General features: G+C 34.2%; 10 protein-coding genes across 11 annotated transcripts; all 10 read left to right on the forward strand.

Annotated features, from left to right (window-relative positions):
• The first annotated feature begins 9,754 nt into the window (after positions 1 to 9,754).
• Positions 9,755 to 14,522, forward strand: ND-24 (NADH dehydrogenase ubiquinone). The gene is made up of 7 exons (XM_068762287.1): positions 9,755 to 9,900; positions 10,009 to 10,134; positions 10,865 to 11,055; positions 11,851 to 11,998; positions 12,743 to 12,802; positions 13,446 to 13,522; positions 14,336 to 14,522. The coding sequence occupies exons 1-7, from the start codon at positions 9,865 to 9,867 to the stop codon at positions 14,433 to 14,435; spliced, it is 738 nt and encodes a 245-aa protein (XP_068618388.1). The 5' UTR covers positions 9,755 to 9,864; the 3' UTR covers positions 14,436 to 14,522.
• Positions 14,523 to 16,131: 1,609 nt separating this feature from the next.
• On the forward strand, positions 16,132 to 78,422 carry SPoCk (secretory pathway calcium atpase). Of its 2 annotated transcripts, none has more exons than XM_068762683.1 (19): positions 16,132 to 16,250; positions 33,787 to 33,882; positions 42,169 to 42,334; positions 58,039 to 58,195; positions 60,444 to 60,702; positions 62,517 to 62,754; positions 63,796 to 63,927; positions 65,042 to 65,208; positions 66,744 to 66,889; positions 67,258 to 67,460; positions 68,659 to 68,838; positions 69,792 to 69,889; positions 70,153 to 70,240; positions 71,777 to 71,906; positions 73,030 to 73,199; positions 73,354 to 73,517; positions 73,916 to 74,049; positions 75,896 to 75,999; positions 76,643 to 78,422. In XM_068762683.1, exons 1-19 carry the CDS (start codon positions 16,167 to 16,169, stop codon positions 76,777 to 76,779), a joined length of 2,853 nt encoding a protein of 950 aa, XP_068618784.1. In that variant the 5' UTR covers positions 16,132 to 16,166; the 3' UTR covers positions 76,780 to 78,422. The 2 variants fall into 2 exon arrangements, with proteins under 2 accessions (XP_068618784.1, XP_068618783.1); XM_068762682.1 differs by lacking the exon at positions 16,132 to 16,250 and adding an exon at positions 16,650 to 16,877.
• A 7,363-nt stretch (positions 78,423 to 85,785) lies between these two features.
• On the forward strand, positions 85,786 to 94,358 carry LOC137919535 (beta-1,3-glucan-binding protein-like). The gene is made up of 7 exons (XM_068762628.1): positions 85,786 to 85,791; positions 85,831 to 86,046; positions 87,593 to 87,723; positions 90,049 to 90,215; positions 90,802 to 91,026; positions 92,590 to 92,732; positions 94,175 to 94,358. Exons 1-7 carry the CDS (start codon positions 85,786 to 85,788, stop codon positions 94,355 to 94,357), a joined length of 1,071 nt encoding a protein of 356 aa, XP_068618729.1. The 3' UTR covers position 94,358.
• Positions 94,359 to 97,767: 3,409 nt separating this feature from the next.
• Positions 97,768 to 107,640, forward strand: LOC137919205 (beta-1,3-glucan-binding protein-like). The gene is made up of 8 exons (XM_068762206.1): positions 97,768 to 97,918; positions 98,922 to 99,146; positions 100,679 to 100,923; positions 101,654 to 101,787; positions 103,724 to 103,890; positions 104,616 to 104,840; positions 105,756 to 105,898; positions 107,428 to 107,640. The coding sequence occupies exons 1-8, from the start codon at positions 97,789 to 97,791 to the stop codon at positions 107,608 to 107,610; spliced, it is 1,452 nt and encodes a 483-aa protein (XP_068618307.1). The 5' UTR covers positions 97,768 to 97,788; the 3' UTR covers positions 107,611 to 107,640.
• Positions 107,641 to 110,743: 3,103 nt separating this feature from the next.
• LOC137919105 (beta-1,3-glucan-binding protein-like) lies at positions 110,744 to 125,143 on the forward strand. The gene is made up of 8 exons (XM_068762052.1): positions 110,744 to 110,902; positions 116,323 to 116,547; positions 116,992 to 117,251; positions 118,828 to 118,961; positions 120,729 to 120,895; positions 122,303 to 122,527; positions 123,844 to 123,986; positions 124,784 to 125,143. Exons 1-8 carry the CDS (start codon positions 110,764 to 110,766, stop codon positions 124,964 to 124,966), a joined length of 1,476 nt encoding a protein of 491 aa, XP_068618153.1. The 5' UTR covers positions 110,744 to 110,763; the 3' UTR covers positions 124,967 to 125,143.
• An 842-nt stretch (positions 125,144 to 125,985) lies between these two features.
• On the forward strand, positions 125,986 to 143,925 carry LOC137919231 (beta-1,3-glucan-binding protein-like). The gene is made up of 8 exons (XM_068762243.1): positions 125,986 to 126,120; positions 127,706 to 127,930; positions 133,476 to 133,726; positions 137,224 to 137,357; positions 138,842 to 139,008; positions 140,615 to 140,839; positions 141,864 to 142,006; positions 143,603 to 143,925. The coding sequence occupies exons 1-8, from the start codon at positions 125,988 to 125,990 to the stop codon at positions 143,783 to 143,785; spliced, it is 1,461 nt and encodes a 486-aa protein (XP_068618344.1). The 5' UTR covers positions 125,986 to 125,987; the 3' UTR covers positions 143,786 to 143,925.
• A 2,172-nt stretch (positions 143,926 to 146,097) lies between these two features.
• On the forward strand, positions 146,098 to 154,891 carry LOC137919537 (beta-1,3-glucan-binding protein 1-like). The gene is made up of 9 exons (XM_068762630.1): positions 146,098 to 146,146; positions 147,016 to 147,084; positions 147,416 to 147,648; positions 149,263 to 149,390; positions 150,178 to 150,341; positions 151,041 to 151,185; positions 151,925 to 152,004; positions 153,672 to 153,814; positions 154,628 to 154,891. Exons 1-9 carry the CDS (start codon positions 146,098 to 146,100, stop codon positions 154,814 to 154,816), a joined length of 1,200 nt encoding a protein of 399 aa, XP_068618731.1. The 3' UTR covers positions 154,817 to 154,891.
• A 5,045-nt stretch (positions 154,892 to 159,936) lies between these two features.
• Positions 159,937 to 175,299, forward strand: LOC137919104 (beta-1,3-glucan-binding protein 1-like). The gene is made up of 10 exons (XM_068762051.1): positions 159,937 to 160,140; positions 164,580 to 164,804; positions 165,373 to 165,674; positions 166,202 to 166,335; positions 168,056 to 168,222; positions 169,112 to 169,256; positions 170,504 to 170,583; positions 171,407 to 171,549; positions 173,333 to 173,522; positions 175,218 to 175,299. The coding sequence occupies exons 1-9, from the start codon at positions 160,017 to 160,019 to the stop codon at positions 173,519 to 173,521; spliced, it is 1,509 nt and encodes a 502-aa protein (XP_068618152.1). The 5' UTR covers positions 159,937 to 160,016; the 3' UTR covers position 173,522; positions 175,218 to 175,299.
• A 6,876-nt stretch (positions 175,300 to 182,175) lies between these two features.
• Positions 182,176 to 195,134, forward strand: LOC137919199 (beta-1,3-glucan-binding protein-like). Its single transcript, XM_068762197.1, has 9 exons — positions 182,176 to 182,314; positions 186,526 to 186,753; positions 187,309 to 187,478; positions 188,798 to 188,949; positions 189,753 to 189,910; positions 191,173 to 191,297; positions 192,714 to 192,837; positions 193,411 to 193,556; positions 194,912 to 195,134. Exons 1-9 carry the CDS (start codon positions 182,176 to 182,178, stop codon positions 195,110 to 195,112), a joined length of 1,443 nt encoding a protein of 480 aa, XP_068618298.1. The 3' UTR covers positions 195,113 to 195,134.
• A 12,059-nt stretch (positions 195,135 to 207,193) lies between these two features.
• Positions 207,194 to 268,900, forward strand: LOC137919409 (GTP-binding protein REM 1-like). The gene is given in 6 exon segments (XM_068762477.1): positions 207,194 to 207,228; positions 207,230 to 207,681; positions 262,309 to 262,524; positions 262,858 to 262,943; positions 265,839 to 266,028; positions 268,397 to 268,900. Coding segments are annotated over 6 exon segments (1,257 nt in total). The 3' UTR covers positions 268,675 to 268,900.
• The last annotated feature ends 19,458 nt before the right edge of the window (positions 268,901 to 288,358 follow it).

Consider the following 288,358-nt stretch of genomic DNA (forward strand, 5'->3'; position numbering starts at 1 on the left):
AAACGTAACTTGCTAAAAATGATTTCCAATGTCAATACAAGCGGATCGCTTCCTATCTTTTATCGCGACTGGTCAACCATTTACATAATGGTGAGAACATATACTTAAGCCTCCATCATCATTATGTCGGACGTCCACTGCAAGGTATAAACCTCCCATAAAGCCTCCTTTTATAAAACCTTGCCATGACGATCGGTCATGCGCTGCTTGAAACCAGTTAATTCCCGTGAACTTAACTATGTCAACAGTCAAGTGGATAGGCCCCACGCATCGTGGTCGTCAGTTTCGTACCAGAAATGAAAAGATCCGAAACTATAGTCACAGACGTTGCTCGAAGAATTGCTCGTTCGAAGTTGCTGCTGCAGGGCACATTACTCGTGAATTCCGCTTAAGTTTTGCTTCCTCAACATTTAAACTAACACCTAAAACAACTAAAACTTGAATGTATATGCCCTTGATCCCTAATGCCACTTCGAATAGAAGCTTCTCCTCTTTCAATTATTCTTATTGTTATTACATATTCACTACAGCAACTGGTACAATAGGTTCCGCGGAATTTAAGGGGCAGGGTGCCGAGAGTGGTTGGCATAAAACCTCTTTTAAGGCAATGAAGGTCTATAGCTCCCTGAAGAGCCTCGGATTCGGCTTCAATAACACCGGATTGATAAAGCCAAGTGATTTTAACATGCTATAAGCAATCTAAAAATTTATAACTCTCATTAACAAATTAAATAAATTCAAAATAACGAATTATTATATCTCTTTAAAAATTATTGCAAAAATTTAAATATCTTATAGAGTTTTATGTATTGAATAAAACGAACGCTATCCGGTTCTCAGAATGTCTGTAGGTCGAATGCTTAGCTCGCGAAAAGGTTGAAAAAAAACCAAAAGGTTACGGGTGCCCTAACCTTTGGATTGCGTCATTCCTATACAGTGGTCGCTTGTTTCATTTATAACTAAAAATTATGTATATATTTTAATCTAGATTGTAAATGTTCATATATCCCGGCGAACAGTTAACCAAAGACTCCTATAAATATACCTTAGATGCTAGTGTTTCTTTTGTTTCATTCTAGATCTACATTGTTGCATTTACATATTTCGAAGGCTTAAGGAGTCAGAACACAGAAAGCCATTGGCCTAAATTCTCAGGTTCCTAATTTTTAGGGTTCCTCAGAGAACTGTCGGGTTAAATTATATTACATGCAACATAATCGGATTGGGAAACCGTCGTTCTTTTAGATCGCTTAGATTGCTACTGCTGGAAGAACTGGCGGGAGAAACTGCAGCAATACTTGAGAGAGCTATATTCGGAATTTCGAAAGTCACCATCTTAACAGATTGGCAAGTTGAAATGGCAGTGCGTTTTAAGTTTCCGGAATGAAGATCACGGTTAGGAGCAGGGGCGGCTATAGCTCGTATAGCGCCCGTGTGTAATGAAACCCTGGCGCCCCCTAGGTCTGATCCCTCCCCCCCCCCCCGGCTCTAACTATTACTGTCGTAACAAGAAAGTTTTTTCATATTCCATCAAGCTATTTTATAAGTAGGTATAGCTTACAGTATGTTATTAGTTACGGCCTTTCTTCTTATGACGGTAGAATAACACTCATAGTTTTTATGCCTGTAGCACATCTTTGTTGCGAAACTAAGTGATGAACCACGATAGATTCCAAGACGATGGTCTTAGCTGTCTTAGGTGCCCGTGTGCATTGCACACCCTGCACTATAGGTTTGGTTAGTATTGTTTGTATTGAACATGACGCCAACTTAGAACAGCTTGGCCAGACTGGATTTACCCCGAGAACTAGGCACCCCTGCACTATAGGTTTTGCCGCCCCTGTTTAGAAACGCAGTATAGTACGTCCACCTATCAGATGCATATACGACCTTGTTAAGATGGAAAGACGGTGGATGCAAGGCGCTTCCAATAAGTCCTATTGGAAATCTATATACGAGTGGCGTTGTTAAATGTCATTACCGGTATGAAAGGTTTTGGTTTTAATTGACTGCAAATCGTTAAACTGTTTTATTATTGTCTAATCATAAAAAAATCGAGAGAGAGTCGTAGCCATAGAACAGAACGACGTTCTAATGTACCCGGAGGGATTGTTTAACAAGTAGCGCCATCTATTATTAACGAATTGAAATGAAAGTGAATTTTAAATAAAGAATATTATCAATTAGCTGTCAAACATAATTGGTCTGTCGAAAAAATGAAGATAAACAAATGAAACGTATTTCAGATCAATCACTTTATTTATTGATTTAATGTCTTAATAATATCATATAGAAATAAGTTTTCTATTTCGTACACTGCAGATTATACATTGAATCACTTTATTATTGACATGCAATCACTCACATACGTTATACCAGATGCACATAATTTGATAGAGACTAGAATCAGACTTCAGCCTAAATCTACGTGGATTCCAAACGCGCCCAGATATAAGAAGAGGCCGCAAAAAACTCAGACGGTTTCTTTTTTGTGGTCAAAATTTTTTAAATGCAATAAAAATATTTCAGACTATAATTAAATGTCCTTAGTCGTCGTTTCAGATCATAAACGCCTACTGTAAGGTATACGCCTCCCCCAAAGATATCTATGAGGGGATAAACCATAATCGCCACGCTAGGCAGGCAGGTTGGCGATACGCAGAAGACGCTGCTGGCTATCCTCTGGAAACTTATTTGTAACCAGTGGGTATCCTTTATAAATTATGCACAAAATGTGAATTACTTTGTTTCTCGGGAATCAAACCCGCGACATTTGATAGCAAATCTCAGTCCTCTACTCTACCGATGAGCTACAATAGATACTAGTCCTTGATAAGAATGCGCAAATTAGCGAACTAATACTGTGTTTATACAAACATATTCACAGATTCATTCTGCTTCTGTTTTCTTTACAATTCTCTGCTCTTTATTGTCTACCTGAAGGCATTTAATGGAATCAGGCGTTATTTTGCGGAAGTCCATCCTAAGGAAGAAAAGGACCAATATTTAGCCACTTCCGCATATGCAGTGGTAGCCGTGCAACAAAGTACACCGCCCGCCAGCCCGCTAATAAATGCGGATGTGGCTAAATATTGATCCTTTTCTTATTTACCTGACGGCAGTCTATCCTAGTACCTTTCTGGAATATTTTCCGTAATTGTGTTTATAAAATTTCGCCACGCATTTATATAGACCAATTTCAAATTATTTTTAATTAGTATTGGTACTGTTTGCATTAAGTGTTTGCTTAAAATTGATTATGCAAATTATTCTGGATTAGTATATAAGATATGTACAACTAATTCAATTAAATGTTATGAAATAAAATTATATTTCTACTATAATGTTGTATTATATATAAAGTAAACAGAAGTTCTCGCTAAGGTTGCTACAAATAGATCCTTACGGAAATTTCTAAGAAGAAGTCTTGCAGTGGAAATGTTACGGCTAAATGATGATAATTATTATGTAAATTTTCTCCGTTTTATAATTATAAATATATCTTGTTCCATTTTGTCACACTTTTGACAGCTAGAAAATAGTGTTTTAATTTACTCTGTGGTTCATATAGAAAGCGGAATATATTTTTTTATTTACTACACAATTAAATGACTATGCTTCACGCACATTTGGAAACATTAACGACACTCGCGATGTAAAGAATCCCAATTAACACCCTTCGCTGCTCTCAACACAACAATAAGCGTCTAAATTTGAATCTATTCACAGAATTTTTGAAGCAATCACATCCTCGAGTGCCTTATGATACCTAGAACGAGCCCGCTAGTACCTCATTAATCCTCTATCAACCCTTACCCGATGAGCAATTAAAACTGAGTGCTTACTTGTTAATTAGTGGTAATAATTCTAATTGCAACTGAAAAATTATATTTAATGCTTTCCCCCTTTTAAGCTTCTGAAGGACACTCTACTCACGAGGTCTCTAATGACCTGTACTATTAGTAAGGTAATTTAATTTTTAACCAAAAAATTTTTTGAGTTTATTTTGTGACTACACTGCATCCTTCACCAAAATCTCTACTCACTAAACTTAATTAAGGGCAGAGACGAAATGCTCTTTTATTTGCGCATCATGTTTACGCCGTTATGTATATTTATTCTCATTGCTTGCGTAATGAGATATAAACAAATCACACCGCATTTCATATTTACATTAAACGTATTCGCGTAAAAACAATAGTTGTATAGGATGGTTCTAGTGATGAAATAATTCTATAGAACTGCTAGTGAACAAATTTTCGATTAGAGATATATTTGAATCGCCTAAAAAATATATTTTAAGTTTTTCATTATTATTTCGCCCGTTTGACCACCGCTGGACATAGGGGTCCCTTATTGATTTCCAAAAGAAGGAAGCTGCTTGCATCCAACCTTTTCCGGCGACGCTAATAAGGTCATTTTTCCACCTTGTGGGTAAATATCCTTCGCTGCAATTGCTCTGTGATCTTCGCTCCATGATTTAAGACCTCAGCGGTCAACCGTTCTTGTTCTTGGTCTTGCTTCCCGTCGTTGGGGACCTCTCGTTCACTCCTATTTTGAGAGAGACAGGATTTATACAATTCAATAATTTTTCACTTCCATTTATATTTTTTACTCTCCTTTTAAGTCAGTCATACATTTCTCTATTTTTCTTCACAATATCTTACATTCCTCTGGCATATTAGTCTTCTACTATACACCACCTTTCTTGATTCGTCTTCGCTCCCAAAATATCACAGTAGGTTTCCTTTTATATCACAGTACAATTATTAATTCTTGCCTCCTTTTTGTCTATCTAATTAAATTCATATAATATTTTCATTATGATATAATAAATAGGTATTTCACATTTTATAAATTTCTGATCTAACCTTTATTGCTTTGTTTTATTTCTCTCTATTACAATCTGTACGACATCTTTGCTGAATTTTAGGAACGAAGTGTGACGTTTTTCATCGCTCAACAAGGAAGCAATGTTGCTGTGCTTTGTTATTTTCGTTCTTCTACGGATATATGTTACAAATCCAAATATATTTATTTCAAAGGCCTAACTAATTTAAATCTTCTTCAACGGTATATGGTAGAAGTCTACACGAATCAGCCAAAAATTCGTTTACTTTCTTGTGCGCCTGGATTGTATATTAACATATGTTACAAGTCAACAAAACAATCTAATTGAAAACAAAAGAATAATTTCACAGATAATAAGTTAGATTTGTCGTTAAAAAAACAATTACAATCACTTTTAGTTTCTCAATGCTTATCGAAGAACCTAAAATTGTTATTCGTAAACAACAATATGCTTTCTAAAAACCTAATTTCTGCTTTATTGTCGGACGTACGCTCGGCGCGTTGCGTTCGGAAATCTAATTTCTTATCAATGCCACCACCAAATGTCCCGTTAACTAATTTTCGAACGCATTGAGGCGGCCATTTCGTGTATCGCCGTGTCTAATCGCGGTACGAGGACTGATGCCTGCGAATTCTTTCAGATACGACGTTCTTTTAAGTGAAATATTTTTTTTAACTTCTCGAATAATGTCATACCGAAACATGAACCGGGAAGCCGTTGTCTGTGATAAACCGAAATAAATACCTCAATAAAATAAACTGTAGATATTAAACTAAGCTTCAAAGTTAAGATCTAAGGTAAAAATAAAACACAGTAATAGATTGACTTGAATATGAATAAAAAAGTAAAGCAAACACTAAAATATAGAAATAAAATAAATAAAGTAGTACCAAATATAGTGCAATAAACAGTATAATATAATATGATAATTATTAAGAAAATATGTGTTAAATGTTTGAACAATAAATGTAATGTTGCAAAATAAAATAGTAAGGAAACCTAGAATGTAGTGGTTGAGGATGGATGAATGGCTAATGGAATGAAAGAGAAAGACTGGGAAAATTGTAGAACGAAAGAAACAGTACGACAGATAATATGGTACAGGAAAGAGAAGAATGATAATAATAAAAAATATGATAAAATTATTAGAAATAAAAAGTCCCTGTCCCACACGAGATAGGGGAACGAGAGGTCCCCAATAGTGGGGACCAATAAAAAAAAAAGTTAAGATCTAACAAATTATTTTATATTTCTTTTTTATCAGAGACCCGGATAGACCCGGATTGCCGGCTTCTTTTAAACGGTCCTATTGGAAGTCAGAAGACGTCCACAGCTGGACATGCCAGCACTACACATCTTACGGTTGAAATGATAACTTTTTATGGCATTTCTCACAATACAATTTACAATGATATTTAACCAGACATGAATAAGAAAGTAAATTAAGTTTTTCAGTACATCTACAATCTTGATCATCTGTTTTTATTACAAAACAACGTTATTAATAGTACATAGGATTACACTTATGATTATTAACATTATTGAATCCCTCCAACTCAAAAATAACTAAAATTTAAAATTATATTTGGGTAGTAACAAGCATGACGATTCTTACTTCGTTTAGCAGAATCATTGAGTAGGTCTATATACAGCATGTTTTATGTTCTATTTTATATTTATGCTATATATTTTAACAGTTGTAATTTAAGAAGAGAACTTAAGTTGAAAGTTTGAGATATAATCCTAAAATATAGTACATATTAAGTCGATGAAACCGGTAAAGCTAATGACATCTGTTGTCCTCCTGATATTTTCCTTCGTGGGTTCTTTATATGTTACCACTGCATGTAGCATCTGCTGAAAGGATCTAACCGCACAGCAGGCTTCTAATCTGGTAAATTAGTAGAAAGTAGTAACCTGATCGAAGATTCCCCGGAAGCCTTCAGACTTCGCTACCTTAAAAGAGATCTTAGTCTAGGCAATCTCTATGCCCTGCCCTAAATCCTGCGAAATCTTCAAAAGCTATTCGAACAGCAGCGAGAATATAGTTCATAGATGTCAGTATTCAGCTATGTAGTATTTTATCCGTCCATCTTCCTCTGATGTAGACCTAAAATTCATTTTAAAGTTAATAGAAAAATGTGAACAAAAAGACATTGAAGTCCTAGAGTTTTGGAAGTCTTTAAAACCATGGCTTCCCCACACTTCCAGTGTACAGGAAAGAATCCCCTGGTCATCGTCATGTTAAAGACAAGAACTAGAACCTGGATTATCTCGGTAAGTACAAGTTTGGCCTCATTTTTTGCTATGCCATGGGAACCTAGCACTGCCAGCTAATATCACAAAGGTGCAAAGATACTCTTGTCTTTGTAACAATGTATATACATATATACCTTACGGCTACATACCTATATGTACCATATATTACATTACGTATTCAAGAAATGATTTGACTAGATGTTTATTTTTCTTGTAAATTTAATTACGCATATTTTCATTTTAGTATCGTATTGTTACTGGCCAGAACGTATTTATAATTTAAATTAAAGAATATGTACTAAATGAGTAACACTGTATGAAGCGCAGTACCGGAGCTCCAGTCGCCATAACAACCGCTTCTTTGTTTTGCCGATGTGGCGCTGTGTTGGTACGTTTTTCTTTTGTTTTCACCTTTTTCACATAGAAGCTCGAGTATAGGCATATGGTACAGCCCGACAGCGGCTAGTGTTGTAAAACTCATGCTTAATTGGTTTTCGTACCAATTTACAATGTTATTATTATATTGTAAAATTTCTTCTGAAACATTCCAATGAGTGTATATCGATATATACTAGTAAATTATATATTCTTACTTATCAGTAATATCACTCTAATATAAGTATACAACGCTCTACAGTCTCCTTTTACCTGGATATGAATTAAATTAGCTTCTAGTTAAATATATTTTTTTAAATTAAAAACATAATTATGGCCCAGTCTGTGAACGTCTTTCCTGTTTAAAATTATACAAAAAAATATAAAAACTATACAAACAACGAAATAAAATAAAGCATACCTGTTATAATATTATATTATCGTGTCTTATACAGTGTTTGTATTGTATTATTTTATTAATTCGTACTGGTAGTGTCATCTACCGTAAAATACTGAAATCATTAGTACAATGTTTCGTTGCATTAATCATATAATTAATTTTACCTTTTCTTCATAATTAACACATTGAAAATATTTACTAACAGTTTTAAGTTTGAAAAAGGGTTTTTCTAATTACAAATAAATGTACAAAAATAATGACAATGTATTTTATAATGTGCATTATAATACAACGCCATCTTTGTTTTACCTTGCGAAATATATTCCCTTAACTGCATTTAACTGACTTACAGATTAAAATTGTTTTATAATATGACTTCCTACTATAGTCACTTATGGAACACAAAGGTTCTTACAAAATAAATATACAAATCATTTATAATAGTGTATTTCTCTTAGCAGTCTGATTTTAGGACATGAGAAATACTGGTTTTGTGTGGTGTGGTGTGGTGATGTTATGTATTTCATGCAGAGTACGAATGATAACACCTGACATAAACACCAAAATATGTAAAGTCTATATGTTAAATATGTAAAAAAATGATAAATCTAATATTCATACTTTTCTAAGATTAATAACAGTTTTCATGAAAGTAAGTTTTATTAATTGGTCTTTAGAATATAGAACAATTCTGTCATGTCAAATAACTCCGTCTTCAAGCATTTATTTACTATCATTCATATCAAAGGAACATTCTTATCAAAGGAACGAATTTTAGATTTTACGAATTGTGTCATATAAACATCGTTTTAATACACAAATTACAACCTTACAAGCCCAATTATACCAATTTTATTTAACATGCTGTTTCACATCACTAGCAATATCTTTTATTGGCTATATTTTAGCATTTAGCAACTGGAGCCAATAACGCTTCATTTGATACCGCGTTCGTATTCGGTCTTTAAAAATAGCCAATGCTTCCAGGCCGAGTTAAATTAAAACAGCGCTCAATATGCATTGCAGTTGCTACAGGATTTTAGGGTTTTAATCAAAAAATATTTTAACTTCATTTGCTTGCTAAGCATGTCTTTTCATCTCAATATTAAAATAAATTACATGTTTATTATAAATCAAATTAATTATAATACTTAATTTTTAAATAAACCTATATATTACAAATAAACTATAATTTTAAGGTATTGAATATATTGATGTAGCGTCATTTAATTCTAATTTGAATAAAAACATTTTCTTTGCTAGTAACTATGCTACATTTTACAAAGATCTAAAATCGTATCAAATTAAGGCTTGTAAGAAGCTGTCTCTTTCGGTTTCTGGGTTTCTCACGTTATTAATAAAATTTTCAGCCCTTGTTTTCATATTGTGAAATAGAGCGTTTTAGTTCTACAGCATTTACAATATGTTTGGGACATGTTTTACTCGATACCCAGTATATTTTTACGATCAGTAGATTTATTTATTTTTTGTAACGTACCCATTTACTAAAGCCTATATTATTTCTATGGACTTCAAAGTATTAAACATCATTTTTTATAAAATTTATTTACTACTGTTATGACTAATTAATTAATAATTTTATAATATTTATATTACAGCATAGCATTTAAAACATGTTGAAAGACAGAAACAATGATTCTTAAAATTTCTTTAAGTCTATTTTACTATTTAGCCAATAAGTAGTTGTTTCATAAAAAAAATCTTATGATAAGTTTTGTATAGTTATATATAATTAATTTTAAGGTAAAAAAGTAGTGTAAAAGTTTATTAGATGATTATCAAAACAAGTTTTTTTTTATTATGTACCAAGAAATATTTTTGACAATTATTTTTTACTGGCAATAACAGTTGTTTCAATGCAAGCAATTTTGTATCAAGAAAAAAAATCGTAAAGCTGAATTTGTTCGCGAACAGTGATTCGCAATAACAATATAGTTAACTGTAACAAACTTGAATAATGCTTTCAAGTCTAAGGGCTGGGGTGCAGGGATTGGTACGTCGAAAAATATGCATAAACTATATATTCACCTAAACAAAAATTACATAATGTCCAATTAAATACTAGTCGCAATTACAATAACCGTGCAATGTAAACTTTTAGTGGCGTGTCTCATCAAGGGCTATACAAACAAGCAGTAGCCTGCAGCATGATAGCTTGTTCGTGCACCGCGACAGTCCTGAAGACAATCCTAATATTCCATTCGAATTTTCTCCGGAAAATCAAAAGGTATGTTGTTATCTGATATCTTTTTTATATTCCATTTAATATCTTATGTTTTCTCTGTTACATTTTTTAAATTTAGAATGACACTTTACTGCAAGGAACTCTCACTTTCAAAGCTATCTAACCTTCAAATGAAAACAGCTGAAAAATAAAGTTTATTTTTTAAGTAATGAAGCAATAGTTCTTTATTTAAATTTTGGTTTCGAACTTTATCTAATACGTAGAGTTAGTTAGTAGACGTCGTTAGTTTTGTATATATAAGAATTGTTTTTAAAGCATTTTCTTTACATTGATCATCTCACAATATCAATCACCGCTAGACATAGCCTTCCTCATAGATATCCAATAAGATTATTATAATTTAAAACCTTTGATTTATCATGTTCTTGCTTTGAATCCATTTTTAACTCTCGGCGGTTTGTGGACACTAATCACTAGTTCAATGAAAAAAAACTCTGTAATATAAATATTGGGATGGTATTTGTCATCAATGAAGAAGATGATAAAAAATACATATAAATTTTTACTTGCTTACTTAAATTTTAATTAATTTAATCTTACCTTTAAATTTATTTCTACTTATTAAATATATAACAACAATCTGTTTTTCTAACGTCTTCAAAAATGCATGTGAAAGGACAATATGAACTCTGCCCAGTGAATAAAGTTTCGTATATAATTTTACAGATAATTTCTTTGCAATAACTATATATGTCTCGTTTTGCTATTTCAGCGGATAGATGCTCTTCTTGGTATCTACCCTGAAGGCCATAAGAGAGGTGCTATGATTCCCTTGTTGGATTTGGCACAGCGTCAGAATGGTGGATGGCTGCCCATTTCTGCTATGCATAAAGTTGCTGACATGTTAAATGTACCACGTATGAGAGTGTATGAGGTTGCAACCTTTTACACCATGTTTATCAGGTGGGTGCCATGTATTCATAAGGTATAAGCGTTTCTTAGTTTCAATTATATATTCTCCTCAATTATGCATTCTTGTCAGAGTTGTCACAGTTATGCCTTGGTCAGTTTTGGTACCTCTTTTATTTTCAACATGCATAGCAATGTGGCGCAGTGTTTGGCAGAGTGAGACCATTTATTTATTAAGTTTAAGTGGACCAGAAAATAATGTTGTTTCTGTTGACAAATTTTATAAAAAAGTTTTTACTGCTCCGACATTGAAAATTTACATACTAGATTTTAAAAGGCGTTGATAACAAAGGTGAAAATATTGTTGATTAGAAATAAAAACTTATTAAAAATGTAGTCATTATTTTCGGGTCCACCTAATATTTTAGCATGATCACTTTATACATGATGATTGGAAATAGGTGTAAAAGCTTTAAAGGTTTTTGTTAACAACAAAAAGCTACAAGTTATAAATTCATCCATTCGAAGCTCGCACAACTAAACCTATCCAACCAGATACACCTAAATTCTTTCTGTGATTTTATAAACCATGACCTATATCACAATGTACCAGAGGAAATCCATTACATACCATCAATAAATTAGCACTTCCTTATGTATGTTGTTATATAGTCTTTGCATAGCTAATAGATAGGCCTCATAGGGAAACGGTAATAATCCCAGGCAAATCCAGTAGTGTAACATAGTGGATGTAATGCAGGCTACGTAAATGGAATTAAAATTTAGTCTTAAATTTGCCAATGGCTGTTTTGGCCACCTAAATATATATATTACAATTTATATTTATAGACGGCCAATTGGAAAATACCACATCCAAGTGTGCACAACAACACCATGTTGGCTCCGTGGCTCCGATACTGTACTTAAGGCTGTCAAAGAAGCAACAAACTGCGAAGTTGGCGGCAACAGTCCTTGTGGGAAGTTTTCAATTTCCGAGGTTAGTAAATTGGATGTTGACTGATTCAAAACTCAATTCCTACAATGGCTAAATTACTGTATATTAGTTACTAGAAACCAACATTAAATTGTGGTCTCCTATAATGGTGTCCGTTAACTTTAAGCCATAACAGCCAAAAATGCTCCTTGACCTCATAAAAGACCATAACAAATTCAGATAGTTCTCTCTCATCTCATTAGCAGAAGATTTCCGTACAAATGCTCTATTCTAAGAATTTTATTCATAATATTACAACTTAAATAGATTATTAGGGCAAAATAATTATAGAATTTGAGGTCGTGACTTAAGTCAAAAAAAATTATATTTATACAATTACGTATTTGTACATTATTTTGTTTATCTATTCAACTATGTTTTAAACTTTCAGAAAAAGTTACCAATTATAAAACTCAATAGATTGAAATGAGAGCTCTTCATTGTAAAACTAATGTTATGAATAGCACTTAAACTAATATGTTTAACATACATCAAATTTTTAACATTATGGCAATACAAAACCAATAACAATCTAAAATTTTGAATGTGTATGGAATATTTGTATTCATATTTCATATCGAAGATGAGACTAATTTAGTGTTTTAATTATATCAATGAAACACTAAAAAAGAATAAATTTTAAACACCCTTATTCAAATTTGAATAAGGAATACATTGCAGTGAGTAAATATCAAATAAATATGGTACATACTAAATCATAGCTCTTAATGGATCTCTATTTCACAGGTTGAATGTCTCGGGGCTTGTGTAAATGCCCCCATGATCCAAGTTAATGATGACTACTATGTAAGTAATTTTAACACATATATTTAACATAATGTTTAATCATATATCCAGCATATTATCTCGTAATAAGAAAAAGTTAATTGTTACAGTTCAATGATATAGAGCTGTAAATACAGGATGGTAGGTGTAAAAGCTTTAAGTAAAATACACTGTCCATAAATCATTGGTTTCTGGAATAATAAATAACATAAATAAAAAAACGTTTTCAAAAATCAAAATACTACATATTGAAAACATATTTTTTTATCAGAGACTGCAGAATTGCTTGCTGTTTCAATTGAAAAAAAAGCAACTAGCTTTTTATTGATAAATGAGCTATGAATTCACTCCTTTTAAGCTATAACACCTATAACATATAATCTTGTATGAAATATGATATATTTAGCTACATGAACCATCATCATGTGAAATTTGAAAGCAAATTTGATTTGAATACTAACAAAAAAAATTCTCATGGTAATTTTTCTGAACTCAAAGCCTTTTACTGTAGTAGTTCAATGATGCTGTAAAAGTAATGAATGAATGCATTATAACACATATACAGAAAAAATATTTTAGCTTGACTTGGCAACATATAGAATACTATATTTAATGAGTATTTCATGATTAATTCCATTCATTACTGTTTTTAATTTTTTTTCAGGAGGATCTTACTGTTGAAGACACCAAGGAAATAATTGAAAAGTTAAAGAGAGACGAAAAACCTAAACCTGGCCCGAGGTATGTTATCATTTGCTTTCATATTTAAAAATTATGTACATATTATCATCATTATGTCAGTCGATAAACGCTCGCTGCAAGGCATACTTCCCCAAAGATCACAACAATCTCTGTTCTTACTATGATTTCATCCATGGACTTCCCAAGACCCTGACTGACCCTGACCTAGTGGAGGGCCAACCCAGGTCGCTTCTACTGCCTCCAGATTGGTAATCGAAAACTTAAATTCATACAATAAATAAATATAATCTATATACATCTGCACTGACAACCTGTTATAGTATTTAAGAATTAACAGTCGTTTTTTCCATATCACAACCATAGGCGCCCACTAATGAAAATAAACCACCCTCAAAGATTTCCAATAAGATCACTCCACAGCTCGACTCATCCACCGATTTTTTTCACTGACATTTCTTTTATAATTTTTTAATATCAAAATAGGATGAGTTTGTAGCATTCACAGGGGAATTCTCTATATTCCTGGCCACTACAGTCACAATATCTATTAGTGTGAGATAATTTTTCCGCATTCGAATTCAAATTTCAAAAACTTATTTGAATTTGGAAACCATCAGTGATGAAGTTGTTACAATGACATTTAGGTCTAAATAATAACTGTAAGTCTGTAAACACAACTAAGCTCGACCCAATCTTTCTGTCTAATAATAAGAAACAGATACTTCCTTGGGTGGTAACTTACTTCGACCCTCTAATTCATATAGTTTTAATAATTTTACAAAAGTTTTTTCTGTAAAAAAAACACATTAATATCCACTATTTACAAATATTAAAAAAAAAATCTTTTCGCAGAAATGGCCGCTTTGCTGCAGAGCCATTGGGAGGGCTCACTTCATTGACTGAAGAACCAACTGGGCCTGGCTTCGGTCTACAAGACTCCCTGAAAGCTTAAAACATGTAGTTATTTTGTTTTGTAAAGATTTATTTAACTAGGAAATATCGAAATAAAGAGATCATGTTACTTTGTTTTTATTTTGAACTATGTTTTAACTGTTTTTGTTTTATTGCTTTTATAGGAATTTTGGCGATGAAAAACTTATCCAGGTTACCTGAACAATTGTACTTATACTCTACAATATTAGATAGTTCCCCACTAGATGGATTGATAACATAGTCAAGGTTGTGAAAAGTGATTGGAGGGAGGCAGCGCAAGACCAATCTTTGAAGAAGCCCTATGACTTGTAGCGGCTTTCTATCAGCTGATTTAATGACAAAACAAAAATATGTTGCAATAATTTCTATAGACTAGGAAGTCTACATACCTGTTCAATGTAAATTATCTGCAACATTTGCATAATGGTGTAGTTATATGTGTGTTATCTTTATTAAATTTGATTGAATTAATATTTACTATCAACAATTAAGACGTAATGTATAATATATGTCACTGATCAACTTAAATTCAATTTATCATAAACAAATTTATAATGCTATATACTGTTCATATCAAAAATATAATAACCAAGTAAACAGCTACAGTATATAGGCACACTAGATAAAGTTTTCACAGAAAACTTAAAAAAGAAGGCAAAAATCAACAAGTTTTAAATTTGCGACATATTTAATACAATATTTTACTACCATTATTTTTATATATTTAAACTATACAATACAAATTGTTTAATAATTTCTCGTTACCGGTAATTAGGTAATTCCAACAATTTTTGCATAGTAATAAGTTTTTTTTAACACACCACGGTCTATATGACGTCGATACATCGATAGCCTTGTTATCTCATGAAACCATATACAGGCTGATTACAAAAATCTAAAATAAAAATAAAAATTTGTTAAATATGGCCTTATAAAATTGATATAGTAATAAAGATTAATATTAGAGATTTTTTATAGAAATTTTTAAAGGCTTAATTATTTGTAATCAATCTGATACTCTGTGTAGACCAAGCATAACAACGTTAATGTCATTTACTTTATTCTTACGTATGTTTTTAAATTTATTAACCCTTTCGTTACGATGGCACCATAACCAGGTGTAATCATGGAAGAAAAACTATACTCAACTCATCACAAAAATAATATTGTAATCGAAAATAAAATGTCATATAATTTTAATGCTATATATTTGAAGCACCCGTATCCATTGGATCATTGCAAGGATGGTATGGATATGCATATTTATGTTAATTATATCCTCTTGATACCATAAATGAACATCAGCCTTAATGTATATAATACTGTTAAAATAATAGGTAATTTCGTGAAGGAATCCATTTCATTATCTCACTGCATGAATTAATAAAGTCACAGTTAATTTGAAAGACTCAAACAGTAACAAAAGAAAATATGTTTTGAGCGCATATCAAATTATTTAATGATACTTTTCTTAGTTTCTGAAACACACTGTATTCATTACTGCTTATATTTACGTTGTTCTTTGATAAGGATTCTGTCAGTGAGGAAATAATTTTCAGTAATGTTGTTAGTGTATTGAGGAAAGTCGTTGAAGAGAATTGTAGTTTAGAATATAATAAAATATAAAATTAATATGAACTTTTAGATATAAAGCTGTTATCTAATTGTTTAGTATGTGTGTACATTGTCATCGGTGTAAAAGTGTATAACATAATTTAATTTTATGATAGTGCTTGATAATTATTAACAGATGTTCCATCGTAATAAGACAGAAGGTGTTAAAGAATATACAAAGATACAGTTATGGGATGTCAATACAAGAAATTTTTCACGAGTAAGATGTTATTATTTTTTTTTTCATAATTTCTTTTCACAAATTGTTATAAGTATATAGTAAACATAAGTATCGTCCTTAGACGTAATAATTAACCTTCGTAACTGCCTTTTACCAATACCGACCTAGGCTAGACTTATGATGAAATTCTACCACTCTTAATTTTTAGGTTTTTTAGAACTGGAATAAATAAGGTTTGACAGGTTTTCTTTGTTGGCGCCAAGTCGTTATATAGATAGTTGCAAATTATTTAGATTATCAATAATACGTTACATAGATGAGGATAAGGTTGCTTTTTCAATTATAACCAATTAGTTATATTGTACAAGACAATTGCGTAAATCGGAGCTCGATGAATGAAGATCCATAGTACTTTCATTCAGTCAAACTTGACAATTATACGATGAGCGCAGGCGTTCGGCTTGTCAGAATTGATAGTGTATATTTGTTAGTCCGTGGCTTGTGTCGTATCACTGTTGTGAAAATGCCTTTCGAAGCTTAAGCTCTTGGACATTTTGTTTAAAAATGAAAAGTAGCCCAACGCGTAAATATGAAAATTTCACCAACGACCACCAGGGAAAAGACACCGACAAGTATTCCCTAGACAGCCAGGATACGGCCAGTTTGGTTAGTCAGTTGTATGTTTTATTGATTTTGTTTGTATACCATATCCACTGTTATTGATTAGCTGACCATACGTTTAAGTCATACCTGTTTTATGAATTGATTTAGATTAGTATTATAGACTCAATATCAATAAATTTAAATACGAGGATCTGCTTAGTCATAACGACCTAGATTTTTCTAGTAAGAATACAGCAAGAACTATCGATAGCGTAGTCTGCCAGATTTTATCCAAATTTGAAAATAGGGAAAAGTGTTTGTATATAAATTGTGTACGTACTGAATTTAATTGAAATTACGGCATGGGAAAAAACAAGCACAATCGGCTCACTTTCTCCGTGACACGTAAATTACTTTTACTATACATTTCCAACAGTGTTCACTTATTTATACGTTATCTGTTTTAATATTTAATTAGCGAATCCGCAATTATAGCAAAATATAATATATTCTGTCTTTCAATTTTCACGTTATTAAAACATTGATTTAAAATTAAATTTCGTACATTAATAAATACACTTGAAAAAATATTTCAATATTTGTTGAAACTATATTGTCCAACTCCTTTATAAACAGATTTTTATACTATATTATTAAATACCATTAGGGTTGGTCCCCCATAGGAAAATTTACTTGATTGTGTCCAAAAAGGTAAGGATAAGCATTTTGGACCTCTATATGGTACTATGATTTTTAGAACCTAGATGGTAATTTGCTTCTCTTTGAATAATTGACCTAACATGAGCAGTTCTTCTATAATTTGTGTTATGGAATAATTTTACAACTAATACAAGTTCAATTCAATTGAAATTAAAAATATTAATTGTGGCTTGTAGAAATATTTCCATGTTATAGGATCACTTGCCACATTACTAAAGGCAATAAAATATTAACTGTATTTATCTATTACTGGTAATTTACAAAAGGAATATGTGTAAGATTTTTTTTTATAAAAAAACTATATGACTCCCACAGGACCAGAATTGTGTTATAAACATTCTTCTTAAGGCCCCAAAATAGATGAAACATACATCATATAATGACTTAATAAAAAAAAACAGTTCAAAATACATATAATAAGCTGTGTGAAAATAGTAGTACTTGTTAGTTACAGTTTTTCATTTTAAAATTAGAAGAAAAAATAATTTTATTATATGTATATTAAAGACTTTATCCATATATGATGTGTTGGATTTATTATATCACAAGATAGTATAATTAAGCCTATATTCTCTCATCTTTATTATTCATACATTTGCTTAATTTAGAGAAGTAGTATCATTCCATGCTTAGCAAACAAGAAGATTAATTTTCGAATTATAACAAACTGATAGCCTATTTTATTATTTACATATATTAATACTTCATAAGAATAGTTATTCGACTTAGTCATTTGTTTGATTAATATTACAAAATTACATCTTCACAGAGCACTAACAATATCTTTATAGTGTAAATAAATTTTAAACAAAATTTTGAAATGCTATTTAATAATTTACCTAATTTTCAAGAAGTAAAATTCAGATTTAAATTTAAATGAGAATTAATTTGTTATTAGCAGGATACTGGCACATTAGTTCTTGAAATAACAGTTTCCCTAATACTAAATAAAAAAAAAAAACTTTTCTTACAACTATTTATGGGAGTAAGATCTGATGTGTGGGTTCTGAAGTAGAGTCCACAAACCAGGGAGTGCAAATTAGGACATCCACCCAACAGGTGTTTGTGACCTTGTTAAGGTCACCGAAGGAAAGATTGAATGCAGAGTGCTTCCAAGTATTTTATTAGAAATCCTTGGCAGAGGTATATATCCCAGCACAACATCTTATGGCTGAAATAATAATGGTAATGATAAATGAGAATATAATCCCATAAGAGATTTGTGCCTATCATAGATGCTCCATGGTGTATCTGGGCTTCCAAGAGCGAACCCAGTCTACAGTTTTCAAATGCGGTTAAAATTTCTGAATCAAGGAACTGTTTAAGGTAATCAAATCTTGATTCAATTTTACTTTTATCTATTTAATTGTTTGTGATGCATTTGCATTAGTAAGAATTAATGTTCAAATAACATTTCTTGAACAATTTGTTTATTTATTTAGAAAATGCACACCAGAAATAGGTGTATAATAAGGTATGGTTAAGTGTAATGTAATGTGTATTAAAAATTCTGAGGAAAATTATTTAAAGAAATCCTAAACCTCCTGCATCATTCTGTTATCTATTTAAGCATCAATGTATTAATGTAAGTATTACAGATAGTGCAGTATTATCACATTTCGAAACACTACAATTGTATGTGATTTGTGACAGTGGATTTTTATGTTATCATTTCAACTTAAAGTTGAATGACTTCATAATACTTTCCCGTTTTTATGTTGATGATAAAGATGTATATATGTGTAAGATGATGATGTCAAATAATGTCTTAAATATTAGCAACACATTTTTGTAGAGTATTAATTTTTATTGTCCAACCTTTTCTATTATTATTGGACATAAACGATGCTGGAATATCTTACGCAATTTATTCTTCTAGCACTAGCGCTTTTCGAGGCGGTAGTAATGTAAGCCAGGTAATAGCTGCAGACCAAGTCGAGGTTCGACCCTCTCTCAGGCCCTTGACATGGAATATCACTGATAGACATACACTGAAGGGCATTGGCCTCCCCCATAGATTTCTATGACCACTGATTAGATGACTGTTTGTACATTGCCCGCATCCAACTATTTACCTCAAACTTTACTGGTGATATAGCTAATAGTAATTTTTTATATGCTTATCATCAGGATTACAATTAAACATACTGCATAACAAAAGCATGGGCTGTCTCATAGAGATAGAAATAATCCTATAGGCCAAGGATTACATGGACGGCTGCAAACTTAATTTCTATAAAGAAGTTTGGTTTTGCCTTCATGTGCTGCTACCTTAAACATTGTCAACTCAAGCAGCATTTGTCTATTAAAAAAAATTGTCCTTCCATATCTTCATTGTTGGTCAACTGATCACTAGATATTAAAAATACAGCTATCTTAACTTATTCTATTAAGTTTTGCAATTATCATGTAAGCCATTGGTCGCCAACTGCATGCCAAAGGACTACCCCAAAGATCTTACAATGATAACTTTGGTAAACAATTTTTTTAAGCCGCTATAGTCATGTGACAGGTTGGTGGTATTTATAGGTGTTTTTATAGGTATTATTCTTTTCACCTTCAACTTTAATTTAATGTCACATTGACAGGTTTAATATTTTTTTAATGCTATTGGAAACTAAGTTGTCAGAGAAGAATGTGAATTTCTGATTAGGCATTCACTTTTTATTCTGAACTTATTTACATTCATGTGTATGTAGTATGAATTATTTATCATACAAGTACATGTAAATATTATATGAATATTAATACAATAGTGACTGCCTTTTGAGAATTGAGAATTGACTTGTGATCATAGGTCACAGATTCAAATTAAAGGATTCAATCTAGTATAATTGACACTGTTTATTTATGATATATGATTGCCACTCCTCACAAAGAAATTTCCAAAGGATAGGCAGTAGCTTCCTCTGCGTACAATACCACACTGCGATCGCCAATCTGCTTGCCTAGCATAATAGTAATGATGTATGGCTCCATAGATATCTTTGGGTAAGGCCTATGGCAGTGGATGTCTAAGGCATGAAAAAACTAACTGCCTGACAGATTTTATTATCTTTGTTACTGTTGCTGTTAGACCTCTTACAGTTAAGTAGAAAGATGTAATAAAATGGCTTTATTACATCTTTATTACATCGGCCACATCACTTTAATTATTGATAAACAATATTTTTTTGCAGTAATCACTTTTCTATTATATACATTGCATGACTCAGTTATTTTGTTTTTTTTTTTTCTATTTTCATTTAATTTTTTTTTATGATGGTAGTCATATGTGGGAGTGTTTAGTTTTAGCAGCATTAAAAAAATCTAATGACATCTGGTAAATTTTGACAAATGACGGTTATTGTTTTGATTAGGCCTTGTTAAGCAGTAGTAATAGTTAAACTTTTAAAAGTAAATAGTGTTTTTCCATAGAAAATCTCACATACATTCAATTTTTTGTCATATGTTTTGTCTAGGGTACAGATGTTTTTAATTACTGTGTGGTGTTGTTTATATAAATTTTATCGCAATTTTTCAATTTTCTGTTAATAAGAACCTTTTATTTTAATATAGTGGTAATGTTGGACTTGCAATAACTCCACGATATTTACTTGTCATCGCTATGTGAAAAGGGTGCCGACTAGAATGTTGCAACGACTACTGCCGTTAATCTACTTTACACGTGTTTCTCCACGGTGATTCGGTGTCACTCGGTGTTTGGCACTGGTCGGTGTAACATCTCTTAAGGATGTCCGGTATATACTTATTAATTAGTAGTCAATAAGTTAAATATGGACCCCCTTAAAAGCTTTTACGCCAATAACCAATCACTTTGTATAGGCGTCAGTAGATAAGCGGTGACTGATGGCTGATGATGCCTAAAGGTACTCGAGTACTGCACATAAAATAACTAGTCAATTAATAATAGGAAAATAAACTAAAATGGAATAAGAAAAGTGTAGTAATGTATTAAAAAAGTCTATCCCAAAAAAAGAAAACTGTGATATAAAAAATAGGATAACAAATAAAATAAAGAATTAAAGAAATGTACCTAGCCACCTAAGAGTAATAAGATGATGGAAGGAAGGCGATGAAAGCAAGAAGGAATGAAAGAACAAAAAAAAAGCAAGATATTGTGAAGGATAAAAGGTAAGAAGAAAAGAAATTGAGCTGTATGAAAGTGAGAGAAGAATAAAGATAAAATAATTGAAAAACTGATTTTGTAAATAAAGTCCCTGATCCCATCAAATTAGGGGTACGAGAGGCCCCCAATAGCGGAGGCCATAAAAAAAGGTACTCGAGTGGCGACCACGAGCCGGTAGACGCGGTGCAGGTAGACCTCTGCTAGGTAGACCGACAACATACTTAAGGTAGCGAAAAGTCGATGGAGGGGGCAGCGCAAGACCGGGTATTGTGGTGATCTTTGAGGGAGGCCTATGCCTTGCAGGAACCGTCCTTTGGCTGAAAAGAAAAAGAAGGAGAACTATGCGGCGCTTTGAAGTAAGATCACGGACCCTTTCGTTCCGTGAACTCAGTTCCGATGAAGCCTTCGAGCCAACAAAAAAAAACATCTTGTGATTCAGTTCTTTCATTCATTTGTTTATGAGTACACGCATTAATGAAGTCGAATCTCTGAAAACATTGACGTGCGATTATAATGTTTTAAATTACCATGAATTTTTAGTTTAATAACTAAATCATGAAGCGTTGATGCTCTTGTCGGTAATGATATCGTGAGACACGAACAGTGGCAGTACAGTGGCATTGTTTGAAATCGTTCTCCTCTTGTGGATGAATGCAAAAAGTATTTAATATTCTTATTACAACTCAGTAAATCGTACGTGATTTCGCTATTATATAACTGGTGGCGTAAAAGTAATGTCATAATGTGAATTTAGATACATGAATGTATCTAAATATATGTGTACACATTTATTATTTTCTATTTATGTTTATCGATTAGGTTATATTGCGAACCGTGTAGACTGTTGGTTAGCCCTCTCGGAAACCGTAAGGTTGTATATATCGCGAACAAATCCTTTTCGTCTACCACAGAGTGTTACGTATTCAGGTTTAGAGAGGTAACTCACCACTTGTTAATTGTGTATATTATAAAAAAATTGTTTCGGAAGATTTAATACTCGAAATGCTGAAGATGTTTATACGTCTTATTGATTCTTATGAATCCAGGGTTCTCAAACATTCACCAATAGTGTATATTTATTTGAAGGCTCTTGGCGGCCCAATTTACTATTAGATCTATCTGTTTCCATGCACACAATATGTGGGTTAAAGGCTAGGAAGAATTTTGCACTAACCTAGTATTAGACTATTAATCTCCTAATTTTTATTATAAAATTTATATCCTAGCACGGTTTTTAATTAATTAAGACAATTCCAGATATAATATGCTCATTTTTAATTTCTTATTTAAAAATCTACGTGATATTTTCTCATTATCATTGTTATAACAAAAGATGTGGCCAAATGAAAAGAATCTGTTCCGGTAAAGTTTTTCAATGCTTTCCCGGTTTTAGTTTTTATATAATTTGAATGGAATATGAAAAATTAATTAATACTTTATATATTCCTAAGGAAGGTTATTATATACTGTTTTATGTTCCCATTGCTGGGAGATAATCACACTTTAAGAGAGATTATGGGTGGTAATTCCAACACGGATTGTTGTATATAAGATGTCTGGTTATATATCCAACCACTATATAAAGTGATCACTCTTAACGAGTGTTACATAAATTATTTTTGATATTAAAATGCGACAGATCAATGACTTATAGCAATACAGCCTTCAGGGAAAGATAGTAAACTGTCAGTAATTTTTAAAGACTTTTTACTACATTATCACTACGTTGATTATTATATCGTATTGTTGGAACATAGACTGCATTTCCGGTTGTAATATTTTTTTATTTTTTTTTTTACAGTTTTCGACTTTCTTCCTTCACAGTATCTCTCGTTCTTTTTATTTCATCTTTCACTCCTTTGCCATTCTTGTCATCATGCTTCTACGCCATTCTCAAAATATTACAGTTTTTATCCTAGTATTATTACTACAGTTTCTTCATAATATTTACTTATTTCCTATATAATGGTTAATATCTATTAATTTTTATTTTGTTATTGGCCTAGGCAGACCAGTCTTTCCCCCCCGCTATTGGTGATCTCTTTTACAAACCCTGTAGGTACAGGGTCAATATATTCAATACATTTTTCACACACATCTTTCTTTATATATGCGTTACATTTTCTATCATTCCTTTCCATACTTTATTTTCTTTTCTTACTTCGCTTTCATCTCCAGACTACTACTACTTTTACATTTTTATTTTCGTTACATTTTTATTCATTTACATTTATTTATTAAACGGCAGGTCATTACCCTCATCTTTCACACTTGGTCCATCGCAAAGCAGGTCTTTTGGATTATCCGTACACTCTACTCTGAACTTAAAATTGTCCTGTGTGTCCTTTATGATTGAAAAACAGTACAATATCATAAATTATGTACAATTGGCGGTCTTATCAATTGAGGCAATTTCTTATAGAGTACCATAATCATATTATGGAGTCGGAAGGACAAGCTACGGGTAATTTACGTTTACAAGATAGACTGATTACGATGTATGATAAGGTTTCGGGTTAGTTGTATGTTTGCCGCGTGCCCGTGCTGGAACTTATTATTGCTGCCTCTGCGAAACCCGCGATAACCAACCTATCGCATATCCCATAAAAACTATGCCCTTTGTGAGCCAGCGTAGGTTTCTTTTCGACACCTGTAAGGTGTGTGCGTGTGCAGTGAGCTTCACCTTTATAAAACTACTAGCTGATCCCGCAAACGTTGTTTTGCAAAAAAAAAAATTAACAAATAAAAAATAACGGTTTATCGTAGAGGGGTAAAAATTTAGGGTTGTATGTATTTTTGTATGCTGTATGATAAATAAATAAAAAAATAAAAATTCGTCAAAAAATTAAAAAAAAAATTAAGGGTGAACAACCCTTATCACTTAGGGATATGGAAAATAGATAGTAGCCGATTCTCAGACCTGCTGAATACGAATATAAAATTTGGTAAAAATCGGTCGAGCCGTTTCGGAGAAGTTCAAGTTCGAACACCGTGACACGAGAATTTTATATATTAGATATCACCGCTTATCACCCATCATCATCAGAGAGCATATATAACATAGTAGGAAAAGGGTGTTCAATTTTTTTTTTAAATTAATTATTGTATATACTATCAGACACTGTTGCATATTTAAGTATGAAAACTTTATACGGGGTGATTAGATAGAGACATAAAAGCTATATAGATTTTTCCTCACAAATGAGATATATATTTTACCATGATAATTATTTTCATTTTCACGCCATAACTTGATAACGACTTTACCTATTTAATTCATTTTCCATCTAAGTTTCGTAATACTTTGTAGAAGTTTCTTATGGATGTATAAAAATATAATTTTCAGTGCGGCCAGCATTAGAAAAGTCAAAAAATAAATTGCAAGGCCTGTCGTTCAGTATTTGTGGCATCAATATTAAAAATAAATTTTTTGGCATAGCCAATAATCCTGCCAATTATCATTTTTATTTAATTAGATTTTTTTTGCTTTAATACTTGTGAAAATAAATAATAGCTTAGAACGCTACGTTTAAAAAAAGTTTTTTTATATTTTAAGATTCGAATTGATTATTGCCAGTTAAGACTGAAATGTCTGTATGTTAGTAAATAACACATCCGCAAAAACATTTCAAAACTATCTAAACATTGATAGATATGGTGTTAATACAAAGAATAAAAAACAGTTTTAAATTCCTAGTTTTCGTCTTCAAAAATTAAATACATTTATAATTTTAAATCTGCCACTGGATAGATTTAAAACCTATATTAAAGACATATTATTCTAAAATACTATACTGATGTTAATATGTGGAATTAAATGTTGTCGTTGCTCACTGAAGAAGCTAATTATTGTCGCTCACTCTTTATAAAACTATATTTGTAAAGAGCAACTGTTGAATTTTCCACCGGCTTTTAGCAGAACTGCCTTCCGGGCTGGTGGTAGCTTCCTGGAGGAACAACAATGTCGACATTTTGATTGACCATTGAAAAGCGCTTGTAATATTCGAATGAAGAATATTTCGATATTGATTATTAAAAAAAAAACACGAGATAATAAATGAATAAAATAATATCATAATTCCTGTGGGATGTGTAAAATGCCCATTGCTGGATATAGACCTTTACAGATTTCCAATAAGACTTGTTGGAAGCGGTCTACCTCCAGCGTTTTCAGATGTTCTTAATAAGCTCATCTGTTCACCTTTCGGATGGATGTACTGCGTATTTAATGTAATAATTATTATTTCCCCCACCTTTTAGATACAGGATGTCGCTTAAGCACGGCATATTCATTTTATTGTTAGTGTCAGTTCGAACGGTTTCATGGAATGGTAAACATGCGTTTAACTTTAAAAGCGCTCATCTTCGGAAAGGTTACGTGATTTTATTATCGTAAATTCATTAAAATGTATTTAAGTGTTTTTATGTATATATAATGAAATTCGGTAAGCGATAATTATTAATTTATTTGATAACTAGCTGATCCTGCAAACGTTGTTTTGCAAAAAAAAAATTAAAGTTTTTAATTAACAAATGTAAGATAAGGGTTGATCGTAGAGGGGTGAAAAATTAGGTTTGTATGTATTTTTGTATGCTGTATCATAATAAAATAAAAACCAAAAAAATTGTCTAAAAAATTAAAAATAAAATTTAGGGGTGGACCACCCTTATCACTTAGGGGTATGGAAAATAGATAGTAGCCGATTCTCAGACATACTGAATACGCATGTAAAATTTGGTAAAAATCGGTCAAGCCGTTTCGGAGGAGTTCAAGTTCGAACACCGTGACACGAGAATTTTATATATTAGATAAAAAGTGTTATTTCTGTTGGCTGAATTGTAGAGTATAATGATACTTAAAACATGGTGTTTAAAATTCACGAATTCTCAGGATAAACATTCCGTGTTTTTTATGGGGTTTCTACTTCACATCTATGTCAGTTTAGGAGATGATTTATTTTATTATTGATTTACAAAGGAATATAATATTAAGACTGAATAAGGTTGTAATTTCTGTGATCGGTTAATTATGTGGGATTTATGAAGAAAAAAATCAAGTCTGTAAATATGACCATCTTATAGAGATTCCGGATTTTTAAAATACGATTCCGCCGGACGCTTGAGGTTTATATATTATTTATTTAGGTACACCTGGGTAAAGGTTACCGTATAAATAATGGGTCAGTTATGTGTTCCTTTATAGGTGATACAACATTAAAAATTAATTTTATAACATCGTAGAAATAAAGATCAGACCACATAAAATAAAAAAAAATTGAAGATGAAAGTAATCGCACGTAAGTGAAAACATCTGATTTAAGGCTTTAAACCACAAAACATCTCTTAATTTGAAAATGCTTCCTTCAGCGTGCAATCATCTTCAAGGATGTGCGCTTAAAAATACACGGTATAAATTAAAAATCTGTTATTGATACAGTAAATTATGGTTTCTAAAGAGCTGTGAAAGAAATTGATGGCAGGCAATTATTCAAATATTCTGTTACAAGAACTGTACATTCGTTAGATAGGAAGGTCAAAACCGACGTTTTTCCGAAAATAAGGCTCGCGCTGGAAGGTTTTCACGGGGAGTTTCAAATATCACTGTAACCTGCAGCCAAGTAATTTCGCTTTTCATTTATTTTTGTGTTTGCAATTATGACATCGTTATTCATGGTCTTGTTTATATATCGATAGAGAATCAGATTGTTCCACAAATAAATCATGGATCTTTCTAAAAATGGATACGGTATTTAAGCGTTTACTTAAAAAATGCACGTTCATATAATTATTGCATATATAGTACTAAACACAGCCAGTAATAAAAAGTGTTCGTTTTTATAGACAGTGTAACAAAACGGTTTTTAAGTCGTCTTTTATGGGTAAAAATGAAATGTAATATAAAATAAACAATTATTGCAAATTAAAACAATGCAACTACAGAGATATAACATTTTGAATTTTTAGAAAATAATGCAAATTTTTATAATATGTTAATTTTGGTGATACTTAAGACATAGTAAATCTAAGTGTCAGCTGTCAATTGTTATAAATTACATGAATCTGTGGATGTTTTTGATGAAACATTGTTCGAGTACATAAAAAAAGGTTTTATGTAATTGGTTTATATATACATACAATTATTGAATTTTTTATTTTTGTCTTTTAATCCTAGATTGTGGTGGTAGACGGCAATGGAATAAATCTGAAGGTGAGATTGTAGTACTTGTTCATCTTAGTTGTGAAGTCTTTGTCTGACTTCTTTTATCAGTGACAAAATGATTTTTCCTATTAGGTAGCGGTTATAGGAATACCGGGAAGCCCGGTAATTGCGAAATAGCCGATTGAGTTAGCAAAGCTCGGCCGAGCTATAAATATCGCACGGCCTGCAGCACACCTGCGTATTTATAATCTGTGCTTTATATCTCCACTCTGTTCCGTGCTATATTTACATGTTGCGGTTAAACTGCATAATCCGGTAATTTTTAAAATCACCCCTTATAATTTTTTATTATCACAAACTTGTTAATTTGGAATTTTTTCGCATTTACCGATTAGATTATTTTCTGGAGCAGTGACCCATAGTGACAACATAATCCAAAATTTTAGTTTTAGTTTTAAATAATTGTTTATTTTATATTACATTTATACCGAGACATTTTTATTACTTGCTATTGTAGTTTCAGTCCGTAGATGCCTACTACAAGGCATAGGTCACCCCTAAACTTATCTACGAGGTGATATATCATAATCGCCATGCTTGACAGGCGGGTTGGCGATTGCAGTGTGGTATTATGGTATGTTGAGGACGCTGTTGTAATATTTTTTATATACTGGCTTTAATCGAAATATATTTATTGTACCAAATATCCTTTCATTCTATATTTAAATAATAAGAAAAAAAAAATTTGTCACTTCTGAAGGTCGTATCTGTATTGAAACGCCACGATGGAATCGGTGAAAAGCTCTTTCCATATTATGCTATCCTTTGTTTTCCTCAGGACAGTACCAATGAAGAGTCCTATTACTAACTTGACTTAATCACACCAGGAGGTTTGTGATCACCCATGTGGTGTATATCATCTCCTTACCTTACAACAAGTAGTTTATTTAGGTATGCTAGTTGGCTGCCGACGATGTGGCAAAAATAATATAAGAATTGTTGGTAGCATATTGTGGAGAACCCTATAGGTATGTCTTGTCCACGGCGTGAGCAACATATTAGTATGTTATTGGAACTACATACTGGTGGGTATTTTTAGCTACAGAATAGGAGGAGGTGTTGAAAGCCAATGGAATTCTAAAGGTCATCAGAGCAAAAATAAATGTCAGTATTTCTGCAATAGTTTATATCAGGGGTGAGTAAAACGCGGCCTGTCATGCATTTCTAAAATAGAAATTATTTTATGGACTTTCTTATTAATATATTGTTGTAAATTAACTATAATAAAATGGTGGTACATGCTAAACCAAAAAAATTACATAATTATCTTCACCGATCAAAATTGCGATCAGAAAGCTTATATATCATAAATACACTTGCATAGAAAGGACGGAGTCAAATTTTTTATAAAATTTTCAGGTAGAACATTTTCTAATTTTAATGTTAATTAAAAATGAAGGTTTGTTAGTTATTAATAAGTGCTACATTATGTGCGGCCCGACAAATAAAAATTAAAACTTAAATTGGTTCGTTGATTAAAAAGGTTGTACACTCCTGGTTTATATGATTAAATTAGAAAATTACTCCGTGACCGTACTTTAAATATACTAGACGTTGATCCATTAATAGTTAAAGATCGTATAATACAATATAAAATTATTTTATAGCTTTAAAAGAGGCTATTTTAAAAGGTCTTAGGTTAAATGCCCTCTGCGCCATGCCACTTCAAATCCACGAAATCTGCAAATGCCATTTAAGGAGCAGTGACAGTATGGTCAAAAACAAAAACTTATTTCCTCCGTCCCCACCACGCTATGGTTTCTTAAGGCGGGGTACAGCGGTTTTGGTAGCATTCTAACATCGGGTGCGTTCATGAGAGCTTCGGCTCAAACAGTTACGTAGATTTTTTACCTAAATAGTTCTATCTAAATACGCTTTTCAAAGAGCAGTAACCTAGTAATTAAGCACTACTAACTGCCGATTGAGAGTCGTCGGTTCGATTCCAAATAGGCTACACACTTAGTGTGAAATATATATCTAACACAGTAAACAAAGCCAGAAGATTTATTTTAAAATCGACCATTCTAAAACATATATGATTAAAATAGAATAGATTGAACTAAAATGTACAAGACGTTAACCCACAAATAAACCATATCACATAATATAAAATTATTTTATAGCTATGTATTGTGTTAACATATCCTTTCAGTCTATGTGTATGCATGTATACGTAAATAAAATTTCACAGGATATCTTAGATCGTCCTTTTCTTAGCTTAAAATCTAAAATTTAAATTTAGTGTTAATAAATCTTCGCATTCAAGATTTTAATTAATATGTGGAACTAGGTTCGTTGATCTATTTATATGGTTGATATTATTATGTATGCATGATACATTGTTAAATATAATTTAAAACTGTTGAGTTTCTGGTTCTTCTCAGCAGATAAACGTTACGTGGCGTCGGTAGCTTACTCTGTTAAGATAAATAACTATACAAAAGCAAATTTATAAACCTATTTAAATAAATATATTTTGAATTTTAATACAAGCTGAAAAAAAAATTTCTTTCATAAATTTTATATAATCAATGAAGTCCCTATTCAGTACATCCTTTATGTCATACGAAAGGGATGCAACAGGTGTGCAACTTTAGAGCTTTTTGTGTGCTTTAAAAGGAGCTTTGAGTATTATGCCTTAACGTTCCTATAATTAATTCTTTTTTGGGCTGTTAAAATTACAGTTAACATTTGCTTAAAATAGTTACTGTGTTCAAATGTGTACGGTTTCACAATACACTGTCGTGTAATATTTTTGAATTATCGTGTGATATATTTAAAATGCTTATAAAAAAGTCTCAATAGAAGTAAAATATATTTTACGTGAGAACAAAGTTTGATTATCTATATAAGTAAATAAAATTGAAGTATCTGTTTGTAATATTCAAATGATTGCTTTTTTGCTACATGCATAAGGTATATACGGTACATATACCAAAGTTACATATTTTAAAATGTTTGTCCGTCTGTCGTTCGTTTCGGCTAATCTTTGAAATGGCTGGACCGATTATGACGGGACTTATACTGGCAGGTAGCTGATGTAATAAGGAGTAACTTGTAATAATGGACTAATAATTTTTTTTGTTAAATTCCTCGCAGACGAAATCGTGGACTTACTGCTGTAGTGTACATAAGAGTAGAAAAGAGTGAATAGGTATCTTCTAGCATGTACCATCGTAAATCTCGTCATTGCTTAATATCAGGCCAGACAGAGCTCGATCAAATCGAGCTCAAATGCTTTGCCTATAACCAATAAAAGAAAATACTTAAAAATTACAAGAATCTAAATGACATGACAAATTTTCAGGATACCTAAACTAAGCAAGGACTGTAGTTTTAACAATAATAATAATTTCGTAACTTTTGCATTGTATTACTGTAGAGAAAAAAAAATATATATAAATACAATGATCATCTTAAGGAGAGAGGTATATTGCCTCTCTTATTAAGATAAAAACAATATTAATTTACTTTTTGTATTCAACATTGGAACTACTAAACAGAACTCTTATTGATCGTCAACTTATTTTTTAAATCTAATTTATTTTTGACACAACTCTGCTTCACAAAGTTACAACAGCATATATATATTTAATAAAGTTTAACAATATAGATTTATACATTTATACATATACACTTTATCAGATGTAGCCTAAATAATAATCACTGTAAAGGAATCTTGTTATTTAAATATTCGTTTATTGACTAATAAGCTTTTTCGTCAATTTACATTTAATATGCGTCTTAAATTTCGTAAATGATAGTACAATAATATCTAAAATCTGGTTCCGTTTATTATAAATAAATGAGACTTTTTGCAGTCGAAACTTTGGTAAAAATGTAAATACACTTTGGACGTCTCCTATTTTTTGTAATTATTGTAAACATACAAAATATTATTATAAATACTAGCTGATCCCGCAAACGTTGTTTTGCAAAAAAAATTAAAGTTTTTAATTAACAAATAAAAAATAAGGGTTAATCGTAGAGGGGTGAAAATTTAGGGTTGTATGTATTTTGGTATGCTGTATCATAATAAAATAAAAACAAAAAATTTGTTAAAAAAAATAGGGGTGGACCACCCTTATCACTTAGGAGTATGGAAAATAGATAGTAGCCGATTCTCATACCTACTGAATACGCATATAAAATTTGGTAAAAATCGAACACCGTGACACGAGAATTTTACATATTAGATATTGTGATGCCATTGAGAATATTGACATCTTTAAACCGATTTTTCAAAGCGATTTGCGGCACTAAGCCGTAAGTAGATAGATATCCAATAGGGCTGGTTAAAAGCGGCCTGCTTTCAGCGTCTTCCGACGACCTTAACAAGGTTGTTTCTCCATCTTGTGGATGAAAATCCAAGTATGCACTTGGCGGTCTATCGTCTAGACTCCAGAACCTTCCAGGGCCTAACTCTGCCTCTTAACTTACCAGTCCACTGGGATATTTCGGTAACTTTTGTTGGCTTACTGGTAAATACAAGAGAGATATACAAAAACAGTCAACTGTCCCATCGGCGTGTTGTAAATTTTTGTGACACGTGCAACATAAGCTGTTATATGTGTTAAAGTTAAAAAAGAGTGATTAAAGGACCTTTCGAATTAAGATTTTAATAATTTTCTAGTAAGCAATTTAAAAGCTTTCGCGTAAATTGCGGCGGCCATTTTTTAATAATGCGTCGTTTTTTGAAATCGCTCGAGATAGTTCTCCATTATGCGGGCCCCATTTACTGGAACGCTCGTTGCAGGGAGCTTTTTAGGTCAATGTTTTAAAAAGTATCTTTTATATGGAGCAATTCATTTTTTTTCCTTGCCTCTCTGGCGAAATAAGGCGCGATAGAAACAAAATGTCACCTTGCCTTAGCTATCCGTTTGAATTGACAATGGCTGAAACTGTAAAAACCACTAAGATTGTATCTATGGTTTCGAATTAATACTAATGGCGTCTAATCTATACATGGTTATATTATAGTGTTACCGAAACTGCTGTACCGCGCCTCCAGAAACCGCAGCGTGGTGGGAGCCAAGGAAATACAAGTTTATTTTTTGTGGACCGGACTGTTACTGCTGTCCAAATGGAATTTATAAAATTAGCGGGTTTCAAGTGGCAGAACGCTGAGGTCGCCTAACTTAAGAACTCTTAAAATAGCGAAGCTTGACGGGTCAAGTGGGAGCCTCGAATCTAGTTGATATTATTATTTTACTGGATTGGTAGGATGCAGAACTCTGCATCGAGGAACGAGGAACTCCTCGATCACTTCGGTGGATGCTTCATGTCGTGACTATGCATAAAGGCCTCAAAATAAGATCACGAGTGCCTTCGCCATGAGCGTTGATAGCGGACTGACGGCGCGGAGCGGCCGATACGTCCCCCCGTCTCGCCGCGAGCATACCTCAGGTGCTGTACAGAGGTTTCGGTAGCACTATAAGATCGAGTGTACCTGGGACCCGCTCTCCTTACTTCCGATAGAAAGTTATTGGCTTTATTTCCAATATGCACACTTTGTTTGAATTACATACTACTAAACTAGTAAATAGAACTAATAGATACATTTTAAAATCGACTATTTTAAAACTGATTTTTTTATTTATCGTTTCCTGTTGGAAATCTCTGTAATAGTCTAAAATAGTGATGATGAATTTAATCACAAATGTATCATAAACATATAGTACATACAGTGGGTTAAAAGGTTTAATTCAGTCAGCCTTTTCTAATATTAGAAATTCTAGAATTGTCTGTCTGCGTCAAAGGCTATATTACAAATATCTGTATAAACAAAACGTGTATTTTCAATACATTATAGATTTCTAAACGTAATAGAAATATTTTATTTTATTGTGTTAATGGTCGTATGATATCAAGTATTTCTAAAACTAAATGATTTTTGTTTGCAGCATTCGGAGGAGGGCAGGAGGGGGATCGACGTGAGCGCAGGCGCCGGCGACATGTGGATCAGCGCGGTGGAGAGCTCCATCCTCACCTGGGAGGAGGTACGTCACTCTTACAAATATTAAATCACAAACAGAAGTCGGACTCCGCGACGGCAAAACATTCAAGTACACTGGCCAGCAATAGACATCTTATATTTCTAGGGCATTGTTGCACAGACTTATTAAGACTAGGGGCCACTCGGGAAAATCATGAACTGATGGTGGGCCGGCCAGAAGTATAGGTAATTAAATTTTTTTGGTTTTATTCTGGAATAAAATTCAATATTTTTCGAATGTACGAGAGTATTATTTTTGCTGTCGGCGGGCCGCGGTTTATGAATCCATGTTCTAGGGTATACTACACATCAATTGATAACAAATAAGCTATATATTCACGTCTTTAAAACTGTCATCTATAACCACACTGTATATATAAAATAGTTCATAAAATATTGTGTTATATACATATATACACAAATGGCGTGGCATATAAACGCTGCAGTTTTTTTGCGCAAGTTTAGCGAACTCGCGCCAGTTAGATCAATAGGAGCAAGGTGAATAAACTCGAGTACCATGTTTTAATGACTGTCAATTGACATGTAATTGAAAAACATTGTGTTTGTTACTTTGTCTCTTTCGTTCGTAGGTGTTTCATGCTGTTGTTGGTTCTTCTTTCCTGTTCTTTCATTTCCACTGCGTTCTAGAAGACGCAGTAATTATATTTTTTAAAATAAGTCGCTATGTTTTATTTTCTGGTGTTATAAAATAGCAACATATAGCTGAGGTTTGACCTTGTCAGAGAACGGAGTATTTTGGTACACACGACAGTGTCCATTTCATGTCACCTGCCAAATTAAGCAACCTGGCTACCTCCCTCTACCCTCAGCGAACGTATTGTACGAACTGTCCCTTCTTCTTTTCAACCAACAGACGTTCACTTCAAGGCAGGTCTGGGCTATTTTTTGTTAATATGACCAGTTCTTTGACCACCCGTGACCCTATGTCATCTGTCCAACTATTGGAACGGTATTTACGCAATTATAATTTGTAAATGAATAAAAAATGATCTATTATTATCATAAATAATTCCAACAATTTTTTTTAACTCCAGCGTGGAAGCCTCGTAGCTATATAGTTCAAGTAAGAAAAGGACCAATATTTAGCCACTTCCGCACATGCAGTGGTAGTCATGCAACAAAGTGCACCGCCCGCCAGCCCACTGATAAATGCGTATGCGGCAAACAATGCGAATCACACAACCGCCACCGCCAAATTACTCAAGACGTGATTCACCCCTATATAGTTCAAAGTACAATTTCATGAGCAATATTGTTTAACTAGTGTCAAAGATCGACCTTTAAAAAACGTGATGCCGTCAACCCGGCAAAAATTCTAAAACAAAATCTAATTACAACTTATCAACCCACAGATACATTTGCACTCATGTATAAAGAAAGAAAATAAATGATATGTATCAGGTTATATGGCTTGCGATCATAGGTCGCGGATTCAATTCCCGGGACACTTACACTCTACTCTTAAATATAGTAAACACTTTGTGGAATAATTATATAGGGATTGCTTACAGTCAAGTTTCCAGAGGATGGGCAGCAGCGTCCTCTGTGTACCATAATTCCAAACACTGCGATCGCTAACGTGAAACCTTAATATACCTCCATTCAACTTACCGTACCTTCCCAAGAGAATATCTACAGCAGAATCTTTTGACGAGTTGGCCCGGCACATTGTCCTAAACCTCAAGGCATTATAACGGTCTGTAGCGCTTGGACAAGCGACTTGAAATAAAATAATGTACCAACTAATATATAATTGAATAAAACATACAGCTAAATAAATTTTAGCTGTATTTATCCATAAGAGAAAATTGTAAATAACTATAAAACGTTGTCGTGCCTCGCATATGGGAGAAGATAGATCCGTATCAAATAGTGGCAACCTTCTCCCAACTGTCTGCGTTTAGTAAAAGCGAAAAAAAAATGTAAAAAAACACGCGATACAAATTAGAATAAAAAAACCCGTCTGCAAAACGTGGCGATTTTGGTATAAAAAAATATCTTGCAGATAAGTACACTAAAATGCAGGGAAAAATAGAAAAAAATGTATGTAATATTTTTTACACTTTTTAGAAAAGAAACTTATGTTGCAGATATACAACACTATATATATTAAGTGTAGTACACATTTTACGTTTAAGTGGTATGTTGCAGTTTTACATTATTATGCATTTAGGGGTTAAATTTTTAAAATCTGCAGCGTTTATACGGGGCGCATTCGCGTTGCACGCGACTCGAGTGATCGATACACCCTCCATCCAATGCGCTCGCCAGCCAATGACCCACTTAGAGCTTTATATAAAGAAGATAATTCAAGCGTATAAGTATCATAATATGGAAAAAAGATTTGAGTTATAATAAGGAAATATTAAAGAAAATCCTATATTGCCAGCTTCTTTACATTTAAGTAAAATAGAAAAAAAAACTTGGATTTAAATATATATATATATATATAGGGTGGGCCATAAATTTTTGCACTTTTGAAACATGTGTAGAAATAAAAGTAAAATGCTATTTTGTTTATAATTATGATTTATTAACCGTAATTATCATTTATTAAAATTTATTTTTTAAAAATTACATCGTCGAGATGTGCTCCGTCTCGCCGTTGGCACTCCTGTAATCGACTACGTAAACTTTGGAAAAATTTTTGGAAAAATATTTGCAAATATTTTTGGCCCATCCTGTATTACATAAATATAGTGTAAAGAAAAATGAATTCCAAATATGTTGATTTATCAATAAGGGCAAAAGTCGGGCGGAAAACGCTTAATGTCACTGTGTTTTTCTTATGACTTGTTGTGTTTCAAGTCCTTGGAATTCTTCTAGGGCCGCTAGTACTTGGATGTAAAAACAACAGGAAGTCCGAAGTAGAAGTGCGTATATTCATTTGAGCTTCGCCCGTGTTTATACCAATGTAAATAAACAAATTTTATTTCTGTTGCGTAATGACAAGTCCATAAATGCTACATTTTTTTGCGTCTTTCGATGCATGTTTCCTTATATTGAAGTATAATTTAAATATGTCGAAATAAATTCACAAATTTTTCCAAAAAGAAAACCAAATGAAAAATATGTCGTAAAAAATTAAACTAACTCGCTTCTTTTTTATATATAACTGTTTTAAAGTCATCACAACCGACACAAAAAAATTTATACATAATATTTGTGGAAAGCTTAATTCGACTTGTGACATTGAAATCTGTCCTTAAAACACCAAAAAATCACTAAGTTTTACAATTATATTTGAAAAAAAATCACAAAGATTTGGTGTAAATTTCTCAGAATTAACTTGATTAGAATCAATTTTGTCATTTGACCTATTGTGCGCAGAAAAGGTAGTCATATCCTCAGATATGTGATGGGGGAGATAGACCACATACATTAAGCCGTTTGGTACCATTTTTGTTAATATGTGCAATTAAATGTGGTAATGCTCACTCAGTAAACTAATTATTATCAAATATGTAATGGAATCAGGTGTTACCTTGCGGAAGTCCATCCTAAGTAAGAAAAGGACAAATATTTAGGCACTTCCGCACATGCAGTGGTAGTCGTGCAACAAAGTGCACCGCCCGCTAGCCCGCTGATAAAGGCGTATGCGGCAAATAATGCGAATTACACAACTGCCACTGTCAAATCACTCAACGCGTGTTTCACCCCTCCACGGGGCATCTTCAGGAGTTATGTTACACCGATTAGTGCCAAACACAGAGTCTGACTGACACAGAAACACTGACTGACTATATTTGTAAAAAAGCAACTGTTGAGTTTCTCACCGGCTCTTTGCAGAACTGCTTTCAGAGCCAATAGTGCCTTCAGTGGCTTCCTGAAGGAACATCAATGCCAACATATTTCATTGACGATTCCAAAGTTCCTGTAATTATGATTGAAATGTCTCGTGTGCGTTTTTTCTATCGCACCCTCCCTTGTCTTACTGCGCACATACTCAGACGGTGATTAGCACTCCCATAAGCACCGTACTTCAAATTCTTGAGTTGAGTTTTTTTTTTTCAGTCGAAACGCTTGTATGTCTGGGCCGCCAGATAAATCAATTTTAAGTTATTTTCAAATTTATATCTACCCCATTTATGTTCCATTTTCAAACATAATTAAGTATGTCAGTCCAGTTTTAAAACATGTTGGTGGACATTTTTAATACTGTATAGTCATGTGACAAATTGAATTTTTATTGCATTATTTTCGTTATATTAGCTAAATTACACTGTATTTGGATTTTTTTTCGAGTTTGAAAGTTAGTTCTGTGTTTTTTTTTTCAAATTTAAGTTGTCAAGTAGGCATTCATAGGTAATTTTGAATAGTCAATTATTTATTTATTTACGCTTTACTGTACACCACAGGTAATAGCTAAAAAAAGAAACTATTTATATAGAGGTACAAGGTCTTATCGCTCGAGGCGATTCATACCAGACAACCTTTGGATGGAGATGAGAGACATGAAGGAGAGGGCAGTTTAAGATGTACATACATACAAATAAATATATTACTATACACAATTACATATATACAAAGTTATTTTATATATATATTGCAAGGCATGGGTCTGCCCCAAAGATCTTCACAATGATTTTAACAATATTAGTGGTGGTACTGTAGACATATAGAGAAAAATCAACCTAAACCCCATGAGTTATTGCAATTGTTGAGTAATAAATACATACATTTCTCCTTGATCAGTTGGTGTTACCAGGACATGGAGGCATTCGAATCAGTCAAAGTCAGATATCAAAAATAATTCTAAATCGCAAATGGATTAGGTAACATATCGAATGTACCAAACACGCGCGATCCATGTCTGTTTTATGATAATGTAACATAGTTGTTAATAAGATAACCGTGTCCAATTTATACGTTAGACTAGATATCCGTGTATCGTATACGAACACGTATTCGTTACGTGTTCAAGTATACTACATATCAAATGTGTTAAGATTAAATTAATTGCTATGTCACTCCTTTATTTTCGGAAAGACAGAGGAGATTTCGGAGATTCCTACTTGCTAAAACACTCTGTGGTATTTTTGGAGCGACCGATGGATCTCTGTTCTTCGATATTGAGTAAAGGCACATCACAGGAGAAAGTCGATGATCCTTGCTGTGAAGCCTCAACACAACACCACTTCAAATTCATTCCTTTCCTTCCTTTCTTCTTCGCTTAAAGTATCACAGTCCAATTTATTTTTAGGCTTTAGTTATTTATCCTTTTTTTGTCTATCCAGTTATTATTTACATTTTTTACAATTTTATAATATATTTATGTTTTACAAATATTCGGTCTTAATCGACCCTTAGTACTCTGATCCCTCTGCAATAAATAATATTTTTTTTTATTTTTAAAATATTTTTTTCAACATCTTGTTTTGAGACAGATATACACACTCCTTTTACCTTCCCTCTCTCATCCTTTACAATTTCTCTCTTTATTCTCTCTTTCATCATTAGTATTTTCTATCACAGCATACATTTAACATACAGCATCCACCCACATTACATTCACGCATCGCCTCCCAGTCTTCGCCACACTTTTTGTTACATGGTTTGGTTATGCCTAATTTATATATATATATTCCTTTCATTCAGTCCTATTGATAATCTATGGGCTGACCTATGGACCACGTCTTACGGCTGAAACCATGGTGATAATTATGATTGGTTTATTTCAAACCAGAGAGATGAGCCAAACGTACCTAACGTATTGTATTAAGAAGAAAAGCTACCTATAAATTAATTTTATAAATATATACAAGTGAAATATATCATTTGTAATGAAGTAACAGACGAGCAGTGTATATTCTCAGCTATATCTCCTCGTTGCAAATAGCACGGCTTCGACGCACTTGTACGGCATGACCTTGACCGGGTGTTGTGTATCGTATTGATTTGCTCCGCAGAATTGTTGGTTGATAATCAATTATGTCTTTAGCTTTCATATTATAGATTGCCTAACAGAATTTATGTTTGCTTATTATCTTTACGGTTTAACCCTTAAATGCATAATGATGTAAAACTGCAGCATACCACTTGAAACTTAAAATAAGTACTACACTTAAAAGTAAATGCATAGTGTTGTATATCTGTAACATAAGGTTTTTTAAAAGATAAGGACAAAAAATATTATATACATATTTTTTTTTTCTATTTTTCCCTGCATTTTAGTGTACTTATCTGCAAGATAAATATTTTTTTAAGTCTAAATAAAAGTCATGCATTTAAGGGTTAAGCAATATTTCGTACTATGTTTATTTGTATCGGTTGTGAAATTCAGACAATGCTGTATTGCGTTATGGTGGACTCAAACCTAGTGAAGTTACTATAACGAATAAACGTTTACACGCGTAGGTACACTTTTGATCAATTAAATCATAGCAAATAAGAAACAGAGTTCAAATCAGTAATGAGGAGATTCGTTGAAGAACGCGATTTGTAACTGACACAGACCAGAGAGCAGCTTTAAGGTTCTGGAGTAGAGAGGAGACGAGCGTAGTCTGGCCTTCCTAAAACGGCCGGAAGACGCTGGATGCAGACCACTTACAAGTGGTCCTACTGGAAATATACGGAGAAGATCCATGTTCAGCATTGGACGTCATAATGTTATGATAACGATGAAATTAGAAAGCCATGTTCACCTTAACCAGTCCCTTTTAAGCCCTTTCGAAAATTCTATGGTTCAAAACAATTGTGCAAGCGGTCTAAACTAGTGTTTTTCATCCTTTTTTTGCTATGCCGCACCTTAGCCTTCCTAAAATTCTTCTTACGCTTTCCCCCATTTAATGTATATATTTTTATGTTAAAGCGAAAGAATTAAACTCGTGCCTAGCGCACTTTCGAATTGTCCCTCTTTACAACCAATATGCCCCCTGTGGGCCCCATTTTATGAAATTCTGGTTTAGACAGTAGACACACGCTGACGCCGTATAGCGGATGAAATTTCTTTACCACAAACGATCTACTGAGGCGTGGCTGTTTAAGATGAAGATAAAAAACTCACTAGCTTCAGCGACTTTTAGCCAACTTTCAGCGCAAGATTAGACACAACTAGGGGTAGTAAGGGTAACGTGAATGAACAATCTATAAATATAAATATACGTTTATTCGACATAGGGACTTTTAACAGAACTCTTAGCGATCGTCATCTCTTATTATTGATTTATTTTTTTATCTCAGTTTTTTATTTTTGATTCTACTCTGCTTCGCAAAGTGCTATAGTTGTGGAGAAGAAACAGGAATGAACTCCACAACACAACTTTTAATAAAGTTTAACAATACAAATTTATACTTACACTGTCACGACATCACTGCCAAGGATTCTTACTATTTTAATATCCCTTTATTGGGTTAATAAGCCTTTTTCTTTAATTTTTTTTTAATATGCGCTTTGAATTTTGTTCATGGTAGTGCAATGACGTTTTGCGGGATTTTATTAAAAATATAATGCACTCTAGCTATGACCTATTTTAATATCTCAGCGTTGGAGAGACAGGCGAGTTTCGTAATATACAGGGTGAATACTTATAGGTGTAGTTTTAAAGAGGGTGAATGTCCAACATATATGGAAACTAGCTCATCCCGCAAACGTTGTTTTGCAAAAAAAATTAAAGTTTTTAATTAACAAATGTATGATAAGGGTTGATCGTAGAGGGGTAAAAATTTAGGTTTGTATGTATTTTTGTATGCTGTATCATAATAAAATAAAAACCAAAAAAATAAAAAATAAAATTTAGGGGTGGACCACCCTTATCACTTAGGGGTATGGAAAATAGATAGTAGCCGATTCTCAGATATACTGAATACGCATGTAAAATTTGGTAAAAATCGGTCAAGCCGTTTCGGAGGAGTTCAAGTTCGAACACCGTGACACGAGAATTTTATATATTAGATTTGCTTTGCGGTAGATTCCAGTCACGTAATAATTGTTTTCTGCTCTGAAGTGCTCTTTTTAAAAGCTGACAACGATTTGGTGCATCTCATAGCTTCCGCTAACTCATTCCATAACCTGACATCGATAGGAGTCAAAGATTTCTCCATAGATAAAGTAGAATGAACAGGCATAAGCGATTTCAAGTTCTCCGATGATCGAAGCAACTTATCGTGTGAGCCACATATAAAAAAAAAACTTGATTTAAGGAAAAAGATGCGGGCATTCCGGCGAAGTCGAAGTCTCCATTACTTGAGGAACTAATGATATTGTCAATGCGAAAGATCTAAAGTAATAAATAATGTTAAGTAATGATCAAATAATTGTTGTTGTCAGGTGGCGGAGCGTCTGCACGTGGACGTCCGGCGGGGTCTGTCATGGCGCGAGGCCAACGACCGCATGAACTTCGTTGGCCCCAACGAGTTCCAGGTGAAAGAGGAGGACCCGCTCTGGAAGAAATACATCGAACAGTTCCAGAACCCGCTCATCCTGCTCCTGTTAGGTAAGATACAGTTCCTAAATCACAGATTCGTGTGGTCACTATAGGTTGGTACTGCTCTCCTGGGGGCGCGGGAATTTTTTTTGGGCGATTCACGAACTATAGAAACAATAATTGCCACGCTTGGTAGGCAGATTGGTGATAGCAGTGTGATATTATGGTACACAGAGGACGCTGCACTCCATCATCTGGAAGCTTCTTTTGTGAGCAGTGACAATCCTATATAATTAATGCACAAAATGTGAGTTACATAACATTGTAAAGGGTAATCGTACACGCGACCTATGATTGCAAGTCTCAGGTCCTCTAACCACTGGGCTACTACTGCTCATATGTCACCACGAGGACCATTGTTTAACGGATTTCATTAACAATAGATATTGTATAATAATGAAATAAGAAAACACTTTCTAAATTCTAATTACATTTTTTTTAAATTGTTTTTTCAGCCTGTTCCTAAATTTATAGTGCAAATGGTCTGTCGCATTAGAATATTAAAATTTAATGAAAAATATTTCATAGTGAATACTTTATACAGGTGATTGAAAATAGGTACGTAATACTTCTACCATAGTATACCTAAAGGATTTAAAAGCTCATTGTTTACAAATGGATACCCCATTCATTCCTTGAAGCTTTTTACTCCTATAACCAATTACCAATGCTGCTTCTGGAGTTATGCTCTTGTTTATATAATTGAATGACTTTATTACGTCAAATTTGCCTTCTTTTTTGTAATTACAATTAAATATATTAACGTGTTTGAGATAAATTATAAAATAAAGTTATTAGGAGCGTACTTTCTCGGAAATTAATTTTTAATTACATGAAATTCAACATTTTAATTTTAAATATCTATTTTAATGAATTCATGTTTTTTTTTAAATTGCATCGCTATCGCACATGAAAGTACCGTACCGATAATGCAAATTTAGTTTTTTTTTTTAAACGAACAAGTAGTCAATGAACTCTCGTCATTGGAATGTATTAATGCAAAAAATGGCATAGATTTAAATAACAGTATAGTTTAGTTTACACTAGTGTGCGAAATTAGTATGTGTCCACACGCACCCGTATAAATATTAGATTTTTATGTTAATATTGTATTTTTATATTCATGAGATACGAGATCTACGCGAAGCACGGGGAATCCCGTAGTCTGTACTTGCATATGTGAGGTTTCTGGAGTTTCTTCCACGGCTTATTCTTGCTTGGTTTATGTTGAAGTTGATGTTGTTAGCCCGGGGCCTTTTACAGCTTCATCGGAACTGAGTTCACGGAGCGGAAGGGTCCGTGAACTTAAAAATAAAACAGAAGCTGAACAGACGAATTTCAGTTGCACGATGACGTTCGCACGTAATAAATCTTTTTTTTACGCTTTCGCAAACTACCGCAGTTTCAACGGCGGTGACCAGTGCCTAGATTCCTTACTTGAGGCGGATCACCACAACTTCGTCGCCAAGGCCATGCTAAGGCGGTATAACACCCTTCGACGTCCAGTTCTCCGACTGCAGATGGGGAGCACAGGTGTTCTCTCTCTCTCTCTCCCTCTCTCCGCAGCCTCCTTCTGCGAAATCACTTTTGTCGCAGAAGGTTATACCAGCACTCCATGACTGCTTCTGTGTCATCGTTTTAACAAATCCTGGTATCGATAGGTCATTCCCCACAGTATCGGTGAGTTCAAGGCGCAGCTGTTCCCAAGCTGTACACTGCTTAAGCGTGCGCTGATCCTCTTCGCTACCATAATGCTGGCATATCGGTGCCTATGCGACACAGGTACTTGCCAAAGCATCCATGCCCTAAGAACACCCACATCATCCGGAAAACCGCTCTACGTGAATAGAGCTGTATAGTGCTGTTGTGTGTATGCGGCTTTGGACGACAGCGTGGACCAGAGACGAGCCAAGGATGGATCCGGATCCAACCTCGGTTCGCCCACGCTGTTCGTGGTTAAGGAGCGGGCGGCTGTTCCCTGAGAATGGGTGTTGTAGTGTTCATAGTCACTATTCACCATATTGTTTCAGTTTTTTTTACCATAGTGTTGTTCTATTGTAAATGACGCGATGTCTCATGTCAAGTTGTTGCTGTGTGGTTAGCATTTGCAGTGTTGTAAGTGTCTTCCGCAGGTGTGGTGCGTGTTCTGTGGAAACCCTAAGATGGGCGGGAGGAGTACGTCTTTAGGACGTCTCTTGGCTTTTGCTGAGGTTCAGGGGGGGAGTAGCTAGAAGCACTCCCACAGCGGACATCTATTCTGCGTAATATGTCGCCTGCCCGCTATAAGTTCTCGCTGGATTATGTACTACTCTATAAAAACATACAAACTCTTAATTAAATAAGGTTGTACGTTATTGTGGGTATAGACTACACATAGCATGGAAGCTGCGTACCGTAACTGCTCAAGAAAAAAGCCTTTATCGAACCGGTTACAAGTCACATACCAGAGAGACATCGACCTGGTACGCCGCAAATAAACTGCGAGCAGCTCTATGAATTTGTGTCATTAGTATAAGGCTTGTTACACACACACACACACAATTCGGTATAAAATCGACGGTTAATTCGTCGTATGTGGAAATGGCTTATAAAGTTTTATGTATCACCGTGGAAACTTGTTGACATAATCGTAACGGCGTAGAAACTTTACGTCGTCGCTGGCGCATGCGCAGTGCCTGCCTTATATACGTAGTATACAACTATAATACATATGTGGTATACAAGGATATTTTTTTTTCTAGAAGGGATTCATGTAGCACAGATCTGTGGCTTAGCGAAGAGAATGCTCTACTGTGCCGCACTTGGTAGCTTCGCCGTGCCATGTGCAACTTTGCGTTTTTAACCATATGGCTAATACGCAGTACGATTTAGATCACGTTTTGTAACGTACTGTAAAAAGTTATGTACATATCTGTTCAAATAAATACATTTAAAAAACTTAAACGGTTTTTTGATACCCATATTGTGGTGGTTGTGGAAAAATATGTACCTAGTCCGCAATGCCGAACGGCGTCCGAACGGCGTCCATCTTGAATTTTAAATTTTGTCATAATCATTGTGTTTTACTTGTGTAGCCCTTTCATTTGATACCCATATTGAGAGGGTTAAGGAAAAATATTTATTTATTTATTTATTTAATATTCTTTATTGTACACGATATGATACATAATATACAGATACAATAATTTACAGAAAAGTACAATGGGCGGTCTTATCACACAAGGCAATCTCTTACAGACAACCACAGTAAGGAAAAGATAATAGTACTTGTAAAGGGTAGTTCGCGTGTACAAAAAGAAAAAAAATACATATTCACAAACAAATGAAGATAAATATACATGAACATACATAGACGTACATACTTAAACATACATACATACGTATGTAACATATATACTTATAATAAAAAAAAGGTTTAATACATATTATAAATATAATACAATAATAAATAAGAACATCAAACTGATTTGGATCGCACTTGCCTCGGATAAAATAAAGAAACAGAGGAAGAAAAAGTACTGAATGAAGGTATAAATAATCATAGATCTAGAAAATAATTTTTAACCATTTTCTTAAAAATAGTTAGTGACTTGGCACGTCTTATTGTCAGCGGTAAATCATTCCACAATCGAACAGCCTGCGCGGTGAAAGATTTGGCCATAAACGAGGAAGAATGCGCCGGTATTTTTAATTCCAGATTATCTGATGATCTCAAAGACCTCTCATGTGTATCACGAAGAAATTGAAACCTTGATTTGAGATAAGAGGGAGTGAGTGGATTGAAAAGAATATTATAGAGTAAATAAAGTATGTGAGCATTCCGGCGAAGCCTTATTGGTAACCAATTGAGCTTAGCGCGAAATTCCGAAACATGATCATATTTTCGGAGGCCAAATATGAAGCGAATACAAAAGTTATGAAGGCGCTCAAGTTTATTTAGTTGGTTTTCAGTGAGGTCTAGATAGCTGACATCTGCGTAATCAAGGATGGGGAGAAGGAGTGACTGTGCAAGAGAAATTTTAGTAGTGGTAGGTAAAAAGTAGCAAAGACGTCGCAAAGACCTTGCCGATGCAAATAGTTTACGGCTCATTTCCCGAATCTGTGGACCCCATGAAAGCAGTTTATCGAAATGAATGCCAAGGTTTTTAACTGTCTCACTGAAAGGAATCACAGTGCCGTTACAAGCTACGGATGGCAATAACGCCCAGTTTAGTTTGGATAGCATTCTACTGCTGCCGATCACAATGGCTTGCGTTTTAGATGGATTGACGGCTAATCCATAGGCTTTGCTCCACTTGCAGATGCTGTCCATATCACAGTTTATGCAGGCAATAGCTTCCGCAATCTTATCCAATGGTGCTTGGGAATAAATTTGAAGATCATCTGCATAAAGATGGCAGGCAGAACATAATTGTTGGGAAATTGTATTAATAAATAGAGCAAATAGAAGAGGAGATAGAACGCCGCCCTGAGGGACACCGACAGTTGTAGCGCAATAAGAGGAAAAATTGTCATTAACGCAAACTCGCTGTCGGCGTCCACACAAGTAACTGCGAAACCACGTGATTGCCATTGGAGATATATTAAGAGAACTCAATATGCCGAGCAGAATATCAAAATCGACGGTATTGAAGGCATTACTGAAATCGAGGAGAGCAAGAACTGTTAACTTACCCTGCTCCATACCTTGTCTGATGTCATCTGTAATATTAACTAGAGTAGTGGTAGTGCTGTGACCTGCTCGAAAGCCGGATTGAATGGGATTAAGAAGATTATTTTTAGACAGGAATTTACAGAGCTGAGTATGGATTAAACGTTCTAAGACCTTGGATAGAAATGGCAGGATTGATATAGGTCGAAAATCCGACAGGGTAGACGGGTTAGACTTTTTAGGAATGGGAGTGATTTGTGCATTTTTCCAAACTATTGGGAAGGTCCCACTAGTGATAGAGAAGTTAAGGACATGGCAAATAATTGGTAAGATTATGTCGAGGATGGGGAGGATAATTTTGCGACCAACACAGTCACTTCCCACTGCATTTGAAGAAATTGACATAATGCTACTCTCAATATCACATGCAGCAAACCGTTTGAAAGTAAAGAACGAACAGCTGGGAGGGCTACGGTTAGACAAATGCCTAAGAGTATTTTCTTTGGATGCGTCACCAAGTATGGATGAAGCAGAGAAATGATTATTAAGAGAGTTTAAGTCAATATTTCTCGGAAAAGAATTCTGTTTTGATTTACCTATTCCTAAAGTCTTTAGAAATTTCCAGACCCTAGCTGGGTCTTGACCTTCAAGTGATTTATGGAAATAACGGCGCTGTAATATGTAATCCGCCATTTCGTATCGGCGGCCATCTTAAATTTATAATGTTATTGATTTTATTATATTGTATTGTCATCTAAATTAAATGTGTGTACCAAATTTCAGATCAATCTGACAATGGGAAGGTGTTTAAATTTCAATTTCTAATTTTGACTCAAATAAATAAACAAATAAATTCCGTACGGGTCGAACTAAATAAAACCGTTTAAAAAATGTGTTCTAGAATGCTTACTGTATTGTAGTTTATACCAAAATAACAAAATAAGTTGAAACACATCGCATAAATACCGTGGTGGTATGATGTAAAATGCGTAAAAGCTGAAAATACGAAAATTCGTAAAACAGTGCACGTTACACAGCACAATGTTTCACATACCATCTGCTGCCCGTCCTTATCGTCCTGTACAAGGTTTCAATAAATAATACAATGTATTGTAAATATTGTATTATTATTTATAGAAAACATACGCACCTTGTACATATGTAAATATACTCAATTGAACGTTCATATATCGAGATAGATTATATGTTTTTTCGCAATTGTTAGCTTATTTCTTCAGGCTAGACACGGTTCGATAGATTCACACACACAGGATTCTCCTTTATAGCTCAAAGAGAGTTCTTCGTGTATCTGTGACTTTGGATTGGCCCAGATTGTAGTGAACATAGCATATATCTAATATATAAAATTCTCGTGTCACGGTGTTCGAACTTGAACTCCTCCGAAACGGCTTGACCGATTTTTACTAAATTTTACATTCGTATTCAGTATTTCTGAGAATCGGCTACTATCTATTTTCCATACCCCTAAGTGATAAGGGTGGTCCACCCCTAAATTTTATTTTTAATTTTTTTAAACAATTTTTTGGTTTTTATTTTATTATGATACAGCATACAAAAATACATACAAACCTAAATTTTCACCTCTCTACGATCAACCCTTATCTTACATTTGTTAATTAAAAACTTTAATTTTTTTTTGCAAAACAACGTTTGCGGAATCAGCTAGTATATATAAATGTATATATATATACACACACACACACACACATATATATATATATATATATATACTTCTTGATGGTTTGCGAACTACCATGTCACAGTATATGATTGTTAAGTGCATTTTTTTTGTCTTTGGGTATTTATGCGTGCTAAATGTACTGACCTTGCAATAACTAGCCGTACTGTTTTGCAAAGTCACGTTCTTGGACATTGTTGAAAATGACTTTTTGTAGCAGATTTTTTAACTTTTTGTTTTATTGTATAAAAATTTTTTTGGCCCTTTTCGTTTTCCTGGCTGTTTTCCACAGTAAATTTTGAAGGAGAGAGTATGTTGCAGAGCAGTGATAGCTTAACGGTAGAGGACTGAGATATGCGATGTTATATAATTCAAACTTTGTATATTAGTTATATAGGATTGCCACTGCTCACAAACAAGTTTCTATAGGTTTGGTAGCAGCGTCCTCTGCGTACCATAATACTATATTGTGATCGCCAACCCGTCGACCTAGCGTGGCGATTATGATAAATCCTCCCATAAATATCTATGGCTTATGCCATGCAGCGTGTCTATCGACTGATATGATAATAATGAAATTATGAATAGATGAAGCAGGAAGAGGAAGATGATGTAAAACGTACATTGTATTTTAAAATACAGCTCCTCACTGCGGAAGGTCTTGCTATGTTAAAAAGTTCACTAGCTCTTTAAAAAGAAGAGAAATAATGGTATTTTAATTTTAGAATATTCCTTGTGTGTAGTAGTGGTCAACTATGAATTAATTTTACGTAATTTCACCCGCAGGGGGGGTCTAGGGGTTGTTTATCCATAAAAATCTATACTAGTTGCACTCTTGACTTCGTCCGCGTGGAATTTAACAAGAATATTATATTTAATGGAGTCAGGCGTTACCTTGCGGAAGTCTATCCTAAGTAAGAAAAGGACCAATATTTAGCCACTCCCGCACATGCAGTGGTAGTCGTGCAACAAAGTGCACCGCCCCCCAGCCCGCTAATTAATGCGTATGCTAAACACAGAGTCAAAAGCACTAATGGATGTAACATAACTCCTGAAAATGCCCCGTGGAGGGGTGAAATACGTGTTGAGTGAATTAACGGTGGGGGTTGCGTAATTCGCATTGTTTGCCGCATACGCATTTATCAGCGGGCTGGCGGGCGGTGCACTTTGTTGCACGACTACCTCTGCATGTGCGGGAGTGGCTAAATATTGGTCCTTTTCTTACTTAAGAATATTATAGTTCATGTAGTTTTTTTTTCATTCAAGAATTTTTCTAAAATAAAAGTAGCTCCAAATTCGGTTTAATCGGTTAATTTTAGCATATTTTTATATATATATTCATATGCATGTGTTAAAAAGCGAATACACATACTTATGTATCCACAATGACAAACGAACCAAATAGAGTACAACATTAATGTTATATGTACTTAATCATCTAACGGAGGCCGCTCCAAATGGGTTCATGGGACAAACCAGCCCTACGTCTTGGACCAACCATGTACGTTCCTCATTCCTTCGCCGTAGTTGACCACGACTGATTCAAGTTAAAGACGTCTACCTACCACGATCAGACGTGAAACTTGTAGAGACATTCGAACGGAAACCTAGAGTAACTATGACTATATAATGTAAAACACATTATATAGTCGTAGTTCGTTTAATCAGAGACGTCGTAAAAAGCGTTGGCGCTTGTCGGCCATATTTGCGACTGACTGTACGTACATACAAAAAGTGTTTTACAACACCTAAGGCTTCTGCTGTTTATCGATAATTGAATGAGTAATGAATCCTCTCAACAGCGCTCGTTATTATTTATGATCAAAACGACTTAGACATACATTTACAGGGTGGTTGGAAAGTAAAATGTCAATAGACAGATAGACAGTAAAATGTCTGATGGAGTGAATGTATAGGTAATTTGCTTATGAAAACCTTTTAAAGTTTTTACACCTTTCAAACAATCTGTATAAAGTGATAAATCTGAAATATATAAAAAATTCCTTTTGGTATGTGACAGGCTGATTGAGCAGCACTGAGATTTGCGATCGTAGATCATGGGTTCGATTCCAGGAATATAATCTCATATAATTCACACTGCGTTAATTATTAATTGTCCAACTCATAAACAAGTTTCAAGGGCATGGACAACAGCGTCCTCTGGGCACTATAATACACCAATACCTCACTTTGCGTCGTGGTTAGGTTCCAATAAAACACGAGGCAAATTGAAACGCCTCAAAGTGAATTAAGATTTTATTTAGCAAACCATGTAAAGATCGAAGATAGGTTCCCGGGTCACGAAAATACTACTTTTTAAAAAGAAAATTGAACAAAGTAAACATTAAAAAAAAAACAAAAATAATGTAACTCCGCCAATAAATAAATTGGAATAATATTTACCTTTTTTGTAACCAGAAACAACACGTAAAAATTTATAATTCTCTTTTAAAAAAAGCACAACACACTACGCAATTGAAACTGAACTCTAAAACTAGCTAATAAAGTGAAAATAAAACTGTATTCAAATTGTGTTGATTTTTAGTTAGAAAGGGAATCCCCGAGTTTTGATGGCATGGCACAATTAGAAACAAAAGTGGTGCCATCTTTTAGAAAAAAAAATGAAAGACTCGAACCCAAAACAACGCAATCTCGAAAATCTAACGACGCACAGTGAAAATTAGTACTAATTAACACTTTGAGTGCCGGGAGCCGATATATCGGCTCCTGCTACACTCGCGAGAAGTGCCAGAGCCGATATATCGGCCCGCGCCTCATAGCGCTTTACTATTCGCATTGCGGGAGAACTCTATCTCAAAATAAATTTGTAATACGTTATAAATGATCTAATTTCGTCATGAGAGAATTAAAAAATAGTTTTTCGTTAGAACTCTTTGTAGACAAGGCCTTTTTCTTATCGCTTGGAGGTATCGGATTGTAACATAAACACTGTTGGTGGCCGCTCAGGCGACATCCGAGCTGCGGCGTCAATCGCTGTGGCGTTGGGCCCTTATCCGACCTTGTCGAGAGCGTTTTACATAAACAACTACTTGAAGCAATGTTATGCTTTCAGCAATGTTATATTAGGTATAACAATAACATATCTCCTAAGAGATAATCCGCCCTCACCATGTACCTTCGAGTTATCTTTATTTTTTGTTATGTGATATTGTTTCTATTGTTACAAAATACATTGTAATTGCAAAGTATACACTTCATAATAATTGTTCCATATAAAATTATGATGAAAAGAACACTTTTTGTATATGCAAATACGTTTTGTAAGAGAGAACTTAACTTTTATTATTTTTATATATAACTATAACTTTGTTATTTATATAATTTTTAATGAGTAAAATAAAACTAGTATCATTGTTTTGTACTCTATTTTATCCTTAATACATTGCTTTTTGAATCATGTAAATATTGTTTGTAGTTTGGTTTTTATTAGCATTTTCGCAAACTCTAGTAAAACTCCGAAATCCGACCGGTTATTTTCGCATAGGCATCTCTTTTTCGCCCGGCACTAAAAGGGTTAAGCAGCGACGCAACTTCGAAAAAAAAAAACGCAAAACGAAACAAACAAAAAATTGTAAAAAAAAATTTTGAAACGCTGTCGTGCCTCGCAGCTGGGAGAAGAAAGATCCGTATCAAATAGCGGCAACCATCTCCCAACTGTCTGCGTTTAGTTAAAGCGAAAGATAAATATTGTAAAAAAACACACTAGCGATACAAATTACAATTAAAAAAAAAACTACTGCGATCGCGAATCCGCCTGCCAAATGTGGCAATTATGGTATATCCCCCCATAGATAACTCTGAGATGAAACAGAAAGTGTGCAGGGAGAAATAATTAACAATAATAAGTTTTAACATTGTTAATATGTTTAAAACTATAGATTTATATAGAGAGTGTATCATACATTTATTGACAGCAAGCGAGCTATATTTTCCACCGTTTACAGCCGTAACCAATCACCCTGTATAGCGTTATAAATAATTATATTCTCACGCACGAAATGATCAGTAAAGACACCATTTAGTTGACTTCATGTCGGACACAAAACTTAGTTCCCAGGGTGACAATGCGATTACATAACAGGAGACGTCGTGTACCGTGTATTGTATGTAAAGACATCTGATTCAATAGCGTGTTATTCATAATTAATTAACAGTGTTTACAGTGTTAAATATAAATTATTTTAGTTTACTAACAGAGTATGAATAGTTATTTTTACATCCTCACTTCGCGCTTGTATGTCGCACGTGATCAATTACTTTCAAGTAAAAAAAAAACAGTTTCAAGCTACAAATGAGATAAAAAGATATCTAAATGTTAAATTTATATTGCGATAATGGTAATATAAAGAAATAATTGAACTGTAATAGCGGTAGAGGACTGAGACTTGCGATCTAAGGTCATTCATTTATTCATTCATTCACTCACACCTTTCGTTTGACACGGAACGGTGAAAGATGACGTCTGTCAGTGTCGGAAAGGTTTTTTTTTAAAACGATGAATGAAATATTATTGTTTATGATCATGTGGTCTGTTGTGTAAGCAAGCGATTTTAAACTGTAATTATATAGCAATTCGATATAATGTAGCTTACTTCATTTCGTATAGACATGGCCATATGCAGTTGACAGGTTATTTATATAGGATTGCATCTGCTCACTAATAAGTTTCCAGAGGCCCAATAACGTCTTGTGCGTACTGTAATAACACACTGCGATCGCCAACCCGACTGCCAAGTGTGGTGATGGTCTTCATATCCTCCCATGGATATCTTTGGGGGACCCCTGTGCCTTATCTATGTGCTGCGACGACAAGATAATTGAAACAGAATAGATTTTCAGAAAAGTTTGTATAAATTTGAATGAAAATTCGAGATATTTTTTAATCAAATTTTGTGGTTTCATCTATGTGGCGATAGATAGAAGGCTATGAATGAACAGAATGTAACTAAGGGTAATAGAGTGAAACTTATTGTGAGGGAAGGAAGAAAAATGCAGAAGAAAATGCTGAAAAATTTTTTTCCAAGCCAAGTCTCTCATAGATTATGATGGGGGAACAACAAGAAAAAAACCTGCCAAGCGAGACGGTTATGGTATTTTTTCCCATTGATATTTTTGGGAGGAAGGCACAGGTACCTTGTAGCAGGCGTCTATGAACTGCAACGACAAAGTAATTTAAACAGAATAGACATTATTAACATAAGAGAAAAAAAAGCTTCGTTTGAAAAATCGAGAATTTTTTTTAACAAATTTTTTAGTTTCAATTTTGTGGCGATAGATAGAAGGCGATTAATGAAGAGAATCTAAATAAAAGTTAAAGATATTGTGAAGAAAGGAAAAAATAAAGAAGAAAATGCTAAAAAAAATATTTTCCTAACTCAAATCCCTGTCATAGATAACGATAGGTGGTAATCAGAGAAAAAAAATTTCCAAGCATGACGATTATGGTATATCTCCGTAGATATCTTTGGGGACGGCGTATGCCCTGCAGTGGGCGTCTATGGGCTTAAACGACAATATTATTATCTGTAATAAAAAACTTGTCCTTGAAATTTATATTCGTATTAAAAATTATTTAAATAAACCATCGACGAGTGTATGTATGGATGCTATGCCAGAACGTACCGAGTGACCTTACAATTGCAATTTGTTAGAGCAACTAGCCGTAACAAAAACCTGCACATGATTTTTAATAGTGCTATTTTTAACTTGGATCAATTATTATAATAAGTTTTGTACGTCAACCAAAAATGCCGGAAGAGTCTCATTTGGTAGACTAGAATTAAACTATGCTCCCCTATAATGTTAGTATTCAACTTAAATGGAAAGTTACAAGGGTTTTTAAGTCATACTAATCTGAGAAGAGAAAAACTGAGTCGGGTGATTTATTTGTGTTTACTATCTTAAATCTCTCTAATACAGTATCCAGTGAAATTCCTTTCCAAGAAGTATTTAATATCGCCAAACAAAGAGTCACTGTGACTCTGTGTTTGTCGATCTCACACAGAGACTCTGTGTTTGGCACTAATCGGTGTAACATAACTCCTGAAGATGCCCCGTGGAGGGTTGAAACACGTGTTGAGTGATTTAACGGTGGCAGTTGTGTAATTCGTATTATTTGCCGCATGCGCATTTATCAGCGGGCTGGCGGGCGATGCACTTTGTTGCACGACTACTACTACATGTGCGGAAGTGGCTAAATATTGGTCCTTTTCTTACAAAGTATTTAATATCCTTAATACCAGGGTGTAATAATGGCTAATTTAAATTTTAAAATCTTTTGGTGGGCAACACATAATATAAAACTTATTTATAATTTGAAAAACTTTATATATTAACAAACATTAAAATAACAAATAATAAAGATAACGATAAAAAACATATCCGAAAATTTCAATAAGAAATTTGGCACTGTTTTTTCAATACAAGCATGTATAAAAATAATACGTACGAAGCTTTCTTATAGTGCATTATTCAGTTTAGATAGGTGGTTATTAATAATTAATTGTATAAAAATATATTGATGAGAGAAAGTCAATAAAATAAATTAAATTTTACAAATGCTTGGCGTGCCGCATAAACATGCATAACGGGCCGCGTGTTGAACATCCCTGTCTTTTAACGCACCATTAATACTTGGTTTTGCAGAATGTTTTAAATTTATATCTTCTAATATATAAAATTCTCGTGTCACGGTGTTCGAACTTGAACTCCTCTGAAACGGCTTGACCGATTTTTACCAAATTTTATATGCGTATTTAGTAGGTCTGAGAATCGGCTACTATCTATTTTTCATACCCCAAAGTGATAAGGATTGTTCACCCTTAAAATTTTTTTTTATTTTTTTGACGAAATTTTTTGTTTTTATTTTTTTATGATACAACATACAAAAATACATACAACCCTAAATTTTCACCCCTCTACGATCTACCCTTATTTTTTTTGTTAATTAAAACCATATTTTTTTTTGCAAAACAACGTTTGCGGGATCAGATAGTTGTTTATAAAATAATACAAAGTAGTTTTCTGTTATTAACGGTCTGTAGCGCTTGGGCAGCGACTGGAAATAAAATAATGTCGCAACTAATATTTAATTGAGTATTCCAAATTGTATTGTTAATATATATAAATTTTAGCTGTATTTACCCATAAGAGAAAATTGTGTAAGAAAAATTGTAAAAAATTATAAAACGCTGTCGTGCCTCGCAGCTGGGAGAAGAAAGATCCGTGTCAAATAGCGGCAACCCTCTCCCAAGTGTGTGCGTTTAGTTTAACCTTCTAACTGCCAAGCTGTTTTGGCCACGACTTCCCCAGGTGCCAAATGGAAATATCAAGTGTAGGCTTTCCTTATGTGAAAATTTGGGATCTTTACATTCTATGAATGTATATAACACATTATGTATATCATTATGTACTGAGACCGCCGGCGACCTTTATGGCACTTAAAGGCAACAGAGTACTCGGTGTGCCATGAGGTCGCCGACGGGTCACGTTTTTGTAACACAGAAAACACGATAGGTTTTCAAAGCCAGCTTTGAAATATGAATAAATTGTGAATTCAATACAAAGAAAGGTTTCTATATACATATTCTAATGTAAATTTTATATAAAAAGTGAGGCCGCCCGCGGTCTTATTGGCACCCACGTTAACCGCTTTTAAAACATGCTGCAAATCGTATACAATCCCGTGATCCAGTTGGTAGGTGCCTAATGAAGCTAATAATTACCGGAGGGTCGGAAAAAAATAATATTCCTTAGATGTACAGATGAAAAATTGTGAGGTAGCCGGCGGCCCTCACGGCACCTATTGTTGGGTATCGCGAGGTAGCCGGCGGTCCTCAAGGCACTTAAAAGGTTAAGCGAAAAATAAAATTAAAAAAAAAACAATAGCGATACAAATTAGAATTAATAAAAAAAACCGTCCAGCGATATCCCGCGATCATAATTATGTCGTCGGTCCATCTAGTAGGTGGGTCTACCCACGCCGCGTCTACCGGCTAATGGTGGCCACTCGAGAAGCTTTTGGCCCCACTGCCACTTCAGACAAACGATTCTTCGAGCTACGTCAGTGTCGGCTATTTATATTATTCAAATTTAATTAGTAGCGCCTTATGAACGGTGGCCACTCGAGAAGCTTTCGGCCCCACTGCCACTTCAGACAAACGATTCTTCGAGCTACGTCAGTGTCGGTTATTTATATTATTCAAATTTAATTAGTAGCGCCTTATGAACGGTGGCCACTCGAGAAGCTTTCGGCCCCACTGCCACTTCAGACAAACGATTCTTCGAGCTACGTCAGTGTCGGCTATTTATATTATTCAAATTTAATTAGTAGCGCCTTATGAACGGTGGCCACTCGAGAAGCTTTCGGCCCCACTGCCACTTCAGACAAACGATTCTTCGAGCTACGTCAGTGTCGGTTATTTATATTATTCAAATTTAATTAGTAGCGCCTTATGAACGGTGGCCACTCGAGAAGCTTTCGGCCCCACTGCCACTTCAGACAAACGATTCTTCGAGCTACGTCAGTGTCGGCTATTTATATTATTCAAATTTAATTAGTAGCGCCTTATGAACGGTGGCCACTCGAGAAGCTTTCGGCCCCACTGCCACTTCAGACAAACGATTCTTCGAGCTACGTCAGTGTCGGCTATTTATATTATTCAAATTTAATTAGTAGCGCCTTATGAACGGTGGCCACTCGAGAAGCTTTCGGCCCCACTGCCACTTCAGACAAACGATTCTTCGAGCTACGTCAGTGTCGGTTATTTATATTATTCAAATTTAATTAGTAGCGCCTTATGAACGGTGGCCACTCGAGAAGCTTTCGGCCCCACTGCCACTTCAGACAAACGATTCTTCGAGCTACGTCAGTGTCGGTTATTTATATTATTCAAATTTAATTAGTAGCGCCTTATGAACGGTGGCCACTCGAGAAGCTTTCGGCCCCACTGCCACTTCAGACAAACGATTCTTCGAGCTACGTCAGTGTCGGTTATTTATATTATTCAAATTTAATTAGTAGCGCCTTATGAACGGTGGCCACTCGAGAAGCTTTCGGCCCCACTGCCACTTCAGACAAGCGATTCTTCGAGCTACGTCAGTGTCGGCTATTTATATTATTCAAATTTAATCAGTGGCGCCTTACGATCCTGCCGGTTCTATTGAGAATCTATGGGGAATGTCTATGTCCAACTGTGGTCCTCGCATGGCTGAAATTATGGTGATGATTTATAATAAAACATGGGGTTTTAATAAATACATATTTGTTAGTTGTTAGTGTGTGTTAGTGTTGTTACTTAGTTGTTTGGCATCTGGTTGTTTACGTCTGTGACATGTCTGCAGGTTCCGCTGTGGTGAGCGTGTGCATGAGGCAGTTCGACGACGCGATCTCCATCACCGTGGCAATCATCATCGTAGTGACCGTCGCCTTCGTTCAGGAGTACCGTTCCGAGAAGTCGCTGGAGGAGCTTAATAAGCTCGTGCCGCCGACATGCAACTGGTATTATTTTATTTAATATATATATATGTTCGTTCTTCCAGTGACAACTACCAGTTCAGAAACGTGGTCTCTTACTTCTGGCTTTATATGCTATCTTAGTTCCTCAACGAGCCACAATTAGGAATGAGGAGATCCTTTGACGAAAGAAAGTATATACAGACATACATAGCATTTATTTACTTTACTGGAGATAAACAGTAACAAAAGGCAGTAAGAAAGTACAAACTTAGAAGCTTAGACATAAAAAATTAGTTACAATTGTTACCTTATAACTATCTCACTGTGAACATTTAATGATTTATAGTCAAACAATAACTGAACAAGTAAAAACATTACTAAACAGCGACCAGAGATTATGGTTTATATACTTATATTGTTTGTTTATATATCTATATCATATATTCATATTATGGTTTAAAGTGTATTGTGTGTACTCAATCATTTCGAACGATATTGTCTTTTAAAAGATACGAGAGAGCATGAGAATATATCAATATCACTAATATATGAATTGTGGAGGTCACACATTCTGTATAAGGGTGCACGTTTACCGATATTTGTCTTAGCCATTGATAAAAAAAAAGAGAGATCCAGAACGCGTTCTTGCTGCAGGAATTTTTTTTAAAATACATATCTTTAAACTATATCTTTTTAGGTATAAAACATGGCTAGAATATTGTTTTAGGCATTACTAAGAATAGATTTTATTAAATTACACCCTTAAAAGGCAGTGCGCGTCATGCGAAGCACTTGAGTTGACACATAGTGTCTAAAAGGCTGTCTCACGAACAAATATACTTAGTACCTAAGAGTCGAATGTTTCAGAGTACAGCCTGAAACATTTATTTTAAGTCACTTGATAATTCGTTTATGTTATTTAAGGGTATAAGCAAAAAATAAATACCAAAATTATCTAGACTTGCAGAAACGAATTTAAAATTATAATGACGTAGTTACGGAAGTACATTGATCTAACGAGCTCTGGTACGAGAGAGGGTAGGTGGAATATATCCGGTACGAACTTCATCCGGGGTACGTATACTTGTTTTGGAAACTTTTAATTGACTACAACGGTGTGTGGCAGTTTTTAATTCGGCTTCTATTTTTAAAAGGGTGACAACGGATTGCGGTTTTTTTTTATTTATAAACTGAATTATTACATGGGTAGAGTTATATATTAATTGATTTAACATACAGGATGATTGTATAGTACACTTGATAAAAAAAAATAGTTTTAGATATATAAAATTACGTAATGATAATATAGTTAAAAAATGGTTTACAAAATTAGGATTACTGAATATTAAAATTAATTATTATTTACTATCCATCTCTGAATCACTATTCAAGGTGTTTGTAAATAGATTTAAGCTTTAAAACTTTGTTAGTAATTTTTTTAATTCTGTAACCATTGATTTTTTATAAAGGATAGGATACTATAATCGAGTGGTAGCCCAGTGGTAGAGGACTGATACTTGCGATCCTATGTCGTGGGTTCGATTCGGTGATAAAATATTGTATAACTTACAATTTGTCTATTAATTATATAGGATTGCTACTGCTTACAAGCATGTTTCCAGAGGATGGGCAGCAGCGTCCTCTGCGTACCATAATAACATTCTGAAATAGCACGCTCGCCTGCGTGGCGATTATGGTGAATCGCCTTTTAGAGATCTTTGTGAGAAGCCAAGGCCCTTCAGTGGGCGTTTATTGCCCAGCGGTAGAGAACTGAGACATACGATTAATTAGCGGATTCGATAACTGAAATACTACCCATTGTTTGCCGCATACGCATTTATCAACGGGCTGGCGGGCGGTGCACTTTGTTACACGACTGCCACTGCATGTGCGGAAGTGGCTAAATATTGGTTCTTTTCTTACTTAGGATGGACTTCCACAAGGTAACGCCTGACTTCACTAAAAATTTATTTCTTTCTACGTTGAGCCACTACAAGAGGAGACACTATATTCATTATATAAATTGTTGTAACTCAATTATCGACGTTTTCTTTTATTAGTTTTAAATATGTATTGTGTATTGTTAAAACCAAAATCTCAGATTTGGTGAGGTTTCTACTATACCAGTTGGTAGTCGTGGGTGGTGCCCACCACTAGGTAGACCGACGACACAATGAAGATCGCGGGAAGTCGCTAGACCAGTCATCGTGGTGATCTTTGGACGAGGTCTACACCTTACAATAGGCGTCTATAGGTTGTCATGGTGATGAAAACATACCGTTTGTTACAGTCTGAGAGAAGGCAGCATCGAGCACTTTCTGGCCCGGAATCTTGTACCAGGCGACGTGGTGCATTTGAACGTAGGAGACAGGGTACCAGCGGACCTTCGACTCTTCGATTCCACGGACCTGGCGATCGACGAATCCTCATTCACCGGGGAAACCGAACCGGCTGGGAAGAGCGTCCTCCCGAACAAAGCTGCCGGAGGAAGGGTTAATAAGGATAACATCGCCTTCATGGGAACCCTTGTCCGTTGCGGAAATGCTAAGGTATTAAATCTCTTTGGTGTGACAAAAACTTATTCGTCAACTAGTGTGTCGAGGGTCGGACACTCCAGTTAAGCTGATCAAAGTTGGCTATCGATGTCAACAATATGAGAATCCACTATTAGTTAAAATACAAATTTTATTTAATTGCTAAATTATTTAATAAATTGCTCTTGGTTAAAACATATACAAATATGTTTTAACCAAGAGCAATATCATCACCGGAAGACTACGCGGTGATAGTGTCATATTACGTAAGCACCACCTTTGTAATGACTTGAAGAGGTTCTACGCGCGGAGCTTTCTAAGTGCAAGTAATGCATTGCAATTGTAATTACAGTGTCATGGTGGTACCGATCTAGATTATAGGTTTACAGATTTTATACTAGTATTTTACAACCTTTATGTTCCATGCCCCATCTAAGCCTTTATATAACTCTTACCCCTCCCCTCCTCCATGTAACATACATATTTTTTTTTATTGAAGCGAAAAACTTTGGTATTGCCCTCCTTAACAATTAAATTGAACTCTTGAGATGAAAACGCTGCTTTAGGATATCGGTGACCGCAAAAAACCGTCTCAGTTTATTGTGGGCTCCTATTAGACCCGGTCGCGTTTTGAAAACACGAACCTCTAGTAGGAGGAGCTTAATCTGGTATTCTTTACACATACACAAGTAGTCACTGTGAACGTTCCTTTGTGAAAATTTTAGAAATAAATTCAAAACGAGCTTTTCATGTTAATATAAAAAGATAATCACGTTGGATCATCATCATGTTTTCTGAAGTAATACGTTCACTGCAGGACATAGGCTTCCATCACTGAGATAATCTAAACGGCCTCTATCCACCGTCTTTTGATGATAATTACAGGCTTAATGTTTAAACGATCAGATGTCTGAGGCGGGAGATGATGGTCATCAGAAAATAACTTAAACTTATTTAACGGAAAAGAAAATATTCGTTTACAAAACTTACATTGTAATGTGTCGTCAATGATGGTAAAAAAGTGGTAGTCTTTATTTAACACTAAATATATCATTATGTGTCAAATGACCCATTTTGAACTTTTGCATTTGAAAACCAAAATAATGCGACGTGCAATGAATCTAAAATATTAATTTTTTTTTTCTTTGGAAATGTTTAATATACTATTTTCTTTAATTATAATAAATTTAATTTTAATTTTCTTCCTACTTACCATATTTCATATATTCAAGCAGGATACATAAAATCGAGTCATTTGACCAGCTATGGTATAAATATTTAGTAAGTGTTGGTATGATTAGTGTTAAGAGAAAGTTTTTTTAAGGCCACCGTCTTTGGGGGCCTCTAGTACACCCCTAGCGACATTTTTAATAAATTTTTCAAGTGTCTTTTATTTTCGCTCTTTTCTTCCCGTATTCACATAATCGTTCATTCACTCTTCTAACACATAACTTCATCTAACATAATCATTCATTCTAAATTTGTTTCTGTGTATCGCTTTCCTTTGTCTCTTTAATTCTTATACTTTAGGTCTATCCGTAACAATGTATCACAGTCTATTCTTATTTTATTAGAACTTACTTTATTTATTTGTATTGCAGATGTATATTTATCACAGTTTATTTTATTACCTTATTGTGTTACTTTTATTGCTCTTCTATGATTTCTTTCTTTTTAAAATTTCTTACTTGTCTCTATTTTTATTTTCGATTTTATATTTTATTCCTCACGATTACGTTCTTGATCACTCTTCTGCGGTAACTGAAGAAGGATGCTCGAGAAAGTTGGGTCCTAGCAGAGGGATCATAGTTGACAATATTTATGTTCAGGGCATCGTGGTTAGCACCGGAGAACGTTCGGAGTTCGGCGACATCTTCCGCATGATGCAAGCGGAGGAGGCACCAAAGACTCCACTTCAGAAATCTATGGATACCCTCGGAGCGCAGCTGTCTCTCTACTCCTTCTGTATCATCGGCTTCATTATGGTGGCGGGCTGGCTCCAGGGCAAGGCGATACAGGACATGTTTACAATCGGAGTCAGTTTGGCCGTCGCCGCTATACCTGAAGGTATATTTTACATCGATTATTTTGCAACAAATTTATGCTATGGGAGGTATGCTATTGTTTAAGCTACCAGATGTATCGGATGTCGAGTAATGGTTGTTTTGTTGTCGTTACTAAAGGCAGCCTTGTACCTGCCTGGATGTACTCCACTGTCTTACTCGGCCCCGTGTATCCTCTAATTTCTTTTTAAATAATGGTAACAAGAACATCACATACGCGGGAGAAGAAAATTGTTGTCTTGTGTAGAGAAATTAATAGATGAAATACAAGATGTTTTTAATTCTATAAGAATGTAAAGAAAAATTACGACGTTAATAAGGTTAGCGCAGATTTTTCGGCATTGACAAAATCTGTAACTCTTTTGTTGACAATTGTTTATGGTTTTGCAAAACGAAATGTATTGTAATACGCGTAATGTCACAAGATTATATTAAAATTAGTTAAATAAAAGTCGTTAAATACGTCCTATTTCATTGGGATAAAAATTTTTAGTGACGAATGGTAAATATATAGAACTGAACTATCATATTTTCTCTGAAAACTTACTAGATGGCGCTAGTCGGTAAGCTTCATAGACGTAGTACTGATTTACTTTTTTATTCTTTTTAATACCACTCGGTATGCGTGTAATATGTTCTATAAAAATAATTAATTATAAATCGCATAAAATTGAGTTTCTATCTTATTGGACATTAAAGAGCAGCCTACCATCGTCTGCATGGTTCTTCGAGCTGGATCTGAACCAGCGACCTATGGATGCACATATTGTGTTTATTATAGAGCTCACTCTGTGTTTGGCACTAATCGGTGTAACATAACTCCTGAAGATGCCCCGTGGAGGGGTGAAACACGTGTTGAGTGATTTGACGGTGGCAGTTGTGTAATTCGCATTGTTTGCCGCATACGCATTTATCAGCGGGCTGGCGGGCGGTGCACTTTGTTGCACGGCTACCACTGCATGTGCGGAAGTGGCTAAATATTGGTCCTTTTCTTACTTAGGATGGACTTCCGCAAGGTAACGCCTGATTCCATTAAATATTATAGGTCTGCCTATCGTGGTGACGGTGACGTTGGCGCTGGGCGTCATGCGAATGGCAAAACGTAACGCCATTGTAAAGAAGCTGCCAACCGTTGAGACTTTGGGATGCGTCAATGTGATCTGCAGTGATAAAACTGGTAAGATATTCTTCTTTTTCATTCTTCATCGTCATGTCAACCGGTAGACGAAGGCATAGGTCTTCCACATAAGCTGGCAAGATGTCTTGCCCGCCACCAGCGTCTTTCGGCAACCCACGATGCAAAAGACTCTCGAAGGAGGACCATGAGCCGGTAGACCTAATAATTTTGATTTCTTCTTCATTCTTATCAGGAATCTTCTAATGTTATAATTCTAAGGAAATAATATTTAATATATTATCTCCTGACACTACTAAAGTGACATTGGGGAGGATACATCTGTAGGGAGAACCACTACGGATGGGCAAAACGCCTAATTGAACGGGTGGCAAGCAATATGTAAAGGATGACCAAGTAAAAGGTGGAACTAAAACCTTTAGCTGATGGATACGTTAGGCACAGGAGCGTGATGGATGGAGAATTTCAGAGAGGCGTACGTTAAAGATGCGACTGCAACTTACTAGTAGAAATAATAGCCATTTTTATTATCTTTATATTATTACCTGAGAATAATTATTTACTGGTGAATCTTTCCAATAAAACGCGGTAACCAAGTCTCATTGGACGATTTCAATAATTTGATGTATATCTGTAATAATAAAGGAATTAATATTCCGCGACCTGTATTCGGCATTGAAATATCTTAACTTCTTAAAAGGGTAACTATCGACGATAGAATCAAAGTTCAGAATCTGGAAGGAATTTGTGTATAAGTACATATTTAAGTGTAAGTTGTATCAATGTTTTCTCTTTTCGAAAGCGCATGGGGAAGCCTGTTCGAAAGAATAAACAATTGTTTCACTGTCAAATTTTCTTACTTTATTAATAGTCACTAATAAATTCACGAAGTTATTAACCCTTTCCTTACGGCCAGTCCGATCCGCCGCATTGACGCTACTGAACCGGGCATGTGCGCCGCGAATTTTCTCATTTGTGTTACATGTTTAAAGATTTTACCGGTATATTAATTTAAAATAGAAGTTAGGATAATTCTCAGTAATTTATTTGGCTGTAATAAATCTTAAAACAGGGATCTATACATAAGCCCACATTACAAGTTGGATGCCGTCTAACTCCGGCGCTAGTAACGAAAGGGTTAATTAAATTTCCGCAGGTACTTTAACTAAGAACGAAATGACGGTGACCACGCTGTCGACGTCCGGGGGACACATCGCTGAGGTGTCCGGCGCCGGGTACAACGCCCGCGGTGACGTACAGCTGCGCGCGTACAAGGGCCGCGATCTTGACGTTGCACGCATGGGCGTGCATAGCATGCTTGAGGTAACACTTTTATTCATTTATTATACAAATCATTTATTTAGTGAAACACGTGTCAAATATGGTGATAACAAAAGAGTATAAATAGTTCAAATATACACCTGTCCCCCGATTTACACGGTACTTATTTTATGGTTTTCCAAATAAGTTTTTTTTTGTTTTTTATCGCACTCTACTAAATGCTACTGTGATTGAACACGTGCGCTGTGTACACATTTCACGGGGAATCCCGAGCTTACGTGCTGACTTGCTGCACACGCACACTGTGTCTGTATTTCTTCGCATAAAATTAAAGTTTTATTTACGGAAAATTGTATTTGAGTGAAAGTTTCACAGTTTTAGAAAGATTTAATATAAAAAACAGTGTTTCCGTAATATATTAAATATTTTAACTTGTCAATGCAATTTTTATTTCTTTGTACACCTAAAATATTGAAAAAAATCACAACTGTTGAATAGCAAAATTATGCTTTTATACTTTTCGATTTACACGGTTTTGATTTGAAAATTTTTATTTTGAATTTACACGTTTTTCTCAGGAACGTATCTACCGTGTAAATCGGGGGATAGGTGTATTTTGTCTAGTGGCGTACAGATTTTACGTATGTATAAAAAAAGAAAGACCACCAACGTATTTCTGAAGTAAGGTTCTTTGAGTTGCGACTTTGAGCCAGTATACGCGGCGTGGGTAAAGCCCTCCGCAACTAAGTGGACTAATGACGTAACCAAGATAGCGGGAAATCTGGGCATCGCAAGACCGAATATCATAGCGATATTTGAGGGAGGCGTTTATCTAGGCTTACCATAATTACGAAGAGCCAAACCGGGACGCAGAAGAGAAAGAGGCTCAATTTTATTTTGCTTTTCGCTTAATTTGTGTTTTACATATTTGAAATGCAATCAAAATTATTATTAATTAATATATTTTTTAATAAAATAAATATATTTTTTAATAAAAAGAAAAAGAGACAAAGTACAATTAATACAAACAACACTAAAAATTTACCCGGTTTTATTATTCACCCACGCTTGCTTTATATTTTTCACTAGAGTGCACTTTCTTCAGAATCGTTTCGTCGTGCTTAATTTTGTCATAAAATTCACTGCATGACATGTTCAAGTTGAGTTTGCACGTAAGCAAGGCTTCCACAACGCATTCTTCCATCCTCCCCCGATCGTCAGACCACATTTTTTTATCTGTGAAAAAATTCTTTCCACTGGCGCTGAAGTACCGGGTAGACGCATAGCAAACTCCACAATTTTTTTTAAATTTGGCACCTCAATATGCTGCTTGTGAAAATGGGTGAATAGCTGGACCCATTTCTCGGAGTAATTAGCTTCATTAGAATTTTGGCGCGGGTGGCACAGGGGAACGATTGTTGGGGTGTCGGTGCTGTTCAAGTTTGACCGGGACGCTAATGCAGACCGGCCTGGACGCCGAGACTGGGATCTCAAACCGGGACTATCCCGGTCAAACCGGGACGTATGGTAAGCCTACGTTTACCAAATGAATAACTGAAGATGATCATAAACCACAGGTGGGCGTGGTGTGCAACAATGCTGAGATTCGCGACGAGACGCTATACGGGCAGCCCACAGAGGGCGCTCTACTCGCGTGCGCTATGAAGAACGGAATGTACGAAGTCAGAGACCTCTATACTCGCCTCCATGAGATACCATTTAGGTGAGCAATAAACCTTTATACATCTCGAATTTTTTTTTTCTGGAATGCCAATTTGATTTTGGACGCCATCGTTGATTTACTCTGACATTTTTTAGGTTAAAATTGTAGTGTTTGTATAAATATAATACATACCAGGTTGATTATACCTGTCTTTCATTTTTCTCAGCATCAATAAGGAAGGCAGTGCTCTACGAAACCAGCGTAACGCTTATTCATGTACATAGTAATAATTAGCAAGCACATTACTAAATCAAACACTATAGTATAAAATAAATAGTATAACATATATATATTAACTTTTTTACGTAACTAAACGGACTGTATATTTTTTGCTTGGGTGGATATTAAAAATATATTTAAAATTTCAGTTCAGAGACGAAAATGATGGTGGTGAAATGTGCGCCGAAGTTCGCGGACGGTAAGCTGAAGGAGGAGGTCTTCGTAAAAGGTGCCATAGAGAAAGTGTTGCCTCTATGCACTCACTACATCGACAGCTCCGGGAACTACGCGCCGATGACCAGAGACAAGCAGAACGACTTCCTATCCGAGGCTTATAATATCGGGAGAATGGGTGAGACAATCTAAAACACATTATCAATAACTCACTGGAAAAAGTTATTTACTTTTTTAATATTTTTTTTATAAAGATGATGTCGCTATGACGTCACAATAGCTGAAAAAAAGGTCTTTGACCTGTGTGCGTCGCTGGTGATGATTTAGGGATCTGAGATGTGGTTGCGTACGGTTTGTCTTCTAAAGCTCATGGTCCGCCGAAGAACCAAGGTTACTGACGTAGCTCGAAGAATTTCTCGTCTGAAGTGACAGAGGGCAGAGTATATCGCACGTGCAATCGTTGGGCCTGAAAGGTTCTTAAGTAGCGACCACGAGTCGGTAGTCGCTGAATGGGTATGCCGCCCACATGTCTCATTACGTCGACGAGTCACTTAGAGGGGGTCCAACAACTAGTGGGTTCCTACAACTGGGGGGCCTTACAATTAAGGGGGGCTTACAACTAGGAGGGAGTCCTACAACTAGGGGGTCCTACAACTAGGGGGGTCCTACAACTAGGGGGGGTAAAACTAGGGGGTAAACTGGGGGGTGGGCAGCAACTGGGGGGGGGGTCCTCCAACTATAGTAATTATTAAATGTTTACAAATATATAATAACAGTATAATGTATTTATTCTTTTATAATTTGCTTATAATAACTGATTGCTGGCATCTTTTTAAGTAGATGTTAAGTATATATGTTTTTACATGTATAAGGAGACTCCACTTTTCTATAACTAAGACATTACTTTTGATTTTATGTAAAAAATATTTATAATGAAATTATTAACTTTTAACACAGACTTACAGCTTAACTATTGAATATTACACAATATTTATACTGTTTATTTATTGTTTACGTTTGTAATGCATGTGTGTCCATTCGCGCCTGAGAATTAGTTCGTATTTATAGTAATAATGCTTCGGTATCCACAATTGAAACGACAATACAAATATTAATTATTTCAAATAGGCTTTACTAAGTACACTGATATAATAAATACTTAAATATGCATTTGATGAAAAATTATTTTAGATTTTATCGCAAGGAAACTCGTTACATCGAGTATTGATAAAATTAGCCTGTTATTTGAACATGGGAATGACACTAATACAAGGCATTTTTATCTCCTATATAATCTTTCAATACTTTATAAGCTCTGAATTTTCTCACAGATAAATTGGAAATTGAAAAAAAAATCATTGAATATATGTTTCCAGGTCTTCGTATCATCGCGTTGTGTCGTGGACCTAGTATGGAGTCTTTGACCTATACGGGCGTGTGCGGTGTTTGTGACCCTCCTCGGCCCACTGTACGAGACGCAGTGGCCACTTTGCGACGCGCCGGTGTCGACGTCAAGATGGTCACTGGCGACGCGAGGTCTACTGCACTTGCTGTCGGTTAGTTAGATCGAAGTTGGATCTCTCTCTACTCTATCTCTCTCTTTCTCTCTCTATCACATATGGCCTTACCATGATATCTCTAGAGCTATTAGACTTCGAGAATTGGAATTACAACCGTAGTTCTTGTTTGCACTTTGTGCATTAATTATATAGTGTTGCCACTTCTCACAAATAAGTTTCCAGAGGATGGACATTAGCGTCCTCTGCGTACCATTATACAAAACTGCAATCGCAAATTGCCTGTCAATCGTGGCGATTATGGTATATAAATATATACGATGATGTTTATTTCTCTTTGATGTTTTCATTTCCCTTTTTAATATATTTTCACCCTTATTTATTACCTGCTTTTTAAATATTTCACAGAATTTAAGGAGTTTGTGGCGTAGTACTTAATTTCCCATTAGGGAGGTGATGGTGACACTTTCCAGTCTTTCTGGATGCGGTCTGGCTTGGGTGCGGGCATCCAACGATCGCCCGTGTACTTGACTATCTGTTTTTTTTTAAATCCTCTTTCGTCCATCTTGTTTTCGGGACAGAGATATACACCTTTCTTCTTTCTCACTGTCTCATCCTTTACTTCAACATGCATTCGACTTACGGCATTCACATTACATTACATTTACCCATCGCCTCCCATCTTCCGCCACACTACCTGTTACACGGTTTTGTTATGTCTAATTACGTCACCCACCACCCTGCAACAGAACCGCAAGAAAGTGTGGCGGCTCTCCTCCTGTTCCAAAAGAGAAGCGATGTTGCCGCAAGTAATAATGTCGTCGTGTAAATATCTTCGGTCCACCTAGTCGACGAACCTCGAACCTGACTACCTATAAAAGAAATTTATACTAAACCCCACCTCTTGTACTACCCCTGAACCTGTGGAAACCTTAATGTAGTTGACCATTAAGAAAGTCTTGTATTAACGTATCATTTTTTTATTATTACAGCTCAGATGGTAGGCCTGGATGTGCTGCACTCCCAATCTCTGTCAGGAGACCAGCTCGACTCCATGTCGGATGAGGAACTGGACCGTGTTATAGATACTGTGAGTTAAAATTTTAATCATCATCACCATGACGACCGGTCTCGTGATGCTAGCATCCAGTGACTTCCAGCGACCTTGGTGATGTCTTTGGCTCACGGTCGCCACTAGAAGGCAAGGAAGTATAATTTAACATAGCACGTCCATATTATGCCGCCTCCTATCGGTCTTATTGGAAAACTATGAGTGAGATCAAGTCAGGCAGTTGACGTCCTTCGGCTGAAGTGAGGATGATAATTTAACTAAAACTATTTTATTTTTCACAGGTCAGTGTATTCTATCGGGTAACACCGAAGCACAAATTGTCGATTGTAAAGTCGCTGCAGAGGCTTGGCAACATAGTTGGCATGACAGGTAAGACGCCGTACCTTCGTACATTATCTATATAGATAAAAACTCATGAACGACTTTCATTCTAATTTTTTCATATAGGCTATGGCTTGAAGATACAACTGAATCATTTGTCCCAGTTAGCATACAATATAACCTTATTGAAGAATTAAAGCCTCTTCACGATTCTAAAGTAATCGTATCGAAAGTAGATTTCACGACTACCCCCCATTCCTCCTACCTGCCACCACCCTTCCAACAAGTCGCTCCGAAAAGGTATGTTACCGACTAAAACATACACAGAGACAAGTATAACTTGCAGTTATGTTAAGCGAATGTGGACTATGAGGCAGCTTTTGATTCTGTCGAAGCATGGACAGCGATGATTTATTATAGTAAAAAAAAATGTAAACCAATTCCTCATTAAGTCTTGTTGACTTCTTCTCGATAGGTGGCGCTTTACGAACTAATGTAAACTTAATTATAAACTGACAATTATTAATGATTTCATATACTAAAGCTTTTGTCTTGATATCGAATCGCCAATTGGTATATCGAAGTATAGCAAAATATTGGTACAATAATACCACCATATCGGTATGCCGGAGTACAGTAGTAAATCAAGAAGGACATTGAAAACAGGCATAACACTGGGATACGATATCTCTTCGAATCTTCAAGCTCCTGGAATGGCAAGGAAAGATATTAGTGACAACGGGAAATCCTTCTCTCACCTTTTGGTTTGAAGACTTCTTAGTCAGAGTCGATGGAGGAACGTGTACGACGCTTGAAGATTTCGATCTACGCCAAAAATATCAACTACTACTAAATTAAATATTAGCGATTGTGGTCCCAAAAATACGGAACTGTGTTCGTGAAGGCGCTTCTAAGATCAGGACGCTGTAGCAACACCAACCGTCTGACATAGATTACTGCGCGCTATAAAATTAAAATGTTCTTTATTCGAATAGACTATTACATGCACTTCCGAATCGTCAATCAAGATAAAATGTCATTGTTGTACTTCCAGGAAGCTATTACCTGCTCAAAAGCTAGTTCTGTTGATGGGCGAGAAACTCAACTTTTGCTCTTTAGAAATGTAGTCTTATAAAGAGTTCTTGAAAATAATTAGCTTTCTGAGTGAGCATAAACAACATCTTGTCATGTACTCTTTTAATAATATCTTTTTATATTGATATTAAATATATCCAGCGGCATATCAAATGGTGGAAATTTTTTGTACATATATATACCTTGAACTAGGAGTAATCAGCTTATTTTTATTCCTTGTATTAACACTATGTCTGTCATTATTTAAAAAAGTGAATGTTTTTGCGGATATACAAAATGTTATTATAGATATAAGAACTACAAAACTGGGAGTGTTTGTATTTATATGTACCATTCTCTGTTGCACACATTCTCTGTCGCTTTCACACAGATGACACTTGTGATTGGTTGGAATCTTTGAAGTTTTAAATATAAGTATATCATCAAAGACGATATTAGGCTCTACTAGTATTCTGTTCAAAAAGAAAATGTCATAAATTTTTATTTCAGGTGACGGAGTGAACGATGGCGTTGCTTTAAAGAGGGCAGACATCGGCATCGCGATGGGTCGAAACGGCACCGACGTCTGCAAAGAGGCTGCCGATATGATACTCGTTGACGACGACTTTGCCACCATCATGTGAGCTTTTCAACTATTTATTTATTTTTATTAACTTAGAACAAGTATTACATATATTGCACTGCCTGTGGTAATGATTCTGCTACAAGATCAATTTAAAATCAAAATGAGAGAAAGTAAACGAAATAGTTCAGCGAATTTGCAAAATGAATCGTTAGAGGGCAGCACAGAACAGATGACCACTAGGGCAAAAAAGGTTCTTGAGCGAAGACCACAGACTGTCTGACTGGGAAAAAAACGTTGGTTATAGGCTACTTCCAACTAGTCCTGGAAATGGGGGAGGTCATTGTCCAGCTGTGGATGTCTTACGGCTGATGATGATAATGGTGACAACTGTGTATGGTATTAGTATGCACTCCTATAAAATGCTTCTTAATAATGACTTCGTCTGTGTGGAATTAAAAAAAATAGGTATTTTTTTTGTTTAAGAATTTTCCTAAAATAAGAGTAGCCCAAGTTACCGTATCACTGCAGTTTACCGCCAGTATAAATCACGTCAAAATCGGTCCAGCCATTTCAGAGATTAGCAAAAAGATAGGCAAATATTGAAAAAAAAATGTTAGTGTGGTAAATGAACCGTATGAGCATTTGCATGTACAGCATATGCATAAATTAGAACTTGGAAATGAATTTGTTTACTACAGTATTCATGATATTATAAAAATGACCACGATAAATGTGTAGTGGGAGTAACTCCAGCAATGCTTCTGTCTAGAATGATCGGGAGTTGGCGACCCATTTGATACACGTACTGACCCCGATTTCTACGGTTTTCGAACGGATGTAGTCGGCAACCACGGCATGATTGGTTAATGTTATCGCATTATGAATTTATCGTATACACTACAATACAGCCAAGTGTCTCTCCAACTCCTCTATAAGGCATAGGCCTCCCCAGAGGTCACCAAGTTGTGTCTTCGGTCCACCCAGTGGGAGGGTTATCCATACCGCGTCTACCGGCTCGAGGTTTTCACTCGAACACCTTTCAGCCTCAACGGCCATCGGTTGCACGAGGATATGCCCCACCCACTGCCACTTCAGACAATCAATTTAAGCTACATCGGTGAAAGCTCTATCCATTGCGCTCTAGATGACCTTGAGTTAATATACCTTTTAATTCCAGTGCGGCAATAGAAGAGGGCAAGTGCATATTCTACAACATCCGCAACTTCGTGCGCTTCCAACTGTCGACTTCCATAGCGGCGCTGTCACTGATCGCCCTGGCAACACTGATGGGGATACCAAACCCACTCAACGCTATGCAGATATTGTGGATTAATATCATCATGGATGGTGAGAATACCGTATAATTTATTATCATTTTATAACATTGACCTACCTTTCTTTAAGTAGAAGAATAAGAAGAACGGGAAGAGTAGAAGGAAGAACAAGAGGTGGAAGAAGAAGCTTATGCTATATGCTTCTAGTGATTCATTTTAATTTCCAGGTCCTCCGGCACAGTCGCTGGGCGTGGAACCGGTGGACCATGAGGTAGTGCGACGGCGTCCCAGGGACACGTCCCGGCGCATCATCTCGCGTGGGCTGCTGCTGTCTGTACTCCTGTCCGCTGCTATCATCATAGCTGGCACGCTCTGGGTCTTCAATAGAGAGGTAGTTATCTTTTTCTCTTCCTAATCTCTATTCAAATTTTTATTCTGTTTTTTCCGGCTAATTTCTGAGATGACAGGACCGATTTCTACGGAACTCATACTGGCAGGTAGAGCTGATGTAAGAAGGAGTTAGGCTACTTTTATTTAAAAAAAAATCTTAAAAGAAATAAAACTAAATTCATTATGTTTAAGTCTAAGCTGATTTCTTATATAAAAAACCCTATTTTAAGTCGTTTACTCATGACTGAAGGTCGTGGCCAATCATGTGTCTCCGTCACCAGTTAGGTCCAAGTCTTGTCTGTCTTCGCCTTGTACTTGGGCGTGTAACTGCGTCAGTCCTTACAAATACTTCATTAGTTATTCTGAGCATCTTGATAAATCTTCTTAACCTGTTCCCAGATGTCTGATAACAAGATCACACCACGGGACACCACGATGACATTCACCTGCTTCGTACTCTTCGATATGTTCAACGCGCTGTCCTGTCGCTCGCAGACCAAGTCTGTGTTCGAAGTTGGTCTATTCTCTAACAAGTGAGTCTCAAATATTAATGAAGGTAGATTCAACAAATAATCAAAGGAACAACTGAAATGTTCAGAATTTATTTATTATTAAGAGTTTTATGTACACCATATACAATAACTAAAAAAAGAAACAATTCATATTGTACTAGAGGCAATCATATTATGAATAAATAAAAATACGTACATTATTAATTATAAATAATATTTTATGGGTTACTGGTCAACGGATTACCTTAAAATTGAAATTTGGAATTCGATTCAAATTCATATCTTCATTCAAGTAGGCGGTTTACATGCGCTTTCAGATCGTAGAGCCGACCAAAAATCCAACAGATACTCTTTGAAATGAAATTTAAGAATTTATCATGTGTACTTTATAATATATCATGTAAACGAGTCAAAAAAACAAGTTACACACATTGCGATCAATTAAAAAGTTATGAATGCTGTCTGTAACAACATTAATTTTATAATATCTTTTTAATGGTAGTATAAGACTATGAAAGGGAAGGTCTAAAATATCTCGTTGAACATTATTATACATGCATTCGCCCAGACCCCTTAATTGATATTCATTTAAAAATCACCTTCTTTATTACAATTTCTCTCGATTTTGAAGCTATATGCTTCAAATGACCAATAATGCGATGTTCTGAAAACAGAGATTTATTTTAAAAACTTTAAACGTGGTAGGTAAGTAGTTATAATCACTTACACTTAATGTTTCACACCATTAGCCTACCGGAAAACAGAGAAATGACATTTAAAGCTTATTATTTAAATTGTTGATTACTTTTAAAAGTTAATCTGTAATGTTTTAAATTATCACTTTCACATCTCAAATACCATACCCACCGGCGACCGCAAAGGACGCTACCATAACACTATTATTAAAAGCGCCATCTATGAAGTGTCAAGTTAACCTTCACACAGCCGCTGCTTTACCGACATCAAATAAGCGCGGCACGATACAAGATAGAATTATTAAAGAAACTAGTATCTTTACATATACATATATATAAACTAGCTGATCCCGCAAACGTTGTTTTGCAAAAAAAATGATATTTTAATTTACAAATAAAAAATAAGGGTTGATCGTAGAGGAGTGAAAATTTATGGTTGTATGTATTCTTGTATGCTGTATCATAAAAAAATAAAAAAAAAATTCGTTAAAAAAATAATTTTTTTTTTAAGTGTGAACAACCTTTATCACTTAGGGGTATAGAAAATAGATAGTAGCCGATTCTCAGACCTACTGAATACGCATATTAAATTTGGTAAAAATCAGTCAAGCCGTTTCAGAGGAGTTCAAGTTCGAACACCGTGACACGAGAATTTTATATATTAGATATTTACATAAATGAACATATACACACTCATATGATATATATAATCATTGAGTAGGTATAACGTTAGTCACGTAGCAGGGCGCGGTGAAAGAAAAGGTTGCTTCGAGAATGCGATTTCGCCTTCTTCTATACAAGATGATTGACTATAAGTATAAAATCTTTAAGAGGGTGAATGTATAGTTATCTATTAAAAATCAACCTGTCTAAAGCAATTGTCTTTATAGGCCTATAACACATTACAAAGTCTGCATGGACAGATAGTAAATAATAATAATTTTATATGTAGTAATCCGGATTTTAAAAACGATTTTCTTTACTATGTTATCATTGTTTTTTTTTTTATTTGTAACCTGAAGTTTGATTTTTGTATATGGTGTACCATACTTTAATTGACAACAAATGAATAGTACATTCAAACCTTTAAAGCTTTACACCTTTAATAAACCTGTATATACTTTGGGCCTCCATAGTAGAAATAAGAGATGCAAATGAAACTTTCATTTCAGAATGTTCCTAGTGGCGGTGACACTGAGTTTGGTGGGGCAGATGCTGGTAATATATTTCCCGCCTTTACAGCGAGTGTTTCAAACTGAAGCCCTCACTGGTCATGGTGAGTTAATGTTGGTCAAATATGCTTTAAGCTGGTTCGATTTTTTTTAATTCGGTTCTAATCAGTCTTATTTATCTTGAGTATGTATGGAGGCTTATTTAGATCAGTTTGGCCAGACTGGACTTACACTAGGACCTCAATCGGTTCTATTGGAAATTTGTGGTCTAGGTCTTCGTCCAGAAGTGGATGACCTAAGGTTAAAAAAATTGATTGCTAACTCGTTACCAGCTCCACCAATTGGACTGTTTTTGTTTCATATTTTCAATAAGGCACCACTGCTGGTAGTAAAAATAAAATAAAAAAAGGTATTTTGCTATAACATGGAGTAAATAAATACATCTTGACTATAAAAGATTTGACGTAAAGGTGTATAAGGTGTATAAGCGAGGGATTGCACAGGTGATAATACAAAATAAATCATTTAATTTTTGTTTATAATAATCATCATATTAGCTAATAGATATCGCAACGTTGCCCGGTTTTGCTGGTCTTGGTCCGTCTCGGTTTTTTTTTGATATACGATTAATTTAGCTATTTTTTCTGTTGAAATGTGATGGACGTAGTATTTAGATATATCTAGATAGCTTGTAGTCCAAAGGACTATCAGTCTACTTCCTAATTCTGATTTTTAAATGTGTTACAGATCTCATATTCCTAGTCTGTCTGACGTCGAGCGTCTTCATAGTGAGCGAGGTCAAGAAGCTGATAGAGCGAACACTCAAGAAGCGGTCGTATGGAAAGTTCGCGACGAAGGCCCACGACGCCATGGACTTCGTATGACAGGAGACACCGAAGAAGGAACAGTAGACGGGCGGCGGTTCTGTCACTGTGACAGCTGTCAGTGTGACAACCGCCTCGGGTCACGTGACCGAGGCGCTGTCAGCTGTCACTATGACGCGAAGCGAAGCGGTGGCGGACATGTAAAGATGGCGTTTTGTAAGGCGAAGGTAATTTCGTTGACAGATGACAGTGACAACTGCAGCTGTCAGTTCAGTGACAGCTGTCATTGTGGTAACGAACCGCACCGCGATCGACCGCCATTCTCGATTTACGACGGTAAAATCGATATTCCTATCCGTATTTAGTTAATTTCGTCATTAATTTATTTCATCATCGACATGTGCAACAGTATTTTACGTACTATTTATTATTTATTATTATGTTACAAATGACAGACGCTACCATTGCGAAACCATCACATGAATGCTGTTTATCGTATGAAATTTAGAATTATTAATTTTCATTATGAAATAAATGTTATTTATTAAACTGAACTTCTATGTTGACATTAAAACATTTAGTGATTAGATATATAGTCAGTTTACTCGTGTGTATATAGAACAACTAAATTTAGTTTGATCATAAATAAAATTCGCATATTATTATAATTAAGTACAGATCGTGAATGTATCAGCCTAATATAATTTAAGTGAATTTTGTGAATTTATTTTTACGCTTATGTATGTGTAGTTAATTGTTTTGTGATTATTTATATAACTCGCATGAAATAGCGCGGGTATTAACTCATAGTTGCTTTGTTTCACTGGTGGTTACATATGTACTTCTTTACTATTGTAGTGCTTATCTATAATTGATTATATATTTTCCATCTCATACTTGACGTATAATACGACACTAGGACACATATTAGTAGAAAATTAATAACTCCAATGGCATCCAACTCGGATGGGCTGTGTTTGGAAAGCTTTGAAACATCTTAAAAAATACCGCAATGCCTGAAAACGAAGGTCAATGTGTTACCGGTGATGACATACGGCTCCGAAACGTGGTCGCTTACGATTGCCTCATAAAAAGGCTCACGGTCACTCAGATAGCAATGGAGAGGGCTATGCTCGGAGTGAAATGAGGAGATCTGCTGAAGAACCAAGGCCCTGACTCTTTTTTCATTGCTCGTCTATAGTGGCAGTGAGCGGGATACATCGCTCCTACAATTGATGGCCGTTGGGGCCGTATGGCAGCCACAAGCCGTTAGACGAAGCATGGGTAAACCCTTCATTACGTGGAGCGACGACATAGTCAAGGTTGCAAGATCGGTCCTCGATCTATGGGGTGGTCTAAGCCTTCCAGTGTGTCGGCTGAACAGAAGGAGAAAACTAAATAACTTGCAAGTACTGAATTCTACATCAACTGCATTCCATCATGGCGTGGTTTTTTTAAAGATAGAGAAAGAATAGAAAATTGATTACCCATTAATACATTGATAGGGTCGCTAGCGGCATTTACTTCTAAAAATAATATTCGAAATATCTAATCATAATAATGATTTTGTATCTGTACGTATGTAAAAGTAGAGTGGGTAGATTGAAATTTTTTGAAAATTATTATAACACCCAGTGTTACCATACCAAGGTATATATTATCTGTGAATAGATAATCGAATTGACTAAATAATTGTATGACTATTGTGCTCCCTTATGGAGACTGAAATTATTAATAAATTATTTTGTTCAAATTTTATTTTTTATTTTGTTTATTTTTTAATCGGATAAAATTCATTTTGAGTTTATTAAAATTAAAAGTTGCACTGGTCTATGATTATGGCAATATCTTGACATATTTTCGTTAGTGTTGTCAGGTTGCTCTTTAAGAACAATTTCTAATAATTTATCTACATATTGTATTTTATAGATTAAATAAGTGTATTAAATTAATGACGTAGTCATATACATATATATTCACTTCCCATTAATTAAAAAATTGGTAGAATTTTCACTGTTGTCATCAATTAATAATTGAAAAATGTAATACTAAAACCTAATCAAGTATTACAATCTGAATAATTATTTTAAAAATTTCGACTATATTTAATGTTTTAGAGGGTTGAATCATAAAGAACTTTGATACATTAGATTTAGATTGAAATTTCAAGGATATAATTATTGTATTATTAAAAATATCTTGACATTCTCCTTGACGTTAGTGAATAATCGACGTTAGCTTTTGATGTATAGGGTTTATTTTCATTCGTAGCTTAATGTTAGAAGGTCTACATTGCAGGAATTATCGATTGTTGTCTATTGAATGTATACTTTAATAAAGAATGGTGCTGGATAGACATATGAATGGTTCGGATTTAGTTCTATACAATATTTATTATAATATCGTATTTTAAAATTACATGAATAAAAAAAATTACATATTTTCAATTTTCATATTAAGGATCGCTAAGAATGTAAGACATATGCCTCAGTTTTAAATTTAACATAATTTTGATAGTCATGAAACTTTCAGAGATTGAGAATTATGTTTCAAAGTAGCTGATATGTAAAGGCTGTATATGTGACAAGAATATTAAAAAAGTGATTACAAAAAAAGTGTTGAGTCAGATGACTTTTGGATCCCTAGTAGAGTTATGTTCAATAATACCATTACAGAGTGCCAGTATGTTTCTAGTTTCTATTAAATAAGCTCTAATGTATATAAATGTCTATGTCAATAGTAACACAGATAAATAAATTCAAGATTTATCTGTGAAAGATATAACGCGGGACGTGACAAAATTGGTATGCGGTCCTTAATATGTTAATATATTATGTTAACATATAATTTATGTTATGTTTCTGTTGTAAACATAATATGACATATATAGGCTTCTATTCAGAATAAATTTTATTCCAGTTAACCCTGTGCTTTGTGTTTGCTGACATATGAATATTAAATGTAGTCAATAGTTTAAATGAAATTAATTATGTCAAACATAGATTAAAGTGTATACGGCAAAGATTTTTGTTGTACCTTCATTTAGGTCATTTTTTAGGATTTATAAATAATAAAGTAAATTAGACTTCACTACATTTGTAAAAGGGGTTGTCCCATAAATCAACGTCAAACATTACAAGAGGATAAATCCAGTAAAATAGTGATTTGACCACTATTACTTCCCAACTTGTTTTGGGTTAGACGTTGATTTTATTAATGGGACACTATGTATGACATTTCTTTCAAAGTTGTCTCGAATTCTTTAGGTTTATTTCTATATGTGATGCGATACCTCATAGGATGCGCTTTAACACATTTTCGCTTGCACGTTGTTACTGAGCTATAGATGACTCAGTTCTGACACATTTGAATTTCTAGTATATATGTATCACGATACGATTAGATAGGATACGATTTGTGCATGTAACAGGTACAATCTCTTACAGAAATAGCTTTGTTATTGCTAGACAGTGTTGGCATTGGATTGCGCCAAAGACCCACGGTATTATTTTTACCGGGCTACACATGTTAGTTCTGACAAATTGAATTACTGGCTTATATGTACCGTGATAAGGGCGCGATTTGTGCATGTGTCAGATACAGTCGTGTACATAAATCGCTTTGTTATTATGTGAGAAAGTGTTGGCATTGAATTGCGCCAAAGACCCACGGTATCATTTTTACCAGGCTACACATGGTAGTTTTGACACATTTGAATTTCTGGCTTATATGTACTATTATAAGAATAGGATTTGTGCATGTAACAGGTACAGTCACGTGCAGAAATCGCTTTATTATTGGGTGACACAGAGTTGGCATTGGATTGCGCTAATGAACCACGGTATCATTTTTATCGAGTTACACATGAATATGTTAAACATTTTCATTTTTAGCTTATATGTACCATGTTGTATGGTAAGTACATTTGTGCATGTAACAGGCGAATGTTACATGTACAGTCGCGTAAAGAAGTCACTAGTGACAAATAAATAAAATAGATTTTCTTAAAATTGTTTCTCGTTAGAAATGATACCGTAATAGTACGTAAGTATCTATGTTAAAATTAGCTACGATTTTGAACCGTAGATATCGACTCTCTGTAGTGTTTAAGAGCGTATCGTTTTGAATATAGAGATTAAATACAATGTCTTTTGAAATTATACATGAATTATTACTATAATAAAAATTCTATCGTAGTCTTTTATAAAGTCACTGAAATGTAAACATTTTGTTATAGTATTTTCGATCAAATATAATGTATTTCATTTTCATTTTCGCCATAGGATATTTATTGCTGGATGCGATAATATAAATTTTCAATATGGCGAAAGGTTGACGTCCTTCGTTTCGCTTGCCGATCCATAGTCATAAGAATAGAACCTTAATTCAGAGGTCATCTGTTTCGCGCGATATGTGTCCTGACTATGCCACTTGGACTTGCTTTTGTTCAACACCAGTTTAATATATATCTTTGAGGTTATATTAATGATCAAAATTTTATCACGATATTCGATTGTTGTTTAATCGATATGTTTGTCGTTTTTTTTATCATCATCTCAGAAATAGAATGTGCACTGTTGGGATAGACCTAGACCCTTAGATTATTTTCTATGACCTCTACGCCATATATAAAGACCCCAGCGACCAATAATAGTACCATCAATTTATTTTAAGTGTACAATGAGTGCAGTAACTTTTAAGTCTTTTGTATATACAATATGTTTACATTTTCAGTCGACGGTTTTTATTATGCATACTTCAAAACTATCTTCACCTCTGTACTAATACAATGTTGAATACCAATAGAATATACGTAGTTTACAGGTATATGAAAAATGCGTTATCGAAGAGGGCGTGAGTGTGTTTCTTGAATTATCCAAGCCTAGGGTAAAAGGATTTTATATATGTTGAAAGATCACAGATAATTAATGGAGGTTAATAAATAAAATGATACATACTCTGTATCATGCACTCTTCGATGGCGACTCATAAGGCAGTGCAATTAACAGCGCAATTAAAATGGTGTATTAAAAAATTGTGTTTTATTTCATACCCTATCCTGAATTTATAACGTAGAAAGTAAAAAGTTTAAAGGTTTTGTATCTTTGTTATTAATAAAGCAACAAATGGTCAGGTCGGTTGTACGTGGTACGTTATACGATTAAAATTTCGTACGGTTAAGAAACGTGCAAGCTTATATAGAATAAGTTCGAGAAAATATCGCTTTTAAAACTTATGGATTGAGAAAACTGCTAAGTTAGGATTTTTCTGCCAAGTTAAAGACGTGGTGACCATGAATTCTCACAAAAAGTTTATCCTTGTGTAGTATGTATTCAGAAAACTTAAAAAGAGGAAAGTATAAGAAGCATGATATGACAGGAAAGGATCATGCGGAGGCCGCCAGATGCCAGAAGATGAGATGAAAGTTTTCTATATACAAAGTATGCAAGGAAATCTTCTAACTGTAGTACTCGCTGCGAGCATGTCTATAGGTTTGTGAAGATTAATCCCAACAACGTGAGTGTGGGGATTTCCCATTTTAAAAAGAATTTGGATATAGGAGAAAATATTGGATTATTGATTATAAGTGTACCAGTCTTATATTTTATATATATATTTTTTAAATTTATAGCTTATTGGTTGTCAATTATGGTATGGTATACTATATTCAAAAATCAATGGTTTCATAAGTAAAAACATGCGTAAAAATCAAAAATTTTAAAATTCAATTTATTACATATTAAAATTAATTATTATTTACTATCTCGTTTTGACACATGCCATTTTGACACGAGCGAGGATTAAAAAACCGAATCGAAGGAGGTCTTAAAGCCTGCTTCAAGTCCTTTGACTTATATTTTAAGTACAGGTGCTAGAAATAGACTATTCCGACTATTTCAAGGATTAAAAAAAGCGTTGGCAAAAGTGCGTTTTATCTGACGGGGATAAAATTGATTGGGATGAATAAAAAAGAATTTACATTTTTTTAACAAATTCACATAATTTTTTGATCACAATATTATATTTTAGATTGAAGCAGTGATTATTATTTAAAAGATTATTAATTATAATATCCGCAGAAAAACCAAGGTAACCAATGTAACTCGTTGCTCGTCTGAACATCGGGCAACACACATCGCTCGTATAAATGACGGCTATTAGGTACGGAAGATCATCGAATAGCGACAACGAGCTGGTACTCGTATTGTAGTGGCCACTTGGTGGACCGAAGATACAGTCAAGGTTGAGGGAAGTCACGGGCAGCATAAGACTTGTGATCGTGTCAAATGGCCTTTATATTGACCCTGAAGAGAGAAACAACGTATATACAGAATTATTTTAATGTTAAAGTTCACAGAGTAGCAGATAAACGCCGCGTCCGCGTCTCACTGTTTAGATAGCTTAGAAAACATACAGACGTCATGTATTGTAAATGTATTACGAGTTTTTTATTTTTCACTATTTGCGTAGCGCAACAAACAGAAATAACTTTTCGTAGCGGTCTGTTTCCGATGCCGTCTGTAAAATTCGAAGCCACATACCCTAAAGGATTTATAGTATCTGTACCAGGTAATTTGATTATTTATTAAACATCAATAATCATTATTAATTTTATATTTATCCTTATATATAGTAGAATATCAGAAAATCCCGATGTGTTCCAAATCACAATCTAGATATTAGCTAATAGATACGAAACGAGTCATCTTATTCAGTCAACACAATACATATTTGAAACAAACATTTTAAATAAATAATATATATAAGTCATATCCGCGACTTATCCAAAAATAGTTTTAACCATATTTGATGTCGTAATAACCCGCTGGCTAAATTATAAAAGTAACCTAACAGAATAGTCATCCGCTCGGCTGCCAAGAGAGTAATTAGTTTGTTTTATTTAAACAGAATGATTGGTCATAGATGTAAAATTTTTAAATGTGTGTATGCCAGCATAAAGGTTTGAAGCTTTTAAACCTATTTTCAATCACCCTATAGTCATCACTGTGAAATATGTTACATTAATTAATTTTTATTTTGGCATTTGACAGATTAATAACTTCTGACAAATATATGTTTGCAGCGACAGATAATAAACGATAGTTAATTTTACATGTAATAATTCGAATTTTGAAAACACTTTTTCTTACTAAACAATGGTTTTTTTTTAATTTTTATTAGGTGTAGCACAGATTTATGGTCAGCAAGTGAGCTATATATTCACCCTTTTAAAACCATTACACCTCTAACCAATAACTCTGGAAACATTATATCATGCCGTTAAATACTATGTTTTAGTTGTGCTCACATAAATCGTATACTTCGCATTAGATTTAGATGAAACAGTAGAGCCAAATTAAAAAAAAAAAACATTTCATGGTTAATTTTGTTAAAGTTCTCACGCCGTTATAATTGTTAGTGCGCGAATGAAATTGGAACACAGTTCAAATCTGATAGCCAATGGTTAAAGCTTTGAGTTTCTTCCCAAACAGATTTATAGCCATTTTATATAAATACAGAATACGGTATGTATCCTAACTGGAATAAAACACAGTGTATTAAAACGACTGTTTTAGAAGGAATGTTTATATTGAGGGTTTCGCTTAGTATTAAAGCTGTTATCTAATTAATTCAGGCGTTACCTCGCAAAAGTCCATCCTAACTAAGAAAGTGACTAATATATAGCTACTTCCGATATGCAGCAGTAGTCGTGCAATGAAGTGCACCGCCCGCCACCCCGCTGATAAATGCATCCTCAGGAGATGTTACACCGACCAGTGCCAAACACTGAGTGAGTCCCCGGAAGCCCCGTGGAGGGGCGAAACACGTGTTGAGTGAATTAACGCTGGTAGTTGTGTTTCGCATTGCTTACCGCACGTGCATTTATCAGCGGGCTGGCGGGCGGTGTACTTCATTGCACGACTACTGCTGCATAGCGGAAGTAGCTATATATTAGTCCCTTTCTTAGTTAAAGCTGTTAGCCCAGACGCTCTAATGGATAATTTAAAGAAATCAAAATATTGTCTGTTGCTTCTCAATAAAAATGGAATGTACTCAAAACTGGACTTCTTCGAGTTATTAAATCTTTCAAAGAGTAATGTATTCATTTATGTCTGTCGACAAACGCTCTCTACTAGGTACAGGCCTCCCCTAGAGATTACTAAAACGCAATGTATATATACTTTTGTGCAATAGGATCCCAGATAACTTTTAAAACATTATGAATAACTAACACTTTTGAGCTGTTGCACTGTACACGATTCCATAAAACATAACTTCTAGGTAAAGATGTGTTCACCTCCAGGCTATATTAATGTTTAATAATTACATATCAACCCTTTTTTGTAAAATGTGTAGTCCCGGTGTTTGTGGTAATCATGTTTCTTTTGTCTGTTCTTGTCAGATCTCAGGCATTAATCTTCCGAATAGGTGATATACTCAAGAAGAAGTCAATTAAAAATGTATTCCGTTTATTGTCAATTAAAAATTTTTAAATTTTAATTGGAATTTAAAAATACTGTAGATCGTATTTACTTACTGCTTAGATACGCCCGGTAACCAAAATGTTTCTTATTAAAAAGTCGATCTCACAGTGACCAGCGAAATGCGTACTTATTATTATTTTTTTTATTTATTTGTCGATTGTCGTTGATCGTAAAAATTTTCATAAAGCTATATATATATATTGGTTTAATGAACACATGTATACTATTGTTATGTTTTTTAGCTGACGGGTATTTATTTTTCACTTTCTGCTCTAATGTCAACCGTGAATTGGATAATACGAATACGTGGAATGATTCCAAAATCAAAAACGGCCGGTTAGAGTACCGGGACCATGCGACGACACTGAAATTGGGCGACACTGTATACTATTGGATATTAGTGTGGAAGAGTCGTTCAGGCCACAGTCAGGAACTTGGTAAATGGAAAGTAACAGGTCAGTGAACTTAGACAGTGTATTTTTGTGTTAATAAACTAGTTGCAGAACCTAAAAATAGATTAAGGTACAAAGTGCAACCTGCTAGTAAATAAACTACACATAAATTTCTTTAAAGCTTTTACATGTATGTAAATTAGGGAATTTAATGCAATTATTATATTTTAGAGTTTGTAAATAATGATGAACCGGTGGAACCTCAGCCGCCAACGCCTTCATCGTCACCACCAACCACCGTGACAACGTCTTGTCCAAGATCACAGACCGTTGTCTTTGGCAAAACAACAGTCTGCCAGGGAGAACTTATTTTTGTCGAAGAATTTGATAAAAATAGTATTAAAGATTTAGATAATTGGAATCCGGAAGTACAATTTCCTCGAGAACCGGTAAATTAATTTATTTATTTAAAACAGGCACTTTAACAGCAAAACATAATAAAGGCTTGCACTAGTTTAGTGTAACATAATACATACAATCTATATACCTATTGTAAGGTATATAGATTGTATGTATTATGTCCGATACGGCTACATCTACTTTAATTTTATTGCTGCGTAATCTGAAGAATGTTTTTGAACAATGTCTTTTTTTTTTGGTTTAGCCACCTTTATGCGCGACCTCTCACACACCGCTAACATGCTTAAAGTTATAAAATGAGTTTTTCAGTATCCTTATTTTATTTCTTTTTTATGCCTCGTAAGATCTTACTCTCTGTCTTCTTCCTTCCATCACAAATTTTATCATTCTTTAAGCAATGCTTTACCAGTAATGACATATGGGCGATGTCTCCGACATGGTCACTTATGATGGGCCTGATAAAAAGGCTCAAAATCACCCATGCTATGATGAAAGATTCGCTGCGAGATAGAGTTAGAAATGAGGAGATTAGCAGGAGAAGCAGTCACCTATGTGGCGGTGGCCGGAGTATATTAATTGTGCAGTCGTCTTTGTGGCATAAAGGTTCTTGAGACTATGAGTTGGTTGACGCGGCGTGGGTAAGATGCCCAATAGGTGGACCAACGAAATAGTCAAGTAAGAAAGGAAACACAGAGTCACGAGAGACACTCTGTGTTTGGCACTAATCGGTGTAACATTACTCCTGAAGATGCCCCATGGAGGGGTGAAACACGTGTTGAGTGACTTAACGGTGGTAGGTGTGTAATTCGCATTGTTTGCCGCATGCGCATTTATCAGCGGGCTGACGGGCGGTGCATTTTGTTGCACGACTACCACTGCATGTGCGGAAGTGGCTAGATATTGGTCCTTTTCTTACTTTGGATGGACTTCCGCAAAATAACGCCTGACTCCATTAAAAGAAATAGTCAAGATCGCGGGAAGTCGCCAGATGCGGACAGCGCGAGACTTGTCATAGTGGTGATCTATGAGGGAGGTATATGCCTTGCAATAGGCGTCTATCGACTGTCATGTAACAATGATAGTGGAGTCGGGTTTACCTAAGGTACTTTTTATCGAGTCTCTTCATAAAGACCAGATGGGAAAATAGTTCGAGGTGCATTATATTTTCACTTTGTTTAACTGGTATCTTATATTATAGAATTGTACGCAAGGTTACCACTAGAATCTAAAAAGACGAACATGTACAATAAATACCGTTTAGAATTCGTTTTGAAACATACAAAAATCTAAAATGAAAAAATTGCACAAAAAAATTATAAAATTTTATTTATATTATATTACTTTAAAACCTTAAATAAATGCGCGTGTCTAGACGCTGAAAGTCCACTGTATTCCGCCAACTCTAGTAATATTATAAAATGGTAATAAAAAAAGTATATATAAATATTTGACATTAAAATCTCTCGACCCCAGAATTTTGCTACGCGATCCCATTTGGGGTCGCGACCCATAGTTTAAGAAACCCTGAACTAGACAGAATAGCATTTTAATAATTAGGCGTTTTTGTCTTCACAGGATTACCCATTTAGTGTGTACATGGTAGATGGTCTTCGACTCGACAATGGTGTCTTGGTTGCGTCGGCTTCGCTTCTAGAGTCCAAATTCCACGAGGGTTTTCTTCGGGAACAGTTAGATTTGACTAGCACGTATGTTAAATAATCAAATTATAGCTTAAGATTATTTTTAGGAAACAAAAAAGAGGTCTTTATGGATTGCAGCACCCTTCTCATGGTACTTCATTATCTTCTCTTTAAAGGCGTCTCCCAGATGTAAATTTAGATTAGTTTTCGTGGAAATCGTCACTTGATATCCGTCCCCAGCAAAGTTAAACGACTTCTGGTTCAACATGTCTCTTCATAATATTTTTTTCTATACGCTGGTCCCACGAAATCCGCACCACTCTCAACAGTTTCTGAGGCCGTAGGGGAGAACCGGAATAGATGGAGACATATCGTAAGAGACAAGATAGTTGACGTTTTGGCTCCCAGAATTGGGGAAATGTCATTAGTACAAAAATATATAAAAAAAATCTTTTACAATTCTGATTGCGTTTTCATATTAGAGAGATACTAAAAAATTACATTAAGTTTAGTCCTTGGAGTCAATTAGTTTAATAAGAGAAAATGAAATAACAAAATGGACAGTATGAAGAAATATTTTCTGCGAAAATAAAATAAATTTTCTTTTTTTTTTTAGTAACTTTCGTCATAGATTTCTTCGGTAGTAAATGGTTTTGGATAATTGTACATGTCTGTTTGATCGCTTTTATCTGTTTTTATTTGCCAAGGTCTCGGTCTTGCGTTGCTCGTGAAAAGCGACTACTCTTTTTTGTTGGGGGGGGGGGGATTTTTCCAGCTGTTCAAGATGCCCTGCCTCTGGGGGTAGAACAGGGTATATGGGATTCCTACCCACTAAAATCCTCCCCACTGATCGACCTCTGCGCTATACGGGGGACCGCAGTGTCTTCTGATCAGGGATCGCCACGCGGTCTTCTCTCGTGCTGTGCTATTTTAGATAGCCCGTCCCGGGGTATGCGTGTATGGTTCATGCTACCACCGAAACGAGAGACCACATCGAACCATCGTCCGCCTCAGAATCGCCGAAGCTATGGGAGTTTAGGGCCCCTACTCTATACTCCCGCGACTTCGAAGGCTCCTTCTATGGTAGGGGAACACCATCCTCCGGAAGGCAGTCGCGAGGCGCATCCTTGCACTGACGGCGTCGTCTCCGAGCGGGATCTGTTCTGTGCCGATCCCGTTCGGTCGCATACTTCTGGACCATGATGGTCTCAAGTGACTGCTTAACTTAATTATGTCGTCGGTCTACCAAGGGTTCTAGGTAGGTTCGAGGACGTAATTTTTCCTAACTAGGAATAACAAATGAGTAAATGCATAAATAATAAACGTTGTATGTATCAAGACACTGCCTTTTTATTAGATTCTATATCTATTCTATATCAGCATCCGTGCCTTTATTTAAAACTACATTTAATATTTCTTTGCTCAAGTTTTTGCACGTCGGTGTTTACTAAGCCTCTTAATTTATTTACTAACTTAAATCGAAACTTATTTATAAGTAAGTTTTAGTCAACTTATTATTATGATTATTTAAAAAAAAATTCATTGGTGTCTTGTTTTCAAAAACGCCCTAACAATGTCAAGTTTCTAAAATTACAATTTGTAGTACGTATACTAAGACACTGCTTGTTTTTTCACAAAGAGCATTCTCAATTTTATACTATATACTTTCTAACAAAGATAGATTCAATAGAAAACTTGCAACCGGACTATTTGTTAATATAACATAGTACGAAGTTTCAAATACTTAATAAAAGATGGCGTTCGGAATGCTTTAACTTCACACGCCACCAATAGATGGCGCTGGCAGTCGATTACCTCGCGCTAGTTTAGTTTCAAGCCGTCGTACTAGAGCACACTTGATTAAAACCTAACATACGTATTCAACCATTTCTTATACCGCTAATAAAATTGTTAATTAGAAACCTTCGTTGTAATGGCAAGGAAATCCTCCAGGTGACTTCAAAGTTACAAACATATACATACCTAACGATACTTTCATATCTAATATGTCAGAGTACCGTCGCCTCTCCTTGTCGCTCTCCGTCGACGTCTCCCTCTCGCTGGATTCCCTCGTGGGCTTGAGTAGCACCGCCTTCTTCCTGCGCAGTTTGCCGACGACTCCGTTCTCGACGGACTTGTCCGTCGCCGGCTTCGGTTCTCGTTTGAACCACATCATCCCGACCATAAGTACAAATCATCTATTTCACAATACCTACCTAGTCTACCCGCCTTTCGTCTACCGGCTCGTGGGGGCCACACAAGAACCTTACGGCCCCAACGGTCAACGACCGCAACGGTCAACGACCGCAACGGTCAACGGCTGTTATAAATATAAATACAATAATTAGCATATAAGTTAATATAGTACAATACTCAGTAATTCCCTTACAGATGCACCGCACAGGTCGGTACCAGGAAGTGTGCGCAAATTGCGTCCGGGGCTCAGATTCTACCGCCTGTGATCACCAGCAAAGTGACCACCAGAAACAAATTTAACTTCAAATTTGGTAGAGTGGAAGTACGAGCAAAGCTACCGCATGGAAATTGGTTATTACCGGGTATGTTGGAGTAAATGTTTTTATTTTGTATTGTCGAGTCGTGTTAAGACGAGTTATGTTGTGTCGTGTCCTATCGTATTTTATGATATCACATATTGTGTATACGTATTTTATTGTATTGTGTTATAATGTATAGAAATTACGGCTGACATTGTATTTACTTACTGTGCTTTGAACAAATATGTTATGCTTCAATTAAAAACATCAAAATTACTATTGTTGATATATTAAAAATTAATTAAAATAAAATACAGGGGTATTCCATAAGTTCTTATTTTCATCATAAGTTTTTTTATTATTATTAAAACTATTGAATAGCTTAGTCCAGTTTTTGTAGAGCGTGCCATATATTTATTGGCAGCAAATTAAGTAAACATTCACTCCTTTAAAGGTTTTACATCTATAACTAATCATCCTGTATAACACATTATTTCCCTCCTTTAGATGTGTACTACAGAGACAGGAAAAAGATTGCCAACGCCATCTATCGGCGCTTGCGGAAGTAACATCATTTTGAACGCCATCTGTGTACATTAAGGCTTTAATATTTATATAGAGAGTTTTTAAGATCAAACTTCGCTTATAGAGATCTCTCTGGAGCCTCGTGATGCAGTCTACGGTAATCAGCGATATGAATCCGGACTGATAAGGATTGCATTCGCTAAGAGCGATATTAATTTCGGAGAAAAGCTTTACGGAGGTCCAGTTCTGTCAGACGCAGAGCCGTACCGCTCGTTATTCATGAAGGAGAAAATCGGGACCAACAAATGGTACAAGGACTTTCACAACTACAGCTTGATATGGAAACCAGGTGAAGTATTTAAAAAAATGTTTATTAAATGAATTGCACAGGATTTTTCTACTAGATATAACCAGAAATGAGATCTGTGGATTGGAAAGTTGAGGCGATAGCGGGCTGGCTTCACAACACACTGAACAGATGGCTGCTAGGGCCGTTTACCTTGTTCACCCAGGAGATGTGCAGACGACCTTATTAATGTCAGTAGATGCTAGATCCAGGCCACTTCATCCTGGTCTTATTAGAAATCTATGGCGGAAGCCTATTTCCAGAAGTTGATTTCCTATTATTGAAATAATGATGATGTTTATTTTATATGGTTCATTTATTGTGACCGGTGTATTTCAAGACAAGAATATCAAAGTCAAAATGATAGAAAGAAAAATAAAATTGAACAACTTTATATAAAAACGTGTACTTAGTGTTTTATCTTAGAAAAGCCGACGACAATTGCAGTCGGATTTTTTTTTTGTGATTACTCAAAATCAAAATATTTTTATTTGATATAATAATGCAAGCACTTTAGAATCTTCAATCAACATAAGATTTTCACTATTGTTGTCTCTATATGAAGAGACCACCGGCTCGGAAGGCAGTTCTGCTGGGAGCCGGCGAGAAACTTAACAGTTGCTTTTAACAAATACTGTTTTATAACGAAACCTTCACAAATATTCTAAAAATAGTAGAGAAATTAATTCCTTACTTTAGTTATTGTTTAAAACAGAGTTCCCCAAACTTTTTTGTGTCGTAGACCCCTTGCCATGTTTTTCCGTGTTGGGTAGACTCCCTACTTACCTGATATTGCTTTCCTGTAAATTTCTAACCATAGTGAAGTTTAGTCTTAAAAGCTTAAAGTAAAAACACATGTTAATTTACACATTTATTAGGTTTTTACAGGTTCCAAATTTATTGCGACCACAAAGCCAATACTAACATTCTACAACTTACACAATTTTATAAAAAATATATAATAAATTTTTTACTTCATAGGTACTTTCATAAATAATGTAAATGTTTTGATAATATAAGTTAGTATGATGTAAGTAAATAGGTACTATCAGTGTATGTGTTGATCCACTATCGTGGACCCCCATTTTCATTTCATGGACTCCCAAATTTTTTTTTGCTGACGTAGACCCCTTGCAGGTTGTCATAGACCCCTAGGGGTCGATATAGACCACTTTGGGAATCACTGGTTTAAAATATCCAAATTATTCAGATCACATTAAGAAACCTTTCTTTAAATTTGAAGACTCATTATGGGGCAGTTCAATGTGATTTTTATTATTTAAGTCATAAAACGTTCATTGCTGGGCTTTTCCTCGGAGTCATGCAACAATAATAACTTTGTAATTTGATTATAGTTTTCATGAAATTGGACTCTTCGATCATAAAAAAATATTTGTCGATTCAAAATTTTGTGTACATGCCTACTTGAATAATTACACTTTAATTTGAATAATTATACAGACGATAAATTATCAAAAGTGAAAATGAATTTTAAAATTCAATTTTTTCATTATTTCTGTGAAGTTTTGCTTCTTTTTTTATTATTCTTGGAAATATGACACGCAGACGGTATGCAGTTGTATGTGGACGGCGAGGAGTACGGCACCGTGGACCCTGGCGTGGGATTTTCCTATTCCGCTCAGCAGTACGGCGTGCAGCACGGTGCGGCCTGGACCCGCGGCACCGCCATGGCACCATTAGATGAAATGGTATCGCAGATTTTTTATTGTAATACAGTACTAGATATACACACCTAAAATGTATTACATAAGTCTGTTCCCATTTTTGAAAATTCACTTATTTTTTTCTATTAAAGGCGATCTTGAATGATCGTCATTATTTCTAGAATATTTACAGCTGGATATAGGACTTTTTAGATTTTCAATAGGATCGGTTGGAAGCGGCCTGCACTGCCTTCAACCATGATGTCTATACACCTTGTGGGAAGACGTCCCACGCCGCGCTTTCTGAGTTGACCCCAACAGATATCTATTGCGTTCTAATTAATTTTTGTCACTCTCTGATATTTTTTTTTAGATCTTTTGTATGTTAAAAGAAAAAATATCAGAACACAGTTTTCTGCAGGAACTAAATTCAAACTAACCTTTCCTAACATTTATCAAATTAAAAAGCTTTTTTAATTACCACCTTCCTAAATAGTAACACAAACAAGGGTTGATACACATAAACGGATTAGTATAAGAGGTCTGCAATATTTGTTTATTTTATTTGGAAATCAAACAAATGTATATAAAGCATACAAGTTAGATTCTCTCAAAATTAAATATGATACACATCATCCATGACGTTTTGACAGGTTATAATAAAATTTACGATTCAATTTATCGATACGGTAAAATCTAGGATAAAAAAAAATCATATTTCGTTTTTTAAATTCATTTTTTCCCTTTACTAATAAAAAGTACTAATATATATTAGTCCCTTTACTAATATTTATATGTAATTAGCAATTTAGTAATAATTTTTTACTAATCATGAGTGGTAGGTAGATTTATTTTTACCTAAAGCTTCTAGATATATCTATATATATCTAGAAGCTTTAGGTAAAAATAAATTTAAAAAAAGAAATGTGATTTTTTGTCTTATCCTAGATTTTACCGTACCGATAAATTGAATCGTAATTTTTTTTATAACTTGTCAAAACGTCATGGATGTGTATCATATTTATGTAATAATTTTATAAGAGGTAGTTTTATTTTTCTTAAATGGCAACACTACTCAACCCAGTCACTCTTATATATTAGTCCCTTATATAATTTATATTTCCCTTTCTTAGTTAAAGCGCTGAGAATTGGCAGATACCATATATATATTAAAATTTTAAATGGCTCGATTGTCCCGAGCTTGTTAGTTGTATATTTATGTATGTCCTATCTTTTCGGCAGATGAATTCTACGCCACTCTCTTTTCGTAATGGTCGCAGTAACATTTCGAATAATTTATTTTTGTTGTGTAATCCGCATAGGATGAATGACTTGGTCGAAGAATTTTTGATTTCCATGCATACGCATTAAAGCGCAAACACACGAACGGATTCTTAGGTTATATATATACATATATGTATATATTTACATTTATCTTGTAAGAATTTATCGTACATGTTGTATATGTTACATTTTTACGTTTACAGTTTTACGTGGCCCTTGGTCTGCGTGTAGGCGGTATCAACGACTTCGCGGATAGTCCTGAAAAGCCTTGGGGCAACAGGAGGGTCAAGGCTATGCTGGATTTCTGGAATGCCAGGGAGAGCTGGTTCCCGACGTGGTACGACCCCAGCGTCAAAGTGGACTATGTCAGAATTTACGCTTTGTAACATAAACATAATTAAACATTAAAAAATCTGGTTTTTTATTTCTCTACACAGCTAGCAGTCGCGAGGGACTGCGTGTTACCAAAAGTTACTGGAAAGTCACAGTTGTATAGATAAATGTAACGTACACAAAACTGTTTTTATTGCTATTTTTTGTTCAGTTTCAAATTGGAACTTAATTGGATTGGAATTGGAATTGGATCGTATATATCTGGTGATAGACACGTGAGCGTCTAGGGAAACTACAGTCCTCGCAAAAATTGACCACCGACTACATGTCATCTGAAAAAAAATCAACTTTAAACCAGTGCGAGGTAGTGTCTTCAGATAAGTAAAGCTCTTGGACCTGTCATAATAAAGTTCGCATATTGTTAAACTTCGAAGGATAATTAATGGTTATTCTAGTAATATCGTAAGGTTTTTTTTTTCAATTTTTTTTTCGACCCTGTTCACTGCATAAAAATTACTTTTTAACTATGTTGCTAAAACTTTTTTTAAAGCTTTTTCGCGGTTTTTTTTTATGTGCTCTCTATCCGCTTCTCAAAAACAGGTTTGGGTGTATTTCTTTATTAACTTAATATTTTAACATCAGATAAAGACAACTTACCAAAATAAGTACTATATTTCGTATATTTTGAGAGTAATAAAAAATTTTAATTTGTATTGTAATGTTTTCTTTTACTTTACTATGTAGTTTACATGAGATAATTAAAGTGTTGTTTTAATGATTTTATGGCATTTTTTATATTATTTTCCTGTATTAAAACCTTCGTCGTACTAAATTGAAAATAAGAAAATGGTGAGTTATTGATACAAATTCACTTTATTTATAATATCCGTACTACGACGACTATGCTGACCCCGAAATATAGAACCGCTGCGTTCTAGAAATTTCTATATATGTCACCACTCACAGCTGCAACAACGTCTTAACGTCGTGTCGCAATAAAACCAAGAAAGTGCTTTTAATTTTAATAAAAAACTATTTTGGCGGTACAAGTGTCTCGGGATATGTCAAATCCAGCCAAGATGATGTAAATTCGTCACTCTCCTCCCAATATAAACTAAAAATAGGTAAATGAGAACTCCCTTTGCCTCTAAAATGGGACATCGTGTAGCATCTGTTATTTATTTGTATTTATGTAATACCTTTCCACGTAAATATATAAACAGCTACGTATATATGTTTGTATAAGTATTCTCATACGTTTAGTAATGTATGTTTGTATATATTTACATACATTTATATAAGTATGTTTGTACATATGTATGTATGCACACCCTAATCTGCCCTCTTCTTCATGTCTCTCATCTCCATCCAAAGGTTGTCTGGTAGAGATCGCCTCAAGCGATATGCTACCTCGAGTACCATATGAATTGTTTCTTTTTTTATTTATTATCTATGCTGTACAATAAAGTGTGAATAAATAAATAAAATGAATTAAAAATGATTACGCTTGAGTCATAAGCCTGGATTATACATTCTATAAGAAATCATAGCCTTTCATTTTTAAGTTTTAAATCTATAATTAAAAGTATATTATCAAATCTTAATATAGCATTAAAGAGTTTTAATAGAAACTTATGGAACTTGGTTAGTTGACTCGTGTTTGATGTTATAAAGTAAACATCGAAAACAGCTATATTCTTAAATTTAACTTAAAAAGAGCAACTTAACTTTCTGGCCTGCTCTTCCTAGCAGCGCTGCATTTAGAGTTGCTAGCTTACTTCTTACAATGTTAAAACAAACGACGATTTAAAAATGTCAAAAGACAAAAACCTACTTCAGGGCATAAAAATCTACTGAAGACTGCCACGAAAACCAGCATTGGACTGCCTGTATCTAGCGACATCCCAAGACCTTAACATTAGTCCACCTGGTCAGGGAGGGGGGAGGAATCCACGCCAAGTCTTCCGGCACTTGTTCGCCGGTCAAGAACCTCGACTCCAACTGCAATCGGTACAGCTAATTGTATAACCTTCCAATTTTGTTTTTTTTTCAGCGAGCAGAAGCGACCGGCCTTAAAAATACAACGATGGAAATATTTAGTCCATTACTGATAGCGTTGTAGTACCATTTAAGATGTACTGCAGTACGAAGCCGAATAAGGCTTTCCATAGTTGAAAAATTTTCTTCGATTCTTACATTCGCAAAATTATTTTATCTAAATAAAACTGAATGGTGCCATTTAATTTATAAATATACAAATTTGATTAAAACGGAAGAAAGAATCTGTAATTTATGCTACACATATGAACTTCTTGACTATTGACCTTAAGATAAAGATATATGTGCTTTTGGGAAAATACACGCGTTGAAAACCGTAACAAGTTATCCGAATGTTTTTACATCAAGTATGAGGCGATTAATATTTTTAAATATAGAAAATCTTTTATTTAATTACGCATTTAAATGCTACGCTTCTTCTTTTCAGTCGATGGACGCCTACTGCAAGGCATACCTAATAAAGTCTCTACTCACACCGCGTCTATCGATTCAGAGCCATTGGTTGCATTTTTTCCGTTGACTGCCACTTAAAACGAGAAATTCTTCGATCTACATCTGTGATCTTGGTTCTCTTTTTTCTCATTTCTGATTCGATCTCGCAGTGAGTTGAAACTCCGGACATAGCCTTCTCCATTTATATTATTTCACTTCAGTTTATATCTATTGACTGTATATTGAAGAAACTTTCAGAAATATTTTAGGTAATAAACTACCAAACTTCTAGACAGAAGAAGCGATCGAAAAAGGAGATTTCAGTTTTTATATATGTTTGGTTTTCAGATGATGGTTTCACTCTTTTTTGTTATCGAGGTAATCTTAACCAAGAATTGGACGACTTAGAGCTACATCAATAGACTAATTATAATGCATACAGCGACTTACCGTGACTTCCCGCAACTTCCCGCGACTTCCCGCGACTTCCGCCAACTTCCCTCGACTTCCCGCGACTTCCCGCGACCTTAACTATGTGGTCGATCCATCTAGTAGGGGTCCACCTAATATAATAAAACATAACACTATGATTCTGATAATTAACGCTCTGATCACTTGTTCTGTTGATCACTGATTCGGATAGCAAGATATTAAAATTTATTATTGTTTTCCATACATACCTTTGACTTTGTCGAGCCAGATTTGATTGGCCCTTTACATACTAATATAGTTTCAGCATGGTCACTTTTTATTGATTAATTGGAAAAATATTTATGACCTTTAAAGCTTTACACTTATAACAAATCACCTTGTATAATAGAGTGTTTAAAAACTAACATGTATCATTAAAAATATAAATATATATAAATAAAAGATTAAGATAAAATAAATGATGAATAAAATACTGTAAATGACAAAGTTCATCGATTCGCAGATAAACTTGATCATATAATGCCGTTCAGTGTCCGGGCAACTTCCTAAAGCAACGGACGTCATGTCTTCTGCTACAAGGTTACTTGTTTTAATTATTTTGTGTGGAGCTCAGGCAAAAGCAGACACCAACACAGCACCGCAGCCGAAACTCGAAGCGATACACCCAAAAGGCTTCAGGGTATCTATTCCAGGTATAACTTTTTATTTTTAAAAACATTCGTTGTATTTGTGAAACCAATACATTGACATTTTGTTATTAATACTTTGCTTATAATATCATTGTTAAAATACTAAAATATGTATGTATCAATACAGTCAGCATTGGCTTAAATATATATGCTATATAATATAGATATATATTTTTTAATTACAGGAAAATGTTTTAAAATCATATTTATAACTTTTGCATATAGTATAACGACAAGGATAAAATATCTAATTAGTATATACGCTATGAATATAAAATATATGTTAATAAATTTATATAGAAAATATTGAGAGAGGTCCTAGCATTCTATACATTTATCTTGTGGGTGCCTGGTACATCGCGTTGTAGGGAGAGGGGCTGGGTGCGGAGCTCAGGGCTGATGACCTGCATAGTAAGTTTAAGACCATCTCCTTGCAGTGCTACCTAGTAATTGCTCAGACTTCGTGTTTCGATGCTGCCTATAGATGCCCATTCGAATGAGTTGATGATCGCTCTTGACTGGACTAAATTCATCACCAGTTTATGGAAATATTTTTCCGTTATACCTCTCCATTCTACTTCCACTGCATATTAGAAATGTACCTTATTGTATTCGATTTTTGAATTGTATATATGAATGTTCCATATAAGTAGATGCCCAGAAATTATTATAAAAATTCTTTTGAAAGTGATAAATTGATTTGCAGTGACGACAAAAACTAATAAACATGCATGAAATATATTATTCTCTTTCAAACTAGAATGGATTTATAGATTACTAGTTTAAGTTTTCTTTTTAGCCGAATGACGCCCACGGCATAAGCATTCCTCAAAGATCATAGCCGAGTGTAGCCCTCTCCATTTATATAACTTTATTTTAGTTCATATCTATTGATTGTATATTGAAGAATCTATAAGAAGTACTTGATTACCTACCAACCTTCTAGAGAGAAGAAGCAATCGAAATAGAAGATTGTAGTAAGTACATGATATTTTTGGTTTTTCAGACGATGGTTTCACCCTCTTTGGTTTTCGAGGTAATCTTAATCAAGAATTGAACGGCTTAGAGTTAGGTCAGTGGACTAAAGATGTTCCCAGACCAACGAATGGAAGATGGGTGTTTAAAGACAAAAACGCGAAACTTAAACTCGGTGATACTGTTTACTATTGGACATTTGTTATGAAAAATGGAGCAATTCACAGAAGAGAAGGTGGAGAATGGACTGTAACAGGTAGGAAATTAAACAGGAATCGGTGATACGCGTAAAAGCCTTAAAGGAGTGAATGCATAGGTCATTTGCTGCCAAACCTTTTCAAAAATCAATCGCTTTATAAATAATAAAAAACGTAATGATAATATAGCAAGGATAAGCGTTTTATAAATTCGGATTAATAAAGTCAATTATTTGTTTACCAGTACTATCTGTCCGTGTAGACTTTGTACTGATAGAAGTTATTGAACAGTCGCTTTTGAATATAAATAATAAACTATTGTAACATATTTCAGAGTGACTTTATAAATAATAAAAAACATAATGATAATATAGTAGGAAAAAGCGTTTTATAATTTTGGATCAATAAAGTCAATTATTTATTTACCAGTACTATCTGTCCGTGTAGACTTTGTACTGATAGAAGTTATTGAACAGTCGCTTTTGAATATAAATAATAAACTATTGTAACATATTTCAGAGTGACTTTATAAATAATAAAAAACATAATCATAATATAGTAAGACAAAGCGTTTTATAAATTCGGATTAATAAAGTCAATTATTTGTTTACTAGTACTATCTGTCCGTGTAGACTTTATACTGATAGAAGTTATCGAGCAGTCGCTTTTGAATATAAATAATAAACTATTGTAACATATTTCAGAGTGATCACTTTATAAAGTGTGATTGGATAAAGTTGTAAAAGCTTTTAAGCTTTTTGCTGATGAATGTGGTATGAAATCACCCTATTAAAGCTTCTGCAGCGATACATATCATCCTGTATAAGGATGGCAGGTAGAATCACGTTTTTAAAAAAATGTGAATTTCATTCTTAGCTTGTTTGAACGAGATATGCTTCAAGTAACACAGCATTTTGAAATAATGATCCTTTACCAAGATAATTTTGCTTAATATTTATATATAAATAAAAGGATACTTCACGTTTAAGTTTTTGACTACAGATGGGTAGCTCGCGAGCTAAAGAGAAGAAAGATATATCTTTGCGAAAGATATAATCACTCTCTAGCGCGCATGTGTTTCAATTATATCTTTATATCCTTAAGAGTTCATTTGGCTCGTTTAGAGTTAGACAGAAAGGGATGGGCTAATATAGCAAATTACACGTAAAATAGAGAGACGGATAGCTATTGCATGTTTGTATTAAAAATGTAAACTACGGATTTTCGGAACTACGTCACATGCGCGGGCGTTTAGCTTTTTTGTGCTTTATCACAAGTACCTAAAATGTTTAATAAGAATATTTCACAAGTTTATCCGCCTTACTAAGTTAAGTAAGTAAGTCTGAGGTAAAAGAGCCGAAGTTATAATGGATACATTTTTAGTCTTAGCTGTCTTATTCTCTCTCTGAGCTGTACAGAGATATATGAGTTAAAGAAATAAAAAGAGTGATATAAATCCCAAGATCGAAATGATATAAATCACTATTTTCTTGTCAGGGATACATTTTGCCCATCTCTAATATCTACAGCATAAGGTTCGATATCCTACTTTCATGACAAATGTAAGTAAACTCAAAGTCTTCATTTGCAGAGTTTGTTAATGAAGATGGAACACCAGTTAACATCCAGGAAGCAGTCACGCCTGATGTTAATACGCGATTCTTACCAACAACACCTTCACCATCAGCTTCGACGAATTGTCCAGAATCACCGACCGCTGTTTTAGGCCGAACTAAGATCTGCCAAGGCGAATTGATTTTTGCAGAGGAGTTCGATAGGAACTCTATCGAAGCATTAGTCAATTGGGACGTAGAAGTTAAATTCCCACAAGAGCCTGTGAGTTACTGGAATTAAATTTAAAAATAAAATAATCAGATATTATTGCGACTGTATTCCAGCATTTACTTTACAATTAAGTGGACTGTAACGTGACATGTGGGAATAACTCTCAAAAGATTTTCGCTGGACGATACAGCAAAAAAGTTTATACACAAACTAAGACTAATTAAAACAAACTAACTACGCTGTGTTACAAGGTGTCTGATATAGAGTGTGTTGATACGTTACATCTGCGCCTAAGGACTGGTAAGAGAGATCGCCATCTGGTCTTTTCTGCAAATCTCTTGAGACGCAAAGCGCAAAGTAGAGCATTCGCGTTTACCCTATTTATGCTATAATGAAATTGTGGTCTCAGATAACGGCATAAAACTTAAAGTGCATCGCTAAATCTGAGACGAGTCCATAACAAATTACTTACTTTCACAACCTTTCCATGCTATCTCACCTAATCTAAGTTGCTTCGCAAGCATAGAGGACCTCCTTTAAATCTCGAACTTGAACTAATAACTCTACCTAACTCCAATCACTATATCCTAGGAAACAACCATCATCATTATTTCTGCCAAAGGACGTTCATTGCTGGACTTAGACCTCCTCCCTCTCATAAATTTCCAATAGAACCAGCTGGAAGCTGTCACCCATTGTGTTATCCAAAATAGTAATAAAATAATATATTCGGCTTTAGTAACAATTATATGGGTTAATAATCATTATTTCACGTTTCCAGGATTATCCGTTCAATGTGTATTTGGCAGATTTAACACTTCGTCTTGAGAACGGTGTCTTTGTGGCGTCACCCGCTCTTTTGGAAGCAAAGTTTCACGAAGGCTTCTTCCGTGAAAAGTTAGATTTGACAAACACGTAAGTTACTAAACTCTTCGAAAGGTTTAGATTTTTCTACAATATCTTACTTTAAGTAATGACGAATCTTGAACCACCTTGTCATGTATATGCTGAATTTGTATTTTATTGCCCCATATACTGGTCACTCATAGAGCAATAGGAAAGCTATGCTCGGAGTTTCTCGGGGAGAATCAGGAATGAGGAGATCTGCAACAGAATCAACATCACCGACGTAGCTTGAAAAATTGCTCGTCCAAGTGGCAGTGGGCTTGACGATATGGCTTGTGAAACCGGTGGCTGTTGGGGCTGAAGGGTTCTTGTGTGACGACCACGAGTAGGTAGACGTGGCCTGGGTACTTATGATCACGGGAAGTCGCTAGATGCGTCAGCGCAGGATCGGTCGTGATGATCTTTGAGGGAGGCCTATACCTTGCAGTGAGCATCTACCGGCTGAAAAGAAGGAGAAAAAAAAGATATTGTATATTCGAAATATTTATACTTTTCTTCTTTTGTAATTTATGTTGACGGTTTGATTGTTTTTGTATTAAACTCTTTTATTATTCTTTACAAAAATTTAGTAGGAAAAGGACCAAAATATAGCTCCTTCCGCCAATGCAGTAGTAGACGTGCAATAAAGTGCACCGCCCGCCAGCCCGCTGCTAAATGCGCATGCGGCAAACAATGCGAATTACACAACTACCACCTTTAAATCACTCAACACGTGTTTTATCTCTCTACGGGGCATCTTCAGGAGTAATGTTACACCGATTAGTGCCAAGTACAGAGTGACGATGAGATGAGTCTGTGTGGGCGGGGCACTTTATTGCACGACTACGACTACATTGGCGGAAGATAGCTACTTCCGACAATGTAGTCGTATGTTAAAGGTGGTAGTTGTGTAATTCGCATTGTTTGCCGCATGCGCATTTAGCAGCGGGCTGGCGGGCGGTGCACTTTATTGCACGTCTACTACTGCATTGGCGGAAGGAGCTATATTTTGGTCCTTTTCTTACTTAGGATGGACTTCCGCAAAATAACGCCTGAATCCATTAGAGATATAAATATTATCTTTATTGTAAACACGTCATTATTATTATTGTTTAAGCCGTAATAAGTCCCCTGCTGGACTTATCCCTTCCTTCACCCCTCCCTATATGTCCAATAGAACCAATTGGAGGCGGTCTGTATCCATCATCTTTCTTAGACCTTAACAGGGTCCTCTGTCTACGTTTTGGGTGGAGTGTTACGATGCGCTTGCCGGTATATGAACGCAACTTCTCAAGGTTATGGCTCAAGCGGGCATCTGTTCTAAAAACTCTGTGACCTGCCCAATGTCACCTTTATTCGTTTATTTATTTAATATTATTCTTCACGGAGAGTCATTTATAGTAAACACTTGAACTTACTTATAATTACATCCTTTATCTTAAATACGAGTAGGTAGACGTGGCCTGGGTAGGTATAATCACGGGAAGTAGCTGGATGCGTCAGCGCAGGATCGGTCGTGATGATCTTTGAGGGAGGTCTATACCTTGCAGTGGGCATATATCGGCTGAAAAGAAGGAGAAAAAAAAAGATATTGTATATTCGAAATATTTATACTTTTCTTCTTTTGTTTATCTTAAATACGAAGGGTTTCAAGCTTATCCTGATATCTGGAGAGCTCTCAGCATAAGAAAGATTTATGGTCAATTTCACAACATCCTTAGTGCTGTAGAGAAATTTATACCAATGTTAATTTTCAATTTAATAATTTTTTCGATGATTTTATTTAATGATCTTCTCTAAAGTTTTACAGGATAATTTATAGATATTACACGCGAGTGTTTTGGCAATGTTGATAATTTTAGTTCGTCTATATATCTTCATCATTCTAGGTGTGAACCATACTTGTTGTTTTCATATTGACAGATTGTAAATATGAATAATACTGAAGGACCGTTTCTTTTGATAGATGTACCGGTCAAATCGGTACAACGGAATGCTCGCAAGTTGCATCTGGTGCATTAATTCTACCGCCTGTGATCACCGGCAAAATTACAACGAGGAATAAATTCAATTTTAAATTCGGAAGAGTTGAGATTCGCGCAAAGCTGCCCAGCGGAAGTTGGTTATTACCGGGTTTGTGTTAAGATTTAATTTGATTTCTTTTTAAATTATATTTATCACCATTATCATATTAGACGAAACTCGCCTACTGCAATGCTTAGGTTTCCAGCCTTGCAATTTTTACTATGTCGATATTTCATCTACTGGGGGATCTAGAAGCATAAAAACATAGGTATTGTGAAAATATATGCAGAGTTTTTTTTTATTTATTTATATCTAAATGCCAATGAATTTTTTTAGCTTATAATCTGCTAAGAAATATCGGATTGTACTGATATTCCTTTAATAAATTGTTCACTATAATAATATATAATAAGGACATCCTAAAAATTGACAGATGTCTTTGTGAAGGTCTTCCGAAAACGCTGTACGTAGACCGCTACCTATCGGTCCTATTAAAAATATATGGGAGAAGCATATGTCCAGGCAGTGGATGACGTCCTTCGACTAAAAAGATGATTATTTACTTATACCCGAGTTCTTACGCCATGACATCCAGAGACTAGACGCTCGATGGTGAACTAGGAGTGTCTCCCGCCGAGGAGACCCCTTTCAAAGCTATAACCACTCAACAAATCCGCTTATAGTCCTGGGACTGATCGCAGATGAAATAAGGAACACAAAAAAAAATACCAGAGTTCTCATTTGTCAAATCCCTGATACACCTTATAGGTTTCTATTATTTTCGAATACGATTCGCGATAGACTGTATAGTTTAAAGTTAAATTCTCTTACAGAAATTACTTTGGAACCTCGTGATGCAGCATACGGTAACAAGCGATATGAATCTGGACTGATCAGAGTTGCATTCGCTAGGGGCAATGCTGTTTTTGGAAAAAAATTGTACGGGGGTCCTATTCTGTCGGACACGGAACCGTACCGCTCGCTTTTCATGAAGGAGAAAATCGGAGTCGAGAACTGGCAAAAGGACTTCCATAACTACAGCTTAGTTTGGAAACCAGGTGAAGTTTTATTATTATATCTAGAATATGGTTAAAAGAAGAAAATCTCTTCAGTTCTACTAATATTGACTTCGCAGACACTTTTTCCATCAGGTCACACATCGAAGATGACAGTCATGAACTATCAAGTCAGACAAGCTAGAAAACGCTAAGGGTTCAATAGTGTAAGTCTGGTCTAAGGAAGAATTTAGGTGGTCGCCACATTGATCCTATATTAGTGAAGTGTTGCGCAGATTCTTAGCTGAGAGACAAAGAAATCTTTGACAAGCTGCCTTTTTTCGGTCGCCCTTTACAAATTATATATATATATATATATATATATATATATATATATATATATATATATATATATATATCTATATATATATATCTATATATATAATGTGTGATATCATTTTATTAAAGTCAGATTTATAATACAATAACCCACAGTTTGAAATTTTGCATGGTTTTTTAACCCCTTCGCTACTCGTTCGGCTGGTAGAATTTGGTAAAATATGTATACATGTCTAAATGTACATACACACACACACATATATATATATACATATATATATATATATATATATATATATATATATATATATATATATATATATATATATATATATATTACCACTTCGAACCCGCGCAATCAGTAAGTAAAAAAGGATTTACGTGGCGTGACTTTATATGGCGGAAGTAGCTATATATTAGTCCTTTTCTTACTTAGGAAGGACTTCCGCAAAGTAACGTCTGAATCCTGAATATATATATATGTATACATATATAAATATAAATATACGTATACATATTTTAATTTACAATATGTATAAATTTAGATAAGTGCCCTTTACATCCTATCACTTTAAACCCGCGGAATCAGTAAGTAAAAAAGGATTTACGTAAATAATTGATAGAAATCATTTTTTGCAGATGGTATGCAGTTGTTTGTTGACGGCGAACAGTACGGTACCGTGGACCCTGGGGAGGGATTCTTCGCGTCTGCTCAGCGTCACGGGGTACAGCACGGTGCGGCCTGGGTCCGGGGCACCGCCATGGCGCCTCTGGACGACATGGTACAGCAGATTTTTGGTATTTTCTTCAAAGATCTACTGCTGGTCATTGGACTGTTCCAATGACCGGTGACGCGCTGCCCTGAGTGACTTATCGCGACTTTGACTATATCTACTTGTTATTTTTATAGACTAATGTTGATACCAAGAAAGTTTTATAAACAATGCATTTTGGCGTTCCCGATCTTTAACCTTTGTGTAACTTCTATATAAAAAAAAGTTTGTCAAATTGGTCGGACCTTTTTGGAATTTTGCGATAATTGGACGATTATTTTTTATTAATATATAATATATCGGAGAAATATCCTTCGTAAGATTATTAAGGACTTGATGTCTGCCATTCGGTGATCACTGATGATGTTGGTGATAATAATACAATTTCAATACAATACAATCAGACCGTGATGTACCTGGAAATCGAGATATAGAGCTGTGACAGCATCACAATATCTTTCGATATTGCAAAAAATATCATAAAGGTGATAAAAAAAAACTTAAAGGTCGGGTGAGAAAAGAAAATCGATATAGGCTGTTAAAAACTGAGATTTTTAAATAAAGGAATAATTTTAAAAACGAATGTATCAATAGAAATCAAAATGAATAAATGTAAAATAAAAAGGCTACAGTATTAAATAAATACAATAAATAAATGAAATATCGTGAGAAATGTGGTGAAGGACTTCTGTCCTTGGTGATGTATTGGAAAGTATGTGAATAAATGCGATAAGAATGGGAGAAAATATGAAGGAAGACACAAGAAAGAATGCCAGATAATGTTACGTACTGTGGGATCTGACTCGAAATGAAACACCTCTGGTTCACAAGGAGTCCTTTATTCATAAATCAGATGGTCACCCAACTTTAACACAAAGTATACTTTCGGTTAGTCCAAACTACGCTTCCAGATCGCTCAAGAAATCACTGTCCAAATAACTTGCCAAATATTCACTTTGTTTCACTGATCGTAGATCTTAATCTTATAACTCGAAAAACAACACTGCATTGTCGACATGGGCATATACTTATTTATACTACGGATAAGGTTCTAGTAAGTTTGAAGTAGTACTCGGTTAGAATTTCCGAGAACCGTACACAAAAAATTAGAAATAACTTCAAGGTGTGTGCGTGTTCTTAATCCTAGGGTTCCGTGTTTATAGTTTAGAGGGTTCTGAAGCTCGTGATTTGTAGCAACGTGTACGTGATGGATGTAAGAAGAAAAATAAATAAAATAAAAGTAAGAAAGAGAGGATCCAAAAATGGGGACAATAAATAATTACAGTTTCGGAGGATATTTTTAATATTCGACATATTAATCGTAACAATGTGTTCAACGATCAAAGAGAAAACTTTCCCTTTAAAAAACATACAATTTATTTTCAACAACCACGCGATTTTACAAAACGATTACTCCGCTATATAGCTAATATATTTGATAGCTTTATGATATACGTTATGCTATTTAAAGGTTGTAGCAACGTGTGCAAAATAAGTCAAACTGTTTCATAATCGTTGAATTATCATGTTTATTACAGTTCTATGTGGCGCTTGGGTTACGTGTTGGAGGTATCAATGACTTCGAAGATGGTTTTGACAAACCTTGGAAAAACAGAAAAGTGAAGGCTATGCTTGACTTTTGGAAAGCGAAAGACAGCTGGTTCTCTACTTGGTACGACGCCAACGTCAAAGTGGACTATGTTAGGATTTACGCTTTGTAAAAAATATATTTAATAAATAATCAAAACATATAGTATTATTATTTTTTTAATGGAATTAGGCGGAAGTTCATCCTAAGTAAGAAAAGGACCAATATTTACAGAGACTGTGTTTGGCACTAATCGGTGTAACATAACTCTCGAATATTCCCCGTGGAGGGGTGAAACACGTATTGAGTGAATTAACGGTGGCAGTTGTGAATTCGCATTGTTTGCCGCATACGCATTTATCAGCGGGCTGGCGGGCGGTGCACTTTGTTACACGACGACCACTGTAAGTGCGGAAGTGGCTAAATATTGGTTCTTTTCTTATATATTATCTTAATATAGATTTCTTACTTATTACAACTAGATAAGCCTATTTAACAATATCAAATATTGCAATACAAATACACCGTATTCATTACATATCTCACTTACTCGACTCTCTTAAAGAAAAGTGTCTATTAGCGAAGAAAATATTATGACGGTACATATTCGACATGTGTGACAATCTAATCTTTAAAAAATATAAAGTTCATTTAATTACAGTAATACCCCGCTTTACGCGACCCCGTTATACGCGGTTTCACTATAACGCGAATTGCAAATTTCGCGCTCAAATGCCTCGAATTACGCGAAAGCGTGCGTATAAATATAATGTAGTTATCAACTTCTCTATGGTGTCTTGACCATCTGTCAAACAGTTAAAAACAGTGTTGGGTGTTATGAACGTATTTTACAAGAACGTAAACAAAACGTTACCCAAAAGACAATAGATGTATTTTTTTCCGTAAAAAATAAGAGTATGTATTGCATAAAGTGTTCCTAGAATTAAAGTGATCGATTAAAATGATTTGTATTTTTTGTAATAATTTTTGACTATGTTTAATCATAAACCTCGTTATACGCGAATTTCAATTAACGCGATTTTTTTTGGAACGTATCCCTCGCATAAAGCGGGGTATTACTGTAATTATATTTACAATTATAACTACATGATAAATTAATAATTGATCTAAATATTAACATTTATTTTTGTTTTGTCATATTATAAAGTAAAATTACCTATAATATTTAAACTCTCTTGCTATAGATATCTATGATTATCTTTATTTCAGTCTAAATGCGTGCGCTCCTGGACATTGGCCTCTCTCATACATTTCTAATATAACTGGCTGGAAGTGGCCTGCATCATTCGGCATTTCATTTTATTTATACAAAAAATTTGTTGCGTTTCAAGTAATGTTATTAATCCAACAAATGGTAAACAATTATAATCTTACATTAGTTTGAAGTTGCATTTATATAGCTTGCAAGTCATTGGCATCATCTTCGGCAATGTTTCAACGATAACAACAAATAAAACAAAACTACCGATTCGCCACATTAAAGAAGTTTTACATGAAAGTTATATAAGTCGTTACAATTTTTGTCTCTTTCACTGGTCTATCTTTCTTTAGTTTTTTCTTTCTGTGGCCTCCCATTCGTTAACTCTCTCTTCTTTGATCCCTTACTATTCCAGTCTACTCTTTCTCTATTCTCCCATTGATTTGCTCTCTGTTCTATAATGTCTTCTTTCTCTTGTGTCTCTTCTTTATAGTCACCCATTTACTAGTTTCTCTCTTTTCTATGGCTTCCCATCGCTTTGTGTTCCTTTTTTTTTGGTGTCTCTTTCTTCGGTCAAACGTTCCTCTGGTCTCCCGTTTATTTACTCCCTTTTTTCTCTGGTGTCCCTTTATGTGACAACTCCATTGTTGTTCTCTACCGTTTCTTTCCGTATTCTCTTCTTTGATTATTGGAGATGGTTTAGTAATGCCATCAAATAGACTTTACAAGTTTTATTAATATGATTGCTGCGGTGACAAAAAATATTAGATGTATGTTCTGATTTGCGTCATTAAAAACCGGTCCTTGGTGCATACTTGGCGCATCTCTGATACAAGGTATTCATATTACATTTGCTTATTAGCAACTTTAATGACACGTGTGACATTGAGACTTGAAATTCCAAAATAGATCTAAACAAACTTTTTAAGACATATTTTTTTATAAATTAAAAACGTCTGGTACGTTGAATAATTATTTTATTTTTATTTTGATTAGTAATATACGGTGAATCTGTATGCATGTATAGAGAAATATATATGTATGGAAAGGCTTTATAGGCGATTAATCACAAGTTTATTAATAAAAATCTTTTACAAAAAATAAGACTTCATCTTCTACTATTCTTTTAACAAGCTCTGACGTCATATATATAGATATAATCATTATATATATATAATAATCATTACATATATATATATATATATATATACACATATATATAGCATCACACATAATATATATATATATCACAGCCAAACATTTTATGATGGTACATAGATCTAGCACCAACCCGTTGTACGTGGCAATTATAATGTATATCACTACAGATATCTTTGGGGAAGGCCTAAGCCATGCAGTGGAGCTATTAGTGCAGTTATTATATATATATGAATTCAGAATTAAATGAGGCATAGGCCTTCTTCAAAAATCGCTTAGATGACCGATCTTGAACTGCCCGCATCAGTAATTTGCGATCGGTCGATCGATCGATTTGCTATGTCGGTCCGTTGATAAGAATGAAATAATATGAATCAATCCGTAGAGGCCACCGAGGATTGGGAGAAGATTATTCCTGCACGACGATAGAGTCGGCGATGCCGTGGCACCGCACGTCTCATCTTTTCTATCCTTTGCTACGGGTTCATCAGAATAGGTGACAGCAACACGAAAAATAGTGAGGAAGCCGGAAAAGATTCAGCTATTCCTCGGAACGTTCCTTGGCATAGCACTGAGGGTTACCTTTGTTCGTAAGTAATCCAGGTTCCTCTTCAAAGTTACGGAGAACGACTGTTCAGTAATTTTAGTAGGTAGAACTCTCAGATTAGAATCCAGAAGATGTCTCTCGTTTAAACCAAAAAAAAAAACTGGTAAAAGTAACGAGCGTTTTGTCGCCTCGATTAGGATAAATAACAAAATGATCCATAGTTATAAATATTTTCAAATCACGCAAAAATTCCAACGGATAAAAAATAGTATTTTACCGATGATACGTAATGTAATTGCGGACTCAACGCAAGTGTTTCGCTTTAATCAGTGTGCCGACGTTTGTCTCAGCGGTCGGTCGTGATGGCGGACAAGTCTATTATTATTTACCTGTTACACCTGGTCCTCTGGTGCGGTGCACAAGCGAGGGCACAGAAGTACACCGTCCCACCAGCTAAACTAGAAGCACTCTATCCTCAAGGACTACGGGTGTCCGTGAAAGGTGAGTAAACAAATTTATTTTTTTTCCTTCTTAAATTATATCACGGGTTTTTTTTGGTTCGTTTTCCTTAAAGCAACTCCGGTAGTTTTATTCTTAAATAATTGTACAGGTTATTGTTATTTAGTACGAAACATGTTAAACAGGTGTCGTGAATTATAATAAAATGATTAGTAGTTTACAATTAAATTTGTGTAATAATAATACCTTTGTCTGACGGCCTATAAATAAAATTTAATATTCTTTATTGTACACGCTAGGATATTTACTTTTATTTAAATAGTTTCATAATATTATACAAAAAAGTACAAAGGGCGGTCATATCACACAAGACAATCTCTTACAGTCAACCATAATATGGAAAAGGTAGAAGTACTAATAATGGGAAGTTAACGTTTACAAATTATACGTATATGTAAAAACAAATGTATATAAACATAGATATGTATATAACATATATACTATCATATCAAACTGTCAAATAATTAAAAATAATAAAAGAAATATTGAGTGATTATAAAAACAATTTTGAAAAAGAATCATTTGTAAATCAGTTGTGTATATCAATATGTCAGAAGATACCGATTTGATTCAAATGAAAATCAATTTGAGCTCCCTTATAATGATATTATAATAAAGTTAGAGAGATCTAATCAATTGCAATTTCTGCAACTTCTACATAGACAAATGTGCTAATTCTGATGATGAAAATAAAATGTAACAGACTTTAAAGAAGTTTGTAAAGAGATCTCGACCTTTGTCGCCTCAATCTCATGGAATCTATAAATGTTACTAAGGCAGTTAAAAAACTAACTAAAAAAAATTTTTTTGCTGCTCGATATTCTTTGGCTTTAAATTACTAAAACAAAGAAATACAATCTATCTTAATTTAACGTAAACGTCGCGTCAAACATTAATTAAAAATCTAAACCTTTCAATTTTTTCGCTAAATATATTAATATTCTTGAAAATCTTATTGAAGCATATACAGTACCGTATTTTAAATCTATTTTCGGCTTGTAAAACTATCTTATAGGATATTTCACCCTATGTCTATATCGGGAAGTTGACTTTCTACAACATATTCCAAAATTATTCATTAAAGAAGGGGATCAATTTTATTATACAAAATTTTGTATAACAACATCAAGTCAAATTGATATGGTTAGTTCCGTACATAGACACCTACTGCAAGGTATTGGCTTTTCCTAAAGATTTAAGGGGGGGGATATAACTTAACGGTCACGCCTGGCAGGCGGGTTGGCAGAGGATGTTATCGCTCGAGTCGCGGGTGTTTAGGGTGGGGGCCCTAAACTCCCACTAGCTTTGGCGACTCCGAGGCGGACGATTGTTCGACGTGGTCTCGAACCATTGTGATAGCACTACGAAGGTTTCGGGGGTAGCGTATACACGCATACCCCGGGACGGGCTATCTAGAATAGCACGGCGCGAGGGAAGACTGCGTGGCGATTCCTGACCGGGAGATACCGCGGTCCCCCGCATAGCGCAGAGGGCGACCACCGGCGGCAGGAGTTAGTGGGTAGGAATTCCACATACCCCTGTCCTCCCCCCAGAGGCGGGGCATCTTGAACGTCCGGAAGATTCCCCCCCGAAACCAAAAAAAAATGTTGCTGCTCATCCTCCTGAAAACTTATTTGTGAGCAGTGGCCTATATAATTAATGCACAGAGTGTGAATTGCATAAGATTTTACCCTGAGAATCGAATACGTGATCTACGATCGAAAATCTCATATCAATATACTTCTAATAACAGTCCAAGTTGATGTCCTTTTACGCCCTTGCGTCGGCATTCTGTGTATTATCACCTTAATTTACCAGAGAACTTAGTTACTTTTTAACACGTTCACTGCGGCTTGTGGTCGATTCAGCCTCATGGTAGACTTTGCACTGGTGCGGCACGTAAAACTCGTGTTTTCTCTCTAGTGCGGCGGCTGTTTACACTCAATCGTATGAGGTATGACAAAGACAAATATAGCTTTCTTTATGTCTGCGAAGCATTGACTCAATATTGTAAAAAAAATGATTGAAACATGAGGCAGAAAAGGCCTCAACCGCACTACTAGGAAGTTCAGCTTGAGGCTGATTCGACCTCAGCCGCACCAGCTGAAAGTTCTTCAAAATTGGGCCCGCAGTGAACGTGTTAATACAGTGAAATAGTGAAAGTAACAACCTGTGCTATGGTTCCTGTAAATAGTTCCAAATTAAGCCTTCAGCACACTGCAATTTCAAACCCGGTAAACCCGTATATATCGTTGTGCAGTCAGCAATTTTAAATGACACTAATAAATAAAACTTAACGCAGATTTCACTAAACGTCTGTTTTCGACATATATGTTATGTTGTTTATTCTATAACACGGAGTCATATTACATCATTACGGTAATTACATTTAATGTTCTCGACCGTGAATATATCCGATTACTATGTGAATATTAAATACTACTTGTCCTCCGCCTGTTTCATGGCCCATACTGCCTTTTGTTGGTGTAGTTTCTTAAAATCTATTTTTTATAATTTTTAACATGCCAAAGAAAAATATTCTAACCAAGTTTAGTTTTCGGTTTATGGGAACAAATCCAGTAAAATATCACAATAATAGTGTTTTATCCTTACAAACTAGTAGACTATAATATAATAGTTCTTCTTCATCATCTGTAGAAGCCTGTACAACAGATTTTGGATGAATATTTTCAATGTTGCTTCGCACATGCCTTGGCAAAGTGGGTGCTTCCAGTCTTTGCGTCATCCACGGTGCAGTCAGTTGAGTACTGAGTTTTTTCATGAATTCTCTCCAATTCAAAGGCTTATAACGTTGTGTTAGAACACTGTGACAGTAAATGACATTTGAATTGATAAATGCTATATTTAGTATGCCATAAAACATGGTCATTGGCCATCTATTCGTTTTTCTCGAACAGAACGATGTTGAGCACATTTGATCAAATGTGTCAACGCCGCCCTTAGTCTGATTGTAATACATTATTATTTCAGGCTTGCCGGTTGTTGGGTTGATGACACCTTCTTCATCACACGATGATAACAGATAAACCATCTTCGAGGGCTTCTAGAACATTGATGTGCCTATTGGTCGAAATCGGGTGTTTTTCAAATCTTCAGGGATCTCGCGTTTATTAGATCTTATAGTGCCAATAAAGGTCAGTTTGTACGGTGCCTGAAGAAGTGATTTCGCGGGAGCTCGCGAGAGGAGGAGAGGAGAGGAAAAATAGAAAAAAAAACATAAAACCGTAAAATAAAAGATAACCACACGCCTCGCGAGCGCATCCACTGGTCATAGCCGCTGAACTATGGTACTTATAGCATAGATGCAACCGTCCTGAGAGGGAGAGAGAGAGGGTAGACCGACGACTGAGTTGAATGAGAAGGATAAGTTAATAAAAAGAGATTGCAATATGTTTATTTCGTAGGTGCCTCTGCGACGTAGGTTATCTTTCTAGGGTTAATTAACAATAAGTTCGCAAATAACTTTGTTGTGTTACACAGATATAAATAACAAGAGAATCTTATCATAAGTGATATCTTCGCTTGCTAAAGCATTATTAGTTTAAGCATTATTAAGTTAATGTTAGAAAGAGTTGATAAAATAGTGACAGAATAATACAACTTCATAATCACTGTGAGTCAAAAATACATTTTTAATTTTTTTTAAATTTGAAATTTCGAATTAGATTTTAAATCGTCTAATGCTTTGAAAATGAGCTATATTCATCATTTTCAAGCTTATATACTTATATAAACCTTTATATTCATAAATAGTTCACTAGCTAGCTTAAAATTGTGCGTGTGTGTACGTGTGTAAATATATAATTGCATTCGATTAAAAAAAAATGATTGCTGTTTCCATCTGAGAGTACCTACAAGTCAACGACACCATAACGCGTTTGTTTTTATAACAAACAAGTTCATTACTTTATATATAGTTGCAGGCAATGAACTGAGTCCGTCCAAATTTCATGCTTGTTTGAGACGCCGGCGGCAATTTTTCTCACATAACTATCGGCGAACGGGTTTCGATGGTTGAAGCAAAAACCTGTTAAAATTAATGGATCTCTTAGATTGATCGAGGTAAAAACCTTGATATGAACGATAAAGCAACATTAGAATATTTCAATAAAAAATATTTATTTACCGTATGATAGATTAAATGTATTTATTCGTTTTATTCATATTATTAACCAAGTCGCTTTACAAGACGAGTCATCGTTGCAATCTTTGAGGGAAACTAATGCCTTGAAGGCGTCGATCAGCTGATATCCTCATATAATCATTTAAGTTCACTACTTGTGTTCATGATAGAACCTCCTCCATAATGGAATCCTTCTACTTTAAAATATGAGGGTTCCAAACACATCCTGATCTTAGAAGAGCTCACATTAAACCCAGATGAGTTTATTTGAAATTTCTTATTGACATCAAGTTGGTACAGAATGTACTTAGTTGGACATAGGCCTTCTTCACAGATTTCTTAGAGGAATGGCATATTCTGAAGACCACAACAAAGACGTCTGTCCGCTTTGTATGTATAGGTTTTGTTTATCGCGTGTCGGCCCGTTGTCGACGTTCCAGAATCTCACGTATCACTTTTTATATATACACTCATTAATTTATTGGAAGAAAGAAATAGTAAAACAAATTTTTTATTCCATCATGAAAGCAACTACTGATGGGCCACTCATAATAGATAAGTATGAACAGTACGAAATATTTTTAGATGTAGCGATGACGTCTTGTAAATTATTTCACAACATATTCCTATTGCGTTGTTTATTGAATAACATATGTTAATTACAAAAATCATTTCAAATTATGGGTCTAAGAAATATTTGTTTTCATATCAAATGCCCTTAAATCAGATAAAGAAAACGTTTATTGAAATATTTCAATTTAAAGGAAATTATAATGAAATCATACATTTGATTTTTTTTAAATCTAAAGGGTGTCAGCTATTTTATTATATGTTTAAAGGCGGTTCTAGACCTATGTGCGGAAGATTAGTTTTAACTTCTCTCTAATTGACAATTATCTGGTATATGTAGATATGTATGCGTAATTTATGTATATATATACATATACATATATAACTTACTGTTCATTATTAATAAGATAACAAGTATAGTATTTATCATATATAAATAGTAATATTATGAGCAGCGCCAGATTGGTCATCGTGGTGGTGTTTGTGGGAGGTCTATACTTTGCAGTGGGTGTATATTTGCTGAAAAGAATAAAAAGGAGGAAACTTTTATACAGATAATTAATTTTTCTATTACATTTACATACCTGCCTATTTCTTATATCTGTATAGCATTGGGTTGACTAGAACAGAATGCCTGTCTGACACTTAAGTGTACCATTAATACATATTATTTATTATCTTTTTTCAGATGAAGGATTTTCACTCTTTGCATTCCATGGTAACCTGAATGAAGAAATGGAAGGCCTCGAAGCGGGACACTGGTCAAGAGATATAACAAAACCAAAGAACGGATTTTGGATATTCAGGGACAAGAATGCCAAGTTGAAACTTGGCGATAAAATATATTTCTGGACGTACGTTATCAAAGATGGTTTGGGTTACAGGCAAGACAATGGTGAATGGACTGTTACTGGTTAGTATATACAGTATCATACATATTATTATCATTCTTCTCTTTCATGTATCATCTTATCTGTCGTACTGTTTCTTTCATTCTACAATTTTCCCAGTCTTTCTCTTTCATTCCATTAGCCATACATCCATACTCAACCACTACATTCTAGGTTTCCTTACTATTTTATTTTGCAATATTACATTTTTTGTTCAAATATTTAACACGTATTTTCTTTGTAATTATCATCTTATATTATACTATTTATTGCACTATTTTTGGTACTACTATATTCCTTTTATTTCTATATTTTAGTGTTTGTTTTATTTTTACCTATTGCATTTGTCACCACCTTCCTGCAGTAGCTGAGGAAGCATTCTCTCTCCCCTTCGTCTTGCATGATGGTCGCTTGTGTATTAGGTCAGAAGTAGACCACGGGTTATGTATAAAAATTATAAATTTCAGAATTTGTTCATGACGATGGAACTCCAGTGACTGGGGAACCTACACCAGGGCCAACGGTATCCCCAACTGGTAGTAGCGCTTATGTACCACCACCAGTAACTACCTCCACACATACTCCAATATGTCAAGCCTCTCAGACCGCTGTGCTAGGACGTTCAAGTGTCTGCAAGGGCGTATTGATATTCAACGAAGAATTTGACAAGAGCAATGTTAAAGATTTGATTAATTGGTCGGCCGAAATTAAATTTCCTCAAGAACCGGTAATTTGATTGTTATATTATGCACATATATATTTTTTTATGTAAATATTTTAACCCTTTTAGTACCGGGAGTCGATATATCTGCTCCTGCTACACTGGCGAAAAGTACCAGAGCCGATATATCTGCTCGCGCTTCGCAGCGTTTTACTATTTGCATTGCGGAAGAACTTTGTTTCAAAATAAATTGTTAATACGTTATAAATGATCTAATTTCATTATGAAAACTAAAAAATATAGGTTTTTATTTTAACTCCATGGAAGACGACCGAATGGTCACCGATGGTTGCCGCTCCAGCGACATACAACCTGCGGACTCATTTGCGAACCTTTTCGAGATATATTTCAGAATAAATAGTCTATATAAAATTATGATGAAAAAATGACTTTTGTATATGCAAATACGTTGTGTAAGAGACAATTGAAATTTTACTATTTTTATGAAAATTTATATCTTTTTTACTTATAATTTTTAATGAGTAGGGAAAAACTAGTCAATGTTTTGTTTTCAACCTCATCCAAAGTATATATAGGTTTTTGAATCATGTAAATATTGTTTCTCCTTAGGTTTTTATGCCCGAATTCCCTAACCTTAGTGAAACTGAAATTCAGCTGGTAATTCACGCATAGGCACACCTTTTTCGCCGGGCACTGAAAAGGTTAAATTAATCTTTGTTAGAATACTCGCTTGAGCTATGGTATCTCACCGGTAGAGGATAGTGACTTGTGGTCATAGGTCACGGGTTCTATTCCCGGGATTTAATCTTTTATAACTCATACCATGCATTAATTATATAGGAATACCACTGCTCACAAACAAGTTTCCAGAGCTCGCTATAATACAATACTACAATCACCAATTCTCCTACAAGCGTGGTGATTATGGTATTTCCCCCCATATATATCTTTGAAGGATTCCTGTGCCTTGTAGTGGGCGTCAATAGAAACGACGAGAATGCTCACTGATAGACTACAAAGAATTTTTTTGAATTATCAATAAAAAAAAATAGAAATAGAATGTTTATTATAATGCTTTTTTGTATAAAATACTGTTAGTTCTGTCTTCTGATATATAAGTTAATAAAGATGATGCTTTTTTTAATACAGAAACAGGCAACACCTAATCAACTATATATATCTGCGATGTATTTTTCGGAATTTCAAATGAAAATCGCGTTAAAAGTTGTATTTCTTTCCATAATAACCTTCTACAAAGTGTTACAAAGTAAAGAAAACTTATAAAAAAAATGATACAAAATCGGAAAAGTCGCTTTGTAGTTATTTATTTATATACCTATTTACATTTTTTTGTACACCATAGACATTAACTAGAAAAAAAAAGAAATGATATGTATAGGTCTTATCGCTAGAGGCGATCTCTACCAAAAAACCTTTGGATGGAAATGAGACATGAAGGAGAGGGCAGTTATAGCGTGACCTAGAGGAATATAGTTTAAATAAATGTGTTGTCATATTATTTATAAAGAATTTTCTCGAAAATTTGATACGAAATGATCGTTGAAAATGAATGAGTCAGCTGTATCGTGTGGTGATTTCATCGTTTCTGTTTTCCTCTTAGGACTATCCGTTTAATCTGTACTTGGCTGATGGGACACTTCACCTGGAAAACGGTGTCTTGGCTATCTCTCCTATACTCACAGAAACCAAATACCATGAAGGCTTCCTTAACGAGCGGCTGGATTTAACAAACATGTAAGTTCAACTTAATTCTTAAAAGGCTATGGTGATAAGTCGATACGACAAAAAAACGACGAGAGAAAAAAAACTAAATGTTGGTTTTATCTCAAGTATTGTTTAATTAAAATTATAATCCTTGTATAGTTAGAACATAATTGTATTTATTCTTAACATGCCAAATAAAGAGAAGGTTTCACTTATATCGTATAATCTCTTTGTTATTATTTGTACTTTACCTTCTTTATTTAAAGAAAAAAAAGATAATTTTGTCTATCTTCGCCATTTTTAGCAAGAAAATTATGGAAAAAATTGACAAGGAGTATTGAAACTCGTAGGAACAATTGTGATTTTATTCAGCGGTGGCGGCGAAGTGTCAAAGCTTTAAAGGTTCAATATGTATCTTACTGGTCACCAAAAAGTTTAAAAGATTTATGTTTCTTTAGAATCATTCTGTATAGTGATCACTACGAAATGTATCATATATACCGTTATATACCGTTAATTAATTTTTTCTATTGGTATGTGACAAGCCAATGACTTCTGGCAGTATAGATTTTGCATGGACAGATAATAAACAATAATTAATTTTAATGTGTAGTAATTCAAAATTCGAAAACACTTTTTATTACTTTGTAATGTTTAACTTAGGTTTTGTCATAAATAGTTGCAAATTAGCTGTACATTTACTCTTTTGAAGGTTTTACACCGACAATTATTGATCCTGTGTATAATTAAAAGTTAAATAAGTAAATTAATTACAGTTCTAACTACTGTATTGAGTAAAATTATATTAGTCATCGCAAGAAAACCCGATTGAGATTGTTTTAGGGTCAAGTATGTGTCAGATGGTATGTATGTAAGGCCCTAAAGTTATAGAATGGAGACCACGGAGCGGTAAGGACGGTTATCAAGGTGGACAGATGACCTTGTTAAGTAAGAAAAGCACTAATATATAGCTACTTCCAATATGTAGCAGTAGTCGTGCAATAAAGTGCACCGCCCGCCAGCCCGCTAATAAATGCGTGCGGAAAATAATGCGAAACACAACTACCACCGTTATTAATTCACTCAACACGTGTTTCACCCCTCCGCGGGGCATCCTCAGGAGTAATGTTACACCGATTAGTGCCAAACACAGAGAGAGACGTGTTGTGTGATTTAGCGGTGGTAGTTGTGTAATTCGCATTGTTTGCCGCATGCGCATTTATCAGCGGGCTGGCGGGCGGTGCACTTCATTGCACGACTACTGCTACTTAGCGGAAGTAGCTATATATAAGTCCTTTTCTTATTTAGGATGGACTTCCGCAAAGTAACGCCTGAATCTAGTAGACCTTATTAAGCTTTGGTCAGCGGAAAGCGCTGAAAGGAAGCCGCTTTGTGATGGAGCAGCGGTAGAGAACAGAGACTTGCGATTGTAGTTCACGGGTTCTATACCCGACACGTAATATTATACATCATTTTCACTTTGTGCGTAATTGTATAGCACTGCCACTGCGCACAAATAAGTTTCCAGATGATAGGCGGCAATATCCTCTGCGTACCATAATACCTCGTGGATCGATGCGATCGCTAACCCGCCTACCAAGCGTGGCGATTATAATATATTCACGTGGCCACTTTGAACTAGTTCTGTTAGATATTTATGGAGTAAGGTTTATGTGAAGCAGTGAACGTTCTATGGTTGAAATGATGGTATCGATGATGATTGAAAAATTTTCATTAGGCCTTTAATGACGCAATACAAGGTAATAAAGTTAAAGACTTATTTACTTAATATTACAGATGCACCGGTCAAGTTGACACTAGGGAGTGCTCTCAAGTTGCGTCAGGAGCTCAAATCCTGCCACCTGTGATCACAGGAAAAATCACCACCAAGAATAGTTTCAACTTTAAATTCGGCAGAGTGGAGATTCGCGCCAAGTTACCTGGTGGTAGCTGGTTATTACCTGGTAAAGCTTGCTATTTATTTATTTTGGTTTTTTCTTTCGGTTGGACATTCTTTAGAGCGAATATATTTTATTTATTCATATTATTATTGTGATGTGGAAAAACGTTTATTGAATAATTAACATAATTTGTGCCCGGAAAATGAATAATGCGCCTACGAGCGGTTGCGCATCGTTCCCTAGTTCAAATCCGACTCCCCGAGAACTCCAACGGCCGCGGGCGCACGTGCTGCGCCTTGGCTGCCTACCAAGGCGCATGCAAGAGCGCATATAGTGCGCGCCGTGCGAGTGAGCGAGACGAGTGGGCGAGACGAGCAAACGGTTGAGCGTTGTGACGACGTCCGCGGGAACTTTCACATATGTAGCAATATTATTACATTATCCATTTAGGATAATTTATAGTGATTTAGGTTCGAGAACGGCGACTACGAGAAGGTGGATGTGTGCAGGCTTTCCACAAGGTGGATTGAGGACATAGACAGTCACAAAAAGTTACTGGATACAGACAGTGTAAAGTTGATCAAAGTAGCAAGCTTTATAGGAGGCCTTGATATCTTCGTTTATCGGCAGATATGGTGACGATGACAGTTATTTATGTCATACTACATATGCCAGAAATATCCTATTTGACTAAATCTAGAAACACACTGAGCTATTCCTATATTGTCTCCATCAATTTAAACCTGTGAGGGTTTCAAACTTTCCATGATTCTTGAAGAATCCGCATTAAATGCAGACAGTATTTTAGTGATAATTTTCACAATGAAGCATTCTATTTTCAAGCTTATTATAAAAATCCTTTTCGTTGTAATTAATTTAATGATATAAATTTATGTTCAATAAAAAAATCCTTTACGATGTAATTAAGATATAAATTTAAGTTTAATAAACTTCTTAAATTGATTACATGTTATTTCAGTGGTATTACGTCTAATTATATTGTTAAACCATGCGTAAGTACTAACAAAAGAGTTACCAATTTTTTGAAGCCAAAAAAGGTTTATCTAACGCAACATTCTTTTATTACACTTCTTAATCGTAATTATTACCTATATACTACCCGAGCGCATATCTGATCCTTTTTAGATGAAATATACTCGTTTAGCGGGTGGAAGAGATTTACCCTCCAAACATGACGACGAGGAAAATGATGATCAAGATGAAGTCAAGAGTGATTTAGATGGTGTATTCACATATGTACAAAAAGTATTTACAATTTACACGACCCTAACACAACGACAGCGACCACTTTACTGATGGCGTTCGAATTCAAATCGGTGTTCGAATTTGAATTCGAATTCTAACAATGATTTGATAGATTTATGATTGTAGTGGCCAGCAATATGGAATATTATTTGTAAGTACACCTGTACTCAGATATAATATTTTCACTGTTTTATCTATTCACAGAAATCACGTTAGAGCCACGTAACAGCGTCTACGGCAATAAGCGATATGAATCCGGTTTGATCAGGGTTGCATTCGCAAAAGGAAATCCAATATTCGCAAAGAAACTTTACGGTGGTCCAGTTCTATCTGATACGGAACCCTACCGCTCGTACTTGATGAAAGAGAAAATAGGCATCGAGAACTGGTACAAGGACTTCCATAACTACAGCTTAGTATGGAAACCAGGTAAATTGAAATTTCATTTATCTATTCATGTTAGATAAAAAAAAACAAATATTTTCAAGTATTTAATGATTAATAGGCTTATATTTATACTGATTATTTGCTCGTCCGAAATGGTAATGGGCGGAACACGTTGCTAATGGAATCGGTGTACATTGGGGCGGAAAGGTTTTCAAGTGACGACTACAAGCTGGTGGACGCAGGGTCGGTGGACCATCCCCTCTACTAGGTGGGACATCATACTTGTGGTCACGACAAGTCGCATGGAAGTCCGTGGACGTCTTTTGTTTGAAAAGAAAAAGAATTGACTTACATCCACTAATAACATTTTACAACGCTTCCTTAAGAATACAGCGATTTTTTATTTTAAGTACATTGAAATGTGTAGTGCTATTACAATATACTGTTTCGAGGAATATGAACATTATATATCCCAAGATCAATTAATGAAAGTGAATAATAGGTTGGCGGAATAACTAGGAATAAATTTATAGAGACTCTGTATGCTGTGATGTGATCGAAAGGTATAACAGCTGTATCTCTCTATAACATGGTAAAAGATTTAGGTCTGACAAGAGCAAATATGAGCTTGTTTTTGAAATGAGCGTAGTAGCATTGGTTGGATCATTAAATACACCTATCCCCCGATTTACACGGTAGATACGTTCCTGTGAAAAACGTGTAAATCGAAATTAAAAATTTTCAAGTCAAAACCGTGTAAATCGAAAAACCTGCAGAAAATGCATAATTTTGCTATTTAACAGTTGTGATTTTTTTTTCAATATTTTTAGGTGTACACAAAAAATAAAATGCATTGACAAGTTAAAATATTTAATATATTACGGAAACATTGTTCTTTCATTTAATTGCAATACCTTAAACAGAAGAACAAAAAATAAAACCAAACGTGTTTTATCATCTTTTATCACTGTCAGAAATTACTTTTTATCTGAATCGAAGGTTCGAATTTACTTTCATCACTCGAAGTTATTTGTGCCCATTCGATGTTTGAAGCATTATGAGAGATGGTAATAAAATCAGTTAATAAAACAAAAAAAAACTTATTCGGAAAACCGTGTAAAAGCGAGAACGTGTAAAACAAGTACCGTGTAATTCAGGGGATAGGTGTATTTGGTTAAGTAAGAAGAGGGATCTGGTACGTGAAGACACTTGTATAATACATTGCAAGTAGGCCTTCTTTAGTTCCGAGCACTAGAGAGAAATCACTTCTGTCATCATCTATAATATAGATAGATGAAAGTTTGTTTTATTTCACTTTAAAAATATTTCTTTAAAAAGATTTCTTTTGATTTTGATAGATGGCATGCAGTTGTACGTTGACGGTGAAATGTACGGAACCGTGGACCCCGGTGAAGGTTTTTACTCCACTGCGAGGCAGCACGCGGTTCCCCATGCCATGCACTGGGTTAAAGGTTCCGTCATGGCACCTTTAGATGAGATGGTAAGATTATTATCTGGTTTTATAAAAAAATTACGTATTTAAAAACTTCATGAGTCTTAGAATTTTTTATTAATTGACATTATTCAATTGATTCTTGTGTAAGAATTTGAACTCGAACGCTGATTCAAATAAAGGCGTTATGCGTGAGAGATGAGAGATACACATGCGCATATTGAGTTTTCTAAATGACGAGGGGAGTGAAGCTAAAAGTGATACAGATAGTATTCAAATATATACAGAGTTCATTTACAATACTCAAAGAATCATCTAGAATGTCAGATAGCTAGATTAAAAAAATTGTCAAAGAATCTTTGTCTTAAGGATTACAACACTGTTATTGATTTCATATAACATAGCTTACTTGGGGAAAGATGTATTCCCCTCCAGGCTAATTCAATATTTATTCAATATGTAATTTGATATTATTTATTAAAAATGCGAATCCTCTGAGTTCCTTTCGACTGTTCTTCTCTCTAATTAAAACAGGTGATAGATACATTTTGACGTCAATAATTGATGTAATACATCGTATTTTAAATAAAGAATTTTTCAAATTGAATTTGTCACAATTTTTCTGTTTTAATGACCCGCTATTAGGGATCTCTCGTTTCCATATCTTGTGGAAGAACAGGGTCATTTCTTTTCGTTTATTAATTTTTTCACGTCTTACTTTATTTCCGCACTCTTCATCCATTCATCTTAAATTCTTTCATTCTTTTTCTTACTTTCCACATTTCGTCTGTCTTACCCTTTCACGAATTTATGACATTGCCACGTTCTATTGTTTCAATTGACAGTTCTACGTTGCTCTCGGACTTCGGGTCGGCGGTATCCACGACTTCGCTGACGGTTCAGATAAACCATGGAAGAACAGGAATAACAAAGCCACTGTCAACTTCTGGAACGCCCAGGACACCTGGTATCCAACTTGGTTCGATTCAGATCTAAAAGTTGATTACGTCAGGATTTACGCACTGTGATAGTATTCTACGCATCGCATTTATTGTCATCTTGCCTTATCTTTATAGTAGTTTTAAAAGTTTGTAATTAGAACTCTGTCATTGAGCGTTCTTTTTTTAATTTTGTATTAACTTTTTATACGTGCAATATGTTTAGAATATTACACTTAATTATGACTCTACGATAAATGAGCCGTTATATTTAGTAGTGATGAGATTAAAAATAAAAATTTTACAAGTTTTATTTGTACTTTTATTTTTTTTATATACTAATTGTCCGAAAACACTATTTACTGCCAGAAGTAACTCATCTGAAGTTATAAAAAATTAAAAAGTAACACGTATAAGTGTCTTTTTTACGACCTTAAAATAGACCACGATTAAATACCAAGAAGATAGTTATTGACTCTGAGATTTTACCATGCCTCACTTGCGGATGCCAAATCTGGTCGTTTGACCTGAAGACTAGGAACAAAATACAAACCACTCAGAGAAGAATGGAGAGAAGCTACTTGGATATCAGTTTCAATGACAAAATAAGAAACACAGCCATTCGCAAAAAACGCGTATAACAGACACACTTACCTACTCCCTTCAAAGAAAGTGGAGCTGGGTAGGTCATGTGGCGAGGTTCGCTGATAACAAGTGGACACAGAGGGTTATAAAATGGACGGGACCACGAGGTACTATAGCGAGAGGCAGACCTAATGCCAGATGGGTTGGAGAGATCGTGCCTACGGCAGGTCACGGGTGGTTCCAAGTTGCCAAGGATAGAGTAAAATGGAAAGCTTTGGAGGAGGATTTTACCCTGAGGGGGTCCATACAAAATTGGTACAAAATTATCAAAAGTATTATTTAAAATATATAATATAATATCATAAATATTTTAAATACTATCGTAGAACGTTTTATTTTATTTTTTATACTTTATGTACATGGCTGATTATAGTTTGACAATGCATTGTCAATAATTAAAAAAAAATGTAGCGTAGCAGTTTGAAGACGGCCAGTGTGAAGCGAGCCGTCCAGAGCGACGGACGTCATGGCGGTCAAGTCTATTATTGCCGAATCGTTACTGGTGTTTTCTATATACTGCAATGCCGCTCGTGGATACACCGTTCCACCAGCGAAGCTCGAAGCGATATATCCCAAAGGATTAAGAGTTTCTATTCCTGGTTAGTTATTATCTTGTTTAGTTTATATCACATAACTTACGATATATTTATTTTAACTTTATAAAATGACATGTTTTATAAGTATATTTTATAAGTTTAAATGGCTGTTTTTTTAATGCAATTATTTAATAAAATTAAAAAAAAGATTATTAACTGCTATATAAATATTAGATAACTATAAATAAAGATTTATTTATAGCTATCGGTTTCGTATTGTACTTGTAATTTTTATCTATTTTGAATTTTTGATCCAATATCGGTTTTTTATTTTTTTATTTGATTCACAATTTGCAATATATGTTACAAAATCTACTAATTTTCAAAACAGATTACACTACTATTTTTGTTATTCCTAAAAATGAATTATTATCTTTTAGTACCTAATGTATTGAGCAGTAGTGGCGCAGCGGTAAGGAATGAGACAAGCGATCGTAGGTCGCGGGTTCTATTCCCAATATACAGTCATATATGATTCTCACTTTATGTGTTAATAATACAGAATCAATGCAGTTCACCAAGAAATTTCCAAAGGATAGGCAGCAGCGTCCTTTGCGTACCATAATACTAAACTGCATTTGCTCACCCACCATCCAAGTTAGGCGATTTTGATATACCCTCATATAGATATTTTGTGGAAGGCCTGTACTATGCAGTGGGCGTCTATAACCTGAAACAACGGCCTAATAATGTGTTGTGAAAAGATCGATGATTTATTTAGAATATCGCATACTTTAATTTTAAGTTAAAGAACTAGAGAATATATCGCATTTTGGTGTTATTGTAACAGCTCTACATTTTTTTTAATTGGCCCCCGCTATTGGGAGCCTCTCGTACCCCCTATCTGGTGTGGGACAGGGACTTTTTGTTAACATTTATTTAATTTTTTCACAGACGTTATTTTATTTGCTTTCTCTTCTTTCACTCGTCACATTATCTTTCGTTCGTTTCTTTCTTTCCACAGTTCTACTGTCTTTCTCTTTCGCTCTGTATCGCCTTTCATTCACTCCTCATTACTTTTACATTTTCTTATAATCTATTATTATTCTTTATAACATTTTTTGCTTATATTCTATTTCACTTTATTTCTTTATTTTGCTTCTATTTTTTTATTTTTGTCAGTCTTATTTGCAATTAATGATTTTTGTTTTTTACATTTTTTTGGCATTTTAACAGCTCTACATTGTCGGTCCACATTTATACAACAAACTGGCAACCATTAGATGTTGTCACATTTCATGCAAAATGTATTGCAATAGAATCAGGGACCAAAGTTCAATACCAAAATTCAATAATCACTTGTTTTACATGTCACAGATAAGACTATGTATCTCCGCAATTATTGCTTCCCAGAGCTTGCAATCGCAAGTGTTTCGAACTCTACGTTAATTTACAGATATTAAAACTATGCTCGTTTCCCTACATTGGGAAAAACCCGAACACAACAAACACTGCGTAATAAATCTAATTATTTACTCGATTTGGATGAATTTGTAAACATTATTGAATAATTCAGATAATTTTCCTTCGAATATTGTTAACCCAACTGATAAGGTTAATACAACTGATAAGCGTTTATTACTTTTAGATGACGGCTTCGAGCTGTTCGCTTTTCACGGCAACCTGAACACGGAGATGGAAGGCCTGGAAGCAGGGCAATGGGCACGAGATATAGTCAAACCGGTAAATGGTCGATGGATATTTAGGGACAGGAATGTGCAGCTGAAACTAGGCGATAAAATCTACTTCTGGACGTACGTGATCAAAGACAAACTGGGCTATAGGGAGGATAATGGAGAGTGGACTGTAACTGGTATGTAGCCACATTGGCGATAATTATGTAGCTTTTAGTTCTATATACAGTAATACCCCGCTTTACGCGACCCCGTTTTACGCGGTTTCACTATAACGCGAATTGCAAATTTCGCGCTCAAATGCCTCGAATTACGCGAAAGAGTGCGTATAAATATAATGTAGACATCAACTTCTCTATGGTGTCTTGACCATCTGTCAAACAATTAAAAACAGTGTTGGGTGTTATGAACGTCTTTTACAAGAACGTAAACAAAACGTTACCCAAAAGACAATAGATGTATTTTTCCGTAAAAAATAAGAGTATGTGTTGCATAAAGTGTTCCTAGAATTAAAGTGATTGATTAAAATGATTTAGTTCAGCAGAATATGGTACCAATAAGATGACGTGACATACCATACCATTATGATATACCATGACATATTATTTCTAGAGTAGTAAAGTTGTTTTTCGTATGCACTGGTTACGAACTGGAATTGAGAAGTTAAGTAGGCAGGTGAAGTGGGAGAAAAGTGTACAGTAATACCCCGCTTTACGCGACCCCGTTATACGCGGTTTCACTATAACGCGAATTGCAATTTTCGCGCTCAAATGCCTCGAATTACGCGAAAGAGTGCGTATAAATATAATGTAGACATCAACTTCTCTATGGTGTCTTGACCATCTGTCAAACAATTAAAAACAGTGTTGGGTGATATGAACGTATTTTACAAGAACGTAAACAAAACGTTACCCAAAAGAAAACAGATGTATTTTTCCGTAAAAAAATAAGAGTATGTGTTGCATAAAGTGTTCCTAGAATTAAAGTGATTGATTAAAATGATTTGTATATTTTTATAATAATTTTTGACTATGTTTAATCATAAACCTCGTTATACGCGAATTTCAGTTAACGCGATTTTTTTTGGAACGTATCCCTCGCGTGAAGCGGGGTATTACTGTATATAGCGATTCTAATATATGAGACGTAAAAACGTGGTTGGTAAAAGAGAGACCAGAGGCAGAGTGGTATCAAAGTAATGTAGATACCAAAAGCTACCTCAAACTCCCAATGGTCCAAGAAATCTTTAAGGCCTGCTCAGAGAACTAACCTAACCTAACCTAACCTAACCTAACCTAACCTAAACCCCTTAATAGCGAGTGCTTCTAGCTACTCCCCCCTAACCTCAGAAAAGGCCAAGAGACCTCTCAAAGACGTATTCCTCACGCTCATCACATAAAACACGCACCACACCACACCAAGCGCTAACCACACAGCACCAGCGACCACTTCACCTGCGACACTCTGCACAGGGCATCGTGTCATTCACAATAGAACTAAACACCATTCACCACAACACCCGTTCTTAGGGGCGGCTGCCCGCTTCCTGACCGCGAACAGCGTGGGCGAACCGCGGTTGGATCCGGATCCCTCTTTGGCTCACCTGTGGTCCACGCTGCCATCCCTGGCCGTGTATATACAACATCAACGCCACACAGCTCTACTCGTGTAGAGCGCTTTACAACGTGCGAACGACTTCGTGCAGCTGGAATGCTTTTGTCCAACTTCTGTTTTATTTTTATGTTCACGGACCGTTCTGCTCGGTGAACTTAGTTCCGATGAAGCTGTAAAATCCTCCGTGCTAACAGCAACCACCGAAACCAAGCAAGAGAGAGAGAAAGAGAGAGAGAGCAGGAGAGAGAAAGAGAGAGGGAGAGAGAGAGAGAACATAATTGCATTTATGATCATCATAATTTCAGCCTTAGATTTCGAAGACTTTACAAGATCGTCTGTCCACTTTCTGTGTGGACGCCAACGCCACTCTAAAACCTTCAGGTATTAGTAGCCATACACGCTATGTGGCCTGATCATCATTTCATCATCATCACTTCCACCTGCCAAGACTCTTGCAACACGCTGGGTAATATTGGTAACCCTTGTTCGTTTACGGATCTCCTCAATCCTGAAAATTACATTCATGTTTTGTAAATCTAATGCTGGAGGAAACAACCTTTCAGCAATCGTTCAATCTTACTTTAAACTTTATCATATATTCCAATGATGATGATATGGCGAAAATTCTTGTCTAGGGTGTGAATGGTTTACGATTCAAAATTCACCCTGCTTTATGATAGAAGAAAAAAAAATTTCCATATGGAGTCACTGCGGAATCTAAAGGTGAGGAACAGAAGTCTGAATATATTGTATTGGCTGTACTGCGACCCCCATTTTTTGGTCACTGTTGTATTTGTTGTTCTTACTTCTATCAAAGAAGACTCATCTCGAATCTTTTGCGGTTTGGTAGTAGTATCATATTTATTGGTTCTAGAATTACCGATTCCCTTATGATATTTTCCTCCTAATCATATGACAGCGTGGACAAATTTATATGATTCACGCAGTGTTCCCCCGAAATCAAACTCACTACTTCTAGTTATGGTTTCTAAGCACTTGACTACACTTTGTCATATCCATTTAGAGACCATTTGAAAAATAGTACTACGATTAATTTGAATTTGTACATTCAAGATGTTATATTTTTAAAATCATCATATCAAATCATCATAATATCAAATCATAGAAGTGCATCCAGCGAGTTCTCGTGACGTGAATATCGGTCCACTTAATAAGACGCCTAACTCCGTTTATCTTCACGTGGTCGCCACTTGAGTAACTTTCAACCCCTACGGTAGCCCCATTGGTTTTAAAGATCACTTAAACTTAATTGGATTTGATGTAATGAGCAACCATATCTTCAACCTTTAGCTATAGTACCTAATGTTATATATTCACATTAAAAGAGTAATAACATGTTATAATGTTTGATTAGCCTACGCAATTTATATATAACAAAAATACTTTAAACTTACATCTATAACGAATAATCTTATATATACATTTCATTTATGAACGCTGTAAATGTTTAAGTTTATATTGTTTTAATCAATGTTTTAGATTTTTAGTAATTAATGAATTTTTTAACGTTTGAAATTAAATATTGTTATATTGTTTTGCGATAAAAATTGTATCATCGCGATAGTAAAAGGATTGTTGGTAGTCGAAACATATAACTATATTATATATATCATCTTCATATCAACTGACTGACGTCAACTGCAAGACACAGGACTTCGTCAAAGATCATCGTGTCGATCTTGCGCTGACCGTATACAGCGACTTGTTCATATATATATATATATATATATATATGAACACACACACACACACATATATATATATATATATGTATATATATATGAACGTCTTAGAGAAGATTATTACTGAGTACAAAAGTGTTATATTAAACTAACTTTACCGTATCTACAATCGCTAATTATAATTTTAATAATGCCCCCTTAGACACATGTTGATTCATAATACACATATATAATATTGATGATTTTGTTCCTTAATATAAATAAAATAAATGGCACGATCTTATTCCACGCTCTCTTTTTAACATTGAGCGTTGAGAGTTATGGTATATATTCATCCTTTTGTGGTCATTATAATGCGCACAACAAAGAAATACGATCATATAATACCATGCCTGCGTCAGTTTCCTACCAAGTATGACGTGGGTGCTTAGATGAGACAAGTGAATAGATTTTTACTATAATAGATTAGTTCGTTCACGACAGGCTTTATTAGAAGGTTCAAGGTCACCTAGAGACTAATGGAGTGGTCTATGCTTGAAGTTTAGCTGCGAGATCGAATAAACAATGAGGAGATCCGTCCAAGATTATCGACCACCACTGGATGCACCGACGTCATTGTTAAGGTCACGGAAAGTCGCTGATGTGGACAGCGCAGGATCAGTGATCTTTTGAGAGAGGTTTATCGACTGGAAAGGGGAATATCACTTCAGCAGTATTAAGTTAACTGGTTATTCTAGCAGTGAAGGCTGTATGAACAACAAATTGAACATTTCTTCTAAGGTTCTGCAGAGAAGTGGTGCAGCGGATCATTGCTAGTAACAAAAGCGAAAATTTCAATAAACGGTCGGGGAAACTAAAATTATGAAAAAAGAAAACAAGTAAATATGTACTGCAGATATAAGAACTAATCTAATTAGGAATGTAGACGAGGAAAGAAAGGCAATGTATAAAAGAATGTCACAAAGTAAAAGAGAGATGAATTTGTTAAGAAATAAAAGAAAAACAGCAATAAAAATAAATGAAATTAATAAAATATTTACACCTGCATTGTAACGCCACTGCTCTAAAGAAAGCAAGCAATGAGTATTTAAAGAAAATAAAATTGAACATTGAATGCGAAACACAACGAAATTTCACAGAAGACGTTTCTGTACTTAACAAATTGGAATAAACAAAGTCTAATATATAACATTTTCCTTGTATCAAAACGTGTAAGACACTTGTTAATAAATCTAAATATGGGAGTTCTTAGTAATTTCAACTATTCTCACAACAGCATTATTCAACTGTTCCAAAATTTTTTTTATTGATTTTAACCAACAATTTATATATCTTATTAATAAAGATAACATGACACTGGCTCGATCAATCCGGCTACTTTTCATAATTCATCATAGGTTTCGAGGAAGAGAAAACATACAAACACATTTATTTCTGTAATTTATTTTATATAACACCGCGTTTGTTTGTTTGAAACTACTATTTTACAATAACAGAATGTATATATATTTAAAAGGAAGCACAATAATGAATTAAAAGTACAGTAATTGATATCAAGGTGTATAGTGACGATCAATGATTATCTAAAATTTAAAGACACGACGCTTTCAAAGGAATAGAAACCATGAATTTTTAAATGCAAACCAAAATGTTGCCTTCTAGTATTAACTAAAGTAATACCAATATTTAACCTCTGTTCACGGACCCTTCCGCTCCGTGAACTCAGGACTGATGAAGCTGTAAAAGCCTAACAGCATTAACATCTTCAGAAACAATACAATAACATTTAAGAAAAAACATCGATTTATTTATGAATCTATTATCATTGAATCGACAAGAACACTTAGCACGCAGAACAGATGCCCGCTGAGGTATAAAGGTTTTTGTGGTATGTTGTGTATGTGGTGTGTTTGAGGTATAAAGGTAAAAGGTACTCTGTGTTTGGCACTAATCGGTGTAACATAACTCCTGAAGATGCCCCGTGGAGGGGTGAAACATGTGTTGAGTGATTTAACGGTGTAGTTGTGAAATACGCATTTTTTGCCAGAGGGCTGGCGGGCGGTGCACTTTGTTGCACGACTACGACTGCATGTGCGGGAGTGGCTAAATATTGGTCCTTTTCTTACTTAGGATGGACTTCCGCAAGGTAGCGCCTGCTTCCATTAAATATAAAGGTTTTTGATTGAAGACCACAAACCGGCAAGAGCTGCGTAGGACTTGGCACACAAAGTCAATTCATCCAGTTTCGTTAAGATCGTTGGATGATGTTGGATCCAAGGTGTTTCCAAATGGTCTTTTTGGAAAACTTTAAGGGTGGCCTTTGATCCACAGTACACGTCATGTGGATGAAGATGATAAATGACACATTATCTTACTCTCTGTTTACTCTATTTACTTTCTGTTTCAGAATTTGTTAATGAAGATGGTACTATATATGATACAAATCAATCATCAACCACTTCCACAAGTACCGAGTATATCACGCCATCATCTGTTACCTTCAGTCCGCCCACTACGCCATGTCAGCAATCTCCAACGGCTGTATTAGGACGCAACAGTATATGCAAAGGTGCTCTGATATTCAGCGAAGAATTTGATAAGAATAATATCAATGATCTATTGAATTGGACACCTGAAGCGAAATTTCCACAAGAACCGGTAAGTGATTGTAATTTATTCTGGTCTCCATCAGTCATAAAACTATAATCAGATGTGTTATATGGACAAGAGTTCTTAAACATCAGAAGTATCACCAATAACTGCACCCTGCTAATTCAAATCACGTAGTTTCCTTTCAACCATTTAACCATATTGGAGTCGTTAGTAATAGAACAGAGCGGATTGAAATGATGAGGAAGACGACCTTCTTACGTGGTCTCCCAATTCAATGTTATAATAGTATTTAACAGTCCGAGCACAGGATTCCAAGGAAGTCCTCGAGCTTTGCTACGTTAAAATAGGTTTTATGCGACCTCCCAGAGGTTTTCAGCGCCCTGCCCTTTCGTACCCGCGAAATATATAAATGTCGCTTGAAAAGCAATGCTTGCCGAGTCCAAAAATAGTAAGACGCTCAAAATTATCGAGAAGAAGTGGAAAATTTAGTTAATTTTGTTATTTTTTAATTTACTATCTTCATAAAAGGTATATGTACTTTAAAAGATTATGTTTACTTCGTGTTGCTAAGGAAATGATACAATTTGTGATTCTATTGCTATACGAAACAACAGTATATCCTTGTTGTCATAACTATTTACGCTGTGAAACTAAAATTAATGAACTAAAAAAAATCACGTGTATTAATAATAATCTCGTCGTCATCGTTTCAACCCATTGAAACCCATTGTAAGGCATACGCTTCTCCCAAAGATATCTATGAGAGGATATACCTATACTGCAATCGCCACGCATGGCAGACGTATTGGAGATCACAGTGTGGCATTATGGTACGCAGAAGATAGTGCTGCCCATCGTCTGGATGCTTGTTTATAAGCAGTGGAATCTCATATAATTAATGCACAAAGTGTGAATTATATAAAATTGCATCTCGGTAATCGAATTCGAGACTAACGATTGCATGTCTCAGTCCTCCACTGGTGATGTACCATTGGGCGATATCTAATAATATCTAAATATAATAACTGTTGATAAGACTTGAGCTAAATCGTCTTTGAAGGAAAGGTTTACCGCCTTTCTTCGCAAAGCGAGTAGATATCAATTAGTTAATACAATACATCAGGTGACACCATACGTAGATTTTTTAAAATTTATTATCTGAACCCTTAATCTGAAGAAGCTGTTAAAGCCAGAACAGCTAACAGCGTCCAGTACCAATCGAGTTGCAAAATTAACCCTTAGTAGCCTGATTTAAGAAAGTGATTTTTTTTAATATTACTGTGCTTGCTTGAGGGTCTAGATGAAGGGAATTTTTTTTTTTAATTTCGTTGGAAAGAATATTATGCAACAGTAAAATACGTACAGCCAACCTATAAAAAAAAACTAATAGTAATGTGAACATTCGGTTAAAAAGATTGGTATCAAAATTGAAACTCTAGGTTATTAAGGGTTAAAGGAATATAAAGGCTATATTCATGTCATTTATTTGAATGATGATGACATTTTTATTATGTTAAGTAAGTTCTTACTTCCGGAAATGTTTGACACTAATATAAGATACAACTAGACACAGACTTTTCTTTGATTTCGGCATGGTTTCTAGACCTCTTCTGTTGTTTTTTCTGTAACTGTCACTAATAAGTCAGTAAAGGAATTCTGTCACTTCGCCAAACGCCAAGCTTCATGGCGACGAATAGCTAGAGTAGCAGGGGTCAGACTCCTTCTCCTCTCCAACTCCTTCGCTATGTCCGTTTTGTAGTTAAGAATTTCTGTTTCTTTTGTTTACTACTTTGTCTACCCATTGTACTTTTTAATCAAACGCCATCATGAGAGGATAAATGTTCAGTGTTATACACGAAAAGATCGATTAATAATTGCATTTTTTTATTTTTTTTTAAATTGCCAGTTTTAAAGAAACAAGTGTTATATTCTTTTGATGAATTTCTTTATTTGTATTTCATATTTAAAAAACATCGCCATATAATATTGACGAGAAAGAAATAATACACATTAGGGCGTATATTATATTCTATCAATTTTCTTTAATGTTCACGTCTTGACCTGTAGATTATATTACAATAACAGCGTTATTAATTGCATGTGAGTCGTAGTATATTATTTTTAAATGTAATAACATAAGTACATTCAAAAGGAAGCAAATTTATATGAAAAGAGATTTATTTCTACAATATATACTAAAGAACATTTATAGAATTAAACATAATTTATATTTTTGTTTTATATTCAATCGACTTACATAAATATAACTTGTTTTTGACAGTTCGTATAAAAGGTAAATTTATGTCGTAAAAAATCCTCACATATAAAAGACATAACTATTCCTGTATATCTACCTAAACATAATATATATAATTCCTGTATAATATTATTAGTAACCAATTTTTTACGATACGACTTGATCGATTTTTATGAAACTTTTCACATTTAGTAAGATAAATAGAAGAGGAAAAAATCTCTATCGTAAACTATATTGAAATAACTAAGTATGTAAGTAAGGGTGGTCAGCACTAACAGCCCAGCGGCAATGGACTAAAACTTGCGATCGTAAAGTAGAGGGTTTAATTCCCGGGATGCAAACTTAAATAAATCAAACTGTTTTTTTTTTATTTAATGGTATCAAGCGTTATTTTGTGGAAGTCCATCCTAAGTAAGAAAAGGACCAATATTTAGCCACTTCCGCACATGCAGTCGTAGTCGGGCAACAAAGTGCACCGCCTGCTAGCCCGATGATAAATGCGCATGCGGCAAACAATGCGAATTACACGACTGCCACCGTAGAATTCACTCCACATATATGTGCTTCTGTACGAGACCTGAGTTCACTAGTGAACATCTCACTACTAAAATAGTGATGCACATATAAAGGGTTATGGTGTATATCGTGTATTGGTAGAAACACAATAAACACGATAATATATAATCACTCAACACATGTTTCACCCCTTCACGGGGCATCTTCAAAAGTTATGTTATTATTGCCAAATACAGAGATGACTCTGCGTTTGGCACTAATCGGTTGTTTGCCGCATGTGCGGAACTACGACTGCACGTGCGGAAGTGGCTAAATATTGGTCCTTTTCTTACTTAAATAAAACTGTGTACAATAATTAAATATGATTGACACTGCTCATAAACAAGCTTCCAGCGGATGGGCAGCAGCGTCCCCTGCGTACCGTAATACCAAAATGCGATCGCCAACCCCCGTGCCAAGCGTGGCTATCTTGGTATATCCCCCATTGATATTTTTGCACATTGTTATTTTTAGTTATTTGAGTATAGCATTCGTTCCTTTTGCTATCCGGGGAATACCCAGCATTCTTTTCCTGTGCCCATATCTCAAAGACATCTACTCTTCTACGGTGATTACATTTCAGTTCCTACATCTTAGCGTCATAGAGGAGTATAAAGAAAACCAAGGTTTTCTCTTGCTTCTGCTTTTTAAAATGTTTCTTTCATATCTTCTCTTACTGCGACTTTAACAACAATATAGTACACATTGAAACCTTTTTAAAATTTTACAGGATTTTCCTTTCAACGTTTATTTACCAGATGGTACTATGCGCATTGAAAACGGTCTCCTGATAATTTCGCCGTTACTTATGGAATCTAAATACCACGCGGGTATACTGAACGAGCAGTTAGATTTAACCGCCTTGTAAGTAATATACTATACGATGTTAACTGTAATTAAATTATAAAAATGATTTCTTAAGTAAAACGTAGTTATCCCTTTTCTTGATAACGTATCTGTAGAGATACATCAGAATTAAAAAAAAAATAGTGGCATCAATTTTGAACGCAAAGTAATCATTTGTATGTGAATGTTTAGGTTATTTTTTAATTTTCGAACGCTTGTTCAGTTTTTTCTGTTGGCATCCTTGGGTCTTAAAAGTCAAGTGGTATGAATATTAAAAAAAAATCTGCCAAGTAAAGGGTTAACAAAGACATTACTCCAATATTATAAACAGTTTAACGAACTTCATTACGACAAAAACTATGAAGTTAATATAAAAGAACATATTGAGCTATCGAAAATTCATTTTTCAGGAAAAATGTTTTTTTTTTAACGCAATTATTTTTTTCTTGCATCTTCTTTTTTATTCGATTATTTATACTTGATAAAGCCTTTTTCGCAATAGAGTTCGATAAATCGTTATTATTATTTGAACTTCAACCTAATTTTTTTTAAAGAAATCAATTTTTAAAATTAGAATCTTTAATAGAACCTCTTTGTGGTTTATTAAAGTCATTGGACACTAGATGCAGGCTGGTTTCAACGTCCTATTGGGAATCTGTGGGGGAGTGATGCGATCAGTGTTCAACATAGGATGTCTATCGGCTAAAATGAAGAAGATTCTGGCTAAGAATATAACTTTAGTATTAAATAAAACAAGACATGTTTGTAAAGTATTTTATTTGAAAGTCATTTTTGCAAATTGAGATTCAATTGAAAGTTGCAATTCAATGAAAGAATTTTCGAACGAATTATTCGTATTACTGGCATTTATAATTCGAGGGTGTATAAAATGCTAAACCTAACCCTCGTTTAATTAAGCTGGATATAAGAATATAACAGAGGGTTCAGGTGCAAAGGTGACCTTAACTTCGGCTTACTTATAACGAGTTTGGCATGCCAGCTTGAGGGTGCCTCAAGAGGGTAAAACCTCAACTTGGTAAGTTCCTATTTCTAGGCTACGATAACTAAAATTTCGTGAAGCAATAACAATGACGTGGTGAAAGTAAAGTATTTTTTGATCGAAATTACACTGCTGTCTCAGTGACATACGCTTCATCGGGTTCTAGATGGCAAGGAGCAAAGAGCGCCTAGGTCTTCTTCAAGGGAGCTTGAGCTAGTGAAGCTTCCGAACGAGTCTAGGCCAGGCTGGGTAAATAGTTCTGTTTTAACAGATAGGGACTGGGCGGAGCGCTCATATACGATTGACCGCACCAAGCCATAGCGCGAGGTAATTAGACGCCAACGCCATCTGTTGCCATAGTGAGATACAGCGTCTTGTATGCCATCTTGTATCGTCATAAGAAAATTTAAAATAAAACAGCCCACGTAACATGAAATCTATATATATTATATACAAAAATATTTAATGATTATGTAAGGTTTAATTTATTTGTGAATTTCAGTTGCACCGGACTCGTAGGTACCTGGGAATGTGCGCGCAAAGCGTCGGGAGCTCAAATTTTACCACCAATTGCTACTGGAAAACTTACAACTAAAAATAAATTCAATTTCCAATACGGTAGAATCGAAATTCGTGCGAAGCTACCCGCTGGAAAATGGTTACTGCCAGGTGAGGAATACATATACAGGGTTATTAATTATACGTTTTAAATCTTTAAATGCGTGAACGCTATTAGCTAGCTATTATACCTATTACTAATCATCCTGTATAGAGTGATAATTCTGAAATAAATTACATTAATTTATTTTTCCTAAACCTTTTCAAAAATACACATCCAAGCGTAATATTTCTGACAGTACCAATTTGCACGGACAGGTAGTAAATAATAATTCATTTTAATATCCTAATTATAAAGAAATATGTTATAATTACGTTGTTTATTGTTTCTAATACCATTGATTCTTAGATTTATACACCTTAGTGGACTATATATTAAGTCACAGTAAATCACTTATATACCATTTCAATGCTGGTGATAAGTTAGTAATATACTGGTGATTGGTGATAGGTGTACCAATCACCCGTATATTACTTCATGTTATGGGTATAGGGTATTATATATACATCGATGCCCACTGCAAGACATCCCCTAAATATATCTATGGGAAATATACCACAATCGCCACGCTTAGCAGGGGGATTGGCGATCGCAGTGTGGTATAATGGTACGCAGAAAACGCTGTTGCTTATTCTCGGAAAGCTTCTTTGTGAGCATTGTCTATCCCATTTAATTACTACGCTTAGTGTAAATTATAAATGATTTATTCCGGGAATCGAATCCGTGAATTGCGTTTAGGTATCTAAATATAAAAATTTCATTTCATATCTTTATTTTAAATGCCATGTAACTGATATTTTAATTAAAAATGTATGTTTTGATTTTTAAAAATGTTGACACCGCTTTTTTTCTCGTGGTAAAATCCTGCATGGGATACCCCTCCGCTGCGGGGGGAAACACAAGGGTTATGGCTGACTCCTACCGGCTAAAACCCTACGGTCTCCTTGAAAGCCTTTTGTGAAAACTACGTAAACGCTTTTGCATACTACCATGGTTACAACGATAATATCTCTAAATCAAACGATTTGCTATCACAAATCTATGTGGTGAAAAATTTAAAAATTCGTCGTCCTTTGATATTTACATTCTAGAACAGAGTTCCCCAAACTCTTTTGTGTCGTAGACCCCTTGCCATGTTTTTCCGTGTTGGGTAGACCCCCTACTTACCTGATATTGATTTCCTGTAAATTTCTAACTGTAGTGAAGTTTAGTGTTAAAAACTTAAAGTAAAAACACATGTTAATTTATACAATTATGAGTTTTTACAAGTTCAAAATGTATTGCGACCACAAAGTTAATACCAACATTCTACAACGTACACAATTTTATAAACATATATAATATTTTTTTTACTTCATAGGTACTTTTATAAATAGTGTAAATGTTTTGATATTATAAGATAGTATGATGTAAGTAAATAGGTACTATCAGTGTAGTGTTGAGATTTACTATCGTGGACCTCCATTTTCATTTCATGGACCCCCAAATTTTTTTTCGCTGACGTAGACCCCTTGCAGGTTGTCATAGACCCCTAGGGGTCGATGTAGACCACTTTGGGAATCACTGTTCCAGAAGATTCAATTCTTCACATTGAGAAAGTAATGAAATTAACGTACCACAGAAATATCTGTAACGATTCATCTAATCAATTTTCAGAAGTAAATCTGGAGCCTCGTGATAACGTCTACGGAAATAATTTCTACGAATCAGGATTGATAAGAATAGCATTCGCTAAAGGAAACAGCATTTACTCGAACACATTGTACGGTGGACCAGTTTTACACCATTTAGAACCTTACCGATCGTATAATTTACGAAAAAAAATGAGCAGAGTTAAATGGACTCAAGAATTTCACAATTACAGCATTGTTTGGACGCCAGGTGGAGTAACACATTCATTTTGCGTAGCGTTTATGTCTAAATTAACAAATTTTAAAAATATGACATCCACCAATTGGCTGAGGATTTGCATGGTTCATTTTACGAATATATGATCATCAAAATCATTTCAACCTTAGGTATTACGTCCACTGCTATAGATAAGCTCTCCCCAAAGATTTGAATAGGATGATCTGGTCTGTACATCTGTGGTGGAGTTTAACAGGTTAGGTAGACAATGTTAGAGACAACACCTAAGGAACGTGAGCACAAAAATTAAAACGCTTGGATAAAAGATAGACAGTTTATTTTAAAAGTCATCCTAAAACTTCAGACACACCAACGCCGTAATAAATTATTTGTCATGCGAATAAAACAATTTTTAAATAAAACTTTCACTATATTTGTACATATTAAACATTGATTCAAAATTAATATAAGATAGTCTTTAATTAAATATTTCATCAAGCATTAAAGATTTAATACAAATTCACAAACAACAACACATATGTCAGTTGACGCCGTTCGCCATTTTTTATATTTCATAATATTTTCCGGCGTGAGACGCGGTTTTGACAAATGCCTACAAATCATACGCCGCGCGTGCTTACAATAAAAAAGTAGTAAATAAGATACATTTATAATCTAATATATAAAATTCTCGTGTCACGGTTTTTGAACTTGAACTCCTCCGAAACGGCTTGACCGATTTTTACCAAATTTTACATGCGTATTCAGTATGTCTGAGAATCGGCTACTATTTATTTTCTATATCCCTAAGTGATAAGGGTGGTCCACCCCTAAATTTTATTTTTAATTTTTTAGACAATTTTTTTGGTTTTTATTTTATTATGATACATCATACAAAAATACATACAAACCTAAATTTTCACCCCTCTACGATCAACCCTTATCTTACATTTGTTAATTAAAAACTTTAATTTTTTTTGCAAAACAACGTTTGCGGGATCAGCTAGTATACTATAATATTAGTATTTTTAACTTAATATTTCGATGCCAATTTCAGATAATATGGAGATGTATGTGGATGGAGATCTATATGGTACTGTTGATCCTGGGGCTGGATTTTTTTTAAGCGGAAATCAGCACGGACTGCAGAACGCCTGGCATTGGATACAGGGAACAGTTATGGCGCCTTTGGATCAAATGGTTATTTTCTTTTGTCTTTTTGAGTTTCGTATTCGCGGCTCAGTTGTTTTCAAATCATATCTACCCTGAATAACATTTATACTTATATATACATGTCCTCATTTATTTTTGTTTATTTATTTTATTTTACATTCTTTATTGAACACTATAGGATACATTTAAATAATAATAATCAAAAAAGTACAATGGGCGGTTTTATGACACAAGGCAATCTTTTACAGATAACCATACTAATCAAAAGGTAGAAATATAAATAATGAGATGTTGACGAGTAAAAAATATACATACATACGTATATAACATATATACTTATAATAAGTAAGGTATAGAACATATTATAAATATAATAAAATAATATTAATGTTCCATTATTCATTTGTAAGATGGAGAAATAATATTATAGATATTTATAACCTTTCTCCTATTATTTGTAAGTTTCGGAATGAATTTGTGTAAATATACGTGAAGGCTTTACCTGTGAAGTTTCGCTAAGTTTAAGAGAGGTTTAGGTTTGCGCCATTCGCGACCTCTCCCGTTGAATCCGCTGAATTTTTATATATTTCACAAAGGTCCAAAAATGTAAATAGGTTTACTTCAAAGTGTTTTTCTTCAGATAGGATATACAGGGAGATTGTATATAGATATAAAGGGCAGTGTGTAGAGTTTATTTGTCTGCGAAAATCTTTAAATAGGTGTACTATCTCCAACAAAGTGATTACTCGAAACATATTACATTCCTTTATTATTTACGTTTGTATGCGATAAACCAATAACTTCAGACCTTACAAAGTGTTCAGAAACAGATTGTAAACAATAATTAATGTATATCTTTATTACGTTCTTTATTTATCAAACCATTAATTTTTGGATAGTGTGTACCATACATTAGTTGACAGCAAATGAGCAATACAATCACCAATTGAAACCCTTTAAATACTACCTAAAGAAACAATAGTGAATTTCATTAATGCAGCTATCCCCTATGGTTTTTTTTATGTAACTTTTTTCGTTGTTTTCGAGGGGGAATACTCCAGACGTACAAGATGCCTCTGGGGGGAGGACAGGGTATGTGGGATTCTTACCCACTTAAACTTAAAACCTGGTGATCTCCCTCTGCGCTATACGGAGGACCGCGGCATCTCCCGGTCAGGAATCGCCACGCGGTCTTCTTTCGCGCTGTGCTATTCTAGATAACCCGTCCCGGGATATGCGTATATGGTTCATGCTACCGCTGAAACGAGAGACCACATCGAACCATCGTCCGCCTTAGAGTCGCCGAAGCTAGTGGGAGTTTAGGGCCCCCATTCTAAACTCCGACTAGCTACGGGGGTGGGGGTCCTAAACTCCCGCGACTCTGAAGGCTCCGTTTATGGTAGAGGAACACCATTAACTGGAGAGCCGTCGCGAGGCGCGTTCCTGCGTCGACGGCGTCGTCTCCCAGCGGGATCTGTCCTCTGCCGATCCTGTTCGGCCACCTTCTTCTGAACCATGACGGTCTCACAGAAAGAGACCACGGCCCTCCACACCGTTGACCCGCACAGCATCGCCGACACGACTGCTATGTTAGATGTAACTAATTCAACTTTATTTTTACAGTTCTATGTCTCTCTCGGTCTCCGGGTAGGTGGAATAAATGACTTCGAAGACGGTGAAAACAAGCCCTGGAAGAACGGTGGTCGGAAAGCAATGTTAGATTTCTGGAGGGCGCGAGACAACTGGTTCCCCACTTGGAATGACGCCGAATTGAAAATTGATTACGTCAGAATATATGCCATCTAAATCGATTTATTATTAAAAGTTTTCAGGCAGTTTACTGCAAATTTGTATTGTATATTTAATGATAATTACTTGCACGTATATTCCTTAATATATTTATTCAATTTATTTTACGATTTGAATCATTTATTGATATCATATGTCATGAGACCGGAAAACCAAAACCATAACTTGAAAGAAGCTAAAATCAAATGGAGCTTCCTTGTAATTAAATTTTACAGATAAAACTTACGAGTGTTCCAGACATATCCTGATCTATATGTAGCCTACAGCAGACAGAAGTAACAAAGTAACAAGAAGAAGTAGCAAAAGTGTTTTTTCTAATTATATTTTTGAAATGAAATAACTTAGAAACAAAAATAAACATTTATTTACACTTTATTGTACGCAAAAATTAATATAGAAAAATTATAAAGGATGTGTCACAAAATAATAGATAATAGTTAAAAAAACAATAAACATCTTCAAGAGGCGTTTGTTTCGTTCGAGGCGATCTCTACCAGACAACCTTTGGATGAATATGAGAGACACGAAGGAGATGGCAGTTTAGGGTGTACATACATATAAATACATACATGTATGTACAAACATACTTATATAAAGATATAACATATGTACATATTTTACATTGAAAAGATATTACAGAACTACGAATATACTTATATAACAAATGCTATACAATACTCTATTTTAAAAGCCAAGGTTCCATAACCTGCCAGAGACAATAGTGAAAGATTTCTCCATAAATGTAATAGAATGAGCAGGCATAGTCGATGAGTTTAGCAACTTATCATGTGAGTCATGCAAAAGAAATCTAAATATTTAAGACATTATAAAAAAATATTTGTAAACATGTTATTTAAAGTTTAATTGCATGTTATTTATAACAATTAATTATTATTATGTATTATTCAATAACAAATAAGGAATGTTAACTACAATATGAGAAGTTTGTCACTAATTCTGATATTATACATATTAGTTAGTAATAAAAATATAATTAAGCTATTTTTAATGCTTATTAAATGAATACTAACCTTAATGATAGTAATTCAATTGTAATTAACAGTTTCGAAAGGTCAATTAACGCTGTCATCATTGGCAAAAGAACTTGTGAAGTGTTTAGTTTTAATTTAAAATAATATTCGTGAACATATAAAAATGTACAATAAAGAAGTGTCATGTATATTGTGTTTGTGTTCATTATTTATTTTGACAAATTGTTCACTGAGATATAAACGCCAATCAGGTAAAACATTTGACTTTTTTTCTCTACATAACCTATAAGTCCACGAGTCATGAATAGAATAGATATCACCCTTCGCAGTTCGGTGTAGTTTTGGCAAGATCCTGTGATGGAACCGAGAAGTATTAGCCAAACCCGATACCATATCCTGGGCGAAAATTAAATCATAAGTACGTCCTTGGTGATGTACGGGAAATAAGTGAGCTTTATTTCTCCATCGCCTGTTTGGAGAGTAGTGTGTTTCCTTACGGGAAACTCTCTGTAAAAAGTACTGCTGTCAGAGACTATGAATGCAAGACCTGATGTAAATAGTTCCTTGTCTTTGGGCAGATTTACTGACCCCATTGATATAACTGATTAGGATTTTTGGGGACAGTATAGTCAATAGATTTAGTAATAGACAAAGAAGTCTGGCGTAAAAATCATGGAGGAATCAATAGCCTCCCTGATAAGCGATGAAAAATGCAAAGAACAGTTCCTCATACTTTGTAAAAAACTAATAAGAAATGCAATAGAGAAAAAAAAAACAATAAAAATGTAAAAACAAAAATCAAAAATAATGTAAAACAAATCAATATGTAATATTCCTATAAAGATATAAAATAATAAAAATGTAAGAGTAATAATAATAATAGAATATAAGTAAAAAATGTGATATAATAGAATATAAGAAAATGTAACAAGTAATGAGGAATGAATGATATAGAGCGAAAGAGAAAGACAGTAGAATTATGGAAAGAAAGTAACGAACGGAAGACAATGTGACGCGTGAAAGGAGAGAAAGCAAATAAAACAAAAAAAAATGTCTGAAAAAATTAAACAAATGTCAACAAAAAGTCCCTGTCCCACACCAGATAGGGGGTACGAGAGGCTCCCAATAGCGGGGGCCATAAAAAAATAGACAAAGAAAGGGTCCTGAGCCATGAAGATGGATATGTCTCTACCTCGGGAGTTCTCTACGAGTTCGAATTTGGAATAAGAAGTTCTGTAGGCTAGTGAAAGTAACCGATATAGCGCAGTAGATTAACAGGATGAAGTGGCCGTGGTCAGTCCACAGCGTGCAGAACAAATGGCAGCTGTGACCTTTATGTTCTTAAGCGTAGATCACGGTCTGGCATGTACACGGTAGGAAACTCACAAGGTGAACATAGGACTTTATTTTGACAGTTGGAAGACACTGGATCCTGGCTGCTAACCACCGTCCTCGTTGTTGTGAAGGAGGCTTATGGCTAAAATGATGATGTTGATGATGAACCTATAGATGATAATGTTATAAAATAGTTTATAGCTCATGTGATCTATGGTTTAAGTGGCTGTTTAATATTTCGAGCTATATTTTTGTAAAGTTCTGATAAATTTAATAAATAAAAATTGATTTATATGTTATTAACAAACGCTTATAATGTACTCTTAACTGATCCATATAAAAATTATATCGTAACACAAGTAAAATGTTTTAAAAATGGTTAACATTTTTACGTGTAATTTCGACATCTCTTGATTATACCATCTTAGCCTAAATTAATGAAATAAACCTTTTTTACATTTAAACTTAGGAATTAATTACGCAATTGAACCTTACATTTGCTTCTGTAGCCTTCGGCTGAAATTAGCAATTTGCTTTCTTTGAAGGAAATTGTATGATATTAATTCAATAAGGTTGCTGCAAATATATAATATATTAGAAAAACCTTATGTCTTTAATATAATAATTATTAATAATAAGCAAAGAAGTTTTAAGTAAAAATCTAAAGATAATCAAAATGATTTAAATCAAATGATTAAAAACTCCATTATTTTTATACCCGAAGAAAGTGTCTTCAATTTAATGTTCGTTAGGATTGCCTTAGAAAGATATAATAAATACCAAATAATGTGAAAACAAGACAAGAACTGTGGTTTTATAAGCTTCTTAGATGTTTCCTTTTCGATTCCATAGATGGCGTTGCTGGCAATAGTTTGTAATTAACATCTTGTCTGTTTTCAGACGAAAAATGTAAATCTTTATTTTGCAAAATAACCGAGAAAACCACACGCCCACCTCGACTAACAGATGGTATGTATTATAATTTTATTTATATCTTAAACTAAAGAGATTCAAGGTGTATTTGTTCAAATAAAACCCTTGTTGATGTCCACGTGTCGACAGATGATTTTGTTCCGCTTCCAAACGGTGCTATAGTAAATCTATCGGAGAGGCTTATGTCTTGTAGGCTTTCTATGACTGAAATCACGATGATAAACAAAAAATGTGTACAGTAAACTATGGGAAAATAAAGTCGTTTTTAAGTTAGGGTGTAACTAGGAGAAAAGGGTTGGACAGGAATCAATTTTTATATGTTTAGGTTATATAGCTATATGATAAGACTTAATTACAATTTATCCAGATAATATAGTTCAAAGGACTAATAAGCCAGTGGGCATTGAAAACGATGAACCGGAGGACATATCGCAGTCATCAAAGTTGAAAATTCTGGGACAATACTGCGACTTATCCGACTCAGAAACTTCCGTGCCAGGCTTTGTTTGCAAAGGACAATTGCTTTTTGAGGATGACTTTAATAACGATATTTCCGAGGACAATATATGGACCGCAGAAGTCAGGATGCCCGTTCAGCCGGTATATTTTAATTTATATATTTTGTTTAATTCTTCGCGGTATTTTGATTAACAACTTCTTTCTTTTCAAAATTCTTTCATTTCGATATATTTCTCGAAATTCGTTTGCACGATGCAATAATAAAGTAAAAATAACGTTATTAGTATGAGTAATAAAATACAGTATTCTTCTGACAATTTTTTTTGGATCTATATTCCACAGATAAGTTTAACATTTCTGGTATTTTTATTTGTTTTTATATTTATAAATAACCAGGACGATAATGTAAATAAATGTATATATTGATAAAACTATTTCACAATTAACACAAACAGTACGTTGCATGTGTATACGTTAAAAATAACGTTAATTTATAATATAATAATGAGATTAAAATAATAATGACGTTAAAAATAATGGTTGCGGTACGCGGAGCCTTCACATCGAGCCTCTGTCGGGCACGATGATCTGAACATTCATGACACTTATACTCCAACAGCCGCGCCCGCCTAACCCGCGTTCAAGCTAGGGCGGTCTGGACAGGCCCGTGTCGCTCCAGACCGCCGAGTAGTCCTCGCTTCGCATAACCTACACTACACCTCATTCACTACACTATACAACTACACAGGAATAGTCCATCTTCATGCGTGCGTCCTCGATGTAACTTTGGTACGATCACCCAGCGTAAGTTTTTAGTCCGCGGACCTTCTGTATCCGTGAAGCTGCATAAAGCCTGTATCGGATAGCAGCGTAAATTCAAATACATCAAATACAATAGACCCGAATCGCTGGCTGTCCTTTCTTACATTCTTAGCGACATCTACATTGTTCTCCGGATAATACAGTCACTGTATTGCCAACATTTGATAGCCACAATAATATCACGCTTCCTATAAATTTAACATATATACTAATTTCAAGAGAAACTAATTATACAGGGTGATTAGTTACAGGTGTAAAAGCTTTAAAAGGTTTGTATAGTTTGCTGTCAATTAATGTATGGTTCACCTTACAATAAATGATAAATAACAAAATGATAAAAACATTTACCAAAATTCGGATTACAACATATTAAAATAATTTATTATTTATAATCTGTCCTTGCAGCCTGTTTACTGCCAGAAGTTACCGGCCAGTCGAATTAAAAAAAAAATTTCACAGTGATCGTTTTATACAGGATGTTTAGAAATTACTTTTACACCTAAACGCTTAATTTTTTTTACCGAATAATTAGCTTGTACATCTATAACCAATCATTTCGTTTATGCAATTGCACTCAGATGGTGTTATAATTGACATCACCCCTTTTAAACTTTGTAACAAATGAGAATTCACACATTAATATTGAATCATGTATGTGTACAGTAATCGTAGCAAAAAAGATATTATTTACGTCAGAAATAATTATATTTCATAAAGATATTTACGTTCATGCAAGATATTTACTATCACACAAGATATTTATTATCTTACAAGATATTTACTATCATACAAGATATTTACTATCATACAAGATATTTATTACCATATAAGATATTTACTATCATACATGATATTTACTACCATATAAGATATTTACTATCATACATGATATTTATTACCATACAAGATATTTATTATCATACAATATTTCAGGATTACCCGTTTAACTTGTATGAAGATAGGGCTGAAGTAAAGAACGGCAAGCTTCAGATCAGTCCAATAACATTGGCGTCGAAATACGGAACTGACTTTCTAAGACGTTCGTTATCATTACGAGAAAGGTAAGCATAACATATTATGAAATAAACTAAAATAATTGAAGTTCATGCATTGTATTCGTGATAATATTCATGTCCCATACAAAGCATATATGTTCGTGTGTATGTCACACGTTCAAATACACACACAGACACACACTCTTACAAATATATTGGAAGTTTGTAGTTTCAGTCGGCGTTGATAGATGGCGTTAGTTTTTTTTAAGTTTATATGTATATATATATATATACACACACACACACATATATATATATATATGTATATGTATATATATATATATATATAAGTGTGTATGTGTGTGTTTGTCATTGTTTTATGTAATATATGATATGCATTAAATCAATTTTAGACAAATGTAACCATATCCATTCAGACCTTTCTTTGACGCCTTTTGTTAAAACTACGACAACATAGTTTCTACGGTGGCTGCTTAGTACCTCAACTCGTTAGCCTCCCAGCAGATATCAAAGATTTAGCTCGCGTGACAGCGCAGGGCCAGGACACGTGCGGCAGATCACTCCAAATCCGACGCCATGGCTTTATAGGCTAAAACATATATAAACAATTTTTTGACCTCCCTTTGTTTCAGTTCATATCAGTTAATATATGACAAGCAAGTCTCTTAAAGGCTGCAAGTTAAAGTATGGTTAAACTAAGTTGAGGTTAAAATAAGTTAGCCCAACTGAGCCTATTATTTCAAACAATATAGAAACCGGAAACAGCATCACGCCTATTAGTGTTATTTGAATAGAGAAATCAAAATTATTTAATATTCATCTTATGATATAGTTGTACGGGGTCTACATATGAGGAATGTTATATGGAAGCATTTGGACCTCAGATATTACCGCCGGCCATTACGGGTAAAATAACAACAAAAAGATCGTTCAGTTTCAAATATGGAAGGATCGAAGTTAAAGCGAAAATGCCTTCTGGAGACTGGCTTGTACCATGTAAGTGTAATTAAAACTTTTATGTTGTTTCTTGTTTTAAGATATATCACATTTAATTTGTATTAGTATATTAATTAACAGTAATAAATGAGCATTTTTTGTAAAACGAAATGTCCGTTGACATATTAATATTGTTTAATGAAATTATTAATTATAATTATGTAGATGACGTTAGGAGTGAGTTCATAGTTGACTAGTTGTTGTGGCTGTGGACATGGGGTACAGAACTGAAGGGGGAGGGGAAATGGTTCAAGAGCCTTATTGTTCTGGAGTGGAGACGACGAAGCAGCAAGCGAAGCGTACAACGTCGTGTGATCGTCGGAATGGAAGTTTATAGGAGCAGCCTATCTCCAACAGTGGAGATTTTACGATTGAAATGCAGATGATATAAAAGTTTATAAAAGGGGTGCAAAAGTAATGTCGTAATTTGAACATATCTTCATTTTTACAAATGACGTCAAATATCATTGTGCTTTGATATCTATGATATAAATATATAGATATATTCCATCGCCTGTTGACAACTAATTCTCTAACCATTTATAAAAATTAACGAAAGTTTACATTATGACATTACTTTTGCGCCACCTAATATCTGTATGGATGGGTTTGTGTATATATATACACACACATTCAAATTTTTCGTTTTATTTAAATTGTTAGAAATGAGGGTTTAAAATACTTGTTTTGATTTGAAAGTGATCCAACTCGAACCACGAGATAACATCTACGGTTCTACGAACTACGCGTCTGGGATAATACGTATCGCGTGCGTGAGAGGCAACATAGAGTTCTCTAAGAAACTCTACTCCGGTGCCATCGTCAGCGAATCAAATCCACTAAGGTACTTCTTATTTTTTATTGTGTTTATTATTTTTTTATCTTATTATTTTCTTCGAGTGACCAATAGACACGGCATTGGTGTCCTACTCCCCTTTTTTATGGCCCCTTATTTGCGGACTACCCATGCTTCCTTCCTATGCAAGCAGAGATAATATTTACAATAATCTTTTTTAAATTTTTAACGTCTTTCATTCATTCCTCTGTCAACCTTTCCATTCCCTTCCATTCCCTGTTACCTTTCATTCATCACTTCTTCTTTAACCTTTCCTCGAGAGATATTGCATATTCAACATTTTTATTTAAGTTTTATTTTATATCCATTATTTTATCATTCCTTATACATTTCTATATCACAATTTTATTTAGGTTTTTCAGTTCGTTCGCAATATTTTCTTCTCTTCTGTTGACTTCTTATTTCCCTTTATTATTGTCCCGATTATCCTCTTACAGTACTCTAGAAAGATCAGACATCCTCTTTTTTTGGCTAACCAGCAAGGCAATATTACTTTCCTATATTCTTTTTTCAAAATAAAACTGGGAATCCGTTCGTTCTGGCCTGACAAAATAGTCTCGCTAGATGTGGGTAGAGCAAGACTGGGCTTTGTATCGATCCATGGGACAGGCCTATGCCTTGCAGGCATCTATCGCATGACATGAAGACTATAATTTATGTCTTTTATGTGAAGAGAACCTGAAACACAAAACTCGAACTATAAAGCCTCTTTCGATTTCGTTTACAGAAGTGCTTTCGTACGAGAGAAGTTTGGTAACCAACAGTGGAATAAGAATTACCATAATTATACACTAGTATGGAGTCCAGGTTAGTAAATCTTTGTTTTTTTTTGGACTAACGGTCACTATTTATCTTAGATTTACAGTTTTTGCGGAAATAACATTCTATATAGTAACTTAGCTCTTATAGCTTACTGGAGTCTTGGGTCGTTATAACCAATTGGTTATAGGTTTAAAAGTTTTAAAAGATATGAATCAAAACTACATCATATGTAAAAATAAGTATTGTTAATTACTGTGTCTGTAGAATTTTTATAGCCAGAAGTTATTGGCTAGTCGCTTTTCGATATAAAAATAAATTAAGGTAAAAAAGTAACCGTTTTAGGAGGCTGACATGCACTCAAATACACCAATACCTCACTTTGCGTCGTGGTTACGTTCCAAAAAAACACGACGCAAATTGAAACGCCGCAAAGTGAATTAAGATTTCCTATAGCAAACCATGTAGAGATCGAAGATAGGTTCCAGGGTTACGAAAATACTACTTTTTAAAAAGAAAATTGAACAAAGTAAACATTTAAAAAACAAAAATAATATAACTCTGCCAATAAATAAATTGGAAAAATATATGCCTTTTTTTTGTAACTAGAAACAACACGTTAAAATTTATATAAATGCATTATTCTCTTTTAAAAAAAGCACAACACACCACGTAATTGGAACTGAACTCTAAAATTAGCAAAACAAAGTGAAAATAAAAATCTATTAAAATTATGTCGATTTTTAGTTAGAAAGGGAATCCCCGATTTTTGATGGCATGGCGCAATTAGAAACAAAAGTGTCACCATCTTTTAGAAAAAAAAAGAAAATTAAAAAAAAATTAAAGACTCGAACCCAAAACAACGCAACCTCGAAAATCTAAGGTCGCACAGTGAAAATTAGTACTAATTAAGTAGCGACGCAACTTCGACAACAACGCAAAAAGAAACGGCGCAAAGCGAGGTATTGATGTAGCTTGCACGCATGCTCTACTTGAGTAGGTGCAGCCAGAACTTCGGCTTCAGCTGTTATTTAAAACGCTTTAATTATTTCAACTCCTGGGTTACTATGCGAGTTGAATTCTGACTCGATCGGTGTATTATTTTTCTGTTTGAGAGCAGTCTTTTTATTAAACGGTTTTATTTAGTTCGACCCGAACGGAATTTATTTGGATCAAAATTAGAAATTGAATTTAAGCACCTTCCCGCTGTCAGATTGATCTGAAATTTGGTACACACATTTAATTTAGGTGACAATACATTATAATAAAATTAATAACATTATAAATCTAAGATGGCCGCCAATAAAAAAGGCGGATTAAGTATTTTTCTTTGACCCCCACAATATGGGTATCAAATGAAAGGACTACACTAGTAAAACACGATGATTATGTCAAAATATAAAAATTCAAGATGGACGCCGTTCCAATATGGCGGAGCAGGTACATATTTTTCCACAACCACCACAATATGGGTATCAAAAAACCGTTTAACTTAAAAGTTTATTAAATGTATTTATTTTCGAGAAAGATAGAGAGAGAAAATACTTTGGTTAAAACAGCATTACAGATACTTTTTTATGATATTAAAATTTACAACTATTGTTTCTTGTCATATTAAGGGGACGATTTAAATGATAGAAGTCGTTGTATAGTTATTCTTATTATTATAGATCAATCCATTACAGTTGGTTAATAAATATAGCTTTTTATTACAGATAAATTATCTTTATATGTAGACGGCGAGAAATATGGAGTGATAAAGCCAACAAAAGGATTTTCGGAGGAAGCTATGAAATATAATAAAACAGTATCAGCGAAATGGATGAAAGGTAGTTTGATGGCTCCTTTAGATGAAATGGTAAGCACTATTAATGATAATTTATGCTTTGAAATTCTATCTATCTCACATACTCGTAGATATTATAGGCACGGAGGTTACTCATTTGCTGTCAGTTATTTTATGGTACATATAAATAAAAATGTAGTGATAATACAGTAAGAAAATACGTTTTCAAAATTTTAGGTAATTGAGTATTGAAATTAATAATTATTTTGTATTCATATTTGCAAAATTTCTACTGTCAGAAGTTATTCGCATGTTGCATTTGAAAAGAAAAAAATATTTACACATATTTCATGTATTTCACATATTTCATGAACGATCATTTTATACAGGATGATTGGAAATAGGTTGTAGAGTTTAATAGGTTTACTAGGTAATTTTAGAGTCTTAACACTTTACGAGCTGGGGCACTTGTGGAGAAATTTTCAAAGTAAAGAAAATAATAGTTTAAGTTATATATATATATACATACCTACATTTATATATAAGTATATATGTATATATATATTATATCAATGTAATTAAATATCGAGAAGCGTGTGACCCGGTTTTGACAACAGATGTATCGTACGCTTCCGCTTACGTGCCGACCAATCGCTGAGCGTCCTGAGATTTTGCGCATGCGTAGACCCATGGATTGGACCGATAAGAAAGGCGGTAAGGTTCGGTAGTGCATAAGCGAAAGCGTTTTGTCATCTGCAATTATTTCGCTATAAGGTGACAAATCAGCTGCTGCTGATCAACCTGTATAAATATTGGGCAGAAAGATTTCTTCGCCCAAAAAGTTTTAAATTTAAATGTATTCATGTGTATTACTTATTTTTTCAGTTTTACATATCAATTGGTCTTGATGTTGGAGGTATACATGAATTCCCTGATTCCCCAGTTCCGGTGAAACCGTGGAACAACACGTCAAACAGGGCAATGCTTGACTTCTGGAATGCCCGTGACTCCTGGTACCCAACGTGGTCGGAGAGTACCCTGAGTGTGGATTACATCCGAATCTATGCTTTATGATGTTCAACTTGTTGTAACCTATAAGACGAGAATGAATTGACAATTTTATTTTTTTAAACCATTATACAATTCTATTTAAATAAAAAAAATATTTCTTTGGAATAAACTTTATTTTACATTAATATTTATGTTAGCAATTTAAATATCTAACGTAATTTGGGAAATTTTGTTATCATTGTTTTTCTTTTTTTGAATCCAGTGGCATCTATAGATGCCAAGGGCTACGAGATCCTTTTAGGTTTAAAGGGGTAGAGCACGATGGGCGCTCATTTAGCTAGCAAAGATTCTAATATGACTAGTTGTTTCCTTATAATTATTTTTTCTTTTTTTTGTACCCAGTGGCATCTATAGATGCCAATGACTACGGGATCCTTCTAGGTTTGAGGGAGCAGAGCGCAGTGGGCTCATTTAGCTCGCAAATATTCTAATTTGGCAAGTCGTTTTCTAATAATTATTTTTTCTTCTTTTGAACCCAATGGCATCAATAAATGTCAAAAGCGAGGGGGTTCCTTTTAAGTTTAAAGAGGGAGAGCGGACAGGGGGCTCATTTATCTAGAAAAGGTACAGGCCTCTCCCGCAAGCCTTGGCACGGGACGCAATAAATTAAGAAAAGAACCAATACATAGCTATTTCCGCCATGCAGCAGTAGTCATGCAATAAAGTGCACCGCCCGTCACCCCCTAATAAACACAGAGTGTTTGGCATTATCGGTGTAACAATGCTCCTAAGGATGCCTCGTGAAGGGGTGAAATACGAGTTGAGTGATTTAACGGTGGTAGTTGTGTAATTTGCATTGTTTGCCGTATGCTTATTTACCAACGGGCTGGCGGGCGGTGCACTTTGTTGCACGACTACTGCTACATGGCGGAAGTAGCTATATATTGGTCCTTTTCTTAATTAGGATGGACTTCCGCAAAATAACGCTTGAATCTATTAGACTCTATAAATTAGTTTCATTACCGCAACAGCTATATTCCTTTAAAACATTGCCTAAGGTTTCGATCTTCTGGATTCTACCTTCCACAGTCCTGGCTAGATCGATTACCTTGAGTAGATTATCAGTGATTTAAGACCGGTAAGAGGCCAAAAACGCTAAGTTTCCTGATTAAAACTGAACATTTATAATTTATTACTAAATACCTCATTATGGTGAGAGTTGACCCTGTAAATAAATTTTATTGAAGTAGATATTAAAAAGTATATTTATCGCCCCGCTATATTTAAGCATTATGTATGTCGAACGCTTTAAGATATAACCGGTATTCCGTAATTTACTTAAGAATATTTTATAAATATGCTGTGAACCGGTCAGGTATGTTCCCAAACATCTTTTTTTTCGACAATTTTTATTGATATTAATCGTAGATTATTCTTGTATAGTCAGTGTTTTAGGCAATTTTAAATCAAGTAAAATATGCGTATGGTAAATCCTATCTAAAAATTAAAGGTTTAAGAAATAATAAATAATATAATGATAATACAGTAAGAATAAGTGCTTTCAAAATTCGGGTTAATACTTACTGATAACGGAATATTAATTACTATATTTTCCTGCGAACTATGTTCTGCCAGAAGTTGTTGGTCAGTCAAATTTCAAAGAAAATTAAATATGTAACATATTTGGCTTTATAAATGAATACTCCTACTCCGCCAAACACCGAGCTATATGGCGAGAGCAGAGAGAGCATTGCGGAGAGAACCGACCACGGTTTGACCACGACCACTCAGACAGGAATGAACGAATGAAAAGATTTCACTTTATACAGAATGAATGGAAATAGAGTACGAGATTTGAAGCTTTGACTAATAAATGAGCATTTTTTGATCATCATCCTGTAGATTTACAGCAATATGTAGCCTCTGTGGAAGGTTGAGCGGTACTTGTAATGCTGTATACGGTTTTAATTAAAATCGCGACCACTGTATTGTTCCAATTTTAAATTTACGCGCTCTTATGTTGTTCGAAGTCGAATTTAGAGATCGCCAAATCATTTTTTTTGTGTAAGTTTACATGTTGTGATGATTAAATATTCTATTTTTGTATGACTTTGTATGTCTGGTGATTTTCTCTTCTATCGTGTATATTTTCTGGTCATTATGTAGTCGTTCGTTAGCGAACCATAGAGCTTTGGAATCATTCGCAAACTTTTTTTATCGTAGCATTGTATAATCTTTAAGTTGAAATGAGAATTTGACCCTCATAAATGGTAGCCATAGGTCTAAGTTCGTTTTAATGTGACCATATGGAATAAAAATTTATTTTCTAACAACAATTGGGAGCTTAAACTACGAATTGGTACGATAAACGTGCACTTTTGTAATTTGAGAGAAAATACACGTTTGCAGGATTTATTATTACAAAATGATATTTTAATGGACCTAACAGTTTTAAGACTTGAAAGATTAACTAAAGTTTTAAGATTATATTTTATTACTTATATGTATGTGTATTAAAATGTCAGTATCCAAAAATACGTGAAAGTGAGTTTGGCATAGATATTTGGTTCGTCTATCAGGATCCGTTCTTAATGCTAGTAACATAACCTAAAATAATAAAAGTAAAGTGAGGTATCAAGATATATTTTTTCCATATCGCAAGAAACAAGCAAATATTGATTTTTCACATAAAGAAAATTCGTTTCTAATTAATTTGTTATATTCACATGGTTTTCCCCTTTTGTTTTCCAATGCGATGAATTTTAAAGAAATTCGATTCAAATTGAGATCTTTACTAAAGCAACCTTCGTTTTAAATTAATGCTACGAATATACTAAAAGCGTTCGTATCCGAGATAAGGTGTTTTTTTTTTTGTGTATTCTATATATTCTTTTCTTATATATATTCTTAAAACAGTGGTTAAATCAATTCTTTCCCTACCTACATAATGACCTCAACAATCAAAAGTTTGTAGTAAGATTTTGGTGTAGTTTTTTTTTTCAGGAAAATTGAAAGTAATTTATTGAAAAAATATATACATTTGCTTAAAATTAAGGTACTAATTTTATGGAATTTAAAGGCACTTGAACTCGTCTTGTTTTGCTGCTTTTTTATATCGGTATTATTTTTTTAATTTACAAATTTACATTTTATTGAACACCATGGATAATAGCTAAAAATAAACAATTTTTTGGCGGTTTTTTCGCTCGAGACGATCTCTCCCAGACAACCTTTGGATGGAGATGTGAAACATGAAGGAGAGGGCAGTTTAGGGTGTACATACATACAAATATATACATTACTATACAGACATACGTATATATACATATACATATTAATATTTATAAAAATGTTTCACCTATATTGGTTTCGTTCAGTCGTAATTTTTTCTTAGAAGTAACTTTAAGTTTCCTTAAGATACTATACATGTAAAAAATCCTCAACAGATTCTAAGGCTGGGGTTAAAAGCCTTTTGACATTTTACTTCTCGATTAATACTATTAAAATATATAATAAGTCAGTTGTCAAGTTTTGCGATTAAAAAAATGTTACGATCAAACCTATTTAGATAAAAACCGGTTCATCATAAAAAAACATATTAGTTGGCAATTAGAATAATATTTATAATTCATCTAACCAATACAAGTTTTATAAACGTGTTTTGTGTTGAAAATATTAAATTTATAATTTATTATCCTATAATATCATTTTACGTGTAATAGTTTATTTCTAAAATTTTCTAAAAATAATTCGGAATTTACGTACAAAAAAATCACATAAATCGTATCTTAAATGCCACCTTGTGGTAGATTAAGGCTCGTCGATCGAGAACAAATATGAACCTACTGTGTACACGTTTATTTACGGTGTTCAATTGTGTACGTTAAGAGAAGAATGTGAACGTGTTTCACCCCTCCACGGGGCATCTTCAGGAATTATGTTACACCAATTAGTGCCAAACACAGAGTCAAAAGACTTTATCAGGTGCACTTTGTTGCACGACTACCACTGCATGTGCGGAAGTGGCTAAATATTTTGCTTTATTTTAAAAGAACCTCAAGGTAAATATTGCTAACTTACACAAAAATATTTTAATGATTATATTGTTTTAATAGATAAATATTATATTTTCATGTCTAATGTATAATTAGATACAACATTTATATTGTATGTAATATGTGGGAGTTACATATATACATATTTTACATTACATTACATACCACTTTAAATTAGGAATACGACTTTGTATTATATGTACTTGTATAATACAAAGCTGTTATATGCAATCAATCAAAAGAACACAATAATTAGATACGCTTACCATGACTGATATGATAATTGTTAATAATATCATGATTTAAAGAAATACCCGTACGAGGAAATCCCCTTTGCCGACGATGGTAGGCTGTTCTTCTATCTTCTAGTATATTGTTGGCTTTATTAAAGTTTATAGGTTTCAGGTCGTAGATTTTTGACTCAATTTTGCAATCGGAGGGATTTTCACAGGTTTTAAACCTTCTGTGAAATAGTACATTTTGAAAAAATCGGAATGTAAAAGTCGGTCTTACATCGATTTTCATATTTTAAAATCTTAGTGCATTGCCGCATTGTTCATGGTTGAAATGAACTAAAGTGAAAAGGCTGGTTAGGTACTGTTGTAAGTCCACTAAAAGCCTTAAGGTTCTAAAGGGGATCTTGTTGAGGTCATCGGAAGATACTGGAAGCAAGCAGCTTCCAACCGCTGATCTCTATTGAAAACCAATACCTAGCAGTGTACGTTGTACGTAAACTTTTTCATCAATCTCTAGTAATTCATAAATATATCGAAAATTTGAATATAATACTCACATTAAAAATAAATTTTTAACATACTATGAAGACTGCACCATAAAATAAAAAAGATTTAATATATAGATATTAATTTGCACACATTAAAGCAATACTTGTGTAAACGCTTCTTTATATTCTTTATAAATATTGATTAAACAACTACAATAATTTTTCATTTCAATTACAACAATGCAGTTTTAAAAATGTTGTAACTAATTAATAAAACATTTAAGTCAATCATGAATCTTACCGGTATCAGAATAACAATGTATATAGTCCGGTTATTTTTTTTATACCACAAACATGATTTAATACACATAACGTCGCGTTTCCAGTTTACTTGTATCCATAGATCCGTTCCAAGCGCGCGTATTTAGTCAAACTCAGTGATAATATATACGTAATATATAATTGTGATGTTAGTTGTGTAAAGATGACTTCCACGTACATTTTGTTTTTCCTCATTTGTTTAGTCGTTAATTATGTAGTCTGTTACGAAGTGGCACCAGCGAAATTGGAAGCAATTTATCCAAAAGGTCTTCGTGTATCTATTCCAGGTATGTTCAATAATTTTTAAAGATATCTACTATTAATTATCTGTGATTTTCATTGTATGTATATACATCTTTTTAAATAGACAGATTGGAGAATAAAATGAAAAGTCAAGTTCTGTTGAAAAATATGTGATCTAATATTTATAAAAATGACAAGACTGTTAAATTGATTGACCACATTTAATTTATTGAAAAACTTCCATCAAAAATAAAACGGACCTTTTTCGTGGTTGAGAATAAAAAAAATAAAAGACATTACTGCCAATATTTTTTTATTGTATATCAATTATGACAGTTGAGTTAAATAAAAAAAATCTTATAAAATTATATTGTTATAAAAGTTGTTTATAAAAGTACTGTGTATGTATAAAGATGTTGCGAATAAAATTTTATTAGGTTTACTAAGAATTTAAGATTAAAATATTAAACAATCTTAAAAAAGTGTTTTTACTAAATAATAACTAATTTTTAATAAATGTGTACAAAAGGAATTAATAATTGAAAAACCTCAAAATTTAAATTAACTTTTTTTTACAACAGTAAAAACTGAGACAAAAGTTATGGTACCTAAATATTAAAAAGAATGTTCTTTTTTTAAATTCTTTTGACCTAAAATATTTATTAAAAGCATATTTTTAGTATAGTTGTGGAAAAATTAGAGACAAGACAGGATTGGTCGGAATTTATCTTATTAAAATCTAAAACGAACTCAAAAGAGCCTGCTGATAACGCTCAAACCAGTTTCAAAGGATCTTTCATTTATTAGTACAACCAGAGAATCATATTTAAAAGAAATAGAATCACTATTCGAATTCTACAGATATGGACATATTTAAAAATTGTTGTTAGAGCCGCGAAGGTCAAATCGCTTACCGTCTACCGTAGTACACAAAGGCCAAATCTAAAATCTCGCGAGTTTTTTTTTTATTCATCACAAATTTTTCGTTTTCTAATTACTTTATTTCCTTGTTGTCGAGGTACGTTAGAGGTCATGCGCTTATCTATACAATATGGTCTTGAACTCTAACAGATAATATAATTAAATTTGCAATCACATTTACTGTAGCTTTTGTAGTTTTAAATACATTAATGTGAATCGATTCAATAATTTGTTGGAAATGTCAATAATTTCTCAGAAACTATACTTATTATATTAAAAGAAAATAAGGTTAGGTTATGTTAATATAAAAAGTTAACCATTATAAAATTTATGTCCATACACAAAATCGTTGCAATAAAGTTTCTCTGTTCATTATTTACATTTTGGCAAAGGCTTCTCTAAACTATTGTTCTTTGATGACTCATCTCTAGAAATCTATTTCAAATGAACGTATATGCAAATATTATCTTATTAATCTGGATGGTTTATGTTGTACAATGTCATGCAAAAATTGGAGAACATATCAACAATACGTAATAAGACATCTAGACATCAAAGATTTATTAAAAAAATATGTATATGTAAAAGTTTTCATCTTTGTACACTCCACTTCAAATGTTTTATATAAAATGTAATAAACCATTGATAAATCTTCAAGATCAAGTAATTTTCGAAGTTGAAATAATGGTCTTTTCAAAAAACACGATAAACGAAATCGAAACACGACAATCGAAATTATGTCCTACGAATCAAAAGAAATTTTAATTAAGCGATTTTGTATTGTTGTGTATAAAGAGACAATTCGTCGTTAGATCCCTAGGGATGAAAGAGAAATGCTTCATTATATCACAAGAACAGATATAAAATGTATTTCACTAACTTTACTTAAACATCTGAACTTAAATTTGTCCACTAAAATGAAGCCTCGGAGGCGAAGGCTTTGGCAGCGGAATATTCGAGACATCACTTAAAGGTTCTAACCATTTGCAAGGCTTAGAAATAAAAGTACAATCACATTAGAGTAAACGACAAAGAATGAAAGAAGTTTGTCCCCGCCACACTGTCAACACATACCACACGGACGACAATAAAGGTGCGATAAGTAAATTTATCAAAACGGTAATGTTCGCATCTCGAGAGTAAGTAATCAAGTACAACTTTAACTCACTAACTTGAAAACTATGTAATCTGTGATAAAATGTAAAATAATCAAATAAAAGTAAAATAAAAGATAAGATAAAGTAAAAATAATGTGATAACCAAAAACTGTGATAGTAAGAAACGAGGCGAAGAAAGTAGGACGATAAATGAACGGTAGAAAGTAAGTAAAAGAAAGATATAAATTGTAGAATGTAAGTAAAAGAAAGATAGATCATGAGAAGTATGACAGAAGAGCATGAAAATAAAAAAGAAAAGAAAGTGAATCATTAAATGATAAAAACGTCCCTGTCCCATAAATAAGCGCCCGGCCTTCAATAACAGGGGCCATATAAAAAACTTACTTACTTGACGATATACAACAGGCAAGCGACAGTCATAATAGAAATTGAAAAGAAAAGTTTAAAATTATCGACTTGTAGATTATTATAATTAGATAGGCAAAGACAGGACACTAAAGGTGTTTTATTACTTAACTATAAATTCCACAATAATCTCTTTAACACATTCACTGCGGCTTGAGGTCGATTCAGCCTCATGGTAGACTTTGCACTGGTGCGGCGCGTAAAACTCGAGTTTTCTCTCTAGTGCGGCGGCTGTTTACATTCAACCGTATGAGGTATGACAAAGACAAATATAGCTTTCTTTATGTCTGCGAAGCATTGACTCAATATTGTAAAAAAATTTTGATGAACATGAGGCAGAAAAGGCCTCAACCGCACTACTAGGAAGTTCAGCTTGAGGCTGATTCGACCTCAGCCGCACCAGCTGAAAGTTCTTCAAAATTGGGCCCGCAGTGAACGTGTTAAGCACAGCCTAATTACACATTAATGCTGTAAGAGATATCGTTATTCAACCCTTAGATACTCACTGCAATACATCGGCCTATCCAGAAATATGGGCGGGTTGGGATTCGCAGTGTGGTACACCTATTCCCCGATTTGCACGGTACTTGTTTTACACGTTTTCGCTTTAACACGGTTTTCCTATGGATATACGGATTTTATTACCATCTCTCATAATGTAAATATTTCTGCTTCAAACATCGAATCGGCACAAATAACTTCGAGTGATGAAAGTGAATTCGATCCTTCGATTCCGAAAAAAAGAATGAGAGTTATTTCTGACAGTGATAAAGGATAATAAAAAACCTTTGGTTTTATTTTTTGTTCTTCTGTTGAATAGTTCAATGTATTGTAATTAATTAAAAAAAGTGTTTGCATAATATATTAAATATTTTAATTGAACAAAAAATATTGAAAAAAATCACAACTGTTAATTAGCAAAATTATGCATTTTCTGCAAGCTTTTCGATTTACACGGTTTTGACTTGAAAATTTTAATTTTTCGATTTAAACGTTTTTCTCAGGAACGTATCTACCGCGTAAATTGGGGGACAGGTGTATTATAGTACGCAAAGGAGTCTACAGTCTATCCTCTTGAAACTTGTTAATGATGACAATCCTAAATAATAATGTACAAATAAAAACAGTGGTAACCAAGAAAGACTAGAGATCGTAAGTCGTGGATTCGATTCACTGTATACAGTCTTTTATATGATTCATACTTTGTACATTATTTATATAGGAACGCGTGCCATAATACCAAACGATGCTCGGCAACCTCTTACTTAACATGGCGAGTGTGGTTTATTTCCCAAAGATATTTTTGAAAGAGTCCTATGTTTATCAGTGGGCGTTTCTGGGCTTAAACCACCACGAATAATGTACAAAGTGTTAATTATATATAAGACTGTAAAACTGGAATCGAATCGGCTACATACGATATCAAATCTTAGTCCTCTATCTCCACTACTGGTCGTGTATATTCAATTACATCTAATAAAGTGTAGTTGTTTTTGTTCAACATTTGATAGAATATAGAAGTAATAGTTTTGTTTACTACGTATTTTCCGCTTCTTAAAATCAAACATTATTAATTCCAAACGTCTCATTTTAAATATCACCAGATTTATTACGCTCGGAAGAGGAAGAGCTCAGAAGGTAGTAATTTTATTAATATCGTTATAAAGATATAGTAATATATAACAAAAAAAAGTTCACAGCTGGAGGTGAACTTCCCCATAGATTTCCAATAGGACTGGTTCCAGTTTACCTTTCAAAGATCGACGGAAGGTGCTTGATCGTCTTACACTGGATTTGACAGCCCGTGGTGTTCACTTTGGAAACATAAGGCCTCAACTGTCTGCCACCTGCCACTTCAACCAGCCAATCCGCTGGTCTTTATTGGTTGCTTTCGTTAGCGTACATATCTCCTTAGTTTTGATTCGGTGTAGTAAATAATTTTCCAATTGCAACTTCCCATAAAATTTGATATCATACAGAATTAAAACATCAAACATTGTGATGTGAAGTAATCCAGTAAATGAATGAATTTGTTACAGATGACGGCTTCAGCATATTCGCTTTTCACGGTAAACTCAACGAAGAAATGGAGGGTTTGGAAGCCGGACAGTGGTCCAGGGATATAACAAAAGCAAAGAACGGTAGATGGACCTTCAGAGATCGTGATGCTGTTTTGAAGATCGGCGACAAGATATACTTCTGGACGTACGTCATCAAGGATGGTTTAGGCTACAGACAAGATAATGGTGAATGGACTGTGACAGGTATAACATAAATAGATTTTCTTACCTTCGAAATATCTCTCTATTTATTTATTTTATTTATTGTGCACGCTAGGATACATTAAAATAGTTTGATAATAATAAACAAAAAGTACAATGAGCGGTCTTATCACACAAGGCAATCTCTTACAGACAACCGTAGTATGGAAAAGGTAGAATTATTAATAATGGGTAAATAAGGTTTAAAACACCACTTTGCTTCAAATTGCCAATTCATTATTTCACAGTATTTTAAATTATAGGTGATAAAGCTTAAAAGGCTCAATTTTCACCAAAAAGCTCTAAAGCTTTTTCAATACCTGATTCCAATCCCATTACATAGGGTGATAATTCTGAAAAATGTTCCGTTATTTTAATTTTTCTTATAGAATGTAATAGGCCAATAATTACAACAATTTGACGGAATATGAGCTATACATTGACATCTTTAAACATTTATACCTTTAACCAACCGTCTTGTAAAAACCTCGAACTTTGCGAACTGGGTTTCCAAGATACTTTAAAAAAACTACAAGGAAATCTATTATTTTTCAAATTTATTCCATGGCAGGTTTTGTCGATGAAGAAGGAATTCCAGTTAACGTCAACGGCACACCTATAGACCCCACAACGCTACCACCACCCACATCTACTACACAAGTACCTACACAAGCTCTTACGCAGCCTCCTACGCCTTCTCCGACACAAGCTACCACGAATCAACCGCCAGGGTATGGGTGTGAATTATCAGCAACCGAAGTATCCATGCCTGGATACGTCTGCCAAGGTCAACTCCTCTTCGAAGACAACTTCAATGGAAATATTGAAACTGGACAGATTTGGAAACATGAAATCAAATTTCCTGGAGAACCAGTAAGTCTTTGAAATGACCATGTATCAATAACGATATTATTTGATATTTATTCATGTGCTAGCTGTTCCGATAGACGTACTACCAGAAGGTATTGGCAGTTCTTCTTTCTAAGTTTTAACTTTGCTCTAAATCCGGGAAGTTCCAGAACTTTTTTACCCGAAATTTTTAAAGTCTCTTTAGGGTATTCCCACATCGTTTCATCCGATTGAAGCCCACTGCGAGGCATAGGCCTCTCCCAAAATATATATAGGGGGGGGGGATAACCTATTCTGGCTGGTGGATTGAGGATCGCAGCAACAGCTCATTAACAAGTTTCCAGAGGATGAGCATCAGCGTCCTCTGCGTATACATACTACACTAAGATCGCTAAATCGCCTGTCTACATATTCAGGTGGAGGCATATCCCTATCCCATGCATCGACATCCATGGGCTGAAACGACAACTACATGTAATAATTTAATTTAATTGTTCAGAAAAAAATACAATACATAACAATCAGTTTTAACTGCTGATTATTTGTTTCAGGATTATCCCTTTAACATTTACTTGTCCGAAAATAACATACGAGTTAGAGACGGCCAGCTGTTGATAACGCCGATCACTTTGGAATCAAAATACGGAGAGGATATTATTATGCATACGCTAGATCTTACATCACGGTAAAATTTATTTGTTATACTTTATGAGGAGTTATTTGGACACCTGGCTATATTCTATCGGTGCTTGATGCGGAGATCCTTTCTGGCTACAGTTTCTCCAGGCTCAGAGCTCGCGGATCAGAAACCTGCGAACTAATAATATAAAGAAATCAACGTCAGATACGACTTTGATGTTCTATATTGACTTATTAATATCTACTAGGTTTTCGGAGAAAAGCGTGAACCTTTTCTTCCGAAGACATATTTTTTTAAGTTCTCTTTCCCCTATCTTGATTTTGGGACATGGATATACACCCTCCTACTTTCACCATCCCTCTCTCATCCTTCATATTTTCCATCATCTAACATACATTCAACATGTACGCATCACCCATCCCTCGCCACACTTCCTGTTACATGGTTTTATAAAGCCTAATTACATCACCCACCACCCTGCAATAAAACCGCAAAAAAGTGTGGCGGCTCTCCTCCTGTTCCAAAAGGCAAGCGATATTGATGCATGCTCCAACCCATTTCAATTTCGCAAGCCACTCTAAGTTCTCCATATACAAGACAGCAAATAATTGCGTACACCACGATCTGGTCCACCGCTGGGTGATACAGGTACTCAGAGAATCTCTCGAAGACATTTTAACTAAATCGATATCAGAGTTGGGAGAGTATCGGCTTGAGTCGCCGAAGCGCGTAGCACTGAGAGAGACTTGAGCAGGCGAGATGAGATTATGATGTGGTCGATACTTTCGTATCAAAAAGCAAAGGGAGGCGTATATAACTACGGACCGGTAGGCCCTGCGTTGGACGGCGGCCCATAAAGTGGACAAATTACTTGGATGAAACTGGATATAGGTCGCTTCCAATCGCTTTTATTGGAAATCTGAGGAGTAAGCTTATGTCTTATATCTGAAATGGTAATGATACGCTATACATAAATAAATGAATTGTGTAATTATAAACAAACCTTTTGTTCTTAAATGTAATACACTCACCATTGATATCAGTTCAAATATATTATGTGCATTGTATTGAATCTCAACAATTGTTTCTGAAAGAGCTGGATCATCAAGGATTAGTGATCGCAATCCGCGAGTGTTGTGTAGAACTTCCACTCGCGAGTGGATGGGTGGGCACATAACCTTGTCAGGATCGTAAATGAGAAAAAAAAACCACGAACTAATTTACCTAGAAATATTCGAACTACAACAAAAGTTGAATTACTTAAAAATGACATACTCTTTGCGCATTTGTTTGATAGTTTCGATCAGTATTTTGTAAACATTTCTGTGCCATACCGCCAGTCTTTTTAAAATTCTTACGCCCCCTATGTCACATATATAATTTTATATTAAAGCGAAATGCTTAAACACGTGTCGAGTCCACTTTCGAATTACCCAACTATGGGGCGTAGACTCCATGTTCGGAAATATTTAGATGCAATTGCTTATAAAGGTATTTAAATATTTTTTATGTATGTATGTAATATACATATCAATTTTATTTGTTAAAGTGGTCCCTAAAAACCACGTCTGAGATTTTTGTAAGCTTTTCTCTGGCCAGGATACTTTCAAAAGGGATGCCATAGTAGTTCTAACTAAATTAGGATCATTTGAAATTTTTTCCATAGCGTATAGAAGTATATTATGTCGTACTTTGAACATAACATGAATATATAAATAAATAAGGTATGTATAATTTTTTTAAAAGCATCTATTTACATTTCTAGATGCACAGGAGTTCTGGGCAGTGCTGACTGCTATCGCGAAGCATCAGGATCGAATATTTTGCCGCCCATCGTCACAGCGAAGATAACGACGAAGAACAGGTTCAGTTTCAAATACGGCAGAATAGAAGTTGGGGCGCGTATGCCGTTCGGAAGTTGGCTCATTCCTGGTATGTGGTCATTGATTTCTCTTTTTAGTAGCATATGCATATGATGATATACAATCTACAATAAACTAGCTGGCCGATTTAACACTTATCCTTTGATAAAATCAATTAGAAATTTATTTATTTTATTTATTTATTTACACTTAATTGTATGCCATAGATAATAACTGAAAAAAACACAATTTATACGAAGGTAAAATAGGCGGCTTTATCTCTCGAGGCGATCTCTCCTTCCGATCTTTTGGATGGGGATGAGAGATATGAAGGAGAAGGCAATATAGGGTGTACATACATACAAAACAAAAATACATTCATAATATTAAAAAGGGTAATACATACTAATTAGTATGTGTTAGTGATGTACTATATATATATATATATATATAAATATATATATATATAAACTGACGGCGAAAACAGTTACAGATCTCTCCATAAAAATAGTAAAAGGAGCAGGTACAGTCAATTTCAAGTTCTTCGATGATCTAAGCAACTTATCATGTGAGTCACGTAAGAAAAGAAATCTAGATTTAAGGCAAGAGGGAGTAAACGGGTTAAACAAAATACTATAGAGAAGTGAAAGATGCGAGCATTTTGGCGAAGTTGAATCGGCAACCACTTGAGCTTATTACGAAATTCAGTAACATAGTCATATTTGCGCAGACCAAATATGAACCCAACACAAAAATTCTGATGACGTTCGAGCTTGTTCACCTTAACACCAAGACAGAAGGACACCTTTCTTTCAGTAATATTGATATAGCTGGCATCAAAATAATCAAGTATGGGCACCATAAATATAATCTATATAATGACTATTTTATTTTACTTTTTGTCTACACATAAGTTTCATTTAAAACACAATAAATCTTACGTTAATAATATTTTACAGATATACTACTAGAGCCCCGTGATAAAGTTTATGGTTCAAGAAATTACGCATCTGGTTTGATACGTGTTGCTACTGTTAAGGGTAATCTAGAATATTCCAAGAAGCTCTACGGAGGCCCTATACTATCTGAATCAGAACCTTATAGGTCGGTAATTTTTTTTAATAACAAATAGTTCAATTTCGTAAGAAAAGGACCAATATTAAGCCACTTCCGCACATGCAGTGGTAGTCGTGCATCAAAGTGCACCGCCCGCCAGCCGCTGATAAATGCGTATGCGGCGAACAATGCGAATTACACAACTGCCACTGTTAAATCACTCAACGCGTGTTTTCCCCCTCCACGGGGCATCTTCAGGAGTAATGTTACACCGATTAGTGCCAAACACAGAGTCTGTTGTGTCTCTATATTCATAAATACTTCCAACTTTATTATTTAACTGTGTAACATGTGTGTATATGTATGTGTCTATGTATCATTTTATAATCTTTGAAATAAATGCTATATATATTTTCGCGGATTTCCACGGGGCATCTTCAGGAGTTATGTTACACCGATTAGTGCCAAACACAGACAGACTCTGTGCGGATGTAGCTAAATATTGGTCCTTTTCTTACGTAGGATGGACTTCCGCAATGTAACGCCGTATCCATTAAATAAAAAATAGTTCAAATTCGTTAACAAACTTTTATATAAATCCTAGCGGATATATGTTTTGCAAGCTATGTAATTTGCCCACTGTTACTTCAAATTGTTCATCCCTTGGACCATGTTGGTTACTTTCGTTGGCCTTTAATTCAGGAGTTGAGGCTTCTGACCTGCAAACGCAGCATACGCCACACCAAATGGATGTTCACCGACAAGGTGTGTGACGACCACCGACAAGGTGGACATCCATTTGGTGTGTTTATCTAAGCTGTTAGTTATTTAGGCTTTGTACCTTGTCTTTTAACACCATTACATTGAAGACATGTACACGAAGATAGGTTGTATATGTGTGGGTGTATAGTTTAGTGGACTTGGCCAGTGGTGTCATGTGTGCGAAGCTATGAATGTATTGGTGCATCGTGCAAGACGAGGCTTCGATGTTGGATGTGTGAATGTATCGTATAAACTGTGGAAGTGATGGAAGAATTTTGTTAAATTCTGCTGAAAAAGCGGCGTAGGTATGGAACAAGGGCAAAATGAACAACCTTAGGAATCTTCCTTAGAAGACACCGGAAACAGCCACGTCGAATAGGTCTTGTTAGTAGTAGAGTTATATATGTATGAAGATACCATCCGTATTAATGCAAGCAAGCAACACGAGCAATAAACCATAAGAAACGTTGAATTTTCTGTTTTTAACTACTACTAATTGTTGCTTGATTTATTTCGTAATGTTTATTTTGTAGATCAGCGCATCTCAGGGAGAAAATTAGTGATGACTACTGGGCCAGAGATTTCCATAACTACAGTTTGGTATGGCGTCCAGGTAATTCTTTACTTTATATAAATATAAAAAATTTATGTCAAAATGAAATTACAGCTTTTCTGAGCTAAATCGCTTTTGTAATATATGTAAGAAAAGGACCAATATATAGCTACTTCAGCACATGCAGTAGTAGTCGTGCAATTAAGTGCACCGCCCGCTAGCCCGCTGATAAATGCGCATGCGGCAAACAATGCGAATTACACAACTACCACCGCTAAATCACTCAACACGTGTTTCGCTCCTCCACGGGGCATCTTCAGGAGTAATGTTACACCGATTAGTGCCAAACATAGAGTCTGTTGTGTCTCTATATTTATAAATATATCCAACTTTATTATTTAACTGTGTAACATGTATGTGTATGTGTGTGTTTATATATAATTTATTTTATCTTTTAAATAAATTATTTATATATTTTCACGGATTTCCCCAATATACTCACTCATCACGATATGTCTTGAAATATAAGATTTAGATACTTGAAATTCTGTAAAAATATTTGTAAACCTAACTAAATGTCAGCTAAGAAAGTTTTTTATAAAATTCTACTCACAAGAGGGTGAAGTGAGGAGATGGGGTAATCACTAAGTTCGCGAAGCAGGCGGGTTACAGCAGGTTCTGTAGACGTTACATTATTTTTTTTTATAGGACTTGACATCTTTCTGTTAGATTCTAAATCTTTTCTAATTTATCCAAATGTTGTCTATAAGAAACATGGCACATCTAAAATTACACTTCTGTGCTGTTTCAATGTTTCTATGTTATGGTTATTTTATGTTGTATAAATGTATTGTTTTTACTGCCATATGAATATTTATTTCAGATGGTATATCACTGTTTGTGGATGGAGAGCAATACGGAGAAGTGAATCCTGGGACAGGGTTTTCTGAAGAAGCAAAAAGTTATAACGTAACAATTGCACCGCACTGGGAGAAGGGTAGTCCTATGGCACCTTTCGATCAGCTGGTAAGAGGAGAGAATTTGAATAACACAAGCTGGCAAGATCGCATAATAAAATTGCGTGATTGTTAAACATTGCTGTAGGCTAAACATGTGTTTTGTAAACACGTAATTGTTTCAAAAGGGTAAAGATGTAAAACGTTTAGAAAGGTGATGTATATCTCTTTATACAACCGTCGTAGTCCAACCTTAAGGCACTAGCGGTCATCTGTTCTGCTTGCTATATACCCATAACTGATCCAACAATAGATGTGATTTCACAATATATTCTACTACTACGTAATATGTATAAAAGCTTGTAAAGATGTGAATGTATATGTTCATTTATAAACAGCCTGTATATTATGTTCACACTGAAATATGTACATTAGTTTAGTTTTTATGATGGAATGCGATAGGCTTAAAACTTTTTCAGTTACGTTTACTCAGACAGATAATAAATAATAATTAAATTTATTATGTAGTAATCTGAATTTGGTAAACCCCTTTTTTATCTATATTATAACTAAGTAATTTACTATGCTGTACAATACATTGAGAACAAGTGAACAATATATTCACCCCATTGAAGCTTTTAAATAAAATATATTCAATCACCTTGCATAACAACATCAAGGACACTGAAGGAGACTTATTTCTTAAACGTATGGAACTTTCGAGATGTTGTCATGCTTTTAGTAATAACATATATACTTTGTTAAAAGTGTGTTACTATCTTTGTTGCCATTTCAGCCCATAGAAGCAACCACTACAAGGCATATGCCTCCCTTAGAGATGTTTATGGGGGGATATACCTTAACAGGTGGACTGGCAATCTCAGTTTAGTATTATGGTATGCATAAGACGCTGCTACCCATCCTCTGAAAACTTTTTATGGGCAATGGCAATCCTATATAATTATGGCACAGAGTATAAATTCTATAAAGTTGTATACTGGGAATTGAACTCGGGACTGCCGTTACTCGGCCACACATTTTACTATTACCAATGTTATATTATTGATGCATATATTGTATGAATTATTTTCCGTAAACGGTGAAACAAAATCATTATATCTGAGGATTAATGATCTCGACATATGTAACAGTTTTGGCACTCCTTTCTTTTATCTATCGTTTATGTTCTGTTCCTCTCTTTCTTGTACTTCCTTCTGTATCTCTTTCCGTGAAAACCTTTCTTGGTTTGGAAAACATTTCTTGTTTCGTCGACAATTTTAAAGAATTGATCTTAAATAAGCATCGTTCTTAAAATTCTTCTTAAGTAAGAAAAGGACTAATATTTAGCCACTTCCGCACATGCAGTGGTAGTCGTGAAACAAAGTTGCAAAAGTTGCAACAAACGATCGTTGAATTGACGGTGGCAGTTATGTAGTTCGCATTGTTTGCCGCATGCGCATTTGTCAGCGGGCTGACGGGCGGTGCACTTTGTTGCACGACTACCACAGCATGTGCGGAAGTGGCTAAATATTGGTCCTTTTCTTACTTAGGATGGACTTCCGCAAGGTAACACCAGATTCCATTAAAAATTGTTCTTGCTAAGTTCCTATGCTCCACCAAAAGATTTAGATTGTTTTAACTCGGTCACTTATTTGTTATTTGTTTCGCTTCTGCGATTATTGTCCGCTGCTAGGACTGCTTGACCAAGTTTATTATTTCCTAAGGAATTATAAGCAAGGGTGCCTTCGGAGCGTGATGCGTATCCAGCTATTTTTTTAACGTTTGATCTGATGGTCGATGGGAATAAAAATGATTTTTAATAATAAACAGATCTCATTATTTTTGTGTTACAGTTCTACATATCTCTAGGTCTCAGCGTAGGAGGCGTCCACGAGTTTCCAGATGTCGAGGGTAAACCCTGGGCCAACCGCTCTCCCAAAGCAATGCTTAACTTCTGGAATTCCCGTGATCAATGGCTGAGGACATGGGAGTCCGAATACAATACACTTAGCGTTGATTACGTCCGCGTGTTTGCACTTTGAGGTATTTTTTCACATCTATTCTAATAAACTTGTGGTTGAGTTTAACAGGTTAGGTAGGCAATGGTAAAGACAACACCTAGCTAGCTGGAGCACAAAAATTAAAACGCTTGGATGAAAAATAGACAGTTTATTTTAAAAGTCATCCGCCTACAACTTTAGATACACCAACGCCGTAATAAATTATTTGTCATGCGAATGAAATAATGTTTACATATAAATTTCACCACCCATTTGTACATATTGAACATCGATTCTAAATTAATATAAGATAGTCTTTATTTCAATATTCCATCAAGCGCTAAAGATTTAATACAAATTCACAAAACAACAACACATATGTCACTTGACGCTGTCCGCCATTTTTTATATTTATAATATTTTCGGCGTGAGATGCGGTTTTGACAGCCGCCTACAAATCATACGCCGCGCGTCCTTACATTTTGCGCATGCGTAGACCGATGGATTGACAGATAAGCGAAAGCATTTTGACAACTGTGATTATTTCGCTACAAACTTACTATTACTGTGGTCTCCAAAATCAGAATATCATCATTTTATAGGTTGAATATATCATCCATATGATTTCAGCCGTAGAACCTTCACTGGTCACATATTGGTCTACCCCATAAATTTCCAATAGAAACGCTTGAAGGCAGCCTGTGTCCATCGACTTGATATTGGCATGTCCGTCTATCTACCTTATGTGTAGCGCTTACCGGTCCATGGTCTCCAATCCAGAACTACGGGACCCAAAGATCAAGGCATCTAACACTGTTACCTTGACCAGCTCAATTTTACAACTATTATATTTATAAGTACTCGCAATAATCTTAACATTATGTACCTATAATTAGGATTTTTCAAACTCTTTTGATGGATGAAGTCATGTGACTTTGTCGGCCATTTGCCTTCACATTTTACGTACATTTCTTTCTAGTTTGAAGACGCTTATGCAAATTCTCGGTAAATATGACATCAGTAGCTCACGTTCTAAGGAATTGGAAACATTGTGTAATGTAATATATTGTATAATAACCGTGTAGTTGGTTTGATAATAGGCTAATGACGCCTACCAATAGCGTTCGAAAATAATGACTTTGCAATCATTCCAGTTTAACCGATCGTACCATTTCTATATGACCCCCGTTTTTGGGGGCCTTTTATACCCCCTACCATGCGCAGGGACATGAACCTTACGAATTCGGGTAAAAAGAGTTTTTTAATTTTTATTCTACAATCTCTTTCTTCCTTCATATTATCTTTTATTCGTTCCTTATCCGCTTCACATGATCTGTTTGCATCACCTACCTTCCTTCATCTACATTCCTAGATCTCAGTTCTCATTACCCAATCAGATCATAGTAAAACAGACCTCTCTTTAATTTCAGGCTTTACTTCTAATCGGACATTCTTATTTAGTTAGTAAAAGGTAGATCACTATTTTCCTAACGCAAATCGGCTATAGTCAATTTAGTAATCCTTTTAGTTCAGCTATTTAAACTTAACGCTGTTAAGCTATAGTAAAATTTCCATACATCTGAGAGTCTCTTCTGTAAAATAAAAATGTATTTTCTGTCCTTTATAAAGCCTCTAAACAAATGTATTAAACAGTGTTATATATCCATATGTAACTTATAGTGAAGTTTAAAGTACATGTAAAGTTCAAAGTAAATATAAATTTGTCTTTTTGTTACAGATGCACAAGTGTACAAGGTGTGATAAAAATTGTGTGTAAAAATTTAAAACGAGTCTTTATATGATTAAATATTAAAAAAAAACTATTTGTTGTTATTTTCATTGGGTTATATTTTTAATAACTGTAGTAAATTATTTTTTATTAATTAATAATAAATTAATTGTAATAAAAATTAATAATTGTAGAAAATTATAATATTATAAAGTGCGTAATACACAATATTGCGTAATATTTCGTAAAAATATTGTAAGTACATGATTTTTAAAAGAGTGGTATCAGCTTTACTGATATAAAATAATTTTGATAATTATAACAAACGTCTAATTGAATAATTTTAATAGAATAGAACCTTATATTCGACTAACAGTGATATAACTTTTCGAGATATACGAAGACTCTGGCGGTCTAAGCTACAATTATTATACGAGAAGTTTCTACCAATTTAACATAATACATTATTACATTAGCAAATTAAATTCTTACCAAAACGTCTAAAACATTTATATTTATAATTTTTAACTCCTATTTTTTGTCTTTATCGCTTAGATTTTCTGCGAAACGTAAAAATTTATCGAATAGCAACAACATACTGACTGAACCAGCAATTTTACGGGGTAAACCCTGTGTATTAAAAATAAAACAACCGATAACCTCAGTTCATTTTATTCAGAAACACTAAATCATCACACTACAGATAACCCTTTATATATTTAAAATATTTGTAATAAATTTATAACCTGTACTTGTCGTGAATTGGTGTATAGTATTAGACAAAGGTACAAAATAATTAAGATCGGGGCGGGCAGACACTGGATGCAATTAGTCGCAGGTCGTGTGTTCGATTCTCGGGATATGATGTTTTATAGTTCACACTTCGTGCATTATTTATATAAGATTGCTACTGCTTATAAACAAACTTTCAGAGGAGGGATACCAGCGTTCTCAGCGTACCATAATACCACACTGCAATCGCCAACCCGCCAAGCGTGGCGATTATAGTGTATTCCCCCATAGATATCTTTGAAGGAATCCTATACCTTGCAGTGATGGGCTGAAAAGACGACATTAAATTCAAACATTAAACAATATTATATTATCTGCGATGGTATATTATATAAATAAAATATTATTGGAAACTGAAATGACTATATTAAACATAATCTCTATGTAAGAAAAGGACTAATATATAGCTACTTCCACAATGTAGCAGTAGTCGTGCAACAAAGTGCACCGCCCGCCAGCCCACTGACAAATGCGCATGCGACAAACGATGCGAATTACACAACTACCACCGTTAAATCACTCAACACGTGTTTCACTCCTCCACGTGGCATCCTCAGGAGTAATGTTACACCGATTAGTGCCAAACGCAGAGTGAGTCATGCACTTTATTGCACGGCTACTGCTTCATTGGCGGAAGTAGCTATACATTGGTCAAATAGCGTCTGAATTAGATATATAATCTCTATGGCCATTTAGTTAATGTCGTTGGAAGATACTAGCAGCAGGCTGCATCCATCCGATCTTGTTGGAACTATATGGGAGGAACTTATGTTCAACAGCGGATAGCCTATGGTTGAAGTGATGACGTTATATAGTATGGTTCATAGTTTTGCCACATGTCTCCCGGCGATACTTACAAATATTTAATAGTAGTAAGCAAAATTTATAAGTGAATCATAAAAACTAGTTTTCTAATTACGATCATAATTATACAGTTTTATCTGTTTTAACAATATATATATGTATATAACATATATATATATATATATATATATATATATATAAATATATTAATTATTTATACGATTAGCGCAGTACTGGTCACATATACAGTAGAAAAACAACCTTGATGAGGTCGCTGAAGAACGTTACATGCAGCCTTCTTTCAACCGGTCCTATTGACTGTCTAGAGGGGAACCTATATCCCGCAGTGGATTTCCTACGGCTGAATTGATGATAGTGATGATTATTATTTATACATAACAATTAAATTATAACCTTTATTTTGGTTATATCTGCCTAATAGATTCAGGCGTTACTATGCGGAAGTCTATCCTTAGTAAAAAAAAAGACTAATATATAACTACTACTGCTATGTAGAAGTAGTCGTGCAATAAAGCGCCCCGCCTGCCAGCCCGCTGATAAATGCGCATGCGGCAAATAATGCGAAACACAACTACCACCGTTAATTCACTCAACACGTGTTTCACCCCTCCACGGGGCATCCTCAGGAGTAATGTTACACCGATTAGTGCCAAACACCAAGGTTATATCTGCACCATTTCTAGCAGTAAAATATTTAATTAGCTACAATTTTTTTTTTGTATTAAACAATAAAAAAATTCTTTTTATGGAAAGTCATAATTTGTGAATCATATAAGAATACTGACGGGACTTTCCTCGATCAAGGATATTAATTTATTTGTGATTTCTTATAACAGGATATCGAAACAAAATATCTTTTGACGCAACCTTTATGACTTCAACTTCACTTGTAAAACTTTTTTTTTGAAAAGTGAATAACTTTCGAAACTATAAGTTGGTTGGAGGCTCGAGCCGCATGGGACTTTTCAAAGTATTCGTAGCATGCATATATTACTAGCCAGTATGATATAGAGGTATATATATAATACTAGCTGACCCGGCCACGCGTTGCTGTGAAAATTTAAAAAGTGGAAATAATTGAATTATACGGTATTTCGTTCACTACAAAATAAATTTAATTAATTTTATAGCGTCAACAACACGTGGTAATTATGATGTTAAAATGTAGCTTATATGACACGTTCGTAGATTTACCATAGCAGCGCCATCTATTGATTACTTACTCAACCCAGTCGAAAGGTATGGACATCTGTTAGAATCATTTGGAGTTAACAGATAATTGTGACTGTCAAATAATAACAGACAATAATTAGCAATAAATTAAAATTGCGACTATAATTTGAGATTTAAACTATCCTATCTCTCAAGTTAGATCGAACTGCACATGGTGTGCGAATTTTATTATAATCGGTTAAGTGGTTTAGAAGTCCATTGAGTATAAACATTGTGACACGAGATTTATATATATTAAGAAGATAGAGGTAAATTATTTTTGCTTGTTCTAATTAAAATTTGAACGTCTATTTAAATTTAAAAGCTGTTAGCGAGTATCGTGTTCAGATTAAAATTTTAAATAAAAAGATTGTGAACAGTTCTCTGTATATATGAAATATATACTCATCCGGACACTAGTATATAGCTTATTTGTAGATATATATAGCTCCATTTCAATTTTTAAAAAATAAATTCATTTTTGTTTAATTATGTTTAAAAAATATCATTCCGTTACAGTTTCAAGATGTCTTTAAAATTGTTGAAAAAAAAACTATTTGCCAAATTTTAAAAGCCGGTCAAATACTGGTGGCCCGCCGACAGCAAAAATAATACTCTCGTACATTCGAAAAATATTGAATTCTAATTATTATCAATTCTTTATTGTCTTTAATTACCTATACTTCTGGCGGCCGGCCTGCCATCAGTTCATGATCAGCCCGAGTGGCCCCATAATCTTAATAAGTCTGTGCATCCATGAGATAAGTAAAATAAATGCGTTTAATGTTTAATTCAATCATAGGAAGGCTCATGGTCACCCAGAGAGCAATGGATATGGATGTGCAGGGAGTTTCGCTGCGAGATCAGAAATGAGGAGATCGACAGGAGAAGCAAGATCACCGACGTAGCTGGAGAGTTGCACGTCTAAAATGGCTGTTGGCGTAGCACATCGCTCGTTCAATCGATGGACGTTGGGGCCGAAAGGTCAATTAGCGACCACGAGTGAGGGGTGTCTACGGGAGACACGGTGTGGGTAGGTCGCCCACTAGTTGGACCGTCATAGATAGGCCAGCGCAGGACCATTTATCGTGGCTATCTTCTGGAAGACCTATGTCTTGCAGTGAAGATCCATCGGCTTAAAAGAAGAAGAATGTGTAATTTTGTAATAATAAAAGAAATCATTTATAACTTTTAAATACATATTTAACTGAGGCCTGCGAAAAAATTCTTGCATGGCCACGGATATATAAACAAATTCGTACCAATGAATCCAGTCACTGAAATAGCATGATAAGACCTGATCTGATTTATGAGGGTAAAACAGGGGCAATGATACAAATCTATATCCTTTCAGGCCAAGTCGAAAAAGACGCTTCGGTGAATGTGCGGAGTATCGAGGCTCGATAAAATGCAACGAGTACCTTCACGATAGCCTCGGGGTACGTGACATCGCCGATAAGCTACAAGAGAGTCGGCTTAGATGGTACGGACACGTAAAGAGGAGATCTCCTGAATGCATCGAGAATATCGCTATGGAACTAAACATTTCTGGGTCCAGAAGAAGAGGAAGACCGAAAACAAGATGGACAGATACCATAGCGAAAGACATGACAGCCTGCAAAGTTTCCGCGAACGACGTGTCCAATCGCGCGAGGTGGAGAAAGAAGATAAGGAAAGCAGACCCCATGATCAGATAGGATTAATAATGCTCAAGAGAGAGAGAGAGAGAGAGGGAATCCAGCCACAGAAATAAAAGTTTTTCGATGAAAAAATTCTCTCAGTAAATAAGTGTGTGTCTTGAAAATGAGTGACTTAGAAAATGATTCCTTAAACAATGTTTATCTACTTATTAAATATTTATTTGTTTACGCTCACGGTATTAAAAAGTCCACAAGGTGTATAAACACGTGTTGTATAATAGAATGTACGTACATACACATATACAAAAACATGTATACTTTCTCCAAAAGAAAACGTATTTTTAATGGCTAATACCATTTTTTATGTTTAAAATTAAACTACAAAACATTTACTGGAATACATATAAAATTTTCCTGCATTATGATTATTAACACAATAAAAATTAGCATATTTAGTGTGTTGCCGGTGATGATCTAAACATCCGGAACGTGTTCGTTTAATGCGTGCCTTATAAGAAGCCTTTAGGTCATTCGAAGAGCAACGGAGAGAACTATAATCGGTGTTTCACTACCAGATCGAACAGGAAATGAGGAGATTCGCAAAAGAACCATGGTTACCAATGCAGCTCGAAGAATTGCTCGTCTGAAATGCAACTGACAGTCGTTGAGGCTGTTTAACAATTGACAAACGAGCTGGTAGACACGGCGTGGGTAGAGATCCCACTAGGTGGGCCAACTACAAAGTAAAGTCGCTGTGAACAGGCAGTCGAAGACCGGACATCTTGGCGGTCTTTCTCGTAAGCTTGTTTTGCAGTGTACATCCATCGGCTGCCTATAAGAAGAAGAACAGATATAACTTCATTTTATTGTTCCTTCCCTATTGCCGCTCATAACCATGAGGCCATTTATAAGAAATACATCTATCCCCCGATTTACGCGGTAGATATGTTCCTGAGAAAAACGTGTAAACCAAAAATTAAAAAATTTTCAAGTCAAAACCGTGTAAATCGAAAAGCTTGCAGAAAATTGCTTGCATAATTTTGCTATTTAACAGTAGAGATTTTTTTAAATATTTTTAGGTTTACACAGAAATAAAAATAAAATGCATTGACAAGTTAAAATATTTAATATATTACGGAAACACTGTTTTTTTTAAATTTATATTAACATAAATTATGCACACACTTGTAATTTACGAATATGGAAAATTAAATCTTTCTGGAACTGTGAAACTTTCACTCAAATACAAGTTTCCGTAGATAAAACTTTAATTTTATGCCAAGAAATACAGACGTGTGCGTGTGCAGCAAGTCAGCACATAAGCTCGGGATTTCCCGTGAAATGTGTACACAGCACACGTGTTCAATCACAGTACTATTTAGTAGAGTGCGATAAAAACAAAACAAAACTTATTTGGAAAACCGTGTAAAAGCGAAAACGTGTAAAACAAGTACCGTGTAAATCGGGGGATAGGTGTAAAGTCTTATTTCAATGTTATTGTTGAATGTGATTAATGAACGAAATTTCATTGGAAATCATATTATGATTATGAATATATGAAACATAAATAACAAGTTTTGCATAGAAAAAGAATTCCCCGCGAGTTCGTCATGTGTGATTGCAAGAATAACTTGCGAGGTTATCAACATCGTTCGCTCTGTTACTCGACCGGTTGATACCGATCGCATATTGTAGTTTTAATTATCTTTTTGTATGGAAATTTGATTAAATGGGATACACGCACACATATAAGAAACTTAAAGCTTAAACAAAAAAGATGATCGTAGTCAATTCGTAGGAGCCTAATAAAGAAATTAGTCATGAACCTCGTTCAAGCAAGAACAACATTATGTTTCATGTATTTCTTACGTTATTAATAGGAAGGTTTATAAATTTTTTTAAAATGGATATTTATTGAAAATAATATTTATATACATAAATTTTTAAATACATAACACACATATTGATAAATATACACAGGGTGATTTGCTCTAGACATAAAAGCTTTAAAGTGGTATCTTCAGAAATAATAAAAAAGGGTAAGTAACATAATGAAAAAAACATTAATATTTTTCTGTTTACTACATATTAAAGAAAATATTGTTTTCTGACTGGCCCTGCTGATTCGCATGGCTAGAAAGGTATTAGTATGTCGCATTAGAATAGAAAAAATAATTATATGTAACATACATTATATTTAAACTTATACAGGATGATTGACAAAACATTGAATTCTTGTTAGGGTATACGATACATTAATTGATGGCGAGTAATCTGTACGTTTACCCCTTTAAAATTTTTAGTACTCATTTGAAATCATCCTATATAGAACTATATACATTTCAATTTTAAGTGTTTATATATAACATTTTGTTTTAAATAGTTTTAAGAGTTTCAGAAAATTTAAAGCAAGCGACGTTTTAAAACCACTCGAGTAATATGCTTTGTCATCGCAAAAGGAATATGGTCAGCGCACATGAGACGCCGCTAGTGTCAAAATGGCCGCCTTGGCCGCAGCACGTATTCTCGGTGTGGTTTTGCTAGCATCGCAAATTGTTTATTCACAAAACAATTATAAAATTCCGGACGTCGCAATACAAGCCCTGAAACCTAAGGGAATACGGATTTCCATAGAAGGTATAAATAGTTGTATTTATTTTAAATATTATTAATTTAAATTTTATGAGGAAAAACATTAGCGAAGATTCGATTTTGGAATAATTATCGAAGTTTGTTTTTGAAACGTTTATTTTTCTTACTTGTTTTGTATAATGTTTAATATCGTACAAATTTTTGAAACTGGACAATTTAGGTATTTAAAAAGAAAAAAGTAATTTCTTTTCCTTTATTGTGTTGTGATATTTTAAAATGGGTAATCAAATCCTTATGTACCTATGTTTTCTATTAATACTTTAAAAAGCAATCGCTTATCGTCATATAGTAGGAATTTTAAGTTTACGTGGAATGGTCAATTATGTTATTCTTAATTGTTAAATTTACTAGTCATACATGTTCATATTTAAGATGATGAGTTAACTAAGAAATTGGTTACAATTAAAAAAGATATTTAAAGTTTTGTTGCGATTTCCATTTGGTTTATTTTAAATATGGTAATATCTAATTAATTTATTAATGATATGACCAGAACTATAGTGTTATACAATAACTTAAGATGGGGTTTTTGTGTGATTATTTTTAGAATGTCCTTAATAGCATTTTTTAACGAATTTCTTAAATTTATTACACACAAAATAGTTACTAATTTTATAAAGATTAGAAAAGACAAATTTCTTTTATTTATAATGTGTGAAATGCACATCATGTACGTCGTTAATATTCTTATATTATATATATATATATTATATATGATAAATATCACGATTGCCACGCACGACGGGTTGGTGATAGCACTATGTACCATCAAAAAATGTTTGGCTGTGATATTTGTATGTGGTTGGTTTTAATGACATTAAATGCTAAAATAAAAAAAAACAAGTTTATTTTTGTTTAGAGCTCTTATTCATTTGTTTTTGTTGCTGTCACATTGAGTGAATATAACGAAGGTGTTCTATACATTTTAAAATTCTACTTGAAAAAAGGAACACTAAACGCACACTGCGAAGTAACTATAGACTAAGTAAGAAAAGGACCAATATTTAGCCACTTCCGAACATGCAGTGGTAGTCGTGCAACAAAGTGCACCGCCCGCCAGCCAGCTGATAAATGTGTATGCGGCAAACAATGCAAATTACACAACTGCCACCGTTAAACCACTCAACACGTGTTTCACCCCTCCACGGGGCATCTTCAGGAGTTATGCTACACCGATTAATGTTTGGCACTAATATTGGTCCTTTTCTTACTTAGGATGGACTTCCGCAAGGTAACGCCTGATTCCATTAAAAAAAAGTAATTATAGACGTTAATGAACCTAATAAATTGTCAGTAAGAGTAACACCGATAACCATTTGAAGTTCTGGAGTGGCGGCCACGATGACGACCCACCAAGTGGACCGACAATATAGATAAAGTCGCGTGAAGTCATTGTATGCGGGCAGCGCAGGACCGGTCATCATATCTACTAAAAAGAAAAAGTAGAAGAGTAACACAAAGTCGGTTTAAGCGTTCTCAATCAAGGAATTTTATACTCAAACACATCTTCGGTTGCTATTTTTAAACGGTTTTATTTAGTTCGACCCGTACGAAATTTGTTTGGGTCAAAATTAGAAATTGATATTTAAGCACCTTCCCGTTGTCAGATTTATCTGAAATTTGGTACACATATTTAATTTAGATGACAATACAATATAATAAAATCAATAACATTATAAATCTAAGATGGCCGCCGATTCAAAATGGCGGATTACGTATTTTTCCTTAACCCCCTCAATATGGGTATCAAATGAAAGGGCTACACTAGTAAAGCACGATGATTATGTCAAAATTTAAAATTCAAGATGGACGCCGTTCCAATATGGCGGACAAGGTACATATTTTTCCACAACCACCAAAATATGGGTATCAAAAAACCGTTTAACTTAAAAGTTTTTTAAATGTATTTATTGAAACAGTGGATCATTCGTATATCAGTTACTACGTAGCTGAAGTATTAACAAAACAGTTTTGAACCCTTTTAAAAAGCTTACATAAAAACTCAATATTTTGGTACCTTATGAGGTCAATGAAAGAAATCTAATAAATAATGTACTTATATACTTGAAACAGAATCGCTTTTGAAAAGATAACTGATAATGTAAATCACATACGAAAAGAGCGGAAAAAGTCGTGTTAGAAAATCGATCAGACTTCACAGACTATGTTAAAACCCAGGGTAACTTGCAATAGTGCGTATATGTGGTCGGACTGAATCATCGACTTAGATCAGAGTTCCTCAAACTTTTTTCTGCCGTAGACCCCTTGCCATGTTTTTCCGTGTTGGGTAGACCCCCTACTTACCTGATATTGATTTCCTGTGAATTTCTAACTGTAGTGAAGTTTAGTGTTAAAAACTTAAAGTAAAAACACATGTTAATTTATACATTTATTAATTGAATTTAAATTAAAATTACTCAAAATAAAATTTTGTATCTGTTATGTAAAATATACATAACATTAAATGAACATAAAATAAACTGTAAATAAAATAACATAAGCATTAAGTCAATATTTTTAGTGAGAAGGACGAACCTGATGCTTTAATAATAAATTATCAACATTTGGCGTCAATTTTGTAATGGTTAACCTTAAATCTCCTCGGTGAATGATGTCCAATCTGTGGACCCCCATTTGCATTTCATGGACCCGCAAATTTTTTTTCGCTGACGTAGACCCCTTGCAGGTTATCATAGACCTCTAGGGGTCGATATAGACCACTTTGGGAAACACTGACTTAGATCTATGCCGGTAACAACTGATATTTATATTTATTTTTTTATTTACTTTATTGGAGATAAACAGTAACAAAAGGCAGTAAGAAAGTACAAACTTAGAAATGTAAAATTCGTTACAATTGTTACTTTATAACTGTCTTCTTACTAAGAACATTTAATGAATCAAAGTAAAACAATAACAAAACAAAGAAAAATATTACCAAACAGGGATCATAGATCTAGCGCATTCTGCAGAACAGACAGTAATAATTACGAGTAACAGCGTTCTTGATGCAGGAATTCGAAAATTTAACTCTGACAACAGTTCCAAACAGTTAACATGGCCGGCACAAATATTCTTCCATTAGAGAACGTCAGTCCTTCAATGATAACATACGATACCTGTTTAACAAAATTTTTATAAGAATCCCGGGGGCAATTCATTTGGTAGTTCAGAATACGAACTGATGATATCAAAGCAAGAAGTTGGGTGTACTAAACAATAGAATGGGAGTGGTAGATCACAAACGTATCTTTTGGTAGGTGATGAAGCCTCTACTGGCTGGTAACCTACACAATCCTTCAGTCACAACGCTGTACACTTATAAGTGTATAGTTCCTCTTAGTAAAAAAGTCATAGTTGTAACTGTGATACAGTCTGCCCGAGTAAAGTTTTTACCTCACGGACCTCTGTTTCCATGAGCTCAATATCGACGAAGCTGCACAGAGTCAAAATGGCTAGCTGGTTAACATACTAAACACATTGCGAAACATTTCGCAAACTGTTATCAAACGTACAGACAAATAAGACTTAATAACACATCGATGAGATATCAGTGCATTGACTTTTGATCCAAGGAGCGATAAGTGTCAGACTTTTGTAATTTTATAAAACTAATAATTTCTAGGCGCATGCTCCGGACAGACGTAAAAGGTTTATAGTTTAACAGTATTGATGAATATATATATATATATATATATATATATCTATATATTCAGCATGGGACCACGGACAAGACGTGGCGCGCTGGTTTTCTATAGGACTGGTGTTTAGTGCGCACGATCGTGTCACATATACACACACATACACACACGCACACGCACACCCCACATATATATCGCCGCCCCCATAGAATAAAATCACAAATCGCCGTTTCATTTTTATCGAGTTTTTAAATATTTGCAATGTACGAGTTCCAATACACATTGTCAATTTTTTCCATAAGTTTCAGCCTTAAAATGGCGAAGATGGACCTAGTTATATTTTTCTTCCCTAAATAAAGAAGTTCAATTACAAAATACAATAAGAGGACTATACGAAATAAGTAAAAACTTTACTTCCGTTCTGCATGCTAAGAATAGATACACGATCTTAACAAAGTCGTCTGTCCACTTTGTTAGTGGATCTCTCACGCGTTCCAACCCACCTTTAAATTGTTAATTATCAATACTAATAAACATTAAACTTTTATTTTTCAGATAATCCAAAGATAAGTCTATTCGTTTTTCAAGGGAAAATAAACAAGGCTATTAGTGAAACAGATGTCGGTGATGTAACTGGTGAGGTTACCTCTCCTACGAACGGTAGATGGCTCTATGAAGACCCAAACCTTCAATTGAAAGTCGGCGATGTCATCAACTACTATGTTTTCGTGGTTTACGATAAGAAAGGATATGTTAAAGACAAACTTAGTTACACAGTCCAAGGTACGTTTAATAATGTCTTACGATTTCTATTTAAAATTAAATCAAGGTCTTATATGTTATAAGTAAAAAAGGGACTAATATATATCTACTTCCGCTATATATCCGCTATATGTGCACCACAGTTGTTACACCGACCAGTGTCACTCGGTGTTTAATACTGATCGGTGTAACATTACTCCTGAGTGTGCCCCGTGGATGGGTGAAATACCTGTTGCTATAATAATAATTATAAACAAATGATAGCCTATCATTATTATAATAAAAAACCTCAGGAGGAAAAAAATAGTTAAAATATATGTATAACTCATAAATAGATAAAAAATACATCATAAAAGTATACTACTATAATTAGAAATATCATAAACTAAGAAAATGAATTAAAAATAAAAATGATAGAATAAATTAAAGATCCTTGAGGGTGATTTACAGGTAAGACGTAGATAAATAAAAAATACATGCGGATAAAAGCAATAAGAATAAATTAGAGAATTAAAGACAGATAGATATAAGCAAAAGGAATAATTTTGATACTTTAAATTGGTATTTGGTTTCCAGAGCTGACGAGTGGAGACAGTCCACCGCCGGTAAGGCCAGCGGATTGTCGACCCACTGTAACGGTGTTACGATTCGGAACCGCGTGCGCTGGTCAGACTATATTTGAGGATAACTTCGACAGCCTTCGCGAAGACCTGTGGCAGGTGGAGCAGTACATACCAGATCAACCTGTTAGTACGTTTTTTTACCCCCTCCTCTCTTTCCACCCCCTATTTTGTTTGGAACAGGGATTTATTTTCATTATTAATTTTTTCACTTCTTTTATATCATTTTCATACACTTTTTCCATTCTTTACAATCTCTATCATTCTGTTCTTCATTCTATATTTCAGTAAATTTTTCTCTTCCGTTCTTATATCCTTTTGTACATCCTTTATTACTGCAGTTTAATTTATTTGTACAATTTATATATATCACAGCTATTTTAGTTATTTTACATCTCATATCATTACACATCACATTACATATCACAGTTCTTTTATTTTCAATAATAGTATTTACATATTTAATTAATTTCTTTTATAATTAGTTCTAGTATACTATAGTAGCACAGCCAAATATCATTGGCGAATATAAAGCTCAACGAATCCGCTGGCTTGGTCACTTGGAGCGAATGGGATCGGATCGGAGCGTGAAGGTAGCGTACCTGGAAAAACCGAGGGGTCGAAGACCAGTGAGTAGACCCAGGTATCGCTGGATCGGTCGCGTTGAGGCAGACTTGCGCGAATTGAATGTCAGCCAATGGCAGACGATGGTGCAAGATAGAGGAAAGTGGAAGTCTCTCGCTTCGGAGGCCAAGACCCACTTTGGGTCATTGAGCTAGCGGAGAGTAGAGAGTAGAGTAGAACTAAAGAGAACGAAAGAGAGTTTATGTAATGTTATTAAAGATCGTCTTGTCAGCGATATTGACTTATTATTTTTTTATGATTGCAATACACTTCCGATACAATACATTTTTTAAGAGTCATCTTATCCCTAACATTTTAATAATGACTCCAGAAGTCTGAATGATCCGGCGGTTCAAGTGATAATTTTTTCGACTGGTCGTTATATGTTACCCTTATAAATAAAAATAAATACACATACACTGAACAATTTATTTTTAACAATCAAGTGATAAAATGAACAGTGGAAATAGTACAGGTGAAAATAATGACGTTTCCTAAACCTGTCCCTAAAGGTTTTAGAGCGGAGACCACGGATATTCAAGCCCAGCATAGGTCGACCACTCACAAGGTGGATAGATGGAAAAAATTTTTAGCCGGTCCGATTATCAGCGAGATTTTTGTCCAGCGCTGGACGTCATCGTCTGAAATAATAATGATGAAGTTGATTTTTCAATGTGGTCACAGATAAACACAATACATAAATAATTACACAAATAAATACAAAAAAAAACTCATTAGTTCTATGTATGTATGTCTGGAGTCAGAAGACTGCAAGTTCCTGTAGTTATTTTGTATAATTGATATAAAATATATTATTCCAGGAATATCCGTTTGTGTCATACCAACGGCCACCGAACGCTGATACAGTGAAGGTAGAGAATGGTTATCTGCGGGTAGAGCCGAAGCTGCAGCAAGAGCAACTCGGATTCACAAACGAATCTCTCTACTCTGACTCCCTCAATCTGTTCAATGGGTAATATTTTACATCTTTTTTTACTATCAATACGACGTAAAATCGTTAACAGAAAAATAAACAGAATAAGAGAGCAGAGCTCTGGATTGTAGTTCCTGAAAAATCACTTAAATACTGGCTCCAGCTATTTTGTACTTCAGTCGTTTCAGCCCATAGACGCCATATCAAGGCATAAGCAATAGGATATCTAAAGAGGAGAAATACCATATTCACAGTGTGGTGTTACGCAGAGGAAGTAACTGGCCATCCTTTGGAAACTTGTTTGTCACCAGTGGCAACACTATATATTTATCCTACAAAGTGTAAATTATATATTGTATACTAAGAATTGAACTCGGGATCTACAATCGCTACGATTACCTATGATCACTGGGCTAGCATTGTTTAATTTTACTAGCTCATAATTTTTCTTTTCATAGGAAACTTCATTGTACCTTGGTAAAATATGATTGTAAGACAATTTCCCAAATTATTTGAAATTTAACAAGTATTATTATGAAAACAAAGAAACTATATGTAAAGTTTATTAATTATTTTGTAAATTCATTTTAATCACAAAATAAATAACATTATCATAGCGAATGTGTCAACAAGCCGTGTCAGCCATCTTTGTTTACAGTGCTATTTATGAAGTTATATAAAGAAGGCTGTAGAAAAAAAGTTTACAGAAAAGTTTGTCTAGTTTTCCCGTTATATATTTGTCGATTCGTTATTATAAATATATCTTACAAAAGTAAACAAAATACCTTCGAAAATTCATTTAGGTGTTCAAAATCATCATGTATTATAGTTTTTATTCACAGATGTACAAGAACAGCAGATGCATGTAGTGTGACAGCTATGGGCGCAAGTATCTTGCCGCCAATAGTGAGCGGTCGGTTAACGAGCAAATCCTTCGCTTTCACATACGGCACTGTAGAAATAAGAGCAAAACTACCTCAAGGAGATTGGCTTTATCCAGGTATTTCTTTACTGAATTATTATAATCTTATGCGTCTTGAATCTTGGCAAAATCGCACATTAGACAATAAAAGGTTAAGGCTTTTGGAATGTGGTGTTTTTTTGTCTCGTTCCTTCTACTATGTGCGACTAGGGACAGTACAATATTGGTTAAAATATTTTATTTCAGTGTTTATATTCTTTAATTATGTTACTCCTTCTGTTATTCACAATTTATTTCATTAATCTCATTTTGATCTTTCACATCACCTTATTTCCCTAATCCACGTTCCTTTGTTAAATTTGGATTTAATTACAGCATCTTTATTATATTTAAATTTTTGTCTATTTGTTAAATTAATTTGGTAGTTGAATTGATTATTTATAATATTTTGTGTTATTATCTGGCTTTATCCGACTCTTTATTTTAGTTCCTTTTTTATTTATTTATTTATTTACACTTTTTTGTACATACATTACTCTAGTTCTTCGACTTTCCTTGAGCTTAAACCTGTACACAGAGAATCTCCCGTACCCCCTGAACTGCGAACACTTGTCTAGCTGAATCTTTCGGAGTAATCCCGGCTGATACGGTGTCCGGAAACATTGTTTGTTATATGAAAATATAACACATGTCATGAACACCAAGATGCAATAACAAGTCTAGCTTCGATCAGAAGACCATACTGTCAACCATAAAACATCATATTATGTTTCGACGAACTACTGGTTGTTATAAAAATAAACTGTAAAATACCATGTGGTCAATCACCAACCCACAAAAAAATACATACTTCTGGCTTAGTTTCTTTCGTATGTTCTTCCCAAATCAGAAGCTTTCATCATCCAAACAGTAAATAGATTCAACATAACGTCGAAAATAATTTTTGTACTTGGAATTCGAAAACTGATCCGATCGAGTCAGTTACTGAATTTCTAATTACTGCTCTAGAAAACTAGAAAAGTAGAAGATAGAACGACATTAAAACAGCTCATTGTCGATAAAGACGTTTGGAAACGGCCTCCAGTAATAAAATTACAGCAATAAATTTAGAAAGAGAAAGAAGTAGTGAAGTATACTATATATGATTGATGTGGGACTCGTCTCAGAACAGAATGTGTATTTAATTTCAAGAATATAACTGTGGACCTGATCTAGTTTCTCTTTAAAATTCTTATTAGAGAGTTTATAAGTGGTGATAGTATTTTTATATCACCAGCATTATCTTTTTCAATAGTTATTGTAATGGTCAATGGGCTAACAAATAAAATGTTTATCATCAGATATTCTTCTCGAAGCATTACTCAAGAGGTATGGCACACCGAACTACGCATCCGGAATTATAAGAATTGCAGGGGCTCTCGGCAATAGGGAGCTGAAACTTGGTTCTGAAGAGTTTGGAAATAAGGTGAATTTTGTTCAGTGACGTCACAGGAGTATTTTAATTGTGGTCTGTGTCGTCTCCATGTTTTAAACTTCAATTATTTTTTATTCTTTCCTCATCATTGCTTAAATTCTAAGATGTCCACTATTGGTCATAGGCCTCCCACGTACATTTCCAATTGGACCACCACGACCTTAACGATGTCGTTTGTCCACCTGTGGGTTTGTTTGTTTGTCTATCTGTTCTAGAACCAAAAATATTAGAAAGGTATCAATTACTATTGAAAATTATATACCTAGTTATAAGTATAATACTCCCTGTACACAGGTATAATATTATCCTTATAATAAAAGCGTTTTGAAAGTTCGAACTATTAAGAATTATTGTTTACTGTCTCTCCCTGGAGACTTTACTGCCAGAAGCTACTAACCTGTCGCATTCAATGTATTTCAAAGTATACATATCGGAAATAGGTATACAGTACCTGGCGAAAAATATTGCATAACGACATTTGGAAAGAGACAATCGGCTAATTCCGTATTCGTAGAACGCTATCTCTGTCGCACGAAATACAAACAGTCCGATTTCTATTACGAGCTTTTAAAACACTTGCTTTGTTGTTACTTGTTCACATTAAGTTTACGCATTTAATTATTTAGGAAAATTACAACTGTACACAATAAACTTCATTATACCTGTTGTTAAAATGAGATATTGTAATAAAAATACTTGTTTTAACAGCTCCTAATATATACTGGACTATTTGTATTTCGTGCGACAGAGATAACGCTCTACGAAGCCGCAATTAGCCGATTGTCTCTTTCCAATGGTCGACGTGCAATATTTATTGTCGGGTACTGTAAAAGCTTTAAAACTTACTAATAAGCTATATATTTAACCATTTAAATATTTTACATCTATAAGCCCTGTATATAAAGCGTGTTTAATCTTTGATCGCGACCTAATATCACAGATAGCGAATGGAATGGAATGATTCAAACTATTTATTGTATATTCTCACATAGTTCAGAAGTATGTCGTGTTTAAATCGATAGTGAATTGTTAACAAAATTTACGTAACTAGGTAACGCTCCACTATACCCATAGCTCGATTAAATACATTGAATATTCTTATAAGTTTTGTTCATTATAATATTACTGTATACATATCAATCATACGTTATGCGCGTAACATATTGCTATTGATTATATTTTTATTGGTTTCGTTATAATTATTTATAGTATTATTATAAAGCACGAGTTACATAACCCTCTAAACAATAAACACGGAACCCTAGGATCAAGAAGTGGACCATTATTAATTTTAATTTTTATTTGATGATTTTTGTATAATATGTACCTTAAATTGACAGCAAATGAAAAAGACATTCACGCCTATAAAGATTTTCATTTTGTTCACCTGTAAAATTTTAATTTTAGGTTCTGTACGGCGGTCCAATTATGAATTTCAAATGTAAAGATGTCCTCACTGGAAGAAAGGAACTGTTCAATAGCGCTCTTTGGGGAAACGATTTTCACATATACACCGTGCGATGGGCACCAGGTATAATTAATTTTCTAATATCAAAAATAATATAATGCTTAAAAATTAAATGTATGAAAGATTTAATAAGTCAAATTTTAATACTTCCTTACTTTCATCATCAGCCGTAAGACATCTACTACTGCATAATGTTTCTCCAGCAAAGATTTCCAAAATGACTGCTTTGATCATCAGCTTACATCCAACGTCTTCTGACAACCTTAACGAGATAGTCTATCCATCTTTTGGTCGCTCATTCTAAGCTTCCAGGTCCTCGGCTTGTACTCCAGAACCTAGACCCGGTGGCCATCCGTGTTTCGCGCTGTGAACTACCTACTAACTTTTAAACTTGGGCAACGTTGGTTATTTTCTTCAACTTTCGTCTACGTATTTCCTTACATTACATACATATGTTCAATAAGTTTTAAATGTTTTAAAACGTGCTACTAGATGGCGCTCGAAACGCTATTACTACATTTTAAGCCGGTAGATGGCGTTAGCAGTCGATTTGGGTTTTATTTTTTATTAAGAAGTATTAATTAATAAATTGTGTCTATATAATAGTAAAGAATAAAAATATTTTTTTTGTTCCAGAAAGAATAACATTTACGGTAGATGGTGAAGAATGGCTAAGGGTGGAGCCTGCAGCGGGAAGGTTACAGGGTCGATTTAACCGCATATGTGATATACCACGACCGTTCCTCTCCCAAGGATCCCCCATGGCACCCTTCGATGATCATGTAAGCTAAAAAGTTTTTTTATTTAAATGGTGAATGAAAATTTGGAACAATGTTCAAAAGAAGCTTCTAAAAGGAGATATAATTATGTATATTTAGGTAATAAGACATATACTGACAAATTAGCATATAAGTTAAACAACGGTCTTCCTAATTGATCACTGAATACGGGGTAGCTGAAAAATACTCAACTCTAAACGTGCGAGTGGTAGTATTTTCAGGTGATCAAGCGATTTTAAACCAGCTTACCATGAGAAAGTTTCGTTTTCTAACAAGACTACAGAGAAAGATTATACGTTTTAGCAATTCCTAATGATATCGTTATATTTTAGTTTATTTTTGTATAAAAATTTTTAGTGTGTCGATAAAAACATTTTTATTGTAGTAATTTTTTTGCGACTTTTTATGCGTTTTACGCTGGTCTTATCCTCGGTACGAAAACCGCTTTAAATCTATTCAGCTGGCGGCTCTCTCCGTTGGTCATCCAAGTATTAGTCTGTATATTTATAAATATTTAATATTATTACGTACTGTGGGATCTGACCTGAAATGAAACACCACTGGTTCACAAGGAGTCCTTTTTTCACAAATGAAATGGTCACCCTACTTTAACAAAAGTTATACTTTCGCTTAGTACGAACTACGCTTCCAAGAAATGACTGTCCAAATAACTTACCAAATAGTCACTTTGTATCACTAATTGTAGATCTTAGTTTTATAACTTAAAAAACAACACTGAACTATCGACATGGGGAATACACCTGTTTATACTACGGAGAAGGTTCTAGAAAGTTCGCGATAGGACTCGGTTAAAATTTCCGAGAACCATACACAAAATTCTACAAGTAACTTCAAGGGCACGCGTATATACGGCACTTCTTGATCCTAGTGTTCCGTGTTTATTGTTTAGAGGGTTCTGTAACTAGTGCTTTTAATAATATTTTCTTAAGACAAATCTATTGATTATGTGTTGCTTGTAATAATGTGTGAAATATTGAATAAATATTTTCCGGAAAGTTTAACCTTTAAATGCATAATGATGAAAAACTGCAACATACTACCTAAACGCCATAAGTAGCAGTAAATGCATAGTGTTGTATATCTGCAACATAAGGTTTTTTTTAATAAATATAAAAATGTATGTTTGTATTTTTTCTATTTTTCCTTGCATTGTAGTGTACTTATCATTATAAGATATATGTATATTTAAAATATAAATAAAAGTCATGCATTTAAGGGTTAACATATGAGGTTAAGCAACAAATTTGATAGGTAAGAACATCGCAGTATACTGGATGTAGACCGCTTTCAAGTGCTATCGAAAATCTCAGGAATGATGATAATGAAATGTTTCTCAGTTCCAACTGGTGCTCGGTGTGGCTGCTGGTGGTATAACAGAGTTCAAAGACGGAGTTATCACCAGCGATGGTGTTCCGAAGCCTTGGAGCAACCGGAAACGGAAGGCCAGTTACAACTTCTGGAGGGATCTACCTGCGTGGCTTCCGACCTGGCGAAATCCAGCACTAGTCATCGATTATGTCAAAGTTAAAGCTTTATAGAGATAAAGTAAATATAAAATAGTGAGACTTCTTGGCGTATTATTTTTATCTCAATCCGTACTATTCAGTAGATCATACAATATATAGCACCTATATATAGAGTCCAGAATAAATTGTACAAAAAATTGTGATATTTATATAACATTTCTAAATAATCTCCATCTAATTATTTACGTCACTGCAAGAAAAAACACTCACGAAATCTTCAGAAGCGAACGCGTATTGCCACTCCAACCAATCTTTAGTCTTTAGCGAAATTAGAAAGGGTTTAGCTCGTGTCGAGTCCGCGCTCGAATTGTCCCCTTGTGGGGCGCGAGTCCTACGTTGGGAAACAATCCTCTAGAGTGTACTGTTTATTTTAAGTGAAACCTTTTTTGGACTTCTGCGTTATTATATATAAATATATACTGGCTGTATAAATAAAATACCTAGCCTACAGAGACCTAAAAGGCTTATGTGAACTGGTCAATGAACATGCCTTCTAATTTAGTTTTTCATAGACCGTGACAAGGTAAGTGACAACTAGTCAATGTTTTTAACAGGAATCGACTAATTTTCAATTATACAGTTAAGTGCAGTAGATCATTTGAAAACGATAAAGTTGACTAAGGTTAGTGTATTAAGAAACTTAATTTTAAATTAATTTGATTATTAAAATAAATAAATTATTATTATGTGTTTTGATGTCTATATATTTTATTTTAATCTGGCACGTGAAGAGAAAAACTTAAAGTAAGTTATCAAGGTATCCTGTAATAGAAGAATTTAATTACTCGTATATTTGCTTATTGTAGGTGTACATAGTAAGCCAGCTAGAACAGTGGTTGCCTAGCGATAAATGACTGAAATTTTCGATCTTAGGTTCGATTCCAGTATACTACAATCTTATATTGTCACTACTTAGAAACAAGAGACGTTTAAAGAGGCAGCAGTGTCCTATGTGTATCATATAAATACACTACAAACTCCAACACGTCTGCCATATGATACTATGACATATCCCTTCATATATATATATATATATATATATATATATATATATGTAGATATATATATATATATATATTTAATGGCCCCCGCTATTGGGAGCCTCTCGTACCTCTATTTTGTTCGGGACAGGGACTTTATTTACGAATTATATATATTATATAAAAATAATTTTTTCAGGGTTTTATCTTTATTCTACACTCACTTTCATTCTTCTCAATTTCTTTTATTCTTTCCTTTTATCTTTCATAATATCTTGCAATTTTTTTTTGTTCTCTCATTCCTTCTTGCTTTCATCGCCTTCCTTTCCTCATCTTTTTTACTCTTAGGTGGCTAGGTACAATTTTATTTCATAGATATATTTGGAAGAGGCATGTGCCTTGCAGTGGATGTCTATGTGCTGAAACATCATTTTATAATCCATCCCTTGTACCTATTACTCGTGTGCACAAATAATGTCAAAAGAGCCCAATTTTATACATACTTAAAACAAATTTAGCACCCCTAAAATAAAATTAATCAACGTAAAGCTAGCTGCTTTTACAATATCCTTGATACAATAATGGATGTGAGTGGAATTTTTTTATAATTAATGCAAAAGGTGTGAATATTTTTAGGATTGCATCCCGGAAATCGAACCAGCCCGTCTCCATCGCGTGGCTACTCCTATTCTAATATGCATAAAAATATTACTTTACTTATAATAAAAGAAATTTTATATTATTTCCTATTTTAATTATTTAATTTTGTAAATTATCTACCTAGAATCAAAGCTATATGATTCTTCATAATAGTTAAGAATTAGAAAGGTAACTTTTGCCTTTTGAATTTCGAAACGTCAATCTACAAACACTTCGCTTCGAGTACAATCGACCCTCTTCAGTCAATGAACGTTTGGTCAATTTGTAAAGATATAAAAGAACTATTACGAACCCCTTGTGGTTGTTCACTATTGAGGTTTGGGACCTTTTTGACGCGGAATATGTTAGTTACGCTTACTGTACCGGTTTTAGGGGTGTGTATTGCTTCGGCCACTAATTATAACAGTACGACTCGATTTGTATATATATTTATGGTACATGTATATATATATATATGGTATTTCATGATAGAGATGTTTACAGAATAAACTGTATGGTTTAGCTTAAAAGCTAGAAATTCCCTGTCAGTCTTTTTTATATTTTTATGGTTTCTCAATATTTAGGCTATAATTCTGAAATACGTTATGTTTATTTATTTTTTCTATTTTACTGCGATAAACCTGCAAGGTCGTCTATCCATCTTGAGGGTAGATTTTATACGCTGTGCTTGTCCAAGGTCTCTACTTAAGAACTATAAGACCTCAGTGGTAATCTTTTCTGAGGGCTATTTGACCTAACTGTTTCAACTCGCCACTCCGCTGGCCTATACTGGTTACTTTCCTTCGTCTTTGAAGTATACTATATGATTATATCTAAAGTTAACTTTAATACCACTAACGTAAGGGTTATTTTTGATTGTATTGAAAATCAATTCTTAAGTCGATTCACATGTGAGTTATTTTCATTAGATTTCGCAGATCTATGGCATATCTATGGCCGGTTGAATAACTGAAAGTTTGCCAATGAGGCTTCTTCTTTTTTCTCAGGTTCATAGGTCTGAAGGGTGGTTGTTAATTCAGGCCCCTCGTCCCGTAATAGGTAATCGGATGTAAGGAAAACACTTGTCGGATGGTTAAAACGTATATTATAATATCACAGAATAAGAAATCTCAATCTGAATTACAATTATTTCCTTTGTTGTACAGCGGTTGAAGCGACACGTCTGCTTGGTAGCGCAGCGCGTCAAAGAGAGCGAGATGTACAGAGTGTAAAAGAGGCATAGAAAAACAGATGCGTTCATAGATAATAAATTTGGGTGCGTTCTAATAAACGCCACAGGTCTACCCAAGAACGCAACGATGACCGGTCCTGCTCTGCCTGTATCCAGCGATTTCCTGCTTAACTATGTCTCTTATATTTTTTTAACGTAATGGCTAAAATGTTAGATAATATATATTTCATATAAGTCAGACGGTGACTATCGCGCGTACGATATATAACAATACTATAAATTGTATGTTTGTTGGTAAATATTTCACTATGGATAGATGAGGTACCAGCTCGAATCTTTGGACTTTATTAAAAGACGAGCTAAAAGGATAATTTTGGTCAGCTAAGCTTGAAAGTTTGGAGTATCGGTAAAACGTTGCAAGTTTATCGGTATTGTTTAGACTCCTTTCTTCCATCGGACAAGATGTACGGATTCACGACATCCATACACGGTCGGAATTCACTAAGCGTTCCGCTAACACATTCATAATGCGAATAGCCAAGGAGTGGAACAACCTATAGGCCTCATTGTATCCAGCCAACTATACTTTTTTTTTATTGGCTCCCGTTATTGGAAGCCTTTCGTACCCCCTATCTGGTGTGGGACAGGGACTTTTTGTTTACATTTAATTTATTTCTTTCACATACTTTTTTTTTATTTTCTTTCTCTTCTTTCATACTTCATATTATCTGTCGTTCATTTCTTTCTTTCTACAATTCCACTATCTTTCTCTTTCTCTCTGTATCGCCTTTCATTCATTCCTCATTACTTTTACATTTTCTTATATTCTACATCACATTTTTTAATTTTTTTAATAATTTCAATACAAATGTGAAAAGGTTTCTTCCAGGCAAGCATGTATCATTGTATATCTCGTCATTGCGTAAGATCAGGCGAGAGAGAAATCGAATGCTTTGCCTCATAAACACATATCTTATTCATTTTATTTAACACGTCATTATTTCGTATGAGAAACCCGCTAAAAGATTTACTCTTATATTTAGTCGACACTAAATGCGCCATTGACGCAAACGGCTTTCGAAGCAAATGACGTAAGTCCTCTAAAATACGAAATCAAATCGTGTAACACCATATTTGATTAACGAAAAAAATACATTCAGGAAATTTATTCTATTCATTTTTTTTATTTCTATTACATACATTCTTAAAATGCTTGTTGCTATCCTATATACAGGATGATTATTGTATAGCTTATATGCTTTTTAAATAATGTATAGTAAATTCTATATTAAATAAATGGTTTCCGTAATAGTATTGTTCTTAAAATTTGGATCACTGAATATTAAAATTAATTATTGTTTATTATTTGTCCCTACAGAGTTTGTATAGCTAGTAGTTATTACACTGTTGAATTCCTTTTTCAAATCGATCAATTTATACAGGGTGTCTGGAAATTTATGTGAAATTAAGCAATCTACAACAAAAAAGATAGAAAATAAGAAAACCGCAAAATAGTAAAAGATATAAGTATATTAAAATTGTAAACGAAACATTAGAATAAATAAAACTAAATGTAATATCAACGGTGATAATATCCACAAGTTTAATTTGTAAAAATGGTTTAAGCAATAAATAAATAGTGACAAAAAATATAAGAAAACTAATTATGTCTGAAATCTGAAAAGTGAAATAAAGGATGAAGGTGACGAAACATATAAAAATAAAAATGAATGATTATGTAAGTTCAAATGGACTATGTTAGAAGACCGAATGAATGATCTAAGAGAGATTGAAAGAGGAGTAAGGAAATAAAAAGAAGGATATGCAGTTCCCTGTCCCTTAACGAGATCGGGATCACGGAAGGCTCAATAACAAGGGCATATTATTAAAGAATATATGTAAAAACTTTGAAGATTTTTGTTCACAAATGAGCTATGCATTCAGTCCTTCAAAGCTTTTACATCAATTATCAATCACCCTGTATGTAATCTAACAATAACCTAACGTCTTCAGTTGTTTGTGTATAGAGAAGACACTTTGTTTAGTCGGCTAAAACTTTACGTATTGCAAAACAAGATTTACACAGCTACTTCTGTTAGATCAAAGAATTGCGTGACCTTTATAATCAGTATAAGAGTTATAACACAATTTCCCGTTTGTAAAAAATCAATCTGTGGTTTATTTTTAACGCATATTTTCGTTTCAACATTCATTTATAATGTCAATTGACAGATATCAACATAGCTCTATCAATATATTATAATTATTATTGCAGCATTAAAGAGTTATTAAGATAAAGAACTATTCTTTAATATTTAATGGAATCAGGCGTTATTTTGCAAAAGTCCATCCTAAGTAAGGAAAGGACCAATATTTAGCCACTTCCGCACATGCAGAGGTAGTCGTGCAACAAAGTGCACGGTCCGCCAGCCCGCTGATAAATGTGTATGCGGCAAACAATGCAAATTACACAACTACCGCCGTTAAATCACTCATCACGTGTTTCACCCCTTCACGGGGCATCCTCAGGAGTAATGTTACACCGATTAGTGCCAAACACAGAGTTAAAGACCTATTCTTTAGTTCATTCTTGTCACCCGACAGACACCCACTGTAAGTCCAACTTCAAGAAAGTGATCACTCGCTGACTCCAACTCGAATGGGCGGCGTTCGAGAAACTTCGAAACATCTCGTGAAAAATACCATTGACGACATACATAAAGAAATAATGTTAAGAGGGTTTTGTCATTTCAAATACCGCGTATTAAATTTCTGTAACAATAAAATAGTTCACTTTAAGGTCAATATATCGTAACATATATAGTCTTAATGCAGAGATCATTGAGGACCTGGGTACAATGCTCGATATCAGTAGAGCCTCCGGATAAGTAGGTCTTAAAATAAATATCGATAATCGATAAAACAAAGTTGATGTCCTGTCCATGTCCTGAGTCGCACGACAATATCCGGACCGAACGTCACGCTTTCAAACGGTTCCGCGTACGAAAAATCGTAGTTGTAAAAAAAAGTTCTCCGATCATGTTGCATTATACATCAAAAGACGCGAAAAATATAAGCAGTGCCATTGTGAACATACTATTAAAATCAGTGCATAATTGAACCTGTTATAGTCGAAAAACTGCTGCCTACTCAAGTAGTTGTCGGAGTCGCTGCGATCAAAATTATAGACCACTATATACCTGGGACAAGACAGGTAAGTCCAGCCAGTCCAGTCCAGCCAGTCCAGTCCAGCCAGTCCAGTCCAGCTTGCTAAGTCCGACTTCAAGAAAGATATCACACGCCAAACCTAATTCTGATGGGATGCGTTAGGGCAGCTCCGCAACTTCTTGTCTAAATACCTCAATATTTAAAGATAAGGGTATTTAATCAACATGTATTGCCAATGTTGACGTAAGGATCCGAGACGTGGTGTTCTATACGAAGGCTCATGATCACCCAAAGAGTAATAGAGAAGACTATATTTGGAACTTCTCTGCGAGATTGAATTTGAAGTAAGGAGATTCGTAGAAGAAACTAAGTCACCGATTTATCTTAAATTTTTTTTTAAAGTGACAGTGTGCGGGGTATTCGTGAATCTGATGGCCGTTGGGGCCGAAAGGATTTACTCACCCACACCGAGATACCTGGTGAACCAATGACATAGTTATGTTCGCTAGAAGTTTCTGGATGCGTCCAGGGCAATACTGGTCATCGTTGCAATATTTAAGGCAGACCTATGCCTTGCCTTGTCTTTATCAGCTGAAAAGAAGAAATTTCTTCCTCTCCCTCGCACTGGACACGGAGTAGCCTGGGTCACTCTTACTAATACTGGATATCACCCGAGGTAAAAAGCTAAAAGGATTCCAGACTCGTTACAGATTCAACAATATTTCACAACTAACTTAGATGGTTTTTTTGTGATCACTTCAAATAACTATAATTCAGTAGCTCTAAATTTATTACAAAACTGCTTTATTATCTAAGAAATTCTTGACATAGTGCCGGGGGAACCCCCGGCTCGCGAGCTGCATGTGTCTCTTTAAAAGATTAATTGTGGCTCTCGACAAATATACCCCAGCTTCCTTTTCAAATACGGTTACTTATTATATTTAAAATATTGTAGAGATATTTAAACATCGATCAGTATTAACTAAGAAGCTTCAGAATAAATTACTAAAAAGTGCTGTCACTTATTCACAAAGTTTTTAAAAATTATCAAGAGATCAGTATTTGATATGTTCTATGTTTATATGTTTTCCAAACCAGTATGTATTACATTGTAGTTCGCAAAATAACAAACTTTGTAAATCGGCTCCGACAGTTAAAACAGCTTGGTCATTCTTGATGTAGTGCAGTGATTCGCAAGGTCTATGACAACCTGCAAGGGGTCTACGTCAGCGAAAAAAATTTGGGGGTCCATGAAATGAAAATGAGGGTCCACGATAGTGGATCTCAACACATACACTGATTGTACCTATTTACTTGCATCATACTATCTTATAATATCAAAACATTTACATTATTTATAAAAGTACCTATGAAGTAAATAATTTATTATATATGTATATGTATTATGGAATTCCCCTATAAATATAATCGGTTTTCTCCTAAATTATCTATTTGGGAATATACCATGATTACTGTGGACACCACTGTCCATTCTGGAAACTTGTTTAACAGAGGCGATCAAAAAAGATTGTATCCCGGGGTCCAAACCCACGACTCGCGATCGCAAATCTCGATCTAATTTTAATTATATTACATCATAATTCAAATGAATAAGAAAGAGTTTCTAATATTATAAACTAAAGATGTTATGATAATTAAATTGATAAAAAAATTTCATAGTTTATTTTTAGCAAATCTTATTTAAAAAGTACTGCATCATCGATAATAAAGTAATATAGTTAATAGTTGAAGTCGGGGAAGTCATCGCGGCGAATTTCGGGTGAAACTAATGCCTCAGGGCGCATCTACCTATCGATGCTCTTCACGTTAAAAAGATTATGTTTGTTAGAAAAACAATAAATATTTTAAAAACTCAAAGTATAAACATTCATATATAGTTTTAAATTTGTTCTACACTTTATAATATTTATGTGGAGCTCGAATTATTTAGAGCACCTTATTATCTATGTAATATGTTCCTAATAAATAGTACATTACGCTAGTGCGTCTACCAACGAGGGCTGCATCAGCATGTAATTTAAAATAATTCTCAGTTAAACGGCAATCTATAATATACATTAGAATATGTCTGTATTCGGTGAACACGATTCTTTTTTTATCTTATCACCTACGTCGTTCTAATTAAAAGTTTGCGCAAACGTGTTCACGCCCGTCCCTGTGACGTCATATACTCGTTGTGACGTCACCGATGATGTTTTAATTACGTCGCCCATCGTAACACGTTGTTCGACTGACACTGCCTACTTTTACGGTCACGTGAGAGCGATTAATTATTAATAGAATTATTTTTTAATCCTGTGCATGACTATAAATAAAAAAGAAAACCGATGACATTATTTTAATAACGTTCTGAAAATTATGAAAAATAACTTTAAAATTAAGTTATCATTTGTGTGGCTTTGGTAGCTTAGTTGTTAATGATTGACTTTTGTTAATCCCGAGTTAGATCATCTGGTATACAGGGGTAGTTTTTAAACATGTAATGATTATGATTAAACTAAAAAAAATATTAGTTAATCAATATTATTTGTTTCCTGTGCCGCGTCTGGACCGATACGAGTTGAATGCAATATTCGGTTGCAGATAAAAATAGAAAAGAGGATCGCCATATTGATAAGTAAAGAGGAATGCCGCAGGACCTTCTTGGATTATTGTCAGAAGGTTGTGAATAAATAAATAAAAGTTAATAAAACGCAGTAGTAATAGAAAAGAAAACAAAATGTGATAATAAATCAATAATAATACTGTGATATTGACATAAGTTAAGAAAAGAAATTATAAAAAAAATGTCAAATAAAGTAAATAAATAAATCGAAATTTTAAAGTAGCAATCCAAGAGGAACGGCGAATGATAAGAAGCAAGGTATGAAAGGTAAAGAAATGGAAAATAATGTGACGGGTAAAAAAATGAATCAGTGAGAGATATTACGAACGACGTAAGAAGAGTGTGAAAATAAAAAAAGAAGAAACAAGATGCTTTGAAAACTTGTGATCAGTGGCAATCCTATATAATTAATACACAAAGTGCCAATTATATATCATTGAATCCCGGGAATTGAACCCACGACTTGTGATCGCATATCTCACTTATCTACCGCTGGTTTATTATTGCTCAACCTACTGCACCGTATCGCTGGCTGGTTGTCATGACATAAATATGGTCACATTTAAAAAAAAAATTGTAAAATTTTTTTACGGGATATTTTTTCTTTCTGTCAAAATGAGTGAATATTATAATGATATTCGAAACATTCTTAAGATTTCCTTAAAAAATATGTCGGAATAGCCATAGATCATGGTCTAGGAATATTATATTAAGCTAATAGCGTAAGTGTCTAGAAAGTTCCGAATGGGTCAGAGATTCCAACTCTCTCCTTCGTGCGTGGTGAACCGTTCTAAAACCCACAAGGACTTATAAATATTGGTGCTCTCTCAATAATTAGTAGTTTATAAATTGTGTTTACTTTAAAATATTAAATTTTCAACAAATAGGCGAGTTAAACAATTCATTTCCACGATTCATATTTCACGAAAGAGTGTATGCTTCATATAAATAATCAATCATTCAGCAACCGTTTATTAACTTTTAACATGCGTACAGTTTGGGATTATCCAAAGTTTAGTAAAGTCGGATAAATCCGGTTTCACACAGCCGTGAAGTTGATTTAAGCTCAGCGAAAACAATGCGGTCTTTAACTTATGCTATTATTTCGCTGAACAAGTACAAAGCTAAGTTATTTTTAGTAGTTTGACTGGAAGATATATCTATCTTTTTATTGATGACTTACATTTTACTTTCTTATTATTAGAATCTATATTCCATAGACTAGCTTCTGTTCCTTTGCTTTTAGCTAATTTACGTTTAGTATTTACAAAAAAAATATTTGTTCATTTGCATGTTATAGTATTTACTAAATCTCTTAATCTATTTCAAAGACGCCTAAATAATGTTCAGTTTTTAACATTACAATTCGTGCGACCATCATCCCTACTCCATATTGTCATCCTCAGGTTGTGCGCCAGTATCTGTGCGGTTGCCGTATTTGCCACATCGATGAACCTTGCGATCGCATCTTGAGTCTCGTCCGTGCAATACACGCACGAGTTCGTGTGACGTGATATTGCTACCACCGCATGATGTACACTGTTATACGAGGTGTCTGTTGGTTCGGCAAACAACGATGACCGCCTTCGACCGTTCTCTATCTCCTGAACCTCGTGGATAGTGAGCATCCTTGAACCTGTCTCTTTACCTTGGCTAATGAGAACTTGTTTATCAGCTTGAGTGTGAGTTAGGTACAGGATGTCTCTTTGTTTCGTGATATTCTCCTCAGAATCTCACAAATTACTCACGGAGTCCTTGAGCAATAACCATTCATCATCGTTATTTCAGACGAAGGAGTTCTCCTGCTGAAATTAGGCTTGCCCCATATATTTCAAAAAAGGCCGGTAAGAAGCGACCCACATGTAGTGTTTTCCGATGAACTTTACAAGTTCATATGTCCATCTTGTCTGGTCTCCACTCCAGGACCATAGGGATTCAGCGGCCATATTCTACGCACTGAGCGGTCTACCCACTCCCACTTCATTTAATCTGCTGGGATACGTAGATCACTTTTGTTTTTCTACAGACCTATTCATTTCTGACTCGAACTCCTAGAGAAATCCCGTACGTAGCACTGTCAATAGCTCAGCTGATATATCACTTGTTTAACGTAATTTAAAACGGTTGATGGCTGCTGAAGCAGTAAGGTTCTTCTAGATAACAAAATGGCAAGTGCAACGTGAGATCCAATGGTGGACAGACGATTTTGTTAACTATTTGGAGACGATGGGATAAACAGCGTTATAATTTTTGTTCATCTTCAATGAGAAGAAAGAATAATAAATCAATAAAGAAATTTTATGATTAATTGTTATCGCTATGAAAAGTATAATTTTTAGATATTTAACATTTTTCTTTGTATGTTAAATATAAATTCACTAAAACATTTTGTAACAGAAAAATCGACTAAAACGTAAAAAAATCGATTGTTCACTATTTTTCATTTATTTATTACGTATTCGCTTAGTATCGACAGTTACATTCGTTTAAATAATCTTGAAAACTAAATAAAACACAGTAGAGATATCTTAAACCTTTAAAAAGTTCGTAACTGTAAAGATAATATTTGCTAAACACATTATTTGACTATTATACCTTACCTACTTAATACATTTTTACTCGGTACTCTAAATAAAGAAAATCACTTAATGAATTTCTAATAAGTAACAAAATATTTTCAAATGTTACAGGAGAGTAAAAGCTCTCTAAAAATATCTAATATCTCTAAATATAGGATTTCCGTTGGTAGAATTTGTATTTTAAATTTTAATTTATCCGTAACTATTAAGTTAGAGGGAAAAAAGTAAATAACATATACTTTAATACTTGTGCGGGTTTCAAAATTATGAATATAAGTCGAAAAAACAACACGCGTTCATAATCCAAACGTATTTAAAGATCATCGAATACAGTTTGTATATTTTTCTATTATTTATGATTAAATATTTTTTTAAAGCATATTCTATGAACAATTAAATTGTTCATAAGAAATTTATAAGTTAACTGTTTCAACTTTTTTCCGCTGTTATAAATCATTGATATCATTATCATCTCAGTCGTAAGACGTAGACCTCTGGACATAGAGTTTCTCTATGTATTTAAAATAAGACAGGTTAGAAACTACCACTCTTGACCAGGCTTCTGCCTATCTTGTGGGTCTTGTCGCCGTGCGCTGCACTTGCCGGTCTGTGGTCTCCATTCCAAAACTTTAAGGCACCAGCGCTATGAGGCCTGCTCACTGTCATTTCAATTTGCCAATTCGCTAGGCTATGTCGGTTACTTTGGCTCGTCTACGGATCTTATCACTTCTGATTCGATATAATTATGAAGAAATAACACAATATAGTATAGTAAAATTATTACGAATAAATAATAAAACGAATTCATTCATTTTCATGTTTAACTACGTCGAATTGTCAAGTCGCTTTTATCAATCATCGCTGGACAATTGCATGGTTTGACAGAGCTTTTATAGGGACGACTACGCGATGCAACAAGTAAGCCCACCGGGGGCGGGCGGGGGAACGACTGAAAGCCGGAGCGTTCAGTATCGCCGCGACCATGGCCACGGACGGACGCACGAAGCGCTCGCAGTCGATATGCGCGCCCGCCTCCGCGAGCATGGAGGCACTGGCCGCTCCGATGGAGACCACGCCAGCGCCGCGACGGAGACCGGCTACGCGGTCTCAGTCGGCAAGGATCACAGGCGGGCGTTCCGTACGCCACCGCCGTCAGCAGCAGCAACTTGACAGGGAGACCAGGGCAAGGTACAGCTCGGAGCCGCGGCTGGCGGAAGCTGAGACTCCACCACAAGTACGGAGACAGGCGTCTGCACGCCGGAGGCCGCCGCCCGCCCAACACTCCCAGCCTCGTCGCTCTAATGCCTTCCTCGACGTACCACGCACCGCCCACCAGGACGAAGAGCCCGACGAGGACTCTTACCGGCTGCGCACGTTCAATACCACGCAGAAAGGAGGTCAGTGCAGTTCGTTCACCCCGCGCGACATGTTCCTAACTTTTTAATATTTTTCTTGGCAATCGTCGACCTACCGAGATCCCCAAAACCTCGCACAATCAGCCGATGCTGTCGTGAATCATGCAAAGTGTTTCATTTGCGAGGCCACCATAAATCGTACCGGCGCTGGCGTGATCGTGCTTACTTTTGAGGTAAAAATAAACCTGGACAACGACGTACTGTAAACATAAAAATTTTGGCAGCAATTTTGCTCTCTTTCATATAATCAACGAAGTTTTCGTCTGGGTATACAGCATTCATTTATTCATAATATATTTCATTCATCATTTATAGTGATCCGAAAAGCCCAATTTATTAGAAAATTAAAATAACTAGAACGCAATCCTTTATTATGGCATCCGTTAACTTAAAATACGTGGCTTCAGGGATTCCAAACGCTTTCTGCAGAGAGCCTACAACCAACACAATCTGTTTTTTTAATAACCACTTTCTTTACTTTTCCTTATTAAGATAAGATTAAATAAACATTTATTTCGCATCATATAATATACACAAAAAAATGAAAATGAAAATAAAACGTTACAGGAATACACAACATGACGACATAGACATTTATTTTTAATAAAAAAACAATAAGAAGTTTAAATAATTGATTCCTAAGTTTGATCATAGTTTTAAAATGCATTAAACTAATATATTATTTATAAGAGGAATTGTGTACTGGACTATGGTTGTTATATATTTAAATTTAATGAATGTATGCTAATGTATAAGTAAATAGCATTCGCCTATTTAAAGAAGGCTTCATTCATTTAAAAAAGATTATAAAAAGGTACGTGTTGTAAGACGCTTCTTAAACAAATCATACATCTAACAAATATATGTTGAATAAACTGTAATGTTTCAATTTATGTTTTATGTATGACACAACCTTAAAAAAAAATCAATGGTTTTATAAATAATAAACAGCGTAATAATAACATACTTAGAATAAGCGTGCCCTTATTCGAATGGCTACATATAATATCGGACTATACTGCCAGAATATAAAAGATAAATTAATGTAACATTTAAAAAGGATCACTTTTTACAGGGTGATTATAAATAAGATTAAAGATTTAAAGTTTTATCCAACATACGAGCAATCCCGCTTTTAAAGCATCACCTATAGCCAATCACCTTATATAGTTTAAAAATCCTTTATTGTTACGTGTACATTATATATAGTACTTTATATAATTATTACATATACTTGATATATACCTGGGTCAAACCGTCTAGCTTGGTATGTCTAATTTCAAGAAAGAGACTCACTCGCCGAATCCAACTCTGGTCGGCAGAGTTCGGAAAGATTCGAAACATCTTCTCGTCCAAAATCCACAAATCTTGAAGACGAAGATCTTTGACCAGAGTTTTGCTGGTGATGGACGGAACCGACTCGTGGTCGCTTGCGACGGGAGCACCCAGAGAGCAATGGAGACGGAGATATTCGGAGTTTCGCTGTGAGATCGAACCAGAAGAAGAACCAGAAGAACCATGAGAAGATTTCAGAAGTTCATCGACGTATCTCGGAGAATGGCTCATCTGAAGTGGCAGTGGGTGGAGCACATTGTTCTTGCAGCTAATAGCCGTGTGGGCTGAGAGGTTCTCGAGTGGTCACCATGAGAGGCGTCGTGAGTATGCCCTCCACTAGGTGCAACCGACGATATAGTTCAGGTTGTGGATAGTCGCTGAATACGGGCAGAGTGGCACCGGTCATCGTGACGATCTTTGGGAGAAGCCTATACCTTCCAGTGGGCGTCCAGCGGATGAAAAGAAGTCGATTGATTTTTTTTATAGACCTCGCTATTGGGGACCTATTCTTCCACCCCCTATTTAACTGGGAACAGGGTTTAGTATTTCTTAATAATTTTTTCACTTGAATTTTTATTTTCGTTTTCGTCTTCTATAGTATACAATATCTTTTTTTCCTCCTTCTATCATTCTACAATTCCTTCTTCCTTTCTCAATCATTTCATTCCTTTCGTACATCCTCAAACACTACAGTTATCCGTTTCTATTACAGTATCACAGTTTTAATTGGTTTAATTATTTTCTCGTGTACATAAATTTTTATCACGGATTTATTTAACAATTTTTTTTTAATATCAATGAATCTATTTTAATTACTTTACAATGTTTATCCACCTATGTTTTGTTCCTGTCTATTGCGTATTGTGCAACTTTCCTAAAGAATTTGAGGACGCACTCTCTTTCATCCTTTTCCATTATAATGGAGGCAAGTGTGCCTCTTCTATATTTTTAAATTCGATTGATTACCTACTAGAAGCATACATACAATATTATAATAATGATATAAATAAGGAACTAAAATAAATTTCCCAAAAACCTTTGCGTCGATTGTAAAACATAATATAGTCCCGTGAATTTTATGAACTTATTAACAAATGAACACACACACAGTTTCCAATTGAACAATATAACTTTTTAAAAATGACAAAGCGAAATGCATGTGTTGTTTTCGACGTTCCTTTGTGAAACTGTTTCGACTGTAATATTGTTTCAAACGCATTATTTAGTGCTGATTTTTATTTCTTTGATACATTGTTACCAACTACAACAATGGTAGCCCATTGTTATAGTGCTTTCGATCATAGGTCACGGGTTCAATTCTCGCTTTACAATCTTGTATAATTCACACTTTGTACTGTAATCATGTAGGAGTACCATTGCTCAGAAACAAGTTTCTATAGGATAAGCAGCAGCGACCTCTTTTTACCATAATACCACATTGCGATGACTACACACTGAGATACCTTTGGGAAATGCTTATACCTTACAGTAGGCGCCTGTTCTGAAACAAAGAAATACAGCTTAATTTCCAAGTATTATTTTACAAAAAGTAAAAAAAATAATTTAATTAAAGTTTGATATTTTGGGCGAACTATGCCCAGGAATATACAACGTCCATACGGATCTATTAGAAAATTATGGAGATGGCTTATTTACAGCAGTAGATGTCTTACAGCTGAAATTATGGCGATGTAAAAATGAATATAATGCATTATCTTTTTTGGTCATTTTCCTCTCTTCTGAGGGTCGTAGATTCTTCTGACTCCGTCAATAAGCTTGTCAACGCGAATCGTATTCCTCTATTATTATCTTCTTACCGCCCAGCCAGCGTAATATGTGAGTTTTTGGATGTTTCTTTTAAGCTTATGTATAATGGAGATGATTATATATTTCACTAGTACCGAGATTTGAGCCCGTGAAATTAAACCACAATTCTAACCGCGAAACTGCTCCGATCATTATTTTGTGCAGACCAAAAATGTTTGATAAGGGATTTGTTTATTACTTCGGTGTCCAATTAGCGTCTCCTTAAATTAAATTGTTAATTAATAAGTAATTATGAACGAACTTCATAATCGCGAGTGCTAATGGATGTGAAATATAATTTATAAAGACCTCCCTGTCAAATAATTGAGATATCCGAAGTTTGCTGAACTTTAATATTGTTATAAATTGTTTATAATTAATTTATATTCTTTTAATTTTCAAAGCACTTTTATTTTATAGATGTTTGATTGTGTTCTTTAAAACACAGAATAAATTAACACTACCGACTTGAACTAAGTTTATTTTATTTATTTACAGAAAACATGTCAGAAATGTATGCATTTAAATTATATTTTTAATGCTTTATGAGCAATTAAAACATTATGTTGCACGTATTTATTGAAAGTATGCACAACATTTACAGTATGAATATCAGAACCTACAGTTTTTTCTACTGACATTTAAAAATAGTTAATTATAACTGTCAATGATGATCACATCATTGTACGAGTATCAGCTGTATCATCACCCTGTATATCATCGTCTTAATAGACGCTCACTGCAAGGCATACACCTCTCCCTAAGATATCTATGTTAGAATATACTATAGTAGCACCGCTTGGTACGCAGTTGATGGTATTATGGTACAGAGAACGCTATTGCCCCTCCTCTGGAAACTTATTTAGTGAGTAGTGGCAATACTATATAATTAATACACAGTGTGAATCATATGGACACGTTCTTCGACACCAACGATACAATCTCCTTCAACTTATCATGATGGGAAAGGTCGCTGGTAAAAGGGAGGTTGGTAGGAGAAAGAAGTCGTGGCTTCGTAACATTTGAGAGTGGACCGGAATCGCCAGCGCTGCTGAGCTATTACGCAGAACCAAAAATAAGGAAGAGAGCAGGAAGCTGATAGCCAACCTCCACTAGTTGGAGAGGCACTTCAAGAAGAAGAAGTGTATCATATAACATTGTATTTCTGGAATCGAACTAGCGACTTACGATCGTGAATCTCAGTCTTTTACCGTTGTGTTACCACTCCTGAACATAGGCCTACCTACTATAAAAAACGGTGTTTACTTTTAAAGGTGCCAGTCAAAAATAAACCAAAAAAACTCAATCATAAACTGTGATACTGGAAAACAAAGTGATATCTTGCAATCATAAGGGAAGGAAGGCGATGTATGGAAGGGGATATGTACGAGAAGGAAGCGAGATGTTGTGAAGGAAGTCAGGAGAATAAGAAATAAAGAACTCACCGCTGTCAGGTTATGGATTTAATTACCAGAAGCAATAAGATGCGCTAATTTGCTGTCAGCTTTTAAAAAATGATAAAAGAGACCTTCCTTTGCCTGTAAAATAGAATATGTTATAGCATTTGTTATTTATTCGTATTTATGTAATACCTTTACCACCTAAGGCACACGCGCGCACACACACAAACACACACAGACAGAGAGAGAGGGACAGTATGTTTGTATTTATGTATGTGTATATAGTAATGTATACATTTGTATGTTTATGTATATATATTTGTGCAATTGTATTATACTCTGAAATGTATAATATATTTAAATGTTTATATTTCTCTTATGTACACCCTAAACTGCCTAAACGCCTCGAGCGATAAGACCACTTCTTGTACCTGTATACAAATTGGATATATTTTTTTAGTTATTACGTATAATATTTTGTTACGTTTCCTTTTAGTTCTATTAATTAACGTTTTGGTGTACAATAAAGTACAGAAAAAAACAATTATCGATTGTAAGGTGCCGTCCTAACCATGATAGGAGAACGAGAGACCCCAAAAATAAGGTCATAAATAAAAAAAAATGTTGTATAACACTAAATGTAAGGTCTATATTTTTTATAAACATTAGTTTTCTAAAGAATGTTTTAATATATAAGTTCACTAGTGCTACTAGCTATTTGCAAATAAGCATATAAAAGTAATTTAAATTCTTTAGTCGTTTTCAAAATTTTCAAATGAAAATAAATAAAAATTATTGTACCCAGACATCTGATAGACGACTATGTAAAACATTTATAAATACATCGTCAGCTCAAATACATTAAAATAAAACATAAACATTAAACGTGATGTCGAGAGAGCAATGTATTGCGAAATCAAATAAAATTCGCTGACGAAAAATGAATTGAGGCGAATGGAAATAGTCTAATTTGTGTATATTATGAATTATATATATGCATACGTGGAAACAAAACATATATAGTATATATATGTACATTAGTGATACAGTTTCTATGGACAGAGCTAGCCCGGCGGTAGAGAACTGACTTGCGATCGTAAATCATGGGTTTGATTTCAGGGAGTCTTCGATATAACATGTATTTATATTTTTAATTAATTTAATTACAAGTTTTTTTTTTATTTATATTTCTGATATTTAACTTGCACTTTTAACAGTTAACACGATTTTTATACATTCTTATTCATTTAATAATTAAAGGTAAGTAAGAAAAGGATCAAAATGTAGCCTCCTCCGCACATACAGTAGTAGTCGTGCAACAAAGTGCACCGCCCGCCAGCCCGCTGATAAATGCGTATGCGGCAAACAATGCGAATCACACAACCGCCACCGCCAAATTACTCAACACGTGTTTCACCCCTCCACGGGGCATCTTCAGGAGTTATGTTACACCGATTAGTGCCAAACACAGAGTCCAGAGTGTATATACACTTTATTTTACAACATAGATTATAACTAAAAAAGAAAAAATTTATATAGAGGCACAAGAAGCAGTCTTTTCACTCGAGGCGATCTCTACCAGACAAACTATGGATGGAGATATGAATAAATAAGAAATGCTACACAATATCCTATTTTTAAAGCCAAGGAAGTGCTCTTGTGTCATCTTTTTAAATGCTGATAGTGATTTAGCGCATCCTATTGGTTCTAGTAATTAGGACAAAAAGGATTTTTTTATCTCCTCCGTAAGATATAAGAACTTAATGAATACACTGATATTGTCTCACATTTCCTGTTTTGGCTCGATTTCTGCAGCGAAAGTCTCATGAAGCGAGACGACGAAAAGGTTTTTACAGAGAAAAAGAAACTACCTTTTTTCCTCGTACAGACTGAAACTATTCTTATTACAAAATAAAACGATGTTATACGTGTATGTTAAATGTAAAATTATATTGTTTATTCATGACATTTAAAATAGTTTTAACTGCAATATGCAATCGGTAAACGTGCACCCTTATACAGGATGTGATCACCACAATTCATATATTAGTGATATTGATATATTCTCATGCTCTCTCGCATCTTTTAAAAAGACAATTTCGTTCGAAATTATTGAATACACACAATACAATTTAAACCTCATTGGAACGTGACGGCTTGCTGTGACTCGTAATTATTGCGGTGTGATATGCAGTATTGTTTAGTAATGTTTTTATTTGTTTTGTCATTGTTTGACTTTAAATCTTTAAATGTTCTTAGTGAGATAGTTATAAGGTAACAATTGTAACTAATTTTGTATTTCTAAGTTTCTAAATTTACACTTTCTTACTGCCTTTTGTTACTGTTTATCTCCAATAAAGTAAATAAATATGTCCACGGCTGGACATAGGCCTTCCCCACAGACGGTTTTAACAAGGTTTTATATCAGTTATATTTAATACGGATTAATTTAAGCTCTTCTCTTCTTGAAGTGCCTCTCCAACTAGTGGAGGTTGTCTATCAGCTTCCTGCTCTCTTCCTTATTTTTGGTTCTGCGTAATAGCTCAGCAGCGCTGGCGATTCCGGTCCACTCTCTAATGTTACGAAGCCACGACTTATTTCTCCTACCAACCTTCCTTTTACCAGCGACCTTTCCCATCATGATAAGTTGAAGGAGATTGTATCATTGGTGTCGAAGAACGTGTCCCAATTAAGCGATTTTCCTTCGTTTTACTGTGAGCATTAGTACGCTTAATAATTTAAGCTCTAAGCAATTTAAATAAGTGATATATTTTATTTCTGCTAATTTGTGGAACAACACTATTAGACGGAAGGCGATTGATATAAATGACACCGACGGGGGTTGCTACTTCAAGTGAAATAACGCGCACAAAGAGATCCCCTGCCTGTTAATAAATAATCCTTTATCGACACTCATAGCTATTGAGGGAATAGATGGAGTAACGGTATTTTCCACAGCTATATTACTTGCTATTAGCTGCGAAACCTTATATGAAATTTACTATTTTTTTCATGTAACACTTTTTTAAAAGTAAATTTATATATACTCAGTAGTTTCACAGGATCACAGACCTCTCCTTAAACAGAACTAAACATAAGAGGGATCAGAAAATAATGCCGCTTTCTTAAGTAAAATGAACACGACTACATCTTTAACAAGTTTTTATTTCTAATCAACAATATATTCACCTTCGTTATCAACAACCTTTTGCAATATAGTATACAAAATTTTAATACCGAAGCGGTAAGAATCATGACACATGACATTACGGTCCCCCTAATATAATATGATTCGTACATGCCTACATATATATATATATATACTCGTATATATTGACTACTTAAGTTTAAGCGTCATACTTGTATAAGGTTTAGACGTGTAATTTACTTGTCATCAAAAAGCTTTCAAGAATTTACACCTATGCACAATCATTCAGCATAAAGTAATCATTTTAAAATATGTAACAATATTTTTATAATTACAATGCAATAGGACAAACACTTGTGGTAGTAATAATTTTAATGAGACATATTGTAAACAATATTTAACAAGTAGTAATTCGGATTTCGAAAACGCTTTTACTAAATTGACAGACAAATAAGCTATACATTCAACCCTTTAAAGTTGTTACACCTATGACCAATCACTCTGTATAATTGTCAGGCAAGATTTTATATTACAAAATTCTTTTGCTTTAATTATTTTTGTAAAAAACAATTGTTTTTCTATCATAAAAAAAGTAAATGATTAATATTTTGTTTGACCCATGAAAATAAATAAAGGCTATATTTGATTTACAAATACATTTCCCGTTCGAACGATACCTCCAATCTAATTTAGGAGGGATCCCATATCGAAGTCAATTTTACGTGATGACAAAAATTAAACTCATTCTATAAACATCACAGTTAAAATATATCTATGGTTTATTATTATAATATAACATTTATTATCAACAGAACTTAGTTTGAATGAAAATAAGTAAAAAGGTAGTAGTAGTACATTCATTACCTAAATTACTTACATTATTCTTTGCAAATCACTTACAGTGACTTATTGACTTATTGACCTTCCACTATAAAGCTTAATTAGTCTAAATAATATGTATGTATGTATATATACATATATATATATATATACACACACATATAAATATATATATATATATATATATATATATATATATATATATATAAATATATAAAAATTATGTATGTATGGGGCGCATAAAATTCTTACGCGCCCCATACATACATAATTTTTATATTAAAGCGAAAGAGTTAAACTCGCGTCAAGTCCACTTTCGAATAGACCTCATGTAAAGGCGTGGGCGCCACTTTGGAAAAGGTTTCTTTATCTTAAAGCTATGAGATTCCAAACGCACCCAGATCAGATAAAAGCGTATAACTAACTCAGACAGGTTTTTTCGTGGGCACACTTTTACAATAGCCTTATTTATTTCTTCATATTTATTTTATTATATTACTACCCGTATAGAGACATTTAAAGTGACCACCTGTGGACGTCAAGAAGAATAATAGGAGAACCCAATTGGACAGAAACTATAAATGCAGAACACAAGAGTACTAATCGAGCCCTGATCAAAGAATAACTTGCAACATATCCAGGCGATTTTTTTTGTGATTGCTTTTATAAAATTATTAATGCAGTAATAGAGTAATTTATTCTCAATGTTAGTGTCTGTTAAAAATTATATATTTTAAGAAGGTTTTATTGAATGAGCTTTTTAAATTAATTATAATGTATGACATAACGCATGGGAGTATATTGTTATATCATTCAAAGTTGTGTAATACGTTCTTTTTTGCCACGCATTAAACCTCCTTCCATATGTCGAAAGAGATCACTATATATGATATATATGTTGCTATATGTAATGTATATGTTTATATTTGGATTTTTAATAAATAACAAATTTTTACTGCTCTCTCTAAATATATACTAGAATATATATAATGTTATTTATTAGGTGTTCCAACGCATTACATATAAGACTAGTTATCCTCCGGTCGCTTCTCGTGGATCGCACTGATTTTTGTCATTATATTACTATATTAAAAGAATTTTTCTAAAATAATAGTAGCCTAAGTTACTTTTCATTACATCATCTACCTGACAGTATAAGTCACGACAAAATCGACCCAGCCATTTTAGAGAATAGCCGGAACAAACATAGCCAGACAAAAATGTCTAAAAACCAAGTAGTAATAATCAATACAATATGTCAGGCGACGCATCTGACGAAGATTTTTTTTAAATTTATTAGATGAGCCCTGAGTCCAAAGAAGCTGTAAAAGTCAGAAAGGCTAACAGCGTCTAGCGTCAATTAAATATATTCACTTAGCCAACCAGCTAAAACAAACAGAGAGATAAAAAATAAAAAAAATGTATTTTTGGTATTTATAACGTATATGATCATAGGCATGTAGTAAAAAGCGATTATTTTTATATTAAATACAGACACACACTGACCAATTTTATATATCAGTATAGATATATATTAAATTACATGTAAAATATAGTGTTGGTTGAAATACACATACTTTATACACTTTTATTACGTAGTCATATATCTTAACGGAAAAAGCTTTCGTAATAAAATGCCAGCTAAGGTAATGCATATAATAGGTTTTAGCTTCAACTCTGCGATTTTATAATGGAAAATTTCACGATTGATTCCATTCAAACTGCGTGTGCTTTTCTGTCTTATTTTATCAGTTTTTGTTTTTACTACTTGAATAACAATTCTAATAAAAAGAGATATCGGCTTATTACTTTACATATATACTATTTTTATAGCCAGCTAGCTTTATGGAAAGGTTTTATACAAATCATCGTTACAGCTGTTGAAATATCACCATTGAACATAGGCCTCCAACAAGGATGGAAGGACGTTGTAAGTCGTCTTCACCAGATAACCTAAATGTACTAAAAGCCTTATATTCTAAGTTGGTTGTTTGTTTTTCGAAGATCTGGATGCGTTTGGAACCTTTGTAATTTTAAATAGAAGGAAGCCATTATAAGAGAAGAGGGTCTCCCAAACTGATTCTAGTTTATAGTAAACTGAGCTGCCCTGAAATTAAAATTATTAAATTATAAATTAATGCAACTTGTCTTTGATAGTCTGAATACTTAAGTTATTTAAATTGTAACTTAAGTTATTTATATAACTCTTAGTTTAAAGTCACGAAGCTGTTAAATAACGAGTGAAAAGCATAAAAGCACAAGTCTCACAAAAGTCTTAAGTACAGTTTACCTGAAGGCTCTCTGTACGCTCGTCGCGTTTGTACACGTTGCATGAGCTTGCACGAGACGTAACCCTCAAGGTTGAGTGCTCAAAGACTGAGGAAACTTACGTTTACGGGGAAACGTAATTATTTTGTATGGAAGTGTATGATTGCATATTATTTTTAAATGTAATTATGTTAAAGTTGTTTTTGGCTAACATATAAATATAGGGTAATCTATAGTTGTGACCGTTCAAAGCCTCCGTTACTTAAATATCTCGTCATGTACGGGTCGCAACGAAATGGAATATAAAGAAAAAAGCGGTTAACGTAGGTAAATAAATAAAAAAAATCTAACGGTTTTCGAAAAAACTTTTCTGATTTATTTTTATTCTCAAACTTTGTTAGTTGTTTATTTACGTAATGTACAGAACGTATCATAAAATATTTTTTATTCATACAAAATTTTAGTACAGTTTCATTATTTATAGTCTTTGTTAAAGAAGTAGTTACAGATTTGTTTTTGGAAGGATGTATATATATATATATATATATATATATATATATATATATATATCTTTAACGAACTCACAGAAGCTCAACGTACCGTAGAGGGGTCTACGATACGAACGGTAGAGCCTAGCGAATTGGTTAATGAAGGTGGCGTTGTGCTGGTCATATAGCGCACAGAACAGATGGCCCATTGGGCCTTAAAATTATAGAGTCCAAGAAAATAACGAGACCAGGAAATGATAGGCGCAGCGTTGATGGATGACCATGTAAAGTCTAAAAGTAACTCTGCCACCTTCGAAATCTACAGAAACGTCTTCGGTTGAGGTTCTGGAGTCCAGCAAGATGAGGAGACCATGTAAAGATCGTAGATAAACCCTGGATGCAGGCCCTTTGAAATCTACAGAAACATCTCTGGTGGAAATAATTATATTAATCATTACGAACAAAGTTCGATGTCTTTATTCAGTTCAAAAGCGTCGGCTAACATCGAACATTTTGATTCGATACGAAATCTCGCGGAAGCCTGTCGGTGCGCGTGACGCAGTTTTTACTAAATTTAGCACGCCCTCCCCCCGCAACTCTTTTCTCCTCCTCCCGAAACCCTACGAAAGAAATAATAAAATACATTTGTCATCATCTCTGTACTTTTCAGTTTTATTTCTTTTTAAATCAGGAACGTGTATGAAAAAAAGCGTGTTAATATTTAAAAAACATTTACGCTTGAGTATAAAGTGTACTGAAGAACGAAAGTAGGTAGAAAAGGCTTCAAATTCTCTTCGGTGTGGTAGACTCGACGTCCTTAAAAATGTAACCATAAGTCGAATAAAGAATTTTTGAATTTGATTCTAGTCACATGTGTACATCAATAGATGAAAGCTATAAGATTCCAACTTAATAGAAATATGTACAAAGTTGTGCCCATATATAACGGCAGCCTTCAACTTAAACTACCGGGAACCCTTGCTTTAAGGTTCCTGGCACGAACTGATACGAACTCGGTCGGGATTTTTGTGATAACTTTTAGAGACGTCTTTAATAAGGCGGCAACATAACGCTTCACGAGACACAAAACACGTGCAAATCGACCAAAAGCCGATCGTTTACTAATTCTTCAACGCCTACAATATCAATATGTATATATATATATATGTAATATATATGTTTATATATATAGTTATCGATGGTCCCAACCACTTTAGACATAAATATACATATATATATGTATATATATACCGGAAAGACTGTTCCGATTGTTTCGACGACTGGAAAAAGCGATGGGAAAGTGCGTTTTATTAGACAGGGATTACTTTTAAATATATGGAATTGATTTGTGAGAATAATTAAAGAATTTACAGGAAATATCCGGAGAGAGTACATATCATATTTTAGCATTAATTTTAGATAGTACAACTAAGGCATCTTAAATATTTAATGGAATCAGGCGTTACCTTGCGGAAGTCCATCCTAAGTAAGAAAAGAACCAATATTTACTTTTAGCCACTTCCGCACATGCAGTGGTAGTCGTGCAACAAAGTGCATCGCCCGCCAGCCAGCTGATAAATGCGTATGCGGCAAACAATGCGAATTACACAACTGCCTAATTAGGACTCTGTGTTTGGCTCTAATCGGTGTAACATAACTCCTGAAGATGCCCCGTGAAAGGGTGAAACACGTGTAGAGTGATTTGACGGTGGCAGTTGTGTAATTCTCATTGTTTGCCGCATACGCATTTATGAATGGGCTGGGGGGCGGTGCATTATATAGCACGATTACCACTGCATGTGCGTAAGTGGCTAAATATTGGTTCTTTTCTTACTAAGACATCTTATTTCGAAATACCAACCTAACACATATTATAACATATAAATTGTACTGTAAAAATGAACCTAATAAAAAAATATTTTTTAAATGATTTCCGAATGTTTAAACTATATTTTATTCAGTTGGTTTAACAGTTCTGCAAGAACACAAATTACAAGTGTCGGTTATTAATATAACCGTCCGATTTAAATGTGACCGCACCTTAATACTATTTCGGTACGTCTTGGCCCCTACCCAAAAGCACGCATATTGATATCGCGTCACGTAATGGATATCACGCGCTGTATTAAAAATTAAAAAAAATATATATATGCCGACGAATATGTCTGGTACAGGTAAGGATTTAGACTAGTTTGAATATCGAACATCAATAATTATTCACACGTTTCGTTTCGATTTTTTAGGCACTAACAAATGGTATATAAATTTTAATATTGAAATAATTCGACAATCAATTGAAGCTAAAAATCAACGAAACGCATATGGCACACGAGCCGCAGTTTGACCACCCCTGCTATATATATTTATGTATATGTGTCTTTGTATACATGTATGTTTTGAACACGCTAACTTCACGTTATTTATATTTCTACTGTTTCCATACTATGGTTTTCTGGAAGAAATCGCCTCGTGTGATAAGACTGGCGTTGTATTTCTTTACTATTACGCAACTATGTATATATTTTTAGCGTGTACAATAAAGAATATTATTTAAAAATAAATAAATAAATAAAACTACGAGAATCCAAAACGTTTGTCATGGGACCTTATCAATCCTGATCCCGTGACAAACTATCAGGTGTTTCTTTTGCCCACCTTCACAAATATTCTTAAACGATTAGAGTAATCGATTCGTAATTTGTATTATCATTTAAAAATATTCTACGACGTAATATATACAAATAAATAAAATCGATATGTCTGTTTGTAATATTAAAATAACCGCTTTTTGCTAAATGCTGATGAATATATATACGGTACATACACCAAAATCACATTATTTTGTTTTTGTCTGTCTGTCTGTTCCGGCTAATTTCAGGAATGTCTTTACTGATTTTGTCGAGAGTTATATTGGCAGATAACTAGTGTAATAAGTAGTAACTTAGGCAACTTTTTTTTGTTAAATTTTCAATTTGTATGTTATCTATACATATGTATATCATCCATTTTTTTGAAGTAGCCGAAAAATGGCTTGATTCATGGATTGCCTCGAAAGATGAGTCATTTTTCCGACGGGAGATTCAAGTGCTACCAGAGAGATGGGAGAAAGTCTCTAATGATGGATAATACTTTGAGTAATGTCATTGTAAGCATTGTATTTTAAATATCTTTTTTTGAAAAAAAAATAAAACAGTGAGAACTTATTCAAGGTCCTAATCATAATTTAGATAACATTCAAATTGAGCCGTGATAGCTCAGCGGTAGAGGACTGAGACTTGTGACTGTAGGTAGCGGATTCGATTACAGAATACAATCCCATATATTTCACACTAAGTGCATTAAGACTGCTCGCAAACAAATTACCAAAGGATAAGTCGCGTCTTCTTCTTACCATAATACCACACTGCGATCATAAACCTATCTGCTAAGCGTGGCGTGACCCCCAAATCTTTGATGAAGGCCTAGGCCTTGCAATTGTTGTCTATCGTCTGAAAAAATGAAGAAACAATTTTCGTTGTATTTATGTCCAAAATAAGTGTATACATATGCAGATGAAAATAGATTTCATTAGAAAATTACCTGTTAATTATGCTCCGCGAGTCGTGCTTCTGAGAAGTGCCAAATATATAACATATATCACTTCATAAACCCTACCGGTCTGTAGGTAAAGATTGACAGGTGCCAACGGGCGTATTCACAGTGACGTATTATAACATAGTACGAAATAGATAGATAACATAGTGTCGATTCTGTTTGCACTGACTGATTTTATTTACGAAATGGAGAATTTTTAAAAGAATTATTATTTAATTTGTTCTTGAAGCATTTGTTACTTTAAATATATCAACCCTCCTTCATAAGGCATCGTTATAACGCGTTTTTCTATCACGCGATTTATTATTCTTATCAAACAAATATTTCCCTATTCGTGTTCTGATACACAATTATCTCTCCCTCTCTCTTTCTTTCTCTCTCTATCTCTCTCTTTCCCTCTCTCTCTCTACTTTTAACGAGTACTGTACATTAGCAACGAATATTTTAGTATATGGGACATAGCAGTGGTAGCGCAGTGATATAGGACTAATACTTGCCATCGTGTGTCGCGGGTTCGATTCCTGGAACGCAATCTTGTACAATCGAATGATATAGGATTGCGACAGTTAACAAAGAAGTTTCCAGAGGATGTGCAGCAGCGTCATCTGCGTACAATATTGCCTCACTACCATCATCAGCGCGATTGCCATGCGTGACGATTTTGATATGATACTGAAACGATGGTGAATATCTGATCACAGAATTTGATTCCTTGACCAACAAAATTCACTGACATGATCCGCCAGATTGATAAGTTCAAGATACATGATCAGCAATAGACAGGCCACATAACGCGCAAAACAAATGACTGTGGAAAGACGACCACCGAAGAGCAAGCGCTGCGGATGTCCATACAAAATGAGGAAAAACGATCTTTTTAATATCGTCGGAAGCCATTAGATGCTGGCCGCTTTCGACCGGTCGTATAGGAAATTTTTGTTGGAGGCTTTTATCTAGAAAAGATGATGGCGATGATAAAAATTATCATCATTTTAATAACATATCTTCCTTGGTTTCTGGTCAAATTAACATATCACAAGTGTTTCTATAAATAAAAATTAGAAAACTCGTGTTTTAATTTTACGGTACAAATAAACAAAGTTTTTAAAAAAAATTACCGCACTGAACTAAAATGCTCTACCATCAGATGCTTCTTTAAATAATCCCTCGCGTGGAAATGAATGAAGTCGTATATAACTGACGCAGATTGATTCCCGAATAAATTGATAGTGAGTTATGTCAATTAAAACATCGATTATCGACTTTTATTGCTTCTGTCCGATGAGAACGCATCGCCGACTTTGATTCTGGAATGTTCGAGGTAAAGCCAATTTCAATCCGTCGAAAATTTACAGCACTATCGCCTGTCTGAGTTAACATAGCGCTCTTTCAACCCGCCTTTTGCAAGTGAAAGGGACAGATGATTGTAGTGGGCGTCAACGATTGATATGAAACCTAAAGGTGTGTTTACATGTGTCTACTATGCGGCGACTACTATAATAAAATACAATGCTAATAATTCAACCCTATCTTCGTTTTTTTTGCTTAAAACTAATTGTTATATTTTTATTTTAGATATTGACTAAATTATAGTTTAAGGCCTTCTCCATTTTCTTCTACATCTCAGTGTTAGTCATTGCCTTTTATATATGTCTTACGCCCATTATCTATTTTGACATATAAGTTATATAAATAAAGAAATACAATGAACGCGTGTTAGAGACAGTTCGAAAAGAAAACGTTTTCAGATACTATACAAAACTGTACTTTACTACGAATAAATAAGGTTCATTGTCATTTATCTTTGACATTTTCGTTTGCATGTGACTAGATTAATATATGGGCGTTGGTAGAGTTATTGTCGAGATTTGTGAACGTTGGAGCAATTTTGTCGTTTTGTCTGAGACGTGTTTGTTTTAAATTTATTGTGATGATCTGTGGCAATTCATAGCGAAAATATAATGTATTACACTTGGTAGGATTTTGATGTAAGAACACACGTCTCCATTCAAAGAGGGTGTGAGGGATATAATCCATCGAAATCCTGTTATATTGATGTATGTTATTTATCCTTACGGATCCTGGAATATGCTTCCATCATATTTTATACGTGCATGGTGACAGACTTTGTTCTGGCAGTAGTTATTGGTCTTTCGATTTCATATCACTTTTTTTTTAATATAAACGTCGGATAATGACCAAAATCCTAGAGAAGGTTAATCAAGACGTAAAGTTCAGATTCACTTTATTGTCATGGAGTACGTGTGACAAATTTAATGGTCACAAATCGGATCACAAAGGTAAGAAAAGGACCAATATTTAGCCACTTCCGCACATGCAGTTACATGCAGTGCACAGAGTCGCTGTGTTTGGCACTAATCGGTGTAACATAACTCCTGAAGATGTCCCGTGGAGGGGTGAAACACGTGTTGAGTAATTTGGCGGTGGCGGTTGTGTGATTCGCATTGTTTGGCGCATATGCATTTATCAGCGGGCTGGCGGGCGGTGCATTTCATTGCACGACTACCACTGCATGTGGCGGAAGTGGCTAAATATTGGTCCTTTTCTTACTTAGGATGGACTTCCGCAAGGTAACGCCTGATTCCATTAAATATTTAGGATCACAAAGGTGCAAAAATACTCCAATCTATGTAAGTAAATATTTATACATATACACTACACACATACACTTTACATTTACATGCTTATATATATACCTATAATATATATATATATATACTTTACGTCAATTATTTCTGTCAATAGGTGATTTATATGTAGTATTATCTTATTAATAAACTAACAATGGGTTACTATAGGTTTATAAATAATGGTTAGTTATTTATGAAACTAAATAGTCAAATAGTTATATAGTTTTTAAACAAAGGCTAAGTAAATGTTTATTATACCAGGTACCTGCCGGTATAAGTTCTGTAATAATTTTATAAAAGGTAGTTTTATTTTTCTTAAATGGCAACACTACTCGACTCCGTCACTCCTTTGTGACAACTTTCAGTTAAAAAGATTGAGAGTGGTGGGGTTGAAACAGCGTTTTGATTATTAAGTCGGGAGCTCGGTCACTCGTTCGATAACCATCGAAGTGATAAGTTGTTTAGTGGAAACTATGCTAGTTGGCCTATAAGAGTATTAAAAGTGAAATATGGAATTAGAGTTTTTCTGATAGTTCCGTCAAAATTAAGCCAGCCATTTCAAACAGATAGACAATACTTATGTGTGTATATATGTATATCAATATCCATGTAGTTAACAGCGGTTATTTTAATATTACAAACATACACTTCAAGTTTATTTATTTGTGTAGAAGTAACGAATTCCAGAATGGGCTCTTTATATATGGTGATTGCAAGTAGATGTAAAATTTCCAACAATTTTTGCTGTCGATTTAACTATATTAATGGCATTCACCTCTTTACAGCTTTTTACATCTATAATGAATCTGTGTTGTGTATTATAAATGTTATGTATTATAAATATCTTGGCACTGTTTTCTCTTTTAAGTCGTATTTTATTAGTAATTCAATTATGATTATTGTATGTTATGCTCAGAGAGTAGTCTCTCAGCTTCTATAGCATTTTTGCGAATACCCACAATTGATCAAAGCTAAGGCTTCTATTTAATATTGGATCATTCACTCTACTCGATATCAAGTCTTCTCTTAGCGTCATCTATGTACGTACTCTAGCATGACATAGCTACAATATTTTCAAATTCAAATTGTAAAATTCTTTATTTAAAATACGATGAATTACATCTTTTATTAACTTAAGTTTAGTCTTAATATGGGAAGTACAGGAGAAATAAATACTCGAAGTCTTTATATATTTATTTATATTTATATTAAGTTACTTTGAAATTTAACTAAATACTAAGACTACTAAAGAATTACGTGGGTTTTAAACGCATACTGATCTGAAAAAAGCAGACAACTATTACAGTTAGTTCTTTTACGTGTTATACACTATGTTTACATCGATATAGAAGGCTTCTTACAAAAGAAATATTTCAGTCAATATGTTTAATAATAAGATCGAAATTATTCAACTATTTTTAAAAATAATTACATTTACTACCGGCTTAAATTCTCTCATAATTTGAATCTAATATAGTGATTACGTTCAAATCAGATCATTGCACCCTTAGAACCTTTAAAATGAGACACTTGACCTTTGTCTTAATTATTAATTGAACCCCTAAACGCTAATTAGGTTTGCCGACAGTTCAATTAAATTAACTATGTTGTTAATTTATGAAGCGAACTCTTGTTAACACGTATTCGTCTCCAAGATATCCGATGATTAATCTATTTCAAATGGAAATTACCTCAGAAACTCACGTTCGCCTTTGAATAGAAAATTCACTCGTAATTAAGTTTAATATATAACATCTATAGTGTTGTAAATGAAAATCACTTTATATTTTTTTTATTTCGTAATTCATTTGTTCATTTCATTTATACATTATTTTTTTAGCTATTATTGGTTTAGATGGTAAATGATCTCGTTAATTAAGAAAAGGACTAATATATAGCTACTTCCGCTATGTAGCAGTAGTCGTGCAATAAAGTGCACCGCCCGCCAGCCCACTGATGAATGCGCGTGCGGCAAACAATGCGAATTACACAACTATCACCCTTAAATCACTCAACACCTATTTCACCCCTCCACGAGACATCTTCAGGAGTAATTTTACACACGACTGCTGCTACATAGCGGAAGTAGCTATATACTAGTCATTTTCTTACTTAGGATGGACTTCCGCAAAGTAACGCCTAAATCTATTAGATATTGATCTCGTTAAGGTAAGATATGCAGGCCGATCCTATAAAAAATTTCTAGGGCAGGCCTATGTCCATCTCTGGACATCTTATAGCTGAAATGATAATCATAATATTATCGAGTTGTATTTATTTATTTATTCCAACACGTCACAAAAGGTTATTTTTATAAAGAATACGGTGAAGTGGGATAGTGTGTAATCAGCTTAAATCATTTATCTAAATAGAAATATTTACAATAACCACTTGTGTGTGTCACGAGATGCTCGAAGAGCTCTTTTTGATTGATGTTAGATTCAGATCTATCTTTATGGTGGCCCCTAAAACCTGTGACTAACAATGCACCTCAAAGACTAATAAAATATATATATAATATATTTATATTATTATTTATTAACACCTTTTGTACACCATAGCCAATAACTAGAAAAAAACTATTCACTTAGGACAGTGATTCCCAAAGTGGTTTATATCGACCCCTAGGGGTCTATGACAACCCGCAGGGGGTCTACGTCAGCGAAATAAATTTGGGGGTCCATGAAATGAAAATGGGAGTCCATGATAGTGGATCTCAACACATACACTGATAGTACCTATTTACTTACATCGTACTATCTTTTAATATCAAAACATTTACGTTATTTATAAAAGTACCTATGAAGTAAAAAAATATTAATATGTTACATATGTTTTACATAACAGATACAAAATTTTATTTTAAGTAGTTTTAAATTAAATTCAATAAATAAATGTATTAGTTAACATGCGTTTATACCTTAAGTTTTAAACACTAAACTTCACTACAGTTATAAATTTACAGAAAATCAATATCAGGTAAGTAGGGGGTCTACCCAACACGGAAAAACATGGCAAGGGGTCTACGACACGAAAAAGTTTGGGGAACTCTGATTTAGGACAAGAGGCGATCTTATCGCTCGAGGCAATCTTTACCGGACAACCCTTGGACAGATATGAAAGACATGGAGAGAGCAGTTTAGGGTGTACATACATACAAATACATACATTACTATACACACATACATACCCTTATATATATACATGTACATATATTTTGAAAAGGTATTACATAAATACGAATAAATAAAAGATGCTTCACAATATTATATTTTAGAAGTAAAATAGTAGGTAGAAATAATATATAAAATATAATAAGATATAAATATGAACATTTATTTAACAATAAAAGTTCCTAACATTGTCGTAGCGAGCTACGCCGTAGTCGCCTACGTCAGTTGCAGAGGCAATCTAAGCTTTGTTCGCTTAGCTGTCCCAACCGCTGCGATGGCCTCGTTCGCGTTGACACTCTTTGATTATAAATTCAAAAGACGTTGTGATTAGACGCGTTTATCAAGAATTATTAGACGATTAACTTTATTTGAAAACAGGTGACGTTTAATTTCCTTTTATTATATAATTACGTATGAGTTTTTTAATTAATTAATCTTTATATGCAAAGGGACTAAATGCTTTTAGGCATTTAGTGACGAAAAATATTTCTACAGGTAATTATCAATGAGATAAGTAGTAAAAGATTCTAGATTTTCCTTATGGTTTGTGTCAAGGCGTTGCAAGTGTGGCGTTAATTAGGAAGGCAAAGTGTTAGACGTAAATTTAGATATAAATAGAGAAATATATTAAAGGCCCACAAAACATTAATATTATATGTAAACTTGAAAAATTATTAAATTTCATTGAGAGCAACTGTTGAGTTTCTAGCCAAATTTTCTCAGTTTAGCATTCCAAACCGGTGGTAGCTTTCTACTTATAATATTAATACAATCGACAATTCAAAAGCGAAGATTTAATTTTGTATTTCCGTTTTGTTCGAGAATGCACTGGTTGGTTTAAAATCAAAACTAGGAGTTGAGATATGGTTGCATTTCTGAAGGTCAAAAATTAGTCGAATGCAGTCGAAAAATCTGCATTCAGTTAGAAATGGACACATCAACATAATCGATGATATCACTGCACAAATATCGTTAAACAAGGAAACCTTTGTTTTAATAGACTGGCACCAAGGAATATTAGCTTTATCATATCAATAACAGGGACTATACTTGAGATATATATTAATATATAAAGAATACATATATGTAGGAATAAATGAAACGAAAAGTGAATTTATAGCTAATTTTAGACCTTTAGTTCAGCATGTTGAAAGAGTCTATTTAAATAAATTATGAATAATACACTCATAAGTGTCTATAGAGTTACAATAATATATATTTCTTATAAAGTCACACAACTTTTTTTAGTTTAACTATCGTTGTTTCAGCCTACAGACGTTTTTTTCCTTTAAATTGGCAGATTTTTTTAATATTACATTAATATTCATACCACTTGACTTTTAAGACCCAAGGATGCCAACAGAAAAAATTGAACAAGCGTTCGAAAATTAAGAAATTCACATACAAATAATTACTTTGCGTTCAAAATTAATGCCACTATTTTTTTTTAATTCTGATGTATCTCTACAGATACATTATCAAGAAAAAGGTTATAAGCCATAGGTCTCCACCAAAGATATCTATCTAGAGATAAAAAATAATTGCTACACAAGCGGGTTGGCGATCGCAGTGTGGTATTATGGTACGCAGAAGATGCTGCTGTCCATCCTCTGGAAACTTCTTTGTGAGTAGTGGCAATTCTGTACAATTAATGTACAAAGTGCGAATTAAATAGGCTTGCATCCCGGGAATCGAACTCGCGAACTACTTTCGCAAGTCTCAGCCTTTTACCGCTAAGCTACCACTGCAAATAAACTGCACATAAAATAACTAGTCAATTAGCAATATAATAAGAAAAGTTTAGTAATGTATTAAGAAAGCACAACCCAAAGAAAAATGTAATAAAAAAATAGAATATGTAGATAATAAAATAAGGAATAAAAAAAATGTACCTAGCCACCTAAGAGTAATAAGATGATGGAAAGAAGGCGATGAAAGCAAGAAGGAATGAAAGAACAAAATGAACAAAGATATTGTGATGGAAATAAGGTAAGAATAAAAGAAATTGAGAAGTATGACAGTGAGTGAAGGATAAAGATGAAAAATCTGAAAAACTTATTTGTAAACAAAGACCCTGATCCCAACTAATTAAGGGTACGAGAGGCCTCCAACAGCGGGGGCCAAAAAAAAAGCTACCACTGCCCACTATATATATACGATAACAAGAAATGATTTTTTTTTTCATTAACTTTATTCAATTCAGGACTTTGAGAGAGAAAATGCTTTAACATATTCACAACGTGTCTACTTAGTATTGAAGTTATAGTCTACAGTTATGAGCCACATTCTTTAACCACTGAGTCATTGCCCCAATCTCGACGAAGAGCATTTTGTTTAATAAATAAAGAGCACGCTATCATTAGGTGACACTAAGGAAATTTACGCCACTGAACCATAATTGACTCCCCTAACCACAGCGCCGCCGGGAGGCAATAAATGTCAGGCATATTAAAGCCTTTTTTTATATTTTTCTAAGCGTTGAACTATGTTCTAACTTTTTTTTCTAAACTTAAATAATAACATTTGTTCTGATAGAATTCATGCTGTTAGAGATTTTTGGCCTGTCTGAAAAATAAAATAATGATACGTATTTCAGAATAATGACTTTATTTAATGATTAAATATGAAACATAGTTTAATTTAAAAATAATTGTGATAAATTATTGATAAATACTAACCGTAGCAGCTGATAAACGAGTATTTAAATTTAGAACCTGTAAACTGTCAAATGCGGGAATTTTTTGGCAATCTGTCAAACGCGCAAAGTTCATAGAAATCTGTCAAACGCGCAAATTTCATAGCAATCTGTTAAACGCGTGAAGATTATAGCAATCTGTCAAAGGCCAGAAGTTCATAGCAATCTGTCAAATGCGTCAATTTCATAGCAACCTGTCAAACGCCCAAAGTTCATAGCAATATGTCAAATACGTGAAGTTCATAGCAATCTGTCAAATGCGTGAAGTTCATAGCAATCTGTCAAACGCGCAAATTTCATAGCAATCTGTTAAACGCGTGAAGATTATAGCAATCTGTCAAAGGCCAGAAGTTCATAGCAATCTGTCAAATGCGTCAATTTCATAGCAACCTGTCAAACGAATGGAGCTCACAGCAATCTGTCAAATGCGCAATAGTTTCAATTATCAATAATCTTCAGATATTTTTGAAGTTTCGCTGCAATTTTCTATTGAATATTAAAGTAACTAAGGGGAAATACGATTTACATTTATGTATATAGATATTATTGTATTAATATGAAAGTACAATGTTTTCATTTATGCTTTATTGTACTTTTTAAGACCATTTAACAATAAGTATCTTCGATTTCGGTCTCAAAATAAATCAGAAAATTTAATATTTTGGTAATATTAAATAGGACTTTGATAAATTATCATATAATACAGGTGGACATTTCAATATTATTTATTCGTAATAATTTGTTATACTTTTACATAGACATTACAATCTATTTACGTGATATGTAGTTTCAGGTTTCAGCAGTATATATATGTGATTAATATATCCAGCCAAACATCTGTTAGATATATATATATATATATATATATATATATATATATATATATATATGTATATATTACTTTACCTACTTTCTGTCAATTAATGAAGGCTCTATTAAAAATCAATACTTTTAGAAATAATAAACAACTTATTGATAATATAATAAGAAATATATATTTTTAATATCCCTTTATACAGATTTTGTGTTGCCAGAAGAAATAGGCCTGTCACATTTTAATAGAAAATATACGTATTTAAAAGTGAATATATACAGAATGATTGGAAATGAGAATTAGAAATAAATGATTGGAAATTGTTTATAAAAGCTTGAAAACTTTTTTAATGACTTTTGATTTTTGAATAGGATAAACCATATATTAATTAACAGTAAAATGCTGGTATATATAATGCCCTTTAAGCTTTCACTGATCACCCTGTATAACTTTTCATAGTATAAATTTGTTGGCATTTTTTGTATCTCTTCATTACATGCGATATCTTTTTTTATCTTTATTCTCACTCAATATTCTTGAAATCATATCCTTTATACAATGTAATATATTCCTTACAAAACATATACAAATCCGTGGAATTTTCATAACAAAAGGGAAATGAATATTGAGATCCGCGGCAAGGCATTTAGGATATCTAGTGACCCGTGAAACTAGTTCGTACCGGTTTGTACCGGCTAAGATTGAGATATTTTGTCATAAGAAACTTTTTTTGTTAGGTTTATAAATAAGAATTTTCTTAGTTTATTTTATAAAGGATCAAATGGAAAAATCCTGTGACGTAAGACAGCGTTTAAAGAGTATTATTTCATCGGATACGTCTTTACATATGTTAATATTCTATGTTGAAAGTTGTCGACATGTTACCATCCGATTTAAAGTAATAATAATAATAACAACAAATTTTATTTCAGAATAGCTACTTCTACTATGTAGCAGTAGTCGTGCAATAAAGTGTAATAATAATAATAATCGGTGTAACATAACTCCTGAAGATGCCCCGTGGAGGGATGAAACACGTGTTGAGTGATTTGACGGTGGCAGTTGTGTAGTTCGCATTATTTGTCGCATGCGCATTTGTCAGCGGGCTGACGGGCGGTGCACTTTATTGCACGACTACCACTGCATGTGCGGAAGTGGCTAAATATTAGTCCTTTTCTTACTTAAAGGCTAATTTACTTAAAAAATTCGCTTAGTATAAAAACTTACTTAAGATAACTTTTTGTTTATTTTTCTATTCACACTCTTGTGTACGTGTCTCCCGTGGTAATATGACTTTAATCATATTAACGTACTCTACAAGTACCACATAACTTGAAATAGCGAAAAATGTCTACCTAATAAGTAAACAGATGACTTTGAAGTTGTAAAAAACGTTGTACATTGGCAGTTATCAATCGGTCCTTTCAGAAATCTATGTAGCCTTTGTCCAGCTGTGGACATCTTACAGCTGTAATAATGATGATGAATATGAAGTACCACAAGCTGTAATCTATTTCACTAGACTCTGATCACATTTAATATTTATTTTATTTTTATGAAAACAGAATTATACTAAAAATTTACTGGTAAACAAAACACTATGCACCAAATGCATCATGTCTCAAAGTTAGACAATATTAAAAGATGATTAGATAAAAATAAAGGTCATCATCAGTAAGGAAAGGAACAATATTTAGCCACTTCCGCACATGCAGTGGTAGTCGTGCAACAAAGTGCACCGCCCGCCAGCCCGCTGATAAATGCATATGCAGAGGCACTCTGTGTTGGCACTAATCGGTGTAACATAACTCCAGGAGATGCCCCGTGGAAGGGTGAAACACGTGTTGAGTGATTTGACGGTGGCAGTTGTGTAATTCGCATTGTTTGCCGCATACGCCTGATTCCATTAAATATTAAAGATCGTCATCGTTATCGTCATTTTACCTATATGACGTCTACAGCTGGACCCAGGCCTTCCACAAAGAATTCCAACGGGACTGGTTCGAAGAGGCCTGCATCAAAAATTTTTCAACAACCTTAATAAGATTTTCGATTTACCTTCTGGACGTTACTGTGCTTGCCGGTCAGCGGTCTCTCTTCCTGAACCTTAAGGCTTCAACGGCCATATGTACTACGCGTTGCATAACCGCTACATGACATACATTAATAGTATTATTATAAATATATAACATGTGAGATTCTTCTTAGAGCTGGTATATCTTGGAGTATTAACAGCACGAAGTCCGTAGTAGTATTATGTTTATTCATTTGAGTTTCGCCCGTATTTATATCGAATTGTGTAAATATATATATTTTTGTGGGATTCCCCTTTTCGATGCGTCACTGAAAATGACGTAATGTTGCCTCTACAAACATATACGTCGACATATATAGGCACAGACAATAGGAAGTTGAATAAAATTTTATTTATAAAAAGAATCATATTATATAGAAATCCGTTAAAATATATAATGTGAAGATAGGGGAATGGACCAAATTTCAAAATTCCGAACCTTTTCGTTTGTTCGATTCCCTAAAGGCGCACTTTGTGAAAATTTAATATTGCTTCCGCGTTTCAACTGTGAAGAAAAATACGTGACGAACATATGTCACAAAATAAAGTAAATATTTCGGTTGTCTTCACTATTTTTGTATTTTTTAACTACCATTGATGTAGAATTCGACGCTTAACCTATGAGATGGGAAATATATGTCAGTTCTCTGTACTTTTAGGGTTTATTGGTAGATTTTAGATTTAAAGGCTTTAAAGAGATGAAAGTATAGCTCGTTTTAAACTGTTTGCTGTTATACTTATAACCTTTTAAAATATTTTTTATTGAACTAAAACCATCAGTAGTTACAATTATTATGTTGTATGAATTGTAAACAAATATTATTATTTCGTTATTTCAGCCTATAAATGTCTGCAAGGTGAAGGCTTTTCCTGAAAATACATTTGGGCGGAAATGCCATAATCGCTTCGGTTGGTAGGCGGGTAGTCGATCGCAATTTAGTATTATGGTACGAAGAGGAAGCTACTGCTCATCATTTGTGCATTATTATTGCACAAAGTGTAAATTATATGTAAGAATATATCTAGGGAATCGAACCTACGATCTATGATTGCAAGTTTCACTTCTCTACCGCTATGCTAAAGAATTTAAAAAAATTCGGATAAAATGTCGATTAATCTTTATTTCACTGTCCAACTATTTATATAAATATTTATACATGTACTTACGTATATAGCAAAAAATATTGTTTCAATGAATATACAATTTTATTTGAGTGTTCGTGGAAATATCGTTTGTGAGATGTCGGCACAGTTTGTTTCCCGTGAGAAATAGAGTGTGAAATGTTATAGAGGCGGTTAACACTCGATTGAGGTTATCTGACACAGAATTTAGTTCAATCCTGTCGTCGTTTCTTTCAAATCACACAATTTTTGTTACTTCATTTAACATCGATAAATCGTATTTCATTTGCATCTAAATTTTATTTACATTTATATTTTGAGTGAATAATTGAATATATTTAAATATTTAATGGAATCAGGCGTTACCTCGCGGAAGTCCATCCTAAGTAAGAAAAGGACCAATATTTAGCCACTTTCGCACATGCAGTGGTAGTCATGATGACTAGTGACACCGATTAGTGCCAAACACAGAGATGACTCTGTGTTTGGCACTAATCGGTGTAACATAACTCCTGAAGATGCCCCGTGGAGGGGTGAAACACGTGTTGAGTAATTTGGTGGTGGCGGTTGTGTGATTTGCATTGTTTGCCGCATACGCATTTATCAGCGGGCTGGCGGGCGGTGCATTTCATTGCACGACTACCATTGCATGTGCGGAAATGGCTAAATATTGGTCCTTTTCTTACTGAATATATTTATTTATAATATCACAAATTCAAATTCAATATTCAAATTCAAAAACACTACTACATTCATATCTACCACAAATAGGTATAAATATATTTTATTATATAACCATATTTAAGTTGATTAGTAGAGAATGCCGGCCCATAAAGTGAGCGATCGACGGCTAAAAAGAAAAAAAAGTCTAGGTTGTAATTCACAATCAAAATTTCTATGAATATATTAAATTTATTAATAAAATTGGCAATTAAAATGGGAAGAAGACTTACTATACATTTGTTGAAACTTGTACGAAGTATACGCAGTTATATTGTAGCCCTCATGCTATGGTAACGTTTCATATAAACAACATTTGTTTCACATCAAAAGATATCCAATTTTAAAATCGCCGACCAGTTCCGAAAACGCTCCGAAAATAACCGACGCAACACGAACGCGTACGAAAATAAACGAACGCACGCGATCGCTCAGCCGACGTAATACCTGACCCTATTACAAGAACGTCTTACGTTCTATAGATAGCATAAAATTTTACACACGAGTGTCGATGGTGTGGTTCGGATTCTTTTATTTAATTTTCTTCATCGAAACATATTGAATCATCACCGATACACCGTCTCTATTCGACTAAATTAATTTTCTTTGTCAACATCAATTTCATCCTGCAAACGACGTATGCATTAGATGATTGAACAACTCATGTAAATGTAACTACACCAAAGTATCTCGTAATAAATGAAAGTCATACTTTTAAAATACAGTCAAGTTCAAAATTAGTGTACAAAGACTATTTAAAATGAAATAAATCAATTACAAAGTTATTAAGATGTTTTCCGGAAGCATAAATATTCCATTAGACCTATCCGTTTTTATTTCAAGCATGTATTGTGTGATTGATTATAGGTATTTTGGCTTCAAAAAAATTAATGTATAGCTCATTTGCTATAAATTAATATGTGGTACATCTTATCCAAATATAAATGGTTTGAGAAATAGTAAACGACGTAATGATGTTATAGTAAGAAAAATGATTTTTTGAAATTCTAATTACTGTATTTTAAAATTAATTATTGTTAATTATCTGTTCTTGAAAACTGCACTGCCAGATGTAGACATATCTCAGAGTGATCACTTTATACAGAATGATAAAATAATAATAAAACAAAGGTTTTCAGAGTATAAAATACAATTATATACACGAAAAGTGACATTGAAAAATGTTATGGCACTTAAAATATATTATTTACTATCACAATCTATCGGGACATTTCAGTAAAATTTATACAAAGAAACTTTTCACGTCTTTTAAATCATAAAACCTCTGAAATTTACTTTTATAAGTTGCAATGAATTTGTTTAAGTAAAAGATATAATCATGTAATGTACGTAATGTTAGGAAAATGTTAAATATTCGAAATTTAAAAAGTCATTTTTTAAATTATTTTTCTGCGTGCCATGTAGCCTGTCTTCTGCTACTACTGGAGCCTTAAGATTCTTGAGTAAAAACCACGCACCTTCAACCGCAGCGTGGAACATCAGCAAGTTCACCAGATGACGTTGTAACCTATTGGAAATCTGTGAAGGAAGGTTTTCTTTTATTTGCGTATATTTACTTAATTTTATATTCTTTACAAACATTAACCTAATTTTACATGAATAGTCCAGTTTTAATATAAAATCGACTATACAAATAAATACTTTATACTAAACTTTTAAGTTAATCGGTTTTTTGATACCCATATTGTGGTGGTTGTGTAAAAATATGTACCTAGTCCGCCATATTGTTACGGCATCCGTCTCGAATTTTAAATTTTGACATAATCATCGTGTTTTACTAGTGTAGCACTTTCATTTGATACCCATATTGGGGGGGTTAAGGAAAAATCGTAATCCGCCATTTTGTATCGGCGGCCATCTTAGATTTATAATGTTATTGATATTATTATATTGTATTGTCATCTAAATTAAATGTGTGTACCAAACTTCTGATCAATCTGACAACGGGAAGGTGCTTAAATTTCAATTTCTAATTTTGATCCAAATAAGTTCCGTACGGGTCGAACTAAATGAAACCGTTTAAAAACATGGTTAATATAATATAGGTTCATAGTTGGACAGTCGATCTTTCTTAATATCATCGTAAGACGCTGCAGGCTGCTTTTTTCCGTACCCTGTTGCATGGTATGGAGGAGGATTTTGTTCATTGTTTTACAAATATCTAATTCTAAAGTATTTCAGTATGTAACACTATGATTTTATCACGTATAAATGTTATAAATGTTGTAATTTCCTTAATAGTTACGGCAATTGTTTACATTCGGACAGTCCTGACATCAGAACTGATCACGTGTATACAAGACACTGTGAAATTACGATTGTATATATAGATTAAATTTATTGCCACCCTATTAAACTACATGAAAAACGGTGACATTAAAAATTAATGGCGTTAAGACATTAAACCAGTTAAAACACATTAAAACGTTTATGTGCATTTCAGGCGGTCGGAGAAACTAAGAAATCGTAGCATCAGAGCGATTAAAATTAGAGATATAAGTTTATAAATAAAACTCACCACTAAGATCCTCATATTGGTACAATAAAAAAATATTGCAGCGTTGTATCCTATACAAGCTGGTAGACGTGTCGTATATTACGCAAAAGCGCTGCCTTATTTTGTTACAAAAACCGAGACACGCTTTCAACGTACACTGCGTGTTACAATGTACCTTTGTTACTTCTAGATGTGTGCCATCCAGATGGAACACCCCTAAAGTATTTTAATATATCTCTTACCACATTAATACTTGAAACGATAATATAATCTTACAAAAAGTATTATAATTAATTGATATTTGTCTAAATTAGAGTTATTTATTTGAAATGGTCATGTCAAAATATGTCCCGAAGTTTTCGTGCGTTTTTGCCAGAATTTCTTAGCAGTCAAACAATTAAGGTACTGATATCGTGATGATCTTTGAGAGAGGCCTATAGGCCTTGCAGTAGGCACTTACAGGCTGATGTGAAGATGAAAATGTTGTACCAAATGAGATATTTTTTTAAGTATTTTCTGAAAGAAATACAGAAAGTAAAACAACTTTTAAGAGAACAATAGAGATCGAGCGACATAAACTATCAGCGGATGTGAAACTTGAGACAATAGCTGTGAAAAGACAATGGTGGGTTAATTTGACGGAAAATTATTATTTTTATCTTGCGTTAAGTTTGATAAATTAATAACATTACTTCATGCAATACAATTATAATTATTTAATTAATCTAAGTATATAACTAGAAATACTACAGTTGTAATAAATACACACTATTTAAAATAAATTAACATAAACATTCCTTAGTTGTCTCCAAGGAAGTAATTTTTGTGAACGTTTGTTGTATGTGTGATTGTTTTTTTATATAATGTTAGTGTTTGGTCTCTCTAAAACAGTGGATCTCAACCTGCATTTCCCAGATCTTTCGGTCTATCCAGTAATACTAAATTTCAATCATTTTGAATTATTTACCCAGTGGCGTAGCTATGGTATTTGGGGCCTGGGGCAGATTGGGGCTTGGTGAAAAAGAGTCTAAATAATTTCAAAATTCAGAACAGGATGTAGTTTTTTGGTTCAAAATAACAATAAATATATATAAAATAACATTAAATCTTAATAAAATTTATTGGGAAAATATAAAACGAACATTCCTCGCTTTTTGGCCTGCAAAATCATTAATCACATTTTCAAAATCAATAGTGTCGACTAGTTCATGTTCTATTGACATTATTGCAAGATTATTTAATCTATTTATCATTAAATAATCTTGCAATGATGTAATAATTTATTATTTTGTCATTTAAGGCCCTTTTAAAAAACACTTTATGTGTTTTGCGAATGAAAATTTGAAACACTGTGTATTTTATAATTTTGTAACCATTTACTTTTTTTTAATGTTCATATTATTTAACAACTTTTTTAGCACAAAATAGTAAAATTCGATATTCTTTTTATGTTATTTACTTTAAATTATGGTTTTCATTTTTCTTTTAACATTTCATTATTCATCATTCAAAAAAAAATTAAAAAAAATTATTTTCAACTTTGGTGCCCCCCTGCTTGTGGTGCCTGGTGCGGCCGCCCCGCTCGCCACCCCCTAGCTACGCCACTGTATTTACCCAATAAATATGTTTATCACGTCAACAAATAGTCACGATTCAGTAGTTTTTCATTTATTAAATAATCCAGGTAGAGCAAAAGTAACCCAGCTTCAATTCTCAGTACACAAACATCGTGCATTAATTATAAAAGATTACCAATGCTGACAAAATATATATCGCCAACCCGCTACCAAACTAAGGCGATTATGGTATATCCTCTCGTTAATATCTTTGCTATAAGCCTGGGCCTTGCAATATATATATATATAAAAATGGGTGTGTGTTTATATACAAGTATTCTTGTATATATGTATGTGTGTATTTGTAAGTACGTATTCCCTAAACTGCCCTCCCCTTCATGTCTCTCATCTACATCCAAAGGTTACCTGATAGAGATCGCCTTGAGCGATAAGACAACCTCTTGTCCCTTTATATGAATTGTTTCTTTTTTTTCTAGTTATTATTTACGGTGTACAAAAAGTTATAGGTAATAATAGTAATTATAATTAATAATAGTTCAGGTCGTCGGAATACGTTGAATTCAATCATTATGATGATGAAATAATCCAGTGTAAGAAATAATTTATCTATTAGTATTTAAATAATATAAAGCGCAATGGATTGACATATTGAAGCAGTAGAGAGGCCACATACATGCAGAACAGATGATAGTGAGAGATATAAGTTTCTGAAGTAAACACGGGTTGACAAGCGTAGCGTATGACACCCATCCATACGGCGAACAGATGACATATTTAACACGTTCACTGCGGGCCCAATTTTAAAGAACTTTCAGCTGGTGCGGCTGAGGTCGAATCAGCCTCAAGCTGAACTTCCTAGTAGTGCGGTTGAGGCCTTTTCTGCCTCATGTTCATCAATATTTTTTTACAATATTGAGTCAATGCTTCGCAGACATAAAGAAAGCTATATTTGTCTTTGTCATACCTCATACGGTTGAGTGTAAACAGCCGCCGCACTAGAGAGAAAACACGAGTTTTACGCGCCGCACCAGTGCAAAGTCTACCATGAGGCTGAATCGGCCTCAAGCCGCAGTGAACGTGTTAAGTTCATCGAAAGATAAGCAATTTCCAACTGCTCCTATTGGATATCTAAGTCCAGCTGTGGACTTCCTAAAGCTATGAATATCATGATGAGTTTGAATGAAATACACACAACAAAATAAATTATTTACGTAAAGCACTTTCATTTTGTTGAGACACAAACGAAAATTCTAAAGAACATAAACATCTTACAATAGAAGATAAATCATAAAGGAATAATAATTAAACTGTAACATTAAATATCCTTAATAAAAATCTTTTTAAGATTTCGATGAATGGCCGCTAGGGAATTACTTCTTTGAAATGTTTTCCTTACGTCCGTATTCACTCTCTTTGTAGATACGAAATTAAAAACCTCAGAATGTTAAAAAGCAATTCATTGTTACTTGAATTTTTTAACTAATCGTTTACATCGAAAATAAGGTAAAAGTTATTAAATAGGCATAGCCTATTGATACATTTGTTACAAAAACTTTTTATATCTGGGTAAATATATACGTTATGCCTGCCATTGGTCGTTCCCCTATCTTATTTATGGGACAGGGAAGTTTTTATCTTTTAATGATTCACTTTCTTTTCTTTTTTATTTCCACGCTCTTCTGTCATACTTCACATGTTCCACCTTTCTTCTACTTACATTCTATAATTTATATCTTTCTTTCTTACTTTCTACCGTTAATTCATCGCCTCACTTCCTTCGTCTCGTTCCCTACTATCACAGCTTTTGGTTATCGCATTATTTTTACTTTATCTAATCTTTTATTTTACATTTTATAAATTGGTTATTTTACATTTTATCACAGATTTCATGGTTTTTTTTATTTACTTTATAATTATTTATTATTGTTTTTAGCTACTACCTGTATTAGTTTTGTTTACATTTATTACATGTTTTGCTATTTTTTTTGCGATAATCAAGGAACACTGGCATGTCGGGTTTTTCTTCTATTAAAGAGGCAATGGTGTCCTCACTTATTTTTTTGCTCAACCTGCTTTCGAAATCGATCCGAAGTCCTCCGATCGCGGGACAGTGGGCTATAAGGTGGACCACGGTTAGGTCCTATATACATATATTGCGGTATTGTTTAGATCATGGTTGCACAGACTTATTAAGACTAGTGGCCTCTCAGGCAAATCATGAATTGATGGCGGGTCGGCCGCCAGAAGTATAGGTAATTAAACTTTTTCGGTTTTATTCTGGAATAGAATTCAATATTTTTCGAATGTGCGAGAGTATTATTTTTGCTGTCGACGGGCCACCAGTATTCTACCGGCGGGCCGCGGTCTGTGCATCCATGGTTTAGATCGTAGGTAAATCTATGTTTTGATCTGAAAACGTCTGATGCTTTTTACTTCCTCTTTTTCTTTTAAGCCTAGGCCTTTCCCTAAGACCGCCGTGATTTGCATCTAGTTACTGCACAGGACCTAAATGACCACAGGTTGCACTAGCGATTTGCTACACCCACTGCCACTTTAGACGAATTCTTTGAGCTACACCGGTGGCCTAGAGTTTTTCTGATTGAGAAAATTATGACCATCACCATTTCAGCTATAGGACGCCCAGTGTTGGACATAAGTCTCCCACTTAGATTTCCAATAGAACCGACGACCTTGACTAATTTAAATAAATTCAAATGAAAACTTCATTTCGTGATATTATTTATGTAATGCATAAATAATATCGTAACTTTTATATATAAATAATATTAGATCGCTATTATTTACATGTAAAACTTAAAAACAGCACTAAAAATTATTCATTTTGTTAAATTTTAATTTTAGGATAAAGTTAAAATGAAAAATGCAAAATAAAAGAATAGAGCAGTAAAATATAGTGAAAACAACACTCATGTTAATTACGTAAATAATCACAGAATAAATTAGAGGGATGTTAAATAAGACATAATGAATGCATAGATATATGAGGATAAATAACAAAAATGGCGTGTTAAGATGTAATTAAACAAAAATATCGTGTGTAAAGCATTACAATGAAAATATAATTAACTTATTACTAAAGGCTTGTAATGTAAATGTATCTCTAACCTACTTAGATTCTACAGAGGTATACTTAAGTGATTGGTAACAACTCGCAAGAAATTTATTTAGTGAAATATCAATGAAGACAAACATCTTCGAGTTTTTCTTGGATAATAGTTCCTTACGGAAAGTGTCGCATACTTTCCTCATTTAAACTGTCCGGTTAATAAATAATTGGTGTTGAATGCGTGGTGTTTTCAAATGTAACATATGTGAAACACTTTTGTTTAAGGAACATATATCCTTGTCACTAGGCGGGTTAAGAAAGGCAGCTGTGACCCCCGGACTGCGAACAATGCCTTACAGAAACTTCCACGAATCACAATACACTTTGTATCATTTATAAAATAGTTGGATCTATATGTTTATTTGAATTGACATACTGGTTTTGTATTTACGTAAATAAACATAGGAGCCCTATAATGGTATATTTCTTATATAATATTCCGACTGTTGGAAAATAAATTTCCTCTCGGAGAGTGTACGTAATATAATCTAACATAAGAACAAATTGCGAATTCTCTGTCATATATTTTTTTAAATTTTCACTCGACGTTATGTATGTTTACTACTTATGGCAGCAGCTATGTTATACAGGGTGATTTGTTAAAGTTTTAAAAGCTATAAGGGTTGAATGTATTGCTCATCTTCTTTTCAACCGATGGACCATCGCCATGATGATCGTTCTTGCACTGACCACATCCAGCGACTTCCCATGATCTTAGCCATGTCGTTGAACCACCTATTAGGTGCCTATCACTCGAGAATCTTTCGGCTCCAACTGCCATCGGCTACACGAACGAACTATGTCAATGATATTTAATGGAATCAGGCGTTAGCTTGCTGAAGTCCATCCTAAGTAAGAAAAGGACCAACATTTAAAACAGAGAGTTGACTCTGTATTTGGCACTAATCGGTGTAACATAATTCCTGAAGATGCCCCGTGGAGGGGTGAAACACATGTTGAGTAATTTGGCGGTGGCGGTTGTGTGATTCGCATTGTTTGCCGCATACGCATTTATCAGCGGGCTGGCGAGCGGTGCACTTTGTTGCACGACTACCACTGCATGTGCGGAAGTGGCTAAATATTGGCCCTTTTCTTACAAAAAATAATGGTCAAAGAAAGAACAATCGTTTTCAAAATTCGGATTACTACATATCAAAATTTATTGCTTGCTATTAGTTTTAGTAGATGTTGTTGTGTTAAATGCCTGTTAAAGTGTGCGATTCGTGGATAAAAGATCATGCACTTGCTTCTGAGCAAAACTTGGAAGTTGCCATAACATCGCGTGCCGGTGACAAGACAAGTGATCCGAATAAGCGCTGTCGGCGCCAAGCGAATAAATTTTTACGAATCGTGCGGACGGCTGTATAACGTGTATTTCAGAGTGATCACATTATACAGGGTGATAGGAAATAGGTGTAAAAGCTTTGAGATTTTTGCTTACTAATGATAAAATGGCGATGAATATATTCACCAATTTAAACCTTTTACACCTATATCTAATCACCATGTATGTTATAAAATACACGAACGGGTATGTAATTGGGTGTCTATTCTACAAATATATTTTGTATTAGCAACTTATATTCTCGTGTGCGTTCTTTCGGTTTGCGCATGAGTGCCACGTGCGGCTACGCTGCGGCGCGATTTACGGGCGACGGCGACGGCAGACGCGTGCCATTTGGACCGCCCATAAGCGTCTATATAGAGATACAAACACTATCGCTTATAACTTACACTGTAACCTGTCTCAAGTTTATTACAGTTTTTGTGAATTAAAAGATACAATAAAATTACTAGACTTATATTAGTTGACGTCATTTCAATGTCTCATTACCTTTACGTACATATGGTGATAGGCTAAAGCGGGTGAATGTATGTATATATTTGCCCATTAGCTATATATATATGTACTAGCTGATCCCGCAAACGTTGATTTTGCAAAAAAAATTAGAGTTTTTAATTAACAAATGTAAGATAAGGGTTGATCGTAGAGGAGTGAAAATTTAGGTTTGTATGTATTTTTGTATGCTGTATCATCAAATTGTATGCTGTATTATAAATAAAATAAAAACCAAAAAAATTGTCTAAAAAAATTAAAAATAAAATTTAGGGGTGGACCACCCTTATCACTTAGGGGTATTGAAAATAGATAGTAGCCGATTCTCAGACATACTGAATACGCATGTAAAATTTGGTAAAAATCGATCAAGCCGTTTCGGAGGAGTTCAAGTTCGAACACCGTGACACGAGAATTTTATATATTAGATATATACACACCAATACCTCGCTTCGCGCCGTTTCTTTTTGTGTTTTTTCCGAAGTTGTGTCGCTGCTTAATTAGTACTTATTTTCACTGTGGGTCGTTAGATTTTCGAGATTGCGTTGTTTTGGGTTCGAGTCTTTAATGTTTTTTTTTTAATTTTCTGTTTTTTCTAAAAGATGGCAACACTTTTGTTTCTAATTGCGCCGTGCCATCAAAACTCGGGGATTCCTTTTCTAACTAAAAATCAACGCAATTTGATTTGACAGTTTTATTTTCACTTTGTTTTGCTAATTTTAGAGTTCAGTTTCAATTACGTAGTGTGTTGTGCTTTTGAGAATAATAAATTTATATAAATTTTTACGTTTTGTTTCTGGTCACAAAGAAGGTAAATATTATTCCAATCTATTTATTGACAGAGTTATATTATTTTTGTTTTTTTTTTAATGTTTACTTTGTTCAATTTTCTTTTTAAAAAGTAGTATTTTCGTGACCCTGGAACCTATCATCGATCATTACATGGTTTGCTATAGAAAATCTTAATTTACTTTGCGGCGTTTCATTTTGCGTTGTGTGTTTTTGGAACGTAACTGCGACGCAAAATGAGGTATTGGTGTATATATATATATATATATATATATATATATATATATATATATATATATGTGTGTGTGTGTGTGTGTGTGATTTAATAAATAAATAATGATAATATAGTAATAAATAACAAAAAGTATTAAAATCAAATTTATTTACCATCTGTCCATACAGACTTCTTAAATACCAGAAGTTTTGTCTGTCGCAAAAATAAATTAATGTACCACATTTTAGATCACTTTACACATGGTGTTTAACAAGAGGTGTAAAAGTTTTAAAGCATATCGACCAGTAAAGCTATACATTCACCAATTTAAGGCTTTTTTACTCATGTAACCAATTAAACAGTGTACTAGCTTATATAATCAAATTTATGTTATTTTTAATTGTATCAATTCTATATATAACTCATAAATTAAATTTAGGTCTTTTATAATGACATTCTTCATTTGAAAATAATTTTGGTTACTTATTACACGTAGAGGGCAGAACAGACAGCTGCTAGGGCCTTTTTAAGGCTTTTATTTTATGGCCACTGTTATAGACCTGTCGCTCACCACTATCTTGGGAAGAACAGTGTCTTGTTTTACAGTTTAATATTTTTTTCAGGGATTCGTTATTTTATTTACTTTATATCTTCCATGTTTCAAATTATCTTACGTACTTTTCATCTATCTTCTAATATAGTTTTTTCGTACTTTTATAATTCTTTTCTCCTCCAATACTTCAACTCTCTCTCTTCTTCATTATTTTCTCAGTATCACAGCTACAGCCTTCTTTTATTCTAATTTCTTAGGTATTTTATATTTATCATAAGAATATATCATACGATTGTTTTTTAAAATTTTAATTTTTTTTTACAAAATTTTTGAGCAACCTTATTTATTTCTTTTTATAACCTCCTGTATATATCGCGCTGCAAGATCAAAGAATACAATGTGATGTTCACCTTCGTTCATTAGAGTGACTATATTGTTGAATAAGGCTTTATAATTCGAGAGTGGAGACCAAAGGTAGCATAAGACATACGCCCACAAGAACCTACCAAGTAGTGGACGTGTTAATGGTACAGTGGTAATCAATAAGAGTTATATAGCTTCGCTCTGCATTATTATTTCGTGCTTGTTAACCTATTATTCGATATGTGTGCTCTTTAGAGATATAGAGTTATGTTTTCAACGTAGTTTTCATGTAAAAAGACTGTAGATAATTAATTTGATGAAAAATTCTTCAACTCTAGTCTGCGAGGATACCAATGGCGTACAAGCCTACAACAAACTCAGTCCGGTCTTTATTCCAATACATACAAAAGTATCAATACTTTCTCCGGGGATCAGAGATGAAAACCTAAGTCTTACCAACAGCGCTATATATAAGCTCGCTTTCCAGCGATGTCGCACGTTCGTAGTTGTCCAATAATTTATTGAGATTATTGAATGGTTGTCGCTTATTCCGATCTATAATGAAAATTTACAAATAAAATCCAGTACCAAAAAAACAAGAAGTTTCATTATATTTTTTATCTTGTCCTCGGAGGGAGAGAATGAGAGTCTTCGGTCTCCAATTTCTGGTCTCCAATCTCCGGTCTCCGAAATCCTGTCTTCAATGTCCGGTCTCCAATCTTTGCTCTTCAATCTCCGGTCTCCAATGTCCGATTTCCAATATTCGCTTTTCAATCTCCGGTCTCCGATCTCTAGTGTTCGGTCTCTAGTCTGGTCTCCAGTCTCGGTTTTTGATAACCAGTCACCAGTCTGGTCTCCAATCTTTGATTGCAAGCCTTTAGTGTTTAGTCTGGTCTCCAGTCCCAGCTTCTGAGACTGTACGGTGTCCGGTCTTCGGTCTCTTCTATCAAATAGAACATAACAAAGCCTTTGAAAATCTGCTGTAGAATATCTCCGTCACGATAAAATATATGAGAGAGATTACCTCTGTACGGAATTGTAACGGCATAAACTTTATTTTAACGATTCTAGGTAGACAGGCATACCGCAAACATTAAGCTCCGGTCTCATGGGTATCCTTTGATTTATTTTTATTGTAATTTATTTTTGGTTTTATCGTTCTTCAACAGACCCGTGTTTCGTTCTATATAAATTAAACGGACGAATTGATTTTCTAATAGATGTGCTTATTACAATTACATGTAGTCTTTACCAGAATTTAAATTCTGAATATCTTTTTATCGGCGTATGTAAAAAACTTAATTTAGTTTTCAATTTTTAATAATTTTTTTAATTTAGTTTTGATATGATATCAACTAGTTTTACTTAAATATGAAGACATCGATAACTGTCATACGATTCGAAGGATAAAGAACCTTAAAGGAAATTATGTTGAAAAATAAAATTTATTAGCCGATAGAAAGAAAATTATTTAAATAGATACGAAGTTGTCAGCCTTCAAAAATATGTAGGCGATAGTCGGAAGATGCCAGATACAGGCCACTGCCAGGCCAAGGTCCTATTCACCACTTACTCAGACACTGCTCGGGATTTAAATCCAAAAGATGTGACCACGTGACCTTACGTGAAAACCTTAACATACCTTCGTTCAACTTACCGAACCTTCTCAAGAAAAAATCTACGGCAGAATCTTTTGATGAGTTGGCCCGGCACATTGTCCTAAACCTCAAGGCATTTAACGGTCTGTAGCGCTTGGACAGCGACTTTAAATAAAATAATGTACCAATTAATATATAACCGAGTAAAACTTCTAAATTGTATTGTATATGTATACATTTTAACTGTGTACCTATAAGAAAAATTGTAAGTAATGATAAAACGCTGTCGTGCCTCGCAGCTGAGAGAAGAAAGATCCGTTTCAAATAGCGGCAACCCTCTCCCATCTGTCTGCGTTGTCTGCGAAAAGAAATATTGTAAAATAACACTAGCGATTAAATTTGAATTAATGATAAAGAATATTGACCCTATTAAAAATCTAAGGAGGTTTATGTCCAATATATCATTATGTCCAGGACATCTACGGTTGAAATGTTGATGATGAAATAATTAAAAAATATAAATACTAATATTTCATTTATAAATTAAGAAATAAAATAAGTAAATTAGAGTGTTTTTTAATTTGATATTTGCAAATTCATCACGCAAAAAAGTACGGTTTTCCCCGTGTAAATGTCATGACTTAGTAACTAGACGGTTGATCAGTCCGGTGCCAAATTACACTTTTTTTTTTAAACAAGGCCACTGTTAATGTGCTTGTGTTTGTAAGTGGATACGTCAATTGGATTAGAAACGATCTTTCGGATCGACTACGCATAAAAGATTATTCATTTACTATTTTTTTTTTTCATCTTACGCCCTAAGGCTCGCGATATTTTTTTTAATGCCAGTATTCTTCCAGATATAAGAAGTTGAGTTTCCTTATCGTAATGGGAGAATGATAGGCTTTTGATTAACATTATAAACAGGATCTAAAAAAATCCGAAAATCTGTGACGTATTATTTTTTAACAACCTCTTAGTCAAGAGTCAGTAGGAGCTCATCATCATTTATTCCTATTTCCCCAAGATGGGGCAGAGGATGTCCACAGTACGTCGCCATCCCAAATGGTCTTGAGCCTCGCGCTTTACTTCGCTCCACGTTATTTCAACTGCCTTCACTTCTGCAGTGACCGTCCGCTGCCAGGTTTGCTTTGGGCGGCGTCGTCTTCGCTTTTCTTGAGTATTTCATTCTAGGGCTTGGGCTCGGTATGTTAACAGGGTCCCTTCGAAACGTGTGACCTATCGAGTTTTACTTGCTGCGTTTGATCTGCTGGTCGATCGGCATCTCACCGCAGCGTTTCCAAAGGTCTACGTTGGAGACTGTCAATGGAAGCTAAATACGGCAATTTTGTCTTATTTTTCTTTAAGCATCATTTTCAAAGTTTTTACAACTTGTGTCAATATGGGCTAAGTTTAATTAACATACACACTTCTACTTTTGACTCCGTGTTGTCACTGTCTCCAATACCAGCTCTAGAAAGAATCTCGTAAGTCCATTACCACCAGTTGATCACATAATAACAAATAAATCGCATTTTTGTCAAGAACCTTCCGGCCATATCTACTCGGTTGCATAAGCGATATATACGTCGATAAACTTGGTTCTTCGGATGACTTCGTTTCTGATTTGATTTCGCAACGAAACTTCGAGAATAGCCGTCGTCATTGCTAACTTCGTGTCTTCTCTTTGATTTTTACCTTACGTTAAGTCAATGATAACACAGCCACAGAGAAAGCTATGATTTTTCCTACGATATTGAATTAGGAATATAAAAATCCGTAGATCAATAAAAGTAACCGATATGTATGATGAAATAGCAGAGGGCAGGCTAGCAAGTAAGACAGATGGCAGCTGTGGTCTTAATGCCCTAGAGTGGAAACCACGATGCAAGTACAGTGCATGGCGTCAAACCAGAAGGTGAATAAACAACCTTATAAATGTCCCTGAAAGAAAAAGATGATGCTAACATAAATGGTTTTAAATAAATAAAAATTATTGTATATTCTAAATGAAGAGTGTAACGATATTGTACAGTTTCTACTTATTTAGTTTTAAAGTCGGTTAATAAAAGGTAGTTAAAAGAACGGATAGATCAAAAGACATAGCAGATATACAAATTGCTACAAACCTTAACAAGAGACAGGTAAAGTCTTTGTTAACTTGTTTCTGCGACCTATAAAGAGAAACCAATCGTGCTCATTAAAAATATAATTGCTTGTTTATTTATTTAGAAATTCTCTTACGAATTCTTCATTTAATGTACGCATATAGATAAAAGTTTTTATGATTGAGTAGTTTTATAAATTATTTTTTTAAAAATTTAAATTCGTGATATGAATTCTTTATTGACCTTTTTACGTCATATTCTCGTCACTCTGTGTTTAGCACAAATCGGTGTAACATAACTCCTGAAGATGCCCCGAGGAGGGGTGAAACACGTGTTAAGTGTTTTGACGGTGGCAGTTGTGTAATTCGCATTATTTGCCGCATACGCATTTGTCAGCGGGCTGGCGGGCGGTGCACTTTGTTGCACGACTACCACTGCATGTGCGGAAGTAGTTAAACATTGGTCCTTTTCTTACTTAGGATGGACTTCCGCAAAGTAACGCTTGATTCCATTAAATAATTAAAATGCTTTCATTTAATTTTATAAATTGAAAGTAAGAAGTAATAATATTCATTATATATTTTTCACTAGTCTTGTGCTCCTTCTCTGCCACCAGCAATCTTTCTAGCAAATTTGGTCTTCTAGCAACTTGGATCTTCGCCGGATCTCCTCATCATATTAAACGCCCAAAATCAAAATATTCTTAGTTTAAATAGGCAGTTATAAGCACATTCAAATCGTCAATACAAATAGTATCAGTATCGTCACTCTTAGAGGAAGCTATCTTCGGCTCGGAAGGCAGTTCTACTAAGAGCCTTGAAGATGATTCGACGAGCAATTCTTTAAGCTGGGTCAATGACCTTGGTTTTATTGCTGATTTCCTCACTTATGGTTTAATCCCGCAATTAAACTCCAAACATAGCCTTTTCCATATTTAATGGAATCAGGCGTTACCTTGCGGAAGTCCATCCTAAGTAAGAAAAGGACCAACATTCAGCCACTTCCAAACATGCATGTGAGCATGTGCGGAAGTAGCTAAATATTGGTCCTTTTCTTACATAGCCTTTTCCATTGCTCTCTGGGTGTCATTGAGCCTTCATATAAGATATGTTTGTCCGAGGTTTCACTATTTACCTATTCAAATACTGTTTACTGTTTATAAGAGAGCATACTGCATTAATCTGCACTTACACTAAAAACCTAGTCTGGCAGACACATGTAACTCTGCAAAATACACAGTGGCATACCACCCCGCCGTTCCGGTCTTTAACTGCTGACTTCCACCGAAACTAGCAATTAAAATTCGGTTAGATTCAGTAAACAGTTGCAACACCGCGTCAAAACTTTGGCTTGGACTGTTTCCAATGCACGAACACGTGCCTAACCCCTGATGCAGATTAAGTCGTCAATATAAACATATTTACATTTACATGAAATCGATCGATTACTAAGAAACATTAGCTGATTCGACTGAAGTCCTGTTTTAGCTATATACATATAAAATTATATTTAATGGAATCAGGCGTTATTTTGCGGAAGTTCATCCTAAGTAAGAAAAGGACCAATATTTAGCCACTTCCGCACATGCAGTGGTAGTCGTGCAACAAAGTGCACCGCCCGCCAGCCCGCTGATAAATGCGTATGCGGCAAACAATGCGAATTACACAAGTGCCACCGTGAAATCACTCAACACGTGTTTCACGCTTCCGCGGGGCATCTTCAGGAGTTATGATACACCGATTAGTGCCAAACACAGAGTATATAATTATTTTCATAATTTCAGCTATAAGACGTCCATTGGGTTTAGGCCTTCTTTGTTTCCAATAATCCTTTCCTATCGGAGGAAGGTCTTCGAGGTAGGTCTTTCGAAGACCATAATAAAATAATGTGTTGACCATTAGGGTAGACATCCTATGCTTGCCAGTCCGTGGTCTCCATTCCAGAACCTTAAGGCTCTAGCATTCTGCGCGCTATGTGGCCTGCCCAACGCCATTTCTATAATTCAATTCACTGAACTACAGCGATTATGTTCACTCGTCTACGAATCTACTTTTCCATATATAATCAAATCGATTCTTAACCATTCGGGTCCCAAGATATGCTATCGCCTGTTCATATTTTATGTCGAGAAAACTCAGCACATTTTGAGCAATGTGGACGGTGCGGATTATAAAAGTTTTGTCCTCTGATTTTTACCAAGTAAGTTATACAGTTCCTTTTAACGGAAATAGTACATTTTACAATAGTCACAATAATACTATGATAGTTCAATAATAACTTAAAAATATTTTCTTTTTAATTCGTAATTAGCTAGACTGAACTGTTTGATATTCTTTTAGTATTTGTTTTTCAAGTCCATCTGGCACACAAACGGTTTGATACACATCATTATAAGTTAAATTGTTTAACTCGTAAATAAATGTTGTCGTTGCCTGATGACATACATATAAGAGACGTGGTTACTTAAGACGTGCCTACAACATACTCTGAACATACTCTGAAAGAAAGTAATATGCCTTTTACCAAAGTCTACGTTTAACAAAGTTCTTGAATATAAATAAATATAAAAATACAGTTTGTTATATAAACAAATACATTGACCTACGAATGAATGACATACTTTATGGAACCTCATGGCGTGTACAATAAGTTTATTTTTATTCCTTTGACTTAATCACGTTATTATTTGTCTGAAATTATTCAGTACGTGAATAGATGATGTACAGTGGTCTATTTGAAATACGGAATAATGCCGCAAACATTTAACTACTTCTCTTAAATTTTTTTATCAACATAGCAAAGGGAGGAGAGAGGTTTATGCCATGCAGTGGGTGTCTACGGCTGGAACGACAATAAGTTAGACATTTATATTTTTTTTATCTGTCACTTCGTATATAGATATATTTATTTAAACCTTATCGTGGTCATGTTCTTGGAGACGCTAGAAGCAGGCTACTTCCAACCTGTCTTATTGAAAGTATGCGTAGAAGGTCTATGTCAACTAGTATAAGTTCTACGACTGCAATGATCATCATAAATATTATGACCACAAAACCATTCATTTTCCGCTCATTTTTAAGACCAGAAATTTCTTTAGCTTTGAATGAATGTTATTGTATGTATAAAATTGAAATATCTGTTATTGTACTCGTTATAATAAAACTGTAAAGTAGTATTCATGTATTGGTGTCACGATATTACAGTTTTTCGGTCAATGAATAAAAATGACTACGCCATGTTCGTGCTCTAAATATTCAAGTGTCTTCTTTAATTGTATTCCATAAATATTATTTGAATTTATAACGATTGATGATATCAAAATTTTAATTCGATACCTTTCTTTCGATCAAACTGTCTATTCCTCTTCTCTGTCTCTCTCGCTCTCTATTTATATATATATATATATATATATATATATATATATATATATATATATACTCAAAGTTTACATTATAAAGTCATATATAAAGTTATACGTATAAACATATTATATATAAGTAAATAGGCCTACCTATTACATATAAAAAGGTATAAATATGACATACATAAAAATATTTTTTACTACTTTTATTACATTTGAAAACATATTCTAAAATTAAATTATATCTATTGTTCAAAATTCGACCTTTATTGGAGTCGGTACGTGCGTAGAAAAACAATAAGGTTATTAGACTGTAAAAGGTACAATGGAATTTACAAATGTAATTTTGAATTTGATTTCATTAGATTGAGATAAGACTGATTTATTTTATTTCTTAACCTCTAACAATTTTGTCTTAATAAAATTTACAATTAAGATGGAAACAGTGTGACCTAGTCAAGGATTAAACTAGAAACTAATTCGTAGTGAATTTTTATGCTATATATCTCTGTAAACTTTTGAAGGATTAAGCCATATCAAGAGAATCATCTGCGAGTTCATGGAACGGGCTTCAGTTCCTTCTGAAGCCCGTTGGATCATTTTTAATATGATTAGTTAGGAGACGAGTCGGGCTGGTGAAGGTGAACAATGAACAAGGAGGCCTCTATAAATCTTCTACGAGGGTCATCAGCTCCGAACACTGTACCCGGCAATTATTTGCAGCCTTTTGAAACGAACACTCACAGAGAATCCAAGGCATGCTGAGAAATTACGTCTTTTCAAACGGTTTTATTTAGTTCGACCCGTACGGAATTTATTTAGATCAAAATTAGAAATTGAAATTTAAGCACCTTCCCGTTGTCAGATTGATCTGAAATTTGGTACACACATTTAATTTAGATGACAATACAATCTAATAAAATCAATAACATTATAAATCTAAGATGGCCCCCGTTACAAAATGGCGGATTACGTATTTTTCCTTAACCCCTTTCAATATGGGTATCAAATGCAAGGGCTACACTAGTAAAACACGATGATTATGTCAAAATTTAAAATTCAAGATGGAAGCCGTTCCAATATGGCGGACTAGGTACATATTTTTCCACAACCACCAAAATATGGGTATCAAAAAACCGTTTAACGTAAAAGTTTTTTAAATATATTTATTATGATATAAGGTTTAGAAATATAGTTCCTACTCTTGAAACAAATACTTCATCGCTATATTTAAACAGGGTGATTAGATATATGTGATAAAGCTTTTAAAAAGTTGAAAATATTGCTCATTTGTCAGCAAAAAGTTTTTAAATTTTTACTTCTATTTCCTTTCCTTTCTATTTCTCGTTATTACTCTTAAACATGTTCCTATAATTATTTTTCTATATGAATGCGACAGAACAATATTATTTGTGGTAATTAATATATTTTATTTATATGTTGAAATTATAATTTCAAAGACTTATTTTTTAATATGTAGTCATAACATTTTCACCCCCCCGCGGGGCATTTTCAGGAGTCACGGACACTCTGTTTGGCACTAATCGGTGTAAAACAATCACATCTTGTTGCACGACTACGACTGCATGTGCGGAAGTGGCTAAATATTGGTCCTTTTCTTACAATTTATTTTTACTATAAGATTCCGATAAGCCAATAACTTTTGATAGTATAATCTACTGAGTCTACATTATATTTTAACAGAAATCACTTTTAAATTACTTTGGCGTGGCTAAAGATAATTTCTGTCTACAATATTTTGTTTCATTATTTGGTGTAGATTAATTAGTTCGAAATTCAAACATCGACTTCGAGACTTCTCTCATAAACATTAAGTACATCTATCTCTACAAATTTCATGATTGAATGGAATTTGTTTATTGAACGAATCAAAGTACTGAAATAAATTATGGTGCCATTCTCTTAGCAATATTTTGGGACTCTATTTGCAAAGAGCGTGTCTCTGTGAGCCTTAGCAGAACTCTCCTGGTGAGGAAAGATTCCTCACGACCCTATGTTAGAACTAACATCACTTTTCATCTGACATTTTTTACGTTGCCATCTTTGTCATAAATATATGTCTTCGAGAACTTGTTCATACAATTCTTAAAAATATTCTTATATGTAATTTAGTTTATGCATTAATTTCCAGAAATTAATTTGCTGCTTTTATAACTTTCTATTCAAGATGGCGGACATTATAATTATAATGTCCGCCATCTTGAATTCGACGAGTACGATAAAATGGCATTCTTCGCATGCAAACAAATATTACAAATAAATCTTGAAAATCGAACAAAGTATAACAATCGCGTTTCCGTTTCCGCTTTTGTACAGGAAGCGAGTTTCAATTTCATCCGCTGCAAATACACGCCGTTGAATAATCCTGACGTTATCGGAAATGTGTCAATTTTGCCGCCAACTTTTTGACATTTATGATGAAATGTGTTGTAGTAACTGTTTGTTGTCAGCCAGTAGCAAAGTCACTTCTTGCATCTATCACAAAAAATACTGAACGTAATAAATACATTTAAAAAACTTTTAAGTTAAACGGTTTTTTGATACCCATATTGTAGTGGTTGTGGAAAAATATGTGCCAAGACCGCCATATTGGAACGGCGTCCATCTTGAATTTTAAATTTTGACATAATCATCGTGTTTTACTAGTGTAGCCTTTGCATTTGATACCAATATTGAGGGGGTGAAGCAAAAATATGAAATCCGCCATTTTATATCGGCGGCCATCTCAGATTTATAATGTTATTGATTTTATTATATTGTATTGTCATCTAAATTAAATGTGTGTACCAAATTTCAGATCAATCTGACAACGGGAAGGTGCTTAAATTTAAATTTCTAATTTTGACCCAAATAAATAAACAAAATCCGTACGGGTTGAACTAAATAAAACCGTTTAATAAAAATAAAATATCTTACAACTATATGCAGAAATATTGTGACATATTAATAATTTGCATGTTTGTTATGTCAGTTACGTGTAATTTTAGGCAACTAACCTTTTCTTCACCACCTATATCGCATAGATGGTTTAAAAAGATATCTTACAGAGCCTAAACCTGTCTACAATCTTATATTTCAATAATAGATTGATCATTAACAAAAAGCTTGCCTGTCACTTTTAGTAGAAAAAATAAATTAATCTAACTTATTTCAGAGTACTCACTCTATATATTGATTAAATGTTAAAAAACCTTTGTAATATATAATATATATGTAAGAAACAAACCAATACACCTTTTTAACATTAATATAAATTGTGTGTTTGGCACTAATCGGTGTAACATAACTCCTGAAGATGCCCCGTGGAGGGGTGAAACACGTGACTACCACTGCATGTGCGGAAGTGGCTAAATATTGGTCCTTTTCTTACTTATGATGGACTTCCGCAAAATAACGCCTGATTCCATTAAATACTTTTTATTATGTTTGAAACTATTGAAGATTCAAGGCTGTACTAAACATTGGTTGACAGCATAAACACATTCGCCTCTTTAAAGTTTTTATACTTATGAACAATCACGCTGTATAAAAATAAAGTACTAAGTCGAAAATATCTGTAGTATCAAATTCGTTATCGTATTCCCTTTGAGTTGAACCCATTAGGAGGTCGTCTGTGATTCAGATATCACAGTTGCGTAGTAATTTGCACTTGTGAGCTATGACGTACGACGGATGTTTACCGTACAACACTGCGCTTCGTTTCTTCGTTTGCGGCTAAATCTGTAACCGGCTTAGTTATTGCTGGCCCAGAACGTAACGATTTCACTTCCTATAATCACGACCCCGTAATGCATGGTATACATTTGTTGATTGAGAGTTATATTTATTTAATCATTTATTTATATTAGTATCCAGTTTGAATGTTTCAGTATTAATATGTCCACTTATGGATATAGGTATTTCTGAAAGCATCTTCCGATGACCGTTTAAAAAAGGTACTTCCGACGGTTTTTTTTATAAAAGAAATTCATTAATAAGTTTTAACGCCGAAAAATCCTTTACACTAATAAGATTTTTAACTAATTTTTCTTTGAGTTCATTGCATGAGTCTAATAAAGTCTTAGGTTTGAAAAGCTTGTCTATATCTATCTCTAGTTTCGTTGTGTACATTGCTATTTGTCATATATATATATTACTATACACATTAAAAACGTTTTCATATAGTTATATATTGCTTACGTAAATATGTAATTTTTTTAATACTTATACAGATATGGCAGGCACTACGCATGTTGTTTGTATTAAAGTTAAAACGAGTATACATTTTCGTCACCATCAGTATATATATATATATATATATATATATATATATATACATATATATATATATACATATTTATATATATATATATATATAAATATGTATATATATATAAATATAAATAAATATATATATATATATATAAACGACGACCAACTTGTGGGTGTGAACATCATACGCTATCCTGGCCGTTCCGTGGTCTTTACTCCAGTGCCTTATCTCCCAACGGACATTTATTCTGCGCGCTATATGTTCCACCCGCTGCCGTATGGATCTCCTCATTTCTGATTCGACTTTGTAAAAATCTTGAATAGTCTTATTTATGGTTCTTTGAGACACTGTGAGTGTGAGAGTGATATTTTTTACACACGAAGACTTTATCACATCTGATCGAATGTAATCAAGAAAAATACGACAAAATGTACAATGCTATTGCCAGTGATGTTTATAAATCTCTGTCGCTTTAAATCATCTTGAATACATATTAAAACACATTTTAAAATACACCGACAGATGTATGACGAAGGACGTTTTCACCGATCGTGTGCGCACAGCCTTAGCTCTTGCAGTCAGTTTTACGGAGTATTGACGTCATAGCACAGATCCGTACGGACTACAATAAACCTGACGTGATGTCAGGCACGGCGCTGGCCTCCGACGTGCGATACACACGTACCATTAAAACGGTACATTAAATGATTATACTATCGTATTATAAATACTACAGGTTTGTTGTACAAGAGCTTTGTTTTCCTTAAGACAGTTTTAGGATTTAACACGTTCACTGCGGGCCCAATTTTAAAGAACTTTCAGCTGGTACGGCTGAGGTCGAATCAGCCTCAAGCTGAACTTCCTAGTAGTGCGGTTGAGGCCTTTTCTGCCTCATGTTTCAATAATTTTTTTTACAATATTGAGTCAATTCTTCGCAGCCATAAAGAAAGCTATATTTGTCTTTGTCATACCTCATACGGTTGAGTGTAAACAGCCGCCGCACTAGAGAGAAAACACGAGTTTTACGCGCCGCACCAGTGCAAAGTCTACCATGAGGCTGAATCGGCCTCAAGCCGCAGTGAACGTGTTAAACATGCAAACCTACTAAAGAAAAGTTTTTTCTTCTTGTTTTGCACTCGACGTCCGCTACAAGGCATAGATACACAGACCACAGCGAATTCCCTTCATCGGTTCACGTTGTGAAAGATCTACCTATGCCACGTGTCTAACAACTCAAGGTCAACATTCGAGAACCTTCAGACCCCAACGGGCATCGGTTGCACGAGAGATGTGACGCCCACGTGTCGTCGCACTCTTTCGCTTTAATATAAAACATATATATGTTACATAGGGGGGGAGAAAATTTAGAACTGCTAAAGTGTGGCATGGCACATAAATGGTTGAAAGGTACTAGTATAGACTGTGTGGTAACAATCTTATGTAATAGAGCTATTTTGATTTGAACATTGACTTTGATTATATTACAGGTCACACTAGGAAATACCAATGTAAGTGCCACCTATCGGAAAGCGCTTCCTAACCCCATACAGCTTTGGGGAACCAAAGTTGGATCTGGATTAAGTAAGAAAAGGACCAGATTCGTATCGGTGTAACATAGCTCATGGAGATGCCCCGTGGAGGGGTGAAACACGTGTTGAGTGATTTAATGGTGGTAGTTGTGTAATTCGCAATGTTTGCCGCATGCATTTATCACTGGGCTGGCGGGCGGTGCACTTTGTTGCACGACTTAGACTGCATGTGCGGAAGTGGCTAAATATAGGTCCTTTTTTTACTTAGGATGGACTTCCGCAAAATAACGCCTGTGAATGTAGTAGTGTAGTAAATAACTTCCATGAAATATTTGGATCTGGATGGATCACATAGGCTCGTCTGTGGTCCACGCTGCCGTCCCAAGCCGTACACACAACATAAACACTATACAGCTCTAAAGTAAAGTGGATTATTACTGCATGAGAACGACTTCGTGCAATTGGAACGCGTCCGTTCAGCTTTCGTTTTCTTTTTAATTTCACGGACCCTTCCGCTCCGTGAACTCAGTTCCGATGAAGCTGTAAAAGCCTTAAGGCTAACAGCATCAACAACAACCGAGAATAAGTATCAGTGAAGATCACACATGGACACCTATGTCATTTGGAAACCACTGGTTATCATAATGTATGATGTTAAATAACTAGATAAGACTTAAAGCTAAAAAGTAGTTTATATAATATTTACAAAATGCTACCTTTATAATGGACTGAACAGCCTCTGAATTCGTAAAGACTTAAATCGCTACAATTCAGGTTCGAACACCTGGGGGACCGCTTAGTACTTTGAAAAGAAAATGTTTCTGTTTAAAATTTTAGATAGTAGAAAATTGTTTGGCGTGATAAATCATTTTCAAGGATTTGTTACACTTTAATAAATTGATTCAAACGTTACCTCGATTCTAAATGTTATTTTTAATGAAAATATATTACAAGAATACGTCAATGAATATATAAAAATACAGGATGATTAGTTACAGTTGTAAAAGGTTTACATAGGGTCAAGGTATAGCTCATTCGCCATCAAGAAGCATTGATGCTTTTATAGCTACTTCCAATCACCCTGTTTAAAGTGATCTCTTTAAAACTCTATTATAATCCTAATGGAATACCACAGAAACAGATACAAACGTACTAAGCAATAATTAGTTTTAGTATAATATTAGAAGTTATTAAAATAAATTAGTAAACAAGTCATGCTAATTTACTTTTTCTTAATATGTAATCATTACGTTAGTGATTATTTTTAGAACCTTTGATTTTTCATAGGGTGTACCGCACATTACCTAATAGCAAATGAGCTATACATTCACCGCAGTAAAACTTCTACAGCTATTATTAATCATCTTGTATGTGTTTAAGAAATAGCCCCAGAAGTGGCCTAAGAAAGTGTGCGATTTCAGCTTTTCCGGATTTAATAATATAATTTTGATAATCACAATAGATGTCGAATATCATAAAGGGGTCCTTAAGGAGTCATAGTTCTTGTGGTAAATCCAGTCTGTCCAAGCTGATCTAAGTTGGCGTCATGTCCAATACAAACAAGACTGACTAAACCGAATTTAAATATCAATATTTAAATATAATATAATAACAACAACTTCAATTCTTCAATCAAACAATACTTACGTCCTTGTACATACGTCCACGTTCCATAATTACATTTTAAGATTGACAGTAATAGAAGTATTTTTAAAAAGCGTGACGTCAGACTTCGCTAACCTTGTGTTAGTTGGAGCGGAAGACAAGGATAGAAAGAGGCACCATTGCTTTCATAGTGGAAAGTAAAGACAGTAGTCAAATTTTTTTAAACATTGTTATTAAATAAAAAAGTAGTAAAACTAAATAAAATATTAAACAAAAGTTAAACATAGGGAGTAACAAAAGAATTTCAAATAAGAAATAATAATAATAGACGATAAAAATTTAAAATTGTGACGAACTGAATTGTGACACTAAAAGAATGCGGCGAAGAAATAGAGGAAAAATGTATAAGAATTGTGAATGAAAGAAAGGAGTATAAAAGAAAATGTAAAGAACGAAAGAAGATATAGCAAAAGAACTTGTAAAGGACGACAGAAGAGAACGCTAATAAAAAAAATATTTTTTTTTAAAACGAAAGTCCATGTCAAAGATATAAGATGGAACGAGTTGCCCTCAAAAATAGAAGCACAAAATAATAAATATTTTATTGGTGTTTTCAATATGCTTCCAATACAAGATCGTTTCAGAGAATCTTTTTAATTCGACTTACGTATCTTAACACCGTCTTAAAACATCTGAATGTTCCGGCGATCCAAGTGGCATCTTCTCTTTATGCTGTAACTGTATATTAACAATAGAACCATCCACCGTTTTCGGATACAAAATCTTCCTACCTTGTTGGTTGATGACAAAGTTCTTGACCGTGATCATCACCTCAGCGACCCTCTGTTCTGCGTACTATATATAGCCTGTCCACTTCTAATAAAACTTGTCAATCCGCTGGGCTAGTCGGTTATCTTAAGATATCACATAGCCCTAACTATAGCTCTATATATAAAACTATTAAAAATTTACCTGAATTTTTTGGTGTAGTATATAAATAGAAATTCAGTAGTCTGTGTTTGTTGCCAGGTATCGTCAATAGGGGTGACTCTTTCCGTCGCCGGCGCTCTCGTTCCGGCAGCTTGGCTCCATCGTCACCCGCCCAAGCCACACCAGAGCCTCAGGAGCGCAGACCCATCGCCTGCCACCGCGTGGCCATGGTGGGCGCGCCGGGTGTGGGCAAAACGGCCCTGATCAGCCAATTTCAAACTAGCGAATGTATAAATGCATACGACAGACAAAGAGGTAATTAGTACATTACATAACCTTTATTTTATTATCGTTATAGCTAACAGACATCCACAGCTGGACATAGGCGTTCTCTATAAATTTCAAATACAACCTTCGAGGTCTTTAACAAAGTATGACCACCTTCGTTTTTTACTGCGCTTGAAGGTCTGTGGTCTCAACTTCAGATCTACATCTCTTTGCTCCAGAGCCATCAGTTCTGCAGTATTTTGTTCCTAGTCTTTCCTTTGCAACTTCGACTTCTTGATGTCTTTTCTTCTACTCTCAGTCGGCATCAGGCATTCCTACTTACCTGTTGTACCATATTCATAACACAACCTTCTTTTCTAGATGTCGACAGCTCAGAACAGAAGGTATCCATACTGCTGAATGGTGAAGAATCGGAATTGTACTTTGTTAATTGCACGAGTGCAAAGGTAATTTAGTGATTTTAAATTATTTGCATGGTCATCATCAATATTTCAGCCATAGAACGTCCACTGCTGGGCATAGGATTCCCCCAAAATATTTCCAAGAGGTCCGGTTGGACGAAGCCTGCGATCAGCGTCTTCCGACTACCTCAACAAGGTTGTCTGTCTACCTTGAGGGCGCACAAGCCTTCGCTTCGTTCCGTGGTCTCTATTTCAAAACCTTAAAGACCTAGCATGTTATATGCTTACCTTTTATTAAATAATACCATGTATATTCATCACCTTTAACTAAAGAATGTAACGCAATTTTTTATCAACACACTCAAAGCGCGATAATTATACACACTTAGATTATACCTCATCTATTCTTTTTTAGTTTATCTACTGTCGTATTTGAATTAATAATAATGTATTGTTTATTGGCGTATTTTATACAGTAATGTTTATATAGTGTGAACTATCAGCTGTTAAGATTTTATTTATTTATTTAGATTTTATTTTTATTTATTAATAAGAGAATAAATAAATAAAGAGTCATTACGAAATATTTACAACTTTTTAAGTTTACAATGTAATAAAATATTATGTTTACAACTCGGGAATTAAGTAAAAAAAGAACCAATATTTAGCCACTACTAGAAGTGGCTAAATATTGGTCCTTTTCTTACTTAGGATGGACTTCCGCGAGGTAACGCCTGATTCCATTAAATAACCCGGGAATTATTGTCCATTTTACCTGAATAACTAAATTAAATAAGGAATAAAATTTGTGTTATTCTTATCCTAGAACATAGCGAACATAACACGCATTATTAGATTTGAGTATCTAAATATTTGACAACAATACTAAATTTAGCAGTGGAAACTCAGTGGTGGAAGACTCAAACTTGCAATCGTATGTCGTGGGATCGATGCCCGGGATACAATCATAAATAACTCACAATTTGTGAATCAGTTATATGGTATTGCCATGGCTCACAAAGAAGTTTCCAGAAGATGGGTAGAAGCCTCTTCGGTGTACCATAATACCACACACCGAGTGCCAATGGCGATCAGAGGTAAACTTGGCGATTATTGCATATATCCTCATAGATATACCCGCCTATGCCTTGAAGTAGGCTTCTATAGGGTGGTCACACAGAGGTCAGAGAACTAAACAATATATCAAATTGTTATCTGATCCCGTTACTCTATGAACAAAATAAAGAGCATGTTGGCATTAATTTTTTTAAAAAAAGGTTATCAAAAAATTTCCATTACTTAACCGGCGTTCGGGAAACTTCTATTTTACTTAGTGACAAAAATTTAGACGAATCCACTAGACAAAAAATTTTTACGAGTATATTAAACCACATGCCTTACTGCAGACATGTAAAGTTGTGTCATAGTGAAAATCCACGTCTCGAAGTAAACAATTGTCTTCTTCTACTCTGGAAGACTATTTCTAGAAGTTAAAATTACCTCTTTCTCGCTTTCGAGAACATTCCACATTAATAATCGTGTTTCAGCCTATATATATCCACTGTCAGACAAAGGGCTCTCGTAATAATATCTATTGGGATATATATCATAATCGCCATGCTTGACAGGTGGGCTGGTGTTCATAGTGTATTATTATGGTACGTAAAAATCGCAGCTGTCAATCCTCTGGTAAACTTGTTTGTGAACAGTGGTAATCCTATATAATTCATACACAGTTTAAATTAAATAACATTGTATCCCGTGAATAGAACCCGTGATATGCGATCGTAAATCTCAGTCCTCTTCCACTACGCTACCATTGCTCATACGAATACTACACAACTTTTTTTCCACTTATAAAAAATGTGTTTTAAAATTTACTGCATTGAATACGAAGTTTTTAAAGTAAATTAATGTTATATATAATAAGATTTACTCGTGTAACCAAATAAATAAAAACTGTTATTATACTTTAAATCAAAATTCACGAAATTTTGTTTTTACGACGCTACTCGCAATTGAAACACAATAACCTATAATTGTAATAGAAAAAGATAAAAAATAACAAAACACTGATAAACCTTTTGTCAAAAAGAACATTTAAATAAGTAATAATGTCCTTTTATATATTCGGTCAATTTCAATTTATCCTTCCGATAACGGTTATTGATTAAAATACGACAGAAACGTTTTAACTAAATCAATTTAAAGGAAAAGGATGTGACACTGGAGACTTAATTAATTGGAAATTGATCCACATACGATTTTCATTAAAATGCTTCATTTATTTAAAAAAATATTTTATATCTTATGAATTCAGGCATTATTTTGCGGAAGTCCATCCTAAGTAAGAAAAGGACCAATATATAGCTACTTCCGCCAATGCAGTAGTAGTCGTGCAATAAAATGTACCGCCCGCCAGTCCGCTGATAAATGCGCATCCGGCAAATAACTCTTGTGTTGACATGTTTGGCACTATTCGGTGTAACATTACTCCTGAGGATGCCCCGTGGTGGGGTGAAACACGTGTTGAATGATTTAGCAGTGGTAGTTGGGTGATTCGCATTTTTTTGCCGGGCGGGCGGCGCACTTTATTGCACGACTACTACTGCATTGGCGGAAATACCTATCTATTAGTGGTTTTCTTACTTTATTCTTCTTAATTTTATTTGACAAACTTAAAAAACGGATCAAAATTTATTCGAATTTTAAATTAAACTTATGACTATCATCACGTCAACCAATAGGCGCCCATTGTAGGGCATGAGCCTCCTTTAAAACATTTTACTATGACAATAATTTCTCACAACCTTGACTTTGCCATCGCTATACCTAGTAGAGGATTTACCCACACCGCATCCGGCTCTTGGCTGCCACTCGAGAACCTTAGGATAGATTTCCCTCGATAACAAAATTTCCTAATAAAATTTATTTTCACAGGAGGAAATAGATCGCTTTGAACCACCAGATGCTTTTGTGGTCATATACTCCGTGGTAGACAAAGCGTCCTTCCAAAAAGCTGAACAGGAACTCGCTAGAATGATGGACAGCGATATGCTGAGGTCCAGGCCAGCATTGCTGGTGGCAAACAAAATCGACTTGGCGCGGAGTAGGGCAGTGTCCACACAAGGTAAGCTTTCCCGGAAAGTATTTAATAACAGGAATATCTCATTTAATTAATATCCTTATGATTTCAAGGTAGGAAGTACAATTAAAACTTCGATAATAATTATGTCGGTAACCGTAGACTCTTAGTCGGTTTCTGTGGAAAATGAAAATCATTGTAAATTTAATCCTAAAATAGATCCCATAAAGGGATACGAGACTTAATTAAAATACAGACCTAGATTATACTTGGACAAAAGATTTACATGGCTAAAAGTTCTATAGGCAGAAATGTTATAAAAATACAGATGAACAAAATAACTGGACGACTTAAATCCTCTTACACTGCAGTCCAGAAAGAAATGGTGAAGTAAAAGAGGTGATGTATGAATAGTAACAGAATGAAAAATAATAAAAGATTATGTGAGGATAAAAAAAAGAAATGAATAAGAGAAATTGAGAAGAACAAGAGGAGAGCGAAGAAATAAAATAAGAGTGAAACATTATTTGAAAAATTTTCTTAGCGTACCCATAGACAGGGGAATATACGAGCGGCCTATAACAGGACCCAAAAAAAGTTCTATAGATTGATTTTCGAAGACTTCGTCGGAATTACACGAATTAATTCCTCCACCTTATTTCTTCCATGCTGTTGGAACTCCTTCAACCCATACTTAGCGTTTTACTACTACTATATATTGCGAACAGTCAAGGCAACATCCTACTGGTGCTGTTGTTTCCAGCAAGATATAACTATATGTCTTCTAGGCAAAAGTATACCATTGTAGACCTCGTTATCGCTTAACATCAGGCAAGACAATGGGCAAATGCTTTAGCAATAACATATAAAAAAACATGTATTCACTAAACGTGAATAATTTTGGGCTTAATCATTATCATCATTTCAGCAGTTAGATGTCCACTACTGTACGTGGGCCTCTTTCATGATATCCAATAGAACCTGCATGTGACTAGTTTCAAATGCCTTCCTACAACCTTCACAAGGATAGGTTAGGAAGGTGAATTGGCTCATCGGAAAGAAAATATTGTCAATAAAAATTAAAAATCTTCTATACATGGGCACAAATAAACCAGCTTAAACCTAAGTCATCCAGGGGCTCAGTTTCCTACTCCTGTATATATTTAAATAGAATATAATAAGATATATTATGTTTTAGATCAGAGTCCCACATTCGTATTTATAGAGTGACGAATTGAATAAGTCAGTTCAAGGTAGCGAAGCTCTGAGACTACGACTCTCAGGTTTTTACAAGTTCAAAATATATTGCGACCACAAAGCGAATACCAACATCCTACAACTTACACAATTTTATAAACATATATAATAATTTTTTACTTCATATGTGCTTTTATAAATAATGTAAATGTTTTGATATTATAAAATATTATGATGTAAGTAAATAGGTACTATCAGTGTATGTGTTGAGATCCACTATCGTGGACCCCCATTTTCATTTCATGAACCCCCAAATTTTTTTTCGCTGACGTAAACCCCTTGCAGGTTGTCATAGACCCCTAGGGGTCGATATAGACCACTTTGGGAATCACTGTTTTAGATAGATTAGATACGTTATATATAGATAGATTATCCAAAGCTAACAAAATATAACACTGGTAATAGTTACAAATGCGCCATAGTTCGTAACTGACAACTAACCACATATTGAGTCTTCCAGTGTACGATAAAGAACTTGTTTTGTAAATAGTCGTTGTTTTTTTTTATTGACCTTCGCTATTGACGACTTTTCGTACATTCCCATTTCTTGGGTACGCAGAGACAATATGTTTTTAGACTTTTCATGTTCTTTTATTACACATCTTTCTTTTACTCGTAACATTCTCTTCCATTTCTTTCTGTAATTTATTTTCCTTTTCTTACGTCATCTTCTTTACTTAGCTTTCACCTTGAGAGTATTACTTTTACGTTTTTAATTACTTATTTATTTACTTTTGTTTATAAAATAAATAGTAGTCGTTGTTAACTAATAAGACATTAAATCAATAAGTAAAGTGATTTATTTGATTCACTGTACAAATTTGGGGCTACTGGTTAAGAATAATTAGTATAAGTAAATTTTTATAAATTAATTTAGTCGTCGTCTTTAGAATAGACTATAATTTCTATTAAAACAAGTCATTCAAATTGACAGAAGTGTGAGTTAGGTCGAGAAAGATTAAAAAAGTTTGGATCCGAGAGAATTTATTACACTCATTTTCCTCCAGTTTAAGGAGTAAATTGATTTCCCTAGCGAGCTTGTTAGCGGTTTTCATCAAAATAATTGCAAGAGTATATTTCTTAACCCGGTGTTCCTTTTGATTAATTACCAATTAAAATTGAACACGCCATGTTCAGACCGAGTTTTCTGTTTCAGATGGGAAATGTCTCGCTTGTACTTATAAAGCAAAGTTCATAGAGGTTTCGGTTGGAATCAACCATAACGTAGATGAGCTACTTGTCGGTATCCTGAATCAAATCCGTCTCAAGAAGCAACAATATTCAGCAGAAGGGGGCAGGGAGTCATCACCAGCTCACTGGTACAAATCCAGGGGGGTGGTCCGGGCAAGCATGAAGGCGAGACAGATGCTGACATGGATCTTCGGGAAAGAGGATTCTAAATTCAAAAACTGTGAGAACTTGCACGTCCTGTGAGTGGAGAGTGATGGGCCCGTGTTCGTTTAGAGTGAGAGGACAATAAACTCGGACACGCTACATCACTAATTTATCGGTAATATCGGTATTACAGTCACATACAGTATTTATCTATAAGTACTTATTGTCTACTGTTCAATAAGTTATTAATATTTACCGTTACTGTATACTAACAGGTATATTTAAGAAAAATAATAATGTAATATTATATGTAATAATATTTAAGTTTGCTAATAATAACAAATGTAACTTTTAACATTTTTTCTAAACATTTCGATAATATCGATTATGTATTTTATTCGATATTACTTAAGTTATAATTAATTATAATGCAACAGTCTTTATTATTGAGACCAAAGGTATAGTTAAGCGCCTAGATCCAAATTAAAATTATTAGTGACGTTTTATAATTAAAAGCTAAATTTATCGATCTATCGATAAATTATACGAAGGCACATCACTATCTCCGATTACATAAGAACGACCTGATATTTACATAGTTCAATGACTTGAGTGCTATTGAAATAGCATCATGTGTTGATGGCCAAATATATATATTTAAAGCAATAATTAATAATCATTTCAATTTTGTTTCCGAGATTATTTTAATATTTATTAATTGTTTAAAATATTACTACACTATTGGGCTGTTTTAGGTAAGTGCTTCTTTAATATACAGAAGGATATATGTTTGATATTCTATATTATATATTGTTATTTAAAGACGAAGGTCTTTGACCCATGTGACATACGGATCAAGGGCTCCCAGAGAATAATGGCGAGGGATGTGCTTAGTTTCGCTTCGACGTTGAAACAGAAATGAGGAGATGTACAGAAGAATCAAGATCACGTACGTAAGTTAAAGAATTGCTCCTGTGAAGTAAAAGTGGGCACGGCACATTATGCCACCGATGGATATTGGGTCAGAAAGATTCTCGAGTGGGCACCACGATTCAGTAGACGCGGTGTGACTAGGCCCAACATCGCTATCTTTGGAAGAGTTCCTTACAGTAGGCGTCCATCTGGCTGAAAAGCATAAGGCTATTTGTTGGATATCGTTTTCCCCGTTTTAGACGATTCATTTAGAACAGGGGTGTGCAACATTTTTAATCAAGGCTCCAATTAAAATTTTATAATTTTTTAGCGGGCCGCACATATATTAACCCATATTATTTCTACAAAATTTTATTTATAACAAACATCAAAATTAACAAAATGTAAAATTTAAAAAAACGGAAAATTTTTCATCTAAAAAATCATTCAGTCATACCCTAAAGGAGTCCAATGTGGATTTTATGCCTATTCAAAATTCTAAATCAATTTGAAATAAAAAATTTTTTTTTTTCAATCAATTAAATGCTATTAAAAATATAACTGGCCATAAAAAGCTATTTAAATTTGGAAACGTGCAATTAAAACAACCAATTTAAGTCAAAAGATTAAGTTAATAGAACCATTAGCGAAACTCCTATCTAAGGCGCTTACAGTCGTTTTAAAATGGCAAAGATATGATCTTTGTGTTTATATCTCTAAGTATTGTGCCAAGTTTGAGAGAATTTAAAATACGTATTAATTAGTATATAATCATTAAAATTAATGTAAAATAAAATTATAATCTTCGATTCAGCAATATCATAGTGACGTATCAAGAATTTTAAATATATACATAATTAATATATAACATACTGATATATTCGTAAAATAAATGTAGCGTATTTGAAATATATACTGGACCATTAAGCATTAAGCGTAGGAATCTTCACAAAGTTATACCTTTTACAAATTATATCATCCTGTATATCGCAATCTGTAAAACACGTAAACATAAAATATACTTGTAACCGCAATGAAAAAAACTTTACTTTAAATTGTATAAAACGGGAAGAGAGACTTCATCAAACATACCAGGGTCCACATAAATCCTTCCAGTAAAAAAAAACAATTAAGATCATTCGATATTGTCAGCGTATTTATTTAATACACTTAAAAAAATATAATGATCATTTGAAATCATGTATATAGTTATATATGTAAAAACTTTAAAGGGAATGGTTGTACAGTTCATTTGACAGCAAAATGTTTCGTGATCACCCTGCATAAAGATATCACTCTAAAATATGTTACATTACTTTTTTTAATTGTAATGTGACATGCTAGAAACTTCTAGCGGTACAATATCGGCATGAATAATCGTAACATCTGTATTTAGAAAACATTCTTGGGGTGTACTATGTTACAGCAATTGGACTATATATCCACATATATAAAACTTCTACACATATAACAAATCGTCTTGTATATATAACAATTTCTGTCATAAACTTTTGAATTATAAAAAGTACACTGACGTGGAAAAGTTTGAACTCATGTTACAGGGTTCCATTGTACGCATGTCATTAAAGTGTATCAATCATATATTTATAGGTAATTTGTATATATAATAAATGCGATTGCACGTAAGGATTTGACATATTAGATATGTGTATATTACAATATTGTGCAGTGATATTACACCGTATAGATTCTTACTTTAGTTTCTGCATTATGAATTTCGTCAACCATCCGTTATTAGTTGTTGAATTTTTACAATATTTTTAATGTTGGTGTATACATTGATGTTGCTAGTATTATAGTTATTTGTAGAACTTTCTTTGTCACACTTTATTCACCCCATGTGATATCTGAGCAACATAACGGAAGAGGAAGACAGACGTCATGCCATCTGTTCTTAAACCTCCCAGGTGCGTCTCGTAATTCGCGCTTTAAGGCAATAATTATCATTTCTCGCTAAATGATAATTTGTTTTCCTTAAAATTGCCTAATTTTAAGATTAGAATTTATAATTTTTTTTGTACTGTCTGAAAAAAAAATGTTTTTCCTACTAGCAATATCGATGTAATGTCAGCCATTTGTGTAAATAAAAAAATATCCTGTTCGAAATTTAAAATGTTTTCATGTTAACTCGACGCAGTGCCTTTTAGTTGTTAGTAATATCTATTAAAAAAAAAACATTTCGTATTTAATCACCATTAGTTATTTCTTAGATTTTAATAATGTTTATCTGCCTTTCTAGTGTTGTATTTAAATAATTTTTAAGATATTTATAGAATCGTTGTTTCATTATTGCTTTTGCCGACTAAACTTTAAAAAGAAATTAATTTTTTTTTTATTTTAAATATATATTAATGCAAGGTTTCTTCATATTTATAATTTTTTAAATTATACATTTAGAAAGATTCTTCGTGTAAATGACCGACACATTCAGTATTACACTGTAGTCATTATATCGAGTAGTAAAAAAAACTTATATTAAAATTTCTAAGTACATTCATAATAGTTAAATGTATCGTCACATGTGTTATTTTATATTTAGTACGTGTAAGTTAAAAACCAATGTTGTATATTAAGTAAATTTAATATTAGATATATAAAAGAGCTTGGAATCGTATTGGATTCATTTCAGACAACTTAAATATCATTATTATCATCTGTCATATTACTGCAACTAGATATAAGCCTCGCCCATAGATCTAGATATCTAGATCTAGATATCCAGGTACAGTTGGAAGCGAGCTGCATCTTGGTGGTCGAACATATCACGCATCTGTGGTCTTAATTACCGAAACTAAACGCCCCAAAGGCAATATTTTCTGCGTTATATGTGGCCTATTTAGTGCCACTACAACTTCATAATCCACTGGGCTATATAATACTTAAACTAATACTAAAATTATTTTTAAATTTTAGTACAAATAATTTGTGAAATTTGACATTGTATGACAAGGTCTTCGACCTTAAAAAATTCGAATTGTACATGACCCTGCGAAACTCCATCACGCCTTTCAAAATATTTTTTTATTTTTAAGGACTGAGATTTCCGATCATACGTCGCGGGTTCGGTTTCCGGGATACAATCTTATATAATTCACATTTTGTCTATTGAGTATTGGGATGGGTAGCAGCTTCCTTTGCGTACCATTATACCACACTGCAATCGCTAGCCGACCTCCATAGCGTGGCGATTATGGTATATCCCTCTATAAATATCTTTGGGGGAGGCATGTCTTGCATTGGTCGTGTATTGTGTATTTTATTTAAAAAATTTCTCTTTGCTACAATTCGATATTCATGTGACTTATTCACAAACATATTCATAAAAATGTCACAATTCATGGAACACCTGTTCCGAGATATCCACAACATATAATCTTATGTTGACCGGATGACAGCAGCGACTCATTCGAAATCTAGACAAGGAGTAGACTTCCTTCAACCGTACAATTTTTAAAAGATCTATATTACCAAAGCATATTCAACTCTAAACCATCTAATGGAATATAAAGATATATAGTAAGAAAATCATTGATACATATTTTTTATCTGTTTAGTCTGAAACTGATCTTAGACGATTCGAGGTACATGAAATGATGATAGCACCTTATATAACCTCGTCTTTTATATATTCCCTCTTTTTGTATTCTTCGATAGTAAAAGAATAATGTGTAGGCACATAATGTAACACATTATTAATTATATCTGGTGTAATAGCATTTGCTTTACTATTTTATCTACTTTGCATAATTTCTTCTTTAACATGATTTTTTTTTTTGCGTTTTTTTTTAATGACATAAATGTTTACGGGTTTTTTTTATTTTAAGTTGTTTCAGTTAGCAAAATTGTCTTCTCTATTATTCTCTATCTTATCTATTGTATATTTTTCTGAATAAATGTAGATTATTACTCAGAATTTAATATAAATGATTGTCTATTTTGTTAAACCTATTAATAACTAATAATAAACATGTACTACTGTGATCAAAGAGTAAAGTGTAAAATTTAAAACTCCCGGGCATTGGGAAGACAGGTAATTTTTTTTCCTAGGTTGGTAGTACTATCTATATCATATGCCAAGCATCTGTTTGAAGGATGTTATACAAAAATTCGACGCGTGTCGTTTCGCAAATATGCCTTGGCTTTTGCCAAGGTTGTTCGACATATCGGACAGAGATTACTTTGAAGGAAATGAAATTGATATGAAGGAAAAAATAAATATTTAACATTTATTAAATAAATTCACCTTTTTGATCGCAGTATTACAAGTTATTTCGATGTGAAGGTTTAAAAACTGAATGTTTATAGTGAAAACAGTTACCTGTATTGCTTTCATCATTTCAATGTACCTATGAACTAAATCTATTCTATTGATTAGTCTGTCATTATTGTATAGTCTTGATGTTTATTTATTGTAAATAAAATGATTGACAATAAATTTGATAACTGTATTGTGTTTAAATTAATCAAGCTTCCTTCAAATTCGAATTTAAAATATCTTTATTTATGTAAGCATTTACTTACACTTTTCAAAAATCATTGAACCGGAATTCTGTTCTGCTGTGAAGAGTCGGAACAGAAGTGTGTGTTTTTAAATAATATATATATATATATATATATATATATATATATGTCTACAAACCAATTTCCATACATTACGATCAGATGAAAACAAATGAATATTGTTATAGGTTTTATTTACGAGACCTTAATTTTAGAATTAAAACGAAAAAAGGCCTCCGATACATTGTGGCAGTTTTAATGTGTCTATTCAGACCCATGAAGGCTATGTTGTTTTTTAAGACGAAACTTAAGCGTCAAGAGTTTATTTAAAGTTTCTTGTGTTTATCATGTGCCTGTCACTAATTTTTAGGTATTTAAATTAAGTCGTAAGAATGTGTTAAGTACATACTATAATAAATTAAAATTATCATGATAATTCCGTAAGCTGATCAAGCAACTGCTTTTAGACCTTCGCTTTGAATGAACGATCCCTGATCATCCTGATCGAGAGGGAGAGCGTTCCAGAAAATAATTCGTTGTCTGCGAAGGAGGATCGAGTAAAGTCGGTGCTATGGGAGGGACATTTCTGTAGACGCTCCAGCAGTTAAGAGTTTTTTTTTTTGGCTATGAACTGGCTATGAACTGAAATTGAAAGGAGTAGGCAGTAGATAGCAATTTATATAGCATATAATAAAATTTTCTTCTGATTATTTTGATGAAAGGAATTAAAAATAGTTATACTAACAAACAAACAAACAAACAAACAGTAATAGATAATATAGTTGTAGAACTATATATAGTAACACAGGATCGAAACATTTTAGGTAAAAATTACCCAGTAAATGGCTTCTTGTAATTGTTGTAACATTTTACCCCAATTTGCGGAAATGGCGCGTAATATCTAAGACATTACGCCTAATATCGTCATTATAGATTTCATTATTGCAGACCTTTGTAGTTATTGACCTTTTTTAATTAATAAAATGAATAATAATTGTATAATAAGATTTATATTTTATAGAATCAGACGTTACCTTGCGGAAGTCCTTCCTAAGTAAGAAAAGAACCAATATTTAGCCACTTCCGCACACAGAGTGCCAAACGTCTCTGTGTTTGGCACTAATCCGTGTAACATAACTCCTGAAGATGCCCCGTGGAGGGGTGAAACATGTGTTGAGTGATTTAACGGTGGCAGTTGTGTAATTCGCATTGTTTGCCGCATATGCATTTATCAGCGGGCTGGCGGGCGGTGCACTTCGTTACACGACTACCACTGCATGTGCGGGAGTGGCTAAATATTGGTCCTTTTCTTAAAAAGATTCATGTTTATCAATATTGACATTAAATATATATATCTCGTCAGAATATCGCAATTTTTGAAGACGGAGATCTTTAACAAGTACGTGTTCCCATTCATACTGATCTGAGGCGTGGTCGTTTACGAAGGGCCTTGTAAGAAGGCACATTATTACATAGGGAGCTATATAGAGGGCTATGCACGGAACTTCGTATTGAAATAGAATCACAAATGAAGATATAGGCGGAAGAACCAAGGCGACTGATGTAGCTCGAAGAATTGCTCGTTTGAAATGGCAGAATAGAGCATATCGCTTGCAGCCGATCACTGTCAGGGCTAGTAGACGGAGTGAGCAGGCCGAAGGTAGGTGATAAAGACTAAGACTGGTAATTGTGTAGATTTTGAGGAGTAGGCGTATATGCTGACACGAACGAGCAAACGGAATTACAAAAGGTACTTAGTATAAAATGACCTTCTGTGTACAATAGGGAGACAAAAAAATATACACTATGAGATACATTAAATAGAAAATTATGTTAATAAGAAATAGAAATTGTGATTTTATTTAATGAAGCCTTTTAGATAATTATTAATAAGTGCTAAGTTAAGTACACCTATCCCCCGATTTACACGGTAGATACGTTCCTGAAAAAAACGTGTAAATCGAAAATTTAAAATTTTCAAGTCAAAACCGTGTAAATCGAAAAACTTGCAGAAAATGCATAATTTTGCTATTTAACGGTTGTGATTTTTTTTCAATATTTTTAGGTGTACACAGATATAATAAAATGCATTGACAAGTTAAAATGTATAATATATTACGGAAACACTGTTTTTAATTTAATTACAATACATTAAACAGAAGAACAAAAAATAAAACCAAAGGTTTTTTATTATCCTTTATCTCTCAGAAATTACCCTCATTCTTTTTTCGGAATCGAAGGTTCGAATTCACTTTCATCGCTAGAAGTTATTTGTGCCGATTCGATGCTTGAAGCAGAAATATTTACATTATGAGAGATGGTAATAAAATAGGTTATTAAAACAAAAAAAAACTTATTTGGAAAACCGTGTAAAAGCGAAAACGTGTAAATCGGGGGATAGGTGTATATAAATGTACTATCACCATAGACGTTACAAGTAGTCAATCGTTAAAACCGTTAAAAAATCAAAGGACCAATTAGTTAAAAATTTCATAAAAAAAAATTTTAAAATTAAGAAATAGAACTAGAACTTACTAATCTTTTCACGTACATTATATTTTACTCTTGAAGCTATATAAACACACAGATGTTATCCGCAACCCACACACGACACAATAAGCGACGAGCGAACAATTGTCTTGTTGACAGACGATGTACTTCAAGTTACACCTAAAGTACAAACAAAACACAGCGTTGGCAAACGTCGTCACAACGTCCCACTTATACCCCGCACCTGAGGGAACCTTTTGTGATATTATTCCTACTTATTAAGCCATGTATTTTTGTCAATACAACCACGAAAAGTATTCCATATGGAACTACCATATGGTTACACTACACACAACACTGAGTCATTTTAGTAAGGATATATATTATACATGATTATGATAAATTTATTTTATCTGTAGCGTTCACGCTTCATATTGCTGGCCACTACGTCTACAATACCTTTTTAAAAAAAATATTCAAGAGCGTCTGAATTTAAATTCGAACACCGATTTGAATTTGGACGCCATCTTGTGATCGCTGCCGTTGTGTTGATGTCGTGTAAATTGTAAATACTCTTTGTATACATATATGTAAGCACAGCATCTAGATCACTCTTGGCTGTCATTTTACTTTCCAACGTGGTCTGGTAGTAAATCTGTTCCAACTGCTAAATACGTATACTTCGTCGAAGATAGATCAGATACGCGCTCAGACGAGTTACACCTTCGTCATCGTCAACATAAGACTTCCGTGTCTCTATTGATTTCACTGTTTTTAAAGTTATTCTTCAATTATTTAGTGTCATCTCTCGTACGAATTCGAACATCAAATATTCTAGTCGGCAAATCACTTTTACCATGCGGAAACAGAACACAACGGGCTAATAAAGCACTCAACCCCGTTGCTAATATTCACGCTAACGTCGACCAGGTATACAGTCGCATCCGGACAGCCTCGTGTGTAATGAAGTGCATAGCAAACGCCCCCCAACCGCCCATGCCCCCTGCACCAACACCCCCCTCACTAATCAGCGCGACGGATCAAAGGTGCGGCGCCTTTGTGCCGCACGCACACTTCCACCGGACACAACTCTCTGTAGCCTGTTTAACTAACATAATAAACGCCTTTTCGGTGCTCTACAGATGTCATCACGCTATCTATTTAAATAAAAATGAACTGCTAAATGTATTGTCAACTCAGACTGGCAACGTTCTGGAAGCTCTGAAACCTCTTCTAGTTTAAAGTACAGCAATGTTTCAAGACGAAGATCCTTGATCGAGGTTACTTAGAGAGTAATGGAGAGGGCTATGCTCGGAGTTTCGCTGCGAGATTTAATCAGAAACGAGAAGATCTACAGAAGAACTAAGATCACCAACGTTGTTCGAGAAATTTCTCTTCTGAAGTGGGAGTTGGCGAAACATTCGTGCAACCGATGGCCGTTTTGATCGAAAGGCTTTCGAGGGTCGACCACGAGCTGGTAGGACAGGCCCCCACTAGATGGACTGACGACTAAATGTTACGGGAAATCGTTGGATGGACTGGTCATCAGAGCCCGATGCCTTGCAGTGGGCATCCGTCAGCTGAAAATAAAAACTGCTTACATGTTATTATTTATTGTACATAACATCATCACTTTAGGATCATCATCACCGGAGATATCCTATACCGGCTGCAAGCAACCTGCATCCAGCTACTTCCGACAATTTTACCGAGATCGTCTGTCTACCTTGTGACATCCTTTGCTACGTTTAAAATATATTAATACTACATATATATTCATGAAACATAATTTACTAGGTGATTGGTTATATGTAGATAAAAAAAACATAGTTCATTTGCTGCCAATTACACCAATAACTCGCTTTGCGTCGTTTCGTTTTGCGTTTTTTTCGAAGTTCACTGTGCGTCGTTAGATTTTCAAGGCTTTGTTTTGGGTTCGAGTCTTTAATTTTTTTTTTAATTTTCTTTTTTTTCTAAAAGATGGCAACACTTTTGTTTCTAATTGCGCCATGCCATCAAAACTCGGGGATTTCCTTTCTAACTAAAACTAAATAGTTTTCACTTTGTTTTGCTTATTTTAGAGTTCAGTTTCAATTGCGTAGTGTGTTGTAATGTAGTGTATAGTGCTTTTTTAAAAAAAAGAATAATAAATGTATATAAATTTTAACGTGTTGTTTCTGGTTACAAAAAAAGGTACATATTATTCGAATTTGTTTATCGGCAGAGTTATATTATCTTTGTTTTTTAAATGTTTACTTTGTTCAATTTTCTTTTTAAAAAGTAGTATTTTCGTAACCCTGGAACCTATTTTCCATCTTTACATGGTTTGCTATAGAAAATCTTAATTCACTTTGCGGCGTTTCAATTTGTGTCGTGTTTTTTTAGAACGTAACCACGACGCGAAGTGAGGTATTGGTGTAGTATAATAAAAAACACTCTTCCAAAAAATAGATGGTTTTATAAATAATAAATAACATAATGGTATTATGTAACATTTATAATAAATGAGTATTTCTACTTTAGCTAGAAGTTATTGGCCTGTCTCATTCTGATAGAAATTATAAATTAATGTAACATATTTCAGAGTGATCACTTTATAAAGGGTGAAGATGTTATAAATTTAAAGCGTTTTGCTGACAAGTGAACTATACATTCATCCTTTTGAAATTTTTACTCCAATAAAACACATTGTACAGATTTGCGTAAACGCTTTTTAAAAGCGGTATATCGTTTAAAATTAAATATTGTAGTATAGATAAATATTTGTAATTATTGATGTGGAAACCTTCTTTAACTTCTGCAGGAAGGTAATAAAAGATATTATAAATAGGAATAAGTAAGTAACACGTAAGAATAAAATGTAAATTATAAGTAAAATGAAGCAATGAACAAATTAGATGTAAATAAAAATAAAGTTGTAACTGTAATAAAATAAAAGAACTGTGATAGGGGAGAGTAGGGTAATGAGAGTCAGTGGGTAATGAGAATCACCCACACATCCACAAAACAGTACACGAGAGCGACTCGTAAATGAAGTCCTCTACCCTGCCCTGGACCCCAGGCGTTGCCTCGAAAGTCTCGCACCAGTTGGCGCCCGCACTTCTGAGATATGGCTGTATTTTGTTTTTTCGCTCCGCTGATCTAATTTTTCGTCAATGTAAATTAAAAGGTAAATGTCGAATAATTTGCAGTATACGATTAAGACATTCACACGTGCTTAGTTAGACATTCAAAATTGTGATGTGCAGTTCTTAGCGTGTTAATATGTTACAGTTTTATTTTCATTCATTTTTTTTCTAATTTGTGTAGAAGTGGGTAATGAGAGTCGGGTGACTCCCATTTCCCAATGATCATGTATCGAAAGAATCATAATCACCAGTTCCGAGCACATCAAAAGAATTTCATCCCATAGTACCGAGCACACCAAAGCAGTCAGTGTCTGCGATTAACTCATCAGATCCTAGCACTTCAAGTCAAATTACATTGCATGATTTAATCAAGTTACCAGAGAAGACACGTATTATTAATACAAGACAATGCCGAAAAAAACAACATGCAACACTTTTAACTTCAACGCCATTGAAAGAAAACCTTGTAGAAAAAGAAAATAAGAAAGAAAAGAAAAAAGGAGAAACACAGAAAGAAAATAAGAAATGGAAAGGTAAAGGTCAGGGAAAAAAAGTAAAGTAGTGAAGAAGACTCATGAAAAGGTAAAGCGTCAAATACTTCAAGAATCGAATGAAACCTCTGTATCTGATGTTGATACTAACGATTTGTGCCAGCATGATGAGGATGATGAGCTAAAAGATGTGGGAAACAAGTGCCCAGTATGCAACGATTTCGGCAGAAACAATGAGATATGGTTCAGATGTACCTCATGTGGTCTATGGGCTCACTCGGAATGCACCAGGTGGGACTCAGCTCAAGGTTATGTCTGTGATATGTGCTAGATTTTCATTGACTCTGATTGCCCCCAGGGTGACCACCATTACCCTCATATCGGTGCAATGGGAGTCAAATCGGTTTTTAAACTTGAATAATTTTCAAAGTTGATTGCCAAAGTGATTGAAACTGATCTCTATTGATAGTATATTAGTTATATTATATTTAAAGGCGGTTGCAATAAATATTTTGTTTTATAATTAATTTTTATTTGATTTCTCGCTTAGGTGACCCCCATTACCCTGTTTTACCCTACATAAATGTAAGAGAAAAATGAAAATAAAAAATCAAAGGTATTGCAAATTGTAAATAGACCTAAGTGCAGTGTTTTAAGATGGATAAAAGGAAATTGGAGTTGAAGAGTAAAATAGATCGAATTGTTGAAGGAAAGAGTAGCAAGATAGATATTGTGACGAATGAAAGAAGAGAATGGAAATTAAAAAATAAGGAAAATGTAAAAGTTATTAATAAAATAAAATCCCTGTCTCCAACCAGAGGGGTGGAAGGAGAGGTACCCAACAGACCAAAAAATAGACCAAAAAAAAGAGGATTGATGGGGAATATAGACAGCGACGCCCGACCACATGGAGAGTGTTGAGTTTTAGTGTTTTTTAATTTTGAAATCACTCAAGACATTGTTATGCTGTTAGTCGAATATAAAAAAACTTAGCGATTTTTATCAAAGGTGGCATCACTTAAAATAAAATACTAAAGCTATTTTTTCGATAAATATAACCTATAACCCTAAGTCCAACAAAAGTTTCGTTTTTTTTTCTTTTTAAAACATTAGAACATTATTGGTAAACAAAATAAAAAGTTTTTTTTTGTCTGCCTGTCTTTCGTTTCGAGTAATCTTTGAAATGACTGGAGCGATTTTGACGAGACTCTACAGGCAGATAATAATAATTACTTCAGCTAGTTTTATTTTAAAAAAATTTTTAAACGAAAATATTCACTAATAGACTAAAATTTTTTGGGAAATTTTACGCGAACGTAGTCGCGGGCACAGCTAGTTTATTAGTAAAAATGAAGGGCCAAAGGTGTTGACTTGACCGATTCCGCAAAATTTTATATATATTTATGTATATATATATATATATATATATATATATATACATATATATATATATACATTCATTAAGTTCTAAAGGAAAGACTGATGTGACGAGTAAATAAAAATGGAAATATTTATATATTACAACTACTGCCAACTTACTCAGAGAATTTTACTGAATAACAATTTTTAATTTTCGTTTTTATTTTTTTTTGTTCTTAGATCTTCCTTTTGCGTACATTCAAATGTGTGTACCTGAATATATATTTTATTGTATTTTATTTTAACCAAATGTTCTTCAGTATTGTCTGCACGCCGGTAAGGCATACACCTCCCTCGAAGATATCTACAGGGGTAAATACTATAATCTTCTTGCTTGGCAAGGGGATGAGCGATCACAGTGTGGTATTGTGGTACGCAGAAGATGCCGCTGCCCATCCTCTGGAAACTTATTTGTGAACAGTAGCAATCCTATGTAATTAATGCACAAAGTGTGAATTACATAAGATAACATCTCGGGAATCGAACTCTCTCTCTCTCTCTCTCAGTCCTCTGTCGCAACCTAACTCTACAATACATGTTTAGAATAGAGTGTTCATTAAACACTAAGTTTATTATATTTCTAGTCCCAAACGAATTAAAATAAATAATTTTTTTATATTTAATTCAATCACATTAAGTTTCAATATTTTACCTTTTATTTCAAATATCTCATTACATTTGGATTTATTTCCTCATTTTTAAAATACCCATAAGAAACTAAATTTTATTCTTGACCCTCGCACATATGAAAAGTATATGGAAAAGCAATTTGTAGTTTTACCTTAAGTTATAAACAAGTAAATACATAAGAAAGTTGTGCTTATTCAGAAGCTTCACACGCGTTTCGAATCACAAAATGAGCATAATAACACGCGATGTTCGAAATACAAAAGAACATTCATTATTTTATTTGATTTTTTACATACGTACATTTATTATTTAACAGGATATTAGATGCTAATGTATACACCATTACCTCAGTTTGCGTCGTGGTTACGTTCCAAAAAAACACGACGCAAATTGAAACACTGCAAAGTGAATTAAGATTTTCTATAGCAAACCATGTAAAGATCGAAGATAAGTTCCAAGGTTACGAAAATACAACTTTTTAAAAAGAAAATTGAACAAAGTAAACATTTAAAAAAAATAATATAACTCAGCCAATAAATAAATTGAAAAAATATATACCTTTTTTGTAATCAGAAACAACACGTTAAAATTTATATAAATTTATTATTCACTTTAAAAAAAAAGCACAACACACTACATTACAACAAACAACGTAATTGAAACTCAACTCTAAAATTAGCAAAACAAAGTGAAAATAAAACTATATTCAAATTACGTTCATTTTTAGTTAGAAAGGAAATCCCCGAGTTGTGATGGCACGGCGCAATTAGAAACAAAAATGTTGCCATCCTTTAGAAAAGAAAAGAAAATTTCAAAAAAAATATAATAACTTGAACCCTAAACAACGCAACCTCGAAAATCTAACGACGCGCAGTGAAAATTAGTACTAATTGAACAGCGATGCAAATTCGAAAAAACGCGTGCGATGATCAAAAATCATTCACCACACTTCTACCGTCCGTTACGTAAACGGCGTCGGCCTTCCGTCGCCGCTGCCGCGAACAGCTTGGGCAATCCAAGGTAGGATCAGTACCCTTCCTTAGATTGCCGAGTGGTCCACGCTGCCCTCCACACTTAACTCCTCATTCAGTACACTATCAGTAATACTGACTAGACAGACGTACTTACTTGGGCGCGCTAGCCGCGAATTCCGCTGGCCAACTGGGTCGCGCTGGGTTTGTGTCCTCGAGGGCTGGCTAGGTGAGCCCCGCTTCTACTATCTCGCGGACTACCTGTGTGACTTCCTCGTCTCTCCGCCGAGTACTGATACGGGTTCGGAAACTCGAATCCTTTAATTGTATATAGTTCACGGACCCCTCCGTTCCGTGAACTCGTTTCCGATGAAGATGTAAAAGCCGCAAGGCTAACAGCAAAAACTTCACATGAGACAATAGACAATAGAAATATTTGCCAGCGTGGCAATAATTGGCGACTATAAAAAATGTAATTAATGAACCAATTTTTATCATTAAAGTTCCTTTTTGACCGCAAAGGCATATTAACGATACCCATTTTACTATCTAGTTGACTTTTTCCTGTTCTAAATGCAGTACCGTCTAGACTAAGGTCATTAATCCATTACCGCAAATGGAACTGAAAATGACCAGAGTGAGACAGACATACCTTTTTACGAGCGTGTTTTACAACATAATAAAATTCACAAATTAAAACTTTTCATAATTTTAATTTCTTTTATCTTTTATAACTGCTAGTATTATAAGACTGGAGATATAATTAACTGACATTGAACATCTTGCCTCATATATCTCAGTGCTTAAAGTAAAAAGACTTTCCAGTGATGTCTTAAAGCGATGAAAGGTCTCTCTAACTTTGACCTCACTGGCAAGAAAGTATTAGACATCCACCAAGAAATTGGCAGCGGTTAGGCCAAAGAACGCGCAGATCAGATATCCGCTGAAGTCTAAAGTACAAACTTTGTACATAGTAAAACTTTGTGTCGGTGTATTTTATGTATATATTATAAAGTATGTATTTATAAGTAATCGTATATTTATTTACTTACACTTTTTTATACACCATGTACGATTACTACAAAAAAAGAGGTAATTCATATAGAGGTACAAGAGGCGATCTCTACCAGACAACCTTTGAATGGAGATGAGAGACATGAAGGAGAGGGCAGTTTAGGGTGTATGTATATACAATTGCATTAATTACGATACACACATATATATATATATACTCATATACATAAATATTTAAGTGGAAAAAATATTACATAAATACGAATAAATAACAAATGCTACACAATTTTAGAGGCCAAGGAAGTGTTCCTTTGCCATTTTTTAAATGCTGACAACGATTTAGCGCATCATATGTGTTTATTAAGTATAGTATTGAAATAAAGCATGTGTTTGTATCGACACTGCCTTCTAGATATCCCTGCACTACCGTGGGCTGACTGGTTGAGAATGTTTAAAGGCATTAAGTCTGCCATTACAAAGATTGTAAAAAGAGTTAAGTGTATTAAAGGTGATAAGTTAACCTAAGTTTTTAAATAATGATTAAATATATATATATATATAACAACAATCGTGTACGGATTTACACTACACGGTTGGAAATACAATTTTTAATAACAACATTGTTGTTAATGTGTCAATGAGATTTGTCAAACCATCTCTCTTCCATAATAGACTTGAGACACGGTGGAATAGAACGTGGTGCACTAGTTCTTCCGGAGTATGGAGGGTTCAGAGTGACTTGTGAAATGGAAATGGGTAAGATTATTGCTTGCAGTACCATCGTCTCTCTTTTAAAGGAGGAAGAGAGTCGCCACAGTTTCTTTCGATTTTGTTACAAGGTATTAAGTGGTGTAGAAATTGTATAAAATAACACAAAATGTGGGAAAGAAAATAGAAATAGTCGTTTGAAAATTTAAATAATAACCAATTCAATCATATGTCGAAGGATGGGAGGCGATGCGTAAATGTAACGTAAACGAATGCTGTCAGAATGATAAAAATATGAAGGGTTAAAGAGAGAAGAAAGAGAGACATTGTGAAGGATGAGAAAGAGAGAGAGGGAGAGGAAAAAAGTTTATATCCTTGTCCCAAAAATAGGACGGGAAAAGATAATTTAAAAAAATAGACTTAAGACAAGAAGGCTTTTTCTTCAACTTCACCAATTCCAAACAACTTCGAAATAATTCAACACCTATATAAAATATTATAAAATTATAAACCATATTCAACAACTTAAGAAAAAGGTTATTACAGAGTGTTGTTGTATTTCTTTTCAAGTTACTTTATTCGTCATTAGATGTTAAATGTCGGCCGCTTTCAACTGATTCCATTGGAATTTTATAAGAGAAAAAAATAATAAGAGGGTAAATAATATAAGCATGTGTTTATGAAAATGTTTAATCGGTAGGTACCGCATAGAATACATATCATGCTTAGAATATAACTCAAAACATTACGCACTTACTCGAGTAGATCAGAGGCTAATAAACAAACAACCCTTTGCTCCTTTGATGTATTCTTCTTTTCCCTCGTTAAAACAAACAAAACAAAGATGGAGACAAGTGGACTACAATCTCATTAGCAAGAAACCAACACAGCGATTTAAAGAGATGCGTATGTAATGTAATGAAATATGTACACCAATACCTCTCTTTGCGTCGTTTCATCTTGCGTTTTTTTCGAAGTTGCGTCGCTGCTTAATTAGTACTAATTTTCACTGTGCGTCGTTAGATTTTCGAGGTTACGTTGTTTTGGGTTCGAGTATTTAATTTTTTTTTTGAAATTATCTTTTTTTTCTAAAAAAATAGCTACACATAACTTTTGTTTTTAATTCCGCCGTGCTATCAAAACTCGGGGATTCTCTTTCTAACTAAAAATCAACGCAATTTGAATACAGTTTTATTTTCACTCTTTTTTGCTAATTTTAGAGTTCAGATTCAATTACGTAGTGTGTTGTGTTTTTTTAAAAGAGAATTATAAATTTTAACGTGTTGTTCCTGGTTACAAAAAAGGTAAATATTATTATAATTTATTTATTGGCAGAGTTATATTATTTTTGATTTTTAAATGTTTACTTTGTTCAATTTTCTTTTTAAAAAGTAGTATTTTCGTGACCCTGGAACCCATATTCGTTCTTTACATGGTTTGCTATAGAAAATCTTAATTCACTTTGCGGCGTTTCAATTTGCGTCGTGTTTTTTTAAAGACCGTACAAAAACCACTTGCGTGCAGTCTTTTTGTATTTGAGTGTATAACCACAATTTAAATCCATTTAAAAAAAAAAACAATATATGATGGGCGGTGGTGTCCCAGCGATAATGTACTGAGACATATGATCGTAGGTCGCAGATTCATTCACACTTTATGTAAATAAATTAGTGTTCAAAAGTTGGGCAGCAGCGTCCTCTGTATCTCCGTTCCATACTGCGATTGCCAACACGCCTGCCAAGCGGGACTATTATAGTATATTCCGCCATAGATATCTTTGGGGAAGGCCTGAAACAACACAAGAAAACAGTTTCATGACATATTATTGCTGTAAAACCTTAACTTTAATTAGATTTAACTGGCACTGGTGAAAAAGACAGAAGTGCACAAAAATTAAAAAGTCATCTTAAGACAATATTTAATTAAAGTACGACATTCTTAATTTAAAAAATTTCTTCGTATCCTTACAATATAAGCGGTGGTTTAGTAATAACTAGTTAAAGGAACATAACCTATTTCTCAAGTGCTACCTCATTCCAGCTCCGTGTAGATGTCGAAGTACAAAATGTGATTGAACACGTCACGTACTAAGCGAAGTACTCTTTTGTCGCATCCTATACAGGGTGATTCATTATAAATGTAACAGAATTTAATAGGTGAATGCATAGCTCAAATACTATCAATTATTGTATGGTATATCTTATAAAAATGAGTAGTTTTAGAAATAATTAATCAGAACATATTAAAATTAATTTAATATCTGTTTCTATAGATTATACTGCCAGAAGTTATCGACCTATTGCATACGAATAATCAAAATAAATTAAGGTTGACACATTTTAGAGTGGTCGCTTTATAACGGTTGATCGGAAAAGCTTTTTGCTGAAAAATTACCTATTCTTTCAAACTTTTATTTTTTATTCTTCTTCTTCTTGAAGTGCCTCTCCAACTAGTGGAGGTTGGCTATCAGCTTCCTGCTCTCTTCCTTATTTTTAGTTTCTGTAGTATTTTTAGTTCCTTATTCCGGTCCACTCTCTAATGTTACGAAGCCACGACTTCTTTCTCCTACCGACCTTCCTTTTACCAGCGACCTTTCCCATCATGATAAGTTGAAGGAGATTGTATCGTTGGTGTCGAAGAACGTGTCCCAAGTAAGCGTATTTTTTATTACACATAAGTAATCATTATAAAAACATGATGCATGATTGCAACAATGAACAAGTCAATATAAACGCCATATTACGTTGCCACCCATCGCATAACCACGGCTGCATTAAAGGCTTTTAATCAATCATGAATGGAGCTGAACCGTTAGGTTAATTAACTCCTTGAAAGCCTTTCAAAGCTTAAACATTTAATGCTCGCGGCATTTGTAACGGTTATTTAATAAACTGTTAAATTCCAACATTATATGTTTTAATTCGAATTATAAAATCGATTTTTTTATTCTTTGTCATTATGTTACATATTATTTCCGAAAGCATTCATATTTTAATAATATTAACCATACATAAATTGACAGCGAATGCGATATATTCCGCATTTAACAGTTTCATAATAATAAAAAAGAGTACAATAGGCGGTATTATCACACGAGGCAATCTCTTACAGACAACCATATTTATTTATTAAAAATATTACTAGTTTCGAAAATGATTTTAAATTGAAAATACAATCTCCAAGACATGTCTTCGATACATTCAAAGAAACCTTATTAAAAAACTCTTCATATAAAATATATTGAAATTATAACTGTTTTACAAAAAAGAAATTTAACTTTTATGAAATTTCTGCGATATAATCGTGTATTCAATCTCGGAGCGACGTGTTTCCGAACGCAACTTTTCTTTATTCTTCAAATCTCGTAATTTACGTTTAAGAAACCGGATATAAAAAATATGAGATATAAATTGATTCATTTTTTTGCTCTTTTTTTTAAATTTAATATCACAATTATAGGCAATGTTTGATTATAACTTTGTACGTTTATTTCGTGATA

The sequence above is a fragment of the Battus philenor genome, unplaced genomic scaffold (assembly GCF_028537555.1).
Source record: "Battus philenor isolate CCGP_79_NKW_IND1 unplaced genomic scaffold, ilBatPhil1.0.hap1 SCAF_16, whole genome shotgun sequence".
Taxonomy (NCBI): domain Eukaryota; kingdom Metazoa; phylum Arthropoda; class Insecta; order Lepidoptera; family Papilionidae; genus Battus; species Battus philenor.

Excerpts from the sequence above, each read along its gene's own strand:
- LOC137919205 (XM_068762206.1), top strand. The coding sequence starts at position 97,789 with ATGTCTTCTGCTACAAGGTTACTTGTTTTAATTATTTTGTGTGGAGCT. Across the intron at positions 101,788-103,723 it reads AAGTTAGATTTGACAAACAC|ATGTACCGGTCAAATCGGTA; the intron begins GTAAGTTACTAA and ends TTCTTTTGATAG. Across the intron at positions 105,899-107,427 it reads TGGCGCCTCTGGACGACATG|TTCTATGTGGCGCTTGGGTT; the intron begins GTACAGCAGATT and ends TGTTTATTACAG.
- LOC137919231 (XM_068762243.1), top strand. The coding sequence starts at position 125,988 with ATGGCGGTCAAGTCTATTATTGCCGAATCGTTACTGGTGTTTTCTATA. Across the intron at positions 137,358-138,841 it reads CAGTTAGATTTAACCGCCTT|TTGCACCGGACTCGTAGGTA; the intron begins GTAAGTAATATA and ends TGTGAATTTCAG. Across the intron at positions 139,009-140,614 it reads TGGAAAATGGTTACTGCCAG|AAGTAAATCTGGAGCCTCGT; the intron begins GTGAGGAATACA and ends ATCAATTTTCAG.
- SPoCk (XM_068762682.1), top strand. The coding sequence starts at position 16,776 with ATGAAAAGTAGCCCAACGCGTAAATATGAAAATTTCACCAACGACCAC. Across the intron at positions 66,890-67,257 it reads CTCCATGAGATACCATTTAG|TTCAGAGACGAAAATGATGG; the intron begins GTGAGCAATAAA and ends TTAAAATTTCAG. Across the intron at positions 68,839-69,791 it reads GTCTACTGCACTTGCTGTCG|CTCAGATGGTAGGCCTGGAT; the intron begins GTTAGTTAGATC and ends TTATTATTACAG.
- LOC137919535 (XM_068762628.1), top strand. Across the intron at positions 87,724-90,048 it reads CAGTTAGATTTGACTAGCAC|ATGCACCGCACAGGTCGGTA; the intron begins GTATGTTAAATA and ends ATTCCCTTACAG. Across the intron at positions 92,733-94,174 it reads TGGCACCATTAGATGAAATG|TTTTACGTGGCCCTTGGTCT; the intron begins GTATCGCAGATT and ends TTACGTTTACAG.
- LOC137919104 (XM_068762051.1), top strand. The coding sequence starts at position 160,017 with ATGACTTCCACGTACATTTTGTTTTTCCTCATTTGTTTAGTCGTTAAT. Across the intron at positions 168,223-169,111 it reads CGGAAGTTGGCTCATTCCTG|ATATACTACTAGAGCCCCGT; the intron begins GTATGTGGTCAT and ends AATATTTTACAG. Across the intron at positions 169,257-170,503 it reads TCTGAATCAGAACCTTATAG|ATCAGCGCATCTCAGGGAGA; the intron begins GTCGGTAATTTT and ends TTTATTTTGTAG.
- LOC137919105 (XM_068762052.1), top strand. The coding sequence starts at position 110,764 with ATGGCGGACAAGTCTATTATTATTTACCTGTTACACCTGGTCCTCTGG. Across the intron at positions 118,962-120,728 it reads CGGCTGGATTTAACAAACAT|ATGCACCGGTCAAGTTGACA; the intron begins GTAAGTTCAACT and ends TTAATATTACAG. Across the intron at positions 122,528-123,843 it reads CAGCTTAGTATGGAAACCAG|ATGGCATGCAGTTGTACGTT; the intron begins GTAAATTGAAAT and ends TGATTTTGATAG.
- LOC137919537 (XM_068762630.1), top strand. The coding sequence starts at position 146,098 with ATGGCAGCTGTGACCTTTATGTTCTTAAGCGTAGATCACGGTCTGGCA. Across the intron at positions 147,649-149,262 it reads TCAGGATGCCCGTTCAGCCG|GATTACCCGTTTAACTTGTA; the intron begins GTATATTTTAAT and ends ACAATATTTCAG. Across the intron at positions 153,815-154,627 it reads TGGCTCCTTTAGATGAAATG|TTTTACATATCAATTGGTCT; the intron begins GTAAGCACTATT and ends TTATTTTTTCAG.
- ND-24 (XM_068762287.1), top strand. The coding sequence starts at position 9,865 with ATGCTTTCAAGTCTAAGGGCTGGGGTGCAGGGATTG. Across the intron at positions 10,135-10,864 it reads TTTCTCCGGAAAATCAAAAG|CGGATAGATGCTCTTCTTGG; the intron begins GTATGTTGTTAT and ends TTGCTATTTCAG. Across the intron at positions 13,523-14,335 it reads AAACCTAAACCTGGCCCGAG|AAATGGCCGCTTTGCTGCAG; the intron begins GTATGTTATCAT and ends ATCTTTTCGCAG.
- LOC137919199 (XM_068762197.1), top strand. The coding sequence starts at position 182,176 with ATGGCCGCCTTGGCCGCAGCACGTATTCTCGGTGTGGTTTTGCTAGCA. Across the intron at positions 188,950-189,752 it reads TCCCTCAATCTGTTCAATGG|ATGTACAAGAACAGCAGATG; the intron begins GTAATATTTTAC and ends TTTTATTCACAG. Across the intron at positions 192,838-193,410 it reads CACCGTGCGATGGGCACCAG|AAAGAATAACATTTACGGTA; the intron begins GTATAATTAATT and ends TTTTTGTTCCAG.